Source organism: Abramis brama (assembly GCF_963993115.1).
Source record: "Abramis brama genome assembly, chromosome: 11".
NCBI classification, from domain to species: Eukaryota; Metazoa; Chordata; class Actinopteri; order Cypriniformes; family Leuciscidae; genus Abramis; species Abramis brama.
Genome location: NC_139973.1, coordinates 18,957,479 through 19,212,526, shown reverse-complemented (window position 1 = coordinate 19,212,526; position 255,048 = coordinate 18,957,479). Strand labels below are relative to the sequence as shown.

The window sequence follows — 255,048 nt, the reverse complement described above, 5'->3', positions numbered from 1 at the left end:
TTGTCTTTGTTTTTATCCAGTTTTCTTTTCAAGAGAAGCCATGATCAAAATTAACGCTAGCGATTGATTTTGTTTGCTAGCCACCATTTGTATCCCGCATGTAAATCATGCATGTAAATAACCATTTGTATCCCGCTTCTTCCATGTGTCCGTTTTTAACGCGTCTTGACTGCCTTATAGTCATTACATTAATGACAACTGAGATCCCACAGTGTGACATGGCTCAAATTCATACAGTCTGACAAGCAACAGTTGTAAAGGACTATTATAAATCATACAGTGTGCACCTGTAACGGAGGCAAGCTAGTGAGAGCTGTGTCTGTAAACCTCACTCCCCTTATTTCAAAAGGTGCACTAGCGAATGACGCTAGAGAATGCGGTCTTAAGTGTTTTTGTTAATGCCCACTTTCCTTGCCGAAGACGCCGGTTCGAGTCCCGCTCGAAGCGGGGTGAGTAGAATAAAAGCCCCGGTAAAAGAAAGAAAATGCCAAAAGTTGGCACACTTTCAAATAATTTGTTATTTTGGTCACACTTTAGTTTAGGATCCAATTCTTATCTATGATTCTTATCTATCACAAAATGATAGAAATCCATCAAGTGTTTTTTTTTAAATCTTATATGTTTCCCCTCATCTCAAATCAAGCTGTTCGAATTTTTGACGTCACAAAATCGACGCCCCACCCACGATTGTTGATTGACAATTAGCGTTTCATCACAGCCCCGCCCTCGCTCGTGAGCGAGCTGTCAATCATAGCCCGCGCGGACCGGCGCGTCATTGTTGTGATAGCTGGAGCACTGCAGAATGGCGTCTAAGCGATTGTGGTGTTCTGTTCTTGGGTGTAATAAGGAACACTGCAGTCATGTTGATGTTCCTAAAACCGTATAGCTGAAGACGCAGTGGCTGAGTTTGTTTTCGAAGGGAATATTCCCCACGATCAACGTCAATGCTTTCATGTGCGTGAATCATTTCACCAGACTCGAGACTGCTTTACAAACGAGGTCAGTAAAGCTGTTTTTGCTAAGAAGCTGCTCCTGTTGTCTGTACCAACTATTCGTGTTCCTGCTGTACTGAACCTACAGAAGAACTGAAGTGAGTGTAACGTTTTTTTTTAACCTTTAGGCCTATATTAATATTTGCAAATCGCTTGCTGCACGCTTCACGATGAATGCAGCTATTTTTACACTCAGGGTAGATTACGGCATGTTTTCTATGTATGACGTTCTGTCGTTCTCAATATAATTCATAATCCCACGTTTATAATGAACAACGCGTTATGGTTATTGTGTTACAAACGGTTTAGCACAGAACAGAGGGGCGTGGTGAGCAAAGCTCATTATCATTTAAAGACACATGCACTGAAACGGCGTGCTGAAAACAGAGCTGTTTTTGACCAGGTAAAATGAGTATTTTATTACAATTCTAATGAGAATTTTTAATTAAAGTATATTACAAACTTTTAATTTAGACCCTAAAGAATCATATTAGCTTGTACAAAAATGGCATTATATGACCCCTTTAACAGTGAGAAATGGACCCTAAAGTATCACTGTCATTTTTAATATACTAAGTCACAAAGCAGTTGACTACCTCCAAATGTGGTTTTAGTGACTGTATTACAGATTATCAGTACTATTTAGTACTGTCACACCTGTGTTGAATCACCCAAGTCGGATCTTAATACTTGGGGCCTGTATGATGGTAGTTGAACAAACTCTGGCTTACGGGATTAGTTTCAAGTTGACAAAACCAAACCAATTCAATCAGGTTTTGTTTGTACCATGATCATCAACTTTATCTGTCAACTCAGGCTTTAATCCTGAGTTCATAGAGCCCGTGCACATGAGAGTGTGACATCAGTAGAGAACAGCCAATCGCACGCCTTGAAACATAGAGAAACTGCAATTTGCTTATTGCGAGAGAATCAGCGATATTCATTTCTCTCTTCAGTCGAAGATTAAGAGATTGAAGAATATAAATGCATTTGCACACCAAGAAGAAAATAGTTGATGATTCCAAATTTTGTTTATATTAGGCTACATATTATCTGTATATATTTATATTCACTTAAACTAAATTCTTAACAATAGTTAAACTAAAATTGTTCATGTGTAATGGGTTAGGGGAATAATAATTATATACATAATATATAAATCACATAAAATAACTTGTAGTGACCTTTAATTTGGAGTAAGAGAAACTGGGGGAGTGACTTCATTGTGTCAGGCATGTGTCACTTTGCTCACAGCTGATTGGTCCACTTTTGGTTTGACATCTCTTACTCAGAAAATAACCTGCCCTGGAGCAGGTTAGCCATGGAGCGCAAGTTACTGCAAAGAATACCACTAAAAGGGTTGGCGCAAACTGAACTGAAACATACCTGGCTAGCCACCTAAACCCGCTTAATGTTATAGGCCCCAGGTGTAAACGGGGTCTGTGCATTATATTTAGGACCTTTTGACCAAGTACTGGTATATTAAATCAACAAAGCTACATTGTTATCTAAAAATTAGTTTTCTAGTATTAATGCAACAGCCTGACTGAGTATTTCAACATTGCAATAGTAAAAGGCCAAGACTCAAGTAAACCTGAGAGGGAAGTTTGGCTGGAAGTGCGTTGCACCCCTAATCCCACCCTGACCCAACCTCTACCTCCTCATCCCTGTTCCTCCAGGGACCCAAACTCAGACCTGCATTCCTATCTCTAATTCTCTACTTAACCAGTCAGTGTGCATAAATATGAAACGTACGGTATACTGGATTCGACCCAACGCTGATGAGAACGTAAGTCATGTTCTGTCTGACCCACGCTTGAGGCAGAGGTTTACACTTATGCGTGATTTACAATGACTTCACTGTCCCGTTTCAGATAGTAGGCAAGTATGATCCTCAGACAGAGCTCGGGGGAAATGTCAGCCCACGCTGCTACAAACAAAGTCACATTTGAGTGTGGCCGGTTGAAGGCCCCTTGTGGTTTGTATCCACATCCTGAAGTGGAGACAGTGATTTACACACTGCGTCTATCAGTCGTTTGGGACCGGTGGTTAGTCAGCGGTGTGCTGATGACAGGCATGCTGTGTGCAACATTACGTTATAAATAGATCTTTAAAGTGAAGTGGCCATGCTGGAGCTTGTACGTATCTGTTAGGCCACAAAATGACCTGCCACCAAAATGAAAATGTGCTCCACTTCACAAAACGGTAAGGTCAGCTTATATCCTTGTTTTCTAAAATCTGTAAGTGATTTTGAGGTCTGCTACAGATTGCCAGCTACTCTCTTCCAGCCATAATGCATTATGTTTCTGAGTACCTTACATTTGTAGGTGATTTATCTCTAAGGATTTGGCCATTTGCCTCCGCATCAAATTCCTGCTGTCAAAGAGAGCAAGGAGAATGCTGGGAAATAAAATACCGTGGCATAAATAAGGCTCCAAATTTATATCCTCGGCTTCTATGGAGCAGGCGGTGATCCTAGTAAGATCAGGACACTATAGTGCAAAAGTTTCCTTCAACTCTCATCTTCACAAACTTTTCTTTGCTCCGTTTGGAAGACAAATCACCCTACTGGCTGGTCAGATTTCACAGCTCTTTTCAAAAGGCTCTGAAGTTGTTCTGAGCATGCAGTCCTCAGAAAGAAAGCAGCTTTGATTTGAGACACCTGTCTGTGCTCCGAGCTGCTCTGATTTGGTCGCTTTTCAATTTCTAGTGAATGATAGACACAGGTTTTGATGTCTCCACCCCACTCTAATTGTTCCTGCTGCTAACATCAGTTATATTATCTTACTGGTCAAGGCAGTTTCCAGTTACATAATACAGGGGTTGGTCCACAGACTGAACCTGACACCCAGAAGCATTGTCACTCAGGGTAAGTCACACCTCTATATTGTATGGGAAAGATGGGAAAAGGCTGAAGGCCTCTCAGCTTTCTCCAGCTGGAGGATCGCTGCAGGCTCTTGAGATTTAAGCACAATGACACCAGAGATGTGACTCATTGACTCGTAATGCAGTTGTTCAGACTGAGTGTGAGTGAGTGATCACCTGAGTGTTTACATCTGTTTGAGTTCAAAGGGTCATATCGATAACACTGTTGATAACAACAAAAAGCATCAAGCCCAAGAACTGACATGTGGATTTTCAATGCAATTTCCAATTTGTTTTATTTTATTTTATTTTGCATCATTGAAAATGAAGCAACATTGTGAATTGGTAAATTTTGCCAGACACACACATTTTTTTTAAGTACAATAATTGTTATTGTACTTCAAAATAAAAGTTTGCCTGGCAGAATTCACCAATTCACATATATAATGGTCACTTGAACATTACACAGATTATTTGCACATCATTTACTCATCAAAATGTACAAGGCCTGTTTTTCCTGTGGAACAAAATTTGTCCCAACAAAAATGCACGACGATCACTGGCTGTCAAGTTGAGTTGCATTTTTGCTCAGTTTATTTAAACAAAACTAACACATTAAATATTTTGTTAAACCTATGGCAAGGAGTTTTAAAATGAGGAAAATTTAAAAGAAAATTTATTATCTTAAATATTTAGTAAATATGTTTAATGTATTTTTTACACATGGCTTTGGAATGAAATTTATTGTGAAATTTATTTGAAAATGTTTCTCGTACGTTTTTTATACCTAACATTACATCTAGCTCAAGTTTTACCATCTAACATGAATATATATATATATATATGTTTTCAGATATTATTTTAATAATTTGCTTTGGCTTAATACAGTCACAAAATAAATTGCACTTAATTAATTTAAAAAACAACATATACCCCCGGATTTAAGAGACAAGGCATATTCCTAGTTCCAGACTAAAATGCATATTTGAGCTGTTTTACAGTAATTGAAAGCAACTTGCTCTGACATATCTTAAAATATGCCAGTGCCTTTGTTTTGTCTCAAGATACACACCAGCAATGTTTTTTCTTTAAGGCACATTTATAAAAGCTTCTTAAATGTCCTAATTGAACCTAATTGAAGGCCTAATCCTGGCTTAATCTAAGCCCTGTCTGTGAAACCCAGGCCATAATATTATTAATTTAAAGATTATACTGTGTGAATTTTGTCACACATTTTGGGAACCTTAGCAAGAAAAACCCTGAAATAGGGCACTGTGTGCCAGTACTGTAAAAAAAGAAAAGAAAATACCTAGATGCCCCCAGTGACACCCTTAGTTTTTCAGTTCCTCTCAGTCCTATTCATATCTTGGAGTATTTTTAATGAGCAACTAGTATGGAAAAAATGGCAAGCATCTGAATTATTCCAAGCTAAACTTTCATTGCGAGGCTCTTTCATGCTCAGCAGTCCTGTTTTACATATTTGACTTTTCTGACATAGGTCAAGACTTTGAAAAGAGAGAAACTAAAGTGGGTTAATTTAACTTGGCAACAGGTTAAATCAAGCTATTCAATAACAGCCAACTTCACGTTGGTGAGCAGGGCCAGCCAGCAGTGTCATGGAATGTTTTTAAGTGGCCAGCTTTGATGTCTGGTGTGCGGGAGAGACTGCACCCTCTATGTGCCCTAACATTTGTGCTTCGAACTCCTTTCGCTCCGAGGCCTCTGTGACAGTCATCGTATGAAAGGGAGAGCGATAAATACAAAGAGAAAGGAATAGAGAGCGAGTGAGAAGGAAAGAGAAAGGACTGTAGAGCATTGTAATTAGTTGCACCTGTTTCCTTTAACGCGGCTCCGGTTTCTCTGTACAAACGCATGTAGATTAGGCATCAAAGTGCCTCTCTTCAATGCCCCCTTTGTTGGCAGTTGTCAGGGAAGCAGCCTCCAGAAATGTGTGACCCGAGCAAAGCTCTGGAACTCAAGCGCAGAGAACCCGAAGCCATGTGTCCTCTCCACAGCAGGAGAGCGAACTTCTGCTGGGTCACCGTTAGACTTCGCTCAGTTCTGTAATGACATGTGGATACAGTCTTACTTTGTTGTAGATCAGAGTGAGCGAAATCTTAATAAGGTTTCCTGCAGGGCCGTAACTTACTAGTAAAGTTACCAACTGGTTAATAAAGTAAATCAAATGTATCTCTGACCGGTATGATATTTAATGGGATGGTATACCCTAGTAGCCTATTTTTTCATCACTATTTGCCTCACATGGCATATTTATACCACACAAGGCATACTGCAGCATTTGCACAATTTATGCATACAGTATGTACGTTCATCAATTTTTCTCTTTAATTGCTCTATTTACGTCTGAGTTCTAATTTATTTGGAACTTGCAGAAAGAATATTTCATTGCCAGAAATTACTGTTGCATACTGTATTGCTGTGCAATTGATACACTTTGGATGCGTCCCAATTCATATACTATACATCTTCTAATATTCAAGATCATAATTAGAGGGTATCCAATTATAGTGTTGAAAATATAAAGCTAAAGGTGTCCAAATGGTATGCTATTTTCAAGAAGAGCAGTTTGTGATGCTTCTGTTTCAAAAGTGGCGAGGATGCAAGGCAGAAGACACATTATATACACAGTACATATACAGTATATATATATATAGCATAGTGTGGTAGGCTATAGCTATAGGATGAAACATTTAAATGATCACCCTTTTCTTTTCTTCTTTACTCTTCAACGTCCACTATTTGAGCTTTGGAGCCCTGAAAAGTTTGAAATATAATTGTCATTTGGAAGTCATTTAGGCTATAGAAGTATTTTGATTTTTTTAAATCTTTTGATAATGATTAGGACTATAAACACTTCAGTGCTCTCCGGAGTCATAATTTTAGGTATTTTTGGCACGCAGGGATTGTGAGTGAGATAGAGTGAGAGTCTGGTAATACAATACTACAGTTATATAAATTATTTAATTAATAATATATAGATTTTTATTCTACTCTTCAATCCTATAAATAAAAATGTTTTAAAAACACTTTGAAATCATTGTGTAAGGTTAGCAGCAGGAGCGCCTAACATCATTCCCCTTGATTGTGTGTGTGTGTGTGTGTGTGATTGTGTGTGTGTGTGTGTGTGTGTGTGTGTGTGTACAGTTCGACCTCTGTACCCACAACAAACGAGTGTGACGTTTTGCTCTAGGAATATTACATATTTAACAAGGAAGCAGTGACACCTAGCGGCTGATGAACGTAAGTACTAGAGCAGCCCGTTATTCATTTTTCAATACTTTAATCTTTCGAGTCTCGTCTTAATGTATACAGTCTACAGTTTATATGGTAAAAACATCATACTTGGCTTATGAAAGTTTCATAAGCATGATTAGGTCTAATTTCTCGTCATTTGTGTGGGTTTTAGTTTAGATGAATGCAGATTTTGTTCTGACATGCGCAGTGCAGACAAATCTGCCTATAGTTCTTCAGAAACTAATGTGTGCTCATAAAAAACACATTCATTTAGTAATTGCTTTCTCATGAAACCATTTGAAAAAATTTCAAGTAGGCCTAACTATTAAAATCATGGGAGATGTTCTTTTTGTTGGGGATTTGAAATCGTATTGTCTTGTGAAGGTCATCGTCACATTGTGTGAAGTTTCAGTTAAAATATTTTGAGGCAGGCAGGGAGCTGATATTTTTTCTCAGTCAGCATGAGGTTTTTGTGGAACTGAAAAGGAATAATGTGAGTGATTCAAAGCAGCTAAATAAAATGATGCAAAAGAGGGGCTCAGGGCTACTGAAACCAATTTGCATGGAGGTTATTTACCTCTAACTGAGGCAAATGGGGGGAAAAAGCACTGTGTCCAGCAGAGATTGTAATGGCCGACGGCGAGTAAAATAGTGAGTGTTTGTCTGTGTTCTAAGTTCCTGTTTTCTCCCCTACTAGGCTACACTGGTCTGTAAGGTCACGTATTCAATTCACACTTTAGCAACCCTTGATACACACAATGAAATATGTAGGGGAAAGCATCGGGTCTTTCAATAGCCTACTTTAAATGGTTTGTGCAGCTTATGATTTTGATTACTATTCGGCCCGGATGCTTCCGCCAATTCATTAAAACTCATAATAACTATTTCCCTATTACTAGTAGGGACTATTATGTCAATAAATTACATTTGTAGCTAGTCTTGGAGCTTTTACCTTTTATTTTGATAAGATTATCCTCAATAACGCGCTCACTCCAATCATGGTGTCGCCAACCAATGTGACAGACTAGCATTACTGATTTTGTAGCACCCCTGTGGAAAAAGAAATCTAAATAAATATAACTATAACGTTTTAATAATCGTTTTAGTAATGAGGATAGTGAAGGAAGAATAGGGAAGTCGATGCAAATTATTAACTATTTTTTAATGCTAAAACAGTTATAGTTACAGGTATATTTAAAGTTAATGTTCTTGGTGTGAACGGACCTTAAAGAGCTTGAGAATTTAAAGGACAATTCCAGTGAAAAATGAACCTAGGGGTAATTAACACATGGTTAGCGAGTCGATTGTTCCCTGGGATGCGTTTTCATGAAAATCGGATGTAAAGAGTTTTATCTCTAAAAACAGATTAGCTTATAACGCTAGTATATGGGGCACAGAGTAAGTAAAAGTAAATCGCTAGTTAATGCCACTAACAAGGCTCAAAATAGCCTCACACTAACACAGTAGCATAATGAGGGTCCCTACATGCAAACCGAAGCATTGAGAACTTTGTAAGTGTACAGACAGTTTAATAAGAAGAGACTTTATAAAGACAGTACATTACGCGTTAACAGGCAGCAGGCATCTTGGAAAACAGTCTCGACTAATCGAGTCACGAACGCCGTGCTACATTATATTTCACAAACATAATTCCTATCGACCAGCTCACTTAGCACGCCGTTCGTGACTCGATTAGTCGAGACTGTTTTCCAAGATGGATCCTGCCTGTTAACGCGTAATGTACTGTCTTTATAAAGTATCTTCTTATTAAACTGTCTGTACACTTACAAAGTTCTCAATGCTTCGGTTTGCATGTAGGGACCCTCATTATGCTACCGTGTTAGTGTGAGGCTATTTTGAGCCTTGTTAGTGGCATTAACTAGCGATTTACTTTTACTTACTCTGTGCCCCATATACTAGCGTTATAAGCTAATCTGTTTTTAGAGATAAAACTCTTTACATCCGATTTTCATGAAAACGCATCCCAGGGAACAATCGACTCGGTAACCATGTGTTAATTACCCCTAGGTTAATTTTTCACCGGAATTGTCCTTTAACTGCAGGGCACGCTTATAATAAACAACGTTATCGTCCGTTGCTGTGGGCACCGGTTTGTTATAGTTATCTTTATATTTATCGGTCTGGATCACACAGAAGTTCTTTTTAAATAGTTTTGCAGCAGGGGATATAAAGCCATGGCTACGAGTGTGATATTGCGTTTAAACAACGGTTCGATGGCACGAGTAAGTAGGCTAAATAAATAAGAAACAACAAACGAAATGTCTTTAGAAACCCTCTTTTGTGCGGGACTACTTCCTTCCGCCATGGATTCAAATCTCAATGTGACAGTTTAACAGTTGAGCCCAAGCCTCCATTACTAATTCTAAAACTTCACATTAGAACTAGCAGCGAAGGAACGCTGAGTTGCTTCTTTGAAGCTTATTGTATGATGTAGAGTATATTATGAGAAAGAGATCGATTACCTGCATCTAGCTGACATTCTTCAGGTCAATCTTATAGCCTATTCATACAAAATCAGTTTGAATGTCTGCTGAGGAAAGTGATATCTTTGTCTTTGTCCTTTTAACAGTTAAGGGGATTTCCCATGACAGCACTAGTCAATGCATTTGTAAGTTGCACAACCTTGTTTCATGCCCTATTGCCCTTTCAATATAAAAGTCTTTGCTACTGACTCACTCAAAGACAGTCTTTGCTGCCATCAAATGGTGTAATAATGTCGAAATCACAATCACTAACGGACCCTTTCTCAATACCAAATGTGGCATGCTAAATAGAACAATGATTCAACTGACATGGAACTACCTGTGCATTAAATGGTTTTATATTGCACACCTTCCAGCCAATCAGAATAGAGTATTCAGACAGACCATGGTATAATAAGATATATATATATATATATACATTAGCATCTGTTTCTATTGACCGGTATGTAAGCCATTCGCCATACTGGAATGGAACATTCTGGAACATTCAAGAGCAAGTTGACTAAGTGTCTGCAACCAGTTAGACGCATGAATATCTATATCTGCAATAAACTTCAGCAGATGCATGGACTTAACGAACATGTGAACGCGGCAGCCATTGTAAGTCCACAAGACCGTCCACTGGTGAAGAGCGAGTGGAACAGAGCGAGTGTTTTCAATTAATTCCTATGGAAGTTGAGCTTCACGCTTGATGCATGGAGACAAGCGGACAAGAGAAAGGTCTCTTTCTTGAATCCAACACAGAAGGGAGTTAAACTGCAATTCATCGACTGGCCACTAGAGACAGGCTCCAAAAGAGAGAATCAATCCCATAGTTTAAAGTATATTAAGCCTTAAAATTCTGCGTGGCCACTTGAGTGACAGTTGGATTGCCGCTGCTGTCACTACTAGCAATTTCTCTGCTGTCTGTTGGCCGTCACCTCAGCTAATCCCGCCGCTTTGCCCATTTTTGGTTATCCGGGAGTGATGCGTGGTTACGCGCTGCCAAGATGGTGACGGCCGGCTCCGTCCACTTTAGGCTCACATCAGAAACCTACGGGTGATGTCACAGACACTATACGTCCATATTTTTTTAAAGTCTATGGTTGTGTCGCAGTTTATGCTGAATGTAGTGCATATTGTTTTTATTTATTAAAGTTAAATATTGCAGTTTGGATGCATGCATTGTGATTTTACTGACTGGGTCTACAAAAGTTTATTGACAGCATATCTTTACTTGGGGCATTTGTAAACAAAGCTTGACTCTTTCCAACTGTAATTGATTGTATCTGTGATGATTACATTGCTCATGTGTTGAAAAAAAAAAACATTGATTAAACACACTCGCTACAGACACACCCCAAAAGCGGAGGTGGTATAGCGTTACCAGCGCTACTGAGCGGAGTTTTGCCGCTGTAGTGGACACGCACCGTTAGTGAAGTGTGCCATTTGGGACACGGCCTCAAAACCCCTCCTTTCCACAAGCCTAGTCTGCTCTGATTGGTCAGACAGCCCAGTCTGGTCTACCGCAGTGCGTGTCGGAAACAAAACCATTAGCATATCTGAATTTCAGCTCCACAGCACTTGATACTAACAGTAACAATGACATCAAATTTACTGTATCAATTCAAGCCAGAGTCCTCATCCTCACCCTTTGCTTTCGCAGCGCAGAAAACATGTGTCGTCTTCTCGACACGTCCACAATACGAACCAAACTCTTTCAGGCCACAGCTACAACTACAGTGTTTGAGGGCGGGTAAAAGTAGATGTTGTTCACAGGCAGCCAATGAAGACGATAGGTTGGCATTATGCAAATATGTTACAAACCAACAAGCAGTAAGACTGGAATTACCAACTAGTCATTTCAAGCAGTTCAGAATCTGTTCTTTCTATTGGGAGACAATAACTCAATTTATCGTGAACTTTGATCTTTAAAACTTTGCAGACCTTTTATATTCTCAAACAGCTATATAACACACTACAAGAAAGGTAAAACTTTAAAAAAAAATAATAATAGGGGCACTTTAATTTACTGTAAGATGATGAGTTTTCTTTTTATTATTCCAATTCAAATTTAAAAAAGTTATATATGGAGAATAAAGACAAAATGCTACCTTATGTATACCCTTATGATAACAAAAGAAATGTTGGATTAAAACATTTTTTTTTTTTAAATGAACAGCAACACATATTTATTGTTAAACTCATTACACGTGTATTAGAGGGATCCTAATGGCATCTGTTTTGTAGAATGGCCCTTAAGAACAGAAAAGGAGGTAAGCCAAACCATGTCAAACCATTTGAAATATACTTTTTGAGAAAGATATGATGCAGGCCTTTAACATGTGACCATACAGGTTCGCTGACAGCACTGACAACAATAAGGAGTCACAAAAGAAAAGAGAGCAGAGAGGTAAATAATTTACTCCATTATCTGCACTGCAAAGCTCATCAGTAAGCCTGAACAATAGGCAAGATTGAAATGCTGATTGCATCTCTCTTTGCCTGCTAGGTTCTTTACCTCCCTGAATTCTGCATTAAAGAGAAAGAGAGGCACATTGAATGTTTTTTCAATGTCAAACGGCCACAGTATGTATCAATCTAATTAAGAGTCAAAGATCAAATCCAGCATCAGAACTCATGCTGTTTCTACAGTAATGGAAGGAAATGGTTATGGACAGATTTTCTAAAGCACTATATGATTGTCTTTTCTCTGTTTTTTTTGTGTTTTTTTTCTAAAGAGCAATTGGATAAAAACAAATGGGTTAGACCAAAGACTTAATCATAGACATCAAACAAATTACCCATCATGATGTTTATATTGAAATGTCTCTATGTGGTTTATTTCGATTTCTTTCCTAGTGAGCAATCAGATTTTTCCAGTACCTGAGTCATTCGCCTTGCATAGTAAAGTCAAACCACGTCCTACATTTTTAGCTTTTCCTAATTATCTTTCCACATCATGGGAACAACTCCCTTAATTACTATTTTTAGCTTGCATAGTCAAGGAAGCCTAAACGCCCCCAGAATGGAAATAATGTGCTAGTTACCTTGGCCCTCCGTTGACTTTGAACTTTGTTTTTTATCCCCCCCACCTTCCGATTTAGATCACCGTGTTTCCATCAGATGAAGGAGTTTTCATAGCAAGCATAATAATTCCCTTTAGCCAAGTGCTCAGAGGTCCTGCCTTCTGTCCTGAAGAGTAGGGGGTCAGTGTCTCTCCTCTACGCTCTGTTTGTTTTATGGAGCACCGATTTCAAAACACCACGGCCAGTTTTACTCCACAGCTCAGCAATCTCCTCTGATCTACCCAGAAAAAAAAAAGAAAAACAGCCATTTTGTCAAAAGTCCAGAAGGGTTATGGTTGTCAAACCCAGCCAGCCTTCATTAGTTGAATGAGGTCATTATTTTGACTCTGATTTAGAGGTTATTTCAGAACAGAGACTCACAGTAGGCCTATGGTCTAATGGTGGTGTGGTGAGCTTTACTTTTCAATCTTAAGTAAGCCTGATCATATCCTTCAAACATTAAGAAAGCAGACTCATTCAGCCTATTATTAAAATTACGGCCAATCATGTCACACTCATCTCCCTGTAATTTTACAAACAGGGAAGTTCAATATGCCACTTAGTCTTTCGAACCTGTAAATCGCTCATTTTGGTAAAAGCTTCTTGAAGACGTCATGACCTAAAAAAGTCTTCTCGGAAATGCTAAACTTATTCTCTGGAAAGGCACATCACCAGCCCACCATCTGCACACACAGTGACTTAAACCGTATAGTGTCATTTATGCAAGTGAACAGAGAGAGAGGGGAGCAAATTGCCAGGGCTAAAGTAAAGAGCTTTTTAGCTGCCACCAAAGCTAAAAGCCGGTGCAGCTCTAATAGAGCAATCTGTATTCTTAATGGTAATGCGCTGTTCGTTTGGTCCATTTGGCTCAGTACAGGTGCATTAATGGGGCTTGTTGAACAGTTCCAGCTGAGCTGATTTGAGGAGAAGGACGGATCAGTGAGGACAATACTCCCTCTTGTGGAGGAAGGAAGAATTACCAGAAGGACTGGAAAGAAATTTTCAAGAAAGAAAGAAAGAAATTACAGTATGGTTTCAGAGCCCATAATCTATTCTGTCAAACAATTTCAATATCATCTGGATCATTATATAAAATATCCAGTTTGATATTGGCAAATATGGTGATTAATGTAATTATGGTTTTACACATTCTATCAAATAAATTACTTGAAGTGTTAATAAAATTGCACTTTGCCATTTCAAGCAAAATGTGTATATTTGAATGTGTTGGGGTGTAATTATGCCCTCAGAAGGGTGCTAACAGGTAAAACCTCAAAGTGCTCATTAGAAAGAACATTTCATGTTGATTTATTCTTTTCAGATGTTTGCTAGCCTATATAAATTCATGATAATAGAGTTGACATATTTCAAGATTCATGTCCACTTTTATGGGCCCCATGACTAGCAACCACATTGTGGAAGCTAATGGGGATCCAAATAAATAAATAAATAAATAAAATAAATGTCCCCTTATGATGAACCTAACAAAATATAAAATAATTAAAGTGACAGACAAGTGTTTCATGACTTGTCCTTGAAGAATTTGGTGATAATGATGAAGGGTGATAATGTTATGATAGCTGTTTTTTTTTTATGATGATAAATACATTATATTAATACAAATATGTTGGTAACAGGGTTGATATATATATATATATATATATATACACACACACACACACACACACACACATATATATATAATTTTTTTTGTTTTTGTCAAACTCTAAAAATGAATATAAAATTAAGACAAAATGCTAGCATTTATTTCAATATAATCTATGTTTGCATTTTTAAATGTTAAATTGTTATTCGCAAACACAGCAGAAGTCTGGGACAGACCAAAAAAAATCCTCATGAAGTAAGAAAAATGTTAAAAAGATTTAAATAATACCATGGTATCACTAACAATAAATCTATTAAAGTTAAAATATAAATACAAATAAAGTTGTAATGCAAATGCCATCTAAATTAATTTTAGGTTGCCAGAATGTTAGTGTTTGATAATTTACCCATCAGCAATCCTTCAAGAGATATGACCATTTTACTTTTTATTATATAAACTTAAATATATTCTAAACAAACAATAACTCAGATAAAAATCATGTTTCATGTTAGGAAACTCAATGACATGGAAACAAACAAATGATTGCAACACTACATCAACAGAACACTAATTAACCTTCTCCCTTGCAAATCAATACATGGTACAGGCTGTTTTTAATTGAGGAGTAATTATCAGCCGGTTTTCATCTGCCTAATGAAACGATGCTTTGTTTCGCCTGCAGCAAAAGAAAAAAAATAAGTTAATCGAGTTCTCTTTTGTGAAGCAGACGCTCTCTCCTTGTCGTTGTCTGTCTGTCTGTGTGGAGATGAAGGCTGTTGTTCGTTGTGCACTGATCACATTGGACACGCTCACTCTCCTCACACTTTTAGTCTCTACCATTTTAGAATCAGAGGTCATTTCCCTTGTTTAATGGTAAAACTGTAAAAATGAGATTGAGCAACCAATAAGAAATGTCCATTACTTGTTATTTACTTTAGTGCAGCTACTATTACATTTCTGTGATATTTTTACATCAAGTTAGCCAACTATCACATATTTAAAGTCAATGTGAAATTCTACTCATAACCAATTTTATGTCTCGTGACATTTCTGATTGATTAAAATATTATTCTAAAATAAAATGTAGGACGGGACCTGAAAATAGACAGTGGGTATTCATGCACGTTATTAATGATATTATAAAGAAAATAATTATACACTACTACTAATAATAATATATGACCAAATCTGTATGGTTTTGTAATATATAAAATATAAGTAAATAAATAAACATATAATAAACATACTGCCATTCAAAATTTGGGAAGAAATTAATACTTTTGTTCAGCTGGGATACATTAATTTGATCACAAGTGACAGACAGGATGTTTAAATTGTTACAAAATATTTCTATTTTAAATAAATGATCTTTTTAATTTTCAATTTAATCAAAGAAAAATTGTTTCCAGTTTTGCCAAAATCATATTAAGCAACCCTTAACACATGATTAATTAATAGGATAATAGGATATTTGATAAATCAGAAAATAAATAAAACTTTAACATGTTTAATATTTAACTGATGTCTTAATGTAACGCAGTCCTAGAAAACACATATTATATACATATACAGCCCCGTTTGAAAACCTCTGGAATGAATTGTTGTTTGTAAGAGAAACTAAGCATCCTGTAAACAACATGGTCTCACAGACAGTTACGTTTATTTGAAATGCTTTGAGACAGTTTATAAAATAAAATAAAAAGATAAAGGACCCAAAATATAAGGGAAGAACCCAAAAATAAAAAAGGAAAGCTGGCATCTTTAAAAGTTTAAAACACAGACATTGTTTAAATGATCCGAACAACTGCTGAAACCAGGGCGGGATAAATGATTCATGAAGGCACTATTGAGTGTACAACTAATGTTGGTTTAAACCTTTTCTTTTTTTCCATATCTTCTGATAGAACACACTATAATAATTCAGACTTCTGAGAGGGTGGCAGTCTGTTGAGAACATGGTCCTGACCGCTACAAGATGATACCAGTAGTTAAGACTCAAGGAACCAGATCTGGACTGAGAAACAGGATCATGGAGGTCATGATCTTCCATTCAGAACAGTCTCTGTACTTGAAAGTATACGGACAGTGCAACTTCTATTTCACTATTTTAGAGTTGTGATGGAAAAAATGAGCAATAGAAAAGAAAGCAAGCACCAGTGGGTTTCTCAAAAAGAAGTCTATTTTCTAATTTTAAACTCTACTCAACCATTTGGTCCAATTACATAAAATATACACGTAAATACAATTTGTACAGATATGAAATCTGTTTCACCACTTTCTAACCTCCGGCTAGGCTACAATACCTTTACTAAAGTCTGTAAACACTGTTCATGGCATTCTATTAAAAATCAATATACACAATGCAAGAAAGTGATAAGAATTCACAAAACCACAGTTAGTAGTAAAATAAGGAGGTGCTCCTAATGTACCAAATGCCTGGTACAAAAAGTACCCCTTTTGACCCTGTTCAAAATTCATATTTCACAACAATGACTGATGGCCAAAAAAGCTTCTGTCATTTTCTTTTGGAAGGCATGATGAATAATGTGAAAATGTGATGTTTATGTCACAAGTGTTTTCACTGCTGTGAAAGTCCATAAAAAGATACTGGGCTCAAAGAGACTTGATGCAGAGAGTCGTGGTCAGCACTGCGTAAAGTCTTTCTCTCTCCATCTCTCTCTCTCTCTCAAAAAAAAAAAAAAAACAGGCTCTAAAACCCTCACCACCTCTAGTCTAGGACCTCCAGGATTTTGTGTCCATATTTCTTGACGTCCTCTTCTTCTCTTCCCAGTGAAAGTGACAGAACAGTACATGAACAGGCCGAACGACACATGGACCGTGATGATGCATACTCTAGTTTACTTTTGGATAGATTTTCTCGTAGAAGAAGTTCTGAGCCAGCAGGTAAAGCTCTCCATCTTTTTCCCTGACGCTGTGAGCGCGCACGAACTGAAACTGTTCCAGCGCAAACTCATAGAACTCGTTCTCCATCTTCCATATGTTGGACTGCTGCAGCTTTGAGATGGACTCTTTAGTAGGAGGTTTCTTCTCGCTCGTTTTCCTCAAGTGAGACTTCTTACCTGCAGTTGAAGTCAAAGACAATAAAATGCAGGTCACTCAGGAGGTTTTACTGGTTAGTATCATCAAACATTTTTTTTTAATGCTGAATACCTGAAGACAAACACATGAGGGGCCTTTTAATAGCTAATATATTTTCATTTCCTAACAGAAATGGGAAGAGTTTTAGTGCTGGTAGAAAACCACAAAAAATAGCATTTGGTGTGTAATCTGCTTTATGCACACTGCAATCAGTAAGATTTTTTTGTTTAAAGAAATGTATTATTTTATTCAGCATGGATGCATTAAACTGATCAAGTGACAGCAAATATGTTTATAATAACGTTACAAAAAAAGTGAGAGGAACCTCATGCTCCAGACTGCCATGAACGCGCTCGGGACAATTTGCCGAGGCTGTGGATTACAGGTAATAATGTTGTAAATAATGATCAGTTTCTTGCATAGACTGATCGTTTCGCTTCTTAATACCTCAATGTATCATCAGGAGTGTATTAATAACAATGTATTAATTTTATTTTGTCTGCATATGTTTTTTTGAATCTCAAAGTGACGCCACCCATTGACTTCCATTATATGAATCACAGAGGAACACGGTTTCAGCTAAAAATCTTCTTTACTGTTAGCCTGGTTAAAACCAGACCATTCTCAGTAGTAACTGAGTTATGGTCTGGCAAAGCTCCATAGACAAATCCTTTCCAAAGGGGCGTCACCAACGGACGTCGCTCAAATGCCTCTGGGCGCAGTTGGATAGACCTAAAACCAATCAGAGCGATCGTCATTGTGTAAAGCCATATGCTGCGTCCCTATTTGCTTAAGTTACACTACGCCATAAAAGTATGTACTCTTTTTGTGAAGAAAAGATATTTACTTTTGAATGTGTAGCAAAAAAGTAGGCAAGCTTTAGGACATACTACTTCGTCATCTTTATCGGACGGATCTGTCGCGTGCATCCTGTCACTTAAACTGCCCTGTCAATCATCGTGTCACAGTTAAAATCCTCTATTAAATCTAATTAAATTCCCTACCGTTTCGGAGAGAAATGTAGTAGCGCGTTCATCTGCCAGTGGGTATTTTATGGAGACTGTCCTCATGTGTTTGCAATTTGAATATAATAATGCATTTAAAAGTTGAACGGACGTCGCTCAAATGCCTCTGGGCGCAATTGGATAGACCTAAAACCAATCAGAGCGATCGTCATTGTGTAAAGCCCGCCTCAACGTTTCTGATTGGTGCCGCGATTTCGACGGCATGGAAATGGGCTTGAATGAGCTCTTTGCCAGACTACTTCTCGAGCAAATCTGAATTTGCCGGAAGTTGTCTGGGTTTTCCCAGGCTACTTTACTGTTCTACTGAAGAAGAAAAAAAAGTCACCTACATCTTGGATGGTCTGAGGGTGAGTAAATTCAAAGAAAATGTAAATGTTTGGGTGAAATATCCCTTTAAGGAACTTCTCTCACAGACTTTCATAAATGGACTTTCATAGATGTGCCATGAATTTGAACTTCAGGCTGTTCTTCTCACAAAGCTATTATATTCACCTTTTGTGTTACATACCTGTAGAAGAAAGTAAGTCATCTTTGCAATGAAAACATTGAGTGGATGTAGTAGAATTGTTATTTTTGGTTGACCTATTCGGATCAAGTACCTGTGCGGTAGAGCTCAGTTGCTCCTCTGAAGAAACGTGGTAGCGCTGCCTCGAGCATCATGATAAAATCCTCCAGCTCCTCAGTCACGCCCACTAGCAGATACTCATTCACCAAATTATATTTGGCCTGCTCGAGAGCCCATCTACTACCAACATTCCTGCACACACAGACACACAAGATCAATTCCAGCTCCTGCACAGCTGAGAACAAATCAGTAATGGGTGATTCAATCAATTAATGTAATGAGAAAGAGCATTAAATGAAAAGCAGAGTAACAGGCTGCAGACTGCTCATATTACCCACCAGCACTCTGAGTAATGGCCACAGAAGAACGGGATCTGTAACCAAAGCTTCTCAGGAGTGCAATCAGAACCTCCTGACGACACACACTCATCAAACGTCTGAAACAGTCACACACGTTGTATCTCAGCATTCGTATGGTGAGAACATGAAATGTTACTTTTCTTAATGGAGGCATTATCAAATATTAAGAGATAAAAACCTTTTTGTCGCCCTGCTTTCTCCGTCTGAGACCTGGCCGATAATCATCTCCAAATCGGAGAAAATAGTAGTAAGACACCAACCTCTCGATGGGGTCCCGTACGATGTTGATGTAAACCGGCTTTCCCTTGATCCCAAACCTATTTGGGAAAAATATATATTATACACGCACAGATGTCTGGTATATTATCTTTGTGGGGACTCTCCATAGACGTAATGGTTTTATACTGTACAAACGATATATTATATGCCCTTACACTAACCCTACCTTTAAACCTTCCCATCACACAAAACTTTCAGCATTTTTACATTCGCAAAAAAAAAAAAAAAAAAAAAAACTATTTTCTGTATGATTTATAAGCTTGTTTCTGTGACACGAGACCCGATTTAAGTAGCTGTACAACAAAAAAAAAACCTTACTCAAGTGATTCTTGAGACAAAACAATGGCACTGACATGTTTTAAGATTTGTCAGTACAAGTTGCTTTCAGTCAAGACAGCTCAAACATGCATTTTAGTCTGAGACTAGGCTTAAGCCTTGTTTGTGATATCTATAAAAAGTTTCAACCAGCAGTATACTACTACTACTACTACTACTACTACTACTACTACTACTACTACTGATAATATAAATGTAAGCATTTCTTAATTTTTGATACATGTTTCTTTTCCTTTCATGACAGTAGCACAAACTCCATACATATAAAATAAAATATTAAGTGTTTCAGACTTCCATTACATTGTTCCAAAATAAAGGCTTGCTCCATTTTTAACCACTAGAGTGCAGAAGCACCTAAATGTATCTCTTCTTCTCACATCAGTCAATTATGTAGCTGTCTGATGGACCTCTCTTATTCAGGCACAGACAACAATTAATTTACTAAGGCAATTGCTTACAGTAATTGTTGTGATGGTTTTATATGAATATAGCAAAAACTCACTTTGTAAAGTCCAAGTAGGCGACATGGCCGTGGTAGAAACCTGGTTTCATTTCTCGCCAAGATGTCACGTTCCTTACAAACCTCATCTGTAAGCACAAGATAACGCATTCGATTTGTCCCCATGCACAGTTTATAAACCACTAAATTTATTTTAATGCATGTGTGATATGCCTCCATCATTCAAGCATCAACGATATCCAAATCTCAAATAACAATCTCGCACTGACGTCCTTCATCTGTCACAGTCTGCTGAACAAACCAGCCAAGTGAATACTTAATACAAACCAGACACAAACACATTTCAGCAATGTTTTCTCCAAACATCCTCCCCATAGTCCCACAGCTAAACTCCCCTGGGAGGGGAAAGGTTGTACCTCCTGCACCGTCGACAGGCTTTGTTGAAAGCTAGACTAGATATTACCTTGGCAGAATTGCCCACAAGTAACACCTTCCCTCCCAATGCTCCAAGGCATTTTATTTTGCAGATGACAAGATGACATGAATACAAATTCAAACGTATGCTCATGATCGCAGTCCGACACAGCCACACGCTGAGTTGAATAACGTTGACACTTGTGAGGTCAAAATGATGCAGGAATGCTTTTTGTTGAAGGCAACACTTTCAACCCTGCAAATAAAACAGGTGCATTCGTCAAAACCCGAGATTGATTTCCGTTAGCTGACAACACGTTCCTCTATGTAACAATATATATGATGAATAGAGAATTGTATTTCTTTGCTGTTGTCAACAAAATCTGTGCTTCATTCTTTTCCCCCCTTGTTCTTCTTTTTCTCTCTGGGTTCAGCTTGTTCAACACTGCTTGTCACACAAAGGCACAGCAGCAGTGTGGATATTGACAGTAGGCTTTGAATAATGAAGGTGGAGCCAGAGATGAGAAGGCTTGTTAGAGAAAGTGTGCGACAGAAACACAGGGCCGCTGTGCTGACATCACTTGGTCTGTCACAGTGTGAATTGAGCAAAAGATCATCACAATCTCATAAGTACAAATGCCCTAGACCTCTGCACTCGGTCCAAAATGCACAGGTGTGTCTGTAAAATGTGCCTAACAGATGGCATATTCACAGACATTGGCTGGCTATTTAATTATCTTGTAAGCATTTTTAAAAAATTAATGCCATTTTTTTACAACTCTGATCACCTGTGAGTATACTTAAAGGGATGGTTCGGAGTAAAATCAACCTGCACCATGACCTCGAGCCAAACACCCCCCCAGAAGCCTTTTTTCCCTCGGTCGAACATCATTCAAGTTAGAGCTTATTTAGAGATATCAGCCTTAGTGCAGGCACTAATGGATCCAAGGTTGTATCTCGTAAATTACCCCACTAATAATGCCCAGAATGGTACCAAGCTTCTACAGTAGTACAAATAGGTTCTGTACAAAGTTTGAAAGTACATCAGGAGATTATTTAAATAGCACTTGCCTGGCGGCTCATGCTACCGCTAACCCGGACGTCGAGGTCACTTCCGTGATTTGGGAAAAGCACGTAAAAGTCCTGGCAGAAAGCGATGGATAAGGATGTAGTGTAACGACAAATTATAATTTTTTCCGAAGTGTTGACAACTTAGTGTCAACTAGTAATTGTTGCAAACTGGTACTACCAACAAAATATTAGTGCATTCCTGGAACTGGGCATCGTTACACTACATCCTTATGCATCGCTTTCTGCCAACGTGTTTTGTGAAGTGACGAATCACGCTTCTCTGTTTAGCAGTCTGATGGACGAGTCTGAGTTCGGCAGATGCCAGGAGAACATTACCTGCCTGACTGCATTGTGCCAACTGCAAAGTTTGGTGGAGGAGATGGGGGTTGGGCTAGGCCCCTTACTTCTAGTGAAGGTGAAATCTTAATGCTTCAGCATACCAAGCCATTTTCGACAAGTTCCAACTTTGTGGGAACAGTTTGGGGAAGGCCCTTAACTATTCCATCACAGTGCACAAAGCAAGGTTCATAAAGGCATGGTTGGATGAGTTTGGTGTGGAAGAACTTGAGCCCGGACCTCAACCCCATGGAGCACCTTTGGAATGAACTGGAACGGAGATTGCTAGCCAGGCCTTCTCTTCCAACATCAGTGCCTGAACTCACAAATGCTCTACTGGATGAATGGGTAAAAATTCCCACAGAAACATTCCAAAAGCTCTTGTGGAAAGCCTTCCCAGAAGAGTGGAGCTTCAAAGAGGGGACCAACTCCATATTAATGTCTATGTTCTGTATTTAGAATGCGATATCATTACAGTCCCTCTTGGTGTAATGGTCAGGTGTCCCATTACTGAAGTGTATTAAACAAGTGGTTAAACAAGCTAGGTGGGAAAATGTCTTTAATCTCTTTTTTGTCTCGTATGCAAAAAATTAAGAATTTTTGATTAAGAATATTGGATTAAAATGTTAAATAACCTCATAGTATTTATAGAAATGGCAATTATTTTGATGTAATTCAAGCTGATGTAATGGACATGTTACCTGGTCCTGCAGGGACATGACCGGATTGTTCTTGGTGGTGTTGATGTGGAGAACATGGAAGCGGTTCTTTCCGCACAGGTCGTATGCGATGTTGGTGAAGGAGGTGCTGGCAGTCTTGGGCACACGGTTATAGATGATGACCAGATCCTCAATCTCAGGCAATGCTGGAGAGTCCCGCAGACTGTCCCGCGTCTGTCTATGCTCCACCTCTCGCACCTCGTGTCTGGCCATGGTGCGCTCTAAAGGAGAAAGAAGAATTTTCATATTTATTTTGTATTTATATCAAACAACACCTAAAAATATAAATGTTATTGTAGAATTTCTACAGTCATACTTCATTAGGGTAAAAAAAAGCATTGTTCAGGTCATCCTTGTACACATTTCAAAAAAAGCATCTCAAACACTTCATTATGCCATTTTATGCCTGACATTTAAAAATAAATTGAGTTAATTTGACCTTAGGTTGTAATAAACATGGCATCAAAGATACAGTGTGTATTTTTTCTATTTTAAAAAACTCCTATAAGCAAGATGATCGAAGTTTCATTTTATGGAGAACTGACTACAGTTCCAAAGTACTAGTAATTCCAAAGGACAGCAAGCACATAACGAGAGAGAGAGAGAGAGAGAGACACTACAGCCCATAAATCAGGGGCAGCTAAAGATCTGTAAAGGTTCCCAATAGGCCCTTCAGCCACCTGTTGATTTAGGTGACAGAAAACAGCAACAGAATGAAAAGCCTGAATAATGGAGCGAGAAGGGAAAACAAAGCAAGCAGTTTCAGCAGCAGAGCATGTTTTTCTTTATGTACACACACACACACACACACACACACACACTCAAGCACAATAACTTCACTGCCGGTATTAAGACATCAGGAGAATTCTGCACCATAAAATCACTCAGCTTTCTGTTTAAAAACAGTGTAAAGTAACACACAAGACAAAATATACAGAATAAAGTAATAATTGTATAAATGTTGTAATTACCCTATATAGTCCTATAATGAATTATATCAGAGCTAAATCACCATTTGAAAACCACTTGTCTATACATGTTCAGAGAGGATAGCTTTGAAAATCTACTTTTTTTTATACGTTTTCTGCTGATAATGTACTTTTTCGTATTTCATAGGTTTTCAGTTCAATTCTGGGAGTTACAGCAATTGACGCTAAAGACGCTGACGACAGAGACTACACATGATGATCCCAGCGACATTTACACAACCCACCAATGTATGATGAAGAGTTTACAAATTCTAAAATCTAAAGCCTGAATATAGAATCTATTTCAAAATCAGCTCCACACAAAAATAAAAACATAAAAATGAATAATTAAACAATTATCAGTCAACTGCATCGACCAAAATTTCCACATCAGTGTATCGCTAAATATTTTTTTAGACGTATATGCTTTCCTTAAAATGGAACTGCTATGTTTTTCATAAATTAATAAATAAATAAATAAATAAACAAACAAACAAACAAACAAACAAACAAATACATTTTCAACTATAACACATCTGAGTTTGGCAGATGTTTCCAATCTTTAAAACGTGACACAGAAGGAAGGCACATTGCTCAAGAAGCTCAATGTGTGTCCCGAGTGAAGGACAGTGGGTCACCAATAAGATTCAATGTTCTACAGTATATTGTAGCCTATCAATCTGTCGTTTCTGACCAAACTGTTAAAGGCTGTGTGGTCTGAGCTGGACACACTCTTCCATATAAAGCGAGAACAGCTCCCAATTCTTCTGTGCCCTGGAGGTGCTTTCAAAGACACAAGTGCACTCTTAAAAATAAAAATTCCAAAAAGGGGGTTTTCACAATGCCATAGAAGAACCACTCTTTGGTTCCAAAAAAAACCTTTCAGTGATCAGTTCATAAAAGAACCATTTTATTTTCTTAAGTGTGAAGAACATTTTAAAAAACTAAAGAAGCTTTTTCTATTAAAGGTGCCATAGAATGTGAAATTGAATTTATCTTGGCATAGTTAAATAACAAGAGTTCAGTACATGGACATGACATACAGTGAGTCTCAAACACCATAGTTTTCTCTTTCTTATTTAAATCTCGTTTTTGAAAAACACCCCTGAAAAACGGGCGAATCTCCACATAACACCAACTGTGACGAAACCGATGGGATCATTAATATGTACGCCTCTAAAAATTTGCATATGCCAGCCCATGCTCAGTGCCAGGCGAAACTGCACAGCCGAATCATCAGAAGTTCTGCAGGTGAAGAAACAAGCAGGAGGAGGATCATAGGGAAAATGGCAGATCTATCTATAATCTATCTATCTATAATCGGATACCGCTACAGTTTAATTCGAAGTTGTTTAGTTGCTCTGCCCATTTCACCACGGACTGTTACAACAATATCAAGCAGCCAGGCTTCTCTCGGCGTCTCAAACGGACGAAGGGGGCAATTTCAACTAACGTTATATTCCCGCAAGCGGCAAGTAGGGATTTTATTAACGATAATTTACATTGTGTTATCTAGATCCAGCGCGATATTGTTTTTTCCTCGAGAGACATCATGGCTTGCAAACGAGCGAACGGAGCATGGCAGTTGCTCAGTGTTTGGTTGTACAAATGAACACAAAAATATTTTTTTGCTCCTTCATCCGAGCCTCTGGAGAACCAGTGGGTTATGTGAATTTCTGATGTGTAATTGTTCAAATTCAGACAGATAATCTTTCTTTCAAAGTCGTTCAACACTGTTTATGCATCAGTATATCGCGTTGCAGTGATAAGATCTTCATTCACGCGATCAACAGGCTGTCATCTGCTCAGTGCTCATCACTGAAACCTTTTATGTGATGGGAATAGATCTAAATACTTTAAAAAAAACTTCTCATGATTCGTTAATCCCGATAGCTGTAATAGTAAAAACATATAAAAGCTGTAATAGTAAAAGTTTTCCAGATAGCTCTACATGTAATGCCAGATATTTCATATGCAAGCATGTCAGCCAATCACAGCAGTGGGCAACAACACTGAAGTCTCACAGCAGACACGCCCCTTCAAACAGAGTGTTCAAATCAATGGATGAAATCAGGCTAGGAAATATGCCTTTTATTTCTAAATTATAACAAATTTTGATCTAAAAAACATACTAACATTATAAGGGCACCCCAGGAAACATTATAAAATAATAAAATAATCCATTCTATGGCACCTTTAAGAACTTGTGGAATGGAAAGGTTCCATTGATGTTAAAGGATTTTTATGGAACTATCAATGCCAATAAAGAACCTTTATTTTTAACTGTGTGTCTCATGAGGGACCAACACTCAACAACAAAACAAGAATTCTCCTGTGGTTCACATGGAGCCAAGAGAGTTCAGGATGGAAACACCAAATATTAAAGTACCATTTACAATACCATTTCCTAAATGAATAAATAAATACAAACTAAACCTGTATACTATCTGATGCATCACTGTACCAGAACACAAAAAGAAAATGTGGGCATGCCAGTGATTTTGTGCATTGTAATAGATTTTTAATTAAAATAATTAAATGAGTAGTTAAAATAATGGTTAGTTCACCCAAAAAATTTTATTCTGTCAACATTTACTCACCCTCTGTTTTCCAAACCCATATTTTTCTTCTGTGGAACAAAAAAAAGTATTTAGAAGAATGTTGGAAACCAAACAGTTTCAATTCCCAATTACTTAGATTGTATTTGTTGTCCATACCAATCAGAACCAAAACTGTTTGGTTCCCAACATTCTTCAAAATATATTTTTACATTCCACAGCATTCCAATTTTGGGTGGACTATCTTTTAAATATTTATATTTTAACAGATAAAGATCTTCTGGAGTGTAAATAAACTAAATAACAGAGTGGAATTTTACGCTCCATGTGAATAGAAATGCACAGCAATCCTGCCAAACAAAAGCCAAGCAAAAAATAATGAAATCTTTCCCCAGTCATCGCACTATATCAAACACTCATTTTCCACACAGCAATTATGCAAAACTCAGTTTGCTAATAGACTCATCAGTCTTCAACAGTGCACGCCTACCAGTGCATTAAATAAGCCACTTAAAATATTGATCAAGTCTTAACAAGCCTCTGTGCATCAGCTTGTACTGCTCTAAAACATCCTCCACCGCTGAGGACCCTAACCACACTCGGCCTGACATCCCATCTACACGACAAAACTAGGACACTCTCTTCAAATCAACAGCGCCGTCTACACTGTGATTGACACAAAACACCCAAACTAGAACGCTCCCCAAACACATCCTCACCACTACAATCCTGAATGGCAGACTGCAGTGCCATAACACTAAAAGCAGCTAATAATAAAAATGTTGAACAATACAATACAAATAATATTAAAAAAATATATATTTATGTACATGCACACTACCGTTCAAAAGTTTGATGTCATTAAGATTTTAAAAAATATATATATTTATAATCATTAATAGCATATGTATGTAATAAGATTATAATGGCATCATTTAGTTTGGTCATGCTATTTGTTCTCAGCATAAAGCTCAGCTCAAGTGAAAAAGGCATCATAGACAGAAGGTTGCGGGTGTAATAGGCAAGAAGTGATAAAGCCTGAAACTGGAGCTGTGTGTTTGTCCTCTGCAACACTAACAGAAGGCTGAATCTGCTCATAATGGAGAGGGATGGAGACGGCTCAGTCGTGTCATTGAGCATAGCGTCCATTACAGATCCAACTCCCTCCAGCTTCTTTACATAATCACAGCAGGAATGCATTTCTCTCACTCATGCATCTTACACTTTTCATCAGTCTGATGGAGGGGAAAAGCTCAGCCCTCCTCCCAGCAGAAGTACAGAGGGAAAAGTTATAGCAGGCACGCTTGCATTGCTCGTCTTAATTAGTAAAACAACCCGCTCTTTCCTGACACACAATCACCTTTCCAGGTGATTAAGCCTTTGATGGTGTTAAGAGGAGGATGCATAATTACAAGTTAAGCTGTTTGAGGTGTTTTTGCTTTTGGAATGAAACCAAGGTCTGATGGGAGCTCATTAAAGTCTACGCGCATCTCTCGCTCTTTCTGGTTTCCGTTCTGCACAGCAGAGGGCAGCATCCTGCTACCAGGACAGGTGGCTGTGTAATTGGCAGGGGTTTTGGGAACGCTTTCCCTCATGAAGGCTCAGCAGGTTTCCTGGAGGCGTTTCATCCACTAATGATCAACTGTTGTCCACATCTCTTTATCAGTGGCATTATCTGATGGGGAGACAAACTGGACTTTTTAAATAAAATGATGACGGCTGATCCTGTTATTAGTGTACATTATATAGAGTGCTGCAGTGATTTATTTTTTTTTTTTTTTGGCAAGTCCAGAAGTCCGCATTATCCTGGTTCCCTCAACAAATGCGCAATTTATTTATTTTTCTCCATTGGCTTTAAATAAATAAAAATGATACATATAAATATACAAATGTATATATGTATATATATATATATATATATATATATATATATATATATATATATATATATATATATAAAAATATATAAGTGTGTAATCCGTAATATATAAGTATATATAATATAAAAAATATATAAGTGTGTAATATAAGTGTGAATGCCTATAGGTAATGTATAGAATTAGGTAATGTATTTTTGGCAAAAAACATCAGGAATTCTATACATTGCCTAGGCATTCTATACAATACCGGGATTTCACACTTTGCCGGTAACACACACATATACATATACATATACATATATAGAGAGAGAGAGAGAGAGAGAGAGAGAGAGAGAGAGAGAGAGAGAGAGAGAGAGAGAGAGAGAGAGAGAGAGAGAAAGAGAGAGAGAGAGAGAGAGAGAGAGAGAGAGAGTTTATGATTCATTCATGTTTTATTCATCAAGATAATCTTCACAAATTAACAACTTTTATGAATTGAGAAGCCCGAATATAATCGGCATAAGTAAAAAGCTAAATGTACGCACTTTCTTTGTCCTGCAATCTACAAAATGCTTTTATGATGTTGAAAAGAGCGCCTTAAACATCTTCAAAATTTCTTCTTTTGTGCTCACAGAACAAAAATCTAATGGATTTGATAGGGGGTAATAACATTTTTTTTTAGGGTTTGAATGAATAGACAACCATTTATGGGACTAAATCTAAACTCTTTCAGGGGCTTATTGGAGGGCCACTTTAGCGATTTATTTATTTATTTATTCTTTTCCGATTAAAATTTCCAAAGAAAATAATGTCTATGTCCACCAACTCTGCCTGAACACTTATCCATAAAACTCATATTGTGTCAAGTTCATGATCTCCAGCAGGTGGCGCTCATCTGGAATTAACTGGCAGTAAGAGCATAAATGTTGTGTGGGTATTCTGTAGGTCAGTGGTTCTCAAACCTGTCCTGGAGGACCACTAACACTGCATGTTTTCGTTGTCTCCCTAATCAAACACACCTGATTCAACTCTTCAGCTCCTTAACCCATGTGATAATGAGCTGATGAGTTGAATCAGGTGTGTTTGATTAGGGAGACAACGAAAACCTGCAGTGTTAGTGGTCCTCCAGGACAGGTTTGAGAACCACTGCTGTAGGTAAACCTAAAAATGTTCAAACAGAGTAGATATATCACTACAGCAAACTAATCTTCAAATAATCTTTGCATCTAATCTTCAAGGAATGAACATGTTATGAGTTAAGAAAGGGGTCAAAACAGTCATGCTTGAAAGAGAGATCTGTTTACTTAATATTTTGATATCTGCACTTTCTCCAATAAGTGTACACACCCTTTCACTTCAGTAGTGGCTGAATTTATTTTCAATCTCCCCACCAGCTACACCCTAGTCCGGACCTTTATTAGTATCCTAATCCAGTGCCTCTCCTCAGAAGAAAAGCTCCAGAGGAGTCATTGGTTTATTTGTAGCGAATGTTGAAAAGCTGCCGCTATCAGACGTTTATCTGCTGGAATTCTAGCTTTTGTTGTTATTCTCACGAGGCAGAACTGAACTACATCACAGTTCATCTCAATTGCAGGAGCAGCAGGAAGAACACTCAGCTGTGCTTGGAATAAGAGGAGTGTGATCAGTAGAGCAGATCTCTCAACGCGATGACAGCAGTCTTCAAATGTGTAAAAGCACGTCTGCACTTGTGAGGATAGGTTTCTCCGTCGGGTTTGAAGCTCAATCAAGCATGGGAAAAGATTACCTGCTTGAAACTGGAAAACAAACCTACCCTAACTTGTTTTAATTTGACTAAATCAGCTATTTTCTGATCATCTCAATATACAGTGTTAGGAAATATGGAGGATTACAGTTCGAATGTGACTTCATAAAATGAAGGAATCAATTAATTTATTAAACATCTAAATAAATCGCGGACATTTTTAAAACGGTACATTTATTTAGTGTGAATAATTTTTTCAATGCAACAGACAAATTGATTTAAAAACAGGTATGGGTAATTGGATAAAGAAATTTGTAAATGATTAAATACAATTATGTAAATATTATAATTCAGCAATGTAAGGTTACATTTAACAATTTTTACACGCACAAAAAAACCCCTTTTAACCCTTTTTTTAATTTTTTATTCATAAACTGATAATTGATTCCTTCATTTTATTTTCAGGTGGCACTCCCTGACCTCCATAAGGAGAGAATATGTGAAAAAGTATGTTTATACAGTATGTTTAATTAAGACATTAAACAAATCATTAGGTTATTTTTAAAAGACTGTATTTGCCAACTATTGTTGATTAAAGCTACACTGTGTAAGATTGTCTCCCATCTAGCGGTGTAATTGTATATGACTACCAACTGAAAATTACTTTCTTGCCCCTCCCATTCCGAGGGTGTTTTAACTCCTACGGTGGATGCATTATTCCAAGATTAACATGGCTTCCAGTTCAACTTCGTCCATGAGTGTTCCTTCAAGTGATGAGGTTACTTTAGAAAACTATTACAAATTGCATTTAGTTATTTAGTCAGTTAGGTTATGACCTCTATGTAAAACGAATAATAGTTTTACGTTTCGTTATTTTGGTACCATTTCATTGCTAACATCAGCTATCAGGTTCCCAAACGAATGCAAGCTAATCTTAGTAAAGTATCAGTGCTATCGTCGTTCTGTATATTGTACGAGATTAATAGTGTAAGGCAATACTTACAACGTAGTAGAGCTTCACGATTAATCGTTAAAAGATCGTGATCTCGATTCAACCCCCCACGCGATCTTAATCCTGCATTTCTACAATTCTTCAATGATATTCAACGAGATAACGCGCTATAGGGGTGGAACGGATCACACTAGATTCGGTTCGGCACGCATGTGATTCGCGGATTAACTGCTAAATTTAACCATCATAGAGTGAAAGTTCATAATTTGGATGTGTATTGTCTTGCCAATTTACACATTCAAACAATTTTAATCGCGGAAGAAGAGCCGAAAACCGGGACTCGCGCGTTATCTGTGCGCACAGCCACATACACAGAGAGAGAGGCGCATTTCAGACAGTGCTCAAACGGACACATAAACACAAAATTTTACATTTAAGTTTAATTATTAATTTCTGTACCTGAATATACTGTTAGACTTTGTAAACTTTGTTATTTAGTATTCATCTCTGCTTGTAATTTGTGTATTTGTTCTTATTTTATTACTGACTGTTCACTTGTTTTAAATAATGTGTGAACTTTATCAGTTAGGCTAGTAGTTTTTAATGTAGTAGCTATCGAAAAACTTCAACTGAGCTTTAAGTAATAAATGAAAAGCAAAGTTATTATAAACTTATCTCAATTAAACACTTATCTTAAACTACAGTATGAGATGGCTAAAAACAAAACTGCTCAATCACAAAGTACCAGCAGCCAGACGAAACAAACGTCTATAAAAGCAACGCTATTCAACGCACACCATACCCAAAAATGTTGATAGTGTTTCTTGCTAAGAATCTTTAATAGGTCTAGCCTGGCGTAACCTTTGAATGTTGTCAATGTTTAATTGTCATTTTTTATTTATTTAAATATTACATTCTTTTTGTTTACTGCGTTTATTTAAATTTGACTGAAGCAAGAGTAGATTTGTAGATCTTTAAAATAATAAAGCTTTTCAGAATCGTGAGAGAATCGTGATCTTGTTTCCAAGCAAAAAAAAAAAATCGTAATTCTCATTTTAGCCAGAATCGTGCAGCTCTACAACGTAGGCTACATAATGTTCTCCGTGAGCAGAGTCAGAGATCTGCCGGCAGTCGCGAGTAATCTCCCCCTCGCATTCATCACGGTGCCACTGAGTGTAAAAGGGCGAAGCTTGAATTTCCAGGTATGTCCCTCTTTGGCTAATGTATTTTCAAGATGGAGGCGCAAAATGGCTGCCGCCATTCGAGCGACTCGCTCGTATGTATTCTGAATGGCAGATTCTGCGCTTACGAGAATACTTGATTAGTTGGTGGAAGTAATTACACATGAATAAGCACATATCATTTTGAAAGAATAAAGTGTTTTTTGCTAAGAATCAACTTAAATTACACAGTGTAGCTTTAAAGATCAGAATACATTTGACCAAATTATGCAGAAATGTCATGCATATTTTCCCTGCAAATATTTTGTTAAAAAATAAGCCCCTTAAGCAGAAACCATACTAAACTGTTTAAAGAAATTGTATTTTTGTAGCAGGAAGTCATCGTTAAATAGAGGAAACACATGTCGCAGGTCAAAGAATCATTTTTTAACTTTTTAAACAAACAAAAAACAGGATGCCAGGTGGTGGCATCTCAGTGGTAATCAACTTGATGCAATTCAAGGCAGGCAGGAGTGTCGACATTATCGGAACATAAAACAAAGCTGAGATTAACGGCTGATAGGACTATAGGAGGGGGCAGGTGAGATGGATTGATCCCAATAACCTCTGCTGATTTAATTAGATACAAGCATATTTATCACCCATCTGTCATAGAGGAAGAGCATGGAGGACAGGAGCCGGGAGGCAGTACATTATCTCAGCGCACCTGGCTCTGTAAACACTCGCCTGTCTCACGGGCCAATATCGTTGACAGGCGGCTCACCCTCTCCTGATTAAACCTCTAAATTTATTGTACGACACTTCACCGTCTCAGCACTAACAGTCCTCATTACTCTCTCTCTTGCTTTCTTTGTGTTCCTGCTCTACATCTAACAGCTTTTTTAGCACATTTTTTAAAAATATGGACAAATATGCCAATTAGTGGGTTAGTCAGCATTCTACAACAAGACGGATAAAAGAAACTAACTGACGAAAAATGAAAGCGGACGTGTGCGACTGATTTAAATTTAAAACATCTGTCTGCTGTGATAGTCTTGTCATTATGTAAAAACATTTTTTTTTTAGTTCTCTTAAAAGGAATTGTTTTATGAAGTTACAGTTAATAACAGTTACAGAACAAAGAGAATATATATTGTGTGTGTGCAACACAGTTTTTTACATCTGTCCAACAGTTTTATGAGCCTTTTTCATCATTCCAGTTATTGTGTGAATGAGTTTTATTCAGTTCTCTACTCCAGTGCTCTCATCAGACAGAGAGTACCAAACCATTCAGAAAATCTACAGCAAAGTAGTCATTTTAAACAAAAGCCCAGACCTTTATGATCAGATTATGCAATAATGGGAACATCGGTACATCTCGGAGAAAGTTTTACCATGCTAACTGTCGTAACTGAACACGATGCACTGTTCGAAGACGCTAAATGGAGACATTTGACAGCTGTTGCGGAGGGAAGGTTTCTGTGAACTACACTGTGTGATCCTTAAATAATGCAATTTAATAGCTTTAGATGACTTGGAATATAATGCATTAAACCCCCTGTGCTGCTTTTTTGGTCCTTTTCTTTTTGAGCTTAACAGTAACAACCATGGGGTAACGTACAGTATCTTGTCTTACTAATACCCAATCCTACAAAAAAATTCCATATTGGACCGGCATATCCCAATGCAAAACCATACAGTGAATTTTAAAGTTATTATTGGCTCTGCAAGTCAGTTCAATTTCCATCACATTCAATCAGTGTAATGACCTGAAACAATAGTTTGGCTCAAACAAATGTCCTTGTCCTCCAAGTTTTGGCCTATCACTCCATTTCTCTTGTCCAAGGTGAGCTTTAACTTCTGTCTTTCATGGTCCTATTTGCAACTATAACTGTAGCAGAGTTTGATGGCATCATTTAATCCTGGGTATCACTACCAATCAAGATGTGATTGAAAACCATGACAAAATTCTTTAAATAGCCCATTAAACAAGAAACTGCTGTTCAAGAGCATTCACCAATCCCACACTTTCATTACAGCCCAATGCCTTTAAAACGATTCCCTAAGATGATAAACATTGCAGATGACACCCGTAATGACAGCCACTGGCCTGCACAAGACACTTTACGTCCACTGTAGATGACATAAAGAGAGAAACAAGGTAGTTATCAGAGGGATGAGAGAGTCTGTGAAGGTCAGAGTCAGTTGAATGGTGTTAAACTGACTGGAGACCAGTTCTGACATGACAGTTCATCTTAGCTAAAAAAAAAAATAATAATAATTAAAAATTAAAACAAGGTGCCTGTGGCCCCTTAACCATACAACCTTTGATTCCTTGTGGGGCACAAGGGCAAAATGTAGCATATTTTTGGCACTGACTCAGAGCAATTCAAAATATAACTTTGACCTTAAGCTTCAAGTACATGGAGCTGCAGCGATCTCAAGATATGTGTTTGCTAAGGCAATTGTGGCTCCAACAACTATGATCATTTAAATAATAATAATAATAATAATAATAAATAATAAACAAACATTTTTATTGAATAATCGCATCTGCATCCTGTACACAGAACATATCCGTCAGTCATGTCACTTTACAGTGGTGAATAACATACAAAATGCATCTAGTAATTAATAAAACAAATGTAATTTAAATTTGACAAAACTTAGGTAGGTGAATTCAGTTTGATTGGGACACTTTTTCCCAGTCATCTCAATGGAAAATATGTACGAATCAACCTTAATTCATCTGTATTTGGATTTTTCAAGAACGGAAATCACTGAAATCAATAAAAATTGTAGTTTAGTAAGTGATTCAGACTGATTCAGCAACCTCATTCAGTGAAGGATTTGTCAGATTGAGTTTGTCAGTCTTTTTAAATGATTCATTAAAATAACTAGCTCATTAAAAGACATTTGTTCATGAATCAGACTTCACTGATAAGCTGTTTGTGCACTCCGAAAGGAAAACTCGATAGAAATGTGCGTTTACTTGCCATTGGCATGCTCACAATTTGGGGAAAATATAACTCCTATTCCCATGCCGCTGTATTCAGCAGCACTGAGTTGCAGGAAACACAGTCACTTATTAATGACCCAGAACAAAACACTTACTGTAGCAATATGCTAGCATAACAACCCAGAACACCCTAGCAATTGGCAGTGAGTTTTGCATAGACAAGCACAGAGTCATATTTTCTAAATATTCATATTTTTCTAGTTTCAGATTAGACTTAGTGTAAGCTTCCCTTTAAAACCCGTGAATAAGTAAAAATGGGCAAAGCTTTGTTTGAGGAGTGGGAGGTATAATGAGGTTGCATCCTCATTTCATCATTCAGTCAACAGAAGAGGATTTAACAAAGAAAAAAAAAAAGGACCTATCGAGAAGACACATGCCTCAAAACACCAGAAAAAGGAAAAAACGACCTGAAGCTTTCTGCAAGTGAACTGCTGTTGAACCCATTTATTGTTAATGCAATACTGTTTCTCTGTCTTTATGCCCGTTTATTTATTCAAGATGGAACGCTGTAAAGTTTGATCCACAACTGAACTGAAAAGCTTTTTTGATTTCTGAGTGTTTCCCTGGCGTTTAGCGAACAAACAAATGGCAAACATCACAAAAGCAGAGCTCAATCTCTGTGAAATTCTGCTACCTTATGATGGGAATTTTAAGCTTCTGTCTTTCATTTTGCCTCTGGAAACAGAGTAAAGCAAACAGACAAGTGACAGAGCAGTGACTTTATTTACATGATCCATGTGAAAGAAAAAAGATAATTTAGCTTGACAAAACCAAAATACTTTTATTGCACAAAAACTCAGGTTGCAGGTTTTTCTAAACCACTAAGCCCTATTAAGAATGCATTCAAATCAAAATATATTTGATGTTAGTTAATAGGAGTAAAGTTTTGGACCAATAATATTGTATTATGGACAGGTTACATGGTGTGATGGCACAGCAACCAAGGGATCTGTAAAATGTCCCACCAGAGTGGTCAGGAAATAGTTTCTAAGGAGATTCTGAACAGACAAGTAAACAAAATAACATGTAGTTTACAGATGTTCTGACAAATGTTAATAGCTGCAGTCTGTTTAAAATGTTTATTGAATCTGAATGAATTATTTTTAAAAAAATTGGTTTGAATGAATAATTCAATGACTCACTCATACTTCACTTTTTTCATTACTGGATGAATCAGCGTTTTTTGAGCGAATCTCTTGAATGAATGATTCAATGCCAAATACATTAACAATCACTTTTCGTAACGATGTAATCAATACAATCGTTATTCGAAGCACTATGTTAGATCTAGACCAAGCTAGACCAAGCACAGTATCTACACTTCTCCTCTCCAGTCATCCTACCACCTGCCCTCTTGACCCCATCCCCTCACACCTTCTACAAGCCATCTCTCCCACACTTCTCCCAGCACTCACACACATCATCAACTCATCCCTCCATACTGGCACCTTCCCTACAGCATTCAAGCAGGCTCGGGTTACTCCACTGCTTAAAAAAACAACGCTAAACACATAATTTGTAGAGAATTACAGACCTATCTTTCTCCTACCATTCATTGCGAAAACACTTGAAAGAGCTGTTTTCAACCAAGTAACATCCTTCTTGTCTCTAAACAACCAGCTAGATGTCAACCAATCTGGCTTCAAGAAAGGGCATTCAACTGAGACTGCACTACTGTCGGTTACAGAAGCCCTACGGATCGCAAAAGCTGCTTCCAAATCTTCAGTCCTCATTCTCCTGGATCTGTCTGCTGCCTTCGACACTGTGAATCATCAGATCCTTCTGTCCAGCCTCTCATCACTGGGCATCACAGGAACTTCACTCCACTGGTTTGAGTCCTATCTCACAGGTAGGTCCTTCAGGGTCGCATGGAGAGGCGAGGTATCCAGAACTCATCAACTGACCACAGGTGTTCCCCAGGGTTCAGTTCTTGGACTCCTCCTCTTCTCCATCTACACCACATCACTGGGACACATCATACAAGCACACGGTTTCTCCTACCACTGCTATGCTGATGACACACAGCTCTTCCTCTCATTGCAACCAGATGATCCCACAGTAGCTGCACGGGTCTCAAGCTGTCTGGCGGACATCTCGACATGGATGAAGGAACATCACCTGCAGCTCAACCTGGCAAAGACTGAGCTTCTCGTCCTCCCTGCCAATCCGTCTCTACAGCACGACTTCACAATCCAGCTAGATTCATCATCAATCACCCCATCAAGGTCGGTCAGAAATCTTGGAGTAACGTTTGATGACCAGCTGACCTTCACAGATCACATTTCAAAAACAGCTTGATCATGCAGGTTTGCACTGCACAACATCAGGAAGATCAGGCCTTTCCTAACTGAGCATGCAACACAACTTCTCGTCCAGGCCCTGGTCATTTCTAGGCTTGACTACTGCAATGCTCTTCTGGCTGGACTTCCATCATGTGCAACCAAACCTCTACAGATGATCCAGAATGCTGCAGCTTGTCTTGTCTTCAACGAGCCCAAGAGGGCCCACGTCACTCCTCTGTTCATCTCTCTGCACTGGCTACCTCTCGCTGCTCGCATCAAGTTCAAAGCATTGACGCTTGCTTACAGATCTATCACAGGCTCAGCTCCCTCCTACTTTCACTCACTACTACGAGTCTACATCCCTACCAGAAGCCTACGATCGGCCAACGAGCGACGTCTCGTGGTTCCATCACAGAGAGCCACAAAATCACTTTCCAGAACATTCTCATTCACAGTTCCATGCTGGTGGAACGCTCTCCCCACCCTCATCCGGAATGCAGATTCCCTGACAACCTTCAAAAGACAACTGAAAACCCATCTCTTCCGTGAGCACTTAACCACATAAAAAAAAAAAAAAAAAAAAAAAAAAAAAAACCCTCCCCTTTCCCTCTAAAACCTCACTTATCGGGCTTATGCTACTCTGAATAATGCCTGAACTTCGTATTTTGAGCACTTCTTGCGTTGTTTTTGTTTTTGCCTCTTCATGATGACTCGCTTAATCTAGTCCTAATTTGTAAGTCGCTTTGGATAAAAGCGTCTGCTAAATGACTAAATGTAAATGTAAATGTTACTTTCAAAAGGTGATTTACACTGAGCGATCGAAATAGTGTTTTTTTCCAAACTATGAACTTATCACAGTTCTTCTGTAATATGAATATTTGTAACACAGAAATAATGATACACCCTAAACACGGTTTCATAAAATAGTTTATTTCAACATTTAGTTTTCCATTTAGAGCAGCATTTTACCATAAAATGCCAAGAATAACTGACAGAAATTTGTGATTGGCCCGCAAGCATGCCTTAAAGCTGTTGTTAGCAATCTCTTCCATTATCCGACTCATCTTGCTAGAAGCTGGCTTCAGTAAATCCTCTTGTCCCAATTAAAACGCACTCAGTGGTTTGATGCCACTTGATCTCACTGCCTCCTTAACCCCAGGGATTTTCAGCACTAGGGGGCGATCACTGTCTCTTCCCTTTCAAATCGGCAGACAAGACAAGCTTTGGCTAATGCTTGTTCCCAATTAGCAAGTGTTACACTTCCCAATGTATGGTGAGGGCTCACAGCTTAATGAAATTACAGCAGTCAGACGACACTCTGCGGGGAGCAGAGAGAGACAGTGAGGCAGAGTGGCCAAATCCTCAGCCCATTGTGCAGTGGCCTAGATTTAGATACCTCCCTTTTCAAAACCCCAACCATGAAACCATTCCGATTCCTGCAAATGAATCGCACCATGCATTAATGTTATCTGCCACTAACCATACTGCTTATGCAGCAAGCAAATCTCTGCAGTAAAACAGCCGAGAATTATTCTGGCCAAAAACCACCCAATTCGACAGTAAGAGACTGTTTGATCGACATGTAAGGTGGCCAACTGTTTTTATGTGCAGTTTAAGGGCAGGTCTAAATTAAATATCCTACATTATGTAAGGGATAATGTACAGTCAGTCATAATTGCAACATGAACCCTGACGCACATTTTTTTTTTTTTTATTATCCCAATTATTACACAGCAACATAATAAATATACACACTGACATTAAATAATGAATTAAATTGATTTTATCTGCTTACTTTACAGACCAAACACATGCAAAGCTAGGAAACCAACACAGCAATCTATACAAATGGTAGAAAGATTTATTTTATTTCTGTCTAATACATTTTTAGACAAAATTGTTAAACAAAGAAAGTTTGAAAAGTATTAGAGAATGTATTATTATTATTCTATTATTAGTAATATAATGGCAAACTTGATAATCCATTTTTAACACTGTACATTATAATTTTGTTGCCAAAATCACCTTAAATAAATAGCATTTAAAACGATTGGTTTTATTTTTTTTGAGTTTTATTTTATTTAGATAAAAATTCATATAAAAAAACACTTGTATCAGCCAATTATAATTAAGCTTGCCAGATCAAGAAAATACTGCCCATTTTTTTGTGCAATATGCATCAGATGGTCAGTGAATGGACTGTAGGTGTCCGCCTGAGTCTGAGACTACCAACTTGACCTTAACTAAGCAACAGTGTTGCAGCTCTATAGCTCCATTTCTGAGCACACATCAGGAGTGCTGCAGGGCTTTGTGCACGGCCTGGTTTGCTTCACTCTGTGTCACCTTCTGCTGTCAGAGCTGGCTGTGGGCGTGTGGCTAACTTAGGAGAGGACAAAAAGTGCAGTGCCTCCATCAGCTGCCCGTTCAGTGACACTAAGTTGCTGACAGCTACTTCAGCCAAGCGGATGGGCGAGCAGGAAGGGCGCATTGCTCAATCTCATGGAGTAGAGAGATGGCTTGAGCTTCAGAGGAAGAAAAGACGACGATACAAAAGGAGAGAAAGGGATGGTGGTAGAAATGGAATATAACAGTGTGTCTCCTATAATAATATATAGTCATTATGCTAATAACATTTGATGCTATTTGTTGACATTAACATTTATGCCGTTTTAAAAGCCCAATCAAAAGTCAAAATGTGATTGCTACTACCAAGTAAAAATATACATTTAAAATCAGTTTTTAACTGTTTCTGTGATGTTTATTATTTAAAAAAAAATATATATATTTTTTTACATCATCTTCATAAGGTCCATGACTTCGCTGAAGACACTTTTAACTTAAGTTTCTTTAAACGATACATAAAAAAAAAAAATTAAGAATGACCTACATGAATTAGCTACATTGGTCGTGTATATTGTCTTTTGGTGATTAGGCTGTAAAAAAAAAGGTAAAAAGTTGAATTTTAATCTTCAAATACCATTAGGGGTGTGCGATACGACGATTTTTGATCGTGGACGATTAAAAATCGTCCGCGGCTGAACCGCGGGTTGTGTACAGACAGAGTACTCTATAATGGATAAGTTGGCATTGCTTTATTTCGTTTTCAAATACATTTAAGATAAAATACTTGTCAAGAAGCTTATTTTATTAATAATTTCATTTATATAACTTTTGGTTCATCTTTGTTTTTATTGTTCTGGCAACAAGTTTGTTTTTGGACATTGTTTTCTTTTTAAATTGCTGTTGGTCATTTGATTGACTGTTTAAAACACAATAGATATCATCAATGCACTTTTTGGATAAAACTGCGGTGTATTTTGGCCATGATCAATGCATTGTCACTTTAATTCAGCGTAAGCGGCGCAGCAAAAATAGACTCGGTGCCGAAACGATTGCGGCACTGCTGCTCCTGCTCTGCTCCTGCTACGCGCTGCCGCGCCGCCTCTGCGTGCAGTGTGAATGCACTCATTGAATAACATGGTCGCCGAAAAAAATACGCACTGCTCACGCGCCGCTGACGCTTGCGGTGTGAAACCGGCGTTAAACCTCTGTTATACTCCAGTTTGGACGCGTACACGACAGCTGCGCACAGCTCGGACGCGGACTACTTGTATTTATACTTTCTGCTGAGGTCCGCTCGGTGAACGCGTTCAACGCATGCGCAGTAGATCGGTCTGGACAGTATAATCGATAATATTTTTTATATTTATAGTTTATATTTGCATTTATGTCAAAACCTAGACACTTTCAAACATCAAAATGACATTTATTAATATGTATTCGTGTCAAAATTACATATAAACATCTTTTCCTATTCTATTTTGCCTGGAAACGCTTCCAACAGGCTTGCGTGAAAAATAGGCATTCTATTTCTAGCATGCACGCGTTTTCCGTTTTTTCAAATTTGGCATCCATGTTATTTCCATCTCTTTCGCGGTTTTAACCTAATGAACGCGCGCCCTTTTGTCCGCGCGGTCACAAAAAATGGGAGGCACGCGGCTGTCCGCAAGGAGCCTCCGCGCGCACCCCCGATGACGATTTTTACGTCACGCGGACCCTCGCGCCCTCGCGGTCGCGGAAAGTATAACAGAGGCTTCTAAGAGACAGTAGCAATAGTAAACACGCTGCCGCTTGTCCTTAAAGGGATAGTTCTCTTACGAGAGATTCTCTCATACTGCGTAGAATACGCTAGGGGAAAATCCTTTTCCACGAGAATACTGAAGCCAAAAAATTATCCTTAATTTTGCATTAATGTAAAACACGTTGCTGCAGCATACAGGCATAGGCGAGACAGCTCGCGCGCCTATTGGCTGATCTGCTGACAACTGCTTGAGCCTATCGAGCGAGACCTAGAGTGACGTCATACCCAATGAGGGCGCTTCGCGCCCTCTGCGTCACGTCCCGCCGAAACGGGCGTGGCTTAGGTCTATAAATGTCGCTCGCGGGCTCATATCTCTGATTTTTAATCCTTCAGTGAAGCAACTCACATCGCTGGATCCGAGAAGAAGCCGCGCTGTTGAAGAAGCATCTCAGCGGGACGAGTCGAGAAGCTGCTGGCCGCGCCGCCTTCATCGCCTTCCTGCTGCGCTATCCAGCGCCTATATCCTTTTCTCTGCACTGTGTGTGTGCGCTCGCCGGCGCGACACACACTGACTGAAAGAGCTCACGTCTTTTTTAAGATGCCTTCCTGCGGCTCGTGCAGAGCCACACTCAGCGACGGGGACCGCCACGTGTTTGCGTTTCCTGCCTGGGTGAAGAACACGCAGCTCTCGCGCTCGCTGATGGCGGCTGCCCTCACTGCGAGCTGTTGCCCATAGCGACTCTGAGGACTCGCTTGGCATACTTCGCCGAGACTGCGCCCAGCACGGGGCTAGCTTTCTCTCTCCCTCTGTTCGAGCTGCGCACACTGCGCCGTTCACAAGGGAGGCTGGAAGCGGACGGTCGGGGTTAGTTTTTCTTTACGTACAAGAAAGCTACCCTTCCCCTGCGCCCCTTTCACACGTCACTCACCGGCGAAAAGAGAAAAGAGTGTTTTAGTCCCGCTGAAGGCTGGACTGACCTCAATTTCTCACATATTTCTCAGTTCCCTGATCAGGCGACTGGAAATATCAATATTGCAGCAAACGAGCCTGTTTCATTACACGCACGCATGCAAGCAAACGCCGAAGAAAACATGTTGACGCTCCTTATATGCTCGTGCATCTAAAAGCCTTTGTGTTCCCCCCCTGTGGCTCAGTGGCGGAATCTTAGGTTTTTTCACACGAGAGACCGGTGTTCGAATCCCGGTCTAACGGCAGATATTTTATGCCAATGCTCTGTCAGTTCCCTGAAGGCGACTGCAGATGTGCTTTTTGCAGCCAACGAGCGCGTTGTACAACCCGCTCGCCTGCGTCCAAACACCGTTTCTATGGTTCCCATGCGTCACTGGCGAAAGGAGAAAAAGTGTTTTTGGCCCCGCTGCGGCCGGGCCGGACATTTCTCATACATTTCTCATTCCCCTCTGAAGTTCAGGCGACTGGAAATGTCATTATTGCAGTGAGCGAGCCTGTTGTGATACACGCACGCCTGCAAACAAACGCCAGCATGTGTTGACGCTCTGTTTCAATGGCAACTTCTCGCTCGTTCAGTTCCAGTAAATGCGACTGTCCCAGTGTATTCTGCAGTAAACAAGCCGGCGACACAGCCCGCCTGCCTGCACACAAACGCCGCTTTCACGGCTACCCAGATAAATCCCAAAAAGGAGTGTATTTTCTGGTGTCCCGGCCACGGGCGATGGTGTTTTATGTGTAGACGAAATGCCCACTGTCAAGTGCCCATTCCTACACACAAGCACAGCCCGTCTCACAGGGCTCGCACACATAAAATCAACTCGGATCGATTTGCGCATCAAGCGTAGTAAACGTGCCCACTACCCAGTGCCCACAAACACTACGCCCTGCATGTCTCACGTTTTCTGTAACGAAACCAGTGTGCATTCGCTCTGCTCAAGCGAGCAATGCTATCAGTGTTGTAAATGTGCCCGCTGCCCGCGCCCACATCCACGCACAGACATGACAGTTCCTATGGAACTCGCCCAGCCCTCCCCCTCTCGGTCGACCACCGCAGAGGGGTCGAGCGCAGGCATTCTGCCCGCTGTTATCAGCGCGTCCCCTGCCTCAGATGTCATGAGCGCGATGCTTATGTCACAGCACACCGAAGCCGCTGTATCGCGAGCCGATCAGAGCGTGCTTCGCATCCAGCCCCTAGCTACCCGTGCAGATGCGTGGGCAAAGCTTCCCGGGGTTTTCGAGATGGGTGCTAAACATCATAAAAGAAGGCTATTCGCTGCAGTTTCACCAACGCCCTCGCCACCACACGGCGCGCGTCGAGACCACGGTAAAATCGAAAGTAGCACACCTACTTCGAGCCGAAATTTTGAAACTGTTGAGCAAAGGGGCTATAGAACCCTTATCTCAAGTTCAAAACGAAGGGGGGCTTTACAGCAGATACTTCCTGGTACCCAAGAAAGACGGGGGTCTCAGACCCATACTAGATCTACGGCAGCTGAACAGAACGCTTATGAAACATCAGTTCAGGATGCTCACGACCAGAAAAATCCTCGCGCATGTCCACCGAGGGGGCTGGTTTGTGTCAATAGATCTAAAGGACGCGTATTTTCAAATACAGATAGCGTCACGTCACAGGCGATTTTTGAGATTCGCCTTCGAGGGCCAGGCATATCAGTACACAGTCCTGCCTTTCGGCTTGTCCCTGGCACCCCGTACATTTACGAAGTGCATGGACGCAGTGCTCGCACCCCTCAGACTTCGGGGCATACGAGCGCTGAACTATTTGGACAACTGGCTGATTCTAGCTCAATCTCACTCGGAGCTCGTGGAGCACAGGACCATTTTACTCGATCACCTCGAGAATCTCGGTCTCACAGTGAATTGGGAAAAGAGTTTGCTACTCCCCAGACAGATTATATCTTTTCTGGGAATAGAACTGGACTCGCTGTCGATGACAGCACGCCTGTCATCTCAGCGCACACTGGACATTCACCGCGCAGTCGGCTCGTTCCGCTGCGGCACTGTAGTCCCTCTCAAGAAATTTCAAAGGATGCTAGGTCTGATGGCCTCAGCATCATCAGTTCTCCAGTTGGGCCTGCTGCGCATGCGCCCACTGCAGTTCTGGCTCAGAGAGAGAGTGCCACGCAGAGCGTGGGCCTCCGGTCGGCTTCGCTTCAAGGTCAATCAAGCGTGCATTGCAGCTTTGAAACCTTGGGGGGCAAAAGACTGGAACCAATCAGGTGTAGGGCTGAAACGATTAGTCGACATTGTCGACAACGTCGACAATAAAAAATTGTCGACAAATATCTTTGTTGTCGAGTAGTCGTTTGATCCCACGTGACCCAATGTAAGGGCCTGCAATATCGCGATTTGACCGCTACGGCGCTGTAGCGCTAGAGTGTAATGCAGCCGTTACAAATGCTATTGCGGTAGAAGAAAACACAGCGCGAATTATGACGGAGTGGAAACGAATCCGAACTAGCAAGGTGTGTGAAGTTTCACAAAACTTCAAACCAAGAATACTGTCGTGTGCAATACATGCAAGGCGGAACTTGCTTTTCACGGGAGCACAACATGCATGTTAAAACACTTAAAGAGGAAAAAACCCGGCACGAGACGAGCCGGTGAGAGGTGAATGTTCTCCAGCTGAAGCTAAATAACTAGCAGTAAATCTCTTTTTAGAGAATGCAATACTACTAATAATAGCAATAATATTAACAATAATAATATAATTACAGTAATGTGATGATTTATTTTTGCATAGAATAAACCTTGATCGAGCTTAGGAGTCAGGGCTGTTTTTATTATTGTAACTCTATTAGGTAACGTTATTACAGTCTTATCACTTGCCTGTATTTTGTTAACGTTACATATTCATGAAGACTTACAAAAGGAGATGTTATGAAGAATATCATGTCAGTTAATTTTTTATACTGTAAATTAAAAGGTGAATGAGAATGTCTCTGTCAGCTCAGCTCAATTGTCATGTCAATTTTTTTATTTTTTATTCTTATAATAATTGTTTGCAGTTTAAGTTTGTCTGTAATGCAGCTGATAATTGTTTTTGTTTATTTTTTTCTATTGAAAGAGAACAGAATATTTAACCAATGCTTAGAGAGCATTTGTGTGTGATTTGAGTTGGACAGAAATCTGAAAACTTAAAGAGAATGACCTGTTTAGTTGGCTCAAAGTTCATTAAAACAACCATTTCAAAAGCTGAAGTGATTTTCTTTTTTTATATTATAGTTAGAATATGTATAACTCAGTGTTTTAACTAATTGAAAAGGCTGAATAATCGTTCCAAACTTACTGATTAGTCAGTGAAATAATCGACGATTAGTCGATTAATCGTTCTAATAATCGTTAGATTAATCGATTATCAAAATAATCGTTTGTTGCAGCCCTAATCAGGTGTAAGCCTGGGGACTTCCTCGGGAGTGATGGTGGTGTCCACGGACGCATCCACCTCGGGATGGGGAGCGCTGCTCGAGGGCAGACCGTTCTTTGGCCGGTGGTCAAAACAGGAGAAGCTCCTACACATAAACTGCCTCGAGATGTTGGCAGTGAGCAAAGCGCTCACGCGCTTTTGTCCCCTGATAAAGGGACACCACATCCTAGTACGTTCAGACAACGTGTCGGTGGTGTCCTGCATAAATCGCCAGGGCGGCCTCAGGTCCCTGACTCTGTAAAGGCTAACCAGACGCCTCCTGATATGGGCTCGCAGCAACCTGCTCTCGCTGAGAGCAGCGCACGTGCCAGGGCTCCTAAATATAGGACCAGACAGACTGTCCAGGAACCACATTCCGACAGGAGAATGGTCTTTGCACCCACAGACAGTCCAGCTGCTGTGGAAGAAATTCGGCAGAGCGGAAGTAGACCTGTTCGCGTCTCAAGAAAACGCTCACTGTCCAGAATTTTTTTCTCAAAGAGCAAGGACGCGCTGACCCACGTGTGGCCTCGCCGTCCTCTCTACGTTTTTCCCCCCGTCTCCCTCCTGACCCAGGTGGTAGAACGGATCGGGGAAGAAGGATGCTCAGTGCTGCTTGTAGCGCCGCTCTGGACGAGCCAACCTTGGTTCCCAGTTGTGATGCAGTTAGCAAGCACCGCCCCGTGGCCAGTGCCTCTGAGGAAGGATCTCCTCTCTCAAGCCAACGGCTCGGTCTGCCATCCTCACCCAGAGCTGTGATCCCTTCACGTGTGGACCATCAATGGGTACCCGCTGACCTCCCACAGGGAGTGTTAAACACGATCACGCAGGTCGGAGCGACGTCTACGCGACGTCTCTACGCCTCCAAATGGTTGGTGTTTTCTGGCTGGTGCGCAGCTCGTGGCGTGTCACCCCTAAATTGCGGAGTGACGGAGGTTCTCTCCTTCCTACAGGAGCTGTTGGATAAGGGCAGGTCCCCTTCCACGATCAAAGTCTATGTGGCGGCCATAGCAGTGTTCTCTACGACGACGCTTGGCCAGTCTATAGGAAGGAATGATTTAGTCATTCGCTTCCTTAGAGGAGCTAAGAGACTGAATCCTCCCAGACCTCCCACAGTCCCTATATGGGATCTTTCTACGGTACTGGAAGCCATGAAAGGTCATCCTTTTGAGCCCTTGCAGAAGATTGATCTTAAACACCTGTCGTTCAAGACGGCGTTTCTTCTGGCTCTCGCTTCTGTGAAGCGCATAGGGGACTTACACGCGCTCTCAGTGAGCGCGACGTGCATGGAATTTGGGCCTAATGACTCTAGGGTTATACTCAAACCTAAGCACGGTTATGTTCCAAAATCCCTCAATACACCGTTTAGGGCGAAGGTCATTTCCCTGTCTGCCCTGTCACTGAAGGAAATGAGGACGAAAGCTTCCTCTGCCCAGTCAGAGCATTAAGAGCTTATGTGTCTCGCTCGTCTGCCTTCAGACAGACGGAGCAGCTCTTTGTTTCATTCAGCGGGCGTTCTAAGGGACTAGCCGCTTCGAAACAGAGCCTATCCAGATGGATAGTGGACGCGATAGCGCTAGCTTACACAACCAAGGGCATGCAATGCCCATTGGGTGTCGGGGCGCACTCCACGAGAAGCATGGCTTCATCGTGGGCCTGGTCAAGTGGGATTGCCTTCTGTATGGCGGCAGGCTGGGCCTCTCCGTCTACATTTATAAGGTTTTACAACCTAGAGGTTCCCGCACTACAAGCCAGGCTACTGTCGGTCTAGTACGGCCAAATCTCTTAATCTGACACTGTCAGTCCTGAGTTATACGGCTATTGTGAATAGCAGTGCGGCTCTAAGCAGCCATATAAGGAAGATAGTGGCTAAACCCCTCTTCTTCCAGGATTCCCTGTGAGTCCCCTAGGTGATTGTGCACTATATGAACTCTGGGCTGTCGCCCCTTGAGTCTATGGTGTCAGATCCCAGCACACACGGCGTTTTACATTAGGTTCCCCTAGCGTATTCTACGCAGTACGAGAGAATCTCTCGTAAGAGAACGTACTCGGTTACTAACGTAACCTCGGTTTTCTCTAGAGAGAGGAACGAGTACTGCGTATCCTGCCGTGCGTGCACGCGCTCTGGTTGCTTCACTGTGAAAAATCAGAGATATGAGCCCGCGAGCGACATTTATAGACCTAAGCCACGCCCGTTTCGACGGGAAGTGACGCAGAGGGCGCGAAGCGCCCTCATTGGGTATGACGTCACTCTAGGTCTCGCTCGATAGGCTCAAGCAGTTGCCAGCAGATCAGCCAATAGGCGCGCGAGCTGTCTCGCCTATGCCTGTATGCTGCAGCAACGCGTTTTACATTAATGCAAAATTAAGGATAATTTTTTGGCTTCAGTATTCTCGTGGAAAAGGATTTTCCCCTAGCGTATTCTATGCAGTACTCGTTCCTCTCTCTAGAGAGAACCGAGGTTACGTTAGTAACCGAGTACGTTCACCCAAAAATAAAAATAATCTCATTATTTACGCACTCTAATGTTGTTCCAAACCTGTATTAATTTCCTTCTAATATTTTCTAATATTTCTTTCTAATATTAATATTTTGAAGAATGTGGCCATCCAAACAGTAGCTGGTCCCCATTGACTTCCATAGGAGAAAAATATACTAAGTCACTGGGGTACATCAGCTCTGTTTGGATACCCACATTCTTCCAAATAACTTTTATTTTCAACAGAAGAAAGAAACTTATTCCAGTTTAAAACAACTTGAGAGAGTAAATTATGACAATTTGAATTTTTAGGAGAACTAGCCTATCCCTTTAATGTTAATAAAACAACAAAATGCAAAGAGAAAATCACTCACTGCTCTTGACTGATAACTTTAATAGTAGCTTTAAGTATCAATGTAATTTATGTAGTGAAGTCTGTTTTGTTTAATTTTTATATTTGTTCATTTAATTACTTTCTTCAATGCTACTGTTAAATACACCTACTGTAGCTGAAAACAAAGCACTGTTTATTTAATTTGTATATTAAGTTGTGTATGTGTATATTTGATCTTAATATTTAATAACAAAGAAAATAATGACAAATATTTTTATCTTCGCCCCTGTCTGCCATTTTTTTATATACATGTTTTGTTACCTAAGGCTTTGTTTTTAAAATATGGACATTATTTAGGCTGTAATGCTCAGTCACAAAATAGTAAAACCAACATAAAAAATAATCATGATAAAATCGTGAATCGTTTCCTGAAAAAAATCGTGATATGATATTTTTGCCATATCGCCCACCCTTAAATACCATACACTATTTTTATACATAATGCAGTACACTATTTTCTCATTAAATACTACTAAACCCCACCATTCAGCTTCATTAGCACCAAGCTAATTAACTGACAAGGCAAATCAGCTCTAATGGCTGAAATGGTCAGAGAACAAAGCCATTATACAACAGACAAGATCTAAATTATTTTGACATTTAAAAAATCATGGATGGCTTTGATCCACAGAAATGAAACGGTGACTGTTCTCTGCAATCAGAGTAGATATAACACGATACTGACAGCTGGGGCTTTAACTGTTCTCAGTATTCAAATATTTACAGTCAATATCTCCCAACAAACCGCATCACTGAGAAGTAAGTCGTTTGGGTTTAAATGCATGGATGTTTTATGAAATAAGAAAAACTAGATGTACCGCATGGCGGTACAAAATATGACCGCCGCTCAGGCTTGCACTGGCTTTCCACAAAAAGAAATGACGTGGAGCAATTTGGCTGTATTGCGTGTTTATGTATATACCTAAAAAAAGTAGTAGTATGTGCATGTCTGTCTGTGTGTGTGTGTATGTGTGTGTGTGTGTGTTTGTGTATGTGTGTGTCTGTGCGTGTATGTATGCGTGCGTACATGTGTGTGCGCATGTGTGTTTGTGTGTGTGTCTGTGCATGTGGATTTGTATGTGTGTGTGTATGGGTGTGTGTCTGTGCGTGTGGATGTCAGTGTGTGTGTGCATGCTTGCGTTTGTTTGTATTCCTGCATGTGTGTGTGTGACAGTTAGGGTTGCCAACTTCAGAAAAGGAAAATGCGGGACAATCGTGGTTATTTATAGGAAAATGAGGGACACTCAAAATATTTGTACTGTATCACACAGTGTACGTCATTTCAGTGTCTGCAGTTAAGTTTGTGTTTAAAGGTTATCAGACAAACACATTTGTATTGCTTAACCTATTTATGTATTTAATTCTAAAAATAATTTTAATGTCATACATGAAAAAAGTCACATTACAAACAAACCATAGTTCAAAATAACAGCATTTATCTAAAATAGAAAGCTTTTTTAACATTATACACTAGGCTTACAGTTCAAAAGTTTGGGGTTAGTAAGATTATTTTTTGGGAAAAAAAAAATAAAGAAAGTAATTGCCTACTTTTATTCAGCAAGGATGCATTACATTAATCAAAAGTGACAGTTAAGATAATGTTACAAAAGCTTTCTATGTACTTTCTAAAAGCTTTAAAACATTAATAATAATCAGAAATGTTTTTTGAGCATATTATTCCCTCAGGTAGATTACATGTTTTCTTGCGTGGCTGGATGTTAGACTCATGAACAATAATCACGTTGTTTGCATTCGCCAAAATTGATTAGCCGAAATCAAAACGTGGACAGTGAAAGGAAATTACCGTTAGCGCGAGACGAGTCCGGCTTGAAGCGGAAGCGACCAGACGGCAGAGGATGTTCGCAAATCAAACAATGATTTGTCTCAAAACAGTGATTAAAAAAAGCTGTGATTGGATGATGACAGGTGTCGGTGATCATTCCCAAGTGTCGTGGTCAGCACTGCTGCTGTTGCTGTTGTATCAGTCAGTGGTTTATCAGCTTGTCAAAAAACGGGACACGGGAGGTCACGCAAGGGACAAATAAATTAGGCCCAAAATGCGGGACTTCCCGCCTAATTCGGGACAGTTGGCAACCTTAGTGACAGTATCATCCTAAACCAGCAACCCTTCGCTCAACACCACCATCTACAGGCCGATGAGTGTACAGTCACTAAATGTGCACATAAATGAATTTATTTTATACCCCCCCATGGATGAAATTCTACGAAACTTAGCATACCCCCAGAGGATGTCAAGTTAATCATACACATGAAATATGGTGCAGTTCTGAACATCTCAACTGAAGATAGGGGCGATTAAAGCAGAATAATATTGCATTTTCATTTTTTATGGGAGGGGCGCAAATCACAAATGAGTGATTATGGGCTAGGTTGATGTGGGCCCTTAAGAGCAACATACCATAAAAATTTCTTCATCCTCGGTGCCACGGTTCAGGTAGTTATTTAGGAAAAACTGCATTTTTTGGGTTTGGGGGGGCCCAGCGCGGGGGGGGGAGTGGCCCCCGGGGACCAAACGAAATTTTTCCGTAAAAGTCTAGTGGGGCTATATGCCCACCAAATTTCATATTACCCGGTGTTTCGGTGTCCCTGGTATCGTTGACGAAAAAATTCAGTAGATGACAAAAAAAAAAAAAAAAAAAACTTTGACAATCGATTATGGGCTAGGTTGATGTGGGCCCTTAAGACCAACATACCATAAAAATTTCTTCATCCTCGGTGCCACGGTTCAGGTAGTTATTTAGGAAAAACTGCATTTTTTGGGTTTGGGGGGGGGCCCAGCACGGGGGGTGGAGTGGCCCCCGGGGACCAAACGAAATTTTTCCGTAAAAGTCTAGTGGGGCTACATGCCTACCAAATTTCACGTTCCCCGGTGTTTCGGTGTCCCTGGTATCGTTGACGAAAAATTCAGTAGATGACAAAAAAAAAAAAAAAAAAAAACTTTGACAATCCCTATATGACCGCTTTCGCTAGCTACGCTAGCGGCGGTCATAATTAGATAATTAAAATATACATTTTACACAATATAAATTACCTTGTGATCATAAAAAAATATATTTAAATTATATTTTTAAAATGAGATACAAGTCGTCAATAGTTATAAACATGCTGCTACAAATGCTTTTGATAGAGATTAACTTGCATTGAACTAGAAACATTTCCTAGACTCTGGAGTGTAAAGACACCTAAGATGACAACACAAAAGAAATGTCTATAAAATGCTTTCTGCATAGCAGTCGGCTCTACGTTTTCAGGATAAGATAGAGTGGCTGCATCCCTGACCTGGCTTACACTGCTGACTTAGGGAACCAGAGTGTCTCTATAGGCCTTCAAACTGCTGACAGCACACTGGCCTAATTCTCTGTCTCACAGTATCAGTGTGTGTGAGGGCATGAAGTATTACCCTCTTCAGAGATTATTCATTCCTTTCATGAGCGTGAGGTGGGTGAAGATTATACCGCAGCTTTTGTAGCAACACATACAACAACACTTAAATAATTGAAGCAGAGGTTTTCATTACATACATTTCCCTTTCCTAATACATTCCAAATGTGATGGATACATTTTTGTTAAAGCTGTGTTTTGTTGTTTGATTAACATTAACAACATAGACAGCAGCAGGTATTTATAGACTGCTGTCACTTTAAGACCTAATGCACAGATCCAATATAATGATACACACCCGATTTCTTTCTCAATTGTTTACGTTCACTTCAGACATAACCGAGTGTGTTTTACGAGACAGGTATTTTGACGTAATTGTGTATGTATGTGTCCGTTCAAGTGCAAGGAAATGCGAAAAAGGAATCAATTCGGTGTGCGTGCGCTATCTGAAACGCGCCTCTCTGTGTGTGCACAGATAACAGCACGCTAATACCGAATTGAGTTCTCTTTTTCCTCTTCTTCCACTGGACTGGTTTAAAAATCGCTTGAAAGTGTAGATTGGCAATGATGGTTAAACTTTGCAATTAATCTGCAGATCACATGCATGCTGAACCGTGGGGTCTGGGGCCATATGTATAAAGCCACTCAGAGTATTTGTGTCGCTCTGCTAAAATGTTGCGCTCAGCAGCTTCTATAAATTATATTCTATAAATTCTATAAATATTTAAATGAAAATAATATACAACACTGTGGCTAACAAAGCTGTCAGCTGAAGTTCAATGTGGTTCTAATATGCCCTTGAAACTAACATGCTTAACTTGAATAACCTCGAGAGTTTCGATGAGATGAACACTCAAGTGTCACTTATTGTCAGCTCATTATAGGAAACGCAGAAATGCTCCAAACACTCCATTAGTCTGCTGAGTGAGGGTGAGCACTGGGTCATGAAATAAAACGGGTCAGTGTGAGGGTGCTGTGTGCTATATAACAGGGCTAAAGAGGGCCATCTCATGAATCTCTCAGATGCTTCTCATCCCAGACTGGCCCTGACACGCATGATTGGGAGATCAATGAAGGGTGAAGGTGAAGTGATGCTGTCGATGATAGAGATGGAGACATTCACCTCTTCAGGCCAGCAGGCTGCGGGGACCCCTGGGACTAATTAGGAAGGTGGCATTTAGCTCCTGTGGCGGGAGCAAACCTGACTTCCTCCCAATTTATCGAGCCAAAGCCATCCCTTGTTCTTTTTCTCTCAGGCCCTCATTCACATCTTTCAACAGCAGTTAAACAAACAATATGAAAAGAGCAGTATCACAGTGTATATTGGTCACACTGTAACTATGTTACGCTCTCACATCGAATGCTCTTCCGAGTGGGTGACAATTTCTAAGAACATCTGCGCCTCAAAGGCCTGATTGCTAATGAAACCACCTCATTGAATGAGAATTCCGTTACCAGTCTTGCATGGCCATCTCCTTTATGAGAATGCCTGAAGCTCCGCTGAGATAAACTCTTGCCCTGATTGATAAACAGGCACATGATATCATACATCTTCAGTTCTGCCTATTTTCTGAAGAAAATGGTGGTGGTGCTTGCCTATACAAAATTGCTACCATAATGCTAGACGGTTCTGTGTGCTTGCCAGAGCTATGCAATGGAGTTGCTCAGGTGTTTTGGTTAGGCCAGTTAGTCAGCACTTAGAAGCAGCCTAAAGCCAGGGTCACACCAAGCCGAAGGTCGGCCGTTGGGCAACGTCGGGCCGTTTTTGAGCGTCGGCCAACTTTTTTTGGCCGATTCAACATGTAGAATTGGTGTCGGCTGTCGAACTCTGATTGGGTGTTCAGTTTAGCGAACGAGTCAGTGCATGAGAATAAGAGCTAAAGTGATGAAAGCAAGCAAGAAGTCATGATGACAAAGACAGAAGGCTGTTCAAATTTCACATCATCTTACCTGAGCATTCCACTGCATGAATATTTTCATAATAACATATATATGCTGAGGTGTCTCATCCGTCAGTTGATCTGATATTTGCTACTATAATGAAGATGAACGTAACTTTTAATAAGCCAGGGAAGTTCCCAGACTTTAAACCAATAACCATTTAAATGTTTAGGATGTTTGCATTGTAAGACTGTACAGGGACTTCAGATATAAAAATGCTGACTCATTAGGTAATGTTTAAAATCAGATGATTTCCTATTAATTCAATAGAATGTGAGGGAATACCAATATATGGCAGCGCGGTGGATTTACTTTTTTATGAAGTCATGAATCCAGTCATTTATATAGATTAGTGGTACACTTACACATATTCAAGGTGTAACAAATACATGCTATACTATTTTTATGGTTACCCCACATGGCATTTAAAAATAAAAATATTGTGTAGTAATGGGAAAGGTACTAATTTAAGTCCTACTTCTACTTAAACATAAGACTGGATGGATAATACGGTTACGTTGTACAAGAAATGCCCTTTCAGAACATGCTCAGGTCTTTTAATATGCATTAAGCAACTGGAGATGTTTTGCAGCATTTAAAGGCCAGTGTGATTTCGAAGCCACCAGCATCGGCAATTCCAGACCTCTCAACGAACTAATTAAAAAGGCCAGTCTGTTATCAGACTCACACGGGACCCACTGGAGGCAGTGTCAGAAAGAGGATTGGAGCTCATCATTAATAAATTGTGCACATCCTTTCCATAATACTCTACCAACTTCCTAAATGCTGCTGGGGATCTATTCTGCCTGCATTCCACGTCCTCCTCCAACCATACATGTTTCAGGTCAACACAGCATTTAGTCAGTACTTTGTTAACATGATGTCTGTTGCTGCTCTCCTTTTGCTTTTACCTTTGTGAATAGCTGAAATATCCATCCATCATAATGCAGCATTTGAGCCCTTAGACAACAAATGATCCATACCTACACCTACACCTACACCTACAACTTAACATTTAATTTATGGTTGCAGGCTGTAGACTTGTAGGAACCAACTCTGGCAGTGAGCTGGCCCGAGATAGAGAGTAGTAGAAAGACGAGGCAAAGTGACTACAGGCATTTGATGGTGCATCAGGCTTGACAACTCCTTCTCCCTAAGTGTTCTCATCTCTTAATAAATGCAGAAAACTCCATTTGAACTCACTGGAGACTCTCAGAGTACAGGGCCTGACAAGAACGAATTATGGTCCTATAAGGCCACGGGGCACCAGATTATATATGTAGGGAAGATGTAATATATTTCTCCCAACCTTAGAGGGGAGCTGTGTTCCATGAGTGTTTCACTGTGTGAGTCCTTCACATGGGTGGAGGAGCTGTTGTTAAATTCAGTTATATTTCCTTGTGGAAAGGTAAGAAGGTTTTCGCTGTTATCTGATTAATCCATTTAATTTCTTTAATTATTTTGGCCATCGATGTTATTTGCAGAAATATATTGCTGTTAAAGAGGTTTACTAACATATATGTGTAGTTATTTTCAATGGATGGTTTTGTATTTCTGATATTATTTCATGTGTTGTAAATTCCATGTAGTGGTGTATATTTTTCTGTATATTGTATTGTGTTTAACATTTATCTGAGAATTTTGGGGTTTTATTCTTTGTATTTTGGATGAATCTCACAATTGTCATGCCGGAAGTTATTTTTCCAGTGTTTAAGAACCCAGTGATTTAAGGTTAATATAACTGCAGCTAAAACTATATTATTTTGTTTTATAATTTTGTATGCATTGTTATTTTGATATTGGTAACTAACAGTTCTATTTCCTTGTGGAAAGATGTTGCTGTGTGCTGCATAGTGGCTGATGCAGATAAAGAGCCCAATAAACTAAAGCTTCACTGCTGTGACAACCACGATCTTTGTGTCCTCCTCATTCAACCATCACTTCAACATAATGCAGAGACATTTGGGGGAGCACACTGATGAAAAGGCTTACATATATAAAAAACAAAAATAAAATCTATTTTAATTTTTAATACTGATTATTTATACAGTAGTGAACATTTGGAATGTGGATCAAAAAAAGCTGCCCTAAGACAAGAACAGGTATTGTTCAAAATGCATGTATAACTTTGATGAAAGGTTTTGATCCACTTCAAAAGTTGACTACTGTATATAAAAGAGTTTTGCCTTTACCATTACTGTGACGATAAAATGTGAATGATGTATGTCTGCATTGAGCATGCAATCTCTCACTTTCACCACAGTGGTGGATCCTGGTGCAGGCAATTGGAAAACGAGCTTTTCATAAGCATAATCAACCTTATGCATATTAACAGGAACAATGTTCACACTGTGAGATTTGAAGTTTGACAGTAATTCTCATGAAATTGTTGATGTCAGTGAATGTGCTGCCAAAATCCTTTTTGAGAAGTGTCTTAGAATTCACTCCCTTTAAGCCACTGATGTTTAAAATATTTTAACATATTAAAAAACAAAAAAACTCATTCACTAATTGTCCATCGACAATCATCCCATCCATCTCTACTCCTGATTTATGACCCTGTATGTAACAGCTTCCCTCCTCGCCAGCTCGTCTCACTTCTTTTTCTGTATGCCAGTGAAAAGCATGCTAGTAGTGCCAAACGTGTTGGAGGGATGGATTTTATGTTAATAGCATTGCACAGTATAGGTCAAGTTAATCAAGTCAGAGAAATCACAAAATAAAAAGCAACCAACTGCATCCTCGCTACCATTTGTCATTATTATTATTATTATTATTATTATTATTATTATTATTATTATTATTATTATTATTATTATTATTATTATTATTATTCAGGCAGGATCTGAACCCAGGGTGTCATTTATAATGTTACAAAAGATTTCTAATTATAATTACAGGATTCTCTAATGTTTTCTATTCAAAGAATCCTTAAAAAATATATTTAGTACAACTGTTAGACACTGAAGATGGAAGTAATAGATTATTATTTATTTATTCCATTAAATGGCAGAGAAAGGAAAGACAATGGATGTTCAATCCAAACTGCAACCCTCTCTTTTTCCAAAATTACTGAGCCATACGCCTCCTTTTTAAGGCCACCTCAATCAATCCTAAGTCACGTACCAGTGTCAGACCACATAGCTCAAATCTAAATTTCCCAGGACATCAGCTGACTGGAAAGAAATTCTGTCTAGACAGCAACTCACCAAATCAATCCGACAGTCAACAGCCCAAATCCAACACCATCACCTCAGCATTAACCCCCAGCAAAACAAACTGTGTTTCAAACCCAGCCAAACAGGCAAAGACCCAGTCTGTATCTGTGGAGCACAGTCCCTCTGTCTGACTGGGGCAGCACTGGCTAATTGGGCTATTGATTTCTTGACAGGCGACGACTTTCCTGCCACCGCTGCCAGCTCCTGCATCATCCGAAGTGAACAGAAAAAAGGCATTAAAGGACACTACAGCAGGAATCTTCAGCCCAGTTTCAGACAAAACATTTTCCTGGCCAATTTTGTTTCTTCCATGAAACACAAAGAAATATAAAATATAAAAAAAATATGCTAGGCTTTTTTTATTTTTATTACAATGAATGGGGACTGGATATTTTATACCATGAAAGTTATCCAATCGACTTTTGCTCTATGTTCCAAGTCTTCTAAAGCCACACGGCAACTCAAGAACCGCTAAGTCCGGATCAAGCCATTCAGACTGGTTTTGTGAACGCGATCAACCAATTCACCAAATCGTCAGCGGGTGCCTTGGGCTGAAACTTTTGTGTGCGCAACAACATCACGTGGATCGTCTCGACGTTGGAACGCACACACTTACACAAACATACACCAGTCATGTGCACAGTGTTTTCTTTATCTGACTGCGTCGATCTAAAACTTTGACTATTCGTAACTTTTTGAAGCATTAAAATAGCAGATGTATTTGATAAATGTTTCGATATAACTCTATAAATCCTAATTTCTCATATTTGATCAAAACATTAAATCATAACATTGTTGAAAAATTTGTGGAAGTGTAGTCTGACATCAGTCTAAACCAGGTGTGTGTTTCGTCAAAAGCAAATAGAACCCATTATATTAATTGAAGCTGCCAACGCTGGATACAGCCAACAGATGCCCATTTGATTTCTGATATACTCCACACGCTTGAGGGACTCCTGACAACTGGACAAAATAACCGAACGTGTGTTTTGACGTGTCCTATTTAATCAGCTTGTTTGCGTCTCCGTACAGAATTCAGTAGGGCCCCAGCGTAAGGAACAAATGGATGGTTTATTTTTAATGGTGTCCCGGATTGCATCTGAGGATGTTCGTAAGGAGCATTTCAATGCAGAGTGTTCTGTAAACGAGGCACAGTGTGATGAGTTCACAAAAAAAAAAAAAAAAAACGTTTGAAAGATGAAGCAACCAACTGTATTGGATCTGACAGCAGCTACATCGCAAACAGTAAATGAACAACTTCATAATGATTTGTCTGTAAATTACCGACTTACATGGATAATGTTTTCAAAACACTTACTCGTGTGCAATGGCAAGGGAGAGTTTGTATGTTTTCCTATGCAATGACATTATAGCCAATCATAACAGTGGCTGTTTACTGACAAGTCAGTCCGCCCCTCAGGAACCGCCCCTCAAAACAGATGAGGGTTAAAAATATTTGTTTTGACTAGGGCTGGGCGATATGTCAACAACAAAAATATCACAATAACATTTTCATATCAGTTGATATTGATAATTATCACAATAAATGTCAAATCTGTATTTCTTTCAAGTTAAAAGACAGATTTTTGCTCCAAGTCAAAGTTGTAGAAACCAGACAGTTAATTGTGGTTTTAAACTACTCTTTATTGTCAGATAAAGACATTTCAAACACTTCATGTTTTTGAATTATTTACACTTTTCCAGTCATTTTCCTCTAACAAAATAAATATTATAATAGAAAAATGTATTTCTTAGTTTCTGCAATGTTCTAACGGGTTATTTCAAGTTATAAAACAGGTTTGTGTTGCCTGACTTTGACGCGTTTCTTTAGCACAGTTTGCAGTGCAGGCTGCAATATTAATAGTATTACATGTTTTGCCTTTAAAAAAAACACTTGACAGTAGCTTGAGTTGACAGTAGTAGTAGCTTGAGTTAAAGGAGCTGTATGTAAGAAATGTATTTCAATTAATCATAAAATGGCCCTGATATGTCACTAGACATTAAGAAATCATGTTCATTTCAAATACTTATATCACTGACAACAGTAGTCCGGCCAGGATATTGTCATTTAAAAAGTGAAGTTGCAGCCCTCAACTGATGTTGATGTTGTCATCTTGTGTTTTGGCCTGAAGCGCCACCCTCCACCTATCTACCAATCACGAAGTCAGTAGTGTTTCGGCATCCGGGTTGCCAGCTCAGCTCTAGTTACCACAGCTGCAGCTACAAACGTTCGTGCTGGATCCTGCAGCCTATCTGGCAACCTCGAGTCAGGGGGGAGGGGGAGGGGATACACCGCTCTACAGTAATTTGAAAGTGATTGCAGTACCAGTTTTGGCCACAATCTTACATACGGCTCCTTTAAGATGCAGATGTAAATTTATGTTCATTACCAAAAAAAGTTAAAAAAAAATCTGTAAAAAAAAAAAAAAAAATTTTAATAACCATTTTTAATGGTAAAATTTTAATATTCTGACTGTTAGAGTTTTATTCAAATTAACCATTGAATTCCATAGTAGCATACATTTAGATCATGGTAACCACAGTTAAAACCAAGCACATAGCACCTCACTACCATGTTACATTTCCTATGGTATATTTTAATGAAAAACAGTACCCTAAAGACATTTAGTATAAATGCACAAATGCTATAGCTTAAATCACAAAAAAATACTGCAATTATATTCCATTACTCTTTTAATACGTACCAGTCTGCATTAATAATATAATAAAAATTGTATATGAATATCCCACGTCTACCATGGTACAGTTAGTGTTACTACAGTAAATCCATGGTAAATGATGGTGATATGTACAGTGCTATGCATAAGTTTAGACACCCATGCTAAAGTTGACTAAAAAGAGGAATAAAAAATCATCTTTTGGAAATTGAACTTAATGCCTTAATTAAAAAATTTTGGAAAAATCCAACCTTTAAGGATACCAATTTTCTTTGTGAATGAATAATGTATCGTAAATAAATAAATGTTCTTCCTTAAAATACAGGGTGCATAAGAGATTGGCATGGAGTACTTTCCATAAGATCATCTCTCAATGCAAATCAAACCAGCTATTAGGCTAACTGAAATAAAACCATGCCAATCTCTAGGTATGGTGAAGGCTATGTGATGATGTGGGGCTATTTTAATTCCAAAGGCCAAGGGAACTTTATCAGGATGCATAGTATCTGTCTATATCATCTGGCTTTAAACTAGTTTAAATCACAGAGCCATTTGTGTGTTCTTCACTGGATCTTACAGCACTGTTTAGTGGTCAAGATCGATCAAGTATGCATCAGTTATAGAAAGCTCGTGCTGTGCTGCCGTTTGAACTTTGAAACGAGCGGATAAATGGTCTGTGTGGCGCCGTTCAAATAAGTAGTGCTGTTTCGTTCCTCACTGACATTATATTGAACATTTATCAAACACTTGTTATCGTTTTATCGAGGGAAAATTAAAAAAAACGATAATTATCGATATCGGTTTATCGCCCAGCCCTATTTTACACATTTATGGAAGAGAGAAAAGGTGAAATGTCATCCAAAATGGAGCGCAATGTAAATGTTTAAAGAACTTTCACACAGGGCGAAAAGAAATGGATCTTTCAATCTGACAGAATTACTGAAAGCCGCGGTCAACCGTAGTGTCGACAGGCCCTGTGAAACACTCTCGCCCCCAGAGTTACTGCGCACTCCTGCAAATGAAACACATGAAAGGTCCGTCCAAAGCACTAAATTTACATAAAGAAAACTGCGACTACTTCATGAATTTTTTAATCCGCTGCACATAACACAAACCCCTCTCAACAAAGATTATTACATCAACCTCGCATAATTATGTTCAGCTCCAATAAAACACATTTCAGTGTCTGCAGTCAATTTTACTTTTCCTCATAAATCATGCATGAGGGTCGATTTTAATGTGCTGCACATCATCCAACTCTATTCCTGTGGAAATTGCAGTTCCAAGCATCAAAAGTTTCAGCACTTCATTGTGGGCTCTTGCGTGCAATAAATGATAAATATTGAGGCAAATCCAACTGACACCTAAGATTAATTTCACCATGACGGGAGAGAAAATGTATGTGCCTATGCTGTTTCTTTCTGACTGTCCATTATGCACCATTCCCAACACACCCAGCTGCTCACTCACTCTCTTTCCCATCTCTTTCCCTTCCCTTAATTATTATTTCCTTAATCTTTTTAATTCTCAATCTCTTATTGTGACCAATATGCAGCTTCGAGAAAAAGAAAAAAACAATGCTACTTCCTGGTTTCCTGCTTTGTCATGTTTCAGTATCAGTGGTTAGCCTAACATCTTCCCTGTGATTGTAGAAGGAAAACTGACACATTTGTCTATAACATTCGTCATTATGACCTACAAATCTAAAGCTTGAGTGTATCAAATCAGTTCTGGCATGTGAAGAATCACAGCATTAGACGGATGCTCTACAGAGACATCACTGCATAACAGGCTATTTTCAGCTCTCTGTCAATCTTACTTCCTCTATTCACCTTGTCTCTTCCTACCTTGAGATGCCATGTTAGAGATGCCGCAGGCAGTGCAAACCCGGTCATCTATTTGAAAATATAAATCAAAGAAGATCTGCCCAACTATTGGTCAAATGTCTATCCCTCATGCAAATTTATTTTATGGCTTCAGAAGACTTCAGAAGAATAGTGCATGACTCAGAAGCCCCTGGTCCCGTTCACTTTCACTATATTGAAGAGAATAGCACGAACCTTTTTCTAAGCTTCTTTTCAAAACCATTTTTAAATGGCAAAAAATAGGGCTTGGCAATCATAGCTATATTTATAAATATCTCTTAATGTAACATTTTACAGTTCTGTTGTATAGCACCTTATTTAACAAGAATACTGCAAGAATATTTTTGGCCACATGTCACCCAGCCCTAGCATACTTGTTTGAACCAACATGACTGCAAGAACATAGCGAAAATTTCAATTTTTAGATGAACCATTCCTTAGGTGTTTGTGTACAACATGAATACAGAATAATGTACTAAATTAGGACAAGTACCCCTAGGGTTCACATTAGATGAATCAGGTACCACACACCATTAGTGTAAAAGGGTCTTTAGGACAGCTCCCATTACACAGAAACACAAACACACTGAAAGCAGACAAGCTCAGAGCATCATTCAAAGCAAAACAGAGACAACTGTGTCTGTTTGCATACCATTTAGACATAATCATATATATATATACCGAGGACAACATCTGTATAGTGACAGATAAAGAATTGAACTGTTGTTTTCACATATACTCAATACCCCGTGACAATCTGACAGAATTACTCAGCTTCAGTGTTACAGAGAGTCATTCATGACTAATTCATTAACATCCCAAAAATACATTCCAAGAGCCACTAATGACATTTGAAAGGTCTTTTATTTCTAACCCTTGTGAGAAAAACAATGTGCACTGATGCAGATAAGATAGGATAAATATTCTTCTGCAAGAGAGAATGCTACAAATGAAAGTTTTGTTTGTATTCATGTATTTATTCATTTGTGTTATTAAAAGGTACTGTAGGTGACTTTAAAAGGAATGGCATTAATAAAAATTAAAAAAAACTATTACCTGACAGATCTCATTGAATTAGGTGTCCTTAAATATCACACCTGCCTGAGGCAGAAAGTGCATTGCATTACATTTCCATCAACTTAAAGGTTAATAATATTACTATAGCTATGTGGACGCTCAGTTTTTTCTGTCATTTGGACAAAATCTCATAAAAGACGACAACTATTTATAACTATTTAAGACAGTACTGGCTATGACTCGACAACAGATGCTAGACTTAGACACTCTTCTAAACGAAAGACGCTCTTTAAATACATAAAACATTAGCCTTTACAGGCTATATAGCGTTTCTTGAGTAAAGAAAACGCTGTACTTATTCAAACAACCAGTTCTTCTTACCCTTGCACCGCAATCAAGCAGAGACGGTCCAAACTGTGTGTGGCACTTCATTCACATAGAGGAGCAGTGGAGTTATGAGGTTTGACTGACAGTTTGAGGATCCAATGGAGTTATGAGGTTTAGTCACAACCTCTTTTTAATACTTTTATATAATAATTATTTGTTAAAAAAAACAAACAAAAAAAACAAGACAGACAGACGTAAAGGGTGACCAATTAGTAATGATTTATGAAAAAAAAAAAAAAAAATATGGAGATACGGAGGATTCGGTCCGACAGCGATGATATGTTAAAGGGATTGTCTATCCAAAAATGAGCACAACAGAACAAAAACAAGATATTTAGAAAAATGTTGGAAACCAAACAATATTGAAGCCCACTGACTTCCATTGTATGGACAAAAATACACAGAGGAAATAAAGTCATACGGGATTGGAGCAAAATGAGGGTTAGTAAATGACAATTTTCATTTGGGTGAACTATCCCTTTAACAGGGCCTTTACAGTTGAACATAGGAAAAAAGGAGAAATAAAGGAATAGGAGAAAGGAAAGGAGGAAGAGAGAGAATGTCAGTACACAATGAAGTGAAGACAAGCATTACAGTGCAATGAAGCCTGACAAAGTGACTCGGAGTGTATATTATGAAAAGTGTATTAAATGACGTTCACTGATTGTTTCTTCTGTAAATCCAAAAAAATAAAAATAATAATTTTAAAGAATGTTGGGGGCCAAACAATATGGGACCCCATTGACTGACTGTATGGACACGGTCCACGGATACATTTTCCAAAATAACATTTTGTGTTCCACAGCTCTATACAGGGTGAGTAATGATAAAATCATTTTGGATTAACTATCCCTTTAATGTGCTGTTGTGTGGAGACATCATCACAAGAAAAAGGCCAGAAACTGACAAGAAAATGTTTGAATCAGAGACATGTGATCTTGTGGGCATAGATGCATAATAATGAGGTTCACATATAGATCAACTCCTGTATTGCTAACAATAGACTATTCAGTTACAATCATGAGCTCACTTCATCAGGCTGTTCAACTATTCATCATCAAGCAACAATCCACTCCTGGATCACAACAGTCAAATGAACTCAGAATCCAGAAAGAGTTTAGAAAGTGTCAAAACCATACAAATGGGGAGAAATTATTACTTGATTTCTTTCTTTTACTTCTATAACAATTTAACAAAAAGGACATTTTAGAGCATCTCAAAACATAACTATCAATGAACAAACTCCAAATATAACCTATACGCCCAATCAGATGACTTAGATGTTCAGACCATGTACTACAACTACAACCTCACGTCCACAACAGCAACCCTCTACGGACAAACTGAAGCTTGAGTCGCCATGTTGTCTAGCAATTTATTTATTTTACTCGGCAGACTTTCTACATAGAATGCAAGAACAATGCGAATGAAAAAAAAAAATCTACATAACTATAAAATTCAAACAACATTAAAGTCAAGTAAACAGTCTGTAATAAAATAAGAACAAATAAATCAAACTACAAGCAATAGCACAAATAAACAACAAAACAAATATGCAATTGAAATCAGGTAATCTAACCGTTAGATACATATCAGGTAGATTATGTACAGAAAATTTAATTAAGTAATCAAATGTAAAATAACACGGCATGCATAGTCTCCACTGTATAATTTAAATATAGATGAATCTTTAATAAAAGTTATTCAGCATCGAGTGATTTCTTTGCAGTAAGTCTGTTGTTTGAACATTAAATACAGACAGCAGCAGGAATATTAGACTGCTGTCACTTTAAGACATAATGCACTGATGCTGTGCACATGCATTTTATTTCTTGACTGTTTGCGTTCACATTTTGACAATTTTGTATGAAATTGTCTGTTCAAGCGCAAGACGACATCAAAAAGAGCTCAATTCAGTATGCTTCGGATGTGCAGTTTGCACACACAAACTTTTTCTCACACATCACGCGCAAGTTTTCTTTTGCGTCTTCTTCCGCTTTAATGTTTCAATTGGCAAGGCTTAAAAACGTGTGCAAATGCTAAATTTTCACGACGACAGCACTGGTCCGACAGTTACAGTGAGGAAAATAAGTATTTGAACACCCTGCTATTTTGCAAGTTCTCCCACTTAGAAATCATGGAGGGGTCTGAAATTGTCATCGTAGGTGCATGTCCACTGTGAGAGACATAATCTAAAAAAAAAAAAATCCAGAAATCACAATGTATGATTTTTTAACTATTTATTTGTATGATACAGCTGCAAATAAGTATTTGAACACCTGAGAAAATCAATGTTAATATTTGGTACAGTAGCCTTTGTTTGCAATTACAGAGGTCAAACGTTTCCTGTAGTTTTTCACCAGGTTTGCACACACTGCAGGAGGGATTTTGGCCCACTCCTCCACACAGATCTTCTCTAGATCAGTCAGGTTTCTGGGCTGTCGCTGAGAAACACGGAGTTTGAGCTCCCTCCAAAGATTCTCTATTAGGTTTAGGTCTGGAGACTGGCTAGGCCACGCCAGAACCTTGATATGCTTCTTACAGAGCCACTCCTTGGTTATCCTGGCTGTGTGCTTCGGGTCATTGTCATGTTGGAAGACCCAGCCTCGACCCATCTTCAATGCTCTAACTGAGGGAAGGAGGTTGTTCCCCAAAATCTCGCAATACATGGCCCCGGTCATCCTCTCCTTAATACAGTGCAGTCGCCCTATCCCATGTGCAGAAAAACACCCCCAAAGCATGATGCCACCACCCCCATGCTTCACAGTAGGGATGGTGTTCTTGGGATGGTACTCATCATTCTTCTTCCTCCAAACACGTTTAGTGGAATTATGACCAAAAAGTTCTATTTTGGTCTCATCTGACCACATGACTTTCTCCCATGACTCCTCTGGATCATCCAAATGGTCATTGGCAAACTTAAGACGGGCCTTGACATGTGCTGGTTTAAGCAGGGGAACCTTCCGTGCCATGCATGATTTCAAACCATGACGTCTTAGTGTATTACCAACAGTAACCTTGGAAACGGTGGTCCCAGCTCTTTTCAGGTCATTGACCAGCTCCTCCTGTGTAGTTCTGGGCTGATTTCTCACCTTTCTTAGGATCATTGAGACCCCACGCGGTGAGATCTTGCATGGAGCCCCAGTCCGAGGGAGATTGACAGTCATGTTTAGCTTCTTCCATTTTCTAATGATTGCTCCAACAGTGGACCTTTTTTCACCAAGCTGCTTGGCAATTTCCCCGTAGCCCTTTCCAGCCTTGTGGAGGTGTACAATTTTGTCTCTAGTGTCTTTGGACAGCTCTTTGGTCTTGGCCATGTTAGTAGTTGGATTCTTACTGATTGTATGGGGTGGACAGGTGTCTTTATGCAGCTAACGACCTCAAACAGGTGCATCTAATTTAGGATAATAAATGGAGTGGAGGTGGACATTTTAAAGGCAGACTAACATGTCTTTGAGGGTCAGAATTCTAGCTGATAGACAGGTGTTCAAATACTTATTTGCAGCTGTATCATACAAATAAATAGTTAAAAAATCATATATTGTGATTTCTGGATTTTTTTTTTTAGATTATGTCTCTCACAGTGGACATGCACCTACGATGACAATTTCAGACCCCTCCATGATTTCCAAGTGGGAGAACTTGCAAAAAAGCAGGGTGTTCAAATACTTATTTTCCTCACTGTATGTCGACGAGCCCTGCATGTGCTCTCTCTTTCTCTCACGATGAGTGTGCGTGTGTGAGAGAACGTGACAGAGGACGCTCTCAGCCTAGCGATGGTGCATAAAGCTCAGCAGGCAATGAAATTAAATCTGCGCTAAACATTTTTTTCCCTCTAACTCAATTGCAGGCGACTGTAGTCGTACCATTTACTAGCCACTGGCTAATGAAATACATTTATTAGTCGCCTCTTGTGATCTTTGGTCGCATGTGTGATTGATTTACTCGCATTGTAGAGAGTTGAACAGTTTGTTTTAGTCCATTATTTTGACTGACCTAGAGATTATAAATAAATGCTGATCTTTTGAACTTTCCATTCATCGAAGAAGAATGGCTGCTGAATATCCAGCTGTGCCATCAAAGGCAAAAAACATTACGTTAAAAAAAAAAAAAATTATATATAAAAAAAAAATTTACTTGTATATTTTTTTTAAATAATATTTAGTACTATTTTACAGTATTAGTTTTTACTATTTTTGATCAAATAAATACAGCCTTGGTGAGCATAAGACACTTTTTTAGAGAAAAAAATCTTACGGTCCACAAACTTTTGAACGGTTTCTGCCTTGGTGGATGTAGATCCTGTGTTGCTGTTGCAGAGTAAAAACAGTTTAAGAGGCAAAATGTTCCCCTACACTAATCACATTCTCTGTAGACATTTGTTACCTTGCGTCACTCATTGCTCAAGGAGCTGCGCTGGAGAATGTGTCCTGGTGGATGTTATTAACAACACAAAACTAAAGCTACTGGCAGTTCCCATGCGGCAGGATGGACCACTGGCCACATGGGAGACTGCAGCAATGAGAGCAGACTTCAAAGAGTACAGTACGTACACTAGGTCCCACTGTTTCTGCAAAGCCCAGCTACCTGGATCAAAGACAGATACCTCATGAAAGAGCACAATCTACTCCACAGGACAAAATATTCCTTTGAATATTTCACATTTGCTTAAAACCCATTTACCAAATTCGAAAGGTAATCATCCAGCAACTGCGGCAAGGGTGTCAGTTTCACTTCCTACATGCAAAGAGGAAAACAAATGAAGAAAATAGGTTCCAGGTAATTATTTATGGCTAAAGCCTGAAGGAAAAGGTACTCTTGAGACAGGCACAGTGACACTAGAGGCTTAATAAATCCTGCCAGCCATGCAGATTTGCCAGCTCATGTCCGTTCTTGCTCTGTGAACAACTTTACAACCTCTAGCTCATAAACAACTGCACCCTCGCAGCTGAGAATTAAGGGCTACCACAGTACACTACATTTCGATTACTTACATTTCTAGTACTCTCATTTAAAAGAGTTAAACGACTATAGACAATTGCATGACAGGCATTTCCCATTAATATCAAGATACTAGTATTTGATCGTAATTCGTAAAGAAACTTGTAAAGAAACAATGCAGCCAAACCAAAAAAAAAAAAAAGGTAATATTTGGTAATACCCAATTGATAAAAATGTAGCTATTAATAGTCAATTTATGTAGCATAACAATTACCAATCGATTTCAAATAAAAGGTGTTCATGAACGGTTCAGACTTTACAGAATCAAAAAGTGAGAGAAGAGTTTAATGAGCTTCTCAGAAACCAAAGTAAATTGTTCATGAATTATTCTAAAATGAACAAATTTCCAAAAATCAATAAACAAATGATCTGACTATTTATTGAACTGTGTGTGGCGAGCAGGATGGTGGCGTGATTAATGATGAGCGACACCTGCGAGACGCACCAGTCTCGTGTCTCTCACGGAGGAGCGGAAGCATAAAGGAGGAGCGATGACAGTGAAGAGCGAGAGAGGCCAGGCCTGGATTTTATTTGTGTTTTGTTTTATGTGACAGCAGTCGTCCGTGAGGGGCTGCTGTCTTTACTTTAATTTTGTATTTGTATTTTTTATTATTAAAATCTGTTGAATGTTCGCTGGTTCCCGCCTTCTTCTTCCCACAATAACGAACTTTGCTACACTGTGATATTACCAAAATGACTGAAATTACAAATAACAATTAAATTAAATTAAAATTATATATAACTATTTGAATAAACACACACACACACGTATGTATGTATGTATGTATGCATGTATGCATGTATGCATGTATGTGTGTGTGTGTGTGTGCGCACGTGCGTATAAAATGCAAAATAAAATATAAATATAAAATATAGAAATATTGTAGGTACTATTTGGATTGCAATGTATGATTTGGAAACAACACAATTCCCTAAGCTATTTTGTGCCATCAATATGAAGCTTTAATTTTTCTTTTGTGTTGGAAAAATAAATATATAATATGTTTCTGTTTCTAAGACACTCACTGTTCTGGAGACAAATCTAGGCACTGGAGACAAACCCATTACCCTGTATCACATTCATGCCAAAATCAATAATACAACAAATGATTTGTCCTAATTACACATGATGCCAGTTGAAAAAAAGAGGTACTATAACACATTTCAGCACCTCGGAGTAAACATGCCTTTGAAAAAACTGTGCAGAGATGAACGTAACGCTGCTTTGACATTCATTTCCTCACATCTCCACGCAACCCACCTGCTAGTTAGTTTGCACTCTCTTACCTTGACGCTGAATCCAAGTGAATAAAGTGGAACGTTCACACAGATAAGCAGGGCAGGAGGGAAGACACAGAGGTCACAAAAGCTTTTCAGAACCCATACATCAACAAACAGCCATCACAATATAGAGCCTCCTTCCTTTACAGCTCTAAAGATCTGGGTCTCCAAATCTACCTATACAGCACCTATACAAAGCTCAGCGCAAGAATTGGTGGCTAAACCTCCATTTCACAACACTTAAACTAAAGAATGTCGTCATGGAAACCACTTGAAGTTCACCTTTATTGGCACAATAACTCAGCTCTTGAGTCAAGGTTTAAAAACAAATTTCAGTTCTTAACAATTTTAGCTGCTTCCAAGCTTAAAAAAAAAACAGAAAAAAAATAAAACATTTGCAAGGCAGCACTTTTGATATTCCTCATTCTGGTAAGGTTTTTTTTTTTTTTTTTACTCTTAAAGGGATAGTCCACCCAAAAATGAAAATTCTGTCAATTACTCACCCTCGCACCATTCCAAACCCACAACTTTTGTCTGTCAGAATTTTCATTTTTTAGTGAACTATAATTATTAGACGTCTGGGGTTGGTTGCAACTGCTGGGCATAATTGTAGTTCTGGGCTGATTTCTCACCTTTCTTAGGATCATTGAGACCCCACGAGGTGAGATATTGCATGGAGCCCCAGTCCGAGGGAGATTGACAGTCATGTTTAGCTTCTTCCATTTTCTAATGATTGCTCCAACAGTGGACCTTTTTTCACCAAGCTGCTTGGCAATTTCCCCGTAGCCCTTTCCAGCCTTGTGGAGGTGTACAATTTTGTCTCTAGTGTCTTTGGACAGCTCTTTGGTCTTGGCCATGTTAGTAGTTGGATTCTTACTGATTGTATGGGGTGGACAGGTGTCTTTATGCAGCTAACGACCTCAAACAGGTGCATCTAATTTAGGATAATAAATGGAGTGGAGGTGGACATTTTAAAGGCAGACTAACAGGTCTTTGAGGGTCAGAATTCAAAAGCAAAAAAGCTTTTCAGAACCCATACATCAACAAACAGCCATCACAATATACAGCCTCCTTCCTTTACAGCTCTAAAGATCTGGGTCTCCAAATCTACCTATACAGCACCTATACAAAGCTCAGGGCAAGAATTGGTGGCTAAACCTCCATTTCACAACACTTAAACTAAAGAATGTCGTCATGGAAACCACTTGAAGTTCACCTTTATTGGCACAATAACTCAGCTCTTGAGTCAAGGTTTAAAAACAAATTTCAGTTCTTAACAATTTTAGCTGCTTCCAAGCAAAAAAAAAAAAAAACAGAAAAAAAAGAAAACATTTGCAAGGCAGCACTTTTGATATTCCTCATTCTGGTAAGGTTTTTTTTTTTCTTTTTTTTTTTTTTTTTACTCTTAAAGGGATAGTCCACCCAAAAATGAAAATTCTGTCAATTACTCACCCTCGCACCATTCCAAACCCACAACTTTTGTCTGTCAGAATTTTCATTTTTTAGTGAACTATAATTATTAGACGACTGGGGTTGGTTGCAACTGCTGGGCATAAAAATGTTGGGGTGTAAGCTCTATGCTGGGCTTAGCTACGCCCAGCCTTCCGATTAATATTTACACCTGTTGCACAAACCAAAACTATGACCAGGCACAACTATGCCTAGCGTAGTCAATGCATGTCCATGCATGTCCATGCTGACACATTCTACCGCAGTTATATTTAAGACGCCATTCACGATGGTTACAAACTTTGCTAATAAAGAACTGAATTGCTCATAACTTAACAAGTGAAGCAACCATCTGATGTGTAAATGTTTCCTAACGAATCAGCGTTTTTACATCTGAACTCCCTGTACATTTTTACAATGCAAACGTCATATGTAAATTAATATTTATTAAAATTCAGGAATTGTCCCTGCTTATTAAAAGTGTGAGCGAGCTACATAAGCCCACTGCAAATGTCAAAGTGCTCATTCTGAAATCGGTATAGATTTATGTTTTTTTAAGGTATGTGCACAGGTCCTACAACTTAAAAATGAAAATTCTGTCATCATTTACTCACCCTCAAGTTGAATTTGAATTTCTTTCTTCTGCTGAACACAAATGAAGATATTTTGAAGAATGTCGGTAACCAAACAGTTGATGGACCCCATTGACTGTCTGGTTACCAACATTCTTCAAAATATCTTCCTTTGTGTTCAGCAGAAGAAAGAAATTCATACAGGTTTGAATTGAAACAACTTGAGGGTGAGTAAATGATGACAGAATTTTCATTTTAAAGTGAACTATTCATTTAACTCAACTTGTAGCCTACAGTGCTTCACCTTGGTTGTGCAATTATGTTGTATTTGCTAATTCTGTTTTTTTTTTTTTTTTTTTTTTTTTTTAAGCACAGCAATTTAATTTAAATGTCAGATTCGCTGGAAAAATACTGCTTGCTGTGAATGGACTTAACAAACAAGGAAATATTTTTTTTCCAAGCATACTGTCCCTCTGAGCTAGATAATGCATAGTAAACCATTTCTGCTAATAATCCCAGATACAGAAATTTTGTGTTAGGTCAGTTACCTGCATCTGCAGGGCTGTAGCTGGGGTATCTGCTATTCTGAGCGGATTCTGACATTTGATTAGCCATTGAGTTCACACGCTCTACAGATATGTCTGTGATTGGCTGCAAATCTCAACGCTGCAAAAACACATTGTAAATAAAAACCTTTGATACTCTTTACAGAGCGCTTACACAAACACTAACGGGAGCATTTTAAAGTTTTTTAAAGCAGCCAGCTATCAGTGGGTGTACTGCAGAACTGGTCAATACAGGAAAAACCCTGAGTAGTAGTGCAATATACTGCAAATAACTGCATGTCCTCATCATCATCATCATTAAAATGAATCAAAGCTTTTAAAATTTCACTCTCTCAAAATGAAACAGGAGTCAGTCACAGATCATTTATATTACAGCAAAACAGCTGAAGTGACATTTGTCTATATTATTTAAAAAGAGTGAGAAATAGGATGAGAAATGATGAGGAGGAGAGTGGGGGAACAGGATCAAGAAATGTCACAAGCCGGACTCATACTCGTATTACCAGCATGAGCATCTGTTGAAGCTCTGGCACATCACACGTTTGGTTATTTCAAATTATTAAAATAATGAGACTACGATGCATCAACAAGACACTAGAGCAAAAGTATAAGGGTCCTTATCTACTAACTGGCTGAAGGACTCTCATACGCTCTACTCTCTTGTAGATAGAAAAGAGATGAACAAAACAAACAAATGAGGCAGTGGATTACTTGAGGAACAGCATGACCTGAATTGGTGGTTATTATTTCTGACTGTTACCAGACTGTGACACAGATGTGTGAGTGAGAATAGCATGTTAATGGATGCCGTGCGGTGTGACACTTTGACAGTGTTGCAGACCTCATAGGGACAGTGTGAAGAACTAATAGCACAGGTCTCTAATGCAGGAAGATTGCAGGCTTCAGATTTTGCAGGAACACTTACCAGTCCAACACCAGTGAAACTACTGATTACTTCTGGTTTGGGTAAAAATCCCAAATGACAAACTGCATACTATGCACTATATCCTCTACGGTTTAGAAGGGTAGTATTGCTTACAATGGCATACAAACAGGAAGTATATGCCGTTTCAGTTTCGAAGCCACTAGCTTTAGATAAATAGCTAACTGTGAACAAAAAATAAATTCTGCATCATATAGTTTGTCAACGTAATCACTTTATGCCCAACAAGACCTCAGTCCCTGTCACATGGAGGCGTAGACATCCCTGTATCGCACAACCTGAAGATTCAATGCATTAAGTTGATTCAATGCTGTTTGACTGTATTGTGAAATTGAACATTTGAAATAGCAAATATTAATTCTAAAACCTCCAAATTGTGTTACATTTTTACTCTGTATTGTAAGCACAGAGGTTGCGCCAACCATGATCGCAAACATGGTCAAGAATCATGTTTGGATTTCTTACAGTTCTTCACAGCAGGGGAGAGGCCAGAGATGTTCAAGGGGTGGGCCTTCATAAAACAGCGTAGAGTATGAAACTGAACGCCAAATTACCAAGAAAAAAATATAACGCAGCAGTTGAGCAGTTTAAGTTATTAACTTCATATTTTCTCTCAATTATGTCAGTGTAAACATTATACGATTCATTGTTTCACTACACACAAACAAAATACGTCACCAATGATCTCCTATGACAACCCCATTATAATAACTGTTTCTCATTTCTCACCTTTTATTGGTGAGAGTAGCAGGTTTTCTCTAAAACTGTCACAAAACCAATTATCTGTGTGGCGTGCGGCAGAAACAGCAGTTGAGACTTGGATAAAAATATATTCTTGAAACGACATACTTTATACAACCGTATACAACAGAAATATGATGCAATTCATGCATTTGAGCTATTTTTGTGTTTGTTTTTCCTCATTATTTCCAATCAATGGTTATATTTTGGCATTGGGTGTCCCAGCAGTCAATCCTGGTTGGCAAGAGTCACCTTGACCCAATGTGGTCTCAGTATTAAGCAGAAAGGTGAAAATATGGATTAAACATGGATTAAAAAGTGTTATTCATAAGGCAGAGTTTAAGATCAAGAGCATGTCTGTAACTTTGATCTCAGTGGGTAGATGAAGCCGTCCACATAAGCTAGGGACGAAAGTCAAATCAAAGTCACAAACTAGTCATCATCAGTTTTCTCGTGAGCCTTTCACTGCTACTACAGATCAAAAAAGAGCTGTCAAAAAGCCATCAATAGTTTTACTTGGATTACACAAACACTTGAGACGAGTGAAGATAGTAGCCAGCATTCCCTTTCTGTGCCAAGGCGGCAGTAAGGTGTGAGAGTCTGATGAATAATTTATGACGATCCTTCTGCCGTAGTGATTCAGCACAACAACTTTCACCTTCTTGCTGGGTGCGGAAGCTACAGCGAGCTACGCCAGCCAAAGTGAGAAAATCTTCACAAACTGGCTCTGGGAAAGAGTTTGTTATCTATAGGATCTCTGTTCAGTCTTTATCTTTGAGATCATCTCTCTCAACACCAGATCAATTCCTTCACAGCATGCACACCACCTCTCACAACAGGCTGCTGTTACACAGTGGCTGTCATATTGGCTTTTCTGTGGGACAGTGAATATGATATGTTTGTTGAAATGGGTGAGCTTTATATTCAAGTCCTGTCAGTGTTTAAAATGGTGAGAAGTCTGAATAGAGTGACACTGTATCATCACGAATGTGGCTTCTTTCTGCAATGACCTTAATGGGTAAATTAAGCTCTGGATTTGAAGAAATCTCAGCCTTCCTTCTCACTGTCGCTTAGCAAAATAGTCTGTTTGTTAGTGGCACCTAATTGTATAACAGCAGCTCTGGGTATGTGACTAAAACTGCACATTTTATTGGATGGACAGTTTTTAATCGCAGTACAATGAAAAAGAGAACACTTATCCTTAAAATAAAATAAAATCTGTCGCATTGATGGCAGGCGCCATTAAAATTATGTCAAATCACACATTATTTTCCCATCAAACAAACTAGACAAAAAGTGTGCACATCCAGCAGGCAAAAAGCTCAATTAGGCTGCTAAAAAAAAAAAAAAAAAAAAAAAAAAAACACAGAAAGGAATAAATTGGCGCATACCACAGTTCCATAAATAGAAAAAATATTTGATGCATTACATGCTCATTTCGAGCCATATGGCTCTTCATCAGACAATGAAATCATTGACAAGTAGGCCCTTACATACAGAGTATACATCACATGACTACATCACATGAAGAAAAAAAAATGCAATGTAATACTCTGATGTATATAAGGGCCTTCTCATAAAGAGCCATATGGCTCGAAACGTCGCTTTTGGTTTGAATATGCAATAAATAATTTTTCTATTTATGGAGCTTTGATGTGCCACCTTTTTCCTTTTTGTGACTGGTGTGAACAGCCCTTAAAAATTAAAATTCATCTGTCACTTCACAAGCCAAGTCCATTCACGTTTAATTTACCAGAAAAATCGGATTTTCTCAAAAACAGTTAGCAAATAAAGCCCAATTCGTTCAAGTGAACGAAATCACGACTACTTGGAAAACTTTTTCAAAATGAAAATGGGAGGTGTAGCCACTGGCAAAGCAACTGGCTCTTTTATTAATGTAATAAATTACTTTTGGTTTAGAGCGCACAAACAAAATGCTCTGATGAACTTCATTTTTGCAAGAGATTTGCGGCAGATGCCTTCTGTCTGGAAGCAATAGCATCTGAAAGATCTAGAGGATAATAACAGCCAATCATCTGAGCTAATTGTTCAGTCACATGACCTCATTTATTAGCCTGGTTCTACCAGACTCTTGTACATTTCATTTGTACAGAGAGTCTGGCCTCTCTCCATTGACAAGCGTTAACTTCCTTGTAGGCAGGTATTCTGTTGAAGTTTAAAACTATTGGATCTGCCCAGAGTCAATCTACCAATCGCTAACCTTTGGTCGTGACGTAACCCTACAACTCAAACTAACGCACGACATCAACGTCATCGTTCTCAGCCACTCCCTCTGTTCGCTGATTGGGCCGCCAAAAATTTGGCCAGAGAAAACCAAAGAATACACCACAATCCCAGACGTAGTACTGAAGGGAAATAAAATTGAGCGGAAGTACGCAGGAGGGCGGAGCCAGGCTACTCATTTATGTGATTCATAGTTTATGCATGTCCAAAAAAAAAAAAAAAAAAAAAAACGATTATAAAAAAAATTATATTGTACAAATGCTAGATGGAAAGACCCAGATATAAGTATTTAAAAATAACATCTTGCTCTTTCCACCCAGCATTTATATAAAAAGGCATTTGAGGGTTGAAATTCAGTTATAGAAGCTTGTGAATGATTCAAGCTTCTAGAAATACACTTTTTGGTCAAGATCTTCTCAGAAACAATCAATCAATCTACACATTTTTCAAGACATTTAAAAATTGAAATTGCCAATTTTCCTACTCATTTACTATTTTTATATAATGCTGGGCTTGATGTCCAATGCAAAACATGTCCAATGCAAATTCCAGCTCCTGAAGCAAAACCGGTTTCATTGTTGCTACTAAAAACCTCCAATTGTCCATTATTACCAGTGTGTATGGTACACTTGCTTTCCCCTGACAACATTACAGTGATCATTGGAGCGTGTGTGAGGCTGCCGACGTGAGAGGCCGGCTGGAGTGGAGGCTGGGGTGATGTGTGGGTAGTGATGGAGAAGTGAATGTTTGCAAGAACATACTTGCACATTAGAAAAGCCTCTGGCATGGGGCTCCAGGATGGCTGAGCGAGATGAGAATGGAAACAAATGATCTCAGACGAGCGCTATTCTTAGGTCAGCACTGGTGCTATTAATATTCAGCTATTCTCATTTAGCGATATTAAGGGTAATTAATTTCAGCCCTGAAAGAGACTCGGCAGTCAGAATTTCCTTATGGGAGCAACTGATAAGTGGACTGCAGCTGTGAAAAGGTTTTAAAGATTGTATTAATGAAATTGTGTGCAGTGGGAAAACATACGCCATGTAAGAATGAGAAAATCTTTAGGTTGCAGGTGAAACCCCTAGTGTTGTGGAGCATTGGTCTGATGAGCTACGATTCAACATGGCTGGATCATTTGTCACTTGATTAATCTAAAAGCTAGACTTCGAGGGAATGATTAATAGAGTAGCATAGGAGGAGGGACAATTAAATATAGCCTTGCAAAGACACAAAGTGAGTGAATACATTCAGTCCAATTTATTAGGAAAACAATACTTACATAATGTCATGAATAATTCAAAATATGGCCTGATACACACACACATTTATAATTTTATGCCCTATTTTGTATATCCACCCAACCGTTTATTCTCTGTAGGGCATTATCAATCTTCAGAAAATATTGATTGTCGACCTCAAAACTTCACCAGTAACAGGGTTGCAAATTTGATCTTTAAAATGCCTATTAATCCGAGAATGCACGAACCAAAAAAACTACACAAATGCATAAAGGGGGTCAAAATGACTAGTATTAGAATGAATGGTTTTATATTAAAAAAAATAATAATAAAAAAAGTGTTCAATTAAAAAGGAGACACCTACGTTTCCTGTATTCATAGAAAGACTGGGGAAAATATATATATTATTTACACACACACACACACACACACACACATATACATACATATACATATACATATATATAGATATATAAACAGGGCCTAAAACAAATTTTTATAATGTATATAAAAAACATAAGCACCCCATCAACATTAATGTGTCAGTACTCTTAGTTATACCGGGATGTTATGACAAAGCAATTCCAATATTACCGTGACAAAAGTTACTCACTTTCACTTGCTTTTGTTTTTCTGCTTTGTTTGGGGGGGGTGGAAGGGGGTTGGGAATGGGCTCAAATTTTAAAAACAGAGAAAATGGGCAAAACGACACCCATTCAAAAAATATATATACATTTCCCCTACAATGGCCCACAAGTTTTTTCCTGAGAGTGCTTTCTTTGTGATAAAACTAAGGGGGAAGTCTCTGTGGAACATCAGACTAGAGTTCACAGTGAAATGAGAGGCAGCTGTCAATCATCCATTCCTTTTTCCCTCACTAGCCTCAGTAAACACAACTTTGCCAAGGAGACCCGCAGGGTGAGCAGGGAATCCACTACAGAACAAGAGCCATTCCAATTTTCGGATAAAGGGGAGGAGCACGGAGGGAAACGAGTTGGAAAATCTATTCAGTTGTTCCCTCACTGGGCTTCTATGGGTTGTCTGCTTTCAGATTGGACTCCAAGTGGCTATAACCCACTTCTTTCAAAAGGGATTTCTATTCAAAAAAGGGAGGGAGGGAGGAAGTGATGGAGGAGGGATGGAGGAGGGAGGGAGGGAGGAAGGGATGGGGGGGGGGGGGGGGGGGGGGGGGATGGGTCAGTCTCATCTTGGGAGACCGCAACGTACAAAAAAGTGACCTTTTATTCTACAAGTTCCAAACATGTCAAAATATGCCAAATGTATGTTCATTCTATATGTGATGTTCTAAAAGGGCCCCAGAAGACACTAAAGACCTTGTGTATCTGTGACCACGGTTTTAAAAACTGACACTTAAAGGGTCATGAAACCCTACAGCGTGTTTTTGAGATGTTAACATTTGGTTTCACATCAATGAAAACACCAAAAGCACTCGTTGTGTTTATTATTAAGGGAAAAGTGGTTCTTCTTTAAAGTGGTTAATGTTTTTCTGGCCCATTTCATTCTTCCGGTTTTAAAAAGAAAAGTTGAACCTATGTCACGAAAAGTGATGTACATGCATTCATTTTGGAGTGGTGGTTGGCTGTCATGGCTGGACACATCTATGTGGCTGGAAACATCAATGTCAGCAGTTTCTCCGTGTTATTCATTAGAATAAACTAAAATAAACTTTTAATCCAATCACTGCGCTGTGATACGCATGAGAACACATTACAGCAAAGAATTAAAATGTAACAAGACTGTTCGGACACATAAGTGTCATAAGTGTATCAGCACGGTAGCACAAAAGTGTTGTTGCATTATTTCCAGGATGTGGTTAGAGCTGGAGCTTGAATACCAACGCATAAAAAAACATGTTTGCAACAATATTTAATACGTGAAAAAAACAACACACAGACCGCACATGAGAGCAGTTTATGCACATAGCGAGTTTAACAACACTCGCAACACAGAAATATATATATATCTTTTTAAATATATATATATATATATATATATATATATATATATATATATATATATATATATATAAAAATATATAAAAAATATTATATTATATACATCCCTGGCTTCCCTATTTAACGTATCCCCGTAAATTCCACATCCTTTTCGGGATTTTAACATCTTTTTTCTTTCTTTTCTTTCTCCCAACTCTGCTTCTCCTCGTTCGACTTGCTGTATGTTTACATTCGCGAGGCCATCAACATGGCCGCCACGCCAAGTATAGCCCTATTCGCACGGGATTAGTATTACCCCTGGACCTCTGTAATTAGGAAATTACCCCCTGACGTCTGTGGTTTTGGTGGCTCATTCACACGGGCAAATAAATGTTCGTAATTCCCTCGGACTTTACCCGGAGTTTACGGACTTTACAGCGTGCGCCCACCCCGGAGTTTACGGACTTTACAGCGTGCGCCCACCCATTCACACTTCACTAGCTGAACGTGCTGAAACGAAGATCGCGCTGCAGTATTGCAATTCAAAAAAAGAACTTATTTAAAACCAATTTATTAGAGAAATATATTATAGAATATCATATTATTGTATAAATATATAATATATCTTCTTTTTCTTTTATTCTTTGTCCATATTTACAACAAGCCTGCCTGAAGAAGGTATTATGAATACCGAAACGTCGCGATAGGCTTGTTTTTCTATTCATTTTATTTGGTTTATTTCATTTTATATCATTTTTACTCTTTCACACTTTGATTTCTTGAGATAGCCTACTTACAGGATGGACGTCTTTAGAGGCCGTGTGAGACAAAGAAATGCTCCACGATACAGACTACTAAATTACACTACCACAAAAAGCGTCCAAACTTTCCAAAAGAGCTTCCATGTTGCGCCAAAATACTTAATTTGACGTTTCCATGACAACGGTCCGAGTTGAGCTTCCGGATCACGTCTTTACTGTAGTTTGTTTTCTCTTTTGCAGCACTTAATAGTTTTTATTGGAGAAAAACTATAATCGGATTGGAGTAGATCATATCGAGAGATTTTATTGTTAATATAGTTTTAATACAGACGTAAAATGGACTGTTAAACGGCTCATAATGGTTATTACGTTCTTTAGAAAACGATAGGCTCACAGAAAAACAGCCCAAATCACAGACATGGGGATTCGCACGGGACTGGTATTATCAGAGGACCCATGTGTTGGCCAAAGTACGGTAGGTAATTTTCGGGGGAATTTTTACAGACATTTTTACAGACATGGCAGATTCGCACGGGATAAAAATCACAGACGACCTCTGCGATTATTACAAATTACCGGAGGTCCCTAGGTAATACTAATCCCGTGCGAATAGGGCTTATGACGTCACGACGCCCAAGCCCTATTTGTAATAATCGCAGAGGTTGTCTGTGATTTTTATCCCGTGCGAATGTCCCATGTCCCAATTTATCCCATGTCTGTAAAAATGTCTGTAAAAATTCCCCCGAAAATTACCTACCGGATTTCGGCCAACACAGGGGTCCTCTGATAATACCAGTCCCGTGCGAATCCCCATGTCTGTGATTTGGGCTGTTTTTCTGTGAGCCTATCGTTTCCTAAAGAACGTAATAACCATTATGGGCCGTTTAACAGTCCATTTTACGTCTGTATTAAAACTATATTAACAATAAAATCTCTCGATATGCTCTACTCCAATCCGATTATAGTTTTTCTCCAATAAAAACTATGAAGTGCTGCAAAAGAGAAAACAAACTAACGTTACAGTAAAGACGTGATCCGGAAGCTCAACTCGGACCGTTGTCATGGAAACGTCAAATTAAGTATTTTGGCGCAACATGGAAGCTCTTTTGGAAAGTTTGGACACTTTTTGTGGTAGTGTAATTTAGTAGTCTGTATCGTGGAGCATTTCTTTGTCTCACACGGCCTCTAAAGACGTCCATCCTGTAAGTATCTCAAGAAATCAAAGTGTGAAAGAGTAAAAATTATATAAAATGAAATAAACCAAATAAAATGAATAGAAAAACAAGCCTATCGCGACGTTTCGGTATTTATAATACCTTCTTCAGGCAGGCTTGTTGTAAATATGGACAAAGAATAAAAGAAAAAGAAGATATATTATATATTTATACATATATATATATATATATTTCTCTAATAAATTGGTTTTAAATAAGTTCTTTTTTTGAATTGCAATACTGCAGCGCGATCTTCGTTTCAGCACGTTCAGCTAGTGAAGTGTGAATGGGTGGGCGCACGCTGTAAAGTCCGTAAACTCGAGGGAATTACGAACATTTATTTGCCCGTGTGAATGAGCCACCAAAAACACAGACGTCAGGGGGTCATTTCTGAATTACAGAGGTCCAGGGGTAATACTAATCCCGTGCGAATAGGGCTCTACCTACCCACCACCACACCCGAGATCCAAACTCCATTGGTTGAACTTTCAAATGATTTTGGAAAACACTGTCATGTTCACAGCACGATCGAATCCTTGAAGTCCTTTAGCTTTAGCCAAGCGACATGTCATGTCCCTCTGTGATGTACATATTGTGGTTTACTACAATATGAACTACAACATCAGTGGTTTACTGATGTTTCACAAAGTTACAAACAAAAACGTGGCGCAAAAGCATAACGTGTATACAGTTTACACGTGGGTCGGTGGCGCTTTTTCATAGTTTGGTCTCTAACTGAAACATATGCTTGTATTCTGCTAGTAGACATTTTCAACAATATATGACATTGACAGGCCTATCTGTTAATGTACAATGACTTTATGGATCACATTTTCATGTAAAGCAGTTATTTTTTCATGCCATGAAAGAGCACTTGGTAAGTGATGGTCATATTCCCTATATTCACTGTAAGCCAAGCTTCTAAGCTTTAAATGACACCTATGTGTTGGTTAAGCAAGTGGTTGTCAAGTAACGTGATAATTTAGCGCCCTCCGCTTCGGATTTAAGAGGTTAAGGTTAACGATTAATCGAATAATTGATAGTTAATTTAAACCGCAATCGATTGTGAGAATTTATGTAAACTGACATCCTTAATTCCTACCTTACACAACACATTTACAAACATTGTTCATGTAATGTTTTGATGCCTAATTTTACTTGTAGCATGTAAAATATTAGATGGGGATGGTAAATAAATAAATATATATATAATATAATTACAGAGAAATGTTCAGAGGAATCTTTCTTCAACATAAAGTAGGTCATAACGGAAGGCAGAATCAATAACAAACTAAATATATTCTGTCCATGTCTCTAAAATACAAAACGTTATTTAATCACAAACACATTACACAAAAGTCTATTAACTTGCAATTTTGCCAATATTACAGTCACATTAGCACACATACTGTCCAGTTTCTACATAATACCCTCTGATAATGGACTGGACTTTATAAGACAAGACAAAATTGCAGTCGTAAGCTTCACATCTATAAAGATTCCTAAAATGATAACTTTGAATTTGAATATTGGCTTCCACACCACTGGACAATACCATTCTGTTTATTATCACTGTAACTCCTTTTCCAAGCGCTAGTTCTATCCAGACTGGACTATTGTAATGCTCTCCTGGCTGGTCTTCCAGCTTGCATGGTCAAACCTCTGCAACTGATCCAGAATGCTGCAGCCAGAGTGGTTTTTAACGAGCCGAAGAGAGCACGTCACTCCTCTCCTCACAAAATTGCACTGGTTGCCAGTTGCTGCTCGCATCAAATTTAAGACACTGACGTTTGCCTACAGAACAACCACTGGCTCTGCTCCCTTTTACTTAAACTCATTACTTCAGAGTTCAGACTTATGTGCCATCCAGAAACTTGCGCTCTGTAAGCGAACGACGTCTTGTGGTGCCATCTTAAAGAGGCACAAAATCTCTTTCTCGGACCTTTACCATGACTGTTCCCTGCTGGTGGAATGATCTGCCTAACTCAACCAGAGCTGCTGAGACCGTAGCCACTTTCAAGAAACGGCTGAAGATGCTTCTTTTTCGACAGCACTTGATCCAGTAACACTAACACTTTCTCTTCTCTTCTATTATTAAAAAAAAAAAAAGATTAAACTGAGAAGGGTCATAGCACTTTATTGTTGTCCTACTGTTAGTTTAACTGCTTTTCTTGTTCTCATTTGTAAGTCGCTTTGGACAAAAGCCTCTGCTAAATGAATAAATGTAAAATGTAACTGCATGCTGTAGTTTTCTGTACTTTAAATTCTCAATTTCTTCAGAATTGGAGAGATTCTGATTGGCTCTCAACTTTTTTTGATCAGTTATTAGTTGGTGTGGACTTTATACCATGTAATTGCAAAGTAAATGGCAACATTAGTTTTGAGATGATAAACAATTATAATTATCCTGGAAATCCAGACCCAAATCTGAAAGATTAAGGATCTGGCATCGATTAAAGCTGCCGTCGGCAACATTTTTTTGATCATATTCAGTGAAATCGACACTATAATCCGACAGAACAACATAAATAAGGTGGTTTTAGAAAAAACCCAGAGCTTCTAACTCCACCTGGAGCGTGTTATTTGTTTTGCAAAAATCCACCGCTCCGGATCATCGGGTCCAATCAGCGCAGGGGTGTGTGAGATCTGACTGTCAATCACAGGTCGTGCACATGCCACAGATCCCCCCTCCCTCACGCACGTTACAATATCACATGCACACGCCTGAAGTTCGCCTGAAGATTGCATGAAGCGTGATGGTGGAGAGAAAATCTACTAACAAGCTTCCAATTCCTCGGTTATTGCTAGATTAGCCAGGGCAGCCTACCTCCGAGTCCATGTTGTTGATCGATGCTGAAGAGACGGATGCGTTCACAGAAAATCAGGTACACACGCACTGACTAGCACGACCTCGATGGGAGGGTGCTCGCTGGTAGTGGGGGAGGGGCATGAGAGTTGTAAACATTAAAAATTTTGGCTAAGTCGACCCAATCTGCCAGACTTGCTGACTGCAGCTTTAATGAAAATCGGCCAGCTCGAGGGGCGGCACCAGGCATGCATTTGCAAATCTCACTGCACGCAATTGGATAACACTACGACCAATCACAACAATAAGCCCCATTCGCTTAGCTACCAGCGGAGCTAACTGGTAGATTAGACTCTTGCCGTATCCGGTCAGCAAAACAGAAAAAACATTCTTCTTGCAAAGGAAGGATTCAAGCGCCGTCTTCTGTTCCTCTTTTAGATAAAAAGCCAAGTCTAACTCGTTCATTGTAGCAGCCAACGCAGTTTCAAACAACTGGTGTTCATCCATAGCCATCTTGCAATGTTTACTAATGACTTAGACGTCACAGCGCTGTCGTCATCTGTTTAGCTCGCCTCTGGCCCGCCTATATCAGATAACCCGATGTGATTGGTGCAGCTCGGATACAAGAGCATATTTAATGAGCATCATTACTCGACGCCAGAGTTAACTCGCTGAGCAAATTCAACTTGTGCTCTCGCGAGAACTCTGGATTCCCATGGTAAATTATAATAGGATTTCATTAAAATATTTTTCCATTTTATGTTTTTTTTAAAGCAGCACTACGCTTTTTCATTAAGTAATTTATTTACCATTACGGTGACTGTAAAGACAAACTGTATCATTATTGAGAAATATATTGAGAAACTAATGTGACAAACAAATACACTCTCACTGGCAGAATCTCAGTTTCATTATAAGTGATATCAGGTTCAGGTAGGCATTTACAGAAACATAATTGCTTGGGAACAGGTGAACAAAGTGCAGGTAACTTCCCAACCAATTTACCAGTTCCCATGCCAATGGAGTGCCAGCGGGTTGCAAGATAATCTCTAGGAAATTGAGCTGACCCCTGTATGTATTATATTTCCTGGGAGATGCCTGTAAGCAATATGCAGAAAGCTGCATGTAACAGATTTCCTGTGCTTTAGAACACACACAAACCTAACATCAAGATTGTTGTAGAGATCCTGCCATCATGGGTAATTGGAAATCATGAGAGGTGAAAGGGAACTTTCAAGTACCTAAAGGCCCTTTCACACAAAACATAAAAAAAAATTAAAAAAAAGATCTCTACTTGCACCAAGAACAAAATCAACATGCAATGGACTATGGTAAAAGCAAATTCATTCTTTTTCTGCCAGCATTTTAAAAAATAAAGTTGTCAGCCAGCGCCAGCATTTTTGATCATTTTCACACAAAAAAAACAACAAAAAACATCACTGTTCTATAGCTCGTCCTGCGTCGACATTTCATTCAAGTAACAAAATGCAGTTTTAGTTTATATGCAGTTTAATGTTGGTGATCACGTTATTTTACATATGCATATGATTACATTTGATATCGATTGTTTCTGCATCTTCTCATGTGTTTTGATCAGGAGATCCAGTACTCTACCAGAGGATGTGTAATAGCTGTTGTAACAATGTAAAAAAGATAAAGAGAGATTAAATCCATAAAGTGTAATTTAACATTTAAACCCAGATAGCACAGGTACGTCTGTAAGATGTCTGCTAAAGATCTGTTAATCTGGAAAGCATCTGCTGTGTAAAAAACATCTGATAAACGTCTAATGCCGGGGACACATTTAATGACTAGCTGAAACATTCTAAGACTGAACTAAACACACTTAAAGACTGTTTCTAATGACTGGAGCAGATTTTAAACTTCGACTTAACGCAACTGTCTCTGACATCTTCTAAATGTCTATATGACATCTAACAGCAAACGTCCTAGAAATGTATTGCAGATGAGCAAGCACTCTAAAAAAAAAAATACATCTTGCAGATGTAAATGCAGACTTCAAATAAACATCTCTGAGATGTATTTGTGCTATCAGGGAATAGTATTGCAGGTCTGCATAAAGTGCAGCGTTTTCCTGTGCAATTTAATTAATTTTGAGAAAGTGAATTTTATTGAAGTTTGGAATATTGTTTTTGTGCAAGGGAGATGAGTAATGGCGGGTTCAGACTACACAATATGTCCGTTACGTCATATTATGCGATTTTGACTCCTAAATTCTTATGGTGTTGTAGAAACAAGTCAGAACTACATGTTGATTCCTGACCAATTATAGCTTGCTGTCTTAAACAACGTGTGAGAAGGCGGAGAAGCAAGAGCATAAACAAACATTGGCTACCAAAGCGGCACACTCGATTGCTTCTTCTGCTGCTGAAGTGCCTCTGCTATCGTTCACCAGCATTTATCTTTTTTCACTCTGTTGTAGTCCCTCGAGGAAACATCATAAAGGCAGGAGAATTGTTGCCATAGCTCCACGAACCTTTGCTCCACTGCATAATTCCACCTAGCAGCGCCAATACCATTGTCTCTTTCGTTTGCCATGTTTGAAAGTACGTAGGAGCTGTGTAAACAATTTAAACATGCTATTCTTTCCGTCAGGACGTGAAGCATCACAGACATTGATTGTCATCCACTATGACACACTATATGAGATAATTATCAATACTTAGTCCTGACGGACAGTGTCATTTACGAATCACCAAGACACCCTACATCAAACGGATCATGCCAAAATCTGGCTGATATTTTGTAGTCTGAACCTGTCTTAAGAAAACTGTTTGAGCATATATCTTTTCTAAATTTTTTCTTACCTAAAAGGGTTAGTTCACCCAAAAATTAAAATTCTATCATTAATTTCTCACTCTCGTGCTGTTCCAAACCCGCAAGACTATCGTTCATCTTCGGAACACAAATTAAGATATTTTTAATAAAATCTCAGTGATTTATGCATGTCCTCTCCATTGACAGCTACACAACTACCACTACGACGCTTCAAAAAGTTCATAAAGAGATTGTAAAACTATTCCATGTGAATTGAGTGGTTTAGTCCAAATTTTCAGAAGAGACATGATTGCTTTATGATAAACAGATTGAATTTAGATTTTTATTCACGTATAAACTCACACATCAGTTGTGGTAAATGGAAGCTCAAGCATGTTCGCTTGACGTGTGAGAACAAATGAGATTCATTATGTTACACCGTGTCCTAAGTACACACGATGCTTGTTAAAAGGTATCTATTCCATGTTAATCAGAGTTTTTGTCCTAACCAGCTGCGACGGCGACACATGACGATTTTATTTTAGAAACGGTTTCTATTTTTCTGCGACGTTGCGGCTGGAACAACAAACACAAAGTGTGGCAATGAGAATCTCAGGTACTGTTTATGTGCTTTATTTAAATGTTAAAAGCATGCAATGGGTTTTGATTGATTTTGACGCATCTCGCAGTCGCGTCGCATCTAGTGTGGACAGATAAATTATTTGTCGCTGGAATCTTATCGCATCGCGTCTGGTTAGGACACGGTGTTACGCAGCACGTTTGAGCTTCCGCAAGAACCAATGAGGTTTGTTCTCGTGCGTCAAGCAAGGTTCGGTTGAGCTTCTGTTTATGTTTGCTGATCAATGTTTAAATGTGAATAAAAACCTAAATTGAATCTGTTCATCATACTGTATAAAGCGATCGTGTCTCTTCAGAAAATTTGGACTAAACCACTCAATTCATATGGATTAGTTTTACAATCTCTTTATGAACTTTTTGAAGTGTCAAAGTGATAGTTGAGTAGCTGTCAGTGCAGTACAGAACTGGCTCAGATTTTATTAAAAACATCTTCATTTGTGTTCCGAAGATGAACAAAAGTCTTACGGGTTTAGAACAACATGATGATGAGTAAATTATGACAGAATTTTCATTTTTGGGTGAACTATCCCTTTAAAACAACTGAACTGAAAAACAACTGTGCTCAATCAACATCTTTTTTGCAAAGAGAACAAGACGTAAATATAATTTTTTTGTATTCTATAATTTTTTAAAGATATTAGCATCATAGCAGTCTGCATAAATTAGCTTTTAATTAGAAAGTCAAATCAACAATTGCGCCATTTCCCATAAAATCACAAGGAATCAAACCTCGTCTTGACGCAAAAGATGGAGGCATTGTTTTGCCCGCAAGAGTCTGTACACAACAGAAAAGCAAGCCAGACAAAAAATATAGATATATTGCACTGTCATCAGATCAGAGCTGTTCTGCATCTAGCTAGACAACACAGGGCCCATTCAATTCTCAGAACATGAGATGAATTCTAGTAAAACAGCTAAGGTGCTGCCTTGATGACAAACAGAATAAATCACTCCATTTAAAAGTCATCAAAGAAAGGTCTCCAATTTAGAGAGCTCTGCTATCAGCCACTCACTCCTGGGGCACATGGACAGCAAGTTTGTCCCCCAGTCCTGAGAGATTTCAGTGGCTGACATGGGAATGAATCACCTGTTAACAAGGACATCCAATCTTGTCTGTATGTCTGTTAACAGTTAACTACCTTCACTGCAGAAAGAGACCTTTCAAAATGATAAAATGCTTGTTGTGCGATAAGTGAAAAGGACTTTCAGTTAGCAGTACGACTGTATAAAGTGGTTTGATAAAAGGAATGATAGAAAGTATTCTTAAAATGTCAATTGAGCATATTCTGCACCACAAAACAGATGCAAAAATAATGTTAATTTCAAAATTACTCATTAAAAATTTGAATATGCTGATTTGGTTTTAAGAAACATTTGTTGTCATCAATGTTAAAAAAAAAATGTGCTGCTTAATATTTTTATGGAAACCGTGATACATTTTTTTTACAGAAAGTTCAAAAGAGCCGCATTTATAAATGTCTTTACTGTATTTAATGCATAAATACAACATGTCTGCTATTTCATGCCTCCAAATGCATTTCTATCAATCCGGTGAACTATTTGCACAGCATATCCGAGAGATTATGCTGCATATCATTGGCATCAAATGGATTTCAGAAATCCAGTCTTTCGGCGCTTTCATCTCTTTGCCTATAGTACACAGGAGAATTTTACGACGTGCAACGTGGGCTTTTTAAAGCGGAGCTATTCCTGTCACTCTGCATACAGGCTTCTGCTTATTTCTCTTTGTGAGCTGCACAGCTGGTAGTGGAATGAGAATAAAATGATGTTGTATAATCTATGGTGTAAGAAAAACCCCAATAATAGACCTGTTGGCAGTGGCTGAACACCAGATTTATAGCTTGACAGTGATGCTTGTAACTTAGTGGAGTGGGAGGCAAAGCTAAGGGTTTTCCATCTTCTAATGAACCATGTCATGTGAGACAACCTAATAAGCATAGTGCAGAGTCTATAAATTCAAAGCCTGCACAGGGCAAATCAGATTTCACTCCTCTGTCAGTCCTGGCATCCTAAGCCTCAACAAACGTCCATCACAAGGTTAGGACGGCAGCATTGCTTTCAATTTAATTAACTCTCCACTTCATGGACTTATGATTAATATTTCCTCATCCATAATGCAAAAACTGGGCTCAATGCTAAATATGACAGCATCATTTGCACTGGTAACGGAGTGGCATGTTTATTCATTTATTTTAAAGGTGCCACTATATGTAAATGATGCCCGTCATGCTATTTTCTTTGGTTGTAAGGCCTATGTATTTGTACATTATGCATTTTACACGCAAATGTAAATTATTCCATAATAAAAGCAAGCCTGTAGATGTGTGCAGACCTCTAGGATTATTTATTATAAAAAGTAAAATATTTATTTATATTATTAATCATTTTAAATAAACTTACACATACATACACACGTATATATAATACATATATATAATACATATACATATACATATACATATATACATACAGTGAGGAAAATAAGTATTTGAACACCCTGCTATTTTGCAAGTTCTCCCACTTGGAAATCATGGAGGGGTCTGAAATTGTCATCGTAGGTGCATGTCCACTGTGAGAGACATAATCTAAAAAAAAAAAATCCAGAAATCACAATATATAATTTTTTAACTATTTATTTGTATGATACAGCTGCAAATAAGTATTTGAACACCTGTCTATCAGCTAGAATTCTGACCCTCAAAGACCTGTTAGTCTGCCTTTAAAATGTCCACCTCCACTCCATTTATTATCCTAAATTAGATGCACCTGTTTGAGGTCGTTAGCTGCATAAATACACCTGTCCACCCCATACAATCAGTAAGAATCCAACTATTAACATGGCCAAGACCAAAGAGCTGTCCAAAGACACTAGAGACAAAATTGTACACCTCCACAAGGCTGGAAAGGGCTACGGGGAAATTGCCAAGCAGCTTGGTGAAAAAAGGTCCACTGTTGGAGCAATCATTAGAAAATGGAAGAAGCTAAACATGACTGTCAATCTCCCTCGGACTGGGGCTCCATGCAAGATCTCACCTCGTGGGGTCTCAATGATCCTAAGAAAGGTGAGAAATCAGCCCAGAACTACACGGGAGGAGCTGGTCAATGACCTGAAAAGAGCTGGGACCACCGTTTCCAAGGTTACTGTTGGTAATACACTAAGACGTCATGGTTTGAAATCATGCATGGCACGGAAGGTTCCCCTGCTTAAACCAGCACATGTCAAGGCCCGTCTTAAGTTTGCCAATGACCATTTGGATGATCCAGAGGAGTCATGGGAGAAAGTCATGTGGTCAGATGAGACCAAAATAGAACTTTTTGCTCATAATTCCACTAAACGTGTTTGGAGGAAGAAGAATGATGAGTACCATCCCAAGAACACCATCCCTACTGTGAAGCATGGGGGTGGTAGCATCATGCTTTGGGGGTGTTTTTCTGCACATGGGACAGGGCGACTGCACTGTATTAAGGAGAGGATGACCGGGGCCATGTATTGCGAGATTCTGGGGAACAACCTCCTTCCCTCAGTTAGAGCATTGAAGATGGGTCGAGGCTGGGTCTTCCAACATGACAATGACCCGAAGCACACAGCCAGGATAACCAAGGAGTGACTCTGTAAGAAGCATATCAAGGTTCTGGCGTGGCCTAGCCAGTCTCCAGACCTAAACCCAATAGAGAATCTTTGGAGGGAGCTCAAACTCCGTGTTTCTCAGCGACAGCTCAGAAACATGACTGATCTAGAGAGGATCTGTGTGGAGGAGTGGGCCAAAATCCCTCCTGCAGTGTGTGCAAACCTGGTGAAAAACTACAGGAAACGTTTGACCTCTGTAATTGCAAACAAAGGCTACTGTACCAAATATTAACATTGATTTTCTCAGGTGTTCAAATACTTATTTGCAGCTGTATCATACAAATAAATAGTTAAAAAATCATACATTGTGATTTCTGGATTTTTTTTGGTTTTGATTATGTCTCTCACAGTGGACATGCACCTACGATGACAATTTCAGACCCCTCCATGATTTCTAAGTGGGAGAACTTGCAAAATAGCAGGGTGTTCAAATACTTATTTTCCTCACTGTATATATACACATATATATATATATATATAAATTATCTTCTGGAAAAACATTCAACATTCCCACTTCAGAAAATATTCCTATTTCTGGAAAAAACATTCAACATAAGCCATGTGTTGCTTTTCTCACTTCGGAGTCCAAATTAAGTTTTCCACTAGTAAATATTCAAGGATTTCCCCACAGACCTGACTAGACTTCTACCCATTCTCTAGTAGCAATCTTTTCAGTGCCAGACCAAATAAATGGACTCGTTTCAGCAGTTCTGCTGCACTAATGTGTGGATGCACCTGTGCTGCTTTGTCATGGGTCACTGGAGGATGTGTGTGATTAAACACACCAGCTTCATGCCTTTAATAGGAACATCAGCAGTGGGTATGTAGCTCACAGATGCATTATTATCACACCAGTTAAGATACAAACAGAAAGCTCTGGATATTAAAATGCTCAGACAAAAACAATGTATTCTATTCAAGAAATCGAGGTATGATCAACACATAATACACTACTAAACATTTAGGCTATAATCAAAGCATGATTTCAAACAGTCAGACATCCCAGGTGACAACCAAAGATGCATTTGCTTTGCAAACAATGCATTTGGTTGAGGAAACTGACTGCATGATCATGATTCAAAGCATGTTGACTTAAGAGTTTGATTAAATGTACTACAAAATACCCTTTTGCTGAGTTTTTAATAGTAACATTTAATAATGTATCTGTGCCAGTGAAAGAATATTGCTATGGTTTATGTTTAAAGGGATGGTTTACCCAAAAATAAAAATTCTGTCAGAATTTAAAAGGTGCCCACAAGACTCTTTACTGCTCTTTATTCCAAGCCCTGGAGTCATATGACAACGATTATGTGAGGAACAGAACGAAATTTCAATTGTCATTCACTAGAGATGTACCAATCGACCGGCCAGGGACCGGATTTGGATGATTTTCCACATGATCGGCCTGGATCAGTCTCTTGTCTTTCCAATTGGTCTTTTCTGTTTTGTTGCCAGCAGGACACAGGCAATAACGTCAGCTTCGCATTCTGGCTCTCTTCTCTCCGACGATGAAGTGACACACACCCGCCTCATCTCATTCGCTCCGGTTATAGTGCTTGTATTGCGCAACATTGTAGTCATTTCCAAGTTTCGTGCTCACACCAAAAGCGTGTGCACCACTGATCTATATAAGTTCTGTATTGTGAGTCGTAAGTACCAAAATGACTGGCTTACTGCGCTTAAACGGTCAAAAACATACAAAATAATGCCTGTCTTGGCAAGTATTTATGGAAGTAAAATAATGTCAAATGTTTTTAAAATAAAAAGCCTGTTGAATTGCACTACTTGAAAAAAAATGAGCATTGCATTAACCATGCTTGCATTTTAACGCATTGTATTTTTAGGGCTTGCATTTTTATGGGCTGAAATTCAACATGGTTGAATATTTAAGCTGTGAATATTTCAATTAAAAACATTTCAAACACCTTTTCATTATTAAAAATTCAATAATCCATATTCACCATTCATATTTCACTTCCAAAATATTCAAACTGTTTAAAAATACAACCAATAATATTCAACAGGCAATTTTCGGTCCATTTTATTTCGCTTTGCAAATTCGCTTCCACAAATTCAGCGGTTCAAATTCGACAGTAAATTCAACATTGACGTCCAGGAACTGCAGGAAAAGCAGTAGATTACCGAACATACTCTCCATCTGCTGTTAGTCGACCTCACCATCAGATGGTGCAAAAGCGCTTGTTGTTGACGAAGACATTCATTCATAAAATGGAAATGATTATCTGTGTCAGTATATGCGGAAAAGATGATAAACACACAAAAGCTGTGTTTGTTTCATTCAATAACTTCATTGTTACTTTCCCTGTGTAGCCTACATGTCATCAGCTTTCTCTACCATGAACAGGATTATAATCGGTTTCCCTCAATACCTCATACTCAAGGATTCCCCTTCCGTTGGGACAAAACGCTTAACGTAGCTTAATGGACTAATACAGTGATATGAAAGACCAATCTTGCACCTTATTGGGGAAGTAGGCTGTAGGCCTAGGCTACCATATAGGCTACAGGCAAGAAGATGGACTCAGAATATGAACTTAACGCGCAAAGTTTCATGCTGAGCGCTTCGTGATATACTGGCATAAAATCAACACTTGATCAATTAATACTAACACTTTCTCTTCTATTCTATTCTCTCTCTCTCTCTATATATAGTATGCCTACGTGTATTGCATTAGCTTAAACTGTTATAGCACTTGGATATTGTTGTCCTATTGTTAGTTTAACTGTAAATCGCATTGGATAAAAGCGTCTGCTAAATGACTAAATATAAAATTGGCTTGACATTGGACATTCGCACATTTAGGGACCGTCTCTAAAGTTGCATACAACATTGGCATACACGTTTCTAACTTCAATAGCAAACTTAAATTTATTTGAATAAATATCAAAAATCCAAAGGGTGCGCATTATGCCTGACACTACATGAACACTTTACAGTTGGTTTTATGACTGTAAGTCGTTCTATTCAAATGCTATCGGAGTTAGAAACGTGTATACCAATGTCGTATACACTTTAGAGACGGTCCCTAAATGTGCGAATGTCCAACATCAAGCCATCTTTATGCCAGTCTATCACTGGGAAACGCTCAGCATTAAACTTTGCGCGTTATTCTGAGTCCATCTGCTTGCCTGCGAGTTTGGTCTTTTACATCACTGTAGTCCATTAAGCTACGTTAAGCGTTGTATATGTCCAGCAGGGGAATCCTGAAGTATTGAGGGAAACCCTAATAGCCTGCATGCAGCACATCGCCACAATATAAAGTTAAGGCAACTAAACAACCAAGAGAAATATATGTCAACCTCAAAAATGTAACATTGGATCTGTACATCCGCATCGGGGAATAACATTATAATCTCGTTCACGGTAGAGAAAGATGCATGTAGGCTACACAGGAAAAGTACCGTGAAGGCACTGAATTTAACATAAAACAGCCGTCATAATAATCACAAATACACTTACATTGCTGTAAATGAGTTTTATGAATGAATGACTTGCTCTAATTTTGCTGGTCTTCGTCAACAACACGCGCTTTTGCACCACCTGCTGGTGAGGTCGACTAACAGCAGATGGAGAGTATGCTCGGCAATCTACTGCTTTTCCTGCAGTTCCTGGACGTCAATGTTGAATTTACTGTCGAATTTGAACCACTGAATTTGTGGAAGCGAATTTGCAAAGCGAAATAAAATGTACCGAAAATTGCCTGTTGAATATTATAGGTTGTATTTTTAAACAGTTTGAATATTTTGGAAGTGAAATATGAATGGTGAATATGGATTATTCAATTTTTAATAATGAAAAGGTGTTTGAAATGTTTTTAACTGAAATATTCACAGCTTAAATATTCAACCATGTTGAATTTCAGCCCATAAAAATGCAAGCCCTAAAAATACAATGCATTAAAATGCAAGCATGGTTAATGCAATGCCTATTTTTTTCCAAGTAGTGCAATTCAACAGGCTTTTTATTTCAAAAACATTTGGCATTATTTTACTTCCATAAGTATTCAGCTAAACAGTTAAATAGTTGAGAGAAACCGCATGTTGAGTAACAGTATATTGGATCCGTGCATAAACTGTTAAAGTGTCAGCTAGGGCTGTTGCGGTGAAGGAATTTCCCTTGCGGTAATTTTGAGGGCTCAATAAACAGTCAATTCTGTCTTAACTGAAGGTAAACAGTTGAGAAATAAAACGCATATGTAACAGTAGACTATACTGAATCAATCCATTAACTCTTAAAGTGAAAACAGCCTTATATCCCTCCTGCTGTCTGCGTTTTTAATGTTAATCAAACAACTAAAGACGAAGAACAATCACTCATTGCTCTTGACTGAATAACTTTTGTAACTTTAATAAGGATAAATCTGTTCATGGCTGGTAAAAAAAATAATAATAAAATAAAGTAAATTTGAATAAATTAGAAAAAAATCATTTTAAATTGTAATAATATTTCACATTACTGTTTTCCTGTATTTTTTGTTTAAACTAATGCAGCCTTGGTGAGCATAAGAGACTTTTTTTCAAAAACATAAAAAAAAATTGTAGTGTTTTCAAAATGTTGGCAGCAGGTACTGTACCTAATCAATTTTTAAATCAGGATTTTTTTTATTAATCCATCTTTATTTCACCATCATTCACAATGCTTCATTGGATTGTTGTTCTTTCCCCTCAATAAAGCAGTTTATTACACAGTCTTGTACCTTTGTCTTTTTGTCCAATTTTAAAGTTTGTAATGTTGTGATTCACCTCATAGCTGGTTGGTTTCGGTCACGGCTTATGACTGGTATGAAGACTTAAAAAAAAAAAAAAAAAAAAAAAAAATCCTATAGAAAAAAACTACTTCCAGAATCAAAAATTCTGAAAAAGTGGCCACTGTTGCACACTGGAGGAAGATTCTAAACAAAATATCAGTCTGTCCCTTACACAAATATATCATACAGCTTCAAAAGACTAGCACAAGAGAAGTCTGAGCTACTTCATTGGTGATATTGTATCCTTTTCAGGTTTGACATCTTGACACCGTATGGCAACATTCTTCAAAATCTCTCCTTTTTTGTGTTTCACAGAAGAAACAAATAAGAAGACACAAGTCTGGAACAAGATGAGGGGTATAGAATAGAATTGTCATTTGTGGGTGAACTATGCAATGCAAACACGGTTGTCTTTCTTGCAGTTGTGTGTTTGTTGTAAAGGAGACAACAGCAGCAGCAGAATGTGAAACCCTAATGAGCTGCCTACATTTTTGGGCATCATGTGTGCCTATACCAATCGAGAATCGAACGTGCATATCATGTCCCTATCATACTGGCTAGGTAGGCAGTACAAGGTTTGAGACAAAACCGCAGTCTTACCCAGCTTTGACCGAGACTCTTCCAGCTTCTGAATCTGGTTCTCAATAAAAAGCATCGCCACTCCAAACGCCATAACAGCCAGCAGCTGGAACTTGGGTGGCATGATGATCCTCAGGAGCCCCATCTAAGTATCGGATGATTATCTACATGTCATGCCGTAAATTTGAATGAGAAGCGTGGATCAGTCCGTTACTGGAGCAGTAATATCGGCTCCGGACAGATGATCTCGATTATGCGCAGAGAACACAGTAAAGTTATGAATGTGGTAACCGAATACATCAAGTGCAAACAATGGCATTTCAGACGCTCATCTGTTAGCCGAATGTGGTATTCTGATAAAACCCTGGACTCTTGACTCTCGGTCTTAGTTGTTGCACATCAGCGCAGCTCCAATCGTCCACTGCTCTGCTCTCTCCTGCGTCAGTCAACACAGGGATTTTATTCCTCCGCGGACTGAAGTGAGGCGAGTGGAACGAGATGACACTTATAGCGCCATCTATCGAGTTGGAGATTGACAGAAACGATCGCTGGGACTCACTTGGCTTATGAATTGTAATAAGAATACGTTTCTGGACCTCGAGTCTAGTCCCTGGCATGTAACGAGCAAACGTAGTAGCCTACGCATAACAGTATTAGCCTACTTCATGAGCTAAATACTGGCCTAAGTGTCTGTCCCAATATGTCTCACTGAAAGTTTCTTTTCTTTTAGTAATTTAGTCACTTGGCATTTTACGTTGTGTGGCCAAGTCAAATGTGTTGTGTATCTCGCCGTTCTCTAAGCTTTATTTCAAGGTTTTGAGGCCTTTCTAAGTGATTTACACATTTTGCCTACATGGACTTACATTATGGAGATTTAGGGGTGGACTCTTCTCAATAATTTATGAATAATATTAATAATTAGGCTATAATAATAATAAATCATAATCAATATAAATAAAAACATAGGCCTACATGCGTAATCTACAAACATGCATGCAAAAGCTCTAAAATGCTGGGTTCAGACTGTTTTATTGGCTTATTTTTAATATTTTTACCCAGGTTCTGGGTTTACTGTTCTATTTTACTCACGTTTTGAGAGAGAATAAAAAAAAAAAAACATTAGTAGGAAATATGAAGAACGCAGTATGCACCGACTAAATAAAACTGGGAAACATAACCAACTGAAACTGTGATAATAAAACTGCATAATATGTTGAGAAGGCCGATTCTGGGGACCTCTCCAAGTATTTTAAGCATCTGACTCATATTTCTGAATGTAATTGCAGTGTCCACCATGGGAATTATGTGTAGATGTATATAAGAATAACTGTATTAAGTCTCTGTACCAAGTGTTGTCAACACAGCAAAACCTGTAGAGGCAGGCATGCATGCTGCGCATGAAATTGCCACCGATCAAATCATCTAGATTTGGCTTCTTAACTCCTCTTACCGCTTGTCACACAGCAGGCACAGTACTGTATCATCAGGCCTATGTATGAATCATCTTCCTGTGGCCATATAAATATATAAAGCCAAATGTTTCCTCACAATCAGACTGTATATGATCGATGCATGTTGGAGCAACCAATAGCTTAGGCCTACTGCACATTCGTGGCCATATTGTGATGTGTTTTAGAAAAGAAAAAAAAGAAGGATCCACTGCTGAGTAGAAACGTATATGTAATATAATTTTTTTAACAGAGTTGAGTGAATCTGTGAAGTTTGTTGGATTTTGCCTTTTATAAACTGCAGGCACATTGATTGCATCATTCAAGTGCTTGACATCCTTTGTGTCTCTATAAGCACTGAAGATAACAAAGAGAGACAGTATGTCTCAAACAGACTGACCAAAAGACACAAAGGAGATGTTTGTAACATCTTATCTATTGCCAGACTTTCCAGTGACGCACGCATTGATGAATATAGATTTCTTTTTCCATGTGGCTTCTTTTAGGGGTGAATGATCAGTCTCTGTTTAAAACGGAACATTTTTGAGCATTTACTGTGTGAAACTATGAAAAGCGAGAAGCTATTTAGACCGCTCTTAAACCCCCACCACACATGCTGTTTCCAAAAAATCAATGCTGCTTTCCTCAGTACTCGGCGCTTGTAATTTTCTGAAAGTTGTTTAATCCATTTTGGCATTTTACATTTCTTTTCATTTCTACACAATGAAAGACAGAAGTAAAATGTATTCTCATAAAAAAAAAATAATAATAATAATAAAAACACCCCATTCAACTTTATTTTGGTCGTATATCTGGCTTTTATTACATTTTTCTTTTTCATTAAAATGTACTTAGTAGTAGTCATAAGAATGTTGGGAAATGTCGCAAGAATTTTGTCCTATGTACATCACACTCAGTGTGCAAAGTCTTCATTATCAAAAGGCAATTAATCCACAAATTCATACAAGCATAGTTTATTAGACTGTAATTTAGGTTTCACCCTCCACTGGTTAGTTTTTGTACTGATGTGTTGTGAAGTTAATTAAACCTTTAAATTGTTTTGTTTTTTTACTGCTGTAGGCCTCTAATTAATTTTTAACTGAACATTTAAATGTAGGCCTACTCAAATTATATATTTTTAAAAAATCTGACAATCTACATTGGTTAATAAAAAAAGTTAAGTGAACCTTGTTTTTTTAATTAACAGCACAAAGTGTCTGGCCCAAATAACAGTGTTTATTTTATTCTTATAAAACGTTTGGTTACACTTTATTTTGACGGTCTACTTTAGACTACCTCTACTAAGTAACCTTGCAACTACATGTCAACTAACTCTATGCAGTGGATGTATCAGTACAATACAAGGTCAATACATTTCCATGAGATTATTTGAGATCCACACGCAGTCATGTTTTTTATGTTGTATTGTTGAGACGCTATAGTGTGACTTGACCAAAAGTAAGATCTGGAGCTTTATTTTCTTGATTATGTCTTCTCTTATGAGTTAAAAGATATTGTCCCTCATGCACTATGAAATTACATTACTGCAGCAAAATTAGCAGTTGAGAGGCATTATGGAGAAAGGAGTAAAACAAAGACATAAGGGAGGCAACCTTAAAAGGATTACAACACTAATCAGCAGTAAGGCATCTGTTAAGGCAGTGAAAATACATATTAGAAGCTAATTAACAATGCATTAATCATGCCCAGACATCCATTATTAACCTCAAAACTAGTAATTAATAATAAATGCTTTGGCCTAAATGCTAATTTATTAATAGCAGTGAAAAAAGAGAGATCTGAGGTTCAGTGTGGCGTTTTCCTATTAAAAGTGTTTTACAGACACTTGTGAGACATCCAAATTAGGGCTTTTCACACTTGAAATAGTTAACCCTGGGTCATTCTAAACCCCGGGTAAATGAAATCCTGGGTTATCTTTATTCACGTTTCACACTGCTCATACTATATCCGGGGTTAACAGTTAAACCTGGGTATTTCTGCACAATCCTAAACCCCAGGTTAAAGTCAATCGTTACTGACTAGACAAACGCAACAAGTAACCTGTTTACATAAAGGCTCATGTGCGTCCTCACATTGCTGACTGTAATATCAAGTTTTTTTCTGAGTGAACTTTTCGAAATATAAAGGTAAGAATGACGGTCTCTTCTTCACTCTAATTGTCGCGTTTTCCATCGCTGTTTGACATTTTTCTTACACAGAAACGATGTATATTAATGTGTTCATATACATTGCACTGTGTTTCCTTGACTGCCCAAAGCGCATGAATATAAGGCACGCAATTGGTTGTCGGTTGCTAAACATCTAGTTGTAACATTCTAACACTGCATTGTTTCACACTGTACAAGTTTGCAAAATAAGTCGTATAAGGACTTTAACCCAGGGTTTAGGAATGTGAAGCTTATGAATACCCAGATTTAACTGTTAACCCTGGGTATAGTATGTGCAGTATTAAACGTGAATAAAGATAACCCAGGATTCCGTTTACACAGGGTTTAGAATGACCCAGGGTATTTCAAGTGTGAAAAGCCCTATTGTGCACTGTTGGTGTGCCGACAGGTACATGGTTAGGAAACTGTTCTAATATAAGCGGGGATGTACTCCTAATCGGGATGTACCGGGATGTAAACACACACACACACAAAAGTCAGTTTGAAGAACAATCCATGCTTCCTGCGCTACGTCCTACGTCATACGCCAGCATCCATCTCCATGAACGCGCGCCGACCGCCACCGGAAGCCAGTTATTTTCGTTTATAAAGTTTTAAATATGTATATTTTTACGACAAAACCGCACGGATTACCCTCAGAAGGCCTTCGTTTATCCCCCTGGAGCCGGATGGATTATTTTTGAGAAGGATACATGCACATTTTCGGACTTCAACGATGTGGACCCCATTGCTTCACATTATAACCACTGAAAGATCTAAGACATTTTCTAAAATAACTGAAAATGTGTTTGTCTGAAAAAAGATTGACATATGCATCTCGAACGGGTGAGTAAATCATGGGTTAAATATCATTTTTGGGCGAACTATCCTTTTAATGTAATTTTAATAAAGTGTTGTTGTATGTGTGTGTATTCTATATTTGTTTATTACATGGCTTGGTTGAATTCTAATGTAGAATGCGGTCTGTTATTTCTTCATAACAGACCGCTGCTAAGTATAACACACCGTTGCCATGAAAAACAGAGTGTTGCTATGGACGCAGGATTCTAACCGTCGAGACGGAACGGACTATTTTCTTTAGCGGAAGCAATACAATAGTTTTTAAATCAATAAACTCCTTTTAAAAAACAATATTTTGTGTCAAATTATTGATTTATTTGGTAGGTAGCCATGTAATAAGCAGGATAATGTAGAGCGAGACGGTTGTTATAGCGAATACAACCCCTTCAGGCTGATTCACTGGGGTTGTATTCGCTATAACAACCGCCTCGCTCTACATTATCCCTTACATATGCTATATACATATATAGTTTTATTATTATTTAAAAACATTTACAAAACATTTAAAGACATTTACTTTGGGGACACATTTTGATAATCCTCTGCTTTCCCCACCACCACTATTATTAAAATAGTAATTAAATATCTTAGAATACTGTATGTTATACTTATAGCCTGCCCTATATGTTAAAATATATGTAGAAACAAAATTCGAGTTTATGTGTTTAACCAGTGGTGTAGTCTAGTTTTTTGTAGTGAGTATACTGTGATTTTTCCCTCCCAGCCTCGAACTCACTCGTCCCAGAGCGACACCCCATAAGCACCACCACACTCACTAATGCATACAGTGTGCAACTACATGTGATTGAGAGCATTCTGAAAGACTGCTTATGTGTTATCGACATGTCAGCCAATGACATTTACAGCTGGGGAGACTGGACTGATTTTCTACTTTACTGTTTGCATAAATTAACCAGTTAAAATCTGTAACATATTCTTCCTTTTATATTAGCCATTGACTTCCATAGTAGGAAAAAAGTATAATATGGGAGTCAATGGGTGCCATCAACTGTCTGGTTACCAACATTCTTTAAAATTTCTTTTGTGTTCAACAGAAGAAAGAAATGTATACAGGTTTGAAACAACAAGGGTCAGTAAATGATGGCAAAAATTTTGTTTTTGGGTGTACTATGCCTTTAAATGCATGAGAAAGCATCCAGGAACTGCTACAAGACAAATAAGCTTCAAATAAGAAAACACAAACAATGTTAATTAACAAATAAGCTTTACCTCAATAAAAGAAAGGTGGCTGAAAAGGCACTTAACATTGTCATGTGAATTAACAACTTAACATTGTCATATGAATCCATACTGAGTTCATTGTGTTAGTTCACGGGTCGTGGAAAAAGAACTGAACACTTACAGACAGCCAAGCTCCTGTTCCAACTAGATTGCTGGCAGTGTCCTTGGGATGGGGTAAGAAGGGGAGGAGTGGGGTCACTAAGTCACTACGTAGAGTGGGAGGGAGAGTGGGAGGGAGGGAGAGTGGGAGGGAGAGTGGGAGGGAGGGAGGGAGGGAGGGAGGGAGGGGGGGATTAGCCTGGTAGTCTACAGAGCTTTCCAAATTTGTTTGTACACAGGCATTTGAGGTGTGCATTGCCTCCTTGCTTGCATGGCAGAGCGATGGCTTTTCAGCCATGTTGTAACATATTTCCTTGGCTCAAAAAGTCTTACAGGGGGCCCATTGATGCTGACCATCATCAAATTATTTACATTAGATAACAGCAGAGTAGATCTTCTTTCCGTGCATACATTGTTCATGAGACTGAAGCCCCTTTCACACTCAGCAGTGCTGCAAGGGATGGTCTGCATGCATCGTATGAGTGGTTTTAGGCTTTCAGGCTCACTGTCTGGGTGCTCAAGAAAATTTCTCATACCATTTACTGCTTGCTCTTCACAAAGATTGAACCGCCTGCACAGTCGTTTCACTTGTGCCTCACCATGCCGTATGCCAGGTGTTGATGGCCAGTTGCCTGTATCCAAAATGCAGAGATCGTGAAGCATTTCACCTTCAAATGAGAGGCACTTCTCCATGTTGTTGATCAGACTTTGTAGGAACTGCTTTGCATTGATTGGTGTGAGCTTTGCATTTGACTCCAGGGGAACCGATCCAAAATGTCCCAAACCCTGTGCTGTCAGTGCCTCCTCTGATTTCTCTCCTGGGGTGTCTTTGAATGATGCCAGCACTCTGATGGTGCGCTTCAGAAGCTGGTCTGCTCTCAAGAGTGTGATTGAATGCGCCTGGAGCTGCTGAGACAGGTTTGCAAGTTCAGACAGTGCATCGTACATGAGTCCAAGGTCACACAGGAATTCCTTGCTTTGCATACGACGTGCCAGGCCTCTGTAAGTTTGTCTCTCTTTGCCGTTTCTTGTTTGGTCTCCTGCAGAATTTTCAAAGTGTCTGTTTAGTGCTTCATACGACCTCCACACAGCCTTTACAGAGCGGAAGCTGCTGGCCACCCATCACGTACTTAAAACTCTGCCAATTTTCAGGACTTGTGAACCAACTTCTTGCGCTGCTTCCAGAAGCTCCCGTGAATTTTTATTGGACTGACTGTAGAGATTATGGATCTTCTCCATGAACGCTTTGAAGTGGTTGACTGCCTGAACCTCATCCACAGCATCAGATACAGCAAGTTCCAAACGGTGGTTCATGCAGTGCCATGTGAAGAGGTTAGGGTACCTTGCAGTCAGCCTGGTTGCCACACCAGAGTTCTTGCCTAACATGACACTGGCTCCATCTGAAACAAATGAGACCCAGTTCTTTTGAAGCCACTCTTCATTGAAGCCTGCAGTGTCCAAACAGTCAAGTAGAGCTTTTTCTATATCCCCTGCCCTTTGGCTCTCCAGCTCAACCAGCTCCAGAAACACAAATTCAGGAGTAGCTCCATCTACTGAGGCTTTCAAGTTGACAATCATGGCAGATTTGTGGCTAAGAGATGTAGCCTCGTCAATGAGAACAGACAACTTACTTGAAGACGACACAATACTGTGAACTATTTTTTTTTTTTTGTGTTCCACAATTTTTGTAGAACTGTACCTTGAGTGCAGACTAGTGCCCATGTTGACACCATTTTTTTCTTGAAGCTCAATGAGACTGTTATGGTCAGTGAAAGGTCGGTTCATTTTCGCAAGATATGCTGTTCTAAATACAGCATCTGTGTCAGCCAACACGGTCTCTGACATAGATCTCACCAAATTTCCATGTAAATCCTGTCCACCCTTTTCAGTGAGCTCCTGGGATATTTGGTGTGCCTTGGATGTCTCATGTCGTCGTATCTTGTTCCTCAAAGAAGCCAGAGATGTTGATCTGTTAGCATTTGAAGACTGGATCTTAAAGTGCACCCACTCCTCGGATATGGACACTCTTTTTTCTGTGAGGATGCCAGTTGATTTTGTTGCACTGCAAACAGCACAACCTGGAAGCAAACAAAACCATGACTAATTAGCATCATCATACAAAATCTGCTGAACAGGGCCAAAATATATTCAAAAGTATTTCATAAACTTTTTACAATCTCTACACTATGGCTAACTAATTAAAATTTCCTGATAATTTACTCACCCCCACATCATCAACACAGTTTAACTCACTTTTAGCAGGAAACCTGCCACCATCTCAGACTTGTAGCCTACTAATTTGTGGCGCCATCTTGTGTTCATTTACATTGTTGTGTGGCGGTTTCTGTATTATCGTTTCTAAAAGTTAAATAAAGTAACAGCATTTAAGATTATCTTAAAGTATCGACAGGTTAACATGATTGTTATTTGACAAAAGCATAACAAATAACCGTTAGTATGCAGTAGACTAGAAGCACATTTCCCTTACTGGTGATCAATCTAAGCTTGAAACATTTCTTTCTGTCCACTTTCTGTTCAAATTGTGAGGAAAAAAACATTACCCAACATTTATCCAATTGATTTTATATTAAACTCTGTAAACTCTGAAAGTAATGGTTTACTTTCACAAAAATGTAACAATATAATATAATTCACAAGTTATATAATATAATATAATATAATATACCTGTAATATAATATAATATAATATAATATAATATAATATAATATAATATAATATAATATAATATAATATAATATAATATAATATAGAAGTAGATGAACAAACAAATCTCCTGAAAACTGCCTCTTTGCTTTGCTTATCCTCAGTTTTGGCACCTGAGGTCATGAGTCAGTAGTCTCCATGGCAACAGGACGCGCTTCTCTCTTAGCCCCGCCCATCAGCAACAGTTGCCAGCTGTTAACTTCTCCTTTCAATTTTTAGCTTGAAACTGCCATCATGAATTGCTCCGGTTTTCTTCTTTTAACTTATAAACAACTTATAAACTATTGTTGTGACCTTTTATAATAGAGACAAAGGTAAGTGTCTGAAATCTTTGCGCATTAACTATTACGGTTATTAGTTACTTTTGTGTATAGTGTTATTGCCGTTGTCAACCGTTGATCGCAGAAACTGTTTAACGGTTACACATGCAGGTTACGTTTAACGTTATGTCGTTATATTGCAATCGATTTATAGCGTTGTACTGTAGCTAATTTATAAAGCTACAGATCGGTCAATGACAAATAAGGACATCCGAGATGATTAGAGCAATCTTTTAAAAATCTTGTTTAAATCTCATGTCTCAGTTCTTAGAAATGTGTGTCCATCACTGATCTAACTTTATAATTTAAGATCAGCACTGATGTCCATGTTATAGGCTAGTTACAACGTGTAAACCATGTTTTTTTAGATAAATGTTTAATGATTTTAAATATGTAATTAAGTAAAAAGTTATTATACTTTGTTTGTTCTTGGTTTGGATAGGCTATAAACATTATCCAAAACGTTTTTAAACATATTATTCATAATATGAAAACACACCCTCACTGGCCACTTTATTAGATACACCTTGCTAGTAACGTGTTGGACCCCCTTTTGCCTTCAGAACTGTCTTAATTCTTTGTGGCAAAGATATAACAAGGTGCTGGAAACATTCCTCAGAGATTCTGGTCCATATTGACATGATGGCATCACGCAGCAGATTTGTCGGCTCACATCCATGATGCAAATCTCCCAGTCCACTGCATCCCAAAGTTGATCTATTGGATTGAGATTTGGTGACTCTGGAAGTCATTTGAGTAAAGTGAACTCATTGTCATGTTTTAAAAACCAGTTTGAGATGATCTGAGCTTTGTGACATGGTGCATTATCCTGCTGGATAACACAGTACACTGTGGTCATAAAGAGATGGATATGGTCAGCAACAATATTCAGGTAGGCTGTGGCATTTAAACAATGCTCAGTTGGTACTAAAGGACCCAAGGTGTGCCAAGACAATATCCCCACACCATTACACCACCAGCAGCAACCTGAACCGTTGATACAACAAGGGAGGATGGAACCATGCTTTCATGTAGTTTATGCCAAATTCTGACCCTACCATCTGAATGTTGCAGCAGAAATCGAGACTCATCAGACCAGGCAACATTTTTCCAATCTTCTGTTGTCCAATTTTGATGAGCTTGTGTGAATTATAGCTTCAGTTTCCTGTTGTTAGCTGACAGGAGTAGCACCCGGTGTGATCTTCTGCTGCTGTAGCTCATCTGCTTCAAGGTTCGATGTGTTGTGCTTTCAGAGATGCTCTTCTGCAGATCTCGGTGGTTGTTTGAGTTACTGTTGCCTTTCTATCAGCTCAGATCACTCTGGCCATTCTCCTCTGACCTCTGGCATCAACAAATGCTGCTCACTGGATATTTTCTCTCTTTTTTTTACCATTCTCTGCAAACCCTAGAGATGGTTGTGTGTGAAAATCCCAGTTAATCAACAGTTTCTGAAATACTGGCACCAGCCTGTCTGGCACCAACAACCATGCCATGTTCAAAGTCACTTAAATCACCTTTCGTACCCATTTTGATGCTCAATTTGAAATTCAGCAGAACATCTTGTCCATGTTTAAATGCATTGAGTTGCTGCCATGTGATTGGCTAATTAAATATTTGCATCAATGGGCAGTTGAACAGGTGTACCTAATACAAGTGGCCACTGATATATATATATATATATATATATATATATATATATATATATATATATATATATATATATATCATGATTTTATAAACATGTAGGCCTATGGTATTTATCGTGATTTTTGAGTCATGAATACCTTTAAGTTTACTTGGGGTTATATTTGACCTGAACAAAATGTTTCTTTTCAATAAAAAGTTTAAAATATGTGACACAGTCATGACTCATGAGTAATGGTTCCTCACTGTTGTTTGTTTTGGTCACATGACAATAAACTGCATCTTGGTTATGCCACACTGACATTGATCTGATTTTATATTTCCAAACCAAAATACTTTATTGCTTAGCCTATTTTTTCTTAAAAATAAATAAAAATAAAATAGTATGCCAAACTACTTATACCAGCATTTTCTTTAAAAAAAATCAGACTTTAATTTAGGAATTCAAGTTGATCATTTCTATGATCATGTTGATCATAGAAAAAAATGTGTATTCAAGTATTTTTTTAATGAATTTCATTTGAATGCGTCTTTAACAATGTGGCCTGATAAAGAGAAGGCTTCATGTTTTAATAAAATATAATTGAAATTCTCTTTCAGTTTTTGATTATATCACATTATCATTATTTGATCCTTTAATTGCTATTAACAGAAGAGGATGCTGATTTTGGTCAATCAATCAATAAGACCCAGAGAAAAGTACTATATATTACTATTGATTGCCTGATTCAGGTAAATTGCCTGGTAAGCTGCTGAGATCGTGCAGTTAGTTAAGAGTAAGACCAGTGATTTACAGGTGTGGCTGGTTGTCTAGAAACAGGGGAAGTGAAATACTATAAGCTGCTTATCAGAGGGGTTGTGTTTTGAGTTGCAGAGAGACGGTTTATTGTTGATATGTAACTAAGAGGCATCAAACTCAGTTCAGACACTATGACACTGTTTCATAGGAGAGAGATGAACCCTTACCAAGAGCATTTTCAGGTAAACATCCGAACAGATTTGTATAAAGAAACAATATAGACTACAATATAGACTGTTATAAAGAAAATTGCTCTTTAAGAAATAGGAGTTATCTCTCATATACAATACTCACTTAGATAGATCTATGTTTGGTTCTGTTGTTATGGCTGATGTAATTAATGTAGGCCTGCTATGCCAAGACTAATGTATATCATATCTACTGCACAGAGAAAGGCAATGCATGTATTTCTCTCTTTCGCACATATTATATACATTTATATTTACAATTTTTATTGAAATTGCCAATGGCTTTAACAGTTGTCATAGAGATGGACTTGAACAATATGTTGTCTGCCATCTGCAGAACAGAAAAGTATTTCCTTCACTTGTTATAGCTAAAAGAGGGCATGTGCCTGTGCTTTTGTATATTATGGGAATAATATCTCTTTGAGACAGTGGTTCTAAATTGTGTTTTAGAATAGGAAAAAAAGAAGAAAAACCTTTGCCCCTTCCTTTTAAAAATTACATATAATAAATAATAATGAGTAAAATGAATAATAAATAATAATACATTATCTGTTTTAAGCTTACTGAAAATGTAAACTGCATGTTCTCAGCGTTTCAATGTTTTGCCTTCATTTTTCTGTAAAAATTTCTACATTGCAATACGTAAAACATTTTAATAGTCAAAAATATTATTGTAAATGCCTCAAAGAAAATGAATAAAAAAACAGGTGATACTTTAACAATGCAATAGCATTGTGTGATAAACAGTCAGAAATTTAAGATGTTTTTCAGTGAAAATCTCACCCTCTGCCATTTATACTAGTCAAATGTTGTTTTTTGATCTGATTTTTTAATGTTTTTGAAAGAAGTCTCGTTCTCTCTCTTTTTAACTTAGATTTTTATTTGAATAGTGGAACAAATACAAAAGAACTGAACAGACAGATAGCCATGGTATCATGTAAAATGTGTATGTCCTTCTAATGCAGTTATCTTCATGTTAGTGGTTACCTTCTCAATAGTCCCGAAAGAAAGAGAGACATATAAGAAAACAAACTAAAAAGAAACAAGGCAGGTTAGAGAAAGAAATATCTTATGCTCACCAAGACTGCGTTGTTTGCTAAAATAGTAAAAACAGTAATATGGTAATAGTTTTCCAATTTAAAATAGTTGTTTTTCTAGTTTATTGTATTTTAAAATTTAATTTATTCCTTTGATTTCGATATGCTGATTTGGTTGGCATAGCTAATCTAGAAATACTCTTTTTTTTCTCTCTCTTTCTCTCCCCATCCAGCCTCTGGTTAGGAATCCCCACATCGATTCATCTTTGTATCTCAAACCTTTCACCATGTTGGGCCAGTTCTCCCCTGCTGTGTCCCCCACACCACCCTGGAGCCCAGCACACCAACTTCAGCCCTTCCGCTTCCGCTCACGCACTGAGCCCATAGACTGGAGGCGTCTCTCCGCCCTTGACGTGGACCGTGTTGTGCAAGAGATAGATGTCAGAGTGCTTCAGGACTTCATTATGACCGTAACGTTCTGTGCCGTGGACGGCGAGCGGTGTCCAAACTGCCGTGGGCCTGCTGACCCTTCTTTGATCAAGCTGCTTCGTATGTCTCAGCTGAGCACTGAGTACCTGCTGCACTGCCAGGACTTCCTGAGCGCTCAGCTGTCAGGACTGGAGGAGCGTCTGCAGGGGGCGCTCTCTCTGATCCAGCGAGGAGAAGAACAACGAGCAGAACTCGAAAAAAATCTGCAGGAAGCCAAGCTGGAGAATCGACGGAGAAAGAAGTTGATCAGCACTCAACAGCTCCTCCTGCAGGCCAGTGCTAATAATTATCACAAGGTGGATTTCTTAAAAAGTTGTACACATAAAGAGCTTTCGAAAAGTCACATTCAGTACAGATCAAAAGTTTGGGGTCCATACGATTTTTTTGTTACTTTGTTAAGTCTCTATGCTCACCAAGGATGCGTATATTTGATCAGCAATACAGCAAAAATAATAATATAAATTTTTTGAAATAACTGTTTTCTATTTTCATGTATTTAAAAATTTAATATATTCCTGTGATTATCATCAATGTTGAAAAAAGTTGTGCTACTTAATATTTTTTATGGAAACTGTGATAATTTAATAGAATGATTAATATTAGACAGTTAAAAAGAACAGCATTTATTTGAAATAGAAATCTTTTGTAACATTGTACATGTCTTTATTGTCGTAGTACTGAGCCCAAACTTTAGAATCTGTAGGCTAATAAACACTCTTTTTTTTCTTTTTTTTACATTATATTAAGGCGAACTGCCTGTTTCGTGCTAGAGCCTAGTAATCATAAAACCAGTTCTAATGTTTTGATCCCTTTTCCTTGTGAAAGTGCCAGTTCTGTGAAAAATCATTTGTCAACTACTCCTACTTACAAGCACATGTTCAGCGAAGACATCCTGAGGTCACAGATGCAGGTTGGTGATAAAATGTGTGTCCACTCACTTTTCAAATGAAGTTTCATAAAATTTCAGATATAGGAAGCTAGCACTTTAATTTCACTTGATAAATATGTTTCTATGATGTGGAAAAATAAATAAAGAATATTTTGTCAACTCAGTATCACTTGTGCATGTGTGTTTCTCAGAGAGGCAGAAAAAGAGGAAAGTCGAACAGATGGAAGATGGGATAGAAGAACTGAAGGAGAGACTGAGAGTGACACAGTTGCAGCTACAGGCAGAGAGAGAAACGGACAGTTTGAGGCGGCAGCATGTGAGTTTGTGTTTGAATCAAGATCCAGCATCACATATAGCTCTAAACCTCTTAAATAACCCTATTTCCTTCTACTGTATGTCTATTGTATGTCCAATGTTTGGTACTTGCTGAACATTGTAATGTTTTTGACAGTTTAGCAGGCCTTATAGTACAGGAATAGTTCACCTAAACTAATAGTTCACCTAAGCTGTTCTTTTCAATTACAACGAAAGTGGATGGGGACTTGCAAATTAGCATTTTGGGCTTTGAATGGCAATATCTGATTGGAATTTGCATTGTATTGTATATCAAAATGTTTATTGGGGGAACTCAAAAGTTTTGTGAGTGAACCCTAAAGCACTGAAATATAATTTTTCCTCCCAGTAATATTGAGCGCCTTAAAAGAATGGGAAGAAACACACAAACATTTTGTGAGCAAATGCTACGTTTCTCGCAAAAGTTGCGCAAGCAAACGACAGTTCAAATCAGAGGCTAAAATCAGGCTTGGAAAATTTTATTTCCAAATTATGACAATTTTTGATGTAAAAATCATACTAACATTATAAAGGCACCCCAGGAACCAGTATAAAATAATAAAATAATCAAGTTCATGACCCCTTTAAGGACTCCATATAAAATACCAGTTTAAGTACCTTTTTGTTATAAAAATAAATAAATTATAATATATATATATAAATGTATTCTGCCAGGAACATGAAGAGCAGCAAAGGAGAGAACAGTCAGAGAAACAAGTGCTGGAGAGATGGAAAGAAGAGGAGAGAAGAAAATTTCAGCAGGAAATTGGAGAGCTGAGACAATTGTTTCTCCAGGAGTCAAAAGACATGGCAAGCAAGAGCTCATCCATAGAGGCTGTGAGTGTACACAAGTTTGATAAAATGAACATTTTAAATTGTCACCAGTAGATGGAGACAGATCCTCTGCTATGTATTTCTACCAGCCATTCAATAGAGGAGCTATTGGAGGTAAGATGTTTTTGTGTGATGGAAAAGTAGTTTAGTGTTGTTGTAATACTTTTCTTTGTTATTTGTCATTTTTCATCTATAGAAACTGCTGGTGTTGCAGAACAAAGAAGTAGGTCTATTTAGCAATGTCAGTTTACAAGAAGAGATTGACCCTGAGAAAGAAATGAGAGAAAACAAAGAGAGAGAGCTGGAAGAGATAATGGCAAGGAAGGTAAGATTTCTCTCCTTGTTCATTGAGTTATACAATGCACTTTTAAAATGAATGGACATCATTATTCAATGTCCTTTAAACTGGCAAGGAAGGGATTATTCATCTACAAATACCTTAACAACTCTTAGGCAAGTATATATACAGTAATATGTATACATATATGTATGTATATAATACCCTCACCAGCCACTTTATGAGGTACAACTTGCTAGTACCCTTTTGCCTTCAGAACTGCCTTAATTATTTGTGTCATAGATTCAACAAAGTGCTGAACTTGCACTTAAATCACAGTTCTTCCCCGTGCTGATGCTCAGTTTGATCAACTTCAGCAGATCGCTCCGGTTACTAACTTAACCTGTGTTCTCTGAGATAATGAGACACGCTTTGGGGGAAACTCTGTTTTCTCAGAATTCTGAAGCCTGATTTGTTAACATTTGTGCAGCTGCACAAACCTATGGCATTTCAGCTCGCAAAAATGGGCGGGGCCGACTGCCTATGATAAGCGTCAGCGTCGACTCGTGTGCAGCTGATAGCATGACAGAGTACGCAATGCTCATTCCCTTTATCTCAGAGAACCGAGGTTACGTTAGTAACCGGAGCGCTCCCTTTCAAAACGGTCTCTCACATTGCGTGAATCACACTTTGGGGAACAATATACCATGGCGCCGTGCTATAAGCACAGAACGGAAGCTGTCCTATGAGCCCAGAAGCATAGGCTAACTTGCGAGGCTCAGGCCACAAGGCTGGAGCCTCAGCAAAGACAGTCCAGACCACTATTATGGGTGCAAGACAGTCAAGGCGGACAAGATCCTTGCCTGAAGGGCAGGGACATCCAGGTTATAAAACCTAGCGAAGGTAGACAGCAAAGACCAGACGGCTGCTGCACAAATATCCCCAATGGAGACTCTGCTGGACCAAGCCCAGGAGGAGGCCATCCCCCTAGTGGAGTGGGCCCTCATTCAAATGGGGCATTCAGATCCCTCTAAATCATAAGCCAGGGCTTTAGCATCAACTATCCAGGGGACAATCTCAGGTACGTATCCATGCCTGGGTTTGAGGACAACTTTAAGGTCGTTAGGCCCAAACTCCAAACAGGAAGCGCTCACTGAGAGCACCTGCATGTCGCCCACACACTTGACCGACGCTAAAGCTAGCAGTAGGGCTCAAATGGAGGGCATTAAAGGGCCCTAAGGACTGTGACAGGACCTAGATCAGAACAATATGAGGGCAAGGCGGGTTAAGTCTCCTGGCTCCCCGCAAGAACTTGACGACTTAGGCCCCTATCACACCAAACGCGTTTTTCAGGTTAGAAAACGCAAGGCGCAGCAGGCGGTAAAACGCGAGACACCTGGGGTGCATAAACTGTGCGCAGAACACTCACTGCCATAGGAAAACAATTGAAAAAAGGCGCCTCTCACTGCAAAAAAACGCGTTAGGTGTGACTGGGGCCAAAGTCATTTCTTCCTACAGACTGGCCTGCCACGAGAGCGTGATTCGCTGCGATGGCCGCCACGTATACTTTGAGCATGGAAGGGGATAGAAAAAACATCTATCGCGTGTCAATATGTGTAGTGAGTTGGCTCGCTTGATTTTTGTTTTGCGCTTCAGAACTTCCTTTAAGGGAACATAGTGAGCATTGGTGCTCCCTGGTTTTCATGGTGCATTGTGGGACATTTTAGGGAGCGAACGTTTTAGTGCACTGTAACAATTTTGCGATTGAGACAGCCCTTAAAATGGCTGACTCTCTGATCAGTGCCCTGACTACTGAACTAGGGAGCTGATTGAGATGCACCCCATGTCTACATACCTAAATGCATTGAGTTGCTGCCATGTGATTGGCTGATTAGATATTTGCGTTAACGAGCAGTTGAACAGGGGCATGTTCAAGTTCAAAACGGTGCGCAACGTTTTGCTACGGTTTCCGGGTTGAACGTCATGTTTCCTGGAAACGGCGTGCACCGGTGTGCAACGGGGTTTGAGATACGTTTTCTCTTGTTTGGTGGGTGTGTCAGAACTAAAGTCCAATCAGCAGCAACATGTATATAAAGCAAGTGGTATTAAAGTGAACTCGCAAAATGGGTTCAAGGAAAGTAATTTACAAATTTGTTTGATGCAGTTTGGTATACGCAACAACTGAGGATATTAGAAGACATGTTTGTCGAAAGTTTTATTGTAAAAAATATAGGATATCAACATAATGATGTAGTTGTTTATATTTTTAGCTTCATTGCAAGTATAGAAATAAACAATGGTAATTAAGTGCTTTTCCTAAAAGTGATAAAGAAAATACAGGGTATTAAAACAGTATGAACTACAAATAAAGTCAGTATGTGAGGCTAAATAGATGTGTTTTAGTCTGAATTAGGTGTGTGCTTCCATTTCAGTTTCAGCAATCCCTTCACTCGATTGGGATGTTCTCTTTTGTTCTGGGCGGCAAGTGCAGTTACTGTAACATCGGCATATTTTGTAGTATTAAACACATATTTATACCGACTTCATCAGGCTCCGAAAATTCTTCACAAAGAACACAAAGAATGGCCTTCTCAGCTGCCATAGTTGCAACTCTTGCGTCATCAGAACAGTGTGTTCAACGCATCACCGTTTCTGTTTAAAAAACGTTGTGCAACGTTTTGTGAGGGCTGAACGCAGCCCAGGTGTACCTAATAAAGTAACTATATATGTGATTGTATCGTTATAGAAGGTAAAATATATAAATATATGAGACTTTTCAGTCCACATAGTGCTTGCATTTTTAAATATTTACTCTGTATTTTTTTTATATTTAATTATTCATGTTCCGTTTTTGTTTTGTTTGTTTTTTCATTCAGAAGAGTGAATGGAAGAAGAAATACCAGGAAGCACAGAACAGACACAAGCAGAAGCAAGAGGAGGCAAGTCTTTCTGGTAATTCACTGTCTTGGCAACATTTTGAAATCATCTCATCACGTCTTTGATTTGTATGTGTATGTCACAGCTGAAGAGAGAGAATGCCAGGCTTCTGGAGGCCTTGTCTGTAGAGAAAAACTCTGGCTCCAGTTTGAAGAAACTTCAGCAGCAGGTTGTCTCTCTCTCTTCTCAGTTGAGCCAGAAGGACAGACTCATCAAATCTCTGGAGGATAAGGTTGGTCATTTACTTCACAATCACAAACAGTGGAAGAGAGTTCAATAATTTCATGCAATTGTCAGAAATAGTTTCCTTAAAGGTAAAGTTCCACTAGGGGCACCAAACATAATTGCAAAAATAATGTTTCCAGATTCCAAAGGTTTCCCCAAACTGACCTTCTAGCCCTCCTGCTTCACATCCCAAGTTTATTGCAGTTTTTTGCAAACAGTTTATTGCAGGCCATCCTGTAAAAAGAAGCACCACAGTGCTTACGCTTAGGACAACCTTCAAACTTATCTCATATTAACCTGTGATATTATTCTAAAGGTATTTTAAGGATTTTCACATTAAAAAATTGCACACTTTACCTTTAACTATATTAATAATTAGATTATTAAAGTGATTGTAGTTATTGTAAAATTATCTGCTGATGTCTTGATTCTTAAACACTAATTATCTTTCTAATTGATGCTTTATCGCACAGATTAAAAAACGGTCGGTCATTCCAGTCTCAGGTAATGAATTATATCTATGTGGACTTACTCATTGCTTGATTAAATAAAATATTGTTGCTTTGAATTAAGTTTAATCTGTTTTGGCCCATTTTTCTCTCTCATTTGGTAGTTCCAGTGGTTTCTCAGAATGCCCAAGATTCTCCTGAGGAGCTAGAGGAGGAAGGGGAGAGTATGTGATTCAGTTGTTTCTAACTAAAGTATACTGTATGCATACACCAATCATGCCATTATGTATTTAAAGCAAACTTGTGCATGCACCTCCAGGCCTGGATGATTCAGATGAACCCCAGTGGAAGGTTCTAAAGTTACACAAAGGAAAGCCAGAGCTGATGAGAGAGTCTAGACCCATTCTAGAAGAATCACTGGAGGAAAAACTGGAGAATATGGGACTGCGGAAGGTAGAACACATTGCAGACACAAATATTTACATTTGACGTGGCAAAATGGAGTAAAAAATGTAAATTGAACAGATTTTTTTAGGAAATACATGATTTGATTCAAACTGTAAGATTGATAGTCTTATCCCGACACACAAACCGAATAATAAAGTAAAGAACTCGTCTGGTGCGAGTTTTCTATTTTCTGACAAAGAAAAAGTTCATTTTGGACCATGGACACATGAATATTATGTAATTCAAAAACATTGCTTAGTGGTTAAAGTGATTATGTTTTGGCAGGGTACCAAGGGCATCTCTAAGCAAACATTTAAGAGTCTGAGTGTTCTATTGACTGGTCAGCGGCAGCAGAGATATAGACAGCAGCCAGACCTTCAAAACCATAGAGACAACTTGGTACATGAGGTCACCAGGCGAGTGAAAAGCCTACAGAAGAGCCAGGGGCAATTAACACCCAGCACTTCGAAACAGAGTGAGCAGAAGTGTTATTTATCATGCCACCACACTACCCATATTCATACATCCTGCTTATCTTCTTTCATATCATGTTCTATTTGATTGCTACTCATCTGAACCAAGATTAGTCAATCTTATATATTTGTTTTTAGGGGGAAAGAGAAATTCAACCCCAGTGAAGGAAAAAAGGCTCCGATCTAATGAGGGCTCAAAGCCGTCCATTCAGAAAGCCAAGAGACTACAGCCGAAAGCACTTATTCCAACACCCTCCCCACGCTCCAATGCACCACCTCAGATTCAGACTCCAAAAACACAGCAAAAAAAGAACGGGTAATCTTTTTTTTACAATTGGAAAACGTCCAGACTACTCAGGGACAAATGAAAATTAAAACATGAAATAGAATTGTGAAAGGCCAAGCAGCTTTTAGCTTAATATCAGTCTTTAATGAGTATATTTCTCTCTTCAGCACACCACCTTTCAGTTCAGATGAGGATGAGACAGTTGAGGACAGTGCCTATGTTACCAGCTCACGGGCCAAGCCTTCCACCTCTGTCCGCCTTGTTCAATCAGGATCACTGATTAACCCAACAGCTGAGCCTGATTGGACAGATAGTGAACTGTCAGAGGCTGCAGACACACCCAAACGCCACAAAACACCCAAACTCCAAAAAACTCCACATGGTGAGCAAATACCAAATTCCTATACATATTTTATTTTAATCACAACAAGACCATTTGTAACTAGTCTGAATATTGAATATATTTAATATATACAAATGATGTATATGATCACCGCTCCCTGACATGTATATAAATGTGCAAATCATTTAGCTAAAATAGAGTTCTGCAGTGATGTATTTTTGTAGGCCAACCTGGAAGTTAGCATCACCCTGGTTCCCTTAAAAAAAAAAAAAAAAAAAAAAAAGGAAATTTCTAATGGCTTTTGGATTATTGCAGAAAAAAAACCTGTGACCAACAAAAGTTTGATTCTTGCACATTCATGATAATCTTCACAAATGAACACAACTTTTGTTTTAATTTTGAAGCCTAAATACAATCGCCAGAAGTAAAAAGCTAAACGTAGGCTGTAAACAAAGTACATCACGGTCACGTGACTTCAGCGTCACCACCATTAAGCTCTTTTAGTCTTTAAAAGAAAAAAAAATTCCCTGAAAGTTTGAGTTTACAAAAGCACAATTATAAAAAGCAGACTAGTGAGTAGATAAGTTTACCTGTTCTGCATGATGACGTTTAATGTCCCCGAAAACGTATGTAATCCCATTTAGCCACTTGTTAACAACCCACCTTTTTCAAAACAAGTAAAAGCTTTTAAAAAAATCATAAGAGGGTATTACTGATGTATGTCATGTTGTAAAATAAAAACGTTAAAATTTATTGAGTTTGTATTAACCACGGACCTTATTTCAGGCATTTAACCAAAAACCCGTTCAAAAAACCTATTGACTTCAGGATGATGGAACCGAAAGTGCTAAAATGCCAGCTCGCTTTTTGGGTTTTGGCTTATAAAAATGTATCATCATTGCAACACTCTATAACAAAAGAATAGACAGATTTTTTTTAAATGTCACCTATAGAAATTTGTATTTAAATTATATATTTTATCATATTTAATAAACTTTTGTGGACCAGGGTGAAATTTCTTGTCATTCTGTCATTCCAATTCAATGTCCTGTGGGATGTGGAGAATTCAGTTTAATTAAAGTTTAGTTTTACATTACAGTATTAGTCAGTTAACATGAATGGTTTATGATTGCAGGTTCTGTTGTCCAATCACTGACAAGAAGTTTGGAAAGACAGCTAAGCACACCAGTCAAAAAGCCTGTAGGCGGGACTAGAGTTCTGCCACCATCCAGCCCCTCCCCTCGCCCTGCCATTGTAAAACAGAGAGCGGTAAAACAAAAATAGCTTACATATAAGCTATTTCCATACCTATTGAAATCTTGCAGCAGAAATATAATTTGTTTTTTTAACATTGGGTCTCATTAACCAAGCATGCATACGCACAAATTTGTGCGTGAATTCTGCTTACGAATGTTTTCATGAACAAATCATGATCCATCAATAACTTCCATTCTAAAGTTTATTCTAAATTTGCAAAAAAATTAAGAAAAACTGAAACCACTCATACACAAAAATCAAATATTATTGGTGGCCTTATAAACATATTAAGATGAAATTTTAAACATAGATATAGATATTAAATATATTTCATCACATATATATATATACTGCATGCTAACCGGTCCTACTCGACCAACGAATTTGAAACGGGGTCTCCGGTGTGGGAGGCGGGCGCGCTAACAAGGACGCTTAAGACTGTGCCTCTTGAGGCCAGGGGAGTGAGGTTTACACGCATCGCACAGGGTTTTTCTGGCTGATTTAACATGTAGAATCAGCGTCGGGCCGTCGGTGAGAGAGAGAACTCTGATTGGCTGTTCAGTTTAGCGAACGAGTCATGAGAATAAGAGCAAAAGTTATGAAATCAAGCAAAGAAATCATGACGGCAAAGACAGAAGGCTGTTCTAATTTTACGTCATCTTACCTGAGCATTCCACTGTGCAAATATTTTCATAATAACATGAGCTGAGTGGAATAAAGAACATGATCAGCATGATTGATATTCAAAATGGTAAGCAAGCGCTGCTTTGTTTATGGTTTGTATACCTGCAGTCTTAGTTTTGCTTTGCCTTTTTCAAATGAAGAATGAAGATGAATATATCTGCTTAAATAGACAGTTGTTAAATGAGGTTTACACGCTTGACTACATCCGTTACATAAGCATGTGTTTTGAATAAGGCATACAATTTTCGTGAGAAGTTCAAATGTGTATATAAATACAAAGTGTATGCAATTACTAGTGAATGAGACCCATTGTCTTTAGTATTGGATTGAATGGCTTTGTATTATACCTGTCTTCTAGCTGTCTGATGAAGATAGTGATTTCGAGCTGTCCTCCATAGAAGAGCTCACAGCAAACCGTGCAGGAGTACGCAAAAGTTCAGAGGTCGGCGGAACCTCGGGCACCAGTGCATGGAGTTCTGCGGCCAGTAGACCAGGAGCGTGGTGATGATGTGTGAAGTGACCTGTCAAATAAATGCAGACTCATTTACAATTATCATAAGTGTACCCTCAAATTGTAGCCAAAAATATCAGCCATTATTTGTTTGTGTGCTGTAGTATAACCTTCAGACACTTTGTTTTTATAAACTGCACTTATTAGTGACAAACGTAGTCCAAGACACATTTAATTTTTTAGCAGCCAAGCAGGAAGTAGTACAAATTTTCAATTAGCTTTTTATATACCGTAAACTACCATTGGGTTTTTTCAAATACCTTCAATAAATATATGGTTGTTGTATTGGTGAAAATGAAAACATTACTCATGACCATATGAAACATAAACAAAATCAGGTTAATAAATGTCTGAAGGCCCATTCACTCTAAGAATGGTAACTATAACTTTGTTTATTAGAAGTGTGCTAGTTATGTTGTCTGCCGCTTTAAATGCTTGTTCTCTTTAAAGTCAGATGGATTCTGATTGGCTGTCAATTTGTTTTTTGCTCATCACCTGGAAAAAAAAAGCATTCTGAAAGTGATTCCAACTATATAGTTCTTCATCTTTCATATTTTAAAGCAAGGCATGATCATAATTAGCCGTAGAAGTAACAATGCAAAGTAAAACAGTAGCTAATGAGAAAATATTTCAAAGTAATGTTTGCCATGTGTGATGGTGAAACACGATAGTTTGCAACAAGTGAGGTGGGTTTAAGTTCTGACCAAATAAGCGACCATGCAGGCTACAGTCGCCGCAATAGCCTGGCTGCATGTTCTTATCTCTCGGGCAACAGAGTTGGGTTCCTTGCCATTCTTATCAGCACACATACATCTCAGAATGAGATTAAATGTTGAATCGCACCCCTCTCCGTTTCTCACCCGGCAACGCACAACCTGCCTTCCTACCCGCTCTTTCAGCAGCGGCCTGGCGATTGTTTGTCCTATTTTACACCGTGACCTAGAATGGCTTGCATCCTCATAAAGAGACATAAAGGTTTCTGGCCTTTAAATTCTGTCTGTGCCTCTGAGCTCTGATAGCCTGAGCTGCTGCAATTATTGTGGGCCCTCCATTAGCGAAGTCTCGGAGAAAAGAACCCAAGCCGTGCAGTGTTGGCGAAGATGAAAGACTCTCCAGGGAAAATGGTGACAAATAGGGTGCCATTTACAGCCTTTTACCCATGGTTACCTGGCTTACTTCCTCTGTAACTCTTCTTCACTATCCACTAGATTGATGCCTAGTTGCTATTACAGCTCAGCTGTCACTAGAGGGCGCAGAATGTACAGAATAAGCGGCTTGTATCGCAGCAGGAAACAAATTTGCAGAGCACTTGATAAGAGTGTTTCTTTTCATTCTCTTTTCATTCTCCGAAGCCCCAAGCGGAAACAGTTTGTTTGTACTTCTCAACAGGCCTTGAGGATTTCGCACTGAATGTGGGCCAGTCAAGAAGAGGACAATTAGGATTTTTACCCACATTTCACACTTGAAATAAGTGTTGAAACAGTCAATCCATAGTTCCTCACAATCTTCTGTGTCCTTGTTCTTTATCTTCTGTCCATCCCGAAGCTCCATAATGCCAGTGCTGCCGCTTTCAGCTGACAGACAGAGGATTTCAAATCCTCCAAGATGAATGCCCGGGGGCCCAGCTTCAATGAGCAGCATCCACTAATACGCAACACCAAGCAGACGAAACAACATCCAGCACGGCTCTCGCGGAAAGACCGGGAAATGGCAAATTCAAGTGACATTGAAATAGTTTTTTGTTCTAACACAGAGGAAACACAGATGCTAGAAACTGACATGGTCCCATCTGTGCTGGAAACGGCAGGCTTAAGTTCTCCACGCTGGTGGAAAATAAAGACCTTTTCTCTGTTACCGATAGCCGCATTTAATGTGTTGACCCCCGGGTCAGAGTCTCGCGGATAGTGAGGTCACAGGGTGAATTTATTTAAGCTGTGTGGATTTTCATCTTTACAATAGGAAACGTAAACTCACTCAAGAGATCGGCAATTGGATTTTATTGTCCAAATAACTTGCAAACACACTCATAAGTGCGGTCTGGAGCTGCTCTCCATCACGCACGAATGAAGAATCACTTGACAACACACTGGAGTTGAGGGTGGAGATTCCTCCAGGAAAGCAGAGGTCCCCTGCAATTGAAGGATGGGCACAAACTTTTGCTGATTCCAGAGCAATTAACCAATCAGGTCTGGCAATATGGTGTGACAGAGTGAGCACATCACGGGCCGCTGCGACTCACATCCGTTATGCATTGAGACTGGCCAGATCTAAATTAGAGAGCCAATTAACTCTGCTAATAGCCCTCTCCAATTTAATCTGGGAGACAATGGGGGATTGAAGACGATGCTTTATTAAAGACGGGAGCTCACACAATATCCTTTTTCTGCTACGATTCGGAGGGCCTCCACTCACTGCCTTGTTTTTGCTTCAATTAGCCCACCGCCTCCCATGATTAAGTGCCTATAATTATTTTTCAATTAAGGCTTTGATCTGCAGTGTACTGTATACAGCTTCTTGGCACGACAGGAAGAATGAGGATGAGACAGTGAATTTGTTCCCTTTCTGTTTGCCGTTGATGGGGGTGCGGGAGAGATTATGTTTGCAGCGAGGAGGACCCTCTGGGATGGACACTTCCTCTACGCAAAAGCTGATGAAAGCGCAGCTCGGATTTATGATGGGCTTTAAAGTTGGCGTTTCCTGAAATTTCCAGGTTTGAGTTTGTTCAGGAATATGAATCATGCTAATAAGAGGATGTAGCTTGGTGGTATAGCGCACATTGCGCGCAAATTGCAGGTCCTGGTTCAATCCCTGGCATCTCCATCACAATACTCACAACTTCCAGTAAATTGGACTATCCCGATTAGCAACTAATCCTGAATACACAGCACTTGCAAACTGCAGCAGTGAAGGTGATGTAACTCACTGGAAAGGTTGATGCTTTGAACTTTAAATCGCTCTGGGTAAATTTTGTGTTAAATGACAAGTGACCAATAAGTGTGTGAGGATTTTAGACCAATGGAAAATAGCTTCTGGTCTCTGAAAAATTAAAGATGCAAAAATCTTAAGGAAAATCTTGTGAACATGCAATGTGATTTATATGTTATTTGCACAAATGCATTACTTGGATACATAGTGCATATAATCATGTTATCATTTCCTTTATACATTTATATAGTCTATCATTCTTTTGCCATATAATTGATCAGGTATGATTTTTGCCATGTACATGTGTCTCCCAAACAATATATTAAGCATCATGTGTTAAAATAATTTTATATTTAATATTTTACCATAAGTACATGTTGTACAATTGCATCTATATAAAAACACTGGACAGTGTTAGTTTTATGCAACAAAAAAAATACATTATAAAATATTACAACCCACACACTTCATTGAAATGCAAACACATTGAAATCAATACACATCTGTAATCAAAAAAAAAAAAAAAAAAAAAATCTTTCCCAACACTTTAGTGACTTAATCACATATTTATAAAAAATGATTTTGTTGCTACCTGCCTCAACAGTCCTCCACTGAATTCTCTATAAACTGGGTCAAAGCGTTTTGAGCTTGTCCACTTCCAGAGGTAGTCGAAAACACATCAGACTGGATTGCTTTCGTAGTGTAGATGCTCATGTGGTCCAATGCCTTCGAACAGCCACAAAAGACTACCTACTGCCTTAATGCGTAAACATTATGGGAAGCGCGCTAGCCAGACGCGATTTAAAATTTGTTGGCTAAAGACTAAAAACTTACCAAGCACAATGTTCTCTCACCATTCCTGATTTTTAACCCGCACTCACTGCGTTTGGCTTGGTCTTGCGGCTGTCAGATCAGAAACAAAAGCTGCCGCTGTCCGTTTGTTTTTCTGTCGTCTTCGGTTGCATTCAGCTATTAATTGCGTGAGCTTATTTTTCCATTAAATCAAAAGATCTGAATAAGCTCATATATTTACCCTCACTCGTAGAAATCAGGAAAAAAAGTGGTTGGAAGTGGACAAAAGAGACGGACTAAAACACGGCCCCTGGGCCCCTGGGCCATCGCAACCTACTGTCCAGAGCCGGACAGTAACTGAGTACATTTACTTGGGTACAGTACTTAAGTACAATTTTGAGGGATCTGTACTTTACTCGAGTATCATTTTTGGGGAGTACTCATGACTTTACTCAAGTACATTTGAGAGGCAAATATTGTACTCTTTACTCCACTACATTTCTATCCATAACTGTGAGTACCCGTTACTTCTTCTAAAAAAAAAAAAAGGAAAAAAGAAACATCTCGGAAACCCTCAATTTGTTGTTGCCCTCTCAAATGTGATTGGATTGTGCAGGCGCCACTGATTGGGACAGCCTATCAGCAATCACCTTCAGCTTTCCGCCAAAGTCAACTCCATGGTCAGATTTAGATAAGAGACGAAACCATGGACGAAACAATGGATGAAGACGCAGCAGGTCCATCCCGGGAGCAATATTTTTTTTCCCAGGATGGTATAGGGGAAGACTCATGAATATTCATTAGGGAAGTCATCCCTGATTGGTCTTAACCCCAGTGACGAGTAGGTTTAGGGGCGGGGTTATGGAGGTCATAAGACCCCCAGTGATGGGTAGGTTTAGGGGTGGGGTTAGGGGTAGGTCATCAGACCAATCAGGGATGACTTCCCTAATGAATATTCATGAGTCTTCCCCTACCATCCTGGGAAAAAAAATATTGCATCCCGGGAATATGCCAAGCCGTGGCCCCACCTCGCCAGACTATTTCAATTTTCTGAACAAGTTAATGATAGTTTTCGTTTCAAGTGTTTGCTGTGTTTACCAATGTAAGCACTGTGGCAGTAGTAATGCAATATTTAGAAAATGTACTCTTGATACTCAAGTACTTTTAAAAACAAGTACTTTAGTACTTTTACTTAAGTAGACATCTGACTGTAGTACTTTTGTACTTGAGTAAAATTTAGCAAGGGGTATCTGTACTTTTACTCAAGTAATGTAGCTGTGTACTCTGTCCGCCTCTGCTACTGTCAGGATTTACTAAAAACACTCAGTGAAAAATTAGCGCTGAAAAGGCGTAAACACGTGAATCCACGATGGTTTCCCTTTCATGTGCAAAATTTATGGGAGGAATGTATTTAAATGAATCACGCAAGGTGATTTAAGGTTTGCGCTCGTCAATGTAGGCTACTGGTGTTTGCGCCATTATTTACCGCCCAAAAAAAGCACGTCTTAAATACCAGACACTGCCTGGTAGATTGCATTGGTCATAATGGAAATTAGCTGATGGAGTCTGTGTTTGCTCGTTGTCTGTAGATCACACGCAGAACTTTCCACTCCCATCAGCGCTGTTTTGAAATTGCGCTCACTTTAATTTGCCCTTTTTAGTAATTCTGCCCCCAGTTGTAAACGGGTGTTTTCCTCATTTACCTGTGATCCGATTGACCAAAATGCTAATACCAGCTTTAAACAGGGCCTGAGTTAAAAGTGCATGTCCTCCACACCTCCACACTAAGGCCTAGTCCACACATTCATGGGAGTTTTTCCTCCTTCATTTAAAAAAAAAATTGAAAATGTAATGAATCGCTGTCAAGAGCATTCCAAACCAACAGGTGGCGATATAACCCTAACTGTAAAGCCATGTTGGCCAATCAGAAGCCTGGAAAAAAATTACCGGTTCCGACATCACAAGCCAAAATCTCCGGTTTCATCGTCTACACGACAACACTGCAACCAGATTTCTAAAAATCTTCACCCTGGCAGGAGTTTTAAAAAAAAATCGGTTTCAGTGACCGGATTCTGCGTTTGCGTGTGGACAAACGCCCAAACCGCATAGAAAAAGCTGCGATTTTGAAAATACCCGTGTACGTGTGGACAGGGCCTAAATCAGCCTTCCTCTGCTGCATTACCTGTGCTGGAGGTGATCAAAGAGAGGAGGCAGTGCCTGGCTGGATGACAGGACGGGCTAATTATCAGTATAGCTGCAGGGATTAGAAGCGATCAGAGAGGAGGGACGGCATTCAAGGGGCGGTGTGGATGTGACAGCTTCCTTTGTGTGAGAAGCTTTAACTACTAGGCCTCACCACACCCTCCAGGCCAATTCTGACATCATGGTAAAGAGTCATGGAGAAGAGCAGAGGGGAAATATTGGCAATGACAGGGGGTTGTTTCACCATCGCCAACAGATCTGTGAGTGAACAGCCATATTAAAGTTAGAGAGACAGACAAGTATTGACACAATGGGTGGGGTTAAGCTAGAGTAGTTATGTGGTTACAGATATGGGAGTTAAGACCTCAGGTAACAGTGAAGGAAAGAAAAGGAGAGATTTAAAAAAAGAAACGTTTAAAGCCTCTGGTTTTAACACAAAGGCAGAAACAGGGTGCGTCAGCATTCCAATACCTACCTTCATTCAAAAAATAATTACTGTTGCCTGCAAAGGAGAACAGGTTTCTGGTTCACACTGAAGTTGATGGTGGTTGATATTTGTAAGGCCCAACACCCCAAATCCTCTTGTCAGTGTGCTATTGAGAACTATCTTTAAAGAACTGAATCTTTCCTCAAGGCATGGCAATGAAACCCTGAGCGGGCGTTTCAGCTTGAGATTTAGTCAAATCCGAATTATAGACAAAGGTCACCTATGTACTTAATTTAAAAATTATAAAAACAATACTGATTTTGAATACAAGTTCTTTCAGGAGGAGCTATTTGCTATATAATAATATTAATAATAATAAGTTTCTGCCAAATATTAGACATTTAATATATTAAATATATACAATATAGGCCTATATGAATGTTATTTCATACATATTACTGTATATTACACTACCTTTCGAAAAGTAATAATAGTAAATACAGCAAATTACATTTATAATGTTACAAAAGATTCCTTTCAAATAAATGCTATTCTTTTTATTTACCAAAGAATCCTGAAAATGCATCACATTTTCCACAAAAATATTAATAAAAAAATAAGTAAATACAAATAAATACAAATATAATATAAAACAGTTAGGCTATTTGAAAATGTAATAATATTTCACAATATTTCTTTTTTCACTGTATTATTGATAGTTCAAATAGAGCAAATACATCCTTGGTGAACATAAAGAGACTTTTATTACTTTTAAAACATTTTAAAGATCTTACTGACCCCCAAATTTTAAACAGTAGTGTATACTGTATGCATACTCTATTTATACAGTATTTTATGTTTATGAAGACATACTGGCCAGATTACTAAGGAATATCAGCCATCTTTCCATGCAACAACTGAATTTATACGGGCTAGACAAATATTAATATGCCTTTCCTTTCTTAGTCATTGAGTGAAATAGCTTTGGTGTTATTCACATCAAGTGCACTCCTTAACAAGGATGTAAACATTTAGCTATGCATCTAATGTGCTACATTATACACATCTAAAGGAGAATCTAAACATACAAGGAATGTTTTGATATGGCAGCCTTTTGTCCACCCTTTAGAAATGACAGTATAAAGCCTTATTTTTAACCCTCGATGTAACATCTGGAAAATTAATGAAGAGAGAATTTCTTACTAAGCATCCTTTTCTCTGGAACTGAAGAAGCCACTTAACGCCATCAATTAATTGCCAAACACAGGGGACGTTTCAGATGCTTTAAACATGCTTTAAATGGCATGGCATTATCGAACATGACTATAACCTGGCTGTATACACACTGCGGTTTATTCATATTGAACACATCTGTTCATATTGTTGACATCAAGGCCTTGAAGTGAAGCTATTTTAAACAAAAAGAAGTATGTGAGCTAAAAGCTGGAAGAGGAAAGCAAGCATAAGGAAGTAGAGGTGGATCTAAGTAAAGTAAAGTGTGAGGAAGAGAGGGAGAATGAGAGAGAGCGAGAGATTGGAGAGCAATAATGTAATATCAGGCAAAAAAGAGCGTCTCTTTAAGGGAGAAGTAGGGATATTGGCGACGCTTGTGCGGAGGTGAGGGGAGGGGAACAGGGTTTGGATTGTGTCTGAAACATTTTGTATGACCTCCTCTCTCGGCCATCCATCAGAACGGCTGGCTCATTATTCTAACTAGCCGGCTCTTTTCTTCTGTTGCAGGACGCCATCAGTAGCAATCTGCATGCCAATTATCGGCCAGACCCCCTGATACCCCGTATGAAAATGATCTGTCAAAGAAAAAAAAGAAGGGGAAAAAGGAATGCGAAAAGGCTTTTGCTCCATAGCCCCAATCTCTCCCCTCCCCTCATTTTCTACTCTCTCTTTCTCCTTCTCTCTCTCTCCCTCACCCTCCCTGTATGGGCAGTGACAGGGCTTCCTGGAAAATTAATCTATGGAGAGAGAGAGAGAGAGAGAGAGAGAGAGAGAGAGAGAGAGAGAGAGAGAGAGAGAGAGTAAAAAAAAAAAATTATAAATGTAGCTATTCTTCGTCTTCAGCCGGCTCAGCTCTTGGGCTCCGCGGGGCAGGGGGAAGTGGAGAGGGTGATAATTGCAAGCGAGAGAAGGATGATAACAAAGGGATACTCTTCTCCCCTTGAATGTTAGACTAAGGGCAAGGGCAAGTGGGCCAGCTACAGCCATCTTTAAACGCTTTGTGCCCTTCCAGGTATACTCCTTTCATTCGGCTATCAAATTACAGATGGGAATCCAACATTATGTCACTGTTCTTATTGGGCTTCAGTAAAGCTTCCTCTCGGACCTGCATGCACTGAAATGTGGAGGGCCAAAATGCATAGTAAAGATGTCAAAAAAACCATCTCTCTACTGAATAAACAATAAAGATCACAAGGGCAAAGTTATGGACAATAGAAAGACAAGATTTCAGGCAAAATGATCAGCTTTGAACATCCACAGCAATGAAATATAGCATGGGTATTCAACTGAAGTTCCAAAAGGTCAATTTTATTTTGTATTTTTAAACAATCATAACTCACAATGTTTCAGCAGTCAGTATGTTGTTTAGAGATTTCTAAAATGAGGGTCCACCCAGCAAACACATTTACGTTGTGGCAACGTCTCTGGCACGTTGCATTTCTGCTATGGCAACGTCGCTGTCTACGGGCTTGCAACATTGTAACAACGTAGAATTGTAAGACGTGACAGGGCTGTAGCAACGTTGTTGCGCGACATTCAGCAACTGAGAGATGATGTTCTGACAATTTTTATATGGTGTATTTTGTTAGATAATTATATACTTTTTATCGTTTATTGTTTATCTATATTATTATTTAATGGGGCTATCAACACCTGCAAGTGTAGCCTACACTTTGAAGAGTAAAAATTAGGGATGTCCCGATCCGATCACGTGATCGGAAATCGGGCCCGATCACGTGGTTTCAGACTCGATCGGAATCGGACGTTACCTCCCGATCAGGACTCGGATATATATGTATATATATTCTCACTATTTTTTTAACACATCTATAGTTATGCGGTGCCACAGAGTTACGCTGGTTTTACACTGCACGCGTTAACAGAGCGTAAGCAGCGCAGGAGCAGTGCGTATGGTGAGCAGGAGCAGGACACGCGCGTTTTGCTTTCACACTGGCAGCGTTTGTCACGCGCGGCTGAACCGCGGGTTGTGTACAGACAGAGTAGCCTACTCTATAATGGATAAGTTGGCATTGAACATCCTGGATCTGTTTTTTGCTCTTCTTTATTCTTTTTTTATGTATTATAGAAGTATCGGATCGGGACTCGGTATCGGTAGATACTCAAAATCAAATGACTCGGACTCGGACTCGAGGGCAAAAAAACCTGATCGGGACATCCCTAGTAAAAATGACAGAAGGTTTCGTTAATTCAACTTTATTAAAACTGCATATAATCAAATTGCACTTCCAAAAGTCATACATTTGTGAAAAAAAGAAATAAACGAATATACAAATTTATTTTAAGTATAATAAATAAAACATAAAAAGCAAAGGCAGATCAGAACATTTAATGAACAAAACCGGGTCTGTATGGCGGACAGTAGCCGAAAGCAGGTGTCACCGGGGAAAACATCCACAAATCCAGAGTTGCAAAGAAACGAATGAGACTAAATAGCGGAAAAATCAAACGAAAACTAAACAGTGCGAGCGATGCTACATTAATCACATTAGAAATTAAAGTTGTAGGTTGTGTTTGATAGCTGAGGTAGGCTAAACGCAATACTCACATATCCTTGCTCGATGATGAATGAGATCACAATGAGCCCAACAACAGGTGGTTGGAATTTAAAAGGCTGATTTTCCCGCTTCAGGGCAGTGACGAGTCGCCTACATATGTAGTCCAGTGGTTGTCCAGACACCGTTGGCACAACCTTTAGCAATGGCCCTGAACGGTGGTTTAATGTCAACATTGTGACAACGCTGTAACAACCTTCACCACACAACGTAGTTATAGCAACCTTTTGGCCATGTTGTTAGAAGGTTGGCTACGTTGTGCCAACGTTCTGTGTTTGCTGGGCAGAACGGCCTATAATTAATTGTAAATTTTAGGTTGGCAGCCACAATACCACAAGAGTAAAAATCAATAAATCAAGTGTGAAATCTGCATTCTGGCTTTCTCTTTATTGCATCAAAAAGTATAAACGCTCCATCCATGTCATGGTTATATGTTACTTCACGTGTAGTTTCTGTTTCAACTTTGCAATGTAAAGTTTGTTTAACCATTTTGTGTAGCCAAAAAGTGCTAGTTTTGTATTAATAATAGTTTAATAGCAGTGGTTCATGGTCCAGTGGGCACATCTAATCTCACCTGATCTCAAAAGCTAAGCAAGGTTTGGCTTGGTTAGAATTTGGATGGGAGACCGCCTGCAATACCAGATGCTGTAAAGGCCCCGACATACTTCAAGCGAAAGCAAAGAATGAACTGGTGTGACAGAACTTCAAACAAAATCAGGCCAAAATAATGTTGGACTTTTGGAGTTAATTTCAGGAGTTCAAAAACTTGTAAAACCAAACGTTCTGGAAAAGTTCACTCATGGCTGGTAAAGACCTTTGAACCATCTCCAGTTCATTTCTTCTGTTCAGTCCAGTGAGGTCAAACATGAACACACTAGACAGCTGCTTTATAGTAGAAATTGAAGTTGCAATTATAATTGAAAGCAAAACTGAAACTGTTTGTTCATGTTTATTAAAGCTGTATACTTTTAAGCAGTATAAATAAAATCTATTGCTATAAATAAATGTGACATGACTTGACTGGACTGCCGAATTGTAGAGCCTGTAAAACATATCCACATCGCTATGAGTTGTGATAGACTCAAGCATACCTGCAACTATACATAGGACAAGCAGTTTGGAGAATGGATTCCGAGTTTTGCTTATTGGTGATCTCTGCATTATAGCGACAAGGTGTTTGTGTAGCTCAAACAGTAGTGTAGCATGGTGCTAGCATGCTAAGGTCATGGGTTCAATTCCGAAGGAATGCATGAAATTATTTTGAATGCAAGGTAATTTGCTTTGGACAAAAGTGGCTTAGTATTACATACTTTTGACTGTGTCACACCTTACCAAATATTTCGTATTTTAAGATCACTTGCACCTATTTATCAAGTTTGTAGCTTTCCTAATCCATCAACACTCCAGTCATACAGCTGCTAAGATCAGACATCTTACTGTATACCAGACTCCATTTGGAATGAACATAGTGAGAGCCTTTCTATAGTTTAAAAGTGAAAGAGGCATTGAAATCCTGTGTGTCGCCTCATTTTCAGCATAGGGGACAGCTGGTAAAGCTAAGCCAGAGAACAGAGGCTACGGAGTTTCAGCGGAGAATCACATTTTCTCTGTTTCCCTTTGTGCCCCATGTGTGTGTGCTTTGATTAAAGAAAGAAGAGGCTCTAATCGTGTTAAGGCCATTTTGTCCAATTGTTTTAACACCCACGTCCATATCCTCCCGCAAAGAAAGCTTGATATAGATGCCACAGTGGAGCAAAAGCAATGTCTCTCTAACCAGGCTGATCTACCCAATCTCACAGAACAGAGCTAACACAACAAGTCAACACCAGACAAAGCTGGAAAGTGTTTGTAAAAAATCTATTTTATCACAGTGTTGCTGTGTTTTGTAGGAGATGATTTTTATTTTTTTAGCTTTTGTGCAGTAGGTAGCGCACAGTGGTTGGCTTAAGGGACCGAATCCGAGTTCGAATCCGACTTGGCTCATGACCCATTCCCATTTTCCCACTTTCCTCTCTGCCACTACTGTGAATAAAAGCCAAAAAGAGGTTGTCCAGACAAACTAACGGAGTAGGTCAGAGGTTCTTATGCCACATTCTGACTGACCCAGCATGCTGTTCTACTGCCATCAGTTTACACTCATCCAGCCACAAACAATGCTATATATCACAGTATTTCACACACTGTGGAATTCTACATTCTCATGACATAGGGTGCATATTTACATTATTACCATTTTGCGGCAAAATTCTGCAGACAAAATGGATTTTCACATGAGGGACGTGTAAGGGGATTCAAGGATTCAAGTTGAACTTTGAACTTGCAAATTCATTGCATAAAGAAGTTCATTCAAGTGTGCTATTAGTATACTTCTTTTAAGATAATATACTTTCAAAATTTCAAGCAAGTAGGCCAATATGGGTATTGACTTTTATTGACAAATTGGCCGATACTCCTTTAAAGGGGTCAATGTCATTTTTGTACAAGCTAATATGATTCTTTAGGGTCTAAATTAAAAGTTTGTAATATACTTTAATTAAAAATTCTCATTAGTATTGTAAGAAAACACTCATTTTACCTGGTCAAAAACAGCTCTGTTTTCAGCACGCCGTTTCAGTGCATGTGTCTTTAAATGATAATGAGCTTTGCTCACCCCGCCCCTCTGTTCTGTACGTACACCGTTTAAATAATACAAAAAACATAACGCGTTGTTCATTATAAACGTGGGATTATGAATTATATTGAGAACGTCGTACATAGAAAACATGCCATAATGTACCCTGAGTGTAAAAATAGCCACATTCATTGTGAAGCGTGCAAGCTATTTGCAAAGATTAATATAAAGATTAATATAAAGGTCTATAAAACGTTACACTCACTTGTTCTTCTGGAGGTTCAGCAGGAACACGAATAGTTGGTACTGATCCTTTTTTCTGGAGCAGCTTCTTAGCAAAAACAGCTTTATACTGACCCTCGTTTGTAACGTTAAAACAGTCTGGTGAAATGATTCGCGCAAACATGACAGCATTGACGTTGATCGTGGGGAATATTCCCTTCGAAAACAAACTCAGCCACTGCGTCTTCAGCTGTACGGATTTAGAAACATCATCAATATGACTGCTGTGTTCGTTATTACACCCAAGAACAGAACACCACAATCGTTAGACGCCATTCTGCTCAGCACTCCAGCGATCAACAATGAACGCGCCGGTCGGCGCGTGCTATGATTGACAGCTCGCTCACGAGGGCGCGAGGGCGGGTCTGTGTTTGAAACGCTGCTGTCAATCAGCCATCGTGGGAGGGGCGTCGATATTGTGACGTCACAATATCGAACAGCTTGATTTGAGACAGGAGGAAACATATAAGAAGATTTAAAAAAAAACACTGGATGGATTTTTATCATTTTATGATGGTTGTGTACAGGCACTGCCAACACACATTTCAGTACAATCAACTTGTAAAAGTGCATGTACCATTATATGACCCCTTTAAAGGGATACTTCAGTATTAAGCTTTGTATCAGTAGAAAACCTGTAGTATTTTCAAATTACTGTGCTTCCCTCCCTCATATCCCCCTGAGACGAGAGATTTATGTATTTTTTGTCTGGAAAAAATCCTCCGATGAGGCAAAAAACGTCATTTTGCATCATCGGAGGACTTTTTGGCCAGAGGCTAGAAACTACAGCCAGTGCTAGTTCCGCATGTTTTCAACCCGCCCATAGGGGGTGGGATCTCACTCACAGAATGTACAAATAGTGTCAGCCATCTTTTTTTGGAAGCTAAGCTATCAGGCTCTTGTTCTGTGGAGAAAGCTGAATAGGGGTTACCATCCTCTTTTTTTCCGGCCGTCGAGATCGTCCAAAATGTCCGGGATTTGGCTTTTGCTTTCTACAGTCGCCATTTATTGTTTACATGCACACCTTTTGTTTCAATCTAACTGAATTCATTCCGATTGGTGAATCTGAATGTAGTGTTTACATGAACGCTAAACAAGTGATCGGTTGATGTGCGTTTTAGCATTGCTAAGAAAATTCTCGCTTCTCTGTGAGAGATAGCCTACAAGACCGGTGTCGCTCATCAGTAATCACGCCACCGGCCTCACGCCGTTCTCCCGCGCCCCTCAGCCTCGTCCTGCTCGCCACAGTAAACATAATGAATGGCGACTGTAGAACGCAAAAGCCGAATCCCGGACATTTTGGGCGATCTCGAAATCCCGGGCAGACTCGTCACGGAGACTCACGATAAAACAGCGTCTTTTAAGTTTTGAGTCAACAACAAGTTAAACAACTAGGCCTAGCCTAGTTGTTTAACTGCGCCAGAGAATGTCTAATAGGAAGAGAATTGGCACTCTCTGGTTACTTCCGGTTTCTGGACTGGCTGCAGTAACACGTCTCTGTCCATGCGGGGGCGCTCGCAGGCGAGTGCAGAATGAATGGCGCTATACCCATCAAAATCCACTTTTCTCAGGATATAATTTTTTGTCTAGTAATTTGAATGTTGTATTCGAAAGGAGATGCAAAGAAATTACACATCGCTGGGTGTTAGATTCACTTATTGGCTTTAAAAAGTCTTTTAAAGTGTCAATGACGTCATACACATCGTACGACCAGAGATACTGCTTTACGGCAATCCTTCAGTTGCTTTGATGCTTTCGCGCTCTGCACTTTCTTTTCTCTCGAGGCATTGACAACACAGCTGACACAGGTAAATACACGTGCTAGAAGAGTTTTTGTTTTGTTTGTTTCTGGTCCCGCTTCGGATGCCACGATGCCATCAAGTGGTATCTCTGGTCGTAATCAGTCCTTCACTGACCAATCAGCGTTCATTAGCAGAATGCTAGCGTGTTATGGGCAACAACAACTCAACCTGTAAGAAATCGAAAGGACATAAGTACTCGTTCATTCAACTTTCGACATATAAACCATGATGTTGAAATTGCAAAACCTACAATCAAATCTGAGATTTCTCAACGGCAATCGGGTCAAAGAGACAAATTTAGCCGTCTAGCCCCATAGACTCCCATTCATTTTGCACTCATGGGCGATCGCCCCAAGTGGAACTCTGGTGGAACTACAACCAAAATTCGGTACAATAGGACTTAATAGGGAGTGCGCAGGCTCTCCGTAGACGGGCTCTGACTGCGCTCTCTTACCGGTAGGTGTGGCTTGGGAGTGGCCTCATAGGGCAGCGAAGCAAGTGCGTTCTGGGAGTTGTTGTCTTCCATCCAGAAAATAAATTTTCTGGCTTTTCTCAGTACAGAAGGCTCCAAATTCAAAAATAATTTCACATTTTTACTACATAAATGACCCATTTTAAATACACATTCATCGTTCCAGAGGTGAAGTATCCCTTTAAACTTTCTTAACGTAGGCCTGTTGCCATAAGAACACTATGATGTGTTTCAAAGAAGAAAAACAACCCAGAATAGCTAAAACATCTAATATAAAAAAGGCTGAATTCAGAATGGCAGAAATAGTACTAGCATACTATTCTGAATTCAGCTCAATGTGGTTTTATGTATGTTCAAAAGGGAAAAATTGACTTTTAAGAAACAATAGAATTGCCTAGTTGCATAAACTCCCACTCGTGCAAGTCTGGAGAATCATGACTGTTAATGAAGAGGGAGGGATTATCATTAATTAGCCAAAGTCTGAGTACAAAAAGACCAAAGAGCAGCACCTCAACAGTGTGACTAGCTGTTGAACAATGGCAGGAAGTTGGTGTGCTGTTCAGTCTCTGGCACTCTGTGTTTGGTTCTGTGCGTTCAGTCATGCTGTTCCAAAGTGGAGTGATCTGCCCCAGAATCCTCAAGCTCTGATGTTCCAGCAAACTGACCAGCGGTTTCAAAAGCCAGTTCAACAGCAATCTAGTCAATGGTTTCCTCAGCAGATTCAAAAGCCAGTTCAACAGCAAGCAGCTAGTCAACAGTTTCCTCAGCAGGTTCAACAGCAAGCTAGTCAATGGTTTCCTCAGCAGGTTCAAAAGCCAGTTCAACAGCAAGCTGCTAGTCAACAGTTTCCTCAGCAGGTTCAACAGCAAGCTAGTCAATGGTTTCCTCAGCAGGTTCAAAAGCCAGTTCAACAGCAAGCTGCAAGTCAACAGTTTCCTCAGCAGGTTCAACAGCAAGCTAGTCAATGGTTTCCTCAGCAGGTTCAACAGCAAGCTGCTAGTCAACAGCTTCCTCAGCAGGTTCAACAGCAAGCTAGTCAATGGTTTCCTCAGCAGGTTCAAAAGCCAGTTCAACAGGAAGCTAGTCAGTTTCCTCAGCAGGTTCAAAAGCCATTTCAACAGCAAGCTAGTCAACAGTTTCCTGAGCAGGTTCAACAGCAAGCTAGTCAATGGTTTCCTCAGTCAGTTCAACAGCAAGCTAGTCAACAGTTTCCTCAGCAGTTTCAGCCTAAGCAGCCAGTGGCACAGGCAGAGCCCCTTGACAAATGTACTGTAGCTGATTATGAGCAGATTCAATGTGGACCACCTAGTATCAGTGGTGCTGAGTGTGCTGCTATCAACTGCTGCTTTAATGGACAGCAGTGTTACTATGGGAAGGCAGGTAAGAGTATAGTCCATGTAGAGGCATTCATGTTAAACTGATCCTCAGCAATAACCTGCTCTTGTAACTCGTTCCAGTGACTGTCCAGTGTATAAGAGATGGTCAGTTTGTGGTAGTGGTGGCTAGAGATGTTACGCTGCCTCGATTGAGCCTGGATTCAGTCCGTCTGCTGGGTGGAAGTGATCCAGCTTGCAGTCCTGTGGGATCCACACCTTTCTTTGCTATATACCAGTTCCCTGTCACTGCATGTGGCACAAGCATGATGGTAAGTAGCTGCTTGTGGTTTTGTTCTGCATGGCTTAGAATGGTTTGGATGCTAACAATGTTACTATTTGCAGGAGGACAGTGGATATGTGGTGTATGAAAACAGAATGACCTCCTCATATGAAGTGGGTATCGGACCACTTGGTTCCATTACAAGGGACAGCCACTTTGAGTAAGTGATGTATGCTTTATCATAAATGTGATTCTTGGACAAATGCTACAAGCTCACTGTTTGTTGTCCAGGCTTCTCTTCCAGTGTAGGTACTCTGGTACCTCTGTGGAAGCTCTGGTTGTGGAGGTCAACACTGTTCCTCCACCTCCACCAGTAGCTGCTCCTGGACCCCTCAGGGTGGAGCTTAGACTGGCAAATGGTCAATGTGTCACCAAAGGCTGTGCAGAAGGTAAGTGTTGGTCCCAAGTATGCCTAAAGCCTTTCTAAAACTCCAGTTTCTATTTAAACACTGCATTCTTCCTCAGGGGATGAGGCGTACACGTCCTACTACAGTGATGCTGATTATCCAGTTACAAAAGTCCTGCGGGAGCCTGTGTATGTTGAGGTGCACATTTTGGGGAGGACCGACCCCAACATTGTCCTGATACTGGGACATTGCTGGGCGACATCAACCCCCAGTCCACTCAGTCTACCCCAATGGGATCTTCTGGTTGATGGGTGAGTAAGGCCAGTCTTTATCCATCTAGTGTGCTGTAAGGCATTTCTGACTGCCTCTTTGCCTTTCAGATGCCCTTACCAGGATGATCGTTACCTGACCATATTGGTTCCAGTGGCTGGATCATCTGGTCTTCAGTTCCCGACCCACTACAAACGCTTTGTTGTGAAGATGTTCACATTTGTAGATCCAGCATCACTGGCTCCTCTGCAGGAAACCGTATGCTCTGCAGCCTTACCGCAACCCTTAATATTAGTGCTTTTTACATTGAATTCTATGGCTTAACCCTTTCCCCCTCTGTTAGGTCTTCATCCACTGTAGTACAGAGGTGTGCCATCCCTCCTCTGGCTCCTGTGAGCAAAGTTGTGCTAGGAAAAGTGAGTGCTTGCTGTAAGTTGACTTCAGGAACTGAGAATTTATTTAAATGCCCATCATGCTTCTACCACTTTTTACAGGAAGACACGTGCACGTCAAGACCATCTCTAGTGGGCAAACTGTGGTGTCTAGTGGACAAGTTAACCTGGTCAAGTGAATTTAAGTGTTTTAATAAACTTCATGAAACTCAACATGTTTCTCTTTGGTATTCATTTCTGTCTGAAGTTGGATGTTTCATGACTGTTCTCAGTTTGACTTCTGCACTACTAAACTTTTCTTTTGTGCATTGAGATTCTTGTCTTGAACTAAACAAGCCAAGTTTCTGCCTAAGCCATTTAACTTTACTATTTGCCAAGTTCTAGTCATTAACTTGGGCCCCTGTTCATGTTTCACATATCAAATTAAGGTTTTAGCTTCTGTCTGTTTGAGGCTTTACATATGACTTTATGGCTGGACTAGCATAACTGCATATATTGATGCCCAAACCCCTCTGAGGTCACTCGTTGGCTTCTGTAATGCTTTTTTATAGTCACATATCTTTTATCCCAAGATATGATTCTAAGTGCAGGTTGATACTGATTTTCATTTGTTTCAGGCTAGCCCCAGTAATGTAGACTTTCATTTAAGCATTAATCCCTTAACTGTTGTATCCCAACTAGGTAGCTGTCCAAGGCCTTGTTTACACAATGGTAAGAAGCATTTTTGTAAATCGGATCACAGGTGGACTGTGGTAAATGAAGGTGTAAAAAGGGGTGTTTTTTTTTTTTTGAGCTTGTCTATTTTTGGCCACTTCCAGAGGTAGTCCAACACATTCGACCAGATTGCTTTCATAGAGTAGATGCTCATGTGGTTGAATGTGTTCGAACAGCCACACAACGGTGTACTCTACCCCTGACCTAGTAGGCCTACGTAAACATTTAAGTGCACTAGCAGGTGTGATTTAAATACTTTTTTTTTTCACATAGTTTTACATACTGTCATGAACTTACATTGTCTGAAAATATTGATTTATAAAGAAAACAGATGTGCTCCTAATTCTGAGTATGTACATTTGTGTGTAGTCCACTGGTAGTGTATAGGAATTTACTTCAAATCTACTCCCCCGCCGTTGGTGGAATTTTCCGGCTATCCATGTTTCCACTGTTATACGGTAGGGGGCGCTATTACGCATCTTCTGCAAGAGTAGTGCAGAATCTCCAGATCAAAAAACAGGCGAAGAATAAGCAGAAACAAGTGATAGCAGATTGCTTACGCAAATGTAAAATAACGCGATCATCAAACATTAAACAGCATATAAAAACTGCCTAAACGTTACCGAATGAAATGTCGACCAAGGAAGAGGTAAGAGACTGTGAAGCTTTGGGCTTGTTGATGGACTTGATCTACTCCATCTATCTATGAATTGATCATCGTTCTGAATCCGATCCAGATGTAGCAGTCTTTGACAAAAACACAGCTCACAACTTTCTTTCTTTCTTTCTTTTTTGATATTTTGCATTTTCAGATATTTAACCAAATATTCTGGGGGTTGTGAAAGTTTTGTAAAAATTTTCAACTTTTAAAAAACACTGATGGGGAAAGAGTTAAAGTACAGTTAAAGGTATTTCAAGTTTACAAATTAATACCTAAATAGGAACACAGAAGTATACTTGGTGCAAAAATAATATATAAATAGTAAACTATGTATGATGAGGTTATGTTCATTTTTAAAGAAAACTTAGAAGTATAATAAAAAGGAACATGCTAAGATGCTACAAGTATTTAAAGGTACAATATGTACGAATTTTGTATCAAAATATCCAAAAACCACTTGCACAGTGTTATATATTTCTTTCAATTGTGTACTTCCATTATCCTAAATGTTTCCTAGAATTAGTAAATTCATAGAAATTCACAATTTTAAAAAGTGCCAGTCCCTGTTCACTTGTCGCCTGTCAATGACGTAATATCCGCATTATCCCTGTTTTCCGCTTGTACTATCTTAGTAACCATGGCGACAGATGTGGACAGCTGCATAGTTCGTAATGTCTAACGGCATGCTGTTGTTGTTTCGTTCAAGCATTATGGACCATGGCTAGCAGACTTGACAGAGCTTCACGATACACGCCTTGACAGGGACGCCGCTCTTGCATGTACTTTATTAGACAGGTGAGCAAATGTACATAAAACAAATCAATGTTATTATAGCTCAACATGATGACATGTTAGAATATGATCAGTATGTTATTCTAATGTTGATCTAGCTTACTGCTAGTCTCATATAGCAAACAAACTAACACATAGAATAACATTAGGCCTATAACTTTCAACACACTCAAATGCTGTTTAGTAAGATAGTGTAACGTTAGATCAAATGAAACAGCGCTGCGTTACCTCACAAGTTTAATTCGTCAAATAAACTGACCAGTGTAAGTAGTAATTCAGCACTTGCGGGTAGTTCGGTAGAATTAAATGTCCTTATTCTTTTATATCCGTGGGACTCGCTTGTGGCGCTGATATGTCACTCATTAGCAATCGCGACCTGCTTCATACCACAGTCATGTTAAAAAACATGAATGTTTTCACTCATCAATAAACATTATTAGATCCATCAGCATGACAGCAAGTCCCATCAATCCGCTTATCATTGCGTCATCAACCTATGCCTTTGTTATTGTAAGAGGTTAGCGACCCCTAGCGGTGGAAAAAAATTACATATTGTAGCTTTAAAGGAATGGTTCGGAGTAATTTCAACCTAGGGCCCTTTGCACCATGACCTCGAGCCAAACACCCCCCCAGAAGCCTTTTTTCCCTCAGTCGAACATTATTAAAGTTAGAGCTTATTTAGAGATATCAGCCTTAGTGCAGGCGCTAATGGATCCAAGGTTGTATCTCATAAATTACCCCACTAATAATACCCGGAATGGTACCAAACTTCTACAGTAGTACAAATAGGTTCTGTACTCATAAAATGAGGCATTGGAAAGTTTGTAAGTACATCAGGAGTTTATTTAAATAACACTTGCCTGTTGGCTTATGCTACTGCTAACCCGGACGTCAAGGTCACTAAACAGTAAACCACCAGTATACCTAAGTTCACTTATAGTATAGTTGCAGTGCAAATGAATAACTTCGTAAACTAGTTGTGCACTTAAAGTTTACTACTGTTACTTTTATGCACTTAAAAGCGGGCCAATTCTGTCAAGTAGTACTGAATTAGTACAAGAATACTACTAGTACATTGATATTAGTATAGTTACTACATAAAGTATAGCCTACTTGAACTTAACTTAAGTATACTTAATAAAATTAATTTGAAGTACAGTATACTTCTTTTTTGTAAGGAAAAGCTGTTTAGTTTGGAAGTGACCTCTGAGTAAGTGGTGCTTCATGAATCGCTACACTATTGATAGTCCCTGCCACCAGGAATTTATTCTAAGCTTTGAACAAACCACAACAATACTCACTCAAAAATATGCATGATCACTTCAGTTTGGGATACTGTGTAGATCCATCTATCCTTTCTCCAAACCACTTGTCTGCTGTCAAGTCACTGGGATTGTTATTTTTGCAATTCTGTTTGGTGAGGCTAGTGCTACAGATATCACACACTTCAACCGTTTAACACATTTTAGGATATACAGTACATTTAATGAGAATTTCAAGAGTAGTTGTAAAGCTGATAGTTTAGGGAGTTGTCAGTCAAAGATTGTGATATTAAATGAGCAGTTAATCATATTATATAATTATTATTACATTAGCATGGTTCATTATTCTATCAGCTAGCCTTTGCTCTGAGTGGATAGGACTTTGTCATTAGCAGCTAATGTTACAAATACTTGGTGATTCCATACTAAAAGACTAAGTAGTCATTCTTCATCTGGACAATGTTGCATTGTACTTTCACTCCACATTTCTGAAGCTCCTCTTTCTCTGTCACAGTGAGAGGTTTGACACCAGACAGCACAGAGCAGGATGCATTTGAATATGGTAAGTGCAGTAGTCACGGCTGTTTAAGTGCTCTGAGTGGAAGAGCTGAACTCTCCCCCGGTCGCTGTTCCCTGAGGTAATAATTAACAATCCTGTCGCCAAGTCGTCAGCAGTCAATTACACCTCCTGCTCCCGCGATACATACGCAATGACTGCGAGCAAACACCACAGAGTGAGAGAGAGGGAGACAAATGCTGGAAATTGAGATTATTGCAAACGGGGGGTTTTTGTATGGAGCTGAAGAGCCCAGTGTCAGGAGGTGAACGGTGAACACGGGCAACCCGCCGTCGCCCAAAACATGGAGCTATTATAGTGGATTACACAGAACAGGGGACTTTTGGCGGGAGCGTTAATTGGAGCTCTGGATGGCGTCAGTTTCCAATTACTTTTAAGCTAGCCTACGGTTAATACAGTGACAATGGGCAATGGGTATGACATTCAGAAGAATTGAGCGATGGGGAGAGGGAGGGAAGGAAGTGTGGCTGTTCTCATTGATTTGGGCTTGAGCGGGAGATGACAATGGTGGCTAGCGCTGTGGTAGCATGCCGCATCTCATACTTATAGAAGAATGTCATAGCAAAGAGTAAACAAGAGGAATAATAGGTGAAATAACATGTGACTGGCTGCAGGCAAGCTCATGTTAATTTCTGTACGGTGTTCCATTGAATTACAATGACAACAGACAGAACTGCTGTAAAAAGCAGAACTAAGGTGTAATTGGATGACACAATGTGATTTTCCTGACAAACAACTCAGAGAATCAGATCGAAATGGGAGCACTGATGGCTCGTTTAAAGCATTAGTGATCTCATCACATGTATATTGCACATTACTGATAGTATTCGTATTCAGATCCATTACAATACATCATTGACTTAATTTATTATTTAAATATTATTAGAAATGTTATTTATGAAATAAACATTTTTCTTCTCATATCTTGTAATTAAATAGAAAGCAACCTAAAGTACGATATATAGAGCAAACATAATATATAGGTGAAAATCAAGTCCCTTAAAACAAACTTTTCACACTCTCGCTAGTTTAATTTGTCCACTAAAAATGTCCACAAACAGTGTATATGTGACATGAGAATTCCACACCATCAAATCATGTTAGCCTATTGAAGCAATCTGTGGTAGAAAACATTTAAAACATTTTAGGAATAAAGCTGTTTGTCTCCTTTCCATGTGCAACTAGGATTTCATGAATCTTATAAATACACACACAATTAAATACTATTTTCACACTTTGCCTAAATAATGTACAATAAAACATTCTCTGCATGTTATTATTACACTGCTAAGTGATATTTACTTCATATTTTCTTGATTTTTTCCTTCACATCACATTTCTTATATTTTATCTCAAGCGTGCATTTCACTGAATTTGTTATCTCCTCGGTAAACAAGTACACTAACTTTACAAAATAATATGTATGTGTAATATATATATATATATATATATATATATACAGTATAAAGATTTTAGTATATCTTCTCAAGGGACAATACTATTGAAATGAAACCTGGATTTATTTTAGAGTAGTCAATGTGCTGCTTGTATAGCAGTATATATTTTCTGTCCTCTGAAAATAACTCAACATTTATGGAATTATTCTTGTGCCAATAATAATGAACGTAGCTTTTCAAGAAACTAATGAAAATATAAATTGAAACTAAATAAAATACCTTTGAAACTGAAAAAGAATAAATCGAAGGCAAATTTTTTTATTTCATTTTTAATACACTGCATGTTTTGCTAACTATTTCTCATATTTCAATCGCTGATCTGAACTTACAAATGCGCTTCCAGAGTTTTCATTTACGCTTCTGGAGTTTTCGTTTACGCTGCCTGAGTTTTCATTCGCCGTTCTGACACATTTCTCTCGTGGGGGCGGGGCTAGTAGCAGTGTGTTCTCATTGGCTACTGAGTTTTTGAGTGACAGCTTCTTGACCTGAAAGTGAAGACGTCAGTGGTGTGTTTATGTGTGGATTTGAGCGTTTCCAGTTCTTTTTAGTGATATTAAGTTATGTTTTTTTTTATTTTTTTTTATCTTTATTTACTTGCTGCTACTACTTAGTCGACAGAAGCTTTTAGGAGCACAAGAGATCTATTCAGTCTATTCAGGTGTAATTGTAGGCCTACATTAAAGTACTGTATATAATACTTAAAATATTGTAGTGTCCAATGTTTTCAGAGAATATTTGTTTATTCATGATGATTCCTTTGCATGTTAGGCTCTGATTAGGTTGAGCTGTTACAGTTTAAAGAGAATACTAGCAAACGTGTGTGATATATTCAGCCGTCAAGAAAGTTTCACTTCAACCAGGTAATCAAGGTTGGCACCATGGCCATCACACTACTCATTGTTAGCATGATATACATTTACACCATCAAAATTAATGATCACTTAAATAATAGGAATTTAAACAATATGAAAATTACAATCATGGCCTGCTGTCAGATACAGCCCTCAAAGGGCATTTCATTACATATGTCACACAAAGAATGTTCTTGTTGCCATTTTTTTTTAAATTGATAATTGTATTTAGTTATTTCATTTAATTAACACTATCTTCTAACATTTAAAATTGTAAATATATTTTAACAATCATCAACCGTTTCAATTGTGAATTATACAACCAGTTAAATGAATGTAATTGAAAATATGAATTCATCTCTGTGAGTCCATATAATACAAGTGGATTGTAACCCATGTACGTAAGACAGTTGGTCAGAAGTGATTTTTAATAGTTAAAATAGTCATATTATTAGTATTTTTCTTATCTAGCCTATTGTTTGACTTCAGAAGGCATTGATTCATCCACTGAGGTCGCAAGGATTACCGTCACGCTCACTGTGTGTGGTTTTTAAAGCGTCTTTAGGACGCGCAGAGATGGATTGCTTTCCTTACAATCTTAATTCGTGTTTATCTGTAGAAAGAAAGTAAAATGCATCTGGGACAGCATGAGGGTGAGTAAAATAAGAGAGAATTGTATTTTTGGGTGAACTATCCCCTCAACATTCATATGCTGTTGGTATGCTAATCCAAGATCAGCATAGATTAATAAGAATAAAGTGAAACCTCTTTAGTACTTGTGAACTATGTTTGTTTTAAAGGGAAACTCCACCCATTTGCACTAAGCTTGTTAGAAACCCAGTCATACTATTGAATGGTCGTGCAACACTCTCTCATTTTCCCCTGAGACGGGAGAAATCCGTTATTTACCTCTTACACTTCCTCCCACAATGACGCAAAAATCGTCATTTTGCGTCATTGTCGGAGGAAGTGTAAGAGGGGGGGATTTCTGTTGAGACTACAAGCACTAGTTCCTCATCTCTCCAGTCTTTCCCAGGGGCGGGACCCGCTCACGCTACAGACCTATTACAGATCAGTGGGTGGGACTTTACTCTCTGAAACTGAAAGCAATATCCTCTATCTTGTTTGAAGCTAAGCTAACAGGCGCTGTGGAGACAGATGTAAAGTTATGACAATAGCGGAGGAGAGTACTCAATATGTTATAGAAGAAGAGGATTTCGGAAGTCTGATGCTTGAATCAGGTGTTTGTGGCTACCTTTACAAGCCGCATTATAGCGAAGAGCTGCCGAGGCAGAGGACCTGCCTGCCGCAGACGAGGAGCCCGGACTGGCTCGAGTTAGGGCGGACTGGTGGCGCCGGTGATCTCACTATGCAACTACGAACACAGAGATAGAGTCCGTCTGCGGCAAAGAATTTCAACGATGACAATTTCGCCTGGACGAAATCTCTGAATCAGACGAGGACACGGATGTTTGTGTTGTGAACTATCCTAGTTTCGCACCGCATATGTTCTGACTGAACATCCCGGTACCATGCAATAATTCACCTTTTCGAAAGAAATAAAAACGAGGAGTAATGCACTAATGAGTTCGCCAACTAACTAGACATTTTGTGTGAAATGAATTTCAAGCTCTGGTGGTAGCTAGCCTTGTAGACGGAAGAGTGATTTCTCTTATATGCAGATATGCGCTGTTCTGGATTAGTGGGAGTGGCTTGCGGAGCTGTGCAATGTGGTGCATTGTGGGAGTTGTTGTCTTTCATACAAAAGTTATTTTTTGTCTTTCCTCGGTCACGAAGGCACCAAATTCAAAATTCGTTTTACATTTCGACTACATATATGACCCACTTTCAATAAAAAACAATGTTCCTATGGGTGGAATGCCCCTTTAATCTAGAGGAAATTGAAATATTTGCTAGTTTATATTAAAATAAAATAAATCAGGTGTCTGAAGATCAAGATCCCAGTCATTCAAAGGTGATGTGTCTGAACAAAGTAAGATTATTGTCTGATAGGGACAGTGGATCTCTGGTACTATCACTCCATCCTGTGTCAGCATCAGAATTTTGTTTATGGAAAAGCTGCTCCACTTCCTGGAAAATGAGAGAGGAAATGTATTATAATCTAACAATACAAACTGCTTTGAACTCCCACATACAGTAACAAATTGCAGACTTAAAATATTTATTTTATATATATATATATATATATATATATATATATTTAAGGGATTTTACAGTACTAAATATTAGCCTCGGAGTCATGCAGCATTTATCATCTGTAATACGGTTGTGTAACAGTAGATGGCTGTATAGCCCTATATATAAACATATATCCATGGCTGTGTATTCCCTAGTTGCTGGATGTTTTCAGTCATAATTACTTGCATGTATTAAGTTTTTAATTTGGACATATATTTATTATTAAAGACTATTAAAGATTAAACATTTTTCTCAGAAATGTTCATTTGAAGTGCACTTTTTTTTCATTATTATTAGTCAAATATTGACACAGAAAAAGCATTTTGTTACTCATACTAGCTACATATAATGGCTTTATCAGTCATCTTTATCACAAAGTAATCAGAATAAATATTGCGACCAGGGCGATACTTCAAAATAATTGAGTGTTTACATATTATGAACAGAGACGTGGTCTATCGTCAAGTCGTGTCTCTCCTCTTTCAAAAACTCTGCATCGCAAATTAATCAGCAATTGAGAAATTCATGTTTAAATAGCTTTATTGGCATGGTAAAACAGGCTTTACATTGCCAAAGTTGAATCAGGCAGTGATTGACAGCGCTCTGGTCCAATGGCATCGGTCATTAGCCGCTTTCCGACCGGAGGAACCTTTTTACAGTTCCTAGAACTATTGGCTAAAGTACCCGGATGTCGGCGTGTTCGCACCACCGGAACTAGGAACGATTTTAGTTCTAGGAACTCCATTTGGAGGAACTAAAATAGGCCCTACTTCAGAGTAGGGTCTAAACCAGCACTATAGGAACTACCCGTGACGTTAGTGTACGCTGATTGACCGAACGCACGCGGAACACCAGCACCCGCCATTTTTAAAACAGCTAGAATGTAAACACACAGATTATAGCCTATATATTTACTCCATAAACTAACTATACAAACATGGAAAACAGTGATAGATGGGTCTCTAAACCTTTATGCTGAAGAGAAAATCCAACGCAACTTTGAGGGGACCAAGCCAAACATGATTATGTTTAACGTTATCTGCCCAGCTAGCAACACTGGACATCAACCACACAGCAAAGGCTAATAACTTTTTTTTCATACTGTCTACTTTCTATAACAGTTCTATCTAATAACATATTAAACAGTACTGTTAGACAGATCGCTAACTAATAAACACAGAGAATGCGAGCATTGTTTGCTCTGGCGTTCTCAGCGCCGCCAAAATAAAGGTCCGTCGCGCCGTCAAAATAAAAGTCACCGTGCTTGCGTCACTCCCTTACCCCTCCTACCAGTTCCTATGGCCACTTGGCCAGTGCGAACGCAAACAGCAAAACCGAGTTTGGGGGAGAGTAGTTCTTAGAACTGTTTGGACAGTTCCTAGAACTAAGTTCCTGTAACTACTTGGTCGGAACTACTTTTTGTACTGTAGGCTACATTACAGATACTGTACAGTACTCTAGCCCAATGTTGTTTGGGGTGGCTGGGGGAAATGTGATCTAATCGAAGCAAATATGATCTAATCGAAGACTGTAACCAAATGTAGATAAACAAGTCATGTAACATTAGCCTAATGATTGGGCTAACAGTTAAATCAAGACAACACAGCTGTATAATGTTATGGGCTCTCACTGAGCTCTAAAATGCCTCACCACCTGAAAAAAGCCAGTACTGTATTATAAATAGTAGCCTATTAGTATAGTATTAATGAAAAAAAAAAAAAAGACTTACCACAGTAGGCTAACGTTATCCAGTATCCTGATAGCGACGATGAATAATGATAATGATATCATTCGTCTGTAATAAGTTATTCCTTCTATAAGAAATCATCTCAACAATATTGTAGCAGCAAATAAATACAGATATAAACTTAATTATCACTCAAATTAAATAGAAAGCTGCGATTACAGCTCACATCCACACATAAACACACTAACTGATGTCTTCACTTCCAGGTCAAGAAGCCGTCACTCAAAAACTCAGTAGGCAATGAGAACACACTGCTATTAGCCCTGCCCCCACGAGAGAAATGTGTCAGAACGGCGAACGAAAACTCAGGCAGCGTAAACGAAAACTTCAGAAGCGTAAATGAAAACTCTGGAAGCGCATTTGTAAGTTCAGATCAGCGATTGAAATATGAGAAATAGTTAGCAAAACATGCAGTGTATTAAAAACGAAGTAAAAAAAATTGCCTGCAATTTATTCTTTTTCAGTTTCAAAGATATTTTATTCAGTTTCAATTTATATTTTCATTAGTTTCTTGAAAAGCTACGTTCATTATAATTGGCACAAGAATAACTCCATAAACATACAGCCATTATTGTCAAAATAGCTGGCAACAAAAGTGAGTACAGCCTAAGTGATAATAGCTGTACGTCATTTAACCATGCAAGTCCACATGTCCTATTCATCATTTTCATGTTTTTGTCTACTTGACAGGACCATACAAATTTGTGTATCTTGTATTAGAGCAGTTAAAATTTGTGCTTTGAGTACAATTCTCTCATACTGACCACTGGATGTTCAACATGGCACCTCATGGCAAAGAACTCAGGATTTGAGGATTAGAATTGTTGCTCTCCACGAAGTTGACCTAGGCTACAAGAAGATTGGTAACACCCTGAAACTGAGTTACAGTACAGGCCAGGGTCATACAGAAGTTTTCAGGCGGGTTCCACTTGGAACAGGCCTCGCAAGGGTCAATCAAAGAAGTTGAGTCCTTGTGCTGTGCGTCAGGTGCAGAAGCTGGCTTAAAAAAAAAACAGACGCATGATCGTGCCAGCATTGCTTTAGAGGTTGCAGAAGTGGAAAGTCAGCTTGTCAGTGCTCAGACCATACACCACACACTGCGACAAGTTGGTTTGCATGACCGTCGTCTCCAGAAAAAAGCCTCTTCTGAAGCTGGCTCACAAGAAAGCCCGCAAACAGTTTGCTGAGACAACCTGTCCAAGAGCATGAATTACTGGAACCATGTCCTGTGGCCTGATGAGACTAAGATAAACTTGTTTGGCTCAGATGGTGTCCAGCATGTGTGGCGACGCCCTGGTAAGGAGTACCAAGAAAATTGTGTCTTGCCTACAGTCGAGTATGGTGGTGGTAGCATCATGGTCTGGGGCTGCATGAGTGCTGCTGGTACTGGGGAGCTGTGCTTCATTGAGGGAAAAATGGATTCCAACATGTACTGTGACATTCTGAAGCAGAACATGATGCTCTCCCTTCAGAAACTGGGCCGAACGGCATGATAACGACCCCAAACACACCACCAAGATGACAACTGCCTTGCTGAGGAAGCTGAAGGTGATGGAGTGGCCAAGTATGTCTCCAGACCTGAACCCTATTGAGCACCTGTGTGGGGCATCCTCAAGCGGAAGGTGGAGAAGCACCATGTGTTTAACATCCAGCAGCTCCGTGATTTCATTTTGGAGGAGTGGAAGAGGATCCCAGCAACAACCTGTGCAGCTCTGGTGAATTGTCCAGGAGGATTAAGGCAGTGCTAGATAACAATGGTGCTCACACAAAATATTGACACTTTGGACACAGTTTTGACATGTTCACTTAGGGTGTACTTGTTGCCAGCTATTTTGACAATAGTATGTTGAGTTATTTTCAGAGGACAGTAAATATATACTGCTATACAAGCAGCACATTGACTACTCTAAAATATAAGTTTAATTTCTATAGTGTTGTCCCTTGAGAAGATATACTAAAATGTTTGCTGAAATGTGAGGGGTGTACTCACATTTATATATATTTTACAAATATATATATATTTGTGTTACAATAGTTCATTGTGGTAAAAACTATGCCAGTTGTGAAAACAACTGAAACAAACTTGTGTAAATATTTTATTTCTCTCTTTTTTAAATCATAGTTTTAAACATTTACAACTATTCATATTGAATATATTGAATTTCTAATGAATCAGCTTCAGTTTTTTGTTTGTATTTTACACAATATTAAAGCAGGCACAAAAACATCAGATAAAGCAAGCTGAGTTAACATTTTGCTCTTGCATGTCATATTTTTAGCTGGACATTCATCTAAGCTTTACAACATTTTAGTAAAGACTAATTCTTCTACTAATTCGTACAATGCCAAATATGCAGTACTGACTGTAGATTATCTTCTTATCTCTGGATCTCTACTCTAAACATTCCAGTTAAGCTGCATAACATGTTGATTAACCCACTAATTAGCCATGTGACGTGTTAGCGAAGGGAAAGCCAAAGAAACAGAACTCAGCTAAAGAGCTGGAACTGAAAGCCAGGAATAACACAGCATCATCTCCCCCTCTTTCTCATTCTGTTCTCTTTTCCACTTCCACAGAGCTCCAGCAGCATCAGTCACCCACTCCAGTCATCCCTCATCCCTTATTACCCCACTCTGTATGAAGGGCCTTGCTCAGGTTCTCACTTCAGTTTAAGTAGCTATTAGATTTGAATTATGAGCAGCATTGATGCACTCAAGCATATGGTCCTATCACATCAGCTCATTCGGCCTGTATAAATTACAGCTGTATGCTGGAGATGAATGGCAGCAGGCCAATGCCAGTTAATCCACACTCTGCTCACAGCTAGGTGTACATATGCTAACTTTATCATAGATTGTTGGTGAGCTCAGGCATGTACCACTTTGGCATGGAAGCATGTGTTGTTGATCACCTTGTATTGTAATTGTAAAAGGGGCATTAATCTTAGTTGATTTTACCTGAACTTTTAAATTGGCCATATAATATGCCCACCTTAAACTTTATATTGTTAGTAAAGTTGAGCGCCCCAACAGAACAAATGTTTAATCCTCTTTTTGATTGTTTTGCTGATGTGCCTTTAAGAACCATTTTAGAAAAACGTTCCTGTGGAATTTATGAAAAATTATATTATGTTGCTTCTAACATGTGGTGCTAAAAGCACATTCAATTTTTCTTTAAAACAGATAAGCTTAAACAAAAAATGTGATGCATATGGAGCTGGTTATGTGATGCAAATGTGAAATGTAGGCTATGAGTTTACAAATCTTCCACTATGGCAGAAGTGTTTTGAGGTCATGTAACATATGTGCCCACCAAGTAGAGTCGAAATACCGTAATTATGATTTCCAAGCACATGAATGACAGAGTGAAGTCGTATATAGTGGGAAACTCAGAATTCTAAATGATACATGAGTTGCTGGGTTGTGATTGTTGTAAGAGGTGCATCAATTTGAAACATGGCAGAAACACTGATGTAGATAATATATCTAAATTCTACTGCTAGAGAGATCAGTGAGTGAAAAGCAAGTCTGTAGTGATTTACTCAAATTTCACGGTTTGCAAAAACATTTAGTTGTGATATAGTGTGAATGGAGACAGAAATTAATCATTTTAATCATTTTTAATTCAGATGTCTTTATATTGAGTTTATTTTTTTTAATAGAATTATTTAGTTTGTTTAGAATATTCTGTGTTATATACACACTAAATGCTGGGTTGTTTCAGCCCATGTTTGGGTCAAATATGGACAAAACCAACCGCTGGGTTTAATATTTAAAAAATTTAAATTTAAACCAATGGTTGGATTTGTCCACATCTGACTCAAACATGGATTGAAACAACCCAACATTTTTTAGAGTGTAGAATTGCATTGAAGGCACAATACCCTGGTGAAAAATAAATATGCTAAGTATAGTATTGAGCAAGAAACATCTCAAAGCCTTTCTTTGCTCCTTTAATCATAATTTGTGTAAAAAGGAATACATTTTGTTGGTGTTTTACTAGCGTTGGGTTCAGGGTCATTATTTGTTTTCAGCATGGTGTAGACAATCATCCCTGAGATTGACATGACCAGTGAAATCTTTAGAATCGGCTGTGGGGAGGGCTTTGCGCTTAACTGGCTTGGGAAAAAAATCACGCATTCAAAACGAGCCGTTTTCCATGATTTGGCCATCTGAGACAAATGTTGAGAATACTAAAAGATTCTTCTGATCCTTCTTCTGATCCCTGATCCAAAATCAGAATTCTTTGATCGCTAGTTTGACATGTTCACCGACAGCCGATTAATGACCGATGCGATCAAATTTGACCTCCAACGAAATTCTGGCAGTGTCAGAAGATTTGACTCACAGTCCTGCAGTGTGACTTCTCCTGCGACAACCATCAAATCAAAAATTTAAATCAATTGGACGAACCTGATGACAAAATTAGTGCGACAACAACAAAGCACCACTTGCTCCACACACATCGTCTTTGTTTTTTGTTTTTTTTGTTTTTCATTTCAAGACAAGCCATGATCAAAAATGTTTCTGTTGGCAAGCCACCATTTCAATCCCGCATGTACGGTGGCCCAGTAGTGCACAACACAAGGAAATTTAAAAAGCAAACATTAGTTCACAACAACAAAATTAAGCCACAACACAACGGAAATGAGCCACAGCACAACGGAAAAAGCCGCAACACAACGGAAATGCTCCCGACCACTAGAGGGCTCTCGGAGCGCGGTAAAGTTAGTTTTCCGGTTAGAAAACAAAAGTTAGTCGGGAGCATTTTCCATTGTGTTGCGGCTTTATTTCGTAGTGTTGTACATTTTACATTGTGTTGTGGCTCATTTCTGTTGTGTTGTACATTTTCCGTTGTGTTGTGGCTCATTTCCGTTGTGTTGTGGCTTCATTTCGTTGTGAACTTATGTTTGCTTTTTTTAGTGCTGGGGAGAAACCTTTGAATTCTGAAAGTTACAGTAAGTAACACTTTTTTTCCCCAAAGATCAAGGAAAATGCGATTTCTCATGACCGTAAGGAACTCGTTTATTGGGAGTTCACTCCCATTTATGATATTTCAGTACACAAGATACACCTTTGAACTTTCTCTATAGCAAATAAATTAAGGGAAAGACCATCACCTTTTGACTTTTTTAAAATGATATACGCTTTCATTTAATCTTGATGAAAGAATTCTACCCCCCCAGCTGATAAACTCTAGACTCTCTAGAGACTCACATAGGTGACTAATTTGTTTCTTTTCTCTATTTTAGTAAAACTGTGTAATCATTCAATACTACTCATTTACAGAGAACAGTATAATGGAGTCGTTTTTGGCAAAGGATTGCAGAGTCTTTCGGTTTCCTAGGTATCACGTCAGTCTCCTTTTTGATCCAGCCTACGCCTATTGAGCACTACAGAGAGAGTAATTACTGCCTCCATTGAGTGTCTCATTTCATCCGCTATAATCTTTTTCTCCATTAATGTATTATTAGTTGGTTTTGGTACAAACAGATTAAGCAGGGGGCGAGAAAGGCAGAAGTCATTTGTTAATTGCACAGGCACCTTTTATTTGGCTTCTTTCCCCACTCAAAGTAAGTAAGGCGTAAAGACTTCCACCGCTGAGTTTGTACTGTAGATTAGGGCATGGGGTTAGGCGAGAAGAAATGAAAGAGAGAGAGAGAGAGAGAGTCTAGCTGAATGGCAGAATATTGCTCCAGTCTACCATGTCTTAGTTTCATTGACATTCAGATTTTTATCAAATAATGAATTAAACCTTGATTTTTCTGTCTACTCAGCAAAGAGAAACCCAGCAGTCTGTGGCATCCTTACTTTTGATGATATTAAAACTTTTTTAAAGGTATTCAAATGTATATGCAAGAGTACATGCATGTACCATTTTCCATTACTTTATTTATTAATTTAATTTTACAGGGGCCTGAAATTGGCTATAGAATGCATTTGACATCTGTGTATATTCCTTTAAAAATTCATTTCCGACCCCTCCTCTTAAGCCCATACGTGTTTAGACGTGGTCTCTGTGGATACCTGGCTAACAAAGAGAAGAAGAGAGAGCAGGAAATAGCAAATTAAACTCCCATCAACTAATGTGTCGTCAGGTAATGAAATAACAATCTGACATCCACTCATATTGAAATGCAAAAAAGGTGTCCCACTATTACCCTGGCAATTTATCATAAAAGGCAGTGAATTTCTACTTAATATACATGAGGTCTGTGAGTTATTATGGAACTCCGCAGTCTAACAAACTTCTCAACGTGTGCACACAAAAGGGTCAAGCGTATTATTTTCACTTGCATCATATGTGGACGACAAAATGGCTTTCTGGAGAACTGAAAATCGAGGCTCACTTTGAACATGCTACAGTCTATTCTTTCTCCATACAATGCTCTCTTTCCTTCTCTGTCTTTTTGTGGATGTTTGGAATGAGAAGCAAGAGAGATAGATGTGCATATGTGTGTGTGTGAGTGTGTTAACTGGCGGTATCAGTGGGAAGGTGGAAAGGGCTATTTCCAGTGCTCTAATTCATCTCTGCCAACAAAGTCTCCAGGCTTTGCCTCTCTCAGCTCTCCACCTTTCTCAAATGTGGCTTAGTACTTGTTGTACCCTGTTCACCTTGTTTTTCTGCTCCTTTGGGTATTGGGTCATTTCCCTGTGCCACTCTACATTTCACTCTCTTTTTTTCCCTTTTTGTATATACTGCTCTCTGAAGCAGAGGAGAAATGCCCTTAACCATTAATGTCAATTGGATAAGTAGTACTATTAGAGATGTGGGGGGAAAGAAGTTTCACCGTCTATGGACAAAACAACCTTAATAATAACTTTTCACTTTTGGAGTGACACGAGGGAAGAAGAATATGTAGGGTAACATGTTCTATGACACATTTATGTGTCATAGAATATAGGACATGTAAAAAAAAAAAAGATAATAGCATTTTATGCTACATACACATAAAATTAAACCGTATAGGCTAATAATATTAATTTAATAATTTAAATGATTTTTATTATAATGGTATTTCTTTTATTTTTATCATTTGACAAAATGACAGTTTGAAAGGAAAAGTTTATAAAACAGTTTTAATGTGATGTTAATTTAACAACAAAATGGTTAGTTGTAATGAAATAAAAAGTGCGTTAATGAAAAACACCCTGAGTCTGTAGAGTACCAAGGACTAAAGAAAAATAAGATTTATATGTGTCTAGTGGGAATATCTATGATTTAGACATTGAAACATTGAAGCAACATTTCATCCTTGGATCCTTTAGAAACACGTTCACATTAACCAGACTAAGGTGGGTCACACTCAGGGTTGAGTGCCTAAAAGAAAAATGGTGGACAAAGCAAATGCAACATAATACAGCTTAAGCTGTTCTTAATGTCTTTATGTGCCCATTGAGGTAGGAGGGTGTTTAGTCCCGCATTGTTTACCATCAAACAACCTCTAATGGAAAAAACCCACTTCAGTATTACTGAAAGCCGCTATATGAGGCCTTAAGGGAGGGAGGGGGTATTTTTCGTTTTCAAAGTCCAGACTGAATTTCACTGTAGACTGAGAGCTGTCATATAAATCTGTGGGGCATAGCGCTCTATGCTAATGTATAATTTATATGACACATTTTTACTGCAGCTGGTCATAATGCCATTATATTATTTGAATGTCTTGGGCTTCCCTCTGGAGACCCCCTATACAAATCAGGCCTGTCTCTCACCAAGCAGGGCCAAAGATTAATGACAAACGTGGCAAGGACAAATGAGAGCGTCTGATGATATCTTGCAAAGTTTTGCATATGAACTGCCTCAGCAAATATCCTGAAGACCAGAAACAAAGGCACATGTACTCAAATAGCCGAGGATGACCCCTGTTCCAAAAAAAAAACAAAAACACAAGGATAACACTGTTCTTCATTGCTACAGTTAAACCTCAGACCTTCTGTTGTATGTATGAAATTCCTGAATCCTTCCAGAGCTCCTCCGTGGGACTTGAGACCGTTGTGATCCGCTAGCCTCGCTCCGCTCCAATGGCTCTCGGCCCCACCCTGCTAGCCGCAATGGTCATGTGACCCAAGGTAATGAATCCTTGCTATTCATTTTAAAGTTAGATGGTGGGAGAATTCGAGTTAACATATAAACAGAATCATTCTGCCTGTTAAAACAATAACAACAAAAAATCTAGCCTTTAAACCTAGCATAATCTTTTCGTAGAACATGCAGCTTTTCTCTCTCTTAATTAGGGGTGTCCATGGTTAACCGGTTAACCGATTAACCGTTAAAAATTGCGTAACCGAGTGAAACATTTTGCTCGGTTAATTTAGGTGTAATACATTTTTGCACCACCAGAGACCGCTAGACCAGTTTTCTAATATGAAGCGGGCAAAGAAAGCGCGCGTCCGAGAGTGAAGGCTGTGCGCGAGCCAGAAACAAACATAGTATCCGCGCTACTGATCGCAGCACAATAATATCTGTCTGCAGAGCCGCAGAGCCACAGCTTTACCCCAGCAGTTACCCGCGCATGCGTTTACCGTTACATTAACCCATAGGTACATTTTGTATTATGCATTTCCTAAACATGTACTTGCTAATCAAACACTTTATATTAACAAACTACTAATCAATAAAACACAATCGGTCTTCCGACCTTTTACTATTGTGTTGATATGCGCGAGGGAGAGAGAGCAATACAGCGCTCGTGTTGTTTGAAGGCGGTGAGAGTGCGCGCGCGCGGCCGGGGCTCTCTCTCTGTTTGTTCTTATGCGCCCTGTCCGCTGATCTAAATAATTAGTTGTTACGACTTATTTGTTCCCTCGTTTTAATAAATCGTGGACACGTTGAACTAATTCCCTCCCTTGATTAAACGAATTACAACGTGGCCAAAAAACAGACTTTGATATTATTAATTACAATTAGTGAATGCTAAAGACCTATTTTTTGTGAATTGGTGAATATTCAGGTGAATTATTTCGTGGCCACGAATTAATAATTATTAAACTGTTTTTCTTACTAGTGAAAATAGCTCTTCAGTGAAGGCCGACTATTCTCGTACATCTTTTTATTCCTTTTTTTTTTTCGTGTATGTGTGAATTGGTGAATATTCAGGTGAATTGTTTCGTGGCCACGAATTAATATTACCTCAGCACGTTTTACAAGACCCTTCTCGATCGCAGCGGCAACGAGCACTTTGATCACTTAAACAAAACATTTCAGCGCTAGATCGCCTAAAAAAAAACGAACGAAATGAATGCTCTGCTAGTTAACTGGAGATGTGTTTTTTTATTTGTATTGGTAACGTTATTCATCCCGCGAGATGTTTCAAAAGTGGTGGGGACAATATCGACCTTAGAAAATAGTGGTGGGGACATGTCCCACCCGCAAATTACGCCTATCTCGTGGTTGCGGCGCGCACACTATGGTTAACCGAGTATTAACCGCTAAGGGCCTCGGTTAACGGTTAATGAAAAACTTGAAAACGTGCAGCCCTACTCTTAATGTGTGTCTATGAGAGATAGAGATAGAAAGATGTTAATCCATTTATTACTTAGGGCTCTATTTTTAACGATCTAAGCGCATGGTATAAAGCGCAGGGCGCAAGTTCACTTAGGGTGTGTCCGAATCCACTTTTGCTAGTTTAACGACGGGAAAAATGGTTGGCACGCCAGGCACATGGTCTAAAAGAGTTGTCCCTATTCTCTTAATGAGTAATGGGTGTGTTTTGGGATTTACGTGCATTAAACCATTCAGAGTCTCATCTCCCATTCCCTTTAAATGCCAGTTGCGCTCATGCCATGACAGATTCGCTATTTACATGACGGAATTTGATAGTGGAAAGACTGAACGCGTCTCCAGAGCGCAAACGGAACTGTTAGTGCGCGAGGTAAAAGTGCGCAAGCAGACCATACGAGACAAGCCGGATTCCACCATATCTTTATATACACAATAATAATCTTTTACATTGTAATCCTTTTATTTTAAATATTTGCCTTGTTTGTGTGCTGCTGTGCGTCCCTGTGTGTTTAATAAGCAGAGTGTACGCACGTTGTGGACCCGCCTATAGGCGCACATTACTGACGCGCTCTTTAAATAAATAAAAAAAATACTGTGCCATTGACTTTAGTCCAGGTTTCAGTTTGTCAATGGCGCAGTCTATTTCAAATAGCCTCAAAATAGCAACGCACCAACAATGCGCCAGAACACACCTCGTTTTCAGACCAGCACGCCCATGGGCGCTCAAATGGGCGCAAATGCATTTGCTATTTAAACAACGTGGTGCAGGACGTGAAAATGAAAACTGCGTCGGACTGAAACTAGCAAAAAACACTTGCGTCGCGCTTGGCGCTGCATTGCGCCGGGTGTAAGATAGGGCCCTATCGCAATCAGCATGCATACAGTTTTCTATTGACTTAAACATTCCGAGGTTTGATATATTTCGAGGTTTCAGATAATGACTGTCATCAATAACTACGCCGCTGTATAACAAACTACTGTATTACAAACCGCGACTGGCGCCATCTTGCGTCCACTTAGCGATTGTATTGAAAATAATTACTTGTCTTGTTGCCAGGACGATTGTTTTATACATTGTAATGGATTATAAAGTAACAAGCTGGATTTACATTGTCCCTTAAATGTGACCTTTATTACAAACAAAACAGATATAGAAAGATCATATATTTTGTCTATATAATACAAATAATATGGTTTTGGAGTATGATAATTATTTTTATTTTTTTTGGTAAGGCATGAAATGGCATTTTTGTCATACATTTCTTTTGAAATATAAATAAGTTTAAAAGATAAGAAATGTGTTTAACAGTAGATTCATTGGGTAAATGTGACCACCTGCAGTCTCCAAATGAGAAGACTCGTTCTAAATTTGAGAGCAGAGAGGGAACAAGCTGTATATAAAGCATAAAAAATTTCATTATAATATGTATATTTATTTGCAACAATTATATTAACAGCAAAAATAAGAAATTCCTGTTAGAACAGCCAATGGGCTGATGGACGCCACACTGCGTTGTCATGGTAATATTCCAGGTGAAGGTTATGAAGAAATTACGTTTTCTTTCATTGTTCCCTTCACAAAGTGGATTCCAAACAGCTACATTCTGACATGCAAGTGCTCTGCTCCCTCCAAGGTCCCCACTTCAAGGGCTCTGCCCTTCGGAGTGAGTAGGGCATAGGGATACTCACTTCCGATTGGAATTCGTCATTGTCAATATGTCATTGCCAAAGCCGGCGGCCATCTTGGGAACACACTCAGGCAGTTATTTTCAGTCATCAAGCACAGCTCCTAACTAACTGAATGAGGAAATACTAATCTAAAAAAACCCTGCTAGCCAAACACACATTTCAATAACATTTTATTGAAAACTAATCTGACATGAATAGTATCACAATTTTCAATTTCAAGTGCATGTGTGGTGTAGAGCAAAGGCTAAATGCAAGCTTCACTACACCAACCACTTTACTGTTGTTTCTTGATCTTCTCTCATCAAACAGCAAGAACTAGCCAATTAGCAATTTGAAAGGCGGGACTTCTTTTACTAGAGCTGCCATATTGGTCGTTACAGTTTCTCCGTTTCATAGTAATACAAGGGGAACTGTCTCTGTCACTGCTTAGACTGGTCAACAGAAACAGGTTTAGTGCTTGTGGCAATTGGCATGTGTCCTTTTCAACAACAGAGAAACATGTGGAAAGGGGTTCGTTGATGACAGAGGAAGAACGAGATGAATTATACAGCCAGTGGCTTTTAAGATGGATGGCTGAGCCTCTGTGCCGACGAGAAACTGTTCGCTTCCATTTCCATCCTTCTGAAGAGTCACAGCTGATTAAAATATCCACACTGCTCGTTCCCATTAACCATCCACTCATTTTCCACCCAACCTTAGCCTTGCTCCCTCAATTAAAGAGCCCCCTGCCTGTATTAATGGACCCGGTAGAACGACAGCACACAGAATTACAAACGTCACCACTTTCCTCCCTGACAGCCAAGAAGCAATTTGTTTCATGTCTACAGGTCTCCAGCTGCTTTCAGCTACAGCCCTTTACAACAGTTTGCTCTTGTTTTTCTTTACATTTTTTTTCTTACACAGGAACGAAAACCATCAATTCACAGCCTGTGTCATTCGTTTGATATAAAAGACAGGCCTTGGTCGTCTCCTCTCCTTAGGAAAAAACATTGTAGATTGTAGATCCGAGCTGCTGTCCATGACTGATTAAACACTGTTAGGTGATGGTACAATAACACAATCTTCACTGGAGCCATAAGGCACCAAGAAAAACCAGAAAAGGATAAGCCATATGTTGTCCTCCAAAAACTGCTGTCCTTATGTTATCCATACCCTAAATGTAAGAGCATTTTGCATACATAATAAACTCTTTCCTGTGCAACAGAATGGCTATAAACAGAAAGCAGCGGACGTTTCAGAGAGCCGATGTCCTCTTCAATACGCTGAGCTCAAGCAATTCTGGAGCCAAACTGCTAAACTCTTATGGTGTATTCCATTGTGCTTTGAAAAAAGCCTTTGGAAATGCATTAGCATTAGACACTATCTAAAGAAAGACCAAGCACGGATTTGAGACATAGCAATGAAGCACAAAGAAATGGGACACAGAGAATTTTATTTATGTATTTATTTATTTTTAAAATCCAGATCCTCCCAACCCTATTGAAGGCTTTTCTTTATTGTTTGGTAACAATTTGATACCTCAAAGTTCTATCAGTATTTTTTTTTTTAGCTTCCAAATCACTTTTTTCTCTTCTCCTCTCAACCGCGGCAAATTTGTTTTCAGTCTCCATAAAATAACCCTTTCTTATTTCTGAGCAGCGCTGTATACTGTGGAAAATCTTTCACATAATGTATCCTTAAAAGCACATTACTCTGTCTCATACACCGTTACGAGTTAAGAACGTGGTTAATATTTACAGACAGAGCAAGCGAGGAGGGAAAAAAAAGGGGGGGAAAATGGGGAGGAAAAAGAGAGAGGATTTTGCCGTGGAATAAAATTCCCCCACCCACGTATACACACTCGCTCTCTCTTTGCAGCAGTCAAACAATTGCTATTCACAATCCTACCCTTAATGCCTAAGACCCGCATAAAAGCAGTGAGTTTAAGAATATAGGGATAAGCTCTTTCAGCTTTTCTAAGTCTTAAGGCTGGTTTATGCTCTGTGAATACTGAGCATCAGCCGCCACTGCTGTTGCCACTCTAAATAGATATTACAATGATTTGGGAACAATGGATTCTTCCAGACACAAAAATACATATATGTGTATATATACTGAATAGGAGGCAAACATTAGCAGCGCTCTGACAATGCGAGCTCATGAGAGATGGAGAAGAAGAGAGAAAGATTACTGTCTGTGAGAGAGAAAAGGCGAGATGGCAGTCGGGGTGTTTGTGGTGAAAGCTGGGGCTGGGAGATGCTTTGAGAAGCTAAATCTCCCCCAGAGCACAATGCTGCTCCGCTGATACAAGCAGCAGACATGGGGTCACCTCCCCTCCAGGAGACAAAGGAGCCCGCGCTGCTTGCAGACGGGAGATGAGCTCCGGCACCTCTGCACCGACGGAAACTTTAGCTTTATTCGCTCGGATTGTTGCGTTTGTTTTGCAATCACTGTTGTTGGTAATTGAGTGTTTCTGTGAGCACTTTCAGCCCTGGAAATTCCCACTAGTTTATTTGACCTCATTGGTGTTTTGTTATTTTACCTCACTCTTTTGTCTTGCTTGTAGTGTTTCAACTTTTTCACCACGTTTATTTTTTAAATTGTTTTATTTTATTTTATCTGAGATACAATATTTTTGAGGGAAAAATGCAGGACTTTGTCTTGCTAAAGCTATTGTCACAGCTAACTTTTTATGCATCTAAATACACACAAACAACATTCTCACAACTGTCGCAAAAGATCTGTTGCTACTTCTGTTACATCGCGACTGACTTTAATAAAAATCAAATCTTAGCACATATTTAAAAAATGCTAGAATTCTTTGTCTTGCTAAAGCTAATGTCACAGCTCTCATGTTATTGTATATTAGGTGTCTTTAACTACTATGTACTTACATCAAAAAATAAGTTGCCTCTTGCCTGTAATGTACGTATTGTGTTCATATTTTATTGGAAAATACGTTTACTGCTAATGAGATTGGGATAGGGGTTAAGTAAGGGAAAGGCTTAGTAGTATGGGTAGGTTTAAGAGTGGGTTAAAGGTGTAAGGGAAGGGTCAACAGAGTCATTATAGACATAATTACAGAAATGAATGTCACCTTTAACCCAAATGGAATCCCCTTTAACCCAACAAATACTAAATGTTTTATTTATGTTTATATTGTTAAATTAAAATGAAATAATGCATAGCTTTTTACGTTTTTAGATTAAAAGTTTGGATCTAAGTGGTATAAAACAATAAGATTTATACATAGAAGACATCAGAAATATGTATTTTAACAAAAAAAAATTAAATGGAAATTCCAAACATGGACAGTTCATCTATGTATGCAGTTTTTTTTATTATCAATTTTTAATCGATGACCCTCCAATCATTTAGCCCACTTACACCCCGCCACTTTCTTAAAATTGACTGCAAGCTCGCATCCAGTCAACGACTTATGAACAGAACCTAGAACCAGTGGGCTAATTTTTTTATTTTTCGATAATCCGGAATATGGAAAAAGAAAAGATCTGTCGCTACTTCCGTTACATTGCAACTTTAATAAAAAAAAATCTAATCTTAGCACATAGGTGCCCAGTTGAAAAACACCAGGTTGCGGTTCATTTTGCAGTTGGCACTGGTTTGACTGTGGACAGGTCAGGTGCAGGAAGTCTTATCGTCTCATGATTGAAGTATTGATGTCAATTGTAATGTTTGTTAGCACTGCAGGAAATGTACTCTTAAGGCCCTTATTCGTTCTCATTCAAAAGACCTGAGGGGAAGCAGCTCTCTCTCCCTCTCACCCTCTCTCTCTCTCCTTCTCCTTGTCTTAATCCAGTCCAATCACTGCTCTCGGACTTTGCCACCTCTCACAATTACAGCAGTCCATAATCCGAGCAGCTTCCATTTTCCTCTGAGGTTTAAGAGAAGCAGAGATCAGGGGGGATCACTGACCACCCACACGCAGTCCTCTCCATAGCTCCCCGTCAACCCTGTCACCACAAATCATATGGCGATGGCTCTGATAGATTCTAATGCTGCCTTCTGCTCATGGTCAGTGCTTAAATACAGTTTAGTGGCTTAGGGAGGATTTGCTTGTATCAGAGGTGCTGGGTGTTTAGGAGAAGCTTTCTCAAGCGTATTGCGCTTGTTCACATGTGTTATGTTGCCAAGATGGCCTTTTTGAAGGGGCTCAAGAATTCACCAAGTTTGAAGTGTGGTCAATGAGATACTTGACTTAGAGGCAAAGTCTCTCTCGCTCACACTGCTCACGGAGTTTAAGCTGTTTTTAAGGGAGACATTCCTAATTCTACTCGAACAGATATGACTACCATGTCCATTTGGATGGTGATCCACTTTGTAAACTCTGTGGCACCATGTGAGCCGCAACCAAGCAGGAAAGCGCAATCTACATTTTAAGCAAGCACTCCAGCAAGAGTTTCAACTGCTTATGTGTTTATTTGAAGAAAAAAAGAAATTTATTAAAATATACTTGACTGCATTGAACTGTGATTAAATGACTAATTTCCTTGTATACCTTATATAACATATCATAACTTAAATAAACCATTAACCCTTAAATGCATGAATGTTTCGCCAATCATTATTACATATTCGGGAAGAATGAAATAATAAAATAAAGCATATGTTGTTACCTTTTGGAGCTTGGAAGTTTAGTTTTAGCAGATGTTTTATACAATCATCACTGTCCTCGTCAGAGCTCATTTCCCAGTACATTCAGCATCTGTCTCATATTTGCCATTTCAAACATGTTCTCAAAACTATCTTTTTCAACATCTTCAAAATCCATATTTTGATCGCTGACAGCTTCTTCACCAGATCCACCATCAAGTGACAGTGACATTAATATTTTATTGCATTCAGTATTTGTTCTGCTGTAAATCGCTGAGCCATTTAAAGTTTTGCTGATGATATACTTCCTATTTTTTGTTTTCTGCCCGTGGTAACTATGAGTGAAACGTCACTTCATCATTGTGTATCAGACATGGTGAATTGCACTTATTCAGTCATCAAAGATTAAATTATTGTTGTGCAAAAAATATATACACTGTTACATACCTCGGGTTGTTAGCGAGCCTATACATTTTTTTACAAAATAATGAATGGGAAAGCAGACATTGAATTGATTGAGGAATACTAAGAAGGTTGATTATTGCTTATGTTCATCATGACAATCTTCCCAAATGAATACAGCTTTAATGAATTTGGAAGCCTAAATACAATAGTCAGAAGTATAAAGCTAAACGTAGGCTATTAAGAACTACACTATGGTCATATGACTTCAACATCACCACCATTAAGCTTTTATTTTGTAGAATAAAATGTGAATATATCTAGAGCTTGTGTTTACCATAGAACGTATTTTAGGCATTTAACCAAACACCCATTCAAAAAAAAAAAAAAAAAAAAAAATAGAAGTGCTAAAATTCTAACTCGTTTCTGGCTTTTGGCCTACAAAAATATGTCATCCTTGCAGCATTCTATTTAAAAAGTTATAGGTACACATTAAGAAATAAATTGTGTCTTTGTGCATAGTCATCTGAATGGTGTACACTCAATTCATATTTCGCCATGTTGAAATGATGGAGAGAATCTGTATGATCATTGGCTTCCGCCTCTGTAGATATGCTAGTATAGTGTTTTAAAGATGCAAAGAGTGAAAATTAGCCAATGGAGCACATTTATTTGAGCTAGAGTAGGCAGTTTGGGAGATTTGGAAAGATTTGATGATGAATTAATTGTGTAGACCATTATCTAAAACCCACTAGTATACAGTGTAATTTACTTAAAACCTATCGACAAAGATCCATCCATGTTGATGCAGCATCTAACAGCATTGTGGTATCAGTACTTAATGGGGACCTATACAAAATTCACTTTTAAATGTTGTTTGAATGTAAATGTGTGTCAGAAGTGTGTACACAACCACCCTATGATGGTAAAAATCTACCCACTCCTCTTTTTTTAATCCCCATAAATCATAAGCAGTGTCTAAGAACAAGCTGTTTGCAGATTCTACCTTTTTGAGTCACAAAATGCCTAGGCCCCGCCCACAACTGCTGATGGACTCTGCCCAATTTGCATAGACCCTGCCCTCAGTGAGCTGTACCCAGACCGCCATGTTTATCTCCTCGCAAAAGCATTTAACAGCAGCATTCAAGTAAGAAATGTATTATATAGCATATATAACAGCATGTATAGCACTAGGTAGGTACTGTACTGCTTTCACTTTAATACACAAATTTAAGATACACATGCTATTTCTTAACTTGCTGTTTACGTCCACAGATATAACCGACTGTGTGTATTTGACAGTTTAAGCGCAATAAGACGTGAAAGAGAACTTAGTTTAATACTCCATCCAGCTCTCTGTGTGTGCTTCTGATGTGTGCACACATCCATTAGAAACTGAGGTTTATTCCATTAGAAAACCATATATCAGAAGTTTAGACTGATATGGCTTTAAAACGCATGTACGGAATAATTGACGACGGGCCGTTGAATTATTAGAAAAATGCACACTTTTTGCGGAGTGGACGTTACACCTCGTCCATTATTTTTCTAATAATTCAACAGCTTGGAGTCAATTATTCCACTTATACTACGGTTACCATGCCTCAAAACATTGTTCAGATGATGTATTTCAAGACATCTGTCAGGTATTTGACCTTGAAACGCTCTTGTGTCTGGGACTAATTTCTTACGCATCCCAAGCCTCTGTTGCTAATTCCAAAATGTAATTTTAGAGCTAGTAACGGAAACTTAAATCATTTATAGCAGTCTAATTGTCACAAGACTGAGGATGAAGACAGACGAAGGTAGATTCAAAATATAAACAAGGTTTATTCCACAAACAGGTGATAGAACGTAATAGCGTGTGTAACACACAAACATCGACCGACAAGGAACTAAATACACATGGTGATGAACTAAAAGATGAACAGCTGTGGTGAAGATTAGTGTCCATGTAAACTGATGGGTGGTGGGAAAATCAAGCACAGAAACACGTGACTGATGAAAACAAACAAAGTCCGTGAAAACAACCTAACTGAACATAACTGTGACACTAATGCAGTTATTAATGCAGTTATTAGAGAGAGAGAGAGAGAGAGAGAGAGAGAGAGAGAGAGAGAGAGAGAGAGAGATTAAACGTGTGGGAATTACCTCAGTCTAGATCAGTGTAGAAAGCGTCATTGATTATAACAGATCTTTGGGGGATCCCAATGAACTGAAGTTCAGTGATTATAAAGGGAGTGCTCTTTTTCGTGCTTTCTAGGCTATATAATCGATTCGAAATTTGTATATAAGTCTTGTTGTTCATGCTGCTATAACAGGACTGACAGCCACGTACATGCTGCAAAGTTTCGGAAGTGACATCCGCATATAAATTGCGGAATTCACTGTCAAAATTGCAGTGATTGAAATAGTGACCATAGCAATGGACGGGACAAAAATATGATGTGTCAAACTAGATGTGCATTAAGGCTAGAGCAGCCTACCGTGTGCCTTCAAAACAATTGGAATATGGAATGACAGTTTTAAGAGCAATATTAAGACGTGAAAGAGAACTTAGTTTACTCGCACGACACGCCTTCTGACATCCAGCTCTCTGTGCGCGTGCTTCGGATGTGTGCGCTCAGAAAACCATTTATCTGAAGTTTATATGTCTTTAAAACGCATGCAGATAATAAACTTTGATGATGAAGAAGAACTGTACTGTCACATGAGCATGACCGAGATAGAGATGATAAACCAAACCAAACAGATATTTTAGTTTTTGGCAGAGTATTGGAGGCACAAGCTGTACAGGCTCCGCCCTCTTCTGGAAAGCAGGGTGGGAATCAGAAGCTCATTTGCAGTGCTGGGACTTCACAGACACATTCTGGGGACACCTGAGACTTATATTACATCTTGTAAAAAGGGGCAAAATAGGTCCCCTTTAAATTGACAAGTGCAAGCACGTTTCTTTTTTGTGTGTGTAATTTCTTCTCTTGTGATACAAAAAAATTAAGGCAATGCAGCTTTAGAACATCTTTAGAACGACTTTAAGCTTTGAAGAAATATACTATAATTGTCTCAGTGATGTTTGAATGTACAGCAGGAAGAAAAAAAAATGTACTATCCACCAAGAGCATCTTTCTGGGTAAGCTTTGTGCAGGATTCACTATTGAGTTGTAAGGAGAGTTGTAAGGAGAGTGCTTCAAAGTCATACTAGAAGGAGAGAGGCAGCGAGACTGAAAGTGAGACAGAACGAGAGAGAGAGAGAGAGAGAGAGAGTCCTTAGCTTCAGCAGAAATACACATACTGCTTATGGAGACGACAGAAGCGGTTAAATGAATCATCCAGTTGGCTTTAACTAAGCTTGGCTGCCTCTGTCCTCCCAGCATCTTTAATGTGTTTGTTTGCCTGCGGGGCCCGTGATTTTTTTCCCTTCTTGCCTCTGTTTCCCATCTCAAAATGGGAAGATACAGATTTATTTCAAAACCTTTAAATGGACTTGAATCGATCAACTCCTTTTTGTGTGTGTGACGAAAGCCGTACAGGAGGGGGAAGAGCACCCCAATTCGGCAGATGTTACAATTCCGATTTGCCTTTCATTCTTTTTCAAACCTGTACAATAGCATAACGAAAGGAATTTCAAAGGCCGATTTAAATTGATTTAAGTTAGAGCTCTTGTCATAAAAGTGAGTGTTTGCAAGTATCACAAAGATGACGAGAATGAGAGAGAGACGACAATAAAAGGAACCCAAGGCATTGTACTTTTTTGCAAAAGCCTCAAGAATCTTTTTAAAAATATCCAGGCTCGGAATGATTTTCTCCAAAGTCTTTTTAGATTTCTACAGTGCAAGAGATAGTCATCAAGAAGAATAAACAACTTGGATATGCCGGAGAGAGGATATGAAAGAAAGAAAGTGCTGAAGAAGAACACCCTGCTGCCAAGAAAAATTGGAAATGGAAGGCTTTGTTTACTTTCAGAGCAGCCATGTTGAATTTTGCATCTTTCTTAGAAACACAAAGAATAGTGCACAAAGAGATATTAGTGCCTAAAGATTATGTTACAGACAGTTTTCTTAAGATAGAGGAGACTGGGGCTGCAGTAGTTGTCCATTTTTTTTCTCGGAGGTGAATATTTCTCAGGGTCGTCAATTGTTTTACACATCTTTTGATTTATATCTTCAATATAAGACAGCTATTGAACCTTTCAAAAGCTTTATTGCCAAAACTGAAACTTGAATACGCATTTTGTCACACTAAATAGGGTAACCACACTAGGAAACTAATATATGCTAAAGCAATTCATAAAGCAAAAATAAAAAATAAAAAAGAAGAATTACATACTAAAATACCAAAGCATTGTTTTGGCCAGCAGCGACTATAAAAACTGTATTTACTTGCAAAACAGTCTGTTTATAAGCAGAGGAAGACGCCCGCTGTATGTAAGCTATTGAATTCTACACTTATTGTGATTTAGATCTCGATGATGTCGGGACGTCATCTTGTACAGTAGATGGCGGTAATACTCCCAAGGAGTGAGCAGCCAGTAACAAGTAGTAGTAGAAGAAGAACGCCGTAATCTCAGTTCTCGCGCATGCGTCCTGGCGCTCCCGTGAACTCTCGTCAGAGGCCCACATTGAAGAACACTAATAGTTGGATAGTCGTTATTTTTGTTGTTTTTCTGCACAAAAAGTATTGTCGTCGCATGATAAACTTGATGTATAGCCACTGTAGTCACTTGGACTATTTTAACGATGTTTTTAATAACTATTCTGGGCCGGCGAGTTTCGGTCCCTCTGAAAGCCTATGGAGGAGTGAGACAGCTCTCAGATTTCATCAAAAATATCTTAATTTGTGATCCAAAGATGAACGAAAGACTTACATGGTTGGAACAACATGAGGGTGAGTAATTACTGACAGAATTTTCGTTTTTGGGTGAACTAACCCTTTAATAGTGAGATTTAGACCCTAGTCTAAAATGTGCCCAAAGTTTTGAACAGTAGTGTATAAAAACTTTCTCCAACCTGACATTTATGGAAAATGCTTTCAGGTACAATCTATTCATGTGGTTCTCTTGTACTCCATAGCTACAGCAAAATTATATACTAGAATTTGGGACAAAATTATTCTAATTTAACATAATATTTAGCTAGTCTAAAACCAAGATAAAAAAATAAAATAAAATAAAAATTACTTTCAGATCATGACTACCCTGTGTGACATGTATGCAAATAATAAAAAAGACCCTAAAAAAAAATTGGGTCATATTTTATTTTGACAATATACTGCAAGGTGTCTTAAGATATACAATTGAATGATAGTTTGCAACCCAGTGTTTCTCTACAATCTGCATCCTGTAAATTCTTTCCCACAGCTTGGGTCTTCTTTTAGTTACTTTTGATGGATTTGTGGCATCATCATAGCAAATGGGTTCAATTAAGACTGGGCAACCATATTGGCAAAGTCCCTAAAAGTGTGTATCAGCACTAAATCAAGCTGCTTAGGAGAGACAAAGATAATTAAAGAGTGCAAACAGTAAATGATGATGAAGAGGGTGAGGGAAGAGCCACAGTCTGTCTGAACTCTCAACAAAACGTGTAACTGGTACTAATGAGCACACTATAGGCCCTGCTAACGAGGGGTTGTTCATCATGGGCAAACACAAGTCACGGTATAATCTTATCACCAGTGATGTGCTCTCCTCAACTGGAGGAGCAGCCTCATGCCTTGACAAAACCAAGAGAAACCCAGTCACTCACTCAGCCAGATGACAGACAAACACTCATACACGTTTGTTTGTGTATATGGTGGGGTCTTTCCATTAAATTCTGAGCTATTTCTTTCCCATACCCTTTAAATCTACCACACACAGAAGTATTTTTGCATATTAGGTTTTAATTAAGACAGTAGCCTAATGTAGATGTATTTTATCCCTACAAGGATTTCAAACCTACAGGGATGCACACTGTAAATATGCATTTTTTATATACAAAGGCCTTTTACCTTTGATAGTATTATGATTATCTGAAGGACAGAAATAGGACTATCTCGTTTGGCCTCAGATGGACATCCACCACTAGAGGGCAGTGCAGCCCAGTCCTTGTACATATCAACAGACCATACGCATAGAAATGCAGCCAAAGGACTGATAAAGACAAGTAACCTGATGGTTCAGGCTGATAGTGCTAGGGGGACGTAGTCCATAGGGTGCACAAATTCCAAAACATTTATTATCTCCTTTGATTCATTCCTGATCAGCGAATATTTTCATCAGCAAATCCTCCCACCGGGCCCACAGCCTATTGGCTTTCCGTTGCCTACTGTTTGTTTTTCTTGTGTTTCTTTTTACTGTTGCTGAAAAAGCTGTGGAGAAGGAAGGGAAGAGATGGAAGAGAGGAAACGTTTAGAGATGCTAGTTAACATGAATTAGCAATATTTTTACAGCATTTATTAGTCTAGTCTTGGTTATGTTCGCTTCTAAAGAGGGTCAGTGGCAGAAGGGAAAGTGGAATATGTTTTAATCCTCAGTTGCCTTTTAAACATCAGCTTTGAGTTTTGATGGCCATTGATCATTAAGCATTATACAATTGTAAGCGAATGTCACAAAAAAAGTGTACAGTATAAAACAGTTTAAGTGTGTTCAAACTATGATCATTTAATATGTTTAGAATGATAAAATGTATATACATTTAACACACACACACACACACGTCTGTTTCACTATCTTTGTGGGGACTCTCCATAAACGTAATGGTTTTTATACTGACACACACACGTACACACACACGCACACGCACACTTTAGAATAAACTCAAAGGCTGAGAGTAAAAAGATCAGTGCTATATCACAAATATACCAAAATCTTTTACATTTTTACTATTAAAAGGTGAATATGAACTAAAACTACTATATGAACTGACCATTAGTATACATGTAGTATACATAATAATAATTTTTAATAATATAATACATAATAATTATTATTAACAAAGATTAATAATTGCTATAAAAATATTGGTTATTGTTAGTGCATGACACCTAATGCAAAACTATTTGTTTTTAAAACCATATTGTTATGCAAACTGTAACCTATAACTTTTGTTTTTGGCTCATAGAGTTGAACAATTTGTGAAATGTTCACATTCAGCACAATTTTCAAAACAAAACTTGGACTTGTTTAAAAAGTAGCATGTTTTAATAGTGAAAGAACGTGAGACACAGAATGGGAAACAATAGAAAAGCACAATAACAGGAATAAAGGGAAGAGTCTGGATTTAACTCTTTATCCGTTGGCTTGGTTTCTTTCCTTTTTTTTCTTCACAGGGCAAACCTCTGGCAGTCACAATTGGATGAACAAGTTTTTCTTTCCTATTTACGTGTCTATCACAGCTATGACTCATTCCATACCCCGTAATTATGTGTCTTTGAAAAAGTAAATCTTCCTTTAATGCACTGTAATTGTGTGAGAGTTTGTGAGTGTGAAATGAGGTTTGGATGGAAAGTCTGATGAGTTTAATCCTGATCTGATTGCTTAAAACCTGTTGAGCTAAATATCTTTAAACATGTATTATTTTAAATACATTTACTACTATTTACATAACATTTTACATTTAACAATTTGTAACTTGAATATAAGACTTTCAAGTTCATGTGTACATGTGCTTGTAAATGTGAATACTTCCTCTTCCCACAGACCTTTGCTTGGCCTCAAGGCATCAGTAAACGACCTGTGATGGATCCAACAAATCTCATACTGAACTTACTTTACACAGATATGCCTACCAAAGTACCTTCCTTGAGCAGGGAAAAGAGCCAAGAGCAGCACACAAACAGCCCTGATGTATCTATCCGTAATATCAGGTCAATTCTGCTAGTGAAAAAAAACACCAAAGAGAAGGAGTTACAGGATTCACCTCAGGGTGATAATAACTGAATGAGATGAGACCACAGAAGAGGATGTTTCTTGTTTTTACTTGCCTTAAATGATAAAAAGGAGTTGACTAAAGCTGAACACCCTAAAGTTTAAAAGGCCATGGAGTGCACAAATAGCTCTGTGTGTTCTAACTGCAAACCGCAACAACATTACACAAATATTATCAACACCATTTCTCCTCAGACATGAAAACATGTTGTCAAGTGGCATTATCAGGTCGTAATGAGTCTACAGTATATGAAATGAAACTACAGTATAAAACATTTTTCACTATTCTCTATACAACTTCAAGAAAACTGTCTTTAAATTGTGTGCACAAGTTATTAAGACTCATTAAGCTTGTATTGGATTCACATTGCATGAGCGAAGGATGTTCTTCCAGCTATGGAAGGCTCTTGTGCTAGCATGTGGCCCCTGAGGGAGCTCACGAGGAAGAAAAGAGATGAGTGTGTAAGATAAAGTCTGTTTAGAGTATGACATGCTTTCAGGCTTGAAAGAAGACACCCGAGTATATACTTAGGTCTAGACATGTTTGATCAACACCTCTATCAGACAATAATCTTTCTCCATAAAGTGTAGTGAAAGATTACAAGAGCACACAAAGACACACATGGACGGTTTGTTGGATGCAGATAATGAAAAATAATGGGTCTTAAAATTGTTGTTGCAAGTGCTACTTTTTTATAAACTACTACTTTAGTAGGATTTTATATATATACATACACACATGTAATCGAAATTATTCAACCCCCCATTGCATATAAGGTTTATTGGCAAAATGTACAGACTTTCAGCTGTTTGCAATGGACAAATCAAACAAAAGTAATTGAAATAGCTCAAAAGAATTGTCCAAAAAAGTTAAGAGAAAATACCACCAACCTTCATAAACAAGGAACAGGATAGTAAAGGCACTAAATGTTCCTAGAGCCACCATTGGAAGCATAGTTCGCAAGGAACAGTGGTTACACTACCTGGAGAGGGAAGGAATAGGAAGAAATATCAATGGCTGCAACCAGATTTCTGAGAAGGCAGGTTCAGAAAAACCCTTGAGTGACTGCAAAAGACCTCCAGCAAGACATTGTGGCATCAGGCACTGAGGTTTCAGCTTGCCAGAACTCCAAGGCGTACACCACTACTGATCCAAAAGCACAAGAAAGGTGATTAAAATCATATAAATAAGCCACAGAAGTTTTAAGATTCTGTTCTGTGGAGCGATGAAACAAAACGGGAACTTTTCGGCCCTATGGATCAGCGGTATGTCTGGAGGAAGAAGAATGAAACATATGCTGAAAAGAACACTCTGTCTACAGTTAAGCATGGTGGTGCTCTGTGATGCTCTGGGGCTGCTTTGCATCCTCTGGCACTGGAAACCTGCTGCATGTGGAAGGCAAGATGGATTCATTGAAGTATCAGGACATCCTAGGAAAAAACGTCATGCCGTCAGTGAGGAAGCTGAAACTTGGGCTTCATTGGACCTTCCAACAGGACAATGATCCCAAGCAATTACTTTGGTTACACTTTATTTAGACTTTCCCTTTTGAACATTCTGTTGACTATAAGGCTACGTTCACACTGTCAGTCCAAATCCGATTATTTGTGTATGCGATTGGAATCTGACCTAAAATTATTGACGTCCACATTGTGTATCGCAACTGTTCAGATCCGATTTGAGTGTCCATGTGGCTCTTTTGTTTTCTGGAATATCTGCATTGGTTTCTATGGCAGTTGGTAGGAATATGCCAAATACAACAACAACCGCAACATAGAGGGGTTTGCAATAGAAATGTTGTCTTATTTAAATGTTACAACATGACAATGTGTAGCCGCCTCACTGGTCTACTGCGTCTTCTGAGGCAGCGGGAGAACCATAGAAGGCTGTTATGCATGGCTTTATTCTGTGCTGTTGTCTCCGTCGGTTTACAAACATATCTCCATTAGCTATATTGTCATTTTCTTCTCATCTGGCACTTTGGAACAACACAGCCTTGTTTCGGCAGCGACTTTCAGCATGTTTCCTAAAACAACATCTGACGTTTACGTTTTACGTGGCATGAGAAAGTCACATAAACCACGTGAGATCCTATCAGAGCGGTCAGACTGAAACGGATTTCCAGAAATGCGATTTGAATAGGATTTCAAACCACATATGGATGTAGCTTGAAATGGATTAGAAAAAAAATTTCATGTGATTTTTTTTTGTTGTTGTTGTTGTTGTTTTTTTGCCGTTTTTTTGCTGATCAAATTTCAATCGGATATGCACAAAAATCAGATTTGGACTGACAGTCTGAACATAGCCTAAGTAGCTTTGGGGACCACCAAAATAAAAAAGTGAAAAAACTTACTTTTGTTTGATTTGTTCATTGCACACACTTGAAAGTCTGTAAATTTTGCCAATAAATCTGATTTGCAATGGGGGTTGAATAATTTTGATTACAACTGTGTGTGTGTGTGCGTATATATATATATGCGTATATATATATATAAAACCGTGATTCATCCGTGAAGAGAACACCTCTCCAAAGTGCCAGACGCCATCGAATGTGAGCATTTGCTCACTCAAGTCGGTTACGATGACGAACTTTCGGAACGGAGTCAGGTTGAGACCCCGATGAGGACGACGAGAATGCAGATGCAGCTTCCCTGAGGCCGGTTGGATGTACTGCCAAATTCTCTGAAACGCCTTTGGAGACGGCTTATGGTAGAGAAATTAACATTCAATTCACGGGCAACAGCTCTGGTGGACATTACTGCAGTCAGCATGCCAATTGCACGCTCCCTCAAAACTTGCGACATCTGTGGCATTGTGCTGTGTGATAAAAAACATTTTAGAGTGGCATTTTATTGTGGCCAGCCTAAGGCACACCTGTGCAATAATCATGCTGTCTAATCAGCATCTTGATATGCCACACCTGTGAGGTGGATGGATTATCTCAGCAAAGGAGAAGTGCTCACTAACACAGATTTAGATTTGTGAACAATATTTGAGAGAAATAGGTCTTTTGTGTACACATAGAAAAAGTCTTAGATCTTTGAGTTCAGCTCATGAAAAATGGGGGCAAAAACAAAAGTGTTGCGTTTACAATTTTGATATATATATATATATATATATATATAATTTTTGTTACTTGAAATAAAAAATTGTTATAAAAACATTTAACTTTATGTACTAAAATAACTATAAAAAACTATGTACTGTATACATGTTTAAAAAAGCAATAACTAATAAAAATGACAAAATTAAAATAAAACCTTTTAAAAATAAAATTGTGAACATTAACTTAAATTAGTTAACATGAACTAAAAACCAAAAAAATACTTAATTAGACTATAATTTTGCATGTGCTTATTCAAAATGATGTAGCTCATAGTTCATAAAAATTGAAATGTTAGATACTCTAACGTAGACACACATGCCTTTTGTTCCGTCACAAATAAAGAACCAGATTCACTGTAACCATGACACACCAGATTCATGTGGTGTTGAGCGAGGACAGTCTTTCTTACTTACAAAAGGGTTTTTTGAATGCATGCATGCAATGACGAAGTACTGTGATAGCACTAAGGTACAGTAATGGCATCACGCAATACCAAGATACTTTAATACTGAATGATTAGCTCAATAGTTCCCGATCCTGGTCCTCAAATCCCACAACACTGCACATTTTAAATGTCTCCCTAATCAAACACACCTGATTCAACTTATCAGCTCATTAGAAGAAACTCCGAGATCTGAAATGGTCGTGTCAGATAAGAGAGACATCCAAAATGTGCAGTTTTGTGGCCACAGAAAAATAACTCTTTCTAACTGAATATAGTAGCCTACTACTAAGAGCATGTAGCTTCATTAAAGGGACTTTGTTTTGCAAGCAGTGACCACAGAATCAACACTCATGCGAATGTGCAAAAAATTTTTATTTAACTCGGGGTACACTTACACGACAACGATATGCTTAAAAGAGAGAAGTTTTTGTATTAAGAGTTTTCCGCATACAGACGACACCATTGTCAAAACGATCCCCATTCACATGGATCCACGAAAACGACTAAAAACGCTGTATTCTGCTGCCAGGCCATTAGATGGCGATGAAACACTATAGACTGAACACGTAATACGCATGCGCATGATGAAGTCATCGTCTGCAAAGATTCACGTTTTTGTTGTTTATAGACAGACTGTTTTCAAAAACTTGCACTTCGAAACCCGTTTTCAAAAGTTTGCGTTTTCAGCCACCCAAAACGGCATTGTTGTGTAAACGAACGGCCAAAACGCATTAAACGTTTTACGTTTTTAGTTGAAAACGGTGTCGTGCCCAGCCCCTAAATCCCGAACTCATAACTAGTCTAAACGGACACATACACAAATCACGTATAGGTAACATGGAAATTGAAAGTAAATGGATGAAACTGAAACTGAAACAGAAACTGGAATGAAGCTATGGAAACATAAGAGTCAGTTAACCAGCTGAACAAAACCATCAGTTTCTTAATTTAAAGCACCTTGGCAACAAGGGGTCTACAGCTTACACTAAACCTCTGTTTAGTTAAATGTACGATAGTTGCACAATGCCTTATCTGTTGAAGAGCGTACAGGCATGCACTCTCAGAAGAAAGTCTTGATGGTTCAATAGATCGATGGTGGTGAAGTTGCAGTCAGGTTCTTCGGAGTTGAGTGAAGAATGTACTCCATGACCAGGGTTGGGAACCACTGGATTAGCTTACCATATTCATAAACCATGGTATTGAAATGGTACCACAGGGTACTTCAAATATTGTAATAGTACTATTAAGGTACTTGACCAAAAAACCTGTGATAGTTCTCAAGTGACGGAGGAAAACATCTCTGCAGAAGCATATAGAATCATCTAGTTTAGAATTTCTCAAACACAGAAATATTCATTTCACTTGAAACATTCAATCTTTTATTTCAAATATCTGATTACAGTTATAATGTATCATTATACGTCTATAAGACAGCAGCAAGGGATGTGCATAGGAGTCATTAGATATGAAATGTACCCTAAAATGTAGAATGACTCCTATGCACTACTATACAAACTTTCAAACTGAAAAGTCATCAGATCTAATGTTATTTTAGAAATGTATAATTTGACAATAAACATCTAAATCTTTTTGAGGAAATAAACACTTCAATTCAATTGTGATTCTCCATATTAGTATTTTTCCGCTTGCCAATTTCAGCTCTGTGATTGTTGGTCAAGCTGTGAAATTACAGAATGCCAAGCCATAGCAAATCAATGAGAGACTTATTTCAAATGACAGGAAAACTGACCAATCATATCATTCCTCTAAATGGGTGGGGCTTGTAATCTGTGTCCGAAAACTGATAAATGATGCCTTCGGAGGACACATTCCAAGGTCAGAAGGCATCAAGGCATGTCCGAATGCAATGTTAGTTTCACTTCTTGTATCCTGAGATACCTTCATCTGATTGATTTTTGAAGGCAGCGTTCCCACAATCCTGTGCTTTCCATTCTTTGACAGTTGAGCTAGAAAAATAAAGATGGCGTTTAAAAGTTGCGGCTGGTCGTCAGTTTGTGTAAATGTGAATTTTCGATCAACGTTTTCCCCTTATGATGTAATTTCTAGCGAGAAATTACTATTGTAGTCATTAAAGGGATATTTCCCTTTAATGCCTTCTAGCCTTCTAGACTGAGAAAAGCCAGAAAATGAATTTTTGCCTCATGTGGATGAAAGACAACAACTCCCAGAATGCACTTGCTTCCCTGCCCTATGAGGCCACTCCCAAGCCACGCCTACCGGTTACAGAGGGCAGTATCGGAAGAAATGATACAACTAGGCTACTAGTTGACTCAAAACTGAAAAGACGCCGTTTTATCATGAGATCCCACCCCCTATGGGCGGGTTGAAAACATGCGGAACTAGCTCCTACTACTGGCTGTAATCTCTAGCCTCTGGCCAAAAAAGCCTCCGATGATGCAAAATGGCGATTTTTGTGTCATCGGAGGTTTTTTTTCCAGACACACAGTACAGAAATCTCTCGTCTCAGGGGGACATGAGGGACTGAAGCACGGTCATTCGAAAATACTACCGGGTTTCTACTGATATAAAGCTTAATGCTAATCGGTGAAGTATCCCTTTTAAATATTCACTTAGTTTTCACCAAAGCTTGCTCTATTTTGCTGTAGATGTGCTGTTTCGTATGCAGACACTGCTTGCAAAGTAATCGGACGCTGTGGGGAACACCATTGGGGAAAAAAGCTGATAAATAGCTAGCACTATTCGCTATGGAAATCGTGAGCAACATTAATGAGGAGGACATTGTTGCTAATTTATTATCCACACTTAACTTTTGAGGAAAAGCTGGAGTTAATCGGCAAAGGAAGACATACACCAGAGCTTAATTTAGTGCAGAAAGCCAAAGTTTTTAAAAGCATTTCAACCACAGCAGCAATTATAAGTGAATACCCCTGGATGAATCTAGAATCAAGAATCTAAAACTTTACTGCTGGAATTGTTTTCTGTTTGAGTAAGTTATTTAAAATCTAATAGGTTACGTGACTGATTTTCTTCTAGCCGCCGGTGCCACTTTTTTATATGTTAAGCTTTAGTTTAGTTATTTTTTAGAATTACTGGTCAGTCTGTAAATTTACTAACTTAACAACCATGCACATTTGTTGTAATTTGCTGTCACCTGCCCACCTTGTTTTCTTCATCATCCCTGGCTCCGTCCAGTCCTCACGGCCCACCTGCCCTCGGGTCTCCTTTCCATCAGCCGGCTCCACTTTGGCACTGCGGTCCCTCAGCTCCACCATGGTCTGACATCATCTGGGCTCCCTCGTCCCTCCACTTCATCTTGGTCACTCATCATCCTGCTTCCGCAGCAGACTTCTGGGCTTCTGGCTTTGCCTCAGCCCTCCACTCCATTGTGTTCCTCCTTCCCTCTGGCTACACCTTGGTCCTCGCTCCCTCCGTCTTTCCAGGTCTGCAAGGCCCAAGCCTCGCCTCGGTCTCTTAAGCTGGAGGTGTCACCTCGGACTTCTGGGCCTGTGATGTCGCCCTGAACCCTCATCCTCATAGTAACTATATTCGCCTCAGTTGAGCCCCAGGTCCCATGGGATCCATCAAGGCTCCACCCTGGCTCCTCCCTCCTTTGACTCCACCGTTGTGTTCCTCTTTGCCAACCCCTCGTCCTCCTCCAAGACTCCCTCCCTCCACTCTGGGACTATTTATGGTGCGAGGATGCGCCTGGTGTTCCTGTGTTTCCTTTCAGATTAGCCTCATATTTACTTAGTTACTAATTCCTCCCTGTTTGTTACCTAGGTTATGTATTTATCCCCATCTGTATATAGTTTAGTTTGTTGTGTATAAGCACTCCTATTTTGTTAAAACCTTTTTCGATTCTCATCTTATGTTATGTGGTATAAGTGCTATTATGTGTATTATATGTATATTCTCTGTTATTAGTAAAAGTATCTCCTTTGAACTTTCAGCATCATGCGTTTACTGAACGCTGCATTGTATATGACAACATTATTCCATTTATTTCTAAGAATCCATGTGTAATATTCTTCTCAAAGTTTGTACTCGTTAAAAATAAATATTCTTAAACATTGGTGAATGACTGGGATCAGCTTAGATTCTAAGGTAGTGTGAAGGTGGTTCTTGACCTGAAAAGTCTGGAAACCACAAATCTAGCTTATGCACAAAATAATATACAATTGAGATTGTGCATGGAAATATTTAAAATCTTGTAAACATGAAATTGTGCCACTGTCTGTCACATTTAATTTGTGTAATTTTTTTAAATCAAATAATTCCAATAGAAAGTCCCTTGCGTGTTTTCCTTTAAGTCATGTTTCTCTCCCATTCTCATACCAAAACTAACAAAATTGCCTTCTGTCCCATTCCAGCACATTCGACCATTCAAATCACATAACCTACATAGTGTTCTTCTTCGTTTTTGATCTCTCATCAATTATAGATTCCGTCCTCTGGGGCTCTAGGACGGTTGTGTTTTTCGGGGTGACTGACGCAGGGGGACATCTCCGACTCATACCACTGAGATAGCCGTCTTTGACCGCACCGTTTCTCCATTATTAATCAGAGTCTCTCCAGATCCTAACAGAGGGCTCGGGGAGGTCAGCTCACATTAGTGCCAGCGCAGAGACAGGCCTGAGATCTTTAGATTGGGCATTTCGCGCTACGCTGCTCCCACTCCACAAGTCCTGATTTGATATTAATATCCATTTAAGGTTTCTTCTCTCATCTCATTGAGATTATCAGATCTTCTTTGGCCTCTGACACTCATTAAAATCTCTTGTGCTTTGTTTGAACTGTTGTGAAATGGTTAAGCAGTTTCAGGTTTAAATTACTCATAATGCTAGATGAGGATCTATCTGCGTGAACTCCAACGTTTTCCTTCCTGAATCATAATTTGATTCTTGCATACGCCACGTGGAAGCCTCAAATGCGCGCACACTCACACACATAGGCAATCTTGTCTATGACATACTTCATCCAGCAATCATTTTCAGGATGGCGATGAGATCTGATATTGGAGGCATGTTTTTTATTCGCCCAACAATGTCTGTTGGTCTTTCCAATAAGCGAGGAGCACAAACCACTCTAACGTGACAGTTCCAACAAAGATGGTGGTGACATCTCGTTGGTGGTGGAGAATGATTTCTCCACCCACTTCTGCACTTCCAGCAGTTATCTGATGGTATCAGATCTTGTTAGTAGCACAGGCAGGAGATTGAGGTTTTGGAGAAGGAGGGGGGCAGGTGACACAGTTGAGTGATTTGGATTTACCCCACTAAGGTAATGGGTGGGAGGGGGTTGGCGGATGGTGTCTGTGCCCGAAGGCCTACAAACTGCCGCAGTGTCCCAGGCCTGTCGTCTTCCTCCTTTTGTCCTGCATGACAACTGCACCCCAACAAAACACATCAGGGGTCGGGTGTCGGGTCAAAGGTGATGGGGCGGACAGCACTTCAGACACTCAAACAAGGCTTTAGCTCATCTGATCCACACAGCCTGAAGAGTTTGTTATTGGGAGACTGTGGGAGTCATAACAAACAGGGTTAATCTACCAGATGGTACATTACTTGTGACTAGAAAAGTTTGGTTTCACACCGTATTTATTTTAGCACAACAGCCCACATTAGCTGCACAGTACTCCCTAGCAGAAGTGTAGCTGCAAGCAACGTTTCAGTGCTGAGCCTGTTTGATGCATGTCATGTGCTGCTCAGCAGAAAATATGGATAATATGCACATTTTATGCAATCTAGGCTCTGAAGCAATGATAAATAATGGAGCCATCTGCTCACCCATTGTTTGACAGTGACGAGTGTCAGATTGATGCAAGTTATACATACAGTGACAAGCTCAAAAACATAATTTTCTGTTCGGTAAATAAGACAGAATCCAGACCAGGTTCCACACCTTTTAAAAGCATAGACTTCCTAAAATTCAAATGCAAATATATATCTTTTCATGAAAAAAAATCGGTGTAAAAATTGCAGAATGTAGAAAAGCAGAATGAAACAATAATAATAATGTAAAATTCAAAGCATTTTTTATCATTATTAAAATTAATAATATTAATAATATATAAATTAATAAAAGGATAAATAAATAAAAAGATAAATAAATAAGGGCGAAAAAGAAATGTAAAAAGAACAAATAATAATAATAATGATTGCCATTATTATTATAATTATTATTAGTAGTAGTATTTAAATATGTATTTACTTATTTATCTGTTTTGTTTCCTTGTGTTTTGTTTTGATCATTTTTACCCCCTAAACCCCCCTTGTGGTTCCATGTAGGTCCTAGGACCCCTGATTCAGAAGATATAAGCAGTTTACAGCTGCAATTTTGGTTTGATCTCCGTTCTATGCAGATTAATTTAAATTTGCATATTGTTGTTGTCTCCCTGAAAATATAATAACCCATTTTATTTTCTGTATAAAGCCACAGCCTTGCAGCCACACTTACATGCAGCTTACACGAACATGAACCAGGCCTAATGCTTATACTCCAAACTTTTCTCCCTTCTCTGAAATTCATCCTGTTAATCTGTCCTCTCTCCGTGTGCAGAAGGGGTGGAGATACATTAATTAGCGTTATGGTTTACAGAACCGTGGCCCGGCTCAAACCCTGACTGCTTCTGCGGCTGAGGTTCGGAGACTGTGGGAGGGAGAGCTTTCTGCCTAGGCCTCTTTTCACACAGTCCTGTCTTCTCATATTTAACATGCCTAATGGAAGAGCCTGTCTACAGCCTGCAGCCATTCCTACTCCTACAAGAGCTTTTCATCATCCAGCACCGAGAGGGGGCGGAGGGGCAAGAGAAAGAGAGATGCTGCTTTAGTGTAGAGAATTTAGAGAGGAATCAAAAAGAAGAGAATTAATTATGTGGAAACACATTACATTGAGAAGTGGAGGGGCTTCATTTCTAGGAGCTGAAGACAGAGCTATAAGAGTAGACCAAAAGACAGAAATTATGTCATGGACAGAGGTTTCCTATCTAATCTACATCTTTACCTTTATATCTTCTTTGTGTAGTAGACCAGAGAGTGTGTGCATATCTGAGGTCACCTTGAGCCCAAACTATGTACCCTTGGTGTCTCCTCTTTCCTGCGTGCTTCACTGAGCACTCCTCCAAGCACAAAACCTTCTCGCCTGCAGGGCTTTCTATACTTTAGCCATTTACCAGGGATTAGTGAGAGAGAGAAAAAGGGAGAGAGACAGAACCTGGAAGATATTACAGTATAGCACAAACATATTTTGAGATGATGACAATGTAGTGGTTTTTTGGGGTGTTTTTTTTTTTAAAGACTAATCGCTTGTTTGACTCAAAAGAAGGTCCTTTGCTGTCTTTACACTACAGGCAGCATAGAAGTGGCATATATTTGAAAAGGTGTATTTTCTTAGAATATTTATTGCAGCTCAGTGGTGGCATTATTGCATTTACAAACAAATTATATCTGCAGAAATAATGCTATGAAATTAGTGGTTTAAAAATGAGACCATGGCTATGAATATAGAAACTTGAAATTATAAACAAAAATTATGAATACAATGTTACATGTTTGTTATTCTACTTAGTTATTTTATAATAATTAATATTATAATAATAAATAATTATTGAAATTATAAAATATACACTATCATTCAGAAGTTTGGGGTCAATAAGATATTTTAAAAGGAAATTAATACTTTTATTCCGCAAGGATGCATTAAATTCCTCAAAAGTGACAGTAAAGACATTTATAATGTTACAAAAAATGTTTTTATTTCAAGTTAGTTCTGTTCTTTTGAACTTTCTATTCATCAGAGAATCCTGATTTTTTTTAAAATGTTTGTATCACAAAAATATTAAGAAGCACACACTTTTTCAATATTAATCAAATAAATGTTACTTGAGCAGCAGATTAGAATATCAGAATTATTTCTGAAGGACCATGTGACACTAAAGACTAGAGTAATGATGCTGAAAATTCCGCTTTGCCATCACGGGGAAAATGAATTACATTTTAAAATATCTGTCAAATTTAAGGATGCCTTATTGCTGCATGATTTCACACAGAACCAACTTGTGGAACAGGCACAGAGCCTCTTTCAGCACAGACATTCCATCCGGTATGTTTTTGTGTCACAAATACTAAGAAATGTGGATTAATTTGAATACACAAAAACACATGTTAGACCAACAATATACCCTGAAATGTTGTCTCAACTAGCCTAACAGAGTCATCTGAACAATTTTATTTTGAACAGTGTGCTATGTTAGAGTTTTGCAAGGTCCCAGCATGCATTGCATCATAAATAAATTATGCAGTTACTGTTATAGGCTTATAGTTTTGCTCACCATTTATGCTGTTGTTGTTCTGTCATCATTTACTTACCCTCATGTTGTTTCAAGCTTGTTTGCATTTCATTTTTCTGTGGAACACCAAACAGTTTTGGTGACCACCTACTTCCATTGTATAAAAAAAAAAAAAAAAAAAGAATAAACACTGCACATAGCTCAAAATAGCTTTATGTTCCATAGAAGAAAGAACTGGGTGCCTATCCATTGCCTAAACCATTAAAAATGTATTTCAGTCAATTTTATTAAACAAGTCTGTAAATGCCTTGACAAGAATTTGTTGGCTGAATAAAATGTTTCGTGTTTAGTTAAATAAATTCAAATTTGTTAAACAAAATAGTATTAAATTATTAAGTATTAAGACTATTAATGAGACAATAGACCCTTTTCACATTTCCGGGTTTCCCAGAAGCAGAAGTCGTCAAACTTATATAGGGGTGAATAAGAGACTATTAAATATATTTTGTGTGTTCCCATTTGCTCAAATAGCAAAAGAAACTCCACAATAATGTTTAACACAACTTTCTAAAAAAGGGAAAAAAGAAAGAGATATTGATAACAGTGGTCAGAAGAGAGAAAGATGTCAATTTCACCAACCATAGTTTAATGGAAGTCCACTGAAGAACCCAAGTGCAGTTTATTTAAATCCCAACAAATACAGATACAAAATGAACAAAGACTCATGAACATGAACATGAACATGAACATGAACATGAACATGAACATGAACATGAACATGAACATGAACATGAACAGAGGTCACAGTGAATAAAGCTAGACAAAAGACAAGGGTAACATGAGGGCTATATATACACAAGGACTAATCACAAAACAAGGAACACCTGAGAACAATCAAACAATGAACCAATGAGAAAACAGGACACATGACCAGAACAACCAATGAGAACATAACACATAAGACTAGGGAAAAACACAACGGGCTGCGTTCCCCTCCACTTTTAGACATGCACTCACGAACTTCCCTAAGTTAGCGAGGGAAGGGCATAAAAGTACAGCCTATTATCAGATGAGGGCAAGGAAATCACATGACAAACAGGAACCATGACTATGAAAACTACAAAATAAAAGACATGAAGACCAGAACATAAAACCAAACCAGAAACAGATGTGACACAGTATTAGAAACACCCCCAACAGCAGCATTAACTCGTTTTTTAATAATATGATGCAAAGGTGATATTCTACAAAGTATAGTGTTTTACAAAAAAATGTTAAATGAAAATTTAAAAAACGTGTAGGATTTACAATGCTACATCCCATACACCCCATGCTACATTTACAATGCTGACTGTTAAAAAGCTTCATCACAGTCTGTGAAAAGGGTCCATTGGTTAAAAAAAAAAAAATTAAAAAAAATTGCATCATGCTGACTTAATTTTTTTAAGTTTCTCAATTCATTTTTACAGTGTGTGCACAGATCATGCTAAGATGTGCAGTCATTAGAGTAATTTGTCCTGCTGAACAAAAATAATATCCAGTAGCACTCCTGTCACCTGTAGGACTGCATGTGAAGGTTCCCAACATTCCAGCACTGCATACCTTCATATGGGAAGGCAGTGCATTGATGCCAGTGGATCAGTCAGACACACAATGGCTCTGTGGGTGGGTAAGGCCATGCCTTCTTCTTCTACACTGGCACAGATTGTCCTCACACTGGCACTGCTGAATGCCAGAGCCTCTGACACAGTTGGCAGATGAGCAGAGAAGACCTGGTGAATGCCAGCCAGGGATAAGAATGGTGGTGCAAAACCCTTCTGGACCACAGTAAATAATTGCTTAACTTGTTTTCAGATGACATACCCTTGCAATGTTCTTTCAGAGTTTTGTATTTACAATCCCTTTATTCTTGTCTTTCTTTTATGCATTGAGTTGCGGCTTAGACAGTTCTTTCAAAGTAATAAAAGAATCAATTCATCTTCTTTCTCCTTTTGTGCCATAAAAGTTTGATGTAAAAAGTAAACAGAAGTTCCAGATATTATATTTAAAGATTTTCCCACACCACTGAATCACAATGCAACACATAAAATAAAATAGGGGGTTCTATCTCTTAAGTCTGCTGGATAGTGAGAAGCCAGTATTGACATTGCAGTCCATCAATTCACAAAACAGAGTTTGACATTCAAATCGTTGAGGGGAAAAAGAAAACAATGTCTCCTTATTCTACTCACTCATTACCTGTCAAACAGCAAGTGGATAATGCACTCCCCTCTGTCATCAAAACAGAACAATTAAAACACTTCAAATACAGGAGCCGTCTATTTATTTTGCTGCTCACTCGAGTGGGTGTCATGTCACAACAAGCATAGCCGTTTTGCTGTTTCTAATATTTTTTTGTTTGTACTTTGACACATTAATTGCATTTGAGTCAAGTGCCCTCAGACAGATTTTGATAATTTCACTTGATCTCACGTTTGCAGAAAGTAGTTCATTTTAAGGACGGCATTGTGAGGGGTTTAAACCGGTGGTGTCTTGCAGGTCGCCCTATGAGCTCCATGTGTTTTCCCAGGGTAGTACCATGAGTCAGTCGCCCCACCCCCCCACGCAGAGCCGGCGGGGTTATTGAAACTCAAGCAAGGTAATCCAAATGCATGGGTCACCTCTCCTCGTCGAGACAAAGACAAGGTTTTGGCAGCTGGGTTACACTCACACAGGGAAGAAAGGAATTGGTCCAGCAGGTAAATAGGAAGTTATTGTGCAATAACAAAGACATTGAGTTAACCTACTGACCCTATGCCTCCAGTTCCATACCTTGCCCCGAGCAAAAGTGTGTGTGAGAGAGAGAGAGAGAGAGAGAGAGAGAGAGAGATATTTCCTAAGGTTTACAGCAGGAAGGTTTTTGGGGACATGAGCAGAAACTGTGACATGACAATAACATGACCTAAAAGGTCTAGGACCAAGTGTCGAAACACGGCGGATATACAAATAAATAAATAATTCACAATGAAAGAGCAAGTGAATAGGTTTTGTTCTATGTTGAAATATGAATGCGCTACACACTCATCACACACTCACTAAAGAGAGCCGTGACTCTGTTCTGATCTCAGTTATTTCTCTCTCTTTCATCTAAAGATGCGCACTAATTCAGATGCCACTGAGTATGAGATTACTTTTTTAGTTTGCAAAGATTGCATCTTTGGTTTAAAAAGAAGTGAATACTCCAGCTTTCTTTCTGCTTATAAATGGTCTATTCAGTTCTTTATAGTTCTATTCATTCTTTTGAATTGCATTTGGGCCTGTATGCACAGAGTCACAGATCAGCTGAGAACTAAACCATCCAATCATATTTCTTATAAACTGCATCAAACCCAAACTGAGACAAATTAATGGAATTTATCTTTTTCTTTTTCTTTTTTTTACTGCTTAATAAGGTTAATTAATGAACAAAGCTTATTTTCATCTCTTAGAGTCATCCGATGGAATTATTATTATTTTTATCAGTTTAAATTCAATCTTAAAGAAAAAAACGCAGATCTGCTTTGCGATGTGACCTCTGTTTTATTTCATTTTATTTAGTTTTTTCATGATCATGAGTCTCAGAGAAATGTTGTGATATGACCCAATCACGAACCGATCTGATCCAGTATCGATAACACGCCTAACACCTTACGTGCGTGTAAAGCTTGTCGAGTTTCGTCCTCTATCTTTCCCATGTCACAGATCTGGATTGTGACAGTGCAATAAGATGAATGCAACTTAATTATAGATATTTTAAAGAGCCCTTTCTTTCTCCTCCTCATTCAGCCTGCAGCCAAACAGTACTTGTGTTCTGCCACGGCACATAAACACGCACAAAGGAAGTTATTAGCGTAGATGGAAATCAAATTACTAACAGTGTAAACCGTTCTTCTACCGTGCTCTCACGCCTGTAATTACTCAAGCTTATAGGACTATAATGAATGCTAATGATGTTCTTTAACCAAGTCACCAGACCCTCACTAGAACCTTGTTCTCCTGTATGCCTTCTCTCTTTGGTCCAAAAACAACATCACATCTCCAAAAAAGTTTATTTTTCTTACCCTATTTGCATTTTTCTTTTAAGGACACTTAGATATTTGTACTAAAAATCCCACAAAATACAATAAAAGGGAACCTTCTTGGTTCAATACAATGGAAATTAATGGGGCCAATCTAAACTTTAAAATACTCAGTTGCAAAAGTATATAGCTACAAGACTTAATAATATGTGTTAATTTTAGTGTGATAAAATTGCTTTTTAATCTTTTGTGTAAAGTTATATACAAATGCACAACTCTACTATGACAACACAATAGAACTCACAACAGAATGAATGGTTGAATGAATGAATGAATGAATGAATGAATCAATCAATCAATCAATCAATCAATCAACAAATGAATCAATCGATCCATCAATCAATCAACAAATTAATCAATCAATCAATCCATCAATCAATCAATCTTATGACCCTGAATGAACAAAGACAAAACAGTCAAACAAGACTGTCACTGAAGGTTCTATCCATTTTGCTGTTTTAAAAATGATTATGTGCTTGGTTAACCAGCTTTCATAACATTGATTTCTTTTGGAATATCTGAATTATTCCAGTCAAAGAGCTGTATTTTCAGATGCCGTCTGTGTCCAAACGCAGAATAAGATTTGATTTTAAAGGATCTGTGAGTTCAGCACAGAGACCATTTGAACTGTTTTGGCAGGACAAAGATGCTCTAGAAGTTCACACAATGGTCTCTATCTCAAAACAAGTGTTCTTAAACTCTATTCATTTCAACACACTGAGAGAAAGCGTCTTCATGGACAAATCAATAAATAGAAAAAATAACCACACTTTTGACTTCACAATATATACCGGCCTTGAGAGGTATTCAAAAATAAGGGTTTTCATCTGTTGAACAGAAGAGTGTGTGTAGGAAGTGCACTACAAAAGAAATTGGAAACAAGAACCATTTAGAAAATGTTCTTGTTCCTAGACATCCAAGGCAAAATGTAACTTAATCAATAAAAGTAAAACATGATGTCTGAATCGCCTTATCAGGCACTTTGTGATATTTATAAGTCAAGCTTTTCTGCAGCAGTCATTATGGCCATAGTCATAATTTTGTTCAAAATTACCATTTTTTCTCTCTGAAGCATAATATTAACTGTTTAGTATGAAACCAAATTTGCAAGCCATTTTATTTCACTTGATTTATGTGAATAAATCTGAATAGTCAACAAGAAAAAAATATTGATTGTCTTGATTGTATCCACTGGGAATTGATCGGATTGTGAAAAGTGTCTGTTATGTAATAGTATGGAGCCAGAAGTCAAAGGTCAAATTCACCTCAGAGTGAATCTCAACGTATCCCTATAACATCTGTTTTTAGTGTATCACTATTTGCCATTATTGCCATAGTCTTTAATGCATTAACAGTAACCACCATTATTAAATGTTATACTTTATTCTGGTATACTTTATTCTTGAATACTTTATTCTGATGGGTCAATCTCAGCATGCTAGTCACAGTTTTCAATAATAACAAAAGAAGAAAAAGTAAACTTGCGTACCAAATCAGCATATTAGAATGATTTCTGAAGGATCATGTGACACAAGACTGGAGTAATGATCCATCATGGCATCACAGGAATAAATTATATTTTAAAATATATTAAAATAGAAAATAATTATTTTAAATTTTAATAATATTTTACAATGTTTTTGTTCTTACAGTATTATTCTACTGGATCAAATAAATGTAGCCTTGGTGAGCATAAGAGACTAATTCCAAAAACATCTTATAGACCCTCAATCTGTGTAATATACTAAGGGGGATAATACAGTCAGCTGGTCTTTATTGCTAAATGGAAGCATTTAGGGTGATGCAAGACTAATCTGTTTCATTATAGGTTCCTTGTTACCTAATTAAGTGCTTTTATTTTGCGATAATAATGGATTACTGTACTAAGAAGTTGCAACATAACTAAGTAACCTAGACAGAGCTGTCTGTTGTTTGTAATGTAATTTGCTAAATGTTTGTATTTTATGATAAATGTATGAAAAATATGCTTTTTTGGCCTTCATTATTGTGCAGTTACAACATCTACCAGCAGTATAGCTAAGGCTAATCAGCCAATCCCTGAACCCTTGGACTGTCCATTATTCATAAACTAAACATAAAATCAAAATTCCAAATGCTACTATAATCTATATCAAATGCTTGATTATTTGACTTGATTATCAAGTAATTGATATAGATACTATAATCTTTGATCAAAATGTAAAAACTTGCTCCTCCTCTGAAATGTTTTCCTTGCTAGCTGCAGCCATATGAAACTTGCATAGCATCAACACAGAGACGCATGCATGTGATTCAGCTGTTTCCCACTCAAAATCCTGCTCCCATTTTACCCGCTAGCTATAGTTAAAGTGCATATTACAGACAAAGGCCATATTGCACTTAATTAAATAAAGTGCTCATAGTGTTATTTCACAAAAATGATTATTGCATATGTCAATGATGTATTGTAGTTGGAGGGTGTGTTTTCAGTTCAGAGTTCAGTATGGTGATAGCTTTACAATAGAAACTGTTCATGAATCTTGTGGAATCACCAGAGTTTATAACTTTATAAACTATAATCACTGGCTTCAGGTAACGGCCGTATGCGAGTCTAGTTCAGGCGGAAGAGTGACTTCTGCCCTGATGTTTGACGAAGGATAATAATAATAATAAACTTTATTACAGACTCACAGGTCCAAATAAAAACAAGACAGTACACACAATACAATAAAAAACTTCAGAGGAGACAACTATACCAATGCTTCCATAACTTGGACTTATACCGTGTAGTGCTAAACTTGATGCTGGTCAATGCCATAATTATGTAATTCTCTGAGTTATTCAGCCGACATATAAATTTGTACATAACATTTCTCAATGTGGCTTGCAGTGTATTAACACCTGCAGCCACAAACATCTCACTGGCACTATACCAGCGTGGTCTTCTCAGCAGAATTCTCAGTGCATCATTGTTTATGCAAGCTAGCTTTGCTGAAACTAGACCACAAGTAATGGATTGTGGAGAGGAGTGCAGTATGCTCTGAACAAAGCAACTTTCACTCTATCTGTGCACCCACCAAACTTGCGAGCCAAACTATTCGCCTGAGCATATAAAGAATGGCATTGCCTGTAAACGTCAAGGTCATCCTTCAACTGGTCTGTAATGAGATGCCCAAGATACTTGTATTTGCTCAAAACTCTCAAGGTATTACCTGCCAATTTAAAAGGAGGAAACATTAGACATTTATGGGCAATTCCACGCAAAACTGTCACATCCATAACGCCAACTAAATACAATGGCATTGTGTTGGCGTTATGGATGTGACAGTTTTGCGTGGAATTGCCCTTATCCTCCTTTGTTCTGCAAATCATCACCGCACTCTTGTCTGTATTAAATTTAATGTCATGAACAGTTCCATAGTCAGAGCAAACATTAAGAAGCTATTCCAGCACTGCTAGGACTGAAGACCACAAGGTCATCTGCATACATAATATGATTCACTAAAGTGTTGCCCATCATACACCCAGTGTTACACGAATTCAGACAGACAGAGAGCTCATCAACATACATGTTAAAAAGAAGAGTTATAGAGGATAGAGTAGCATAAGCTTAGGTGACACCTCTCAAGGTTCAAACAAATAGGGCTGGACAACAAACTCAACCTCCTCCAACATTTCTCTTTCAAATATAATATCTATATAACTCTGATTGTGTTTGGCTGAATGAAGGAAGTCATATACGACTAGGATGGCTTGAGGGTGAGTAAATTATGGGATAATTCTTATTATTGGATGAACTATCCCTTTAATGCATTGGATTGAAGATTTTGAATCTACTTGACAACAGTGACCATTTAGTCAAAATGATGGTTCTTATTTGTAACACTTTTTTTAACATTTATAGCACTACAAATTTGATATAAATTATATAATTATTTGCAACTAATTAACATTGTTAACGTAAATCTACAATTTATCTGTAATCTGTGTAAATTAATGTAAAGTACAAAGACTGCTGTTGTTACAACAGCACCAGACCTTTGTAACAGTATAGAAAACTAGGTTATCTGATTAGATATTGTAAATTAAGTTATTTTAACCAATGAACTTGTTTAAAATGTTTCTTCTAATAAAATCTATGAAAAGAACATGGAAATAAACTCGTTTATAATGTTAGGATTATTCAGAAGGATTTGCAGAGCTGCGGTAGCTAATCAAAGGTCAGGAACAGCACAATGCTTACAAATTTCATATACGCGTATCATTAGTCAAATATTAAGTGGAATAAGAACAACTTCTTGTACTTAGAAATAAAAGTAATAATTGCCAATTAGTAATATGGGTTGTACTTCCTCTTTATTATGTCTTTGTAAATGGATGGACCAGGCTTTTGAACACAAAACAGGCATTGTTGATGTGAAATAACATAGTCTCAATACATTGTTTTTTGGAGTTTTGAGTTCAAAAGTTACAGTTTGCTAACATCAAAAAGTTTGATTTAAAAGATCAGGGGGGAAAATATATTTTTTTATGATATGACAGTACTGGAATTGTTTAGCAGCTCTAAAAGTTCTTAATAATTAATGGTTAATTGTGGTCAGATGTAAGAGGTCCAACTCATTTAGCTTAAAAATGTAATTCTGCTTAGATTCTGATTGGCTTTTGACTGCTTTCCACATAGCATTGTGTCAATTCATGTTGTTTTATTCATTAACATAACAGAAAACTTATTTTAAAATGGCATAAAAAATAACGGTCTGTTAAGCTTAATGCAGTCCACCTGTTTATTATCTTAGTATGGGTTTTATCATGAACTTGCAAAATGGGAAAGAAGGAGGGGGAGATGGGTAGTTGTAAAGGTCAGCCCATAGAGGCTCAAGTTTAAGTAATAAAATGTTGAGAATGATCAATTACTGATTGACATTTTTATAAGAGACAATGTTTGTGAAGTTGAATGCTATGTCAAGGCATGAGTGGACAACATGGCATTTTCCTGGTCTCTTAAGTGATCATATCTCAGTCATGTGTGAATGAATATCAAATGTGTTTTAAACAGAACTCACTTTTCACTCATCTCTCTTATGTACATTGGCTTTGCTCTAATACAGCTGCAAGAAATAATAATATAATAATTATTAACATAGCCACAAATTTAAGTGTCCCCCAATATATATCGGATGTCCATATGGAATATATTTCATATTATATATATATGGAAATCTGGCATAGTTACACGATTTGTATCTATTCCACTTTTTGGCAAACTTTGGATGATTTCATATGATCTCATTTGTACGTTTTCATATTATCTGTTTACATCCAACTGAGGGTTCGGTTTAAGGGTGGAACTACATGCTTTGTTTTTATACGAATCAAATCATAAAAATTCATAAGAAATCACCAACTCGTAAAATAGTTACATTTTCTCATGAGATCGCGTTGAGAAATCTTTGAACAACAGCATTTTCACCAAATGTCTTAAAAACTGAAGTAAACTATCCATCCATCCATGCTTCAAACCACTTGTAAGAGCGTAGTGAACAAGTCTGGAAACACCATGTTAAATACACACACATCGTCTCACAATTACCCTGGCTCTATGAGCTTTCCATGTGACACAACCAAGGCAACAGATTCGTCAAGGCCACCGTATCATTATAATCTGATGCTTTTTCAGAGACCTCAGTGTCGGATGCAGACGTAACGATAATGGACTGTGGGTAAACAAGAAACCCAGGGCAGACCCTGCATCAGAGTCACTAAGGCTGAGTCCGAAATCGCATACTCTCTTGTTTTGAATAAGTACTTACTTTGCGAGCACTAAAAATGTACGTTCTATATATGGATGTGTGTAGTATGAAGGTAATCCGGATGTACTACATTCACCGTGTTGTTATTATAATGTGACCTACCAGCGTCTCTTGCGTCGCTTCACTGGGATAGTAAAGCATCCATTGAATGTCCACTTCAGAATCTCTGCAAGGTCATCCGGGTACTTTTTTGTCTACTCTTTTATGAGTACTGTAAATTAGGACATACTACTCGTCTCACATACTGTTCTTCACCTACTGTAGGGAAGTATTCAATTTCAGACGCAGCCTAAGTGTCTGTTACTGCTAGCCGGTGAGATTCATTTGGGCTAATGAGGCTGAATCATTTAAATGCAGCTCTTTTTACGCTCATGGTCTTCATTAAACCTGATTACAGTCATTTTTGCTCTCATACTGTCTTCAATGGCTCGGTGGCAGTTCTCAAGGTCTGTACGCTACTCGACCTCTTCACACTGTCAGGTCAAGTCACCTTTATTTATACAGCGCTTTATACAGATTGTTTCAAAGCAGCTTTACAGTGATAACAGGAGAAGGATTCGACAATGCAAACGCTATTCATTTCAACACAGCAGCTCAAAAAGAAAATAGTGTAATTTTTCAGCTGATGTCAGTAAGTGTATTGCAGGATGTGTAGCAATGTGTAGTTTTGTTTTTAAAATGTTTCTTCTTGTTTTTCTTCTGTAATAAACCAATAACATATTCTGATCTGAATGGGAGAGATAGACTGTATATTTTGTAAACTATCCTAAATCCCTTCCAGAAAAAGAGATTAATTTGGAGGTAGTCATAAGTGTCTTAATTCGGTTTATCGCTACTGCTTTCGCAAGCACGCTAAAGGCCCAATTAGCTCCTGAAGTTGCCTCGGTATAAATATTCATACTTTTGTTTAACTCACTACCGTACATCAGGATGATCTGCGGTGACTTCCTAAACAAACAGAGAGTGAGAAATAAATATATAATAAAGACAAAAAGTGAGAAGGAGCGGGGGTCTTAAAACATCAAAGACTTCGCTATCTCTGTGGCATGTAAACACTGAGTGCCTTTCGTGCATCGAAGAGCCCTATTTAATGATTCTATGGAAGATTGCCACGGCGACAAGCATCCTGCAAAAAAAAATAAAAAAATAAAAAATTAACAAACATTTCTGTAGGGTCTGTTCAAAGGGAAAGGGAGCCCAATGTTTTTTGTCCCGATAAGTGGTCTATACATCCCTCCTGCTCTTTCCTGATTAGTCTAATCCAGTGAGAAGTGCGTGCCGGGGTTCTGATTGAGTCAGTCACCGCGGCCCCTGAGGGGAACCCTCCTGATAAGTGCCTTTACCTTTCACCTCCACAGCCCCACGCACACACCGCTCTAATCTCATTTGGACCAGGAAGACATGCTCTGGCACGGGGAGCAGCGATTAGCATCCACTCATCTTGCATGCTCTCTCTCTCTCTCTCTCTCTTTAGCACACATTCGCACAGTCCTCCACAGGCCTGCAATCAAACAGACCACTACACCCTGTTTGTGCCCAAAGAGAGAAAGACTCAGTTTTAGGTCATTTTTGAATGACTCGACTTGATTTTATCTGCTGGGACTGATGAATGTGAACCAATTCTGCGCATGCGTATACAGTCCAACGAATAACAAAGCCCTCTAAAGAGAAGACCTTGAAAAGCATGTGTTTGTCCATTTATCCAATGATACCCAGTGTATGGCATGCAATGACCTATTTGGACAGTAAGTTTATTAAGCTTTTAACAGCAGAAGTAGCATTTTGAAGTCAGGCATTCACTTAGGCCCGAAACAGTCTGAAGAAATTCCCATCTGGCCATCACAAACAGATCTCTTGCTGAAACCGATTAATTGCGACTGTTTTTTTTAAAACACACTAATCTCCTTTGTCGAGACTGATGTTTAGTTGATATAACTGCGAATGAAATTTAATTACATTTGATGTGCAGCCTGCAGGAGAAGCGCTCTATCGTTTCTACTCACCTGAGAGTGTCTGGGAAGCGGAGGTTATTTCTGACATCACTTCTCTTAGAAAGATACCTTTGTGAGGATTTTAATAAAGGTAACATGCTTCTATTGTTTGAAAACAAACACTGTAGGCCGTTGTCTTGTTGTATGCACAATTCAGAGATAAATTTGTCAATACAATTTTCATCTCATTCATTCTTCGTGATTCATGACATCATTAGATCTTCCCAGTTGGAAATTTTCGCTTGTACAACACAACACATGCCTGTTTGAAAGCCAGTAATTACTTTCCTTCACTTTGATTCGGGCTAAGCTCTGGAGAGTTTCAGGGTCATTTTACATTTGTGTGTTCCTGACAGGTGATCCAGGTGACTGGATCTGAATGAGACAAGTGACATCTGGACCCACAAACCAGTCACATGGGTCTCAGACCATTGACTTGGGTTTAAGTTTTCATCGGGTAATATGCTGCAAACCGAAGGATGACTGACAGCTTGTCAACCTGCATGGCAGTGTGTGTCATAGAGCTCAATGTTGTCAACAGACAAGATCCTTTCGCTACTGCTTAGGCAACATCAGTAAATAATGCAGTCATTGGTATGAGAGGTGACACGCAGCATGATAGGATAGATTTATATTTGTATGGCTGTGTGCGTTTTTACATTTTATGCTTTTATAGTGTTGTAACATTGGTTGTATATGGTGCATATGTACCTACACATGGATAAAGAACAACAAGGGTCATACTTACATTAATACAGTCACTTATAATATACTATTTTGTATATGATACCGTTATAGTATAGTAAGTTTGGGGTCAGTAAGATTTAATGTTTTTGAAAGATATCTTATATGTTCACCACCAATGCAAATGCAGCACAAATTTGATTAAAAATATGTCATCACAATTTAAAAATAATGTAATTTATGGCAAAGCTGAATATTCAGCAGCCATTATTCCAGACTTCTGTGTCACATGATGCTTTATAAATCATTCTAATATGTGGAATTGCTTCTCAAGAAACATTTCTTTTTCTTATCAATGCTGAAAACAGTTGTGCTGCTTAATATTTTTGTGGAAACCGTGATGCATTGTTTAGGATTCTTTGATTAATAGAAAGTTCAAAAGCATATTATTTATATGAAATATTTTTTTTTCTAACGAATTTAAAGTTATTTTTGTCACTTTGGATCAATTTAAATGAGATAATAAGGAAATGAGCACCACATCACCTTCATGAGCACCATGGCATGCGTCACAGCACGTGTGCCAACCGTTAGGCTACGGCTCCAGCAGACATAGTTATATTTTTATAAATTCCTTGTAGTACTTCATAAAATAAATCAATTCCTTTTTTGAAAAACGAATAGGCACTGACTCCTCATTTTCATTTCTCCGTGGTTTGTGGCTTTAAAATTAAAATATCCCATAAAGAATGCGTTTCTTCTGGACACTTTGTTGACAAAACGCCTACAGAACTGCACTGGACCCAGAGCATACCAGGATTATGATTACCCTCTTCATAACAGCAGTGAAAGTGAAACATTTGTCTTTCAACAATCTTCACTTGACAGCTAAAACTGGGGAACCGATAATAGCAACATGACATAAAATGGTTACCTGGACACACACATAAATATATAATATCATATTACATTAGGTTCCGCACCATGGCTCCTTAAGACACTGTATGTCATCTCTATTTCACCACATAGGAGAGAAGTGAAATTAAACCAACCTTGACAATTTTCTAGTAGCATTACTCTATCCGTATAGTTTTGCACTACTGTTGGCTAATGGAATGTAAAGGGATGCAAATTAGACTGGAGAACAGAAGTTGGTTAATGAAATGAGAAAGTTCTACATCCAGGAATAAGTTAGATATTTACAACTGACACTTTTCTCAAATATGTGTACACTCTCTTGAAGGGCACTATACATTTACTTGCTTTGAGTCAGGAGAGAAAAAAAAGTTTTTCCAACACAATGCACACAAAGACTGTTACTGCACTCATAGACTTGGATTTAAGTGTATAGGCTAAGGTTAGAAAGGCCACCTGTGCTTATTTGGTTGAGAACCTCTGGCATATTCACAACCTAAATATAATACTTGCTGTGTGGCAAACCGTTGTGACATATGACTTATGAGAGATCAACCGTTTACTGCAACACATGAAACGGTAGCCTACAGCACAAATGGTATAAACCCAGCTATGGTAAAGAATGTCATCTGAAGGTATATTTCAAATAAAATAACATAACATAAATAAATAAATACTTACTGTAAAATATTGCAAATTCCATCTCATTAAAAGAGTTGAAGTGTATAATCATGCAGTTTGAACTTTTAATGGCAAAATAATCACATTCGTCCAAACACCTTTCAATCGCAGCACAAAGTTTTCTCGTTGATTTTCTTCCGACGTCACGCGTTTTGTGTCGTCATTACCACAAATTATGACATTTGCCATGATTCAACTTTTCCTTACCTTAATTGAAAGCTTATTATATTAAGCATTTTTATGAAACCCGGGGTAACTTCATTATTACACTTAAACAACAATAATAATAATAAATAAATAAATAAAAAAACAGAGTGTTGTTATTTCAACATTTCTGTTTCCGTCCTTTTAGCATGATACAATAATTTCCATAATTTCTACTAAATTTTATATGCTTTCAGTTTCAAATTTTCAGATTTTCTCCTACTAAAAAGAGGTCGAAATTTTGACACGAACGCATCGTAACTACATAAGTTAAACTTAAGATTTAAAATTCTTATTATTATTATTATATCAGCGTGTAACCTACAATATGTTACGTGTAACTACTGTAACATGAACACTGCAACACTGTTACCCGACTAACTGTCAGAAACGCGCTGGGTAATGACAGTAAAACGTCTGTGCTGCAGCTCCTATAATCTACTAAATCGTTTGAAAGATTTACAGCGTCACTTGTAAAACGTATCAGTAAACTAGTCTGGAGGAATCTGGAGTTTCACATTCCTCCGGCCTTGACAGTCACTTCAGCGTGTGTGTGACCCATATTGACGACATGACCGTTATCCAAAACTTTCCTATTTTTTTTAGAGGGAAATTCATATTTCACAACAATGTAGGCCTAATATTTATTTTCCAGATCAGTATATGTATCAGTTTATGTGAACTATGCATGATTCAGACAGGTTTGTGTATTAAACTGTTCTCTGTGTGTGTGTGTGTGTGTGTGTGTGTGTGTGTGTGTGTGTGTGTTAGAGAGAGAGAGAGAGAGAGAGAGAGAGAGAGAGAGAGAGAGAGAGAGAGAGAGAGAGAGAGAGAGAGATGCATCCTACACTCTCTTTGAATCAGTCGGAGGGGTAAAGTCTCAGTGTATATCACATTCCCGACTGGACCCGCACATTAAACCACCGAGGCATGATTCCTTTTCTCTTCCATATTTCCTTATCAGCTCCTTCACCGTTTCATTTCTTTCACATGAGAATTCAGGGACCCCCAAATTCAAGGCCGGCGCTTCAAACAACAGCACCGCGGTTTACTTTTCTTCTGTCCAAATGCTATCCCAGATCCAATTTTAGATAGACGAGGCATCAGCAATGATGCTTTTAGGACTTTCCGAGAGAGAGAGACAATAGTTAAAATTTTAAAATGAGATCAGCGTAACAGCAAACCCAATATATTGCAATATTAAAATGTACTATAATGTCTCACTAAATTTAGACCGAGATAAGCATGTGTTTCACTTCTGCAAAATGACATAATTAAAGAACAACAATAGTAAAATATATTGTCATTATAAAATATGTTATATTCGAAATAATGTATTGTTATAAAAATAATTGCTTTATAAATATTAATAATAAACAAATCTCAGGGCATGCAAAAACCAGTTCTTGTTGTCTCCCTGCAGTGCACTGAGCTGATTTTTAGTTTTCAATGAAATAGGCCTAGAAAATTAGCATGGCAAGATTCAGAGCAAGATATTTATAAGCTACATATCAAACTGAATAGTGCGCCCGCGATTTCAGGGTGACATTAGGAGACAATAATGCAAATGACCCATGGCATTCAATTAAAAGTGTCATGTCCCCTCACTTTTGTTTCATGTGTTTTATATTTTCCACTAAAGTGTTTGAGAAAGAAAGCGCCTTGTGTCCCCCTCCTCATTGAATTTTATCACTAAATGAAGCATATAAATGATCTGAAAGCACAGCCTGTCGCATTAAATTAAATAAAATAAAGAACAATTATCCTCTCTTTTTCTCTGATCTCCAGCTGAAAGGAGTCTTGGCGAGATAAGGCAGATTGAATTCGGGCTCTCCGTTGAGCTCAAATAAAAACGTCTCGGAGAAGAGCTACAGATTTAGAGCTCAATAATTTCAAATCATAATTTTCACCTGTTTTTTTTCTCTTTTTGTTTTGTTTTTTTCTTTCTTTCTATTCGGGTTTTGTTTGCGACGTTCTATTTTACCAGGATGCTTGAGAAAATAGTTCAAAATGGCTGCAATGATCACAGTTGATTAATAGCCGTGAAGGGCTCATAAATTAACATCTAATTACACCCACATGCTCTTAAATAAACATAAAGCCATGGATTGATATTCATATTCAGGTCTTGTGGTTGATTTGTTCAGTATGTCATTTTGTTTACCATGTTATGTTGCCTGGATCAATATGCCAAATTATGAAATGATGTTAGAGACTTCCGTGCTGATTGGACGCTGAGCTAAACAGTCATTTAAAAAAAAATATTTTTCCGATATGAAGGGTTTAATTTAAGTTCAGGTCTTGTTGATTGTTAAATAATCTAGTAATGCAAAAACACACGTTTCCCGCATTTCTTTTAGATTAGAAGTGCTCCTTAAAGTTCCCTAATTATCATCGTCCAATTTCAAAGTTGAATCTGCATGCTTTAGGGGGCTGATGTAAAACTTGCTATTCGGTTCAATGGAGTATCACCCTAATTTACAGCGGCAGATAAGAGCACAGTCTGTCATAAAAATCTGAGCCCCCTCCCTCCCTTATATTGAATTGCACCTTGGGCAATAGTGCAGAATCGTGAATCTTAACTTCTTCCAGCATATGTTCCTGGCAGATAAGTAAACAATCTGGATGTGAAATGAAAATTTTAATTAATACAGTAATGCTATTACACCTCGGTGTGCAAATCCCATTCCCCATCCCTGCGACAATAGACAAAAGTACAGGCCAATTCCAATCCTCTGTTTGCAGCCCAAACCCAATTGTTCTGCGAGCTTGTTTCCTTTGAGTGAATCCCATTCCCCATTCACGCATCTGCTTTAGTTTCAGCAACAGTAATACAGGAGGAGGACTTGTACCAACTGTGTTGGGTTAGTATTATGTGAATCTTGACAAATTGCGAAAGAAATGTTATTCTAAACGAGTTGTAACAGTAGAGTTCACTGTTCACATTAGAAGTCGAATTATTTAATAGAAAAATGCATGAAACTGATTTAAAGGCTAAACTGCATTTAAAAACAAAGTGCACTGATTTTTTTTTTTTTCATTAACCATTAAAACTAATGAAGTCAATGCTAGTTACCATGAATTTTATAGAAGTAGTAATAGTACACTGTAAACAATATTTTGTTGGTTTAACTTAAAAAAAGTAACTTGGTTGCCTTACATTTTGAGTTCATTTAAATAATTTTTTAAAAAATGAGTTAATACAATGAAGGAGATTGGTTTAATCAACAGAAATACAAAATATTATGTTATCTGAACCACATAAATTTGATTTGACAAAAGAAAAAATGTTGTGATAACAAATCATGAATATATATATATATATATATATATATATATATATATATATATATATATATATATATATATATATATAGGCCTATATCTATTTTTACAGTGTAGTAGTAGTATGCCTATTATTGTACAGCGCATTGATTTAAAAAATAGATATATTTATATTGTGGGAAGTGCATGAATAAGATTTTATTCGCAACGTCATAAATCACACTTTACACGTAGGTATTAATTCATTTGTTTTGTGAAACTTATAGCATCGTGTTTCTGTCCGTAAAACGTTGGGTGATCTAAGCGGTGGAACAGGTGGAACAAGCATAGAGTCCCTGAAGGGTGAAACGTCTCACACACACATCAAAGAGTGTGATCACCTTATTTCAGAGACATGACACACACCTTAATGCAAACAGTTTTACACCCTGAACACAGTAACACGAACGTAGCCTATTTACAAATAAAAACATGGGCTCAAAATGTAATAAAAATTACAAGAGAAAGAAAGAAAGAAAGAAAGAAAGAAAGAAAGAAAGAAAGAAAGAAAGAAAGAAAGAAAGAAAGAAGCCGAATGTAAAATGGAGATAGTAATGCAAACTGTCAGCTTCTACGTCTGCAGTCTGTTCAATGTGTCACAGAGCGTTTGTAGGCGCCACTCGGCGAAAATCGGCCCATATTTTAAAGCACCTGACGCTTTGTTCACTTGTTTTTATTGGAAATTGTTTTGTAATACTAAATGACATGGCTCATATTCGTACCACCCCTTCTTCTGTCCAATTTCCATCCTATTGTGGGTCTCAGGGTAAATCACAATTCATGTTCGCCCTCAGTTTCCCTAAGCGTCCCTGTACAGTAATTGTTTTGCCATTTAATTTGGAACGGCGGTCCCTATAGAGCAGTCGGGAACGCCACGCGCTGACAGAGTTCATCTCAAATCTAAGCCGAAAAGCCAGATGGTTATTAGACAGCCGAAACGTTGGACTATTTAAGCAGTTGTGATTGAGAAGATAATTATTGTAGATATATATTTAGCGTGTAAGATACATGTCTGTTTATGTTTAGCAGTTAAGGCCTGCGTTCTCTCTGCCCGACAAAATCCATTATAGGCTATTTGATGCAAAAATAAAAAAACCGTAGTTAATACATAACAGGAAGAGTAAATATTTATTAAACGCATGTTCGGGTACAACACTACCGACATGCCTGTTACCTTTTGGCACGACTGTATAAGAGCATAGTCAAGAACAATATTCATTAATAGTTTAAATAAGCAATTTAACAAGGGTTATGCATTTTTTAAGACAGATTGTCTTTATTCAAAATGTCTTTGCTCGGCAAATGAACAAAGAATCGAGGTATCACCCTTTTGGATACATTTCCTTTCCATTAACATGACAGGATTTAAGTTACCATCGCAGATAAAAAATACAACATGAACTGCTTCGCTTCAAACTTTAAGTCTTTCTGAAATCAAATGAACGAGTGACTAGCACTTGAACCACAGAACAAAAAAGTCCAAATTAAAAATATTGAAAGATAAGGATTTTTTTTCTTCTTTTTTTTTCTTCACATTTGATATTTTAAATAGACTGTCTAATTTTAGGTGCCGGTTTAATAATTATAAACAATATAACCCGTATAATCTAAACGCTGAAATCTCTCACTTTGAAATCCTTATAGTCGTATCATTTGAATTTCAGAGTGCCAAACATAATGGTAAATACAACAGGCTGTACAAGAAACATGAATCATAACCGTTAGTTGTGCAAATCAAAGTCATTCAAATAATAATAATAATAATAATATGAGAATAACAATTATATTAACTGTTCAAACAAAATTATCATTATTATAGCATCAAATCGTACATAATAAATAAAATGAAAGGCATCCAAATCCGGTAGCCATAATAATAAACGTTTGAACATTTACATTTCTTACAGTTCTGGGCACCTGCCTTATCTATTCCAAGATCCATGCTGGGATCCAAGGAACCTCTCGTAGATGGTGAAAAGTTCATGTCCACACGGCCTCAGTAAAATGTCTCGATCATTCCTCACTTCTTATGTACATGCATTGCTGTATTCAAGTTTTCAAAGAGGAGACTGTTTTTAGCGGTGGAGTCACATAGCAGCGGCATGTGCTGATGAGTACGGGTCAATCCCACTCTTGGTCATACCTGGGAACAGTATGTAGGCAACAGGCGGCTGTAAACTCGATGCCGACCATGCGGTGCAGTTACACGGCACCACGTACCCAGGGTTTGTGGGCGAAGGGTGGGTGTGGGTGTGCTGGCTGTGGCAACCCAGGCTCCCGAATGCGCCGTTCTGGTATCCCAGAGATGATGCGTAAGGTAAAGTGCTGGTGGCCAACGTGTGGGGCATCTCTGTCATCTTCTGGATGGCACTGGTGCTGAACTGGCTCGGGTCGAGGAACGAGTAAGGGGAAGATGTGGGTGGCAGGAACGCACGGGCTTTTTCCGCAGAACTTAAGAGCGAGTCCGTGGCTGAGACCGGAAGTCCTTTCAGGTGATCCGTGTCGCCCAGATAGGGCAGAGGAAACACGTACCTGTCCTTCTTGAGGAGGTTCTTGGGCTTGCGCCGGGGTCTGTATTTGTAGTCTGGGTGTTCTTTCATGTGTTGAGCCCTCAGCCTCTTGGCCTCGTCGATGTACGGTCGCTTCTCGGATTCAGAGAGCAGCTTCCACTCGGCGCCAAGTCTTTTGCTTATTTCGGAATTGTGCATTTTTGGATTCTCTTGAGCCATTTTCCTCCTCTGGCCTCTTGACCAGACCATGAAGGCGTTCATTGGTCTCTTGATGTGATCTACCGGTTTTGACATTTTTCAAGGCGCCCGTTTAAAGTTCCCTGTTAAAATAACAACGAAAAAGTTCTTCGACCAACCAAGAGAAAAAAAGTATTCACCTGTCCTGCAGACAGACACTGATCATGCCACTTCTAAAGAGCAGGAGGAGTAGGAAACGGCATCAATGGGGGGGAAAATCCAGTAATTCTTCCGTGTTTGTCGTTAAGTTGAAAGATTTTTCTTCTTCAAACCGCTGACACTGTTCGGCTCAGGGAAGAACAGCCACGCGCGCCACAAAATCCAGCGCGGGAAGCGAAGTTTCCGCGATCTGTTTGCCTGCTTTTTTTCTCGGAGGATTCTCGCCCCGCGAAGCACCTGGCTGGGAAATGAGGAGTAGCGCGTGAATGAGAGCCAAAAGCGGTGAAGTTCAAAGGCTGGGCTGGTTAGCTCTGCACGCGATCTGACATAATCACAGGGCGTTCACGCGCCAACCTGAGCGCCCAATCAGCTCTGAGAAAGCCACATAATACCTACCAAAATATGTATATTACAACACAAACAAAGATCGGGGAGGAAAAGGAGGTGACTCTCTTCCCACCCCAAATCCATTTAGTTGAAGGTCTACAAACACAGACCTTCAACCTTTTTGTAATAAAACCTGACATCTACCAGCGTCAATCCTTCAGAGACGACAGATGCCTGAAGAGCAGGCAAATTCTTATTTTAAACATCGCTTTCCTTATGCGAACGCTTCTGTGTGTGCCCTTAAAGTTAAACTTGCCTATTTATTTAAAATATTTTAACAATTCATCTGACGTTTATCTTATGTTTTTTTTTTTAATTATTATTATTCTTTTTTTATTACATGTCCTTTTGCAGCAGATTTGTTGTTTATTAGTTTATTTTGGTTAAACAACATCATAAATTAAGCACATATGGAAAGCTTAATCATTAAAACCACGCACTAAGAACTGAATTGTCTAAACAAGAGAAGAAAAAAAAAAGGTATTAAAGATCTCCGAAAACAAACGCGCTGTCTGAGGCAGTGGCCCCCAGGCCAATATTTCCTAAATGAGAACAATTGTCCAAAGCTCTCTTGGGACAGGCTGGGTTGGGGCTTGCACCTGTTTTGCGGCTGTAATCTCACATGTGTAGAACATGCCCATGGACCATTTCTGAATGGTAACATACCCACGGAAATTTGGCATTTCGAAAACAATGCCAGTTGCTCATAGAATCATGACATCCGACAAATAATCAAACGCAGATGAAAACCTTGAGCTGTGTGATGCGTTTTTGTTTCCATTTGTTCATGTTTCTAACAGATATTTGCACGAATTCTGGTTGATATGCTTTATTAAATTCCTATTCAGAATATCACGCAATTGCTTTAAACATTAGATTCATGGTCACAGTATAAAGTTACCTTAATCATTTTCAGTAGAACATATTTTACATTAAAGCTGCGGTTAATTACCCCTCTGTTTTTTTTTTTCCCTCGTGTTCTCTTTCTCCATTTCTCTTTTGTATCTGACAAATAAACTTTCGAATTAATTTAGAATTGTCCAAATCTGAAAATGTGAAAAATGTGTGAACAGAAATATTACAAATTCAAGGTAATGTTTTGGGTTAAGGTTCGCGCACCAAAACCTTTAACATGCAAATTTGAGTGTTTAAAAAAGATCAGGGTCTTAATGAGCCTGAGGCAAGGAGCTTGATATATGAGAGGCACGGGTGTAATTATTAAGTGAAATGTATAAGATATGTGATATCTCGTGGAGGGGCCTTCAAGCGTGACATGAAGAGAGATCTGTCTGTAATTTAGCACACGAACATATATTGTCTGTTCTCCGTATTACATGGTACAGCGTTCGTTATTTAAAACTCAGGTCATAATCTAAAACGCATTTCAATGTTTGGAAATATTTCAATTGCTTATTTAATAATTTATCTGTCTGTCTTTTTTCTTTCTTTTTTTTTTTTACGTCTAAAATGGTCTAACTACATCTCTAATTATCGGCGAGGGTTATTTAACTGACTATGCACTTCATTTGTGTGTGTGTGTATGTATATAATTTCCCCAGTCTTGCTCTCCCAAGGTCACTTTATAGCTGAATATTAACGCAGATGTATTGATTTTCACAATGCAAATCACATGTATATGCAGGAGTTTCGGCTTTGCAGCATGCAGGTGAAAATGGTTTAATTTATTTTAGCCATCAGAATTATGTGAATTGTTGTTTACATTTTTGTTGTTTCTACTAGGCTACTCTTGTTGCAACTTTATTTGGCAGTGTCATGCTCATCTTACTCCTATGACACGTTTTACGAAAATACAATCTGCATAATAAAAGCAAATTTAGCTACCTGGACTTTTATCATCTCTACCAATTCTGACATAAAACATAAAAACAGCGGTTGTCTTCCAATGCTAATAAATAATTTTTTAAAAAAGTGAACTTTTTTTTTTTTTTTTTTTTTTTTAATTAAGCAAAGCCCATGTGTATATAAATCCTCAATGAGGCGCTGATGGTAAATGCGTCTGGAGAGCATGAAGTGTGTTTTCGTAGGGGTGCCGGCTCGATATCCATCAAGCTTTACCGTTCCACCGCCTCTCAGCCTCCCTCTCCATTTCAGAGCACATCCGAGAGCAGTGCAGCTTGAAATCCGGAGAACACCAGCCTGATAGAAACAGAAATTACAACGGGAATTAACAGAAATTATTGGGGCACACAGCATTTGACATAGAGATGATGTACTCAACGCCAAATGAAGTGAGATTTGTGAAATCAAGCATGCTGAGGCGCGCGCGTCATTAAATGGGAGCTCGTCATAATGGAGGAGATATTCCGTGTGTGGAGTATGGATCGCTCACGTGCGCAAAGTGAACTGCTTGCACTTCTTTTTCCGCGTACCGAAGACTTTAGCAACCCACCAACGCATGCAAAGGTGTGCATGTGTATTTATGTTTTGATGTGTAAGATGTAATCTAAAATACGAGTAGGCTACAAATTCGGGTCAGATGTTTTCTTTTTTTATTGAACGCATTTTTTTCGAAATCACTTGGTTTTTCAAGCCCTTTTAACTAGCTACCTTTACCATACCAGTAATATTTCGATATCACTGTATGCTACTATTCACATTCTAACTGCTATCCGATAGGCTTTAAGAACGTGCACTGACATTATCAACATTTTTTCTGTTCCCCTAAAAATACAAAGAACTGTTTCTTTAAAAGTGTATTACTCTCAAGCATTTGCAGGTCGACTGAGATGCACAAAGGCATCTGAAGTCGATACATAAATATATATATATATATATATATATATATATATATATATATATATATAAGCCATTAGCAAAGCTTCAGTCAATTTAAAGCCTAAAGTTGCACTTAGTGGTGTTTTATGTGATGATCAACCTATAGAAACTCGACTGCTGCATGGAACTTATTTTTATATATATATATATATATATATTAACCCGCTGTTGAAAAGTTAAATTAATTAACTTTAATAATAATAATAATAATAATAATAATAGGCTAATAATAATAAACTTGGCATGCCTAAAGATGCTCTATAGACGCATTTGCCTGAACTTCCCCATCAATAACTTTATGCAAAAGAAAGTTAAAATAGACTCCAGATGAGGAAATCTTTAAAGTAATTTATATAAAGAGATATATTATTGAACTTTATCGCTATATATACATATATTTTTTAGAAACTTACGGTAATCAATCACGTATCTTTAGATGTTTTACTGATCATGACTCTAAAATTATGGTGGCCTACATAGGACAAGCGACTTGGAAAACAGATGGATGAATGGGTATTTCAGTGATATAGAATGAAAAGTGGTCGACTCAACATCAACAGTTCCATTAAATACAGAAAAACAATTCGGTTACATCGCCGTTTATGTGTTTTCTCAGAATCAGCGGTAACATTGTGTAAATCCCACGTGTTCAGACCCTGATGTTTCACACAGGGTTCATGAGATGGATACGGTGGTACAGTAGCTGTCCATGGTCCTGACGCGCTAAGTGGCTTTTTCCACTGCTAACTCGCGGTCCCACTCAGGACTCCTCACAAACCCGTGTTGACATTTCAATGCTTTTTATTCTTTTTTCATCCCATTTGCTGCTGTGATTCTGCTCGCATGATGCTGCAATAGATGTTTTCCCTCTGAGAATTTGGAAGTGTGCTCTGCCAAGAAACCTCTGCGACTATGTTGCATGTTGTTTTGTAAGCCAATATTCACCCCCTAGGAATTATCTTGGTAAGTTAAGTTCTGTGCGTAACATTGCGGATTCAACAGCAAATAGTAGTGTGCTTACAACGGAAATGCTCTCATGTATACAAAGCACACGAAGAACATTTCAAATGTCCGACCTAGTGGGAATGCAGACATTATTCAAAAGCAGAGTCCCTATTTTGCCTTGGCGTAACCTCATATGCAGTTCAGAAATTTAAATTCCAAAGAAGTCTAAAGAATATCATGATAAAACTGCTCATAAGTCATTCTGAATAGACACATAACCAACATATATTTAGAAAGCCAACCAACATGTTTTAAATGTTACTACAGCTCAAAAAGAAATAATCTATTTGAAACTAAAAATGCAAGAATTATACAAACACTGATGGTGACTATAATAATCCATGGGAATCCATGGCATGGGATATGGTGTTATATATGTATTACTATTAATGACAAAGATAGCTTGGATTAACTACTCTACTCGATTGCTAAAAAGTAATGAAGAGCCAATGAAGTAACCAGCATATAAAATGAAAGCTTTACATTGGCAAATTATATACTTAAAGACCACTGGCACTTAAAAATTAATCATAATGTTCTCACCCTAAGGGCTGCTGTCAGCCAATTATATAGACAGACTGTAATGGAAGTTAAAAGTTGTTTTGGCATGTTTTGAGCCAACACTAAGCAAACCCCTGATGACCTCCAGCAACTTTTCACTCCGACTGCCAGCCTGAAAGGTAAAATTCTGAAAATTCTACCTATTATGAGACAGAGGGTTGAAAAGTGGTGGAGTATTGCCTCAACCTCCCCCTCTGTTCCATCTCCCTCCCCCAGCCTGCTTCCTCCTCACAGACCGACATTATTTCGCATATTCAAATTGCCAGTGTTTGTTCTGGCCGTGGCTCTTGGCTCCCATTTCTCTCCAGTGTGGAAATTGATTTTAGTCAGCTGTCACAGCCAGCATTTTTCTGGAACCTCTGCAAAATATATATTTACAAAAAAATTCTGTTTGGTTTGGAGAAATTTCATTAGCCCACGCAGCATCCCAGGCCCTTTTTTGGAGCGGCCATACGAGTGATGAGCATAATGCTATTTTGGGAAAACGGTGAAAGACAAGCCATCGATGCCTTCGAGATTGGACAGCATGTCTGGGAAAGTGTCCAGTCATGGCCAAGCCCAGTCCATCTTCGGATGTTTACATATCTGTTCCCTCTTCCTCATTCTCTCCCCATATCAATCTGTGATTATCAATAGCTGGGACCAAGCCCTAATCAAAACTGAAATGAGCATCGGGCAGAAACGTATGACCGACAGGAGACATATAAAATTGACAATTCTCATGGTCAAATATTTTTACAATATAACATTTCATGAAGGAGCCCAATAAGGGCCCCTTAGAGAATCCCATGCCTTGTGCAAAGGGCAGAGTTAATGAAAAAGGAAAGACAGAGCCAATGATTGAATGAAATAAAATAGAATGGAAATTAAAAGAGGTTCAAGGCAATGGTTGATAATGAAAAGAGGAGGGTAATGCTTCAGAGACACAGAAGCAAGCATCGCACAATCATACAATACAATTAGGATTAAAGGGGCCAGGCACAGATAACAGGAGATAGGGATGAATTATCACCCAAAAAGAGAAATGGGGCCTCTTCTCTGACCTTCATTAAGAGGAAGAAAGGCTTGCTCATGGCCAGGATGACTCGCGGCACACTTTCAGCTTCCTGATTGGTAATTGTGACTCGGAGAGTCCCTGCTAGATCAGCCTCTTGAGGAACCAGATGGAAAATAAAGAGGTTTATAAATAAATAAAAATTCATAAAAACACAATTCAAAAACCAGTCACCGCTTTAATCCAAATTTTTTTTATTTGTCCTCGTTTAGGTGTACTTCCATTGACAGTTAAAGGGATAGTTCACCAAAAAAGGAAAATTCTGGCATCATTTACTCATGTCATTCCAAACCCATAAGCGCAACCATGAACAAACCTCATTGGTTCCCGCGTGTCAAGCAAGCACGGATGAGCTTCTGTGCTTGCCATATTTGATGAGCTCTATATGTAATTTGATCAATGTTTATATAGGAATAAAAACCTTAATTAGATCTGTTCTTCATATAAAGCGATTGTATCTATTAAAAAGTATTTTGGTGGCAAGGACTTTCAATGGATGAACAAAAATGAAGAGAGAATATTGAAATTATTTGTATTTCAAAGATGAACGAAAGTCTTGTGAGCTTTCAAAAAAGTTCATTGTTGGGTGAACTGTCCTTTTAAGTTGTAGTGAAGGAGATAATGAGAAAGTTAGACAAAACTACACAAACTGGACTTAAAACAAGCTGCAAAATCAGTAACAACAATGTAAATCACATTTAAATTCCTCTGTTAGCTCTGAATGCAACACTGAGGGAAAGAATAAACCCAAACTCAAATGATCTTTTATATACAAATCAACTTAAAAGAATAGTTCACTTAAAAATGAAAATTCTCTCATCATTTACTCACCCTCAAGTTGTTTCAAACCTGTATGAACCAAACAGTTGATGGACCCTATTTACTTACAATATTTTCCTATAATATTGTAAGTAAATACAATATTGTATAATATTGTTTCTACTATGGAAGTCAATTGGGTACATCAACTGTCTGTTTACCGACATTCAAAATATATTCCTTTGTGTTCAGCAGAAGAAAGAAATTCATACAGGTTTGAAACAACTTGAGGGTGAGTAAATGATGAAAGGATTTTCATTTTTAAGTGAACTATTCCTTTAACACAAAACACTGACATTCTGCTTTTCTTTTACAGGCTAATATTAGTAGTGACATCCACAATTTAATGGAAGAATACAACAGAAGCAAGCATATTGCAACCATGCTCAGAACCAAGGTACACAGAGAAAAAAAAAAGGGAAAGTAAAAAGGAAACCAAAAGGGTAATGATAAAAGGAGAGTCAATTAAAAGATCTGAATGCCTTTGAATGCAGAAAAATTGATTTAGATGAAACTGTAATAATAAACATTGGTACTGGGTGTTGATTGATTCTTTTTATTGGGAGGGGGATCTGTTATTGCATTGTGAGATGTCAGTTCTCCTTTTCCTTTACACTTTGTGATTCTCAATGGAGCAGCAGTTCAAAAGACAATTCTATTTGGCTTCCTATTAGAACTGCGCTCTGAAGCGCTTTTCAGATCGTTTCCTTTTGAATCAGTTTAAAGTGCTCCTGTGTGTTTGTAGGAGATGAAAAGCAGCGTTATGTTCTAAAAGCCTGTTTATTAGCTTTTTTGGTGCATTAACATGAGCCAATTGGAGCATTGATATTTACTAGTTACAGTATTGGCTGTACCACATCTACATCTTGAAAATCCATCTTGTTGACCAACAGTTAGTCTAAACTTCTTAAATACTATTTTGCACTCAGCTTTACGAGACGTTTATTCGACAACAAATGGCGCAAATCAGGTGTGGACGGCGCTTATAGGGATTCTGCATCCTCTGAACGTTCGAATCCATTTGAAATCACTACGTGCCTCTCGTCCTCTCTCTCTCTCTCTCTCTTCTTCACTTTTGAATATAATGGCTATAGTAGGCTCTCAAACAAAAGGGCTTTATCACAGTCTCCTAATGTCACCCCCACAGCCCCTCTCTCATGGCCACCAACTCCTTCCTCTCTTTTCTCATTCATTTATTCCACTGTATGTGGAAATAGGCTGGCCAACAATTAATTTCAGAGTGAATTCAGGCAGGATCTATTACCCCCTCACTGCCTCCATTGCTCTAATGGAAATCTATTTCACTTCTCTTTTGTGTCCAATATAATTTAATGCCCATTTTATTAATGGCCTGAAATAATTATGGAAGCCTTTTGTGATTTTTGAGTATGTTTCATTTAATTGTGCAATAAATGTCTAATCAGGCCTCCCATCTGAAGCCATTATGGCATTAAAATTAACAATTACGCCATGAATGTCTTGGTGAATGCGTCGAGGTCTATAGAAATCGCTGTTGATAACAAGACACACATACATCATTCATGAGAGTTTTTTTTTTTTGCTCGCAAAGGAAAGCGAGAGATATGGGAACGGGTGGGAGAGAAAAAGAAAGAGAGAAAAGTGGAAGAAGAAAAGGAGGAGAAGAAAGAGGCACAGGCTCTTTATTCCTTTCAAAAGAGGGGATGGCCAAAAGATAGGGCATTCTAAAACTGTGTCACCCACTCGACTTCTTTTCTTCGCCGGTCTCTCTCTATCTCCCTTTAATTTGCCTCACTCTTTATTTTTTCGAGTGACAGATTTCTCGGGGAATGGAAATGTATTAACCGTTAACTTGAGCGATAAAATATCTATCAGCCCTTTGTGCCTCTTGCCCAGTCTGCAATTCTGAGCCGTGTGGCACCCATTTTGCCTGTGTGGGTGACCAAAGGCAATTAAGAAGACATTGGCCCTCTTTCTGTCTCTCAATCTCTTTCTGTCCCACAGTCACTCTCTCTCAACTCAAATGGGGCAGCTACTCAACGCACCAGCAAGAATTGTTTTCTTAGTTGCCAAGTATATAAATTTCACGGTTTGGAGGAACTCCATCCAGCAGTAAAAAGCCTTGTCAGTTCCTTCTTGTCACTTCCCAGCTAATAATTTACAATTGGTTTTGGTGCATCTACTTTAATGGCGGCCGGGTTTGTTTCTCACTCCTGCAGCGATCTGCATGTGGCCTCAAAAGACTGTAGATTGTTTTGAATTGACTGCTGTCTGCCAATCTGGGCAATGATGGATGTCATTGGACGACGAGAAAAGCATTTGGCCCCAGTTTAACCTCTGCATACTCACGCTGCCTGCCACGCTTTGCACACCAAGGGACTTATTCACTGTGCACAACTAGATTAATTTAAAAGATGATTAGTAAAACTAACAAAAGAGATCTCGACTGAAAAAGTAAACAGATTTACGAATGAAAACGAAAGGGCGATTGAAGATTTATTTCTTGTCGTGTCCCTGGCATCTGTTGAGCTGCCTGGCATTCAAAGCAAGCATGGTTAACTTTACATATCATTCATATTATTTTATAAATCAGCTATGAGAATGATTCGCCTTTGAACCTCGCTGAGCTGAGGGAAACGCTATTCCTCACAACCTGCGCAGATTTCATCAATCTAACGCTGAATGATATCTATCAGGCCATTACGGTTTCCTTCCTTTAAACTTATCCTCTCAAATTTAATAATCCATTTAACTGATGTGCAAATTAACCTTGGCATTCACACAAAAAACACTTTTATAAGTCACACCCCACACCTTTTCTCCCTTTTTTCATCTCTTCTTCCAGCCAATTTAATTCCAGGCTCCAGATTTCATGGTCAATTTTATTTTGCTCACTCTCAAGGAGTCCGTCATCAATTCTTCACAACTTTTCATGTCCCCCTTTCTCTCCAGATTCACTGCGAAATTGCCTATTCAGGCCGCTAAATAAGTGTGACCGCTGTAAATTTGCTGCGACGCCCCACGCTTTTGAATATGCATTTGGAGTGCTGACCTCCAGCGGTAATTAGTTTTAGTCTTTGTTTATCCTTTACACAAATCACACAGCCTCTTTTCTTGCATCCCTTCATGTGCATCCCTCATTCTCTTGCTGCTCTGCACAGAACTCAATCAAGACACAGTGAGAAATCCTTGGGCGAATCTTACAGAAATCACAAGAGATTGACCTTTGCCATCAGACCAAACAGTATTTAAGCCATATAGTCAGGACAAACATCCAGCATGATACAGACTTCAAAATGTATACGTATGAATACATCCTGATGAAAGTGCACTGAATGCACAGAAAACACCTTGGAAAGAGACTGCCGTGCTCAATGGAGTCACCCTCATCTTTACATGGAATAGGACCTCTTCCGAGACTCAAGCGGACTCAAAGACTAGTCCAAAGATGCTCAATTCTGCTCTTTGAACTCCAGCAATAATCAAACACACCTAAACAAACAAATCAAGGTCTTCAGGATTACTTGAATAATAAATAATACACATTCCTTTCAGACCTCATTCACCTGTCAGAATCTGTATTTTAAACTGTTCATGCACAGTTTTATGGAGCTTCGGTGGGATTTTGTGTAGTCGAACCACGGTCGTCATCTGTCTGTCCAAGTATACATGACAATGGATAAGTGAATATATGCTTTTGGAATATATGCACAACACCAAAGCCAATTGTGGTCTTGTTAACATACAGTTTACTGTACACTGTAAAAAAATAATGTGATCAATATGTTATGACAACATATGTTTTTGCATTGCTTTAACTCATCAAAACAAATTAAACAATTTAAAAAAAAATTATACACACTGAAAAAAAAGATTTTAGATTTTATTGTAAGTGGTTGCACACAATTGATTTTAGCTACATTTAAACAAATGCATTAAGTTGAACTTTTCAATTTTAGTTCAACTTAATGCATTTGTTTAAATGTAGCTAAAATCAATTGTATGCAACCACTTACAATAAAAAAAAAATATTAAATTCAACAAATCTTTTTTTTTCAGTGCATTATAAAGGATTCATCTCATATGTTTAAAGTCAGTTTAATGTAATTTAAGTTGCAATGACCTAAACATCCAAGTTGATTGTACTTAACAACTTTTTTTACAGTGTACATGGTGAATGGAGCTGGGCTAAAATCACATTTTCCGACTTCACAAAAAACAGACTGGTATACGGCTAACATTCTGAATGTAATATTATTGGTTAATTATTTTTGACTATGTATTAGATAAGAACTAGAGCATAACTTCACATCCTGTTGCCACAGTTTGTGCAGGTCAACAATAGCACACAATAATGAGTCAAGTTTAACTCTAGGCAAATTAGCTAACAGTTTACTACTTCACTACTATCCACTTTCTTTAGCATGAAGGCCACAGAACACAATAGACAACAGTATATGTTTCTTTTTTGGTAAGAAGAAGAAGGGATCCCCTGGCTCTGGGATTACCCTATTATAGGGCAGAGATGTTCTTCTAAGCCCCAAACACACACACACACACACACACACATCCCTGTTCTATGGGCCATTCGCTTTCAAACACTTCTTGTCAGTAGGGCTTACCAAAATCTACATAATCCCCTCGCCCATCACAATTAAAGATATCAGTGAACAATGAAATTGTTTCCTCTCTGGCCTGCTTCATCTTCCTTCTGAGGGGTTCTGAGTATATGGCAGTTCTCCATTTAGAGGAAGGTGTATTGCAACAGGATAAGGCAAGAATGGGCAACACAATGGACAACAGACCTCTTGCCTGAACATGGAGACGTGCACTTTTGGTGACCAGAGGTCCGGTATTGTGTTACATAGAGAATCCAGCCCTCAAATAATTCTTCCAACTGTCTCATAATGATAATTTGCCTGTCACCACTGTAGTTTAAGCTGCATCTTATCAGTTAGCCTGTCAGATTAGTGATTTGTATCACGGTGTAGCTCACACTTAGTTCCTGAACAGAGGTCAAACGAATTTAAGGGGAAACGACAACCCATTCCTGCCCAGTAACCCCAGTGATTAGCAGACTGTGAAGTCAGACGACACTGACTGATGACTCGTGACCTTGATAAGGGAAGGGGCACTAAACCCCACAGGTCTCCTTTAAAGCTTGCGTTTTCTCCAGTTATGAGCGAACGCTGGCTTAACATATAATTAACGCCTAATAAAGCCCTGATTGTTTGTCAACACTCTTTCTTTCTCCCCTCTCTTGTTTTCCTGACCTAGTAATCTGCAGTCAGCCTGCAGGCAGTGTGTACTGCGATATCATCTTAAGCTACTTGTTCTAATACCCGGTCTGGCCGGGCCAACGCTAACTGCTTTCTCATTTACACATACTGATAAATGCACAGGGTCTAATCTACTGGCAGTTAGGCCTGGTTAAGGACTGTCCACCGCTGGAGTTAGTGTCCCACTTTATATTAGGTGTCTTTAACTACTATGTACTTAGGTTTAAAAAATGTACGTATTGTGTTCATGTTGTATTGCAAAACACTTTTGCTGCTATTGAGGTGGAATATGGGTATGGTAACATAGATGTAATTATAGATGTAATTACAGAAATTGTTTACAAATGTAATTACATGCAGGTATTTTCTAAATAGGAGTACTTACATGTATGTACACAATTGCACTGTATCAAATAATTGAAGGCAAGGCACCACAGGTGAATAGAGTAAAAATGTAAACTAATATATGTCAACATCCTTCCTCAGCTAATTAATAACAGTAGACAACTTGCATTACAAGTTTTCTAAAATGTTAAAATATGCAAATGAGGCAGTCCATAGGCTAATTTGCATACGTTTCTAGAACAGAATCTAAATCAGAATTGGATTGCTCTCTTTTTATCACTTCATAAATCAGAAAATAGCAACAGCTGGAAAATTCCAACAGCTGGGAAACATGCTTTAATCATTTGTTTTAAGAAATAAAATGCTATATAAACCAAACGAATTATATATGAACAAACCCCTCTGTAAAAACCTTCAGAATATAGGGATACAACTGGAAAGTTTGGTGTAAGTTGTAGTAACACTGGTTTTCCTGTAGTGATGTCTTGCCTTAAATGTTAGTACACAGTAGTTAAATACACTCAATATATAACTGTCCCTGTTTGTCACCTTTCAGCATTGGAAAAAGCGGCATAAAGTGTTTTAACGGACAATAAAAACTCTTATTGTGAAAGACAGCACAAGGCCTGTCATTAAAGAGTCTATAGAAGCCTTGAAGTGTAAGAAAGCTATTTGTGTGGTGTTGTATGCAGTCAAAATCATATGCAACTGGAACAAGATGATGAGCAGAACTCAAAGGCCTGTGAATGGTGCAGAAAAAAAAGAGAAACAACAAAAGTCAGAGTGAAAGCATTAATTACTTAGAGGCAGGAAAAAATAATAAATCAAGTGAATCACTTACACAAGCTCATTAAAGCTAATGCTATCCACTCTATTTTCCTTTTTAGCTCAAGAAAGACAAAGGAGGGACAATATCCCATTAAATGCTGTTTTCTCATGCTATTCATTTGAACTAGTACTAGCATGTCAGTGTTTCCTGGATTAAAGTCTGATAGCACTCCAACAGACTTTCTTTGAAGGCTTGAGAAAGCACATTTGGAGAAATGAGGGTGTGAAAAAGCGAGGGAAATGGCTGAAGCAATAGCAATTGTCAGAGAGAGAAGAGAGTGTCTCTAGGTTTATAATGTACTGCCTAGAGTGTGTGTGGATGTGCGGAGGATGATTTAGAAGGCAAATGGTGTGTGTGCTTGTTGTGTGGTGGTGATGGGCTCCCCCTAACCCCAGAATGCAGATAGAAACCACCAGGGGTAGTTGCGGGGAGCAGGCGTTTGTGATTTATGGCTAGCACCGGGCTGATAAGAAGACTCCCTTCATTTAAGGCCTTATCGCTCGCACTAAAGAAAGGCCACAATTTGCCACGTTCTGTAAAGCCCCAGATGCAACTAATCTCTTCAACCTTGCAGACAATCTGCCTCGGTAAAAACTATAGATCATTCACATGTCTAAGTGATCTGGGCCGTAACTCTCTGTGCTGCACAAAACCTGCACCACCGGGGAAGAGGAGAAGAAACAAACTAGAACACACACACACACACACAGATACACGGGAAGCTGAAAAATGCATAAAAAAACAGACCTACTTCATTATTTAAACAGAAGACATCCAAACTACTGCTACATATTGAAGCTATGTAGCAGTTTTACCATGCTAATGTATCATGCTCTATGTTGTCATATGGGCTAGTTAATTGGTAAATCAAGCTATGAGATAATCAGAAATGCTTGTCTGCTTGCCATTCCTATAAATGCCTTCTTTTGGTCTTTAAATTCACATTATACTACCTTTACTTATAGGGCCCTATTTTAACGATACCATGGGCGCACAAATGGGCGCAAATACATTTGCTATTTAAACAATTTGGCGCAGGACGTGAAAATGATAACTGCGTAGGACTGAAACTAGCAAAAAACACTTGCGCGACGCATTGGCAAGTGCATTGTGCCGGGTGTAATAGGGCCCATAGTGTCACTCCTAAATACGTTTTAATTTATTTTTATTTTTTTAAGGTTATCCAACTTTTACAGAGGTTAAATTGAATGTAAATACACTACAGTTCACCGTTTACACAAAAATATTTTTGATATTTTTCTATTTTTGATCAAATGTATGATTCAAAAGTTTTCAAAATGTTTTCTCAATCCAACTTACAGACTTTCAAGTGTGTTCTTTAAGCTTTGCAATAATAGTTACTGTATTAAATGTATCAGTCTTTTAACAAAACAACAAATGCAAATAAAACAGATAAACATGACCACAAAATACAACACAAAACTGACACAATGCAAATAGTCTTATCTATGATATTAAATATATATAGGCCAACTCAATCAATACTAATCACAAATGTAATTACATGCTGATGCTTAGGAGCACCATTGATTTTTTTCTTTTCTTTTTTTTACATTCAGTTCATATCTGTTTCATTTGAAGTTGGAACAACAACAGCCTAATGCATAAAAATGCACAACTGTCACTGCAAAAGTTAATATGACCTATAGAGATACAGTATGTTGTTGAGTGGCCAATAGTGTCAAAATTCACACTTATCTTTAAAAGTCAAACAAAACATGTTTAATCTTTTTTTTTTTTTTTACAGGACACAACTAGTTTTTTTTTTATTTTATTATTATTATTATTTTATTGCTTGACTTTACGAGTCGTTTGTGTTTCGAATCCCTCTGCGTGGCGGTTTTGCGTCACTAGAAAGGACATTTGCATAATGCCCGCCTATGTTGTACGTTGTCCATCCACAAACAACTTAACACACCCACAAACACGTCAATTTACTGACTATTGCTTCTCAAAGTTCAACGCGGGATTCGCAAAATGCTTGCTCAGAAGGGTCAGTACCCAGTTTATGTGGTCCAGCTTGTTCCTCAGAATCACAACCTGTAAGTATGATTAATTATTGATGTATATATTTTCTACTGGGTGTTCAAAATATGTAGTATTGTGTTTTATATTGTGTATGTTTCCAGCTAACTGGCTAACTACCGGCTAATACTACTGCAAATCAGCTGTGTGGCACTATTACCTAAAACTGTGTCTATTAATGCAGATTGTCTGTCGTTCTTACTACTTTGATTAAAGGATGGAACAAAATTTGTTTTGCAAACTTTAATGTCACATCAGTCATTCACATTAGTGGTCCGCTAACGTATATGCACCATTATTGATAAAGTTAATACAGTTACCACATGTGCACTGCAATAAATTAGAATTATACACTTTGGTTTGTTGATGGATGTACACTTTTTAATTCTGATAGTGAGGAATTACAGTTGCAACATCTCATAATGTACCTCAAACTGAGTAGTGTATCATTGAGAAACATCCAGCTCAAGACGTACTTGCGATGTAGGTTTGGGTTGAATAGCTGTAGTTCTTCTAATGTTTCATCATCGGACTCGCGCTCGGATTGATATGGTAAAATCGACGCCATCGTTACTGTCTTTATAGTGTGTACAATCACTGAGAATTGAGGAAGCCTCCTGAGCTGAAGTATAGTTATGGTAATGGGCATTAGCTTCTGACATGCACTGTAAGCACTAGACCAATCACAACAGACTGGGCCGTCTGGCCAATCAGAGCAGAGCAGGCTCTCGGAAAGGAGGGATTAGGGAGACTGATTCATCCAAGGAGTCCTTTGAATAATGTGGTGATATGCAATGTATTTTATGAGAAATTTAAACTGTTTTTTGACCTTTGATGCATGTAAACCTGTTGTAGGAGACCTCCAAAACAAAACTGGGAAACTTTAAAATTGCATAATGGGGCACTTTAATATAGTATTTTGTCCCAAAGATCTAATGCATATTAAGTTGTTGAAATTGTTTAGGCCTATGTGTAGACCAAAATCCCCCACAACACAATCATAGCTAAAATATATGCATTTCAGAATTATATTTTTATTGTTTTGCCCTGTTCTACATCAGAATTTTTGTCTGTCACTTGTAATTACGCATTAATTCGCAGACAGAAAACAAACCGGAATATAGAGTTCTGCACGCAGATTTATAGTTTACTTGTTACTACAATAAGTGCCTCAGACAAATCTCTCAATATACTCGTCATGAACCTTGCAAACTTTTCAGTGATTAGCTTTCAGAAGCACTTTTAATATCAAGCCAGTACATTTAAAAGACAATTTTGTTTCTCTGTGGACCTGAAAACCCTGACTGCCAGAAGTTGCGTAGCAGTCAGGCAATCTGACTGCTTGTGATTTTCACAAGTGCTTTCCAATTTTGTGTGTCAAATGCATGAGACGGTGAGTGAACAGGTTATGCTCGCTGTGCCACTAGTTGGGTGTACATATCATTCCATTCCATTAGTTTACATACTTTATACTTCTCAATTTGAGTATCATATCACGCCTAGTACAAGTACTATTTAGTATCATATTGATGCCATCATGACGCTCATGACTATGAAATCTTGCATATCAACAGAAAACCTTGTTAATTATTGTAATCATATTCATTACTACAACCATGATGCAACTTACACTTGTTTTTTATGAAAAACTATTTGTATCAACACTCAGCTTGGTGTTCAAAAGATGATTATTACCACTTCATTGTTCAAAAAGGAAGAAAAATTCCATGTGGTGTTTATATAGTAGATATTCTAGTCATATGTGGTCCATGACTTAACAAGTCTAATTAGTATATGATAGGCAGCAGTGTATTTTCTCTTTCTTAAGTATTCATGGAAGCCAGTGATCTGACAAATGGAATTTTTCAGCTCCGCAGAACCTTGAATCACACACACACACACACACACACACACACACACACACACACACACACACACACACACACACACACACACACACATCTTCCTCTTGCTGATAATCCTGTTTATGTCTGCCTTATGGAGTCCAGGTGCAAGACACCAGAGTAACTAAACACTTTCCAACACACACCGATTTACACACACAAAGACAGAAAACACAATACATATTTTCACATTTCAGGGGCATTCTAGAGCCGCAGATTTCAACTGGTGGGTTACGCCCCAAATGTGGATTGCAGTAGACTAGAGTCAGAGAAAAAAACAAGCAGAAAAACCTAAACAAACAAAGCTACATAAATTAATAACATAGTTATGGTAGCTAAATCTATGGCTTATCAACTAAAAGGGAGAAGAAAACACTTCCCTTATCCCCCATATTATGTAAAAGGTTCTGCTGTATGTTTTTTTTTTTTATTATTTGTTTTATTATTATTATTATTATTTGTAAATGTATCTGTCACTAGTCAATTTATCTGTCACTAGTCATGCAGAATATACTAAATACAGGTTCACTTGCAACACTCCAAATATACAGACTATCAATCATATGTTGCTGTTTTTTGTGCAAGGGTGTTGCAAAAAAAAAAAAGTTTTGAGGGAATTAATGTGTTTACTTAAGATAATTTTAAATCCACATCCACCAAATTTGATAAAATTACCATTTCATTCTGCAAATTTTAACAGCAAGGAAAAAAAAATCGATATGGTTACACTTTTTTAAGGTGACTTTGTTACACTGTAATTATACATTTAAGTACTGAGTAATATTAAGTAACTACATGTACTTACAGTAATAAAGGGTTAGGATTAGGGTTTGGTTTGGTTTAGGGTAAGTTGCATGTAATTATGCATATTTTATAGTTATTCATATAGTAACTACATGTTAACAATGACTCTATAAAATAAAGTGTTACCATATATATATATATATATATAATCGATTTCCTTATGTTAATTTTGCATACTGTTAGACCTGTGCAAATCATGGTGAAAATAAAAAGAAAAAATGTGCTTACTTTTCTACAACAAACAGTTATAGCACTGTGTCAGACATTACTCAACGTCCAATGTCGTAAAAAAGAAAAGCCAGCTGAGGACCACAGCTCTAGAGGACAAACAGACTGTTCCAACAAGTTATCTTTCACACAAAACACCCACATTCTCTCGCATACACTGGGACTCTGTTTTGTAGTGGGGTCATGGTTGGGCTAAGGTGTCTGTGGGTCATTTCATCTGGATCTCTCAGCCTTGGTTACAACTACCTCTGCCTATTAAAGCCTTCTCTACCTGCCAATTCATCAGGTGCTGGGAGAGCAATGCTGCGGCCACTTACATAAAAAGGAAGTCAACTCTATACAGGCACAGCGTATGGCGAAGAAAAGACAATTCCACATCATTGAACATCACCCTGCCCATTATACTCTATCTTTGTGACTGTGCTACCTTGATCCATGCCTGAATCCCTTCTGTATGTACACAACCACTCTGGGAGCGTTCAATGGCGTGCTCTCTTTATTGTGCCAGTGTTCCTTTGGGAGGATCCAGGCCCCCTGCTCTTGCCTGCGAGGGGTGAGGCAGTTCCCTCTATCCGTCTCAGGGGGCAGAACCTTAAAGGAGGCTTTCCATATTCACTTGAACCAGACGTCCAAGCACTTCCTCTCCCTTTCACATGTATTCTCTCTATCAATTTCTCTTTTTTCCATTGCATTTTTCTCTCCCGCTTGCTCTCTTTCTTTCTTTCTTTCTTTCTTTCTTTCTTTCGTTCTCTCTCTCTCTTCTGTCACTCCCTGCCTTGGAGGCTGACAGACAGACGGACTGATATTATCAGCCAAGCATCTCAAGCTCTGGGGCCCCAATCATTCTCCACAAACAGCCCAGCGCTCCCACCCAGACTCCCCCAGCCCGCCTCTGCCTCTGATAAGGCCCAATATCAGTGACGGAACATATTTTATGTATGAAATGCATCCCACAACAAGCAGTCAAGCATTAGGTTTGTTTAAATAGATGATGTTTATCAGGTATTTTCTTTTTAACAGATAGTTTGACATTGTTCTCTCTCTCTCTCTCTCTCTCTCTCTCTCTCGCTCTCTCTCTCTCTCTCTCTCTCTCTCTCTCTCTCTCACACACACACACACACACTTTCCATTGCTTGCTAAGCATCTTAATATACTGTTTAGTCGGTGGGTTTTTGGATTGGCTCCAGGGGTAGATACTCCAGAACTCCTTTATTTTAATTGTGGGTCAGGGATTAGCAGTCCTGCTGCTTGCATCACTGAATCAGACTCCAAAAACTATCTCAGTCAGGAAAGCCTCCATTTTTTTTTCTCTATTTACAAATCTATTTTTGTGAGCACACCCGTCACGAGATTACGTGCCTCGGATTTTCGCTCGTCAAGCAGATGACACTTTTTTCCTCCTCGGCAGGTTGTTGATCGCATCAGATATTGGATGACTTCCCATTTAGGACTGAGGCAATGGTTGTCAGTTTGTGGCCAACATTTCTGTGACGAATAAAATAAGATCTTAGAAATGCCATAAGACCGTCTGACATAATAGTTTGTGTGCGGATGAAATTCAAATTCCCTTTTTCACTTGAACAGTAGATGGTTCAAGGACTGGATTTCTTGAGAAAGTAAAACACTTTCAATTATGGGCCTTGACTAACTAGTTTCTTTAAGTAAGTTGTCCATTGACAAATGTCTAATATTGTATATATATATATATATATATATATATATATATATACATAGAAGTTGAAGAAACACCTATATACAATGCATGCAAAAGCCTGTATTGTAGGCTCATTGTTCTTCTTCCTTTTGCCATCAGCTAGACAAGTTCAAAAAGGTCAAGCTTTGCACTGCTAGCATTGTTAGCATGTTTAGCGCTGTCCCCTTGGGCCATACAGATTTTCAGAGTGTACATCAAATGGGACCAGACTCCCAAAATACTCTGGGGGGGAGAACACAAACCCACACGAAACCAACGCACACACAAAGCACACACACTGGTCATTACCATAACAAGCCAGTGTGTTTCTGCAGATACACTTGTTTGGGTTATGTGGGGGGTACAGAGGGGCGACGGGTCCCCAGCTTTATTTCAATAACAACAGACAGACACAAGGGCCACCTCGTCAGGCTTTAAATCACATGGCAGCGTCCTGATCTGCCGATAAGCAGCAGATGCTAGTGAGAAGCCAACGGCATGGACGCACAGGGCTCTTCATTTTGTTTGCATTAGTTATTGAAAGAAGACACTTGCAACTCCACAAGCGACATTATAGACTAACTATACACTATCTCTGACAAAAGCTTGCACTTTTAGGGGGGAGAGAATGAAGGAGAAAGAGAGAGAGAGAGGAAAGCTCTAGTAATGAGTCTGTAAACTCACTTGGGACAATGACAGATTTATTTATTTTTTGCCTTATCTCTTAATGTTTTTTTATTTTGTATTATTACATGCAAGAATACACCTCTTTTATGATGAGCATGTCTTTCGTATCTGTATTAAAATTGATTTTGATATTTTTTGGGGAGAGAAAGTCAAAAAATGTCAGGCTGATATAAATATCCAGAAGAAAAATAATAATAAATAAATAAATTCTCATACTTAAATGTTGATACTACTACTACTACTACAACTATGACTACTTCTGCTGCTGCTTCTACTACTAATTATAATTATAACAAAAATCAAGCAGAAAATAACAACATACAGTACAACAAGATTATATTAGAAAAGTACCCCTGCAGACCCTCTTGACTGTGTGTCAAAGTCATGACTGTGTCAAAGTCAGTAAATCTCTTAAAATATCAGATATTTTTAATATTTAAGGTTTCAGAGTGACCTATGTATAGACACACAAACACAGCATGCAAAACCTTAATTGACCCTAATATTTTTCTTAACATTTTTCAAAACCATATGCCAACAACATGAACGCAAAGGAACTATTTATCTTTTATTTCTTATAATATTTTATATTGACTGTTAAGACCTGAACACAAGATCAGAAAATCTGGGCCACAATGCACAGCATGTTGGGGCAACAAAGCAGTCATGCACTGTGATCAACGCTGCATCCCTTGAGAGCCCTATGTGAGGTGCAAATTACACAAACACACTAAAGCAAACACACTCATCTCTAGTTTACACAGGTAATCCAGTGTTTCCAGCAAATCAGTATTTAAACTGGCAGGTCAAACAGTGCTCATCTCTTTGAGACTAAATACACACATACATATAGTTGTTTAAAAGGCCTTGATTACATATGCTAAACGTGGCTTAGCCGCGGTGGCTGGGCTCTTTCAACAGGAGAGGCTGTTGTGAGTTTACTGGAGAAGTTGTAAATATGCGCTAACACTTTTAGCGGTAATCCCTCCACACAAAGCCTGGCAGAGATTAGGAGCCGGTCGCCTGACAGAGAGAGAATCCTCCACCACAATCACATTTTAGCCTCTGCTGAGAGCTGGAGAGGGCATACAGCCCACGCCACTGATATCGCCAATCGTGTGAGGACGAGAGCGAAGAAAAGCAACAATCCCAAAAACCGCTTAGAAGAAAAAAGGAAGGAAAAAAAATAAGCCATTGCCATCAAACTGTTTGTGTACTAGCTGCCATCTTTCAGCGGAGCACAATCGGTCACCCCAACTGATTTATTGTACAGTACTGCCTTATTTTGATGAAGGAAGCAGCTGTACTGTCCAATTAAAACACTGCTACTGCTACACCACTCCGCGACATGACCTTTTGAACTGGACATTGGCCTCGTCCATGAAATCCAATGCAATATGAGCAAACTGCTTGATGCCAGGCCCGGCTGACACATTTGAGGGGACTTTAAGCGGCGAGAAGGAGCAAGAACCAGCCGCAGCCCTGGAGCCCTCCGCATGAATAGACCATAGAAGCCGTTTCATTTGAAAAATCTTCCGCTCTGCACTTGGCTGAACCTACAATAAAAGTTGATAATTGAGAAGCAAGAGGGAAGGATCACTATGACTATGAAAAAAGAAGGGGCTGGAATAGAGGCCCTGGCTTATGTTTAATACAGTTTAACTGATATTTAATATTTTGTGCTTTCTCTCTCTTTCTCTCCCTTTGTCCACATTAAAATACTTCAAAAAGAATTCTAATGAAGTGGAAATTAAAAGGAGCGTAGATTGGGGTTGGAAAGAGAGGCTCCTAATCCCGCTATCTCTTAATAATTCAAAGTCTCTTTTATTTTCTGAATAAAAAAGCGGAATTAATCTGGCGCTGTGAAGCTGTCCTCTCTTCTCACTGTTTAAATAAATCCCCGCTCGTACATTAAACGCAAGGAGGCCGGCGCTGGCGTGTAGCCAAGCTCTGTGTCAATTCCCTCCTGCCTCTTTTTCATTCTCTCCCAACCCCTTTTTATTCCCTTTCTTTAGCTTTTTGCCAGAGAGAGACCTGGGAGAGGAGCCGCGCCACCGGAGAGTCCCTATCTCTAGAACCTGCTCAGCACACGGCCCTATCGCAGCCGGCTAAGACCACTTAGCAACGGCTGGCGGAAGGCACCCGTAGGAAACTTTGTGGAGATATTAGGACACTGAGAAGCCTAATGATATATTACAAAGGCATTGTATGAGAAAAAGAGATGGCCAATAATAGCCTGACTGAGAGTGGCTACCCCAGCTGCTTGCAAAGGAGAGGAGGAACTTTAGGAAACTCTGCTTGTTAAGCTTCGTCATGGGCTGGAAATGAACTCTTCGGTTTTTGAGGCAGGTTAATAGACAGTCTGGTGATCATGGTAGCAAAGCGCTGAACTGAACAAACTCGACTGTCGTCATTTTTTATCTTCAGAAAAGGCCTGACCATAAAAGGTATACTGCTATAGGAACACCAAAGTCATATTGAAAGCAACACTGTGCCAATGGGTTTTAGTCAGGTTAGTTAATTTTACACAAATGAAAATGAGGCTGTGATACAGTCTGATCAGTGTGTTGTGTGCCTTGGTAATGATCAATGATACAATATTCAACATACACTTTCAAACTTAAAGATAGTACAGCCATATTTTTGAAAGGTCAATTTATTGTGACATTCTCCACAAGTGAGTGAAGTAATGCCAAAACTGTATGATTATAGCTGTCAACTTCTTATCTCAGAACCACCATTGTTATGTTACAACACTTTGGGTGTCTCACGGGATGGGGCTGTATACATTACGTCCTCTAAGCACTGAGCATGCACTGAGATGATGTTGCATTCTAGCAAAGCCTGTCTATGCTGAGATATGCCACAGCCTCTGCCCAGAATCCAGAACATCGGCACAGATATTCCTCTGTCTGATCCAAGATCAGCAGCATTCCTAGCTCTTCCCTTTGTGATGGGAGATTTACAAAAGCACTTCCTTTCCCTTATGTTACACACTCATTGGCTCTGAATTTGTAGTCTTGAGCCACGTAAAGACAGTCTCCTTGGAGAAAGCAGCTTCGGCACAAACAAAAGCAGATAAATTTGTATCCATTCCTCTGCTGTGACTTATTCAGTAAGAGAAGTCTTTAAAGATTTTAGTCTGAAACTTTACAGAATAAGGAAAGTAGGACATGGAATCTTTTTCAAACGAATCCGAGTAAATATTTAATCAAATCCCATGACGTATCTAGCACTTCTTTTTCTCTATATTATATCTTGTGACTCGATGAGATAAATGAGGGAGAAAAATCTTCTCCTTATTCATTTCTCTATTTTTTGGAGGAAATAAGCATCTTGATCTGTTGAACCAGACTGAAATGAGATTGACATGGCAGGCAAGAGGTTAGGTCTGTTTAAACCCCACCACTCTCTCTTTTCATCAGCCTGTATTGCTCCTCACAGAAATATCTACTTTGCGCCTTATCAAATGAAAAAAAAAATCATACAGGGAGAGGGGGATAGAGTGAGGAATAGACAGTGCCTACAGGGAAAGTACAAAGGTGTGTCTGAAGATCCCCACAGGCAACATAAAGTCATTTTCTGTGAAGGTGTGCTATTTTTATTTATATCTTTCCCTCGCTCTGTTTCATCATACATACTGTTTGGAGGGCTATCATTATGCCAGACGGAGAGCTGGGGTGAAAACCATTTGCATTACTACCCTGACTGTCTGACTCCAGGCGCTTTGCCATGATACTTTTTTCCAAACCATTCAGCCAACCATTATCACTTTGCCCCCCACTCTGTTGTACCTCCCTAACACACACACACATAGACAAACACACGCATGCATCCAGCCTTATCCAGCCTAGCATCTCCTGCAACACTGGCACAGAGGTAGAGGAGGGACAAGTCTGTGATGAGTGGAGGGAGGGCTGGGGGGGGGGGGGGGGGTCCATGGTGGGGGGGGGGGGGGGTCCTTTGCGTGTAATTGTCCTGGTGAGCACTCAATACCATCTTAAAGCAAACAGGCAATCTCGAAAGCTGCGCAGACAGGGAGGGAAAGACCCTGTGGCTATGGGGACCCTAATAGGAACTCCTTTCTCCGTTAGATAAATGGGTAAAGTTCTTTTTATTTATCCTGGCCGTCTGTTTGGGACTGGGGCTATTAAAGCACAGCAATGCTATTTATCCCTCCAAAAAGGATTGGTCCCACACAGGGCTGAGGGCAAGAAAAGAGACGATAGGGGCGAGAAGGAACGGCGGCCAGTATAAATTGGCAAAATTGCTAGGTCAAACTGTTTATCTTTTTTATTCCCATGTCTCTTCTTTTCTCTAACACTCTTCTTGAACCGTCCTCTCCATCGGCATTCTCCTCCCTCTCTGTCCATTTACCTGTTGTAGACCATCTCTCGACTCTTTTCAGCCTCTTTTCTTTCCATCGGGGGAACTTTTGAGATGCTGACGTGTGTAATTATGTAGAGCCTGGCATAAATACAGCGGAGCTCGCAGAGGAAGAGTTTTCCACTCTGTATTTGTCATTGTTGGATAAAGGTGAGCTGATGGCAAGTTTCAAAGGCAGATAAAGCACCTGCAGCCACGTGCGTTAATCTCCAAACGCTCACCTAACAATAGATCATCCCCGGCCAGCTTCCCCTTGCTTAACATATCTCCTGCTCTTGTCTTATCCTCTGTGTAAGGGTGCTTCCTAAAGCATGCCATGTCAGCTTATCTGAAGAGCAGGAGCTGCTCCCTGAAAAGAGACACTGTAAGCACTCCTCACCCCCAATCATTAAAACAACACAAGGGGAAATGTCAATGCACAACTCAGCCAGACCTTGTACACATTGCTCAGAAAGACCTGAACAATTCAAGTGCAATTGCAGGGGACGTAGAAGCCAAAGGTCTCTTGTTAAATGCAGGGCTCTGTCTGTCTCTCTGTTGGAGAGGGGAGTGAGGCCCTGCTTCCAGATAAGGCCAGACAGAAGTTGTGGTTGGAGGGCGATTGGAGTGTTTGTCCTCTCTTGTGTATACCTGTGGTCTGTGAACATCCTGATGTGAAGAACAGAGGATGCACGCTTCTTCCCGCCACAGAGATAACGCTGTAACAATGTGCTAGAGACAAATTCTCCTGTTTTAACGCTCTAACTGTGGCCAGCAGGGTTCAGAATATAAGGACTGGTTCCCTTTTTATAAAGTTGAAAGTTGGAAATTAATTTGTCTACACCCCTTGAGGAATTCACAAAATTTCATTTAAAACAAATGTATCCACTACATAAATCCTATAAACAAGGAATTTTTTTTGATGACAAATTTCGTTTTAATTATACTTTCTTGCATTTAAGAAAGTTGTTCAAGTGGATTGAAGAATTGAACTGGTATTTAAAAGGTATTCTCAATTCAAGTCTGAATCTTTTGAAACGATTGTCCTGCAGGTTTTGATGACACAATTTCCTGAAAAGAGTCTCACATTCAGAACTGGACTGTAACTAAATAGCTCAAACTAATGGTGAGCTTGTCTAAAAACATTGCAACAAATGTTAAGGAATAAATGTGGACTATTTGCTCTTGTGGGTCTCATCTTTCCCCCCTAAGTTGCAGCATGAGTGGGAACTCTAATGTCTGTCTTAGAATCCCTCACCGGTGGCAGAGGTGAAGGAGGATCGGGCTAGTAGAGTAGCCATGATGAATGACTGTACTGATCTGATGCCATCTATTTCTGTGCTACCATCCAAGTGGGAATGGCCATATCAAAGAAAGCCTGTTCTTTCTCATCCCCTGTGGAGGAATTCCTTCTGTACTCTGGCATGATAATGAGCTGGGCCTCCTTCAGGCCTCAAACACCTGATTGAGTCAAGCCATGGTAGTGCCAAACACACTCAGGGAATTACATACTGGGGGATGTCGTCCAATTGGGCCAGACTCTCCTTCGGTAGGAGGCATTTCCTTGGCTTGCCTACTTTGGCAGGGGATGGCGATGCCTCTTTTCTCGCACAGTCTCACGACAAGAACCCTGGCTGGCCCCACGTTGGACGACACACAGTAGACAGCGACCGGATGACGGCTGGAGAGAGGGAGTGCAGTCGTTGAATACACAAAAGAACACAACATAGATTCGTTTCAGCAAGTCTTCTCGGAGGTTAGTGGTAAACGGCCCAAATGTTGCCATGTTTTCGCATAGATGCTCTTACCACACAGTATTCTAGTCTGTACTTTCCTCCTAACAATGCAATGATCCCATTTGCAGATGGTAGAAAAAAAGGAGCAGAGAAAGACACAACGCAAGCTCCAACTTCCCTTTGACAAGCAAGTCTTTAATTCCTCAGAAACAAAGACACAACATGGCAGTGATTACCTATGCCAGGAATATAGTGATAATTAAATCCTAATTGAAAACACAGAGAGGATCTCCTCTCTTAATTATGTTTTCTGTTAAACCTTTAATTAGGCTATGAGAGGACAATATAGACCTCAGTTTATCTTTCATTTCATTCTAAACTGTCACATTCAGAAGAAGAAATTTTATCCCTTTTTTCCCATAAAATGACAGTTTTTCAAGCTCCAGAAAAGTATATAAGATTTGTGCACTAGTCTTTTGGGACCACATATGAATAGTTTTGTGTGAGGAACAGACCAAAAATATAAATAATTATTCCTTGTTGATATAAAAAAATATAAATAATTATTCCACTGATAACTAAAGAAATGGATCAGTCACAAAAAGGGTATTTACATTTTTTTTTTAAATCTAATGGCTTCAGAAGACTTTTAATATAGCCCACGTTTTATAGGCCACTTTTATGGGGATTTTTTTTCTCTCCATTTTTGTATAATTTTTGTATATCTTTAACCATTAATGTTTATCAAAATAAAGCTGGCTGAAAACCCTTCAAAAGTCTCCATTTGTGTTCCACAGGAATAACAAACATGCATAGGAGAACAACAATATGAGGTTGAGAAAATGACAAAAAACAAAACAAAAAAACAACAACATTTTGGGTGAACTATTCCTTTAAAGCACATATGCTCAAAAGTGACTCCTAAATTATAAGAACTTATTGTTTTGACCTTATTTTAAAAAATCTTTTATTTTGTAGACAATGTGAAGAGAGAACTATATAATACTAAAATGTTGTTATTTCAATATTTGCAAGCTTGAATGTGAGACTTATTCTATTCTTTTTACAATATACAGATTGTGTCCTATGCACCGGCCTGCAACAATCCAGGTGTGCGAGGGGTGTTTATTCGTTATTTTGTGGACTTTTTTTGGGTTGGAAATGTGATAAAACCAACTATCGTCTCATTACCACTGACTATAAACCTCAGGGTAAAGCATAATTTTGCCATTTGACTAAACCATTCGAGTAACAGAGAGAGAGAGAGAGAGAGAGAGAGAGAGAGAGAGAGGAGAGACACAAAGAAAAAGAGAGTAAAGAAAAAACCAAAAGCAATAGAGAAAGGGCAAGTAAGAATCAGGGTCGGTGAAACAGCACGGGGATAATAGAAGTTTCCTGGGGCGATTGCAGTGAGAGAATGGGAATATATGCACATGTAAATGAGAGAAAAAAGGAAAGCAGGTCACACTGCCATCCGTCCATCCGTCTAATATAGAGCAGGTACAGCTGCCAAAGAGAGCAGGCAGATCGGTAATTTCTGTTCGCCCAAGCGTTCACTTGAATACCGATTCACAGAGTGAGAGAATAAAGAAATCTTTCTCTCACTCTAGGTCACAGTGAGAGTTTCCTCTTTATTGTAGATAATGAGATAAAAGAGAGAAGAAAAAAAAAGGCAGAGCATCAAGCTTGGAGAAATTAATTCTCACTCCTCCTCCTTAATTAATACATCTTAATTGGCCTGCTGCCTGCCGTTGGTCTCCAAACATAATTTTGCTTTTCCTCCACTAGTTTGGAATAGTTTACAGATCGTCCTGTGCAGGCTGGTCAGGGGACCGCTTTTGTGCTAGGAGCTTTTGTGTTGACATTAAATTATTAATCATCCCTACTTCAGGGCAGAAAGAAACTCTCAAAGTGAGTCATCAACAACAGTTATCTCTCACCTGAGACCCAACTTCCATGGTCCTTTCCTTTTCTTTCTTTCTTTTTTTTTTTTTGCATGCAGAGTTAATTAATTACATCTAATTATTCATGGTTAATTAACCAATTTTTAAATAATTATTAAAAAGAAACAACCAATACAGAATTCATTCATGAGACTGCATGTAAGTCCAAATAAAAATAAACAAATATATTATTGTACAAATTTTTGGGGTCGGTAATATTTTAATTTTTTTTAAAGAAGTCTCTTATGCTTACCGAGGCTGGATTTATTTAATAAAAAAATACAGTAAAACTTTAATACTGTGAAATATCATTACAATTTAAAACTACATGCATTATGTTCACAACTGCTTTTTTGTTTGTTTGTTTGTTTGTTTTTCATTGTGGGAACTTTCCCTTCACTTCTATTGTTTTTCTACAGAGTCAATGATATTTTCAATCCCCTTAGTATATACTTACTCTATCCTAAACGTAACCCGCACATGAACCTTTCTGCATTTTTAGATTTGGTTACACTTTATTTTAAGGTGTCATTGTTACAGTGTAATTATATATTTAAGTTCTGAGTAATATTAAGCAACTATATGTACTTACTACAGGGTTAGGGTAGGATTAGGGTTTGGTTGGGGGTTAGTTGAATGTAATTATGCATAATTTACTGTTATTGCTATGGTAAGTACCTGTACATGTAACATACTGTATACAAGGACACTGTAAAATAAAGTGTTAGATTTTTATACAGACATTTTTAGTACAGTAAGCAACATTCCTCAAGGTGAGCATTCAACGGTCTTCCCAATATGTGATTACAGTTTTAGTATCTATTATCCCCACAAAGCTGGCAAAACCTGACCCACACACACACTGAGCCTGTTGTGTGTAACTGTTGGAGAAGGTGTTACTTTGAGCTGTTTTACTGTGTGATGCGTGTTCGGTGTGGGCTGAAAGGTTGGGCAGTCCTTCCCTGTTGCCCCAGGACCTGTCCAAATTGTAATCCTATTCCTGTGTTTATCAAAGAGAGGAAGAGAGCAGGGAGAGGGAGGCATTGAGCTGACGGCTTGATTGTGATGTTTCTGTCTGATAGCTCAGCTAACCTTATCCATCAATTCCACCTCAGCCTCCCAGCCTCAGTCAACCCCCACAGACACACACACAAATAAACACACACACATACTGTATCTGCCGACCATCAGTCCTACCACTGACCCTCTCTTACAAGAATGTGGCAATCCCACATACTCACACAGTCTAGACAAACAGATATTTCACATCGCCCATTGACAGAGAAAGTTAATGGATATTAGAAAAGAATAGCACATGACACACTCTCTCTAAAATATCAAAATGTGTTTCTCCATTTCCAACTTATTCACACACCTTTGACCTCTTTATCGAGTTTAAGAGTTCTGGTGTAAGACAAACAAAATGTCTTGATATTATTATGCTAAAGGTAGAAAGAAATAATAAAATGAAGTATTGTGTGCCTACATAAATACATTTGATTTTATTACTAAAGTATACATTGGCCTTTATACATAAAAAAAATATTTATCTGCCTTCAAGTTTTAGAAAGGGGATCCCTCACAAGGGGACTGTCATATTTTGTAGCATCAAAAAGATTTGTCTACGTTATAAAAGCTTTGTACTCATTTCCTATTGCAGGAATAATGCCGGTTCAACAGAATTTGAGGCATAGTGTTGATTACCATTGTAATTATATAAATATTTTAAATGCTTTTTTTTCTTAAATTTAGGTTACAGTGAAGTAAATGGAGCCAATTTTTGAATGTTATAATTTTATAAAAGAACTTACATTTATTGTTTTGTTTAAATGTATTATTATTTTATTTATTTATTTAAAATGCATTTATTATAACATATTATTTGAGCTGTAAAGTTGCTCTCATAATTTGTAGTCATTTTAGAGCTTTAGGCGTTACATTGTCAAATCAGTGAAGTACAATTGGAATAACTTGCACTAAAAAGGTTAGAATGTGATTTTTTTTTTTTTTTCAAAAAGAAAAAAGGAGGAACAAGCTGAAATTATTATTATTATTATTATTATTATTATTATTATTATTATTATGTGTGGAATCAACTCTATACTACAAAAGCTGTTGCTTTAGCTTAACATGTACTGAATGCAGAATGTGCATTTAAGTCTTTTTAAGGCTTTTTATATACAAACATTTATAACAGCAAGTTCGTTTTGTTCTTTCACTTAAAATAATTTGGTGAATCAACCTAAACTACCACTGACAACTGCTGCTACACTGACAGCTTAAGCTAAATTGATGGAAGTTAACTAAACTGACTCTTAGCCATTAATATCTCCTAATTATAATGTAGTGAAAAATTAGACTGTAGCACACACATTAAAGAAATAATGAACTGGATTCCTAAATGATGTACTGCGCCCATGCGATAACACAGACATAATACATTCAAAGGCACATTATTTGCAGATTTTATTTATATAGCGAGTCACAGAGCAAGTGGCATTAATCAGAAAGTACTGAGGCCGTGAAGGTAATCATAGAAATTCGACGTCCCCTAAAAGAATCGTCCTCTGAGACCTATACGCTCACACTTATATGCCGTCAGTCATTTATACGCGCACAGAGGAGATAAATACCTCCTGACACAGTGGCCCGGGGCAGCGTTTAGCAGGCGGAGAGGAGAGATGAAGATGACTCTGACAAAGCCACTGACTGTGAGCCAAACAAGGCCTATTCCTGGAAAAGCTGAACCCGTTTCAGTGTCTCATACACCTCGGGGTCCTCGTGTCACTTCACTACTGTCACAGACACCCTGATCCTGTCTAAAACACAGCACTACCTGAGCATTCACACTCCAAAACTGATATTTGTAGAACAACAGAGTTTAATACCTTGATCTCTCTGAACCTGTCTATTACAGTCTAATCTGACATTCAGACATGTGTACAGCTATTTTTTTTTTCTGCAGCACACTGAACAAACAAGTGAAACAGAGCATGGAGTAAAGCGTAAGCTTCCTGAATGTTTAACACTGAGGCCTGTTTATCTTTTTTTGGTTTAATTAAGCAAGCCATTTCTTTTTTCATCAACCGAGTACGACTAATATGAGCCCAGGACGATATGCAGCACTTCAAATGTGATGTGTTGCTTTTGTGTTAAAACACAATGGCAGCCCGGGCCCAAATGCCTCTAGATGTTCAGAGAAAGGAGAGAGATGATAAAGAGAGAGAGTGTTTGAAAGTGTACATGGCTATAGACCTTATGTAGCCCCGCCCCTTTTCAGCGCTGCGCTCGTTGTGTTCTGTCTTCCGGTTTGTATTTCCACAGCATGAAGATCTTACCGATTTATGAGTGAACCTTTTAAAATCTTAACGGTCTTCTGACATATATTATGACATCTGCTTCAAACATTACGATGCTCATGATAACTTGTAACTGATAACTTGATAAAGCTAACTCTACATCCACTTCACTGGCTAATTACTCTTCAACAGCGATGCCATAGAAATACGCAGAGCCACCGCAAAAACGGAAGTTCACACACAAAATTCGAAAAATGGTTGCACGCTTGTTTCAGTGGCGCACAAGGTCTATAGAAAAAACATATTTATTATACATCAACATTTTATAGTGTTTTATACATTATTGTATATCTTGTACTGTCAATTTGTTTATATATAGATTTTATATATGATTTTATATGATATATGATTTTATTTTTTGTTACCAGTTAAAGTAACATTTTACAATAAGGTTCAGTTGGTTTATTTTAGTGAAGACATTAGGCATCCTGAACTAAAACTAAACAACAATTTTAAGACATTTATTAATCACTGTTTACGTTAACTTAAAAATACTAGTGTTCATTGTTTATTAATCTTTCTTCATAAAACATAAATGTTAATTCAACCTGAAATGTATAAAAACTTGGGGTCAGTAAGTTTATTTATTTTTTAATTATTTATTTATTATTTATTATTTGTTTGTTTGTTTGTAAGAAATTAATATTTTATTCAGCAAGGACACGTTGCGAAAAAATTCTATTTCAAATACCAGTAAATGCTGCTCTTTTCACGTTCATCAAAGAATAAAAAAATAATGTCAATTGTTTTCACAAAAATATTAAGCAGCACAACTGTTTTCAACATTGATAATAATAAGAAATGTTTTTGAGCATCAAATCAGCATATTACAATGATTTCTGAAGGATCATGTGACACTGAAGACTGGAGTCTGAAAATTCAGCTTTGCCATCACAGGAATAAATTCTTTTATTTTAAAATACATTAAAATAGAAAATTGTTATTTTAAATTGTAATACTATTTTACGATATTACTATTTGTATGCGTTTTGGTCAAATAATTGCATCCTTGGTGAACATTACAGACACAATCTTACTGACCCCAAGCTTTTAAACATTGTACATGTAAAAAATTACCATTATATGTACAAATTAACATTAACAAAGATTAATGAATGCATATACATATATATATTGTTAATTTAAAGAATTAAACCTCATTGTAAGGTGTTACTTTTTAACCACATTTTACAGGTGGTAGCATCACAACTTCTACAAATCACATACATTTTCAGCAAAACAAGTTATGCGTTTTTCTGTCGACTACTCAGTAAAACTATAGACACTTTACAATTCTGGATGAAGCGAACATTTAAATGCATTCCATCATTTGTCCATAATGAAGAAGGTCTTTATGTTCAAGCCCTCAATGCAGCTTGTGAATTAATTTACAACCCAAAAGAGTAACAATAACCCTAAAACTTCTTAATATGGTTTTACAAGAAAGAAAGAAAGAAAGAAAGAAAGAAAGAAAGAAAGAAAGAAAGAAAGAAAGAAAGAAAGAAAGAAAGAAAGAAAGAAAGAAAGATTGTCCTCTAAAAAATGATAGCAAAGGGAGGGGCGAATGGCAGAAGAAGATAGAGAGAAGAGAAGGGAGAAAGAGGAATTGGCCCTTTGAGGACTTTAAAGAGAAAGCCACCATGAGGAGAAGGGAAAGAAAATGTTTACTCAGGGAATTAGTTCAGGATCATTGTGTGTGTGCGAGGGCATTAGTTCCCTGGCTTGATTTCAGGGCCCAAGTGGCTCAAGCAGAGCTCCCTCTAGGCCAGGCCTAATTACCACAGGACTAGGGCCATTAAAATGCTTAACTAACCTCGTTTCTCCAAAACGCACAGATTAGCAGCAGCCTCCAGCAAAGTGGCGGGGATAACCCTGCTGCCTAACACCCCCTTTGATTTATTTTTGAAAAAGAGAGGGGCGAGGGAGCGAAGTGGTAACCGTAGAGAACTGGCACTGCGTACGCACTCAAACTTTGAGCGCAATGAAAAGATTCAAACTTCTGTGTCCACACACTGAAGGGGAAGCCAAAGCTATTTACAATGCGATCCTACAAAGCTGAGTTAAGGACAAAAACTAGGGTTGCCGATCAAATCAGAATTGTAATCAAATGAGTTACATGCCAATTAATTAATAAGATTAATAACATTTAATTGTACAAATCAATATTTGCTATATATATATATATATATATATATATATATATATATATATAATTTTTAGGGCTGTGAAATGATTAATCGTGATTAATCACATCCAAAATAAAAGTTTGTGTTCACATAATATATGTGTGTGTACTGTGCATAATTATTTTGTATATATAAATACACACACATGCATGTATATATTTAAGAAATATTTGCTTAAATATACTGTATATATATAATTTGTATTATATATAAATATAAATATTTTATGTATAAATTAAAAAAATTCTTAAATATATACATGCATGTGTGTGTATTTATATATACAAAATAATTATGCACAGTACACACACATATATTCTGTGAACACAAACTTTTATTTTGGATGCGATTAATCGCGATTAATCGTTTCACAGCCCTAATAATTTTACATTTTATTTCTATTACTTACTGAATGAATGCATTCGATTTACAGCCCAATTAAAAACATTTCATCGGCGTATCATCTGAGCATGTCACGTAACTTTTTCAGCATAACTTTTTCCAGCATCCTGATACTTTTTACACTGATATTGAACTGTCTGTGATCTTGCCAGTATTTATACGTGAAAACACCTCACTGATGATGATGTCAGGGTAACATTTTGGTAAACGCCCGCACACAATCAGCGAACATCTCTCGTGGTTTCCATTGTCACATCCCTTTGGAAAATATGTTTTCCCCTCTGGATTCACTCATTATCATGTTTCATAAATGACTCAGATGTTCGCATTTTGACGATCATTGTTGTTCCTTGTCATTTGTCATGTGTGACGAGAGACAAAAGATGAATATTTTAGAATCCATTTGCATAATTCAATAAATAGGCATACTTAAACTAGGATGCAAAATAATGTTGTGTGCAGCATAATGTTTATGTAAATGATTGGTGTCAAGATGCCTGTAGACTATGCAAGTGTCGATCATGCTTTGGCAATCCTTAAAATGCATTTGCTGTGCTACCCACTTTTTTGTTCACAAGACTGAAAGGAAGAGAATATGGCACCTCAGAGCAATACTGTCAGCTTTGTCCAACGCACTAAGGGTGGGATTTGCTTTATTTTGACAATTGTGTGTGATTACAGCAGCCAAATATGACAGTAACTGTATTTTGTTCATCATGATAATAAGGGTTATTGTCAGTCATCACTTTGTTTTATGCATGTTTTTCTCACATCTCGCCATTTGATTTCTTTCTTTCTGTGCCTACAACGATAAAAAGGATTAGTTCACCCAAAAATGAACATTTTGTCATCATTTACTCAACCTCATGTCATTCCAAACCCATTTGACTTTCCCTTAAACACACAAAAAAAACAGTTTTCCATGCAATCATGGTTGATGACTGACTTTCAAGCTTCAAAAATGTCACAAAAGCATCATAGAAGTGTCATAAAAATATATATAAAAGTAATCCATATGACTCATACGCAATATTCCAAGTTTTCTAAATCCATACAATAGCTTTTAGTGTTTAACAGACTGAAACTGAAGTAATTTTTCATCAATCTTCAAGTAAGCTGTTAACTGTTGCAACGGAATCAATGAGTCAGTAAGCTGCCCACGACATCTGATTCGAATCAAAAGAATAATTCAATCACAAATCAGACATTGCTCTTTCATGAACACACAGGGTGGATGTCAAGTATATGTCAAGTATACTTACATTCTAAGTCTGTAAAAATACAGCACAATGTACCAATGTAAGGTGTTTAATCCATATTTTGAATTACACATTGAAGAAAATGTCAGTAAACTTAACGGAAAACTTCGGCACTGGTTGTTTTCTGCCCGGACATCTGTTTTTCCTCGTTTTTTCATTCTGTTCCTCACACAAAGCTGTCGCAAAGCTTCAGAATACTTAAAATATGGCGCACAAGTCATATGAACTACTTTTATAATACTTTAATGGTTCCATTTTGACATTTTGGAGCTTGACTGCCCCAGTCCTCATTCATTACCTTTGATCTACGAAACAAAGTCATACGGGTTTTGGAAAGACATGATGACGAATAAACCCTTTTGTGTGAACTATCCCTTTAACTCGTTTAGGTAAAAGAACCCTGAGACGAACAGTCACCTATTTTATTATCCTGTTTGAAAAGCATTTTCTGCTGGATGAAATCCAACAAGCCTTTCTATTTCCAAAAATGCAGTTTAATAATACGGTTTACGTTCGAGCAAAAGAGAGTGCACGGCTAATCAGAAGGGAATAAGCATTGATAATTATTTAACTTCTACAGAACAACATAATCCCTTTAAGGATGTGTTTTTTTTAGAAAAAGCAGAAAAAAGGAAACGCAACAAAAAAAAAAAAATATTTAAAAGCGTAAAAATGCAGGCCTGACTGGAGTGTGCGGTGTCATGGGAGGTGTAGTGTGGAGAGAAGATAGTGCCTAAGCTAGCTAATAGCATCTTTGTTTTCAGTGAATGCAGTGTTGTGTTCTCTAGGGCATTGCAAGACGTCTTTGGCAAAGCCAGTATTCCACAGTTCTTCACTGTAGCTCAAGCCACCGGGACACCTTGGTTTATTTATCTTTCAATCAAAACCCAGCGGTCACAGCTCAGTGGTCAGCAGCTGCCAGAAGAGAAGCCATTTCCCTGAGGACATGTCTCTAAGTCACACCTACCTGAGGACGGCAGATTCCAAGACAAAGGAACTAAGACACAAACCCTTTCAAACTGAATTTGTTCCACATCTTAAGTCTTTGAAAAGGTCTTGGATTTTCCTCATGCCGCTGCACGAACAAACAAACAGCGAGCGTTGCGGTAGGACGCTGAGAGAAGTTATTGTCACTTATTTATGTCTGCCGAGGATTTATTATTGTTACCCGGAATTTCATTCTGGCTCTCTTTTGACAAAAATAAATGACTCAGAGACCTTGAAAGTTTAATTTAAAATAAGAGCTTGTCTTGCAGTCGAGACTTTAAAATAAAACAATCGCTTGACTGTAGTGTTTACGGTGGCGTGGAGGAAAGAAGTCTGGAACTGATATTTATTCCTCTGCCCTTGGAGATGGGATTCGCAATGGCAATTCATCGGCATGTCTGCGTCGCGGACGGACACGCGGGCCGCCAGAGTCCTTTTTCATTAGAACACCTCCGATCGTTTATCTTGATGCTCAGAAAAATAACGTGGTGAACGTGTAAGTTAATCTGTTGCTGTAGAGCAACAATTAACTTGTAGTTCTTGCTAAGTGTGAAAGGACACGTCATAGCAACATTGAATAACGGGTTTAGGCCTATCGGCAAGGAAAATGTTTAGCACTCAGCTACTTTTATTGCACTATATCATGAGAGAAAAGGCATCGTATACTTTTACAGCATGTCTTAAGTGCTTATCTATCAGGCTGCTGAAACCCTATTCTGGATGTGGCTAAAACTAACATGAGCCCAGTCTTGCCTTTAATTTCCTGTTAAACTCAATCAGATTACCTTTGTGACACTGTGAAGCAGACTGCTCCTCCTCTATTGAATTATGCTATTAGCACAGCTGGGCTCTTAAAACAGATAAGCACTGCTAGGCCGGTTCAGGGAGGGAGTTTTTTTTTCCTCCTTCCAACCACATGGTCTCTGTCAAAAGCAGAGGTGTCAAAAGTATTCACATTCATTACTCAGGTAGAAGTATAGATACTAGGGTTTAAAAAGACTTCTGTAGAAGTTGAAGTACCAACTCAAGCTTTTTACTCAAGTAAAAGTGTAAAAGTACTGATTTCAAAACTACTTTAAGTATAAAAGTAAAAGTAATGTAAGGAATAAAATGCCATCAAGGACAAAAGCTTAGGCCGCGCCACAGGTGCCTATAGTGCACTACCCCACCTCCTCAAAAAAACATTTTTCTAAAGGCCATAATAATGACTATAATGTTATATTAAAATGTTAATGTTGAAAAATTTGGGATGCACTAGGCTACCTGTTTCAGCTGCATATATGCCCATTGAAAATTAATCCATTTTAGTACAATGCAAATACATTAAAGAACCATATATGTGTACTACTGAGCATTAACGTGTTTCATGGAGCGGAAGAAATGATGACTAGTTGCCTATAAGTAGCCTATTGTAATAGGTCATTTATAGTCAAACTTCAGAGGCATGTAATCCATAACCTTTACTGGAATGTACATCCAAGCCTAGCTGCAGGAATCTGTGAGGGCAACGGACAAGAAAATTGGTGTACCCAGGGCAGGCTTAGTAACAATTACTCTTGCATGGTTGTCTATATACAATAAACGTCAAAATGAAGTGAAATGAAGTGATTAATCAAAAAATAAAAATACCCCAAAATTAGGTTTTAAAACAATGTTGCAATGTTAAATGTGAAAATAAATATGATTTGTTTTCTTTAAACTATATTTGTTTCTAAATTGTCATGTGACCCATGATAATTGTAAAGGTCACATCGTATGCGTTTTATACTGTATGAACAACCATTTTGAAAAAAATTATTTGAACTAATTTAAAACGCTGGACCCTCAATTACTGTATGTAAGTTGTGATAATACTCAAGTCTGATATATTCGTCACAGTGTTTTGCAGTCTCATTTAAGATGGCCAAATATCCAGTAAAGTCCAGTTCACAGGACACTATCGTGCAATTAGAAGGTACTACAAATGGCTAGCTAAATGGTATAATAGCCTAACACGTGACTTGCCACCCCTAAAACCGAATTGTGCTAAAAGTGTTAAAAATGTATTTCTCTAGTGAGAATTATTTGGCTAATTTGATGGATTACAATGCTTACAGACTATTTTAGATGATGGAAAACCAAACTTTGTGTGTCATATTCATGTCATCAAACTAATAAATAACCAGAGACATGCAACCATAAGATAGTTCGTCTCAACACTGATTGTAGCGCCATAGACTCCGAGAAATGCACAGATTGCAACCCACATACTCCGTCACGACTTCTGACTCTACAGCGGATTTCCATTTTCAGCCGTTTTCTGAGATACAGGTGGACCACGTTCAGAGAAATCCTTGTCCGTCTTCGTCTACTTAATATTCTGACCATGAAAGTGTTTAACCCCCCAAAAGATATCAGATAACTTTTTCTTCCTCTCCACAGATGATATTAAGTGCCTGCCATTATCTCAGTAGGTCTGTATCATATTAGAATCTGCAATCGGGTCAGAAAGTATACAGGGCTCTTGTCTCGCCCACTGCTGCAGAATTACTTTCTGTCACACAATGCCGACTGAATGGGTGAAAGCTTTGTCATTTAAACTGCATAAAGAGGCCAGAAATTGATTTTTATTGTAGATCTTCATATCTAATAAAGCTCAGAGGATCTCTTTTCTTCAGTGTCTGAATGGCCACTGAATGCTTTCAATCTACTTCTGTGTTTCATGCATAAAAGTGGAGGCCTGGATGAATTAGAGAGGGAGAGGGGCCGCAATGCCAGTGAAAAGCGACCCCCCCCTCCGGGTGCTTTCTTTCTCCGAGGGAGGCAGATCTGGGGAGGAGGGAGAAGGTGAAGTAGATGGGGGTAATTGAAAAAGGAAGTGATTTTCCCCTCTTCTTTTTTCAGAAGAATGTGTTCTTTTCAATGAGAAAAAAACAGAACCAGATCTGGATTGCAAAATTAAAAGAGGACCCATGGAGAAGTCCAGCATGAATGTGAAAAGCATAAAAAAGATTCTTCATATTTTTCATTTCAGTCAAAGGCGGCTCACCTGGTTCACTGCCCAGGTTTTTGGAAGAAAGTGCGTTTCGAACCGGCTTCAATGAGCCATTTAGAAATGTATTTTCCTTCAACATTTCTGCCTGTGCGATCATACTTTGCGGCTAAACGCTTTACCTTGCTTAAAGAGCTCCTTGCAGAATTTTACTCATTTCCCCTCATTGCGGGTAATCCTAAACATGTAAACAAAATTTGTTTTCATGCGACTGAATATGATTAATTATCTCGGAGTAATCCAGCTCCACTCGCAAAGACTTTTCAGAGGAGATTACAATTTCCAAACTGACAACCATGATAGTTGAGAGCGCTCTGTACGTCTTAGATTAAAGGTCACAGAGAGAGAGAGAGAGAGCAAAACTCAGGAAACATTAAGTTAGGTTAGGGCAGATGCAATCGTAGCCACTTCACACGAAAAAAAGGAAGCAACGACTGCCTCGAACGAGAAAAAGAAAATGAAAATGGATATCTGCATATTTGCCACCAAAACATATGGCTGTGCCTAATGCCATTTAACACTTGGGGCTGGGTTTAATCAAACTTCTGCAATTAAAAACACAAATTAGATGCAAACAGCTGAAAGTTGGCTTATGATACACAGAGGGATGACAGACTTAGAGCCAGAGCTATACACTCCCCATAATCCTGACAAAGACATCTCACTACATGCTCTGCGTATCAACATGAATACCCTGTTTGGCATTTAAGTGTCTATATTATAACATGCCATATGAATAATGATAAAACATTGACAATAACATAATGCATAATAGAAACATATGGGAGAAGTCTTATTTCCATGCCTCAGTCAAAGGCAAATGTTATGCATTTCTGGGTCCTGAAATCAATTATGTAAAAATAAAATAAAAAGTCCATAACTACTGACCATAAAGAGATGTTCTCATCTACATTCAAGTTGAAAAAAATAAAAAAAATAAAAAAAAAACAGTTCATGTTGACAAGCAATGGTTACTTCCTGGAATGCTTCCTTTGCCCTGAGAGTACCATATGTACCATAAGACTTTAAGACTAAGTAGAGGGGATAGTGTGTATTCTACTGATCATAATAACTTTAAAAGGGCTGTACATGTCCATGACCCAACCTCCATCACTGCACAGTCTGCTCTCCCAATTAAGATGATCTCACTCAATCACAACACATAGTTATTTTCCACATAGGACGTGTTTGTGTGTGTGTGATCCTGTCAAAAGCATACGAAACGATAACACTATCCACTAATATATTGAGCAACCTTGTAATGCTCACTGAGAGTGTTTTTGACAAGTTGTATATTGTAGCATATTCTCTAAGTAGCAGTTTGAATCCTGTTTGTGTCATGTAACAATCCTATTCACCTTTGTCCCTTTACTGTCCAACAGGCAAAAATGGCATTAAGAAAAATGAAATTGAATAAAACATTGCTACAAGCTGTGGGGATTTTTTCTTCTAAACATTTCTTGGGATCAGCAGTTGAAACTGTTTAAGAATAAAACTAAATGCTGTTTTTGTATCTACATTCTTTCGAACTAAAACATCTTTACAGTTCAAATAATACAGTTTAGAGACATAGATTCAGCTAGCATGCTATGTGATGCTAAGCAAGTACAATTAGCTGTTAACTTGCAACCCGCAAGTCAATTAAATCACATACACACACACACAATGAATGAGAACGATTTGTAATATATGATCTGACACTTTGTAATATACTACTACATTTTTAAAACAATTGTCGAAAATGTCGAAATAACAGATGACATGAATCATAAGCCGACTGAATAGAGGTGGACTAAATTATTCAAGATAATGTAAAGAATGAAAAGATTATTAACTTATAGAAATGCATATGAGCATATTTGGTAAAAATTGGACCAGATTTGTAAGATTTAATATTATATTTTACGAATTTGAATGATAAAAATGGGACTCCTCAGAATGAGAAGTGAAAGCAGACGAAAGGTCTCATTTTAAGCTAATGGTGGCATTAGAAGGTTTGACAGGAAGAACCCCAAATGGGTCAGATGACTATCCAGACCTATCCCAATAAGTGTGCCAAATTCCTCAAACACACTCAAACAGAACAATATTCACCGAAAAAATAAGAATTGCTATCATGCACCAACCTTGGAGGATTTACATTTTAAATATGAGGTAAGCCACAAATCTCATAGAAAACATTTCAAATGTGATGTATCAGTGGACCGTCTGAAATAAAAAGCAACATAAGATTTATGCATTCGTGCACCAGCCTTAAGTTAGATGCTCACAGTTATAGCCAGAATTTTTTATGTGTCAGATTCACATACAAGATGACGCAAAGTAAATTTCTCTTTCGCCACTCGCCGAGTGCTGAAGGACAATAGTGACTGCTGAATCCTCGGCTCTAAAAGAGCCATGTAAATCACACCATCCTCAAACACAGCTGCAGCTCGCCCAGGCCAAGGTGAGCCCGTGTAGAAAACCTGGGCCCGACACAGGTCTGCCCCTCTACGTTACCAAGGAGAGAGGGGGAGAAGAGGGAGGTGGAGGAAGGGAGGAGGCTTTGAGAGGATTCTTTATGCAGCTCTGTGTATTTCTTTCATGTTGTCCAGCCAGTAACTGAGTTGGCTTGCCGGAGGTGATGGCTAATTCACACCCTCAGATCAGGAGCATGAAATGAGAGAGGAGAGCAGAAGGGGAAAGCCCTGGGGTTAATGATAGCTCTCCCTGCGCATATATCCAACACCATTTCATATAAATCTGCCCAAATGGTTTCATTTGAGATGATCCCTGGCATCTCCTGAGCGCATACACATGCACATAATCTCATATGACATAGCATATGTGCTCTCATAACCATCTACTGCACAGCAAACACATGTTGAAGGATGATAAGTTATTAAATAAGTAATCTATAATGATAGATTAGATACTAGTTCTTCTATAAATTTTATTCCACATAAAACAAACCAACCACACATTCATTGGGCTATGATGTAGATATTTTGGAGCCACACGATCAGCAAAACGAACAAATGGTTACACTGTATTACACTGTTAACTAAAAAAAAACCTACAATATTAAGGACTTCACAAATCTTTGACTTCTCAGTTGAACAAGCTTGTGGATAAAGAATTTCTGCCCGCTTTCTCCACCAAAAACCCCTCTTTAAAGTTATTTCAAATTTTCCAGCAAGGCTTTGAGAAATCTGTTTGTTTGAGGGCAGCATTAGATGTGACCAGCGTTTTATTGTGACATAAAACCGCATTTCTTCCTCGGCAGATTAAAAATAAAATCGGTTAATAAGAAAAGCTGTCAGCGGTAGAAAACGGCTGACATAATCCGTTTATCCTCCAAGCAATAAAGATATTGGTCCTTGGGAGTCTATCTTCCCTCTTATGTTATTTCGCCCAAAACATTATCTTCTATGCATTCAGATGGATTAAGAAGTCATATGGTAGATAGAAGGAAAATGACAGATACAATAAAATATAATATCCTTTCAGTTCTCCTCACATCCTCTCACAGAAGGCTACACGTATGTGCACACACATAGGCGAAAAAGGGAAGGAGAGATAGAGAACGAAGGAGAGAAAAGTAAACAGATGGAGCATGATCTGAAGAAAAGAGCAGCCGGAGCAGGCAACAGTGTTTTGAAATGCTGATATGATGAGAAAGCGATTGGACTGGTTTCTAGAGAGGTCACAGCAACCCTCTCCTGTAACTCCCCTCCGTACTTGCTTTTAAATGGTCACAATTCTACTTCCTGCAGGCCTGCCAGCCCACCACCTTCTACGATACTGGAAAAACTAGGCATCGACAGCGCTGCAATATACAACAAGGATGACATTAAAACACACTGTATGGTGCGATTCACAGTATTGTTCCACAGCAAATATCTGTTGTGCCGGAAATTTTGTATGACTACATTTTAACTGAAAAGAAACAAGCTGATCCCATTGGATACTGATCAAAACCAAAATTAGGTTGTGTTAGATAGCATGGCTCAATTAGCCCCAGCTGGTAGATCCTATAACTGCACCTTCTAAACATAAAAAGCATCTTTCGCCATTGACTGGCATTCAAAATTTGTGTTTTCTTTGTGCAAACTTTTTTTTTTACAAACAATATGTGACCTGTACTGGCAAAATGAGTCGGAATGCGCACGGGCTAATTACGAGCTACAGGAAAAAAAGTGACAAATTTCCATTTTGGTCAATTTTATTTTTATTTTTATTTTACAAAAATGAGTTCATTAAAGCCCCAGTGGCCCACTGATGTGCCTTGGAACAGGCAGCTTTGTATGATGCTTTGACGTAATTTCCACTGAAACAGGAAGCTAAGGCGGGACATATTGAATGGCACCTCCCACTTTTCAAATAGCTAATAGCGTTTAGTTCACCTCACAGACTGCAATTAGTACTTGACAGCACCATTGAAATTCTAGCCATTTCATTCTTAACCAATGTACAGTTGGAAAACGGAATAAAACTCGAGCGTTTGAGCAACCGAACACACATCTCCAACTCATAGGCTCTATGCACGATCGCTTCCGCGTTTTGTCTCAGCCCGCCCAGTTACATCCGGTGTTGCGTTGGAAGCCGTTTTTCGCACTTGGTGGAGATAATGGTAAATTACACTCACTGTTTACAAGAACTTCCAGCGGTTAACGTGAATGATGTTAACAATATTGTGAGGCAGTTAGCTGTCACATCTAAGAGTAAGAAAGAGAAGGGCTTTAAATTACATAATTCGAGCTACATCTACAACTTTGAGGGTGAGTATTCTCTTATATCATGCAAAATCCGATTAGCGAATCGGTTTCTAAAATCGTTGTCTCCGTTTCAGAGAAAAATGAAATTTTATGAAAGTTTGCCACTAGTACACTTCGCTAAAGAACGCGCTATGCGGAAGTAAAGACGCTGGCTGAGATTCTACCGGAAATACATGTCAGCATGTCAATAGGGGGCAGGATGCTTAAAGCCAGCCACGATCGGCCGTTGGGCAACGTTGGACGTTTTTGAGCGTCGGCCGATAGTTTTCCTGGTGTGTTTAACATGTTGAATCGGCGTCGGGCCGTCGGTGAAGGAGGGAACTCTGATTGGCTGTGCAGCTTAGTGAACGAATCAGTGCACGAGAATAATAGCAAAACAAGCGTATATCTGTGTGTCTGTAGCATCTGCAGTTGTGTATCTGCAGCCTGTAGCGTCGGTTTCCCTTTTTGAATGACGAATATAGATGAATATATCTGCAGAAATAAACAGTTATCTCATTTACACAAAGGCGTAGAACGCGCATGCTAGCTGACAGTCGGTTGTAGTTCTCTCGGTGTGTTCAAGTGCACTTTTTTCCCCCGACGCGAGGCGACAACACAGTCGGCTTTCATCAACGCTAGTTCTTTGGCGTCGGTTTGGTGTGTCCCGGGCTTTAGATTCTAGAGAGCATTTGATTGGACAGAAGAAGATGTGAGCTGAAGTCCGCGATGATGTCATACAAATCCGTGATCCATTTTAGCTGAAGTGAGAGACTGTAAGTTTTGAATGCTTATCTCATTATGCAAATGTTGTCATTGTTTTGGAACACACCAGCTTATTCAGAACCTTAAGGCTAACATATTCATACTAAAAGCTACATTTTGATTTCAGGGGGCCTTTAAGCCTTCATCTAGCGATCCAAATGCTCCAAAAATAGCAATTAAACATCTAAAATTATCTTTATCTACGTTTTCTCAGAGAAGTAGACCCTATACCTTTCAATTGTCCATGGAAAATGCTGTCGCTGCTCGCTTCTCGCGCTTCCCCTCAGCACAAGTTTGGTATCGTTTTAAAGTGCAGCACTCCAATTTTCTGAATATTCATAGCGAATTCTCGATGGAGAAGTCTGAACGAATGAAATGTGATTTTCAAACTCATGCTGATGTTACAAATCAAAGACGCCTCTCAGCGCACAATCCCGATATAGGCCTACCCATACACAATTATAGTATTTCAAAATATATGTTAAAGACAGATTTTCCCTAACTGTTAGAGAAAAATAAAACATCTGATGTGTAACATTACAGCAGATCCTTGCGGTACAGTAGGCTTCATTAATGTTAAACAAACAATTGTGGTATCATGGAAAAAAAGTTAAACATATGTAGCCCCGCCCCTTTTCAGCGCTGCGCTCGTTGTCTTTTGACTTCCGGTCTGTATTTTCATAGCTATCTTCCGTATTTATGAATGAACGTCTCGTTTTAAAATCTTCCCGGTCTACTGACATTTGTTAAGACATCTGCAAACATTATCCTCATGATAACTTTCGTTAACTTTACATTAAGTAAATCCACTTCAAAAGCTAATTACTCCTGGACAGCAATGCCATAGAAATATATAGAGCGACCGCAAAAACGGAAATTAAAAGATAATATTCTAAAGATGGCTGCGCCCTTGTTTCTCTGGCGCATAAGGTCTATAGATATTTGGTTTTGGTGTGTGCCAAATGTGGTTCTATTACCAGGTCTTTTAAGGTATGGTTGCTAGGTGATTTTGTTTTGAAACCTTCAGAAAACTTTAACTCGATTTTTCTCAAAATTGACATTGCTGACTCTATCGACTTCAAATAGGTGTAGCTCAGTCATTTTTTGTCTGATTCCAACACTCTCTATTATTTAATAGAGAATGTGAAAATAACAATAACTCATTTTCGAAAATGTGCACATTGCGACTCAATTTGCCACTGCAGGTCACATATATTTATTTCTAATTTATCCTGACAATTATTTATACTATGTAGGCCTATTTTTTATTTTTTTTGATATTTTTCCAAAAATGTATTAGGGCAAAATAAAGTTTTTTTGCAGGCAAGATATTTTTGTCCCTATGTTTACTGAAAAAACTTTTTCTTTTTTTGCTAATTTATTCTGACAAAACAATATTCTTAAATACATGTTTATTCTCCAATTTATTTATATTTAGTTTTTTGTATATTTTTTATTTATTTTCCCACAAAATAAGTTGGGGGTCTGTCTCCAGCCGAGCAAACTGCCATTAAAGGTGCTCTAAGTAACTTTTTTATCTTAACCGAACAGCTTCGGAGTCATTGGAATGGTTATATGACTGTTTTCGGGTTGAATGGTGGTCTTCTCGCACCCCCCGAGCGCCTGTGAGCGGAAAAACCACACTTGCAACTTTGGGCCGGCGGGCCGCCGGCCGCAGCGTCAGAAAGTATCGCGTGATATCAGGTCTCGCGATGTAACGAATTGCTTTACGGCACTGCACACATACACTATCTAAACATTTATATGCTGGCCTTCTGTGTATCATACATACCTCAGTGGACATGGCTCCGTGCGTTCGCCGTCTTCTTTGAAAACAAATGCACATGACCAGCGGGAGAAGATGGGGCGAGCCAACGAGTTTTAACGACAGTGTTGTCAAATATCTATTCCGAAGCTGTAGGGGGAGCTCTATAGAGAAACCCGCGAGCAAAAAGCGAGAAAACAGTGAAGAAGTCAGCAAAGCTGCATAATGCAGCTTTAAGATGAACAGGAATGCTAATGGATATTTCTCTTTAGGAATAATAAACAAACAGATTCATTAATTTATATAAATGCATGAGTACGCAACATCCCCCTTCCCTGACATTGATAAATGCTTTGATATGTATCCTTTAGCACTTCAGTATCTCCGTAGCTACACTTGATTCTGATGAGTATTTAATATGTTTGCTTAATGGCGGTTTCTCAAAGAGGTCTTGTCCACTCTGGTTTCTGAGGGTCTGGATAGATTGAGGATGGGGGAGTCTGAGCGCAGTGTATGCCTGTGAACTGAGTCTGTTATGTTTAATCAGGCCGGTTTGGCTGGTAATGAATTTTGATTACGCCTGTTCACGGCAGCAGAGTGGAAAGTCAAGAGATGGGGGAGGTCAGGAAAGAGAGGGGGTGAAATATTAATATCTTCTAAAATGATGCATGAATCCCTTGTGTGTAATTTCCTTCACTCGCCTTGTCCGCTATTAAACAGTTAGCACTTCATCATTAGAGAGGGAACTTTTTGCTTTTCCATTCATCTCTCTGTAATGGCCATTCGTTGATTAATGCAGATCTTGATTCATTAGTTTATCATCACTGTGGTTTTAAGTGATCATTGCATATCCATCATGTGGCAACAGGAAGTGTGTGCGAGCGGAGCGTTTAGACCGCATAGGCTCCACACAGGGTCTGCCGCACCGACCCGTGAATTTAAGGGAGTGCTTTTGCAGAGGGTGGGGAGGAGTAATAACTCACGTTGTCTCCAGCCTGTCCCCCTGCACTCAATGAGAGGCGATTGTCTCCTCGTGTCTGCACACACCCACCTATTAAAATGCCATCACTTTCATTTATAAAAAGCAAAAAGAGCTGAAAATGCACAAAACATTATTTGATTTAGAGCGGTTGCCTGCTGAGGATGTTATTAAATGCTAAAGAGCTCAGAGAGTAAATGGATATAAAGTCCAAATAGCCATGGACTTTTTTGTAGATTCATTTAAAAGGCCAGTGTAAAAGGTCACTTTGAGGGCTGGACAGGTATATAAAAAAATATACAGAGTGATAAAGCTATTATTGGCGATACTAACAAGGCTGACTCTAAAAATGGAAAAGAAACCCCCATATAATAACCCCTTAAGGATCACAATGCATTCTACCTATTTAAAAATTGTAAATACAACTGATGGAAATTTAGCACATTATGTAATATAAAATTTGCCTATGATTCGAAAGTTCTACACATATCCTGTCCTTTGTGTTTATTAAATATTTTAGCTTATTTGATCACGCTTTCAGCTAGAAAGCTGCAAAGTCTCTTTTGTGTTGGAGTTGATAAAAAAAATACAAAATACTTTTCATGTAAAGGAAATTTACATTCGGATTGAATTAAAAGTGACTATGCAATTGCTTACTTGGTAAATCCATACATTTTCACCTGTTAGAGGCATTTAGGCTGTTTTGAGGAACAGTTGTGAACATCATTGGCGAGAGAGAGACAAGGCCTTCCCCTGAAACCTTATCCAAACTGGTGTGTTGGACATGTTACTTTACAAAAAAAAAAAATGGATTTCTGTATTTTGACTTAGTTCTATTGTTCTATACTGTGAATTTTTTTTTTTTTTAAACCCTGAGAAACTGCAGATTGACACAAATTTCCCATACCAAAACAACAGAAAATGTAAAAAAAATATATATATATATAGTATAGTCTCTCGCTTTTCAGAGACAGAATTGGAGCTTGTTCATGAAGTGATGCTATTGATCTATGTAATACAGACAGAGTAAACATATTTAATGAGTAGTTTACATTTCATGCCAATATGACTAAGTTGAACTAAGTATATCGACTAAAACAGTCATTCAGCCTTGTATAAAAGAAACTGAGAAATGACTTTAACAAGATCAGTGAATTCAATTGTGGGTTCATGATTAAAAAAATTAATTTATCTCATGCAGAACAAAGGAGGAACTTCCGCTAAATTCAAAAGAGAAAAGATCAACCTCCAACCATAGACCCACTTAAATTAATTGGCTGATGATGTCTGCAAAGAATTAGTTCAGAGTTTCATAATTGTCCATTAATTTTTCAAGCCAGACTGAACTCATGACTCCGGAGAGACACTGTGAGAAATCTAAAGGTGCCCCAGGCATCCAAAACCCAGCATGGGAAAAAAAACCCAGAGATCTATAAATTCACACCATAATCACACTTAACATCAGACCTCAGATCTTTTGTCTCAAAGCCACTAAAATGAAAGTGTTCGTTGGTTTCTTGTCTCTTCTCATCAGTCTCTGACTCGATCTAACAACTTCTTAACTTGACCCACATGTTTCGGTTAGGAGTCTCAGGGGGGGGGAAACTTGGGGGGGAAAAAACTAAAAACATGACATTGAAGCATCAGGTTAACACTTCATGTACTTTTCCTTATCATATGAGAACTTTTTATGATGTAAATTTAAATAAATAAATAATTTAGGCTTCTAAGGATCAGGATGGACGGGATTAGTTGGGGCCCTTTTCTGTTGTTATTGTTCTTATTCATTCAGTCTATGTATAAATATGTTTTTGTCTATGTATGTGTATATTTAAAAAAGAAATCACTAGAATGAATACAACAAACAAGCATTCTTTTCCTAATTATATGACAACTTTTTATGATGTAAATTTAAATAAAAAATAAATAAATAAGGTTTCAAAGGTTTGGGATGGATGGGATTAGTTTGGACCCTTTATTGTTCTTTTTCATTTTGTCTATGTATGTGTATATGTATAAATATGTTTTTTATATTATTTTCCCTATTCTATTGTATGCATTTATTCATTCATTTAATTACTGGTCTGGGGACGTATTGGAGAATTTGAAATGTTAACTTTGAAATTACTATTGTTATTTAGGGTCTCTGGGATCCCAACACACCAATAGAAAGGTTAAATGACTTTATATTGAAGCCAGACATAACTTTTTTGCACATTTATATCTTGCTTTTTTCCTGTTTACTTAACAGCACAGCTTTTAAAAAGTTGCGGGCAACGTTGGGATTAGGGTGCGTCTTGTGGAGGCGTCCTGCGGAACAGAAGTTGACACACAAGTGACGCCAACACAAAGCGGCCATGACACCCAGGCTAACACGCAGAGAGTCAGGTACGTCTCAACATCCTCCTCAACAGGCTGAGTGGCAGTTCCACACGAGAACATGTGCAGCCAACTGGGGCTTAATGGAAAAATTCAAATAGCGGCCATCTTTTGCGTACGCAGCCATAACGGTGTCGCCTCAGTCCTGGTATTACAGACAGGATCCGATAACGGAGTCCTGGACATGGGCGGAAAAAAAATCCTCTGATGTGGATTTGCAGTGACCTAAAGTACAGGGCGTATCAGCCGAAGCTCAAGCGGACATGAACTTACGGCTCCAGCAAACCTAATGAGTGCTCAGTCCCACTTAACACCAAGTGTGACCAGATAGACTCCCCTAATATTCTCTCTGCAAGTCTGGTGTCCGTCCCATAATACTGTCATTTCATTTTCGTAATCCTCTATTAATATGATATGTAAGGGGGATGGTTGCAAGGTTACAAGTGTAAAAGAGCGCAGTCAGGAATCTTTGGCCAAATACATTAGCTGGGTTATGATAATGAAGGATGGACTCATATTTTTCTCGTATGGCTGAC

At 38.5% G+C, this 255,048-nt stretch overlaps 5 protein-coding genes across 5 annotated transcripts; 2 read left to right on the top strand and 3 right to left on the bottom strand.

The window, feature by feature from the left end:
* Positions 1-15,910: 15,910 nt before the first annotated feature.
* Positions 15,911-96,975, bottom strand: hs2st1b (heparan sulfate 2-O-sulfotransferase 1b). The gene is made up of 7 exons (XM_084129267.1): positions 96,516-96,975; positions 22,915-23,153; positions 20,435-20,520; positions 19,496-19,634; positions 19,297-19,394; positions 18,993-19,150; positions 15,911-17,349 (listed from the first exon to the last, which is right to left on the bottom strand). The coding sequence occupies exons 1-7, from the start codon at positions 96,637-96,639 to the stop codon at positions 17,123-17,125; spliced, it is 1,071 nt and encodes a 356-aa protein (XP_083985393.1). The 5' UTR covers positions 96,640-96,975; the 3' UTR covers positions 15,911-17,122.
* A 5,544-nt stretch (positions 96,976-102,519) lies between these two features.
* Positions 102,520-106,884, bottom strand: LOC311092752 (E3 SUMO-protein ligase KIAA1586-like; the record flags this gene model as incomplete). The annotated part of the gene is made up of 4 exons (XM_084129702.1): positions 102,520-103,352; positions 103,443-103,903; positions 104,012-104,390; positions 106,881-106,884. The coding sequence occupies 4 exons, from the start codon at positions 106,882-106,884 to the stop codon at positions 102,520-102,522; spliced, it is 1,677 nt and encodes a 558-aa protein (XP_083985828.1).
* dzip1l (DAZ interacting zinc finger protein 1-like) lies at positions 105,240-119,749 on the top strand. The gene is made up of 16 exons (XM_084128206.1): positions 105,240-105,351; positions 109,259-109,810; positions 110,340-110,424; positions 110,595-110,719; positions 111,412-111,573; positions 111,767-111,895; positions 114,724-114,786; positions 114,870-115,016; positions 115,483-115,513; positions 115,623-115,682; positions 115,778-115,911; positions 116,191-116,380; positions 116,517-116,694; positions 116,832-117,046; positions 118,143-118,276; positions 119,307-119,749. The coding sequence occupies exons 2-16, from the start codon at positions 109,313-109,315 to the stop codon at positions 119,451-119,453; spliced, it is 2,298 nt and encodes a 765-aa protein (XP_083984332.1). The 5' UTR covers positions 105,240-105,351; positions 109,259-109,312; the 3' UTR covers positions 119,454-119,749.
* A 15,544-nt stretch (positions 119,750-135,293) lies between these two features.
* LOC311091950 (zona pellucida sperm-binding protein 4-like) lies at positions 135,294-137,657 on the top strand. The gene is made up of 8 exons (XM_084128123.1): positions 135,294-136,158; positions 136,236-136,423; positions 136,497-136,594; positions 136,666-136,823; positions 136,900-137,092; positions 137,162-137,309; positions 137,395-137,467; positions 137,546-137,657. Exons 1-8 carry the CDS (start codon positions 135,315-135,317, stop codon positions 137,620-137,622), a joined length of 1,779 nt encoding a protein of 592 aa, XP_083984249.1. The 5' UTR covers positions 135,294-135,314; the 3' UTR covers positions 137,623-137,657.
* A 63,708-nt stretch (positions 137,658-201,365) lies between these two features.
* Positions 201,366-204,635, bottom strand: sox14 (SRY-box transcription factor 14). The gene has a single exon (XM_084128443.1). The coding sequence runs from the start codon at positions 204,100-204,102 to the stop codon at positions 203,386-203,388; it is 717 nt and encodes a 238-aa protein (XP_083984569.1). The 5' UTR covers positions 204,103-204,635; the 3' UTR covers positions 201,366-203,385.
* Between the last annotated feature and the right edge of the window lie 50,413 nt (positions 204,636-255,048).

Bases quoted from the DNA above. Each gene is read 5' to 3' on its own strand.
- sox14 (XM_084128443.1), bottom strand. From the start codon at position 204,102: ATGTCAAAACCGGTAGATCACATCAAGAGACCAATGAACGCCTTCATG.
- hs2st1b (XM_084129267.1), bottom strand. From the start codon at position 96,639: ATGGGGCTCCTGAGGATCATCATGCCACCCAAGTTCCAGCTGCTGGCT. The intron at 23,154-96,515 runs GTAAGACTGCGG...TTTCTCCTTTAG, and splicing joins AGAGTCTCGGTCAAAGCTGG to AGCGCACCATGGCCAGACAC. The intron at 17,350-18,992 runs GTACTTGATCCG...CTTCAACTGCAG, and splicing joins AACTGAGCTCTACCGCACAG to GTAAGAAGTCTCACTTGAGG.
- LOC311091950 (XM_084128123.1), top strand. From the start codon at position 135,315: ATGGCAGGAAGTTGGTGTGCTGTTCAGTCTCTGGCACTCTGTGTTTGG. The intron at 136,424-136,496 runs GTAAGTAGCTGC...TACTATTTGCAG, and splicing joins CATGTGGCACAAGCATGATG to GAGGACAGTGGATATGTGGT. The intron at 137,468-137,545 runs GTGAGTGCTTGC...CACTTTTTACAG, and splicing joins GCAAAGTTGTGCTAGGAAAA to GAAGACACGTGCACGTCAAG.
- dzip1l (XM_084128206.1), top strand. From the start codon at position 109,313: ATGTTGGGCCAGTTCTCCCCTGCTGTGTCCCCCACACCACCCTGGAGC. The intron at 111,574-111,766 runs GTGAGTGTACAC...TTTCATCTATAG, and splicing joins AGAGCTCATCCATAGAGGCT to AAACTGCTGGTGTTGCAGAA. The intron at 115,912-116,190 runs GTAGAACACATT...ATGTTTTGGCAG, and splicing joins AGAATATGGGACTGCGGAAG to GGTACCAAGGGCATCTCTAA.